Source organism: Mesoplodon mirus, assembly GCF_964341445.2.
Source record: "Mesoplodon mirus genome assembly, chromosome: 8".
Classification (NCBI taxonomy): Eukaryota; Metazoa; Chordata; class Mammalia; order Artiodactyla; family Ziphiidae; genus Mesoplodon; species Mesoplodon mirus.
Genome location: NC_138984.1, coordinates 45,901,884 through 46,190,241, shown reverse-complemented (window position 1 = coordinate 46,190,241; position 288,358 = coordinate 45,901,884). Strand labels below are relative to the sequence as shown.

Sequence of the window (288,358 nt, the reverse complement as noted above, 5' to 3'; positions counted from 1 at the left end):
AGTATAGATTAATTACAAATTTAACTGGTATAATAACTGTGGTTGACACCCCAAAATCTAGCTTACCTAGCACCAACAAGTAGTATCAATACAATTTTGTGACCAAGGTTTCACCCTGATTTTTTGAAGATACTCCTGATAATCTCATCCCTTTTTCCAGTGATTGTATTAAAGGATGAGTCCCTTAATCAACTTGATCCGATGAGCATAAGAGAATGTATTCAAAGGGCTTCTAGGAAGTTCCTTCACTCTCAAAAACAAGTTACAGAAAAAAAGGCAATCCTCTTTTCCCTTCCCTTCCTGGATATAAGAGGTAGCCCTTATTTCTACTGAAACAATTATTCAGTGAACTATCTGGGCTACTTGGACCAGATAATTTTTTTGGGGGGGACTGTAGAACATTTAGCAGCATCCCTGGCCTCTACAACTAGATGTTAGTAGAAACCTTCCAACTGTGACAAAATGTTTTAGATATTTTCAAATATCCCCTTGGGGGTAAAATCTCTCCCAGTTGAGAAATACTGACTTAGAAGAAGCTGGAGGAATAGACAGCAGCAGGGAGAGACCAAAATAAACTAGACTTATGATTACATCATTGAGTCTCTAGGTCAACTAATTCTGAAACCCTCTTCACATCTGGGCTATTATGCAAACTAATAAATTCTTTTATCTCTTGACCAGCATAAGTTGATCTATCACCTGCAGTGTGCAGCTGAATGGATACTGGGCAAAACATGTTTGCATAGAACCTTTGCTCTCCCACTCCCCTAAATGACTTCACATATGCAATCTCCTCAAACCAACATCTCCCTAACTTCACTGTTAGCCAGTGACATTGCTCCCTTCTTCACTGAGAAAATTTTAAAAAGTAGATGAAAATTTCAGACTCCCCATCCAATATATTTACCAACCAGCACTTGTATCCATATACTGTTCTTTGTCACCTGTTACTATAAATAAACCATTCCAATCTCTTCATTTTTGCAGTAAATCTCATTCCTTTTTTTCCTACTAAAACTTATAATCCCACAAATTTTCCTCTTCTCTCTTTCTTGTATTATTCCAATTAGTTCCCACTTTGTATTAGTCTGGGCTCTCCAGAGAAACAGAATCAATAGAATATCTATAGCTGTATCTGTATCTTTATACCTATATCTATGTCTATATCTATATCTGTGTCTGTATCTATCTATCTATCTATCTAGAAAGTTATTATAAGGAATTGTCTCACACAGCTATAAAGATCAAGAAGTCCCAAGATTGGCAGTTGACAAGCTAGAGACCCAGGAGAACCAATGGTGTACGTTCCAGTCTGAGTCCAAAGGCAGGAGAAAATCAAAGTCCCAGCTCAAGCACAGTCAGGCAGAGAAAGCACATTCTCCCTGGCTTAGCACGTTTGATCTATTCAGACCTACAGTGGATTGGATGAGGCCTGCTCACAATGGGTGGGGCAATCTGCTTTACTCAGTCTATTGATTCAAAGGTTAATTTCATCCAGAAATAACTGTACAGACACAGCCAGAATAATGTTTAATCAAATAACTGGGCACTCTGGATATATACCCAGGACAAAAACATACATACACACCTATTTCATAGCAGCACTATTTATAACAGCCAAGACATGGAAACAACTTAAATGTCCATCGACAGGTGAATGGATAAAGAAAATGTGGTATATTTCTCAGCCATAAAAAAGAATGAAATAATGCCATTTGCAGCAACATGGATGGATCTAGAGATTATCATACTAAGAGAGGTAAGTCAGAAAGAGAAAGACAAATACCATATGATATCACTTATATGTGGAATCTAAACTACGATACAAATGAACTTATCTATGAGACAGAAACAGATCCATAGATATAGAGAATAGACTTATGGTTGCCAAGGGAGAGGAGAGTGGGGGAGGGAAGGATTGGGAGTTTGGGATTAGCAGATGCAAACCATTTTATATAGGATGGATAAACAACAAGGTCCTACTGTATAGCATAGAGAACTATATTCAATATCCTGTGATAAACCATAATGAAAAAGAACATGACCATAAACAAGATGAGAAGACAGCCCTCAGAATGGAGAAAATATTTGCAAACAAAGCAACTGACAAAGGATTAATCTCCAAAATATACAAGCAGCTCATACACATCAATATAAAAAAATAAATAAAAACCCAAACAACCCAATCAAAAAATGGGCAGAAGACCTAAATAGACATTTCTCCAAAGAATATGTACAGATGGCCAACAAACACATGAAAAGATGCTCAACATCACCAATTATTAGAGAAATGCAAATCAAAACTACAATGAAGTATCACCTCATACCAGTCAGAATGGTCATCATCAAAAAAATCTACAAGCAGTAAATGCTGAAGAGGGTGTGGAGAAAAGGGAACCCCCTTGCACTGTTGGTGGGAATGTAAATAAATACAGACACTATGGAGAACAGTATGGAGGCTCCTTAAAAAACTAAAATTAGAACTACCATATGAGCCAGCAATCCCACTACTGGGCATATACCCAGAGAAAAGCATAATTCAAAAAGAGTCATGTACCACAATGTTCATTGCAGCTCTATTTACAATAGCCAGGACATGGAAGCAACCTAAGTGTCCATCAACAGATGAATGGATAAAGAAGATGTGGTACATGTATACAATGGAATATTACTCAGCCATAAAAAAAGAACAAAATAATGGCATTTGCAGCAACATGGATGGATCTAGAGACTGTCATACAGAGTGAAGTGAGTCATAAAGAGAAAAAGAAATATTGTATTATTAATGCATATATATGGAATCTATAAAAACGGTATAGATGATCTTATTTGCAAAGCAGAAATAGAGACACAGACATAGAGGACAAATGTATGGATACCAAGGGGGAAAAGGGTGGGTGAGATGAACTGGGAGATTGGGATTGACATATTTACTCTATTATGTATAAAATAGATAACTAATCAGAACCTACTGTATAGCACAGGGAACTCTACTTGGTTCTCTGTGGTGACCTAAATGGGAAGGAAACCCCCAGAAAAGAGGATATATTTATATATATGGCTGATTCACTTTGCTGTACGGGAGAAACTGACACAGCAGTGTAAAGCAACTACACTCCAATAATAAAAACAACATGAAAAAGAGCATAAACATATGTATAACTGAATCACCTTGCTGTACAGCAGTAATTAACACAACATTATAAATCAACTATACTTCAATAAAAATTTTTAAAATATCTGGGCACTCCATGGTGCAGTCAAGTTGACACATGAAATTAATCATCACACACTTTAAATTTAAAAAATAACCTTTTCACCACCTCACTTTCCCTGCCAACAACAGCCCTATTCAGCTACTTTCTTTTCCAGCAACTTCTCAAGACTTATCCTCAATAGAGCCATCTCTACTCATCTCCAACTTTCCTCCCACTATACTTTTTTAACGTCTCTCCAAACTTTTACTCCCAATTCTCCACCAAAGATGCCTTTATCAAGATTAGTAATGAACTCAATGTTGTTACATTCAATTAATTCACAACGCTTATTTAAAATTAATGATCAGAAGCATTGTACAAAGCTGATCACCCTCTCTCCTCCTTGATATATTTTCTTCATTGACTTCCTGCCTCACTGCCATACTCGGGTTATTTTACTGGGTCCTCCTCATCTCATTTACCTCAATCCTGATCCCAGTGTCTCAGTTCTTGATTCTATTATTTTCTGTACTTAAACTCACTACTTTGGTGATTTTATCCAATCATAGTTACAGATTGATATGCTTATATCTTCCAGTTTTATATTTCCAACCCAGATCTCTTTCTTGAATCTGAAACCTGTATATGCAACTATCTACTTGATATATTGTCTTGATGGTCTAATAGATATCTCAAACATACTAAGTCCAAAATTATACTCTTGACTTCTTCCTACCCAAACCTGATCCACCCAAAGTCTACCCTTTGTAAGTTGAAGACAACGCTATCCTTTTAGCTTTCAGACCCAAAGCTTTGCAAATATTTAAGACTTCTCTTTCTCTCACTCTCCAGATTCAATGGGTCAGTAAATCCAGTTGGACCTATCCTCAGAATATATCAAGAATCTGACACTTTCTTATCAGCTCTGATGGCACACTCTACCATATATCTTGCCTGAGTTATTAAATAACTTCTAACCGATTTTCCTGTTAATGCTCTCTCGCAACCATAATATATTCTCAATATAGATGCCAGAGTAATACCTTTACAAGAGCAACATTACTCCTCTGATAAAACCCTCCAAGGGTTCTCCACCTAAACTTTACCACCCAAACTTCTCTTAAAAATATTGGATACTCCTATATGATGTGACCTCTCTAACTTCTTCTCCTGCATTCCCTTTTACTCACTGCTCCAGTTGTCCAGGCTTCCTTCGTATTCTGCAAACATGCTAGATATGCTCCTACCTTAGGGCATTGGATACTGACTCTCCCTTCTGCCTGGAATGCTTTATCTCCAGATATCAACATGGCTGACTTCTTTAATATTTCATGGAGATAGAGATGTGGATATTGAAGAAAATGGCCCCAAAATTCCCAAATATGGTTTAAAAAGAGATATAATTTTACAGATCCAAGAAACTCTATAAACCACATGTCATATAAATACGAAGGAAACCCCACCTAGATGCATCATAACCAAACTGATGATGTTTTTTTTAATCTTGAAAATAGCTAGAAGAAAATGACATTACATTCAGGGAAAAATAATGATATGGATAAATGTTGAACTTTATCCCACTAGAATTGTCTCCTTAAATTCTGAAACAACAAAAATATCAATGACCACAAATACAATATCCAATAAAAATATATTTTAGATATGAAAGCAAAAATTATGAAGTTTTCAGGTACAAATGGAGAAAATGTATTTCCAGTAGTTCTGCAATGAAAGAAAAACTAAAAAAAAAAAAAATTCTTCTGGCTGAAAAGAACAGAAACCAGGTGAATACTGAATCTATAGGAAAGAGTAGGGAGAACTAGAAATAGTAAATATGTCAATAAAAATTAAAGAATGCAACAGAATTAAAGAATATGCAAAGAATATTTTATCATTACTTTTTTAAAAAATGTGTGACAATGAAAATAACAGCACTGTCATGGGACTCATAAGTAGCTGTAATAAACATGACAAGAACAACAGTAACCAGATAAAAGGAATTGAACTATTGCAAAGTTATTTCCTTTTACATAAAGTGGTACAATATTCATTCTAAAATAAAGAATATGTATTGCAATCCTTAGAACAATCACTTAAAATAATGTAAGTAGTTATAGCTGAAAAACTAATAGAGGATTGAATTAGAAATCAGTAAGTATAAGGTATGTATAAAAGCCCCAATTGTTTCAAAATTTGACACACTGCTAGGTAACTCACAGCTCAAAAACAAATTACAAGGGAAATTAGAAGTAATTGCGAGAGAATTATAGTAAAAATATATCACAACAAAATTTGCAGGATCAACTTAAAGCTGTGTTTTGGGGGAAATGTGTAACCTGAGAAGTTCCTATTAAAGAATAATGTTCTTAAAATCTGTTACCAAGTTTTTCCATTAAGAGGCTAGGGAAAAAAAAGAACAGCTTAGACTTAAGTAGAATAAAGAAAATGATAGTGATAGAGCAAAAAATAATGTAGTCTGAGAAAAAAAAAGACAAAATTAATGAAGCTAAAATCTGGTTCCTTGAAAAGGTAAATAAAATTGATAAACACCTACACCTAGCATGACTGATCAGAGAGAGAGACACAGAAAGAGAGATAAATGGAAAGAGAGAGAGAGAAATGGAGAAAGGAAAGACAGAAGATTCGGAGAAAAATAATAAAGCAAATTGGGGAGAAACATAAACAACTGCTGAAGAACATGTGGAAGGTCTTTGTACTTTTCCTGCAAATTTTCTCTAAATTTGAAAATAAATCAAAAATGTTTTTTAAATAGATCTTTATTGGAGCATAATTGCTTCACAATACTGTGTTAGTTTCTGTTGTACAACAAAGTAACTCAGCCATATGCATACATATATCCCCATATCCCCTCCCTCTTGAGCCTCCCTCCCACCCTCCCTATCCCACCCCTCTAGGTCATCGGCAAAGCACTGAGCTGATCTCCCTGTGCTATACTGCTGCTTTCCACTAGCTATTTTACATTCGGTAGTGTATATATGTCGATGCCACTCTCACTTTGCCCCAGCTTCCCCCTCGCACTCCGTGTCCTCAAGTCCATTCTCTATGTCTATGTCTTTAGTCCTGCGCTGCCACTAGGTTCACCAGTACCATTTTTTTTTTTTAGATTCTATATATATGCGTTAGCATATGGCATTTGCTTTTCTCTTTCTGACTTACTTCACTCTGTATGACAGACTCTAGGTCCATCCACCTAGCTACAGATAACTCAATTTGCTTTCTTTTTAAGGCTGAGTAATATTCCATTGTATACATGGACCACATCTTCATTATCCATTCATCTGTTGATGGACACTTAGGTTGCTTCCATGTCCTGGCTATTGTAAATAGTGCTGCAATGAACATTGTGGTACATGACGCTTTTTGAATTATGGTTTTCTCAGGGTAAGAATGGCCATTATCAAAAAATCTAGGAACAATAAATGCTGGAAAGGGTATGGTGAAATTTTTTTTAATTATTTTTTTAAAATCCCTAAGTATTACTTGAAATCAGAGTAATATCTGAATAGGCTAAGATTAAATTTTCTCCCTTTTAAAGTATTTTTCTACCTCCCTTTTGCAAATCTGGCACTGGGTCCTGAAGCTGGCTCATACCAGCTTTCACTGGCCATTGATGGGGGTATTTACACTATGGAAATCAGCACATGCTACAAATCAGGGTTTGCTTTATTGTCTTTCTGATTGACTATACTTAAGAAAATGATTGAGAAAACGTTAATAATGTAGATTAAACTTAAAATTATGTCAGATATGTAACATTTATATTTTGAATAGCACAAAAACAGTTAAAGAAATAATCTGCCAGCATTCAAAAGCTATTCTGGGATTCAGTAAAGAAGTTGCTCGAAGTATTGATTAATGAATAAAGTTCCAATATGTGGCTTTGCTATTTCACTTCATCTTACTCATTAATATAAATGAAAATGTCAAACCATTTTCACATCCAAATTACATTTTTCCATCATTTACAATCACAGATGTATGGATGCTGAGTTCAGCAAAAATCAGAGAGCATCCTGTGAGACTCAACTGGTTACATGGATTTACAATAGAGTATTTTATATTTTATTATATTTGTAAATTGTGTGCTACACATCTTTTACGTAAGTAAAAATTATAGTAAGGTTATGTGTGTACATAAATTTATCTTTGCATATAGTTAACATATGTGTGAGTATATAGGCATACATTTATTTTTCCTCAAAGCTGGTAGTTAAACATTTAGCATCACATCACTGAACTCTGGGCATATCCCTTAACTCTGGAAATTTCTTAGACACAGTTTCACCTCTGAAAATTAATGTGACCAAGCATTACCTCATAGGTTCAATGTGAGAATTAATGATATAAACTAAAAACTGCCCATACTAGTGCCTAACAAGAAGTGGCAGCTACTATGGCAAGGATTATGATCTCTGTTATTAGTACTCTTACTACTCCTAGATGATCATGGCTGGTCCCTGCTACTCTAGTTCCTTCATACTGTTCCCTACCTTCCTTGTGTGGAGAGAAGCTTATCTGAAACACACTTGTCCCATGTATGAATCCCTCAGGGTTTTTTGTGGGTTTTGTTTCTGTTCTAGTTTGCTAACCTCAAAACAAGAGGCAAAGTCTATATTTCTTTCTAGGCTTCAATGTTCTCATCAGTGAATGAGGGCTTACGTAATGTCACACAGTGTAAATCATGTCTTTTTGTGAGTGACTGAATGTATCCACTGAACACCAATTCCAGTTCTGACATTTTATGATATTTGGAATTTGAAAATTCTCCTAACATTAAAAAAAATTTCTTCTTTATTTTTCCTTGAAAAGTACTGGAAAACACTGTAAGGTAAAAATGTCCTCTAAGTCTACAGACACTTAAAAAAAACCTACCTGAGATTGAAAGTAAAAGCCTCATTTACATTGTCCTGCCCATACAGACCCAGTCTGTGAAATCCTGTCTCCTGAAGACAGCAACTTACAGTTTGGAGTTTATTTTTCCCAGCTTCTTCATGAGAAAATTTTTTAAGGAAAAATTTTAAAAAGACATTAAAATAACAATAAACATGTATTACTGATATGTACTATTCTAAGTTCTCTGTAGTTTTTGACTTGTCCAGCTTTCTGCTCACATACACACACACATGCAGACATACATAAATACCCACATAGAGATATAATGTCAAGGGTTTCATATAAAATATATACCTATAGAAATATATATTATACATATAAATATATAATATGAAAGCTATCTTTTCCATAAAAATGAGTAATGTACTCATTAGTCTTATCATGTCATGAACATCATTTAAAACTAAGTACATTTATATTTATTATTTTTATAATTACATATTATTATATTAAGAAAATTTACTATAATGAGTTAATCGCTCTCCTATTGTTGACATTTTGTGTCCTGTTATCCTAGAAACTCCATTCTGCAAGGAATATCTTTTTTTTTTTCCATTTTTATATGTTGGTATTTTTGACTCTGCTTTTGTGAATGAGATCTTTTTTATTTTAATTTATAACTCACTTTTAGTATTAAGGAAAACTATTATTTAGCTTGTCATATCTAGTCGGCTTATAACAATTTTTATTAGATTTAGTAGCTTCTTCCTTAAATACCTCAAGTTTTTATGATATTATCCTTTCCTTTGTGATATTTTGTGTGATTAATTCTGCTTGATATATTACACTTCATAGAAATTCCAAAAATTATTTGAATAATAGTGATAATAAAGATTTTCCCAATCTCTTACCAAAATATTTGTAGAATACAACTATTTAAAAATATGTAAAAAAATTGACTGCTAATAATTTTTAATTATGTTTAAGAAAGTTTCATCTATTATTGTTTTGTTGTTGTTTTTTACCAAGAATAGATCCTGCTGATGTTTATCAAATGCTTTTTGGAGGGTAGCATTTCCTGATGTAATAGTTTGATTTTTCTCCTTTAATTTGTTAATGACAAAAATTATTATGGCAAACTTCCCTATATTGAATCACCTCTTCATTCCTGAAATAAGCCTGTTTAGGCATTGGATAATATGCACTGATTTATTCACTTAGTTTTACACTTGGGTTTTCTTTAAAGTCTGGAACATGTATTACTAGTGCCTATTTGGCCAATGTTCATAATGGGATAATTGTAAAATTTCAACTCTCAGGGAACTGGAATCAAATTCTGACCTTATGACTTAGTAGCTGTGACTTAGGCAAATTAGAATCTCTGAGTCTTAATTTTTTCATCTTTATGCAGAACTACTATGAGTTGCTGCATAGAAATTCTTAAAGGATAAAATGTAAGAAGGTACATAAAACCCTAGCCAAGACCTCTGCTCTTAGTAAATATTAATTTATCTGTTCGGTGAGCTAACAAGTAAGGATAACAACATAATACATATATACCTTCAAGTGAATCAGTGTGGCCTTTCTCCTGAATTACAGTGGAAAAGTCCAACCGTGTATCCATAAATAGCAAGGGCAATATAAATATCACACTAAATAAAATATTTTGGCTATAACTGCTTTAATAATAACAGCCACTAGTGAGTGAATCTCCTGGCTGGCGTACCTTTCCAGCAATCTGCCTTTTGCATAACAAGACTGTTTGATCCAAACATGTGTTCATGTTGAACCTTTCCCAGGACTTCTTATTTATAACTACACTGTGGCCAGTGTAGTTCTCCTTACATATAATCTCTAAAACATATTTGCCATTGAATAGTTACTGTCATTTCCTTCTCTGAATTTCTTTCTAGGACACATGGAAAGGAGGAAGGCCACTGTTTGCACAGTCAAACATCCTCCGTGTCCAGAAATTTCCTTTGGCAGTCAGTGCAGTAGGTTTGTAAGTATGATAAGAATACACACTACATTATGAATTGTGAAAGCAGCTACAAGCACTATGCTTGGCATAAACCAGGTTTTAAATAACTGTTACATGAATTAAAAATGAAAGGAAAAGTATCCAATTTTTTAAAAAAAGAAATCGTTTGGGAAATATCTTAGCACCTTAGAGAACTGGGGAAATGTTTCAGTAGAAAATATAACTTATCAAACATTTAGAGAAGAGCTAACACCTATCCTTCTCAAACTCATCCAAAAAATTGCAGAGGAAGGAACACTCCCAAACTCATTCTAAGAGGCCACCATCACCCTGATACCAAAACCAGACAAAGATACTATAAAAAAAGAAAATTACAAACCAATATCACTGATGAATATAGATATAAAAATCCTCAACTAAATACTAGCAAACAGAATCCAACAACACATTAAAAGGATCATGCAGCATGATCAACTGAGATTTATCCCAGGGATGCAAGGATTCTTCAATATATGCAAATCAATCAATGTGATAACTCATATTAACAAATTGAAGAATAAAAACCATATGATCATCTCAATAGTTGCAGAAAAAGCTTTTGACAAAATTCAACACCCATTTATTATAAAAACTCTCCAGAAAGTGGGCATAGAGGGAACCTACCTCAACATAATAAATGCTGTATACAACAAACCCACAGCAAAAATCATCCACAATGCTGAAAAACTGAAACCATTTCCTCTAAGGTGAGGAACAAGACAAGGATGTCCACTCGTGCCACTATTATTCAACATAGTTTTGGAAGTCCTAGCCATGGCAATCAGAGAAGAAAAAGAAATAAAAGGAATACAAATTGGAAAAGAAGAAGTAAAACTGTCAGTGTTTGCACATGACATGATACTATACATAGAGAATCCTAAAGATGCCACCAGAAAACTACTAGAGCTAATCAATGAATTTGGTAAAGTTGCAGGATACAAAATTAATGCACAGAAGCCTCTTGCATTCCTATACACTAACAACAAAAGATCAGAAAGAGAAATTAAGGAAACAGCTCCATTCACCATTGCAACAAAAAAATAAAATACCTAGGAATAAACCTACCTAAGGAGGTAAAACACCTGTACTCAGAAAACTATAAGACACTGATGAAAGAAATCAAAGATGACACAAACAGATGGAGAGATATACCATGTTCTTGGATTGGAAGAATCAATATTGTGAAAATGACTATACTACCCAAAGCAATCTACAGATTCAATGCAATCCCTACCAAGTTACCAGTGGCATTTTTTACAGAACTAGAACTAAAAATCTTAAAATTTGTATGGAAACACAAAAGACCCTGAATAGCCAAAGCAGTCTTGAGGGAAAAAAATGGAGCTGGAGGAATCAGACTCCCTGACTTCAGACTATACTACAAAGCTACAGTAATCAAGACAATATGGTACTGGCACAAAACAGATATATAGATCAATGGAACAGGATAGAAAGCCCAGAGATAAACCCACGTACCTATGGTCAACTAATCTATGACAAAGGAGGCAAGGATACACAATGGAGAAAAGACTGTCTCTTCAATAAGTGGTGCTGGGAAAACTGGACAGCTACATGTAAAAGAATGAAATTAGAACACTCTCTAACATGATACACAAAAATAAACTCAAAATGCATTAGAGACCTAAATGTAACACCAGACACTATAAAACTCTTAGAGGAAAACTTAAGAAGACCACTGTTTGACATAAATCACAGCAAGATCTTTTTTGATCCACCTCCCAGAGTAATGGAAATAAAAACAAAAATAAACAAATGGGACCTAATGAAACTTCAAAACTTTTGCAAAGCAAAGGAAACTACAAACAAGACAAAAAGACAACCCTCAGAATGGGAGAAAATATTTGCAAATGAATCAACGGACAAAGGATTAATCTCCAAAATATATAAATAGCTCATGCAGCTCAATATTAAAAAAACAAACAACCCAATCCAAAAATGGGCAGAAGACCTAAATAGACATTTCTCCAAAGAAGACATACAGATGGCCAAGAAGCACATGAGAAGCTGCTCAACATCACTAACTATTAGAGAAATGCAAATCAAAACTACAATGAGGGCTTCCCTGGTGGCACAGTGGTTGAGAGTCCGCCTGCCGATGCAGGAGACACGGGTTCGTGCCCCGGTCCGGGAAGATCCCACATGCCGTGGAGCGGCTGGGCCCGTGAACCATGGCCGGTGAGCCTGCGCGTCCGGAGCCTGTGCTCCGCAACGGGAGGGGCCGCAGCAGTGGGAGGCCCGCGTACCGCAAAAAAAAACAAACAAAAAAAAACTACAATGAGGTATCACCTCACGCCAGTTAGAATGGGTATTATCAGAAAATCTACAAACAACAAATTCTGGAGAGGGTGTGGAGAAAAGGGAACCCTCTTGCACTGTTGGTGGGAATGTAAATTGATACAGCCACTATGGAGAACAGTATGGAGGTTCCTTAAAAAACTAAAAATAGAATTACCATATGATTCAGCAATCCCACTACTGGGCATATACCCAGAGAAAACCATAATTCAAAAAGACACATGCACCCCAATGTTCATTGCAGCACTATTTACAATAGCCAGGTCATGGAAGCAACCTAAATGCCCATCGACAGATGAATGAATAAAGAAGATGTGGGGGCTTCCCTGGTGGCACAGTGGTTGAGAGTCCGCCTGCCGATGCAGGGGACATGGGTTCGTGCCCCAGTCTGGGAAGATCCCACATGCCGCGGAGCGGCTGGGCCCGTGAGCCATGGCTGCTGAACCTGTGCGTCCGGAGCCTGTGCTCCGCAATGGGAGAGGCCACAACAGTGAGAGGCCCGCATACCAAAAAAAAAAAAAAAAAAAAAAGAAGATGTGGTACATATATGCAATGGAATATTACTCAGCCATAAAAAGGAACAAAATTGGGTCATTTGTTGAGATGTGGATGGAACTAGAGACTGTCATGCAGAGTGAAGTAAGTCAGAAAGAGAAAAACAAATGTTGTATACTAACACATATATGTGGAACCTAGAAAAACAGTACAGATGAACCTGTTTGCAGGGCAGAAATAGAGACACAGATGTAGAGAACAAATGTATGGACACCAAGGGGGGAAAGTGGCGGGTGGTGGTGGTGGTGGTGGTGGTGGGATGAATTGGGAGATTGTGATTGACATGTATACACTAATATGTATAAAATAGATAACCAATAAGAACCTGCTGTATAAAAAAAAAATAAAAGAAAATTTAAAAATAAAATACCTTATCCATCCACCCACTCATTCATTCAATAAATATTGACTGAGGGCTTGCTATTTTCCAGGCAAGTTACTGTGAATACTGTGTTCAGCATGACATGCTGGTCCACATTGAGAGATTGCAGTCTGCTGAGGAGATGAATATTGAATATAATTCCAAAATTACTGAGTGATGGAAAAGTCCAATTACACAAGCATACAATAGAGAATAAAAATACAGATATTTTGTGTTTTATCTATAAAATTATAGGACTCAGTGCACTGAACCTTCTTTAATCTACAATTGTACTGTTACTGTTCAAGAGTAACAATTGAATATATCAGGCTCAGGTTCTGAATACTGGATGATCCAAATTGTAGTTCAAGATCTAATGTTAAATAAGCTTATTATAAACTCATCAACTACAGGATCAAGGGATGATGCATGCTATCATAGGACCACATTGAAATTCAGCTGTTTGGAGGTGGGCTAGTTTCTTTCATGAGCTAAACATCTCTTTCCTGCCTGTTAGCAACACAGCACCAAAAAATACTACTTCCTGAAAACAAATAACTAAATCTTTGAATGCTAATCTAGTATAACGCATAAAATCCTGACTAGACAGAAGTAACACAAAAGAGAAAGCAGAATAGGCTTAAAAAATTGAAATATAATCAAACTAAAAATTTACTTTGAAAAAAATAGGTAAAGAAAAATAACAGATGAACTTCACAGAAGACTGAAGGTCCTAGATAGATAATTTAAAAAAGAATGCTTTCAGACCAGTCTGAATCTACAAGCTGAACATGGGTAACTTTTGCTTCTGGTGAGATAAAGCAACAAGGAAACAATTAGCATGAAGTATGCTTATCCCTGGCAATAATTGTCAAATCCTTTACTGCCTTGTTCCCATAATTTTCTGGCAACAGTCAAGGACGCTGAAGATCTGTCAGCTCCTACCCACAGAAATTTCACTATGAATGCTTGAGGAGCTCTTGATAAGATCCTTAAAAGCCATGAGAGCCTTTCTCACCCTCCTCCCACTTGATAGAATAGGTAGGGCCCCTCCCATCCTTTTCTACTCCTATAAAATAATCCTCTCAAGGAGCTTCAGGGAAAACAATATTCTGAAAGGCAGAATAAACTTTTCCTCGGGAAAAGGGATTGCCAAGGCCTGGCTCTCTCCTTAGAAAGGGAGAAGGGAAAGTACAGTGAACACAGAATACATGCATATAAATATGCCAATATGCTTAACATACTTTCTCACTTGGATTCCTCTCATCAGAATTTTAAAATTCTCAAGTGTCCCCTACCAACCTAAAAAACAAAAATAAAAACATCGTCACACCCAATGACATCTACATCATCAAATTCGTCAGTCAGACTTTTTTTCCAGGCTTCTGAGTTATTGGCCAGATTTTGTATTGAAATAACCTTCAATTAAAAAATTCACTGTCACTGTAACCTCTCAACAGTTTCAGCACCTTTTGGTCAGTTCCTCCTGCAAACATTCTCTTCCTTTGCCTGTAACAACAACCTCTTGGTTATACTCCCAACTCTGATCAATTCTCAGCCTCCTCAGCCCAATTGTTAGAGTTCTTCAAGGCTAGGCTGTGAGACTTCCTATTCTACACTTGCATCTAAATCTACAGCTTCAATTGCTGATCTAGTCAACTGGTGACTAGATACCCAGGTCTTTCAGATTTACATTTTTAGCCCTAGATGATTTCCAAACCTGTACTGGTACCCCTGTTTTGTGAAAGTTCACTTTACACACTTCATTTTTATGAAAGACCTACATTAGTACCTGTTTTTGCTAACCGAAAGAAATAAAAAAGGATTTTCACTTTTACAAAAAAAGATGAAGAGTGAAAATGGTGGTCAGCATTGGTTTTGTAGCAAGCCCGTTACAAAAGCAGCCTACACCCCGAGCAGTAAGAATGGAGCTGCCAAGCTCCTTCCCTGGGATCTATATTCAGCATCTCAGCATCAAGACATCACAACTTTGAACTCTGTCTGTGAGCATCTGTGCTTTATCTCAGTTTATTTCATGCAACCGTTAGCAAGTTGTGTCCTAAGGTAATTGCTTCTTTGCTTTATGCCATTTCAGCTTATGAAAGACTTCATAGGAATTCTCACTTTCGGACAGCAGGAGAAAGGTGTATAGTATAGAACTACAATGAAGAACTATATAGCTCCACATATCTCAGATGCACCTCAGACTCAACATGGCCAAAACCAAATCCCTGATTTCTCCCCACCCGAAACAAAACTATACAAATGAATGAAAAAGCAAATCCCCCTCTACAAAAACAACTACCCGGTTCTCTTCCAGTGTTCCCTGTCTCAATACAACGATCATCAGTGTCCTAGTCGTAAAAATTAGAAACTTAACCTAATTCTTTTCCCTATTTCCATGTTAAATCAATTATTTAGATTCAGTTTCTAGATATCTCTTCAGTGCATTCACTCTTCTTTAAGCTGCCTTTCACCACCTTAGTATAGTCATCCATTTGCCCAAGACTTGATTTCTGAATTGCCTAATGATTGATCTCTTCATAGTCACTCTTATCCCAATTCTTTCTTCATATTACCATCAAACTAATGTTTTGAAAGCTAAAATTTCATCATTTCTTCTTCTTTGGTTAGAAACACTTCAATGGTTTTTCACTGCCACTGAGAATGAAGACATAGCCTTTGTATAGCACAAAATAATACCTTACATGGTTTCAACCTCACCTACATCTCCAGCTTCGTCTTACACCATCCACCCTTGCTCTTTGCACCAGCTTCACTGGCATTGTCTCACTTTCTCAAAATGTCATGTTCTATCTCATTGCAGGGCTTTTGCTAGAACTCTTCTCTCTGCTTAAGATATTCTCTGTTATTTTCTCAAATTTGAAGAATAGTTATCCAGGTCAAACTTCACTTCCTGAGGGAAGAATTCCCAAACACCACAGAGCAGATCAAGATCCTTTTATTATATACTCTGGTAGCACAACATGTCAGTTCTTCATAGCACTTAGCATTATGTATTAAATAAAAATGTGTGCCTTAATATGATTAACGTCTCTCTTTCCCAATACCTCTCTGTGATGGCAGACACCATGGCTGCTTTGGTCACTACTGCATACCTAGAGTCTAGCACAAGTCTTGTCATATAATTAATGCTTAATGAAGTTTCATGGGATGAAAAACCAAATGAACTGATTCTGTAGAGATGGAAATTGGTTAATTTGATACAGTGAAATAATCGAATGTCTGTCTTTTCAGTTTTATACCTCTGATCTACATGGATAGATCTTGATCAAGTAAAACTGACTCAAAAAAATGCCAATTTGGGCTTCTCTGGTGGCGCAGTGGTTGAGAGTCCGCCTGCCGATGCAGGGGACACAGGTTCGTGCCCCGGTCCGGGAAGATCTCACATGCCACGAAGCAGCTGGGCCCATGAGCCATGGCCGCTGGGCCTGCGCGTCCGGAGCCTGTGCTCCGCAACGGGAGAGGCCACAACAGTGGGAGGCCCGTGTACTGCAAAAAATATATATATGCCAATTTTGTCACTGATGTACGTATTAATGTTTCTGAATGACTCGTTGGCAGAGAGCAAGAAACAGTGATGTAGAACTTTGTACTTGTACCACTTCTCCAGTTTCATGATGCAAAATTCCAGCTCCTATTACTTATATATGAATTGAAACATATTGTTGATATATTTATATTTATAAACATATTTTTATCATAAAACATAGTAATACAATATTTAAGAGAGCTGGATCCTCCCCATCTCTAACAGTGAAGTTTAGATATGGAGTGGTCTTTTTTAAATTTAGGAAGAGATATTTTTGACATCTTCTTGATACCAGTAAGCCCCACAGTGACAGGACATTATACTTAAATGTGACTGGAGAGAAGTAATGGGAATTCTCTGGGCAATGCTTTACTATGCTTTTCAGAAAGCATCTGATTTCAATTTTGAGTGGTAAAACTTGAACATAGTTGGCTAATTTACCAGCCACACAAGGAAAGAAGAGGCTTCATTTCAAGTGGTTTATACCATTTAGGATGGTTACTGCCAACTTTGAGCTGAAAAAATTGGAGGCCACTGACCGAGAATGTATATCCACAAAACTATATAGCTAATATCCAACCATAATCAATGCTTTGGAAATTGATATATAAATGCAATGCATACGTAATATCTATTAAAATACAAATATGATTTTTAATCATCAAACGAGCTATGAAAATTTACTTTATACTTTTATTTTATTAGGTATTCATTGACTGTAAGATTATTTATTTGTCATAAAATGTTCAGTTCAATGAGTCCTATAATATAATAAGGAAATTATTATGTACCACTTTACTGCTAATATCACTGAATCAAAATTTGTGTAAGACAGTCTCTAACTTCTTTTTAAAAAGCTATAAATATGATTACACAGGAAGAAACACTAAAACCAGATTCTGAGCACTTTCAAATGAGAAAAATGGCAAATGCACCTTTAGCTTACAAACTGAAGACATTTCCTCATTCATTCAGCAAATAAATCTGCCAGATACTACACTAGCAGTTAAGAATGTTCCTAACTTCACAGAGCTTAATCTAGTTTCTTTTCAAAGAATTTTAATCTTAATTTTGGTAAATCCTATCATATAGAGATTTATTTTTTCACCTCAGTCGTTGAGCTTGTATATGATTCTTATTATATCCAAATAGTATGTGAAGTTGATAGTTAATAGTTCATATTATATAAACCAAATAGAGACAATAAATGTTTTGATTTCTCGCTAGTTGATTGTGTTTTTTTCAAGTATTAAAAATTTTTTTTCATATGTACATACAATATAATAAAATAAAAAATAGCTACAGTGCCTAGAAGTTAAATTGTTTTTTTTGATTCCTTTCAGTAGCAGAGGCTTCATATTTTAAATTACTCTAAGTCATTTATGAAAACATATTTCTCATCTCTTCCTCATCACTATTTATACACCTTCTAGATCCACCCAACAGGTTGGCAAGAATCTGCCTGGTTATGTCGTTGGAGAGAAGTATTCATGCGGCTGGAGGGAAGCATGAATGAACAGGGTGTGCTCAGGGAGAAGCAGAAGTGTTTTTCTTGAACTCTACTGACTGTTCTTTAATGTCAATGGACTCATTGACTCATACAAAATCACACACGCTTCCAGCACAATGAGGGAGGAAAGTGTCTATTCTCCATCCATGTTATTTGAGTGAATTTGGAAAATCAGCCATCCTATCCAAGAACTCTTTTAACTGTTCATCTCAAAATGATATACTACATCCAGGTGAACTATATCTGGATAGATAGAAAGGCTCCATGCACAACTATTACTATAGATGAATAACGTCAGTGGGCAAAATCAGCCATGTGTGCCTCGTCTGGACACTCTTCCCATTGTCTTATAAGCTTCATTGACAAGAATGCCTCCTAATCTGACCCCACCATGACAGGAAGTTCCTTAAGGACAGGGTATACATGTTATTTGTATTTATATTACCAGTGTTTAGCAAATATTTAGACTTTTAGTAGACAAAAAACATTTGTAAAAGTAGGAGCAAAATGTGCCAATTCTCCATTTAACATTCTGATCAATTAAAGGAACTCACAAGGTACAGAAGAAAGATACCAGAATTGTATTACCCGATAGCTTAGATTCTTGCTACCAACCCTGCCGACTTTGTTGATCTTGCAGTGGTTCTCAATTTTAGCCTTACAATGGAATCATCTAGGGAGTTTTTTTTAAAAGATCCCACCCAGGTCACATCTCAGATTAAATAAATCAAAATCTCTGAAAGTGAGATGCAAGGACCTGTATTTCTTTTTTTTTTTTTTTTTTTTTGCTGTACGCGGGCCTCTCACTGCTGTGGCCTCTCCCGTTGCGGAGCACAGGCTCCGGACACACAGGCTCCGCGGCCATGGCTCGCGGGCCCAGCCGCTCCGCGGCATGTGGGATCTTCCGGGATCGGGGCACGAACCCGTGTCCCCTGCATCGGCAGGCGGACTCTCAACCACTGCGCCACCAGGGAAGCCCAAGGACCTGTATTTCTTAAAGCTCCCATACTGAATTCAATATATAATTAAGTTTAAAAAACACTTTTGTAAAGAAGCCTGAAGAATACAGTTATTTCATTGATATACCTTAAAAAGTAAAAGCTAAGCTAATTTCAAGATCGATAATAATGACAATAACTACTTTAAACAGACTTAGAATGCCTTAGAGGAGAATGATTAATATTTCAGTTCCTCAATCCTAAACTGCAGGATATTTTCAGGTCAAAAAATGAAAGTTATGTGTACTTGAAAAGTTGCATGATATGATACAAAATATGTTAAACCTGGAGGATGTGTCCTGGGTTTTCAAGACCTTCATCCATAAATTAAACTGTGTATCTCAGTTTCCTCACCTGTAAAATAACCAGGTTGGGATGAATGATCTCTATGATTCTCTCCAGCCCCACAATTCTATAACTGGTTTGAGGAGCATCCTGAATGATTATTTTAATGTTTCTAAAATGTACAACTTTTTATTTGAGAGAGTATCCTTTATAATTATGATGAAGTAGGCCTTCTGTGGCAATGAAAGTTCTTTGTTTTATACTTAAGAGCTCTATTAAATAAAAAAAAGAAATAATAAATCTGGAGTCCTTTGATTTTGATGAAGTGTTTTCCTTGGCTCAAATTCATTAAAGTTGAGTCCAGATACCAAAATCCCTGCCCATAGTACACATCAATAATTCCAACACTGCTGGCTATCATCTTCTGCAAACCAGAGTTAATGGAATAAGGTTGATTCTGACCAAGAAAGGGCTTTGCCAACTAAAGAGAACTGTAAGAATTAATTCTAGCTATCACCAATGTGCAGAGAAATGATGTGAATTATATTATGATAAATATATCAGAGTTAAGCATAAAATTAAGTCCATTGTTGAAAGTTTCATTCTGAAGCTTAATATCATATTTAATCTTTCATCTTTCCTTCATACTTTCATAATTGCTCATGGGGTTAAGTGCCAATATCTGTGTCCAAAGTCAGTCAGTGGCAGAGCCAAGGCTTGTATACCATGTTCTTGACTCAAATCTTGTGTTTCTTGCTATGTCTAGCTGTCATAACCAGGCACATTGTTAGTCATGCCGTCCTTTTCATTTTTATTTTAAATGGACTCAATTTTTAATTTGGTTTACAGTGACTACTTCTTCAGTTCTTTTCAAAGCAGAGGAATGGGACTAAACAGATTCTCACACTCGTGCTTCGAATCCAGTTGAGACGATGGCATAAGAAACAATGAGGATGTCAGTCATGTAAAGGAGTAGCAAAAGAAATAAAGTTCTGGGATCAGAGATAGGAACTGTAGTCTCAATTCTGCCATCAAATGACTATATCTTCTTGGGCAAATCACAATCTCTCTGGATCAGTTTCCTCAACAGTTAAATAAAGAGGTGTAAATTGAGAATTTCTTGTACTTTCTTCTTCAATCCTTAATTATAATATAAATGTAATGTTCTCAGTTGCAAACAATAGATGGTACTCAAAGTGATGAGGTTGTCACTTTTAATTAACTTTGTTTCCTTCTGTGTAGTACAGACTTCAGCTAAATTCTTTGTCTATACTGAATACAGGATAGATCATCAAACAATTTTTCCTTGAGTAGATGTGTAATTAAATAATTAAAATGTCTCATTATGGCTTTCAAAACCATAAGTAGGTTAATTGAAATCTTTTTCCTGTAGTTTTGATTAAATTGCCAGAAATGAGTACCAGGTACCTGATTTCCCTATTTACATTGCATTTATTTCTTTACTTATAATATATAAGTTATATTTCATTTCCCTTGATCTTATAATATTAAATATTGAACTAATTTACAAATTTGTAGAAATCACATTCTAATACTCTAATTATATAGGTATTAACAGGCCTGTCTGTATCTAGAGATCCATGTAAAAATATCGCTGTAGTAGACAGAATTCCAAGATGTCTCCCAAAATATTCTATCCTAATCCCTAGGATTGTGAATAAAACAGATATTACTCCTATGATTAGGTTACGTTATAATGTCATAATTGACTCAAATAAAGAGAGATTATTGAGGTGAGCTTGACCTAATCCTAAGAATCTTTTAAAAGCCAAGAGTTTTCTGGGCATTCCCTCATGGTCCAGTGGTTAGGACTCTGCACTTTCACTGCGGAGAGCACTGGTTCAATCCCTGTTTGGGGAACTAAGATCCCACAAGCCATGTGGTGCAGCCAAATTAAAAAAAAAAAAAGAAAAAAAAGCTAAGAGTTTTCTGAGGTTAGTTACAGAAGAGGAAGTCAGAAATTCAAAATCCAACCATTGCATGTTCGAAGATGGAAGAGGCCACTTGACAAAGAATGTGGGTGACCCCTAGAAGCTGAGAGTAGGTCTCTGTTGACAGCAAGGGAATGAAGACCTCAGCCCTTCAATGCCAAGAAACAAGAATGAGCTTAGAAGTAATATTTCCACTGATCCTCCAGATAAGAACTTAACTGACCAATGTTATGATTTCAGCTTGTGACACCCTGAGCAGAGAACCCAGGCACACCAGACCAGACTTGTGTCTGACAAAACTGAACTAATAAATGGACATTGTTTTAATCCCTTAAGTTTGTGGTTATTTGTTAAACAGAAATACAAAACTAATACATTCCACCTTGGCCCCAATTTTCTTCAGGTAAAGCTAACAATTATAGATGAATGTTATACATAAAACTAGCATTCAAAAATAAATAAAACATATTTTTTATGAGAGAGCTGTGCTATGGCATTTATTCATACTTTCCTTAACAAATATAAATCTATTCTCCCACATGATAAACCATTTTATTGCTAAGGCATTCCAAAAAGGCCTTTCGTAATACATTCTGTGCTAAACAATTCATCATTATGACATTTGTTCTTAGTCTTCATTTCCTCCAGATAGTGAAAATTAGTGAAATTCATGCACACTCTCTGTTGCCCCTACTGAGGCATATTATCCCTTATACAATAATTTATACATGCTGTAGTTAAAAAAATAAAAACACATAAATAAACTTCTTGAAGTTGTTAGAGATGACAAGGGAAGGACTATAATGGGAATCAGAATGGTGGTAAGTATCCAGGGTATCTTAGTGGCCATGTTGTTTCTCTCATGAGCTACAGGATTTTTCTCTTAATGCATTTTTCACAACTGATTTCCTCTGATTTCTCATAATTTTAGTTTTATCAATATATGTGCTATGCTCACATGTATAGCATTTTTTCAAGTTTTGTCCTTTTACTTAATTGGTAAATTATTTCCATAGTCTGATCCAGAGTTGTAAGAGGGAACCTGACTGGATTAGTACACTATTTCAGCAGTCCATTGTTAAGACCAGTAGCCAGCCTAAGGATGGCTGCCACTGGATCCCTGAGGCAAGAGAGGGGTGAGGTCACAAACTGTAACATAGTTGCTTACAGAGGCAGCAGAGATAGCAATCCACAAGAATAGACTTTGTCCAGTGATCACTAGCTCTAATAGAAACCTCAATTTTCTTCCTCTCTCTGACTTACAAGATAAAATGAAGGGGACTTCCATGGTTGTCCAGTGGCTAAGCCTCCACACTCCCAGTGCAGAGGGCCCAGGTTCCATCCCTGGTCATGGAACTAGATCCCACATGCTGCAACTAAGAGTTCTCATGCCACAACAACAACAAAAAAAAGATCCCGCACGCCGCAACGAAGATCCTGCATGCTGCAACTAAGACCTGGAGCAGCCAAATAAATAAATAAATATTTTTTAAAAATAAAATAAAATAAAAATAGAGGATGAAAATTTACCTTATCTCCTCCTACCGAGATAAAAGGAAACCATACTTATCTAATAGGTGGGAGGTGCAGGTACAAAAGAACAATCTTTTGAGAAATTACACTGCAACTAGTTTTCCCATAGAATATGTTACTCAAAAAAATTTCTGGAATGTTACTGTAGCTATACTATGATTATATATCTATGGAAGTAAATGGGAAAGGATACTAAGGCAAAGTCAATTTTGAAACCATCAGATAATCAGAACTGAGCAAGGAATAAAGTTATTAAATTGTGCCCCTCAATCCTTCAAAAAATATTTACCAACAGATAATAATTTTGATTGTTACACAGTTTATATTAAGACAACCAATTTGGTCTTGATTAGAGACCTTTCTAAATTTCAAGAATATAGTAAATACCATATGAGCTCAAAGGAAGATTAATGATATCACTTCTTTCTAAGGCAACTTATAACAACCTGTGAAACTGATCTTACCTTTGGGTGATGTATAATTCCTGGATGCATGCAAATAGGTGAGAAATGAAGGGATCATAGTTTGAATAAAACGATGACAATGAAGAGAATGACAACATCAACTGCAATAATATCAAGACCTGGAGAAAAGCATTCCTAAAGTGTTTTAGAACTTGATTTGTTCTAGACTGGGCCATCAATACAAAGGAAGTCTAGATAGAAGGATGGAAAGGAAATGGTCTTAACAATTTCCTGAATATCAGACAATGCATTTAATAATAATTACTAACAGTTATCCAGCCTTTACTTTTACTTTAACTATATACCAGGATCTATTCTCTCTCTTTCTCTCTCTCTCTCTCTGTATATATATATATATATATATGAATGATATATTTTATATATTGATATATTCATGTAATTCTCAGAAAAACCCTTTGAGATAGATGCTGTTTTTTTCAATTTTAAGAAAATTGGCTATATAAAAAAAGAATTGGCTACAGTATATAAAGAAACCCATTATATTCACATGTATTTGTGGAAATGTGTATGAAGATATTTCTCTGTTATAACTTTGAGTTAATAGAAGAGAAAATGGCAACACGCAAACATGTATTGGACCAAGCACAAACTTAGTGAACTAAAAACAATATTCATTTCTTGGAAATTCATTTGAAAAACTAATAAGCAACGACTGTTTTGTGGGTAAATTTGCTTGTGAGCCTTTTTAAACCCTGAAATACTCTGAATATCCAAGGCAACATTCAATATGCCATTTATTTCAAAGAGCATACAGTTTATAACTCTGAGATGTCATTTATCCCTTGTTCCCACAATTTATCACTCAGAAGCCACAGACTTAAATATTCTTTTCAGATTTAGCTGGGGTTTCTTTAATCTGTTTTTTTGTTTTGTTGTTGTTGTTGTTGTTGTTTTAATTGAGATCTATAGAAATGTCTTGTCAGTTTGTTCTTTTCAGGCCAATAATTTGTGATAGAACTAACCATAAAAACAAGATTAAAAAGCTGATTATTGTAAGGGGGAAAAAAGCAGCATTTTATGTAGTGGTTGCCTGTGATTCTTGATTGTACTAAAATGGAAAAAGAAACATCAAATTGATTAGCAATTAGTGATTTTCTTTTTCTAAATTTGTGCTTAGCTACTAATATACATTGAACTTGCTTTCTTTCATCGGTCAAGTTCACAAAGCTGAAGAAGCATACTTCCTGACCACTCCATTTGGCCCATCAGATACTAGACATTTATGTATTAATGATGTATTTTATTCCAATGATAGGTTTACACTCTTCGCTGAAAGAGAAAAATTTTCATTATCTACTTCTGTACTGAATTTAACTGAAAGCTGGAAACATCTCAAAGAAGTAAGACCACCAAAACTTGCATAAATATTTAGAGGTACTGACCTATTTAAATGACAGTGGTTTGTGATAGTAAATTAATTTTTTATTTAAAAAATCTATGGAAATGAGTAAAATTTGAATAATTTGTATTTCTCAAATGAAAGTTCTTTGAACATAAAAATTTCTATAACTTGGTTGAATGTGATGGTTTTACTTTGACTCAGGAAACCCCTCATGTGGTCTTCTCATGTTTTCATTGTCTTTAAGTTCACTTGAGATGTCTAACTGAACCAAAGAATTCGGCAACTTTAGAGGAAACAACCATGGTTTACATGGTTTTATTAGACATTCCTCTAAAATTGTTTTGTTTATGACGACCTTCACTGCATAAGTCACTTTCAAAAGGCGTATTTGTTTTCCTTCATCTTTCCGCCTTCTTAAAGGTCTTATGATTTTCTAAGATGAGTATCTAATGATTACATTACAATCCAACACCTAAAAGGAAAGCTGAAAGCTTTAATGTTTTAGACTCAATTTCCTGCAAAGATGGGAAGTAGCTAGTTTCCTATACCTTGAAATATCTACTTTTACTTATGCAGTGTTCAATAAATTTCATCTAAATGGCCTCTCAGTTGTCTGTGCATATGTAAGTAACCTGATATGGAATATTTACTAGTTTACTGGAAAAAAATTTCCAGTGTTTTCTTCTGGAAGTTTTCTTCTGAGGGCACACCTCAGGTAATATTATCTTCTTTAGCCCATGAAAGATGATCAGAAGTGGCATGCCAATTACTATTGAGAACACTTAAATGTTGTCCGATTCTCCATATTCTCTTCAGTTGATGGGGGAACCCTGTCTCCTGTGAACAGCAAAGGCTCCATTTGTCTGATTCCTTGAGTGACCATGATGAGCAAAACCCCTACCAATCTGTATTGAAATGTAGCATAAGTATAAAATAAATCTGTTGTTTCATGAGTTCCTTGCCTATTCCAGATTTGAGTCTTTTATCAAATATGTGATTTGCAAATATTTTCTCTCAACTTCTAGCTTGTCTCTTTACACTCTTAACAGTATCTTCCATGGAGCAAATGTTCTTAGTTTTAATAAAGTACTTTTTTTTCTTTCATGAATGGTACTTTTGATGTTGTATCTAAAAATTCATAACCAAATACAAGGTCATGCAGATTTTCTCTTATTTTGCTTCTAGAAGTTTTATACCTTTTCATTTTACATTATATCTTTGGTCCGTTTTGAGTTGATTTTGTGTAGGGTGTGAGATCTGCATGTAGGTTCATATTTTTGCATAAGGGCATACAACTATTTCAGTGCTATTTGTTGAAAAGACTAGCCTATCTTCATTGAAATGCCTTTGAATTTTTGTCAAAAATCTGTTAACTCTATCTGTGTGGGTCTACTTTTGGGCTTTCTATTCTGTACCATTAGTCAATATGTCTATTTTTTGTCAATAACAGACTGTTTTGATTCTGGTTGCTTTATAATACTTCTGGTATTGAGAACACTCCAACTTTATTTTTCTTTTTCAGAATTGTGTTGACTATTCTAGTCCCTTTACCTTTCAACATAAATTTTAGAATTTTTTTTTATGTCTACAAAACAGCTTGTGGGGATTTTGATTGGGATTATGTTTAATCTTTAGATCAGGCTGGGAAGAACTAACATCTTAACACTGTTGAATTTTCCAATTCATGGACATGGAAATATCTTTTCTTTCCATTTACTTAAATATTATTTGATTTCTTTCATCAATAATCTGCAGTATTCCACATGCAGATTCTGTACATATTTTGTAGATTTATAATTGCTTCATTTTTCTTTTTGGTGCTATTGTAAATGTTATCTTTCTTTAATTTCAAATTCCAATTATTAATTGCTGGTATATAGGAAGGCAACTGCCTTGTGCCTCTGTTGCTTTAAACCATTGAAGCTTTTGGGTTACTTGTTACCCATTAATTATCTTGATGAATATGAAAGTTGTACCTGAAGCATGCTGATTCCCTAATAAAAACTTAAAATATGTCTTACTGTCTTAGGGATCTAATAGCTGCTGGTGGGGAAAAGTACTGGAAACTGAGAAGATGAAGATTTGTGCTCTACAGCATGGTGAAATATTTGCTAAGACCTATAATAACATGAAAGGTAGATCATGTTCCCGATGCACTTGTAGCTCTAGGGGAGTATATTGGAAAGCAAAACGTTGGTTGTGTGTTTTGGTTACCACTGGATAGTTCAGCAATAAATTGCAAGATACAAATGAACTCAGAAAAGAACTAGACAGTTTCCAAAACAGAGAAAAAGGGGAATAGAATGAGTCCAGAAACTACTTTTCCATCTCAAACTGTGAAAGATAAGATTGAGAAATGCTTTGTGAGATCAAAATCCATTAAAACCTTTCCATTGATTAAATTACCTCTGGGCCAGGAGCAAATTAGGAGTATCAAGTTCTTAAGTCCTTTAAGTTAGGAAAAAAAATTATTAGACCCCAGGCCTCAAAGTACCTGACACTAAAGAGAGAGAGAGTGAGAGAGAGAGAGAACATGGAAGAGAAAACTAAGTAATGTAGCAGTTCTGGGAACTATGTCTTAAAAAATACCATTGGTCTGGTTATTGGCCCAAGGAGCTGACTAAAAGCAGAGAGATACTAATCTTACTGAGTTTCTGAGGAGTCTGTTCCTCTTCCAGACTTTAAATGCTCTTTGGGCACCCAACCATATATAGGCAGGAAATGAGTTGAGAAAGCAGAAATGCATATTCCCCAGTGTCCACTTAAGATGTGGCCAAGAAATATATTGGAAAAGGAATACTCTCCCAGAGGGTCTAGCTAGTGACTTAAAAAACAATGAACAAAGTTCCTCCCAAGGAATAGAATCAGGGCATAAAAAAGGAACATTCCATACCCCCAGGGAAGGGAGTCTCATAATATCTTCCCATTGGAATTTTAGAATTGCTGTGAGCCAGAGTCTGTAGAAAGTCCCCATTCTTCCTCTTTCTGAATGGGGGTAATTTTTTTGTTTGTTTTTCTTTTCCACCATTGCATATTATGGGTGTATCTGGTTGGAAAGGTGGTGCATTTTAGCTCCTTTTAGCTCACTATTCTCCAGATGAAGGGAAGCCACATTATGACCTGATGAATAAACCAATGCACATTACTCAGAGATCTGGATTTTAAATTCCGTACCATGACTGGAATAGACTTTTGGATTTTCTTTTTTGAGGTGATGATGTCTAAATTCTCATGTGGGAAGGAGAGTGAACATAATACTTGCTGATCAAAAGAAAGCAAGTTGTGATAAATACTACTATTATTCCCAGAAATTTCTGGTTCTCCTCTCCTTCCACGAAGATTCACTCTAAGTTATGCATTGCTGTGAGACTTGTTTTGGCCAATGGAATGTGAATGAAAGTGATGTGTCACTCCTGAGTGGAAGCACTTAAGAAATTCAATTTTCCGTGTTCTTTGATCCTACCATGCCTAAGCCTGAAACCTCAGGTTCAGATGACAACAACACCTTGATCCAGGTGGTCTTCTGAGCAACTCTAATGAGCAGCTTGCCCTTTGCCAACCTGGATAACACATGTAACATGAAAAAGAAATATATTTCTTCTCTTTTAAACCACTAAAGTGTGGTGACTCTTTGTTTTGCAGCCTAAGGTAATCTACCCTGGTTATTGCACCAGGTAAATTGCTTAACAACATTTGATACTTTGATGAATTAAAACTCAACAACTTTGTAGATAAGTTAAAAATGTCCAGATTCTGCATGAAATTCTCAGAAAAAAAATCATGATTTTAGTCAAGTTTCTATATCCCTCCAAAATGCAGTAGCCATAAGTATACAAGAAGAACAAGATATACAGATCTGGAACAAGGCAACCTTGTGAAATTTTGTTTTTTGAAACCTTCTGCTTCCCCCCCTATGGTTATTCAGTCTCCAGAGTCCTAATCTCCACCCGCCTACCCTAACCTCTAAATACATAATTGTACACAACTTAGAGCACAGTAATGTAAAAGTGGTGCCATTTGGAGTTAGTGCAAATTATCTCTATTGTTTTGTTTGGAAAGCTTGGAGAAAATGATATGGGATGTGAAAAATAATGAACAGGTTTATACACATCTCCAGTAGAAGCAGTATTCAATCATATCCCCCCCTTCTTTTCTTACCCTCCTTTTTCCTTTTCTCTTTTTCTCTATTTTTCTCCTTTTATTTTCCTTTTACTATGCCTCAAAAAAAAATGGAGTTTTAAAATAAAAAGCAACAATTTGATGTCATATCAGGAAAATATATGTGTTGATGTGTTCATTTAAGGTTTATGTTCTCAGAAATTTATGTTTTAGGGCTTCCCTGGTGGCGCATTGGTTGAGAGTCCGCCTGCCGATGCAGGGGACACGGGTTCGTGCCCCGGTCCGGGAGGATCCCACATGCTGCGGAGCGGCTGGGCCCGTGGGCCATGGCCACTGAGCCTGCGCGTCCAGAGCCTGTGCTCTGCAATGGGCGAGGCCACAACAGTGAGAGGCCCGCGTACCGCAAAAAAAAAAAAAAGAAAAGAAAAGAAATTTATGTTTTAAGACATCTTATTTACATATTACGTAAGAATCAGAATAAATTCTATTTTAGAATTTGAAAATTGAAACAGAGAAGCTCATTTGTCTGGAGTTTCGTGATAACAGGGAACTTAAGGTACTCTAACTGGTGGAAACACAACTAAATAGGAATGCAGGATCTCAGATTTTATAGGCATGAGGTTTGCTACTCGTTATACTGAACATTTTCACTAAATGTTAAAGGAAATAAGTATTAACATTTTATTCTGAAATGAGAGCAGATATTTTAAGAAATACATCCCAGTTATCCTATTTCCCAAGATATAATTAAGTATTACCCACTAAAACATTTTCTTGCAAGTTGTTTAACACCTAGATATGGTGTAAATTTCCCAAAGTCTTTTGGGTATAAGAAATTCAATGCATACTATATTAATTTCCAGTGACAAGAAATTAACAAACACACAACTGTGAACAGTATTTTTTCAATATGATGTCAACATTAAATGGAGTACATACTGATTTCAAGAAAATGATTTTAGAAGTATGAATTTAAAGATCTATAAAGTGCCAACACAAAATATAAACAAAAAAGTAAGATTTTTAGTGTAGAAGGCATTTGAGTCTCTTAGGACTTTGTTCCCAGGATCAGACTATCGACTGAGGGCTTTTTTCCATGGCTGTGATGAGACTCAGCTGGACTGCTAACAATCCCCTCCAGGGAGCTGGCAAGTCCGAAGGAGAAAGCTGCAATTGGCTCCCCTGCACCCACCCTCACTGTGCTGCCCTCGGTGAAACTGACTGTCTGGGAAGACAAAAGTGTACAGACAGGGAATTTGACATCAAGTTTAAAGCAGTGCCAAAACCCACTTTATTTAATGTAAGCAGTGGCTTTCCACCCACAGCTTCCATCTCGTCTAAATGTTCCAGTCATGTGGGCTCATGAACAATCTTTTCCTGTGGACCAGTGCCAGCTTCTTGATTATTATATTTTCCTTTCTAACTTTGAACTGAATCATCTTTCACTGGTTGAAAATCTTTCAGAAATGTTCCCCAATAACAGTAAACTCTTTCTTTTAATCTTTCCTTTTATGTATGGAAAACGTAAGCATATGAGGCCAGCCAGAGCTAAAGTGAAATTAGAGTTAGAAAAGTAAAATTGAATCTACATATTTTATTGGCAGAGGGAGGAGACTGGTTAGTTAAAGAAAAGTGATTCATATTTTATGCTATATATTACTTCTTTCAATGTAGACCTCAAACTCTGGTACTATACTTTCTTTTTGACTTTTTGGAAAGTTTCATTTAATTTATTCTCATATTCACTAGTATAGCCCCATAGAGGCTGGTTTTCTCTAATCCATTTTTTTTTCTTAGCATTCTTCATTATAGCTCATCTTACTTCACTAGAAGGTACTATATACGACTTTATATATAATTCAATATGGCTGAATAGAGTGAATTATATAGAATTCAATAGTCAGAATAGAATGAGAAAGTGTAACCAAGCTCATTAAAATCTTATTACTACCTAGTAAACTTGATAATAGGGGATATGGGAATGGTAATGAGAGACTTCAAACACTGGATATATTATCAAATCAAGAGAATACACATGAATGTTCTGGAATTCTCATCCTTCATGAAACAGTACAATAAAAACTAATCACCAGGGACTTCCCTGGTGGTGCAGTGGTTAAGAATCTGCCTGCCAATGCAGGGGACACGTGTTCGAGCCCTGGTCCGGGATGACTCCACATGCAGCAGAGCTACTAAGCCAGTGCACCACAACTACTGAAGCCCGCGCGCCTAGAGCCCGTGCTCCGCAACAAGAGAAGCCACTGCAATGAGAAGCCCGCGCACCGCAATGAAGAGTAGCTCCCGCTCACCGCAACTAGAGAAAGACAGCGTGCAGCAAAGACCCAGTGCTGCCATAAATTAATTAATTTTAAAAGAAAGCTAATCACCAGTTCTAGTTTACCTAGACCAACTGGTTTTCTACACAAAGAAAATTCCAAATTTTTAAACTATATTTCATTAAGAAAGTATTGTTTGAGGCATAAATCTCAGGAGGGGTTGGTAAATTGCTGGTTTCTTTGGATATGAGTTTAAAAATTGACCTATATACAAATATATCCAACCCATATGAAAGATATTCTCAATATGTCCTACTTTTTATGTGAAAAACTTTAAGAGCTATTTCTACAATAGCAAAGGGTATGTTTCTTGGAATAAACAACATTTCCATCCACCCCCCGAAAAAAAAACACTCCTTGGCCGTCACATCCTAATGACACACACCATTTCTAGTTCCCTTGTAAATGCTTCCATTTCATTTGAGGACAGGTGCCATATGAGGTCAAGAATACAGTGGTCAGAGCACGTATTGCACATTGGCGGTGATAATCATGACTTCTGGATAAAAGAGTGAAAAGTTAATATATGTCCATTCAGAGTGTCAGTTAAAAACTCAGTCTTTGGTGGTGATGACTAGCGGGTGGGGAGGGCCTCCTATGGTTTTCTTTGTCTTGCTAAGGTTTTAGAATATTTCAAAAATATATACACTGAAAAAAATAATATATATATATATATATATACACTGTTATAAACCACTTAGTTTTAAATAAGCTAATTGGAGAATTTTACAAACTTTAATGGTGCTCTTGACTTTCATATAAAAAAACTCAAAGGAAAAACATTTTGGCTTTCTATGGGTAATTGAGGCATTAAAGTAGCAGTAGTGGTAATAATAATAATAATAATAATAATGTTGTATTTGGCAAAGAGCAGCATCATGGAAGTTCTAAACAAATTGCAAGTGTCACAGTAGCAGATCTCTGTCCAGTTGGGAGGTGACAGCAAGATTTATTTTTCATTAAAAGTCAAGACTTCTTCCCATGTTTACTAAAGACCCTTTGCCAAGATCCACCAAAACTATTAAGCAACAGCACTAGGTATAAGGCTCCGTTAGGTAATAAATTAACAGATTTCTGAAGTGATATCAATTAATTGCCATTTTTGTCTCTTTTTCTTGGCTCACACATTTTAATTTGAGGTAACTAGTTTAATCTTGACAGGTACAGAGAATATCTAGTTCATTCTGTGACTTAAGGAAAATTGTCTTTCCATTCATTCATTCATGTAACATCAAAGCCCAGGATGATAATGATAATGTCCTGGTGGGCAAAGCCACAGTCTTTTATATTGATTGAAAGTATGGAGATTGTATTAGTTTTCTACTGCTGCTGTAACAAATTACCACAAACTTTGTGGCTTAAAACAACACACATTTATTAGCTTACAAATCTGGAGGTTAGGAGTTCAAAATGGGTCTCACAGGCTAAAATCCAGACAGTTTGCATTCATCTCAGGAGGCTCTAGAGGAAAATATTTCCTTGCTCTTTCCAGCTTCTAGAGGCTGCCTGCATTTCTTGATTTGTGGCTTCCTTTCATCTTCAAAGCCAGCAGTGGCTGGTGGAATCTTTTTCACCTGATATCACTGTGATACTAACTCTTTTGCCTCCCTCTTCCATGTTTAAGAACCCATGTGATTACCTTGGGCCCATGCAGATAATCCAGGATAATCTCCCTATTTTAGACAATCTCCCTGATCAGCAACCTGAATTCCATCTGCTTCTTTAATTCTTTTGCCATGGAAACCACCATATTCATAGGTTCTGGGGAACTAGGATATGACATCTTTGGTACTCTATTTTGCTGCCTGCCACAGAGCTATTCTGTACAGATTTGTGTAAAGGAACATCTTAAGGTGGTAATTTTCAATGTGAAACATGTGGTTATTAATATAGTTTTATGAACTTGCCCAGCAATGAAAACCAACTGCTTCTTCTCCTAAGGCCACATTTCATTATATCTAGTATATTCTTTCTTTGCAGAAAAAAATAATTACAAAAAAATTCATTTTCATTAAATGAGTTACTTGTTAGAAATACATTCAGGCCTACAAATTAATTGAAAGTTTGTAGAAAAAGTTATGAAATGTCCATATCTTAAAAATGGCATGTAGCTCAGAAACAGTTTCAATAGCATGAGCTCCACATTGTGGGATCTTAGTTCTCCAACCAGGGCTCAAACCTGGGGCCCCTGCAGTGAAAGCTCGGCGCCCTAACCACTGGACCATCAGGGAATTCCGGAGTGAGTTTTTAATAATGACTGATTCCTAAGGAACCCTCCAAATCTACAGTACTCTCCTTTAAAACTTTGCCTAATTTACTAAAATGTTTTATTTTGTACATGAAAAGAGAACTTTACCTAGTTAAATGCATACAATCTTGTTTTTTAAATATTGGCAATAGCAAATTTAATTTATAAACACACGCGTGTTTATTGTTTTGAATTCTCTAAAGGTGCTGTACCTACTTGTTTCAACAAATCGCCAGATATAACTGGGCAAACAAGTGTGTCGCCATCCTCCCTTTGAAGATGAGGAAACGAGGGTATTAGAGCCATCAGTGATTTATCTAACATTACTTATCTGGAAAATGGCACAGACAGCCTTCAAACCCAGGGATTCCAAAGACTTACAGTGAAGGGTGCTTTGAACCCTGGCATTTGTTATCCGGGAAAATCTAATAGGAAACACTCATATCAAAATACGAACAGGTTAGAATCCATGATCATAAGACTGAATTTTTGAATGTTCAGTAGAAATGAATTTATATAGGTAGGTTTCAGCTTTCCAATATAATAAGCTCAGTCACTTGGTATTATTTCTCTAACTTTGCTTAGTATCATTGCATGACTTGAATCTGTTGTGACCACTGTATTTACATGTGTATATATATCCTTATATTCACAATCGGTATGAGCTGAGGTATGAACATAGTCAAAAATAACACTGATTTAAAATTTAATTTCATGTTAAAAAAGCACAATAATGTTAACATGTTTATGCAAGATAGCCTCAGGAAAATTGAGTATTAAGGAGTTTTTCTGAATCCCTTGCATTTATAATGCTGAAAACATTGGTACAAATTGGTGAACTGAACTGCAAAGACACAGATAGAATTTTTCCCTCAATGTAGATATTTATTTGGAATTTCAAAAATTTTGCCTAAACTCAGAATTAAATATTAAGTCACTTATGTTTATTTTAATTGGTCTTTTCTCTGTAACTGTACAGTCTTCCTTTATATACCTAAGAAAAAATCCCTGCCAAAGTTGCTGATCACATCTTATCCATGTCCAGATACAGCTCCTGTTTTTTCTACATTATTTCTAGAATTTATGAAAAATAATTATGACCTCTTCTCAATTTCTCTAATCCTCACCCCTTCTGGTTTTGTTCTAATTTCTCTCAGGAATTGAAAAGTTCAGTTTTCTCATATAAAGGTTTTCCCTATGTACACATAATGCTTTTGTAGCACTCTTTCCATGTATCATATACAATTAACATCATTCAAAGAGATATGGCTTGATGGATCTATTACTTCTCCTGAGCTCTTATGTTACCAACCTATTGTCACCCACAAAAGCAAATCTACCTCTTCACGTGTACTCATTTACCTGTAATACATATTATATATTAGCATATGCATAACCTCATGCTTTTGATAACATGAAGACATAATTATAAAACCAAAACAAAACAAAACAAAAAGTAAGAAATAAATAGTCTAACTACTAATTAAAGTAAAACTAAAACTGCATTGGCATTTATCACAGGCACCGTGAGGATCTATTCTGAAGATTAAGGAAGAAACCTGAAAGAGGGAGAAATTGTGATTTTGTCCAGAATATTTTATTATCCACCACTGCAGTTCTACTTTTTCACTCTTCATTGATTTTTCCTCCCTTTAAGAGTAATGTGTATATCACAAAAATGAGATATTTTACTAAGATTAGTCAACAGGCTCCCTCACCTCTATTTGCTAGATAGTGTACAAAATTAAAAACTAGAACATTAGGGTGAGAAATAGAGGCCAAAAGAAACTAGGAAAAATCTAGGATGAGATTCAAAAGAACTGTTTTCAAAGTGTAAGAGGCTCATTTAAATTGCTGACTTAGGGCTTCCCTGGTGGCGCTGCGGTTGGGGGTCCGCCTGACGATGCAGGGGGCGCGGGTTTGTGCCGCCGTCCGGGAGGATCCCACATGCCGCGGAGCGGCTGGGCCCGTGAGCCATTGCTGCTGAGTCTGCGCGTCCGGAGCCTGTGCTCCGCAACGGGAAAGGCCACAGCATTGAGAGGCCCGCGTACCGCAAAAAAAAAAAAAAAACGGAGGAAACGGGACTTACCTGGTGGCCCAGTGGTTAAGAATCCGCCTGCCGATGCAGGGGACATGGGTTCGTGCCCCGGTCCAGGAAGATCCCACATGCCGCGGAGTGGCTGGGCCCGTGAGCCATGGCCGCTGAGCCTGCGCGTCCGGAGCCTGCACGTCAGGAACCTGTGCGTCCGGAGCCTGCGCGTTAGGAGCCTGTGCTCCGCAACGGGAGAGGCCGCAACAGTGAGAGGCCCGCGTACCACAAAAAAAAAAAAAAAAAAAATTGCTCACTTAAACTGTCGTGTGCATTTAGATATTGATGTGGTAAAAGTAATTCTCTCTTCTTACTCCATTAGTTGCTCAAAATCATACTATTTTTTTATTTGATCCATGACTTTCTGGTGAGCACTGTATATTTCTCGGAGTAAATTGCCTTCATATTTCTGTTTATATGTTGCCTTCATATTTTTGACACAAAATAATGTGCCCTTTCAACTGACCAGTTTTTCAACAAAATTGTCTTGTTTTCTCGAACACATACCTCCTGGAGGCCTCGAAGTTGTTTTGCACACGGACACACACACGCTAATCTTGATTATTCTGCATGAGAGCCCCACAAATCACTTTGTTCTTTGTATCTTCAGGAACCAAGTCTCCCCATGGCATTTCTCGGACAACTAGACTCTCATCTCTACCAACATGCTCAACTCTGTCATTTATGAGGTCCTGAGCAAGAGAATGAACAGAGGTCCATGTAGCATATGGCTAAATTTTTAAAGATTATAAACCAAGTTAACAAACTGCTACTAAATTATGATTTATCCCTGTGCCTTACAAGTATGCATTCATAAAAATATATTTAAAGAAATATGTGTAAAGTTATGGTTTGTATATTACTGAAAGTCAAAATAATATAAAGGATGAGTGAAATCAATTATTATTGTGCATGTAGGCATTCTTCTGATGACCTGACATTTTTCTTGGAGGAAAAATAAAATCGAAATATAATAAATTATTATGCACTTAGTCCATAACATTTTCTTTTATTTATTTTCATTTTAGCATAATGTTATTATATGATAATCTTAATCTTAAAAATATGAAATAAAATATAACTGTATTAAAAAGTAAATGTAAAAAATCAAAATGACTAAATTATACTTATGTATTTTTCCAAAAAGTTATTTTTCTGAATTACTTAAAATTATCTATTACAATTTAGAGCAAAATACAATTATAATCAATAAATATCTAAAATTTAAATCAAAATTATTTGAAGTTAAATTTGTCATAAACCTTTGTAAATTAAGTTAAATACTGTTATATCACTTAATGTCTATCTACTTACTGGTTCAAAGGACAAATAACACACTTCCAGTATGGTATGGCTAGACCCCAGAAAGAAAAAGTAAAAATAATATGTTTACGGTTGCAAAAAGTAATATGTTAATTATTTAAAATTGCAAAATATCCCTCATTGCCATGAGCAATATCCATGAATATCACGCTAATTTGTGTCACCAAAACCTCAAAATGGAGCAAAAAGAAAAGCAAAATAAAGTAGATCTCAGCGCTACTGGGAAAGGACACTTCATTATGCGAGAAACTATGGTAATCATGCTATTTTAATGGAAGGATATGATACATGAATTTATTTTTTCTCTTTAAGCAATTCTGCCACTCAATTCCTCTGGACATGTGTAAGCACTGTCAGTCTCCAACTTTGGCATCACACAAATTAAAATTTTCACAGCATTCAGACTACATTGACTTTAGCTTCTGAACATTGGGCAAGAGAAACAGAGGTTTCCTAGGGGTCAGAATGGTGTTAGTTCACAGACTGTGGATGCTTACAGTAAACACTCATTGGGTTGCTTTGCTTTGGTGCCAAGGGCTGGATCCTGAGTGACAGAAACTCATGCATTCCTTAATGTATAGTGAAGAATTAACTTTACCCAGAGAGAGGTCTGGTCTTTGTCCTTAGCTACTGGGAAGTGATTCCAAGCTCCTGGAATGTGTTGCTGATAAGCACATCTTTGTTTATCAGAGGTTTTGGCAACCAGACAACCTAACAATGTAATTTGTAACGGGAGCTTTAGACCACACCATATTAGTTTGGACTTCCAAGAGAAACTGGACACTGAAGGTATTAGCCAAACCTCTGGAGGGAGGGGTGTACTGGAGACTAAAGGTCAGCCATGTGGGTAGTATGTGAGCCCCAGTTAAAATTCTGGACACCAAAAGACTAGCGTGAACTTCTCTGCTTGAAATACTCTGAGTATCGTCACACTGCAGTGCCAGGAGGAAAACTTGTCCCTGAGAACAACAGGAGCTTCATGTTCAAAACCCTCCCAGATTTGCCCTGTGTGTCTCTTCTTTTGGTTAATTTTAATTTATATACTTTCACTTTAAAAAGAAAAGTGTAATTGTAAATATAGTGCCAAGTTCTGTGAGCTATCTAGCAAATTCTCAAACCTAGTGGGGTTCTGGGAATACCTGAACTTGTCAGTTGGTCCAAAGTGAAGGTGGTCCTGCAGCCCCCAGACTTGTGGCTGGTGTCTAAAGTGAGGACAATGTTTTGGGTACTATTCGCTCAGACCGTGCGATTTGCCCAAACCCCACTGCACTTAGGGTATTTGTTTTTTTTTTAATTTTTATTTTAATTGGAGTTTTAAGATGAATTCTTCTAATAAACTTTTAGGGAGGGATATAACTTGTTCTTAGGCTTTCATATTATAAACACAAACATGTACATTTGTTTTGTGTGTGTTTGCTTATGTGAGCCCTCTAAAGCAGAGTGCCCATGGAAAGGGTCCCTCTCCTTAGTCAATGTGTGATCCTGTCCCCAGATCACCTGTGTACTTAACTTTGTTTAATCCATAAATAATGTTTATCCACATTCTCTCTTGCAAGAAATCCATTGTCTGCTGATCACTGCCCCCCTCCCCACACCCCTGCTATTTTCTTCATTTGTGGTACTCTTTTTCTTTTTTAACAGCTTTAATTAAGAATAATAAACATCAGTAAAATGCTTATGATTAAAGTTTAAAATTGATAAGATTTGATATATGTATATACCCATGAAACTATCACCAAAATCAAGATAATAAGCAATCACACCCAAAATTTCTTTAGGTCTCTTTGTAATTCCTCTCTCTGCTCTTCCCCATGCCCTCCATCCCAAAAAATCATTTATTCGCTCTATTTCATTATAGATGGATTTGCATTTTATAGAATTTAATACAGTGAAATCATACATTATATACTTTTTTTTAGTCTGGCTTCTTTCACCCAGCATGATTATTTTGATATGCATCAAGACTGCTAACTGACTCAATAGTTCACTGCTTTTTATTACTGAGTAGTAGTCCATTCTATACCAAACTCTATAATTTGTTATCCATTGATCTGCTGTTGGAAATATGGATTGTTTCCAGTTTTCAGTTATTACAAATAACATGCATGAACAAGTATAAACATATGCTTTATTTATATTGAGTAAATAGCTAAGAAGGAAATGACTAGGTCATATGATAATTTTAACTTAAGAAACTGAAAAATTGTTTCTCAAAGCCGTTGTACCATTTTACATTTGTACCAACCATGTATGAGAATTTCCGTTGTTATACATCCTCATCAACACTTTAACATCTCATCTACACTTTACCTTTTGACTTTCTAATAGATGTGCAGACTTACCTTATTGTTGTTCTAATTTCCTTTTCTCCAGAGACTAATGATGTTGAGCATATTTTCATGTACTTGTTGCAATCCATATATATTCTTTGATAAAGTGTTCAAATCTTTTGCTTTTTTAATTTGGTTTTGGTTGTCTTATTCAATTTTGAGAGTTCTATATATGTTCTGGATACAATTTCCTTACCAGTTGTGCAATTTGCAGATATTTTCTCCCCATGTGTGGTTTCTCTTTTCAGTTTCTCATCATTGTTGTTCAAAGAGCCAAAGTTCTTAATTTTAATGATGTTCCATGTATCAATTATTTCTTCGATACATTTTAACTTTGGTGTTATATCTAAGAAACATTTACCCAACACAGGTTCAAAAAATTTTCTCTCACATTTTCTTTGGTGAGAGAAATCACTTTTATGGTCTTTGGTGTTACATTTAGGTCAATATACCACTTTGAGTTTATTTTCATATATAGAGAAAGATATACATTTTACATATAGAGAAAGAGAAAGAAATTGGTGAGGGAGATTAAGAGGTACAAACTTCCAGTTGCAAAATAAATGAATCACAGGTGTGACATGTACAGTGTGAGGAATATAGTCAATAATTATGTAATATCTTTGTATGGTGACATGGTAACTAGACTTATTGTGGTGATCATTTTGAAATGTATAACAATATCGAATCACTATGTTTTGCAACAAGAGCTAACAGTGTAGGTCAATTATACATCAAAAGCAAACAAACTCATAGAAAAAGTGATCAGAGTTGTGGCTACCAGAGATGGTTTGGATGAAAGCAGTCAAAATGTACAAGCTTCCAGTTATAAGATAAATAAGTACCAAGGATGTAATGTACAAGATGATAAATATAATTAACACTGCTATAAGTTATATATGAAAGTCATTGAGAGTATATCCTAAGAGCTCTTATCACAAGGAAAAAATTTTTTTTCTATTTCTTTAGTTTTGTATCTATATCTCATATGGTCTATATGAGATGATGGATGTTCACTAAACTTACTGTGGTAATCATTTCCTGATGTATGTGGTCAAATCAGTATGTTGTACACCTTAAACTCATACAGTACTGTAGGTGAGTTATATCTCAATAAGCCTTGAAGGAAAGAAAAAGAAAAGACCCTGAGTCTAGTAAGGGAACTTCCAGATAAACTTTAATTAATTAATTAAAATAATCAATTAATTGTGGTTTCTGTGAAAGGATGTGAGTGGAAAATTCCCTTTAGCATTTGTGTGCGTCGGCAAGTTCTTATTTAACCCCAACTCCTGAATACAAGTACGGCTGGACATAAAAGGAGAGAAAGATATGGATCAAAGTTCACCATTTTTTAATAAATGGATATTCAATTATTCCCATACAGTACAAGAATTGTATTCTTTCTTTGTGAAATTGACTTTGCACCCTTGATGAACTGACCGTGTACATGTATGTCTATTTCTATAATCGCGATTCTGTTTCATCAATCTGTTCATCCTCACACCATCATCACACTGTATTGACTACTGTAACTTATAATAAATCCTAAAATCATATTCCTGGTCATCTAAGTTTAATCTTTTTTTCCAAGTTGTTTTGTCTATTCTAGGTAATTTGTATTTCTGTACAAAACTTAGAATGACCTTGCTGGTTTCTACAGTAGAAAACCTGCTGTAATTTTGACTGAGATTGCATTAAACCTATAGCTCAATTTTAGGAGAAATGACATCTTAACATTATTGTGTGCTCCAATTTGTAAACAAGGCATATATCTCAATTTATTTAGATTTTCTTTGAAATCTTTTATCAGTTTTGTAATATTGAGTGTACAGGCCTTGTACCATATTTTTCAGATTTGCTCTTAAGTATTTTATATTTTAGTGCTATTGTAAATTGTATCTACTTAAGTTTCAATTTCCAATTTTGTCTGGCTAGCATATAGAATAAAATTAATTTTAGTATATTTATCTGGTCTCCTGCACTGTGCTAAACTCAGAGTGAGTTCCAGTTTTCATTGTCCAATCTGTGTGCCTTTCATTTAGTTTTCTTGCCTTACTGCACCTACTGGAACCTCCTACACAATGCTGAATAGAAGTGGTGAGAGTAAACTGTCTTGACCTCTTGCTTCTCTTAGAGGGAAGGTAATCAGTCTTTCTTCATTACGTATAAATTTAGCTGTAGATTTGTCACAGAAGCACTTTATCAGATCGAGAAAGTACCTTTCTATTCCAAGTAAGCTGAAAGTTTTTCATCAGGACTAGATTTAGATGTTGCCATATGCTTTTTCTGCATCTGTTGGGACAATCATGTGTTTTTTTCTTTTTTTTCTACTCTGTTAATATTGTGAGCTATATTGATTGATTTTCAAACTCTAAAACATTTCATTCCTTGGGTAAAACTCAGGTGGTCAGTATATTATCCTGTAAAAAGTATTGTTGGATTCAATTTGCTATCATTTTGTTTAAAATTTTTGCATCTATATTCACAAAGGATGTAGTTTGCTATTTTCTATTTGTGTATTATCTTGATCTGGTTTTAGGATCATTGTAACAATAGCCTCATAGAATGAGTAGGGAAATATCTTGTTTATTTTTCTTGATGAGATAGCGTAGCATAGATATTGCTACCTCTTTACTGTTAGAATTCACCTCTTATCTAGAACTAGATTTTCTTTCTACAAAGATTTTAACTGCAATTACATTTTTAAAATAAATTTATTTATTTATTTTTGGCTGTGTTGGGTCTTTGTTGCTGCGCGCAGGTTTTCTCTAGCTGCGGCAAGTGGGGGTTACTCTTGGTTTTGTTGCACGGGCTTCTCATTGTGGTGGCTTCTCTTGTTGAGGAGCATGGGCTCTAGGCGTGCGGACTTCAGTAGTTGTGGCACGCGGGCTCAATAGTTGTGGCTCGGGAGCTCTAGAACACAGGCTTAGTTGCTCTGTGGCATGTGGGATCTTCCTGGACCAAGGCTCAAACCCGTGTCCCTTGCATTGGCAGGTGGATTCTTAACCACTGCGCCACCAGGGAAACCCTGTAATTACATATTTTTAAATAAACCTATGGCATTCGGGTTATCTGTTTCTTCTTGAGTAAACATTGTAGTTTGTGCTTTTCATGTTATTTGCTTAATATAAATTTTCAAAGTTATGACACAAATTGTTCATAATACCCCCCTTTATCTTTTTAATAACTGTAACATCTGTAGTAATATCACCTCTCTCATTCCTGATATGAGTAGTTGGCTTCTTTTCTGTATCTTTTTTTTCCTTTTCTTAATTATCCTGACTAGAGTTTTATTAATTTTATTGATCATGTCAAAACCACCTTTGGTTTTCTAATTTTTCTATTTTGTATGGTGTTCTTATTTCCTAATACACTGATTTTTGCTTATTTATTATTTCCTATATTTTGAGTTTCATATAGGCAGCATCTAGTTGAGTTTGTTTATTTGTCCCTGTAGTGTGGTTACGGTATTCAGTTGAAACACAATTAGGTCCTTTAGTTTCAGTGTTCTTTCAGTTTTTGAGTTACTGTTTTCCTTTCCCATTTATATTAATTTATATTTAAAATATGTAGAAATGTAAAACTATGCTTAATAATAACTTTAAATATAAATGGCCTAACTTTCCAACTAAAAATAGAGCTTTCAAATGTCAAAATTATACAAAAGCATATACTCAAGGAAGTATCATTCTCTCTCCCTTATATTCTACTTCATTTTCTGCTCAAGTTTTCCCATCATTTTTGTCTTTTCAAGCTACAGTGAAACTCTGATTCATCAATCAAACCATGACAGCATTTGAACTTGGGGAAAATACAACATTTCTATACTAATTATTAATTTGACTCCTGCTGTTTTCACTGTTCTCTTAGCTCAACTCAATTAGTATAGTTTTATTTGGCACCCAAAAGCTGTAAACACAAATGTAAAGACAAGGACTATTGTTTGGCACCACTTGATTACAGTATTATCCAGAGTATACATATGTGTGCATGTGTGTTTGTGTGTATCATCAAAATGAGAACACAATAATATAATATCTCATAGGGAACTCACTGACCTCTGAGAAAGCATCTGTGGGTCCAAGTACAAGTAACATGTATACTTGTCCAATTCTCTCTTTTTCAGGAATTTTACCATAATTCAGGGAAAAAAAGAAAGAAAAAAGATAAATCCTACCACTTTTATTAGTTTATGTACACCCCATTGTTTTTTGCTCTTCAGTGGTATGTATTTTTCATGGGGTACATAAATAGAGAGTGTTTTTTTTTAAATAAGTAGTTTATATAGGCTTTATTAAATACAACATGCCCATGTTCTTCCTAATGGTATGAATGGTAAATGTAAGGAAAACTCTGAACTGAACTGACAACATTTTTTCACATTCTTTATTTGAGTTTTGGTAGGAAATGTACTCTTATACAGGATTACTTATTAACTGAAGAATGAGTAGAAATTTAATGATAATAATCAAATTATAGGTATAAAAATAAAATAATGTTTGCCTAACTACCTTTTCTTACATCTCATTCTCTTTTCTTCTATTCCACTCCTAAGTTAGCCAGCATGCTTGCACCTACATCACAAACTTGCTCAGTACTTTTTCCATCTCAAAATTTCAGTCTAATCAATTCCTTTTCCAAATTATGCCATATGCTAATTTCACATTCTTTTCTCTCACTTCTCAGATCTCACTTTAACATACCAAGACTTGTTCGTTTCATATTTCTAGAAATCACGTTGCAGTAAATTGACAATTTTGTGGTGAATTAATATCCAACATATTATTGAATCACTTTGCCAGTTGAAGTTAAAGCAGAAAATCAGGAAGTAACCAGAATTAATATCCAATATTTGGCTTTAAATAATGACATTTGACAAGATCTCATTTTCTTAGGTTAATATTTTTTAATTTTAAAGTCCTCTCTCCCACATTTTACTCCTTTATTCAGGTAGGAAATGGATGTTATAGTCATAGGTGTCTTATGTAAGCAGAACCAGAAGAAAAGCATTACATTAAAATGTGAGTTGAGTATATTTTGACAAAAAAAAAAATTCAAGGCACAATGAAACAAACAAGGAATAAAATGTTCACAATGTTCACCTGTAAAATTACTCCCTGTAATTTTTTAATTTTGTTGTTACTGTTGTTAGGTTTTTTAGTGTGTGTTTAATTTTGCCAACATGGTATGAAAGAGAAAGTTCTACTTAAGATCTACTTAATAGGAGAGCCTCATCAGCATTCTTGTCTTAAGCATGAAGATAGAGTTTAGTCCTCTGAGACCAGGTGGTGGACTACCCTACAGCATTAGCTCATGGTCTGAGGAGAATTATAAGACATGACAGACTCAGCAAAGAGATGGATTCCAAACCCTTAGCAGAGCTCTGAAAGATGACAATGATATTTTGACAAGGAAAAATCAATACACATGATGACAGCAGTTTCAAGCTCAGACTGATTCCACCCTTTTTCTTCACCTATATTTCTAGCTTTGTTTCAGAATGGTTATTGCTGCAGATTTGAGAGGAGTGGACAGACAAGAAGCCTCTTATCAGGCTATGGATGTGTGAGGATCCACCTGGCCTTCTCTACAGTGAGGCTTCTAGGTCCAGGTGGATTGGATTTGATACTTGTCTCAGTATCCTTGAAAGGCAAGAGCAGATAAGAAATTTGATCAAAGTTAGGGGAAATAAGAGGGAAGTTAATCATTTGGTGGTTTGGAGTGGTTCGAGAAGTCTGGCAAGATTAGAAGTACTGGGCACCCTGGAAAGCTTTGAACAGGCAGTGTTAGAACAACTGAAAACATTTATTTAATACAGTGACTGATAATTTGTGGAACTTGACTGCCCAAGGGTTAATGCTGTTTGAAGATGGAACAATTTAATAGCAATTTTGAGGAATATATAGATAATAAATTACAGTTAGTTTAGAAGAACTTGCTTAAAAATCCATTGCACAGAAATGACCTCTGAGAGGTCTCCCATCCAATTCTTTTAATGGCGTCACTGTTAGTCTCATGGTGACCTGGGGTGGGTGCACCAGCTCCTGGCCTGGAGGGCATTTTAAATTCTCTCACTAAAATACAGTAAATTTATTGAACAAACATTCTGTGTATATTCACACAGATTATGTCTTATCTGGCTGAAAAAAAGAACAGTCTTGTGTGTTATTTACCAGATATTTATTTAGTACCTGTTATGGCCTGGGGAGCATATTGGATTAAATAAGAGAGTGATTTAAAGATAACACTGAAATATTTTCTGCTGGATTTTAAATGTGTTTTTATTATCTAATTAAAATGTTTAAGATAAGAATATTTATCTCCATGGGCAATCTAAGCTTGTCTTCTTTTAAATACAGAATAAAGTCTAATCCCCCCACCTCCTCCCTTTCCATTTTTCCTTATTCATTCTTTCTCTCTTTACACGCAACAAATACTAAATGCATACCATAAGCTAGGCACCATGATAAGCTCTAGGGATCTGGATGTGAGCAAAACAAATGAGATGACCATCTGCATGGCACTTAGACCCCAGTAGAGGACAAAGAAGAATAATCAATTTAAATAACATGTGGGGCTTCCCTGATGGTGCAGTGTTTGAGAGTCCACCTGCCAATGCAAGGGACACGGGTTCATGTCCCGGTCCGGGAAGATCCCACATGCAGCGGAGCAGCTGGGCCCATGAGCCATGGCCAGTGAGCCTGCGCGTCCGGAGCCTGTGCTCTGCAACAAGAGAGGCCACAGCAGTGAGGGGCCCGCGTACTGCAATAAATAAATAAATAAATAAATAAATAAATAAATAAATAACATGTGATGACTGCTTTGAGAAAATGCCAGTACTATGTGGTACTTATCAGGAACAACTGGCTTTTCTATCCTTTAGGGAAAGCGTCCCAGGGCAAGAACATCTGACACTGAAGAATGCATAAGAGCTACGCTAATAAAATGGGTTGTGAAAATAGTGTGTCAAGAAGAATGTAGGTGAAGATCTTGAGGTAAGAAAGAAGGTGGTGAGTTAGAGGAACTCTAACACCAGTAGTTTAGGATGATCAGAATGAAGACTGGAGTGTTAGGACCCGAGACAGCAAAGTGAGATGAGGAAAGCTAACGTGATTCTTCTTAAAATGTAGGTTTTTCTTCTAAGGGTGGTGAAATCCATTGGAAATTATAAATTAGTGAGTGACAGGATAAGATTTGGACTTCAGAATAATTTCTCAAGAGATGGTATAGAGAATAAATGTAAAAAGAAGAAAGACTGGAAGCAAGACGAGAATCTAGAAGAGTATTACCCGAATCCAGGCAAGAGATGGACTATAGTGCTGATCTCTAGACTAAGGCTGTGTGGCACTCAGGAAAGAGGTCAGAGGTGAAGTAAATGTTTAGGGTTTATTTATTCATTCATTTATTTTACAAATATTTATTGAAGGTCTACCATGTCCAATACTTGGTACTTGAGCATTAAGTGCTGGCGTTGAAGGAAAGAATAGAAGAGACAAAAGCCCTGTCTTCATGGAATTGATAATCCATTTAGAAAGACACTAGCAGAAAAGTAAGTAAAATATATAGTATGTCAGGGGATCATAAGTGGTGAGAAGAAAAATAGAGCAGGAAAGAGAAGGTAGAGGGATGGTAAGGATGTGAGATTTTAAATGAGACGTCAAAGAAATACTCACTGGGTGATATTTGAGCAAAGATCTGCAAAAGATGAGGGAGCAAACCATGCAGATGTTGGGAAGGAATGATCCAGGATGAGGAGGGGAAGGAGAAGAAGAAGAAGAAAAAGTAAAAAGATCTTAGGATAAACAATACCTAGATTACTCTAAAAGTAGATGTTTAGATCTCTTTCTCAAATGCATTACAAAATTACCTAACTCCTTTAATAGAATATAGAATATAACATCTCTCTCTTACTGGTAAACATTATTGACACTACTACAGAATAGGGCTTGTTCAGGGGCTAATGGCTTTTGTAGATGTGTTTGCTCCAACTCTGAATGTTTTGAGGTTTAATTTTTAATTTTTTGGCTGCATTGGGTCTTTGTTGCTGCATGTGGCTTTCTCTAGTTGTGGAGAGGTGGGGCTACTCTTCTTTGTGGTGCGCAGGCTTCTCATTATGGTGGCTCCTGTTGTTTCTGAGCACGAGATCTAAGCACATGGGCTTCAGTAGTCGTGGTGCATGGGCTTAGTTGCTCTGCAGCATGTGGGATCTTCCTGGACTAGGGCTTGAACCTGTGTCGTCTGCATTGGCAGACAGATTCTTAACCACTGCACCACCAGGGAAGTCCCTAGATTTCTTTTATCTATCCTCTTTCCTACTTTCTTTCCTAAAAAAGCTACTGGGATGCACAACCTGAATGCAACTCTATTTCTTATCAAGGAGAGGGAAGAAGTATTACGAAAGCCCTTTGGTTGTCAGAATCTTTCATTGCCCAATTTCACATTTATAAGAATTTTCTGGATGGTTGAGGAAGTTAGAAATGGTACCATGTTCAGTCTTTCCCAGGTAGTGTAGAGGAGGGGGAAGGGTAGCAAGATCGTTATAGAACAGGCCAAGGTTGGGATTTAGATGTAACTGGATGAGCCTCTTTGTGTAAGATTTGTAGAAGATAGAAGCAGAAGCAGTATCATTCTTGAAATCATTTGCTGTGGAAAACTCATCTTGAGCACTATAAACTGGATCATATGGCCTTCACAAGTTTCATTACCACCTTTTTCATAGCATTTTTCACTCTGAGTTGAAACTGTTTCTTGTCAACCTTTCAGACAAGACTGTTTGTAGATTTATTAAAGATGTGGATCAGGTCTATTTCATCACTAGCCCCATGCCAGGCATAATGCTTAGCATACCATAGGTACTAAATAAGTATACATTTAATTCATAAACAAGGGCATAGACCAATTTAACAGCCATATTTCCCTACTAAGATTGACTAAAACTTACCAACTTTTTTTGGTAGGTTTTTGTCACATCAGCTACTATTATGCAGCCATGTCTCTTCACCATATTCTTCTGTAATCAGTTTTTAATAGATGCTTTTACATTTATCTCTTACACAACTTTATGATGTTGATATCAGCCCACCATCACTAAATTCTGAGATTTTAATTTTAATCCTAATATTGCCATGCAACATGTGGTTTTTATCACCTACAAATTTGATTAAAATTTCTGCTATGTCCATTAATCATAGGACCATTGGTTAAACTGATTTCACACCTTTTATTTCAATATCAGCCCACCAAGATGTCTTCACTTATCTGGCAAAGGATAATATGAGAGACATTGCCAAAATTCACTAACATGAACTATGCAGAATCAGGAAGAAAGCTCTAATTAGCCCCAATCATGTAAAATTGTCCAATTGGAAGATAGTAATGTTGAGATTTTTGTCATATTATTTTTAAGTATGTTCACTGTTCTCTACACTAAACAGCTTACATTATTGTCAGAGTGAAACATTTGATTAGAAATGTTAGAAGAATGCATGCTTGTAAGGCCTTGAGCTTTCTACAGGACAGTATGAATCAGACTCAATTGCTGTGACTAACAAATAAAACAACGTGACAGCCAGATGAAGAATATGCTTACCATGACTCAACAAAGCAGTCACAAAAAGGCTAACCACCCCATCTCTGGATCATGGATATTAACAGTCCCTATGTTTATTAAACAGTTAATATGCTTTTTTAAAATGCTACATATTTTGATATGAATTTCTTTGATCTCTTGGTGTAAGAAACATTTTGGTTGGATTGATAAAGTAAGTTTCTTTTTTCTTTTTTCTAGGCTTATTTCACTAAAGTGTATACAATAGAAAAAAAATAGATGCTACCTACTAATAGTTAGAGTTTGTACGCTTATTGCCTTATTCTGAAGCATCCCATTCAAAATTAATACATCAATTAATCAGGCTACTCCAACTAAAAACAAAATGAACTCAAGTGTAATAAAATAAATAACAAAAAAGAATTAATCTAGAATAGGTATAGTCTCTTATTTTAAAGTACAAAAAATTCTAGCATGAACTTCAAGTGAAAAGCATCCATATAACAGCCCCAGAGAGAGTTTAAGTAGCTCACAGCTCAGAAAACACTTCATGTGCAATTTTTTTAAAACTTATGTTTGGTTCTGTTTACCTGTGTTTTACAATAATGTGTTTTAAGAAAAAGAATGATATACTGTTAAGTCCAGAGAACAGATGCATCTATTTCTGTGGGAGCTATTTGGAAAACAGAAACTACTGTAGAAATAAAAAACATATTACAAGAGGGAGAAGCAAGTATGAGTAAATATTTGAAATATTTTTAATTGGGGAAAAAATAAGCACTCTATGATTTTTTTAGAAAATTGTCGAATTCTTAAACTAGAATAAATCTCAGTCAAATTATGTTTAAACTTATCACTTCATAGATGAATTTATTATAAGAGTGCCCAATGGATTTGTTCAATTTTAAGTAAATTATGTAATCTCTTTAAGGCTAAGAATCATATTACTTTTCTGTTTATACCCTAATAAACTGAATGCAGTGCTTTGCACACAATAGGTATTTGAATAGCATAATTAATTAATTGATCAGAAACTGTTAGAATCATCAAGGAGATATACTCTACACCTAGAGGCACTTACCTGAATTGTTGGAAAGTAATTTGGAGACAAAAATGTAGAAAGCGGACAATGTCCCTGAAAATCCAAATCTATAAAGTGAGGGAAAACAGCACATCTATCAAATGATTAAAGTGAAAATAAAATAAAATAAAAATTGGAATTTAGTTATCTGCTTTAATTTAACTGTTAATAATCCACAATGTCCCCCAGCTTAACTGTTTTTCATGTTCTTCAATTGCTTCTTAGCACTGAAACAACATGTACATCAAAATAAAATTGTTGTTTGAATAAAAAATTTTCTTTGAAGAAACTGAAAATTAATAAAGCTTTTTTAAAAAAATGATAAAGAGAGAAAGTGGTAAAGAGAAGGCCAAGCTGAGAAATGTTGTAAAGCCTATGAAATACTGTTGTAAAGGAAAACCTATGATCTTTTTGGAAATATTTGTCTAAGTATGTCATTTCGGGACAGCTCCCTGCCACATATGTAAATTTTGTTGGAAACTGTGTTCATTTCTGCACTGTCAGGATGGGATCATTTTGTACAGTCTACAACATGGACAGGCCCTCAGGGGAGGGAAAGCCTAATTTTTCACTTTCTGGTTTTTCTTGGCTAATCCTAGATTAATACTGCCTACAATAAAACTTGGGTTGTCCTAACAGATTCTGAGAAAAACAAAAATCAGATTAAAAAATATAATTTAGTAGAAGAATGAGATTCTACACAAAGACCTCTGTATTCCAATGTACATTCACGACCCCAATTCAAGACAATAGACTTCAAGGACTCTTCCATTGACTTTTAAATTCCATGAAGCACTGAGATTTTTCTTTTCTATTCTTCTCTTTTTACTAATATAATAGAAAGAATACACCTTTGACTACATCTTCACATTATATATTTTTTCAAAAACACTTTTGGATCTAATCTGTGGGATTGTCTTTACAATCATTGTATGAGACATGAAGGAAAATTGAAATCATTACTTTGTATTCACATTTTGTTTTTTGATGCAATGTCATACAATATTACTTGTTTAACCCTACTTATTCACCAGAAATTGCAACAAATCATTTTTGGTAGTTAAAAAAATTAAACCTACTCTCAATAGGTTCACCAGTGGAAAAAGTGAAAATAATGTTTCAAACAAATATATAATTGAGAGGGAAAAAAATGAACTAAACCTAGCTACTCCGATGTTTTCATTGATGAGGAAAACACTCATTTAGATATAAAGTTTCTGATCTGTTTGAAAGCATTTAGGGCTACTAACTTCAACTTAATACGTGGGGATTGAAAGAATGGATCCTGGAATCAGATTTCCTGGGTTTGAATCTTGGCTCTGTGATCACTAAGCGTGTGGTCTTTGGGAAGTCGTTTTACTCATTTGCAAAACAGGTATAGCATTAGTCATGCTCACAGGGTTGTAGTGAAGACTAAATCAATTATATGTACATGTTATATATTCTACTTATATATTCTATTTTTATATACTATATTAAATACATATAAAAATAAATACATACCAATAAAACTTAGAATAAGGCTGGCACATAGTAAATATTAAATAAAAGCTGCTATTCTTCTTATTATTATTATTAAGGGCTTTCTTTATTGTTTTAATTATGGACAATCATCCACAATTATTTTTTCATGAAAATAACCTTCTTCCTACTAATAAAATCAAAACATGAAAACCCAACTCACAATTGAGCACTTTATGTGCCAGGAACTGCATCAGGCATTAGATATTTAATATTTTTCATATTTTATTTTGAGATGATTGAATCTCTCTGCATTAACACTCTTTAGGGCTAAGTGCTTAAATGACACAGTCAAAAACAATTTCTGAGAATATTTTAATTGTGGGAGACACTATTCCTCTTCCTCACTCAACCCCATTCCTTGCCTTTATCTATGCAAACTAACATTTATAAGCCAAGCATTTTCTTATAAGGTTTAAAAAAAATTATCTTTTGGATGGTGATCCAAGATAAACACTTAAAATAAGATATGCTTTGGGAAAATGTTAATAAACTTGCCCTGGCAAATTATTTGAGTTTCCTTGTATTCCTTTCATTTGGCAGGGATTTTATTTGGGGATTTAAAAAAAAAAAGAAATGAAGAAAAATATCATAAAACTTTACAGATGGATATTTTTATTCTAAAGTGATGATTTTCTTATAAAACCACTATTCCAGGTTGAGAATTAAGAAGCCTTTAATTTAAATTTAGATTATATAAATTAGACTAGAAAAATAATGAAATCACCAGAAAGCTTAGAATAGGTCAGCACTTCCTGAGCACTTACTTACTGAGTGAGTACCTTCTCTTTGAGACTACACGCAAGGTACCAGAGAAACACTGACCACCAGAACAGACACAGCCTTTTCCCCATGGAGCTTTCATTCTTGCAGAAAATATAAAATAATAATTATGAGTAATCAAGTAAATTATCATAATAAGTAAATAACTACCAGAAAATAATGAGAGAATATAACTGAACTAATGGCCACTTCAGGAGTGTGCCCATTCAATATGGCCCATCTTTTGGCCTTCTTTTTCAATATTTTAAAATTCTGTGTCTTAAGATTTCTTTATCCCAAACTCTTGATGCCCACTTCCCCTAAGTTCTAAGCTGTTGAGAAGAGGATATGAGAAGTGTTCTCTTCACCTTTTTTAGCCAAAGAGAACAAAATTTAATTACACCAATGTAGTGCTGGGAAATAACAACTAGGAAGAGAGCTCACACCTTGGTTAGCTCTTTTTGCTAACTAGTATGGCTGCAATCATTAACAATTTGGTGAGATTCCAAAATCCACAACCCCTAGAAATTTTCCTGGATTCCCTACTTGGAGAAACACTACAAGCAACTTACAGCACACTAAATCAGAAAGGTTGGCCTGGAAAACCATTTATGTAATTTCTCTGCTCTTGTTTTGGGGAATCTTCCAAATGAAGTGTCTAGAGAATCAGATATAATTTTGAGCAGGGTATGCTAACGTGGCTTCAACAATGATTTTACTTTTCTTGTAATTTTGCACTTGACATCATTTTTTCCAGTGGTGTGTCATGCTGTCCCAATTGACTGTCTGGCCATTTTTTGTTCTGGTGTCTGCTATAGCAAAAAGTGCAGATATAAAGTTACCTTCTTCAACTTGATGTTAATTTCAGTGAAATCTCTCAAGATGCATCCTCTCCCCTTTTCCTCTGCTAAATCTATATGATTTCAAAGAGTCCATCAGTTCTTGATTATATTTTGAATAGGAAAGAGTAACTCTCTGATATTTTAAAATATTTCAAGAGACATTTTACCTTGGGATTTCTTCTTAATTAGTTATTCATCACAATTAATAACTAGCAAACATATTTCTTTCTTATTTCTTCCCTTCCCCACCATAAAAGTATATTTTTTTGAAACGTACTTTTATTTGAAGTACACCACTTCAAACTGGGAGATGGAGAGTGCCAAGGAATTTTCATACAATCCTATGCAGTTTGATCACATAGTGCCTCCAACTATAACCTTTAGCTGTTGGCCTCTCACTGCCTGTCATACCCTAACTGATATTTTAGGAGTGACCATTTCAGCTCACACCAAGCAGCAATCAAGAATGATACAACCCTGATGCTGAATCTAGGTCAATGAGGCTGCTCACTTTGGAGCTGACCTTGACCCAAACAACCGAAAACTGGATTCCAACTCCTACACACTGGGGTCCTGTCAAGAATACTATTACCTGCTTCGATATATTCTTTGGCATACTCAACTAACCCAACTGGCATTTCCATACTTCTCCAGGGAATTTAAACCAATAAAGCAAGCAATACGAAAAAAGGCATTCAACATTTGTCTTACATTATGTGTGGGGTGCCTGTATTGTGGAAGAGAAGGAAAATGTCAGTATTTTGATGATTTGATTATTTTACATTATTTTTTTTCCTTTTTAGAATTTTTACTGCAAGGAAATTGAGTCAAGGGAAGTGAAACAGTTCAAAAGTGTGAGAACTTCTCGTTGAAGTATTTTCTTCTTATGATACTCATTTATATGTCATTTAAAAATTTTTATCTCCAAAATAAAACAGATGAAAATCGTGATACATTTCTAGCTCAATTATTTAAATTGTTTTTGAAATTAACTTTTGACTTTCTTTTGACTTTCTTGTCATTCTTTCTTATCATCCTTGGCAAATTACCTGTGTTTCTTTCCATTTAAAAAAAATTGTTTGTTTTTTTTAGTGGTCTCTTACTTGTGATACTTGTGGTAAACACAGAGTTTGACTGTTTTCAATTTGTTTGCTAACTAGTTCTATTGTTTACTTTTTTTTTCTATTTTAGAAATAAATTCATATCATCTGGAAGTCTTAAAAACCAATTATAAATCCAAAGACTTCCTACACTGGAAAGAATGACCTTCCTTTTTTCAGAGTGTTGGAAATACTGGGAATAATTAATTTATTAAAAATTACATGAGTTCTAAAGGATACAAAGGAAATAGATTACTTCACATGCATTCTGTTGGATTAAGTGTTTTATATTGTAAATCATGACACTTGACATTTATTAATTGCATACTCTATGTAAGGCACTGTAGTAGTTACTGTTAAAATAATGATTAAACCTGAATCTTGCTTTCAGTAGCTTTCAGTCTAGCAAGAAAGATAAAATACTATAAATTAAAAGAAACTAAGAGCCATGGGAAAGCTAAGGAAGATTAGAGGAGGAGGAGAATTATCTCAACAGGGAGGATCAGAGAGGTTTCCTAAATTAGGTGATGTTTGGGTTGGGTGTTAAAAATTGAGTAGGACTCGACCATATGGAGTAGAGGAAGGCTCGTTTCAGACAGGAAGGCAGCATAAGGAAAGGCATGGATACAAATAAATATGTTAGGTATTGGAGAAAGAGAGCCATTCGATTCTCATTAGTCAGATGTTTTGACCTAATCACTACATGAAATGTATCTAAGATCTGTGAAATGATGAAGGGTAGAGGCAGATTCTTGGTATGGGTCCTGTAAATTTTAAGAAATTCTTATATTATTAAACACTTAACTTTTCCCCCACACTTTTATTTATTTACTTTTCAATAAGTCTAAAATCTCAAGGGGCACAGCATCATGTGGATTCTGTGTCCAGTGGCCTTCGCAGGAAGATTGCTTCAGAATTTGGCACAAACCATGCCACTGTTTCCATGAGCACAAGTGGACTGACTTTTCCCCACATTTTTTTGGTTTTGTCTGGTTTGCCACCAGGAGTCACTGTGTTCTTTGCTTTGTATACAAAAGAACATTTCTTGCTAAAATAGAATTCAATTTTATTTCAGGCATTAGCATCTTCAGTTTTAAGAAAAGCTGGGTGGTAGCCCCTCTTGTTCTGGAGATCCCACTTAAGCCAGCAAAAATGGCCTTGGACCACAACCTTCCAGACATATCTGCATTTTAGAAATTCTATTCCCAGCAGGCATCCATACGTACCAAGATGGCAGAAAGAGAATGCCTAATATTTCAACTACTTCATTCCAATCCAGTCATTCTTTTTTTACATTTATGACCTATTACCTATGATCTACACAGGACTGTGTTTGCTGCTGTGCATGATTTTTAAAAGGAGATGGGAATAAAAAATAAGAATAGCCTATAGGCAGGAATAAAATAAATATATAAATAAACATAAATATAAAGCAAAATTACAAAAATGGACACTGTCACATGAAAGCTAAGACTCCTGAGGACAACACTCACATCCTTTGGAACAAAAGGAGCCTATTTACCATAGCTTCATTCCACCAAGAATCTAATATTGGAATTATTCCATATACCAATAACATGCCTAAATATAAAGCTTCTTTAAACATGATTTAATGTATAGACAAAAATGCAGGCTTCAGACAATCAAGCAGAATATTTGTTACATGAGCAGTAATGCTGACCTGAAGAGGGGTTAGTTGTACAGTGTAACAGTCATAATAATTTATACCTGGAAAGGCCATGTTTCCCTCCATTTATTTGGTGAGAGAGAAGCAGGTGGCTCTAAATTTCTTTGTCCTAAAGAATTATTTGGATTAAGAGACCCTAAATATGGCCCCCATGGAATATCTGAATATAAAAATATTGAGAGGAATTAAAATCACTCTCCATTTGAAGCATGTAAATCCAATAAATTTGGCTTTGGCCTATCTCATGCTTCTATCAGAAGATCGTAATTTGGGCTTTCTTTTTATCTTCAGACAGAATTGGCTTCATTTGAAAAGCTATTGCAGCTGTGTTGGATACTGCTGAAAATTCCTAAGTATGACTCAGATGACAAATTATATTTGATAGAGAGTCTGGTGGGATTTGCAGAGTGGAGCTTCAATCCTGAGAATGATTAAGTTAACTGAAGACCCAACAGGGAACTTCTGAACTCTTACAAGATGTTACTCCCGGACTCTGTGTCACCTTTGTGACAAAATTTATAAAGTAATCACACTGCTCTGGAATGAGTCCGTATGTTAGGTACTGAGATAGATTCCAATTTTCTGTGAATTTTCAAATATAATTACAATAATTATGATGGCAAATAAATATCATTGAAACATAAGTATATAAAGACTTCATTCCAGGAGGACATAATCATAATACTTCATAAACTTTCACAATTCAAACACGTACATTAAAGCAGTTTCCAGGGGACTTTCCTGGTGGCGTAGTGGTTAAGAATCCACCTGCCAGTGAGGGGGACACGGGTTCCATCCCTGGTCCGGTCCCTGGTTCTGTCCCTGGTGCCACATGCCGTGGAGCAACTAAGCCCGTTCACCACCACTACTGAGCCCGCGCTCTAGAGACCGTGAGCCACAACTATTGAAGACCGCATGCCTAGGGCCCGTGCTCCACAACAAGAGAAGCCACTGCAACCAGGAGCCCCTGTTCACCGCAACTAGAGAAAGCCCGCGCACAGCAACGAAGATCCAACGCAGCCAAAAATAAATAAATTAATTAATTGATTTTTTTAAAAGCAGTTTCCAGGAAATTTTACTTGCTCAAATTTTAGTCAAGCTTTAAAAGTATATGTGAATATATTAAAAATATATTTGCATATTTATATAAGCATATACACAGACACACATATAGACACACAAACACAGATGTGAATTCTCTTGCATGCCCTAAGATTGAACTCCGTCATTCAGTATAAACTAATGAGGATTTACTCAAAACTTCTTAAATTACAGCAACACTGGAAATTAAATGATGAGCCGAAATCAGAATATTTCTTTTTAAAGATTAATGATGAGCCGAAATCAGAATTAATGATTAATGATGAGCCGAAATCAGAATATTTCTTTTTAAATTGGTCATTAACTCTACAACTGTATTCTTTCTCCATCTTTTTACAATCCCTCATCAGAAAGAAAAATGTATTCACCCAATTCCTAAATTGCATAAAAATATTGTTACCACATCAGTGACTAACCCAAGTGAAAAACATGGTGAAAAAATTTTGGAAAGCAAGCTATTTAATTCCAATTCCAATGAGTAATTTTGAGGTCATGTAACCTCATTGAACTTTCTGTTCAATCTTGGGGTAATTTTCAGTTGAAAAATACCAGGAGAGAAATGCAGAACCTCAGGCTTAACAGCAAACGATATAAAAAATAGATAAGAATAGAGATACTTAGTGTTTCCAAAATGAGTACGTGTAGCACACTTCATTTTACTAACCATCAAGGAAACGTGAGTCCTGTCCAAAAGTAAAATTTCTAGGTTAAAGAGAAGCGGTTATCAATATAGTTCTATAGGAACAAAAATAAGGGGACAATTAACCCTACTTTAGGGAATAAAAGGAAATTACAGGGTCTTGAAGAACTGATCATAGTAATCATTCAGAAATTTGCCTGTCATGTCCCACTACCAATCTCACTGCCTCAATCTTAGCTATACCTGTGGTTAGAAGTGTCCCAGTCATTCAATACAACATGACATTTGCAACCACATTTTGGCTCTACTACACACATATTGGTATTTGTTTACATTATTTTAAAGGGAACACATCTCTCCAAACATGTTTTCACCACATAAAGTCAGTGAACTGACCCACCTCTCTAAGAATAGCAAAGAAAATTTGCATTGTATTTTACAATTGTAACTTATCCTATTTTAGGCTGCAATTCTGCTGTGGATTCAGTATGTTTTTAAGTGAATCTTACCACAGATACATTTTAAATGGTTTTACAGCGATTTGAAAGCATATAGAAAATGTCCATTAAAAAATGCACCTCCTTTGCTTAAAGAAGAAAGTTATATATGAAGCAGTACGAGAGAGAGAGAGAGCGGGAGAGAGAGCGGGAGAGGGAAAGAGAGGGAGAGACTTCTCTTCCATGTGTTTTTCATGATGGAGGTAATTGATTTTCTTATCGCTATTGTAGAGAGCACTGCTGACATTCACTGGCTTACTGAGTTCATCACAGCTGTGCTTATGCATCTCTCCCAAGCTCCATTTTCCACTGAACTGGAAAAGATTTGAATTTTTGTTTGATAATCTGCCACACCCTTGCTTTCCTCATCTTTTTAGTCACCCTCTTTGTTAAAGGAGAACCAGATTAATCAGTGCTTTAGTTGGTGCAGGTGTTTAGATTTGTGTTAAAACTCTAAACGTGATCCAGAGAGCAAAATGACATGTCTGTGTGAACTGGTTAATATCAGGGAAGTCAGGGAGGTATAGAAATCAATGTGTGTCTAGATTACTATGAGGACATCAGCCCTTGGACTGCATAATAGAATTCAACACTGAGTGTATTTTGTCCAGTCGTGACACCAGCTGAGATCCACATCCATCTAGACACCTTATTAGAAAACATTTTGACATGAAGATGAAAATAAGATCTGAGACATAGAATACAAAGGATCCTGGTGCAGGACCTCCAGATATGCTTGAGGTAGTGAAGAATGCCAAATCAGAAAATCTGTAGTACGAGATTTATCTCTGGATCTCTCATGGATACCTTAAAACACAACAATTATTTTTTGTGCAAAATATCAGCTAAGTTTTTAAAAATGAGTACATCAATCATGAGTTTTTCTCATGAGTATAAAACTTTTATTTGAATAGATAACCAAATTAAGAATTTTAGGACAAACCAAAAATACAGTAGAAATTGTATATGTAATTCCTGAAATAAAGCATAAAAAGCATTATTTACAAAATAATGTATCTAATTTTCCACATTGGAAAACAATTCTAATGAATAAATTTAATAAATTTCAACTTTTATTGATCATGTACATAAGATAATGAATACAGATATATAAATTTTTTTATGCAAGTGTCAGAGACACCAGGAGAAAAATGAATCATGTTTCTGAATTGGTTTGAGCACAAGGGTTTTTTTTTTTAATATAAAGTGAAGATGATTGAAAGACAGAAAAATGTATATAACAGTCTTTTCCCCCAACATCTCCACTATGATCCAATAGCAAAGCTTATTTTCATGATTGTTCAACTGTTACTTTTTTTCCCTCAAGTAGTGTATCTCTGGTCTAAAATCAGAAGATGTACAAGAGGTTGGTCCAACTAGTTTTCTTTTCCTGTCACCAGATGATGTCATCTACATTTGGACGTCTTTGTGCTTTTAGTAACTGGGCCTGTAGGGAGGCAAGTGTACAACTGTCCTCTCTTATAGAATAGATGTATAACTACAATTATACAAATAACATGTAAATTGAGTAAAAAATTGTGTAACATGAATTGGGAGAAAGAGAAAGAAGAAGATGAAAACAGTTTTAACGGAGGAAAGTCTTGACTGGGTATTAGAGAAGTGACTTCCATGAATTGGTGTGAGATGGGGAGAATTTTACATGCGCATACATGCGTGGAGATGGGCATGGCTAAGTTGACATGGAAAAAATAAAATAAATGCAGGTGACCTTGATTAGAATTGAATAGCTCATGTAGAATAGAGAGATGAATGAAGGAACTATGGACTGATGATTAGGGTATAAAGAAATATCTTGATTAATAGAAATAACTTGGTACTGTGGACAAGCACATATTTCTTGCAAAGATTTATCAAAGACCTATAAATAGTATTTGCCCCTCTTTAAAATATGACCCAGAAATTACTCCCCATATCCAGAAATACATTGAAAAGCTATGTTAAGGTGGCCTGGAAATTATACATACAAAAGTCTAAATTGAGAAATATTTATACTAATATTTATACCAATCTAGATAAAATGAGAACTTTTGGTACTCTTTTGATATTTCATGTGATAAGCTCTTTCTCTTTCTGTTTCTTACAAAGTCAAGACATGAAGGGTAAATGTTTCTCTAGAAAAATCCGTTTCAGCTTTTACAAGCAGTATAAAATTTGCACTCTCACAAGGAATTACTCTTTGGCTGGCTAAAGAAATTTGTGAAAAATAGAAACAGCTATAGATTAGTATCTAACTTTTAAGATGCCATTCAAACATATCTTAGATACTTAGTCTTTTGACATTTGCCTGAAACTGAATTTCCAGGAGGACCCAGAGTGGGTGGATGAATGAAAGGGACAAACAGAGGCTTTTCTTCCAGTTAATCTTTTACAGTTCCCTATTTAAATTGACTTAGGGTGGATTCTGGCAAAATCCCAATATAAAAGTCTTCTAGGAAGATCAGGTTGGCAAATTAGTCATGCCCAAGAAAAGGGCATCAAGAAATTTCTCAAAATGATGCAGTTGTTAATAAGGGGAAATAAAAAAGTAACCACATCTAAGTCTTTTATTAAAACTCAAGGCAGAACTTTTGGATATATATTCCTAAGTTGTGCAAAGACACGTATGACTAAAATATGAAACAAACTTATACATACATAGATAGACACAAGCTCCAGATGTGCAATTTCTCCTAAGTTGTGTGTTGTATCTTCCATAAGGGAAAAAGACATATTAATCATTTCTTTTACTGCTCAGGGGATGGGTGCTGCTCTCATATTTCAGAAAGGGGCTGGAGAGCGAGGGAAGCCAAACTTTTTCCTATTTAAGGCCAAAGCACAGGAATCTCAGTGGCTGAGTTTTATGACGGGCCCGGTGCTGAAGGGCAGGGAACAACTGATGGTGCTACTCTGAGCTGCTTTGCTTTTCTCCTTTTTGCACAAAGAGTCTCATGTCCGATATTTAGACATGATGAGCTTTGTGCAAAAGGGGACCTGGTTACTTTTCGCTCTGCTTCATCCCACTGTTATTCTGGCACAACAGGAAGGTGAGTAGGTACCGATTTCAAGAAACTTTATGGGGTTTTTGCCTTTACTTCTCTTTACAAATCAGTATAAAGGGGAAACCAGTCTCCTAAAAGCTAATTTCCCCTGTCAGCTCCCAGCTGTGAAACGTAGAACTGACCAGGGTGGTGCTTTTTACATTTGCTTAAAGAGAATACTGTCCGTTTTGTATTTAAAAGTTCTCTGGTTGTTGAAGATAAAGATGTTCTTGTACTAACTTGTTTTCACGTTAATGGTACTGGAACCTTTTAAAAATGGCTTTAAAAAGTTCCCCTCCTGGATTGTTAACATCGTGGAATGCTTCCCTAAGCAGTCTGGAAGTTATTGGTCTCTTGTAATACCTTTATGCTCTCCTTTGTATGCTGGATTCTTTGTAAGGATAGAGCATTAAGCATTGTTTACCCAGTATGATAATGCATCTTAAAAATAGCATGCATTAAGGATAGTCTAAAGGAAAACACTATACATTATTAGAACCATTGAAATATATTTTTGTAAAATGGCAACAAGGTAATATCTGCAATGTTCTTTAAACGGGTTCAAACTGTAAAAGGGTTTCATTGTTCCTGTTTGTATTCAGTTTCAAGCACTTACATGGTTGATTAATACGTATCTTCTAATAATTTATTGTTAAGGGCCTAGTGTTTTCTACATGTTCTACACTTTAACTGCATTTACACTGACAAAGAGAATATTTATGAAAATATTTTCAACAGGAATGTTTGACTTTTCTGCAAAAAAGGTAAAGATATTAGTACTCTTTGACTTCAAAAAGTTGATTTGTTCTATTTTCTAATAAGTGCAAATGATGGTTCTCATGTTCTAATTTCCTCAAAACCATGTTTGGTTCATTATCTTACTGTGTGAAAATATTTCTTTTAATTCATATGTTTCTCAGAGTCATTAAAATACCAGACATATTGGAATTAAAACTTTCATAGAAATAAGATCTTTAAATGCTAAATTTGAATATACTAGAAGAAATCATTACACATTCATTTCTATGTGCACATAATTTTAAAAATGCTTACATTTAAACCTATAGTTTTTGCAAACATGGTGTCTGAAAACAGTTTTTCATTTTTAATGTCAAATATCTTTAATGTCTTATAGGTTGTATATGTAAGTAGGGAGGAAACACCCAGTGATCTTTCTTCAGTTATATTCAGCCCATGGCCACAAACAGAAAGAAACATCCATGTTCCTTGTTCCCTTCATTTCCTCTCCTCCTTTTTCCTCTCCTCCCTTCTTTTCTCCACCTTCTTATCTCTCCACCCCTTTTGACTCCTTTAGACCTCTTCCCCCTTGTCATTCCTTCACTCGTCAACCCACCCCCTTCCTAGGCAAGACCATCTCTCCTCATCTCTCTTCCTCCTTCCCCCCTCCCTCTATCACCCCCTCCCTCATCCCCTAGTGCCCTCCGTGTGGCTCCATCTCTTTTCTTTCTTCCCTCCTCTTGTCTCCTCCCCCTTTCCTTCCCTTGAATTCTCAATCCTCTTTCCTCTGTTCCTCTCCTTTTCTCCTCCCCATTCTATTCTCCCAGAAGATGCCACAACCCCTAGTCCTTCCTTGGCTAAAATACCAAATGACTTCTACCATACCTCCACCTCAATCAAGACTTTTACCTTTTTAAAAATCCTAAAATTCTGCTAATTTCTGGGGAAAAAAATCACAAAGTTCTCATTTATTGGAAAGACTACAAACCTTTAATGTTTAGTTCAAAAGAGTGACAAAATATTTGTGGTTGCCTGGTGGTTACAATCTTTTATAATCATTATGGCTATTTTTCTTCTCAATCCCACTTCAGAGGGGAAAAAAGTGTTTGATACCTACAGGATCTTTATATCACATAAGTTCTTTTTATTTTCCCTTTTCCCTTTAGCTGCAGAATATAATAAAAAACTATGAAATTTTGCTGATCCATTTGTATGCTTTTATGCTCAAAAGAAGTTATAAAGGATTTTGTTCAGTTTACTGCTTTTGTTTCTCATGAAAAAAAGATGTTTAAGTTTTTTTTGAGATAGTAACATCTTATGTTCCCTGGAGGTTTTATAAAACAAGACCAAAAATTGCTGGTAGATTAGTTTTGGAGAGGTTACAGGAGGTGGTTGAATATACAGCACATTGAGAATAGTCATATATAGTTCTGGGATATGGGTTTCTTATAAATGCCCTGAGAATCCCAGAAACGGAACAGCTCCAATAAGCACTAACTTCTAGTCTACTCACACGAATATTCTAGAGCATAAAACATGTCCTCACAAAGAATTTTGGTCTTTTTACAAATCTGTGAAAGTTCTATCTAATTCATGTATTTTCTTCTACCAATGGAGAAACATGTTCTATTTTATATTTCCTGTAGTTTATAAACATGCCAGATTTTAAGCACAAAGACTTGCCACCTAGTGGCTGACAGACAGTTACCATTTGCATAACCAATGCCAACATAAATGTTACAGAGCTGGATTCCGCACTTTATAATGAGATTTTAAAATATAATATGTGTGAATTTTAAATATTAAATACTACTTTCCTAAGAAAAAGGGTATATTACTGATAAAATATTGTCAAACACACATACTCAAACACAAACACATGGTAACAATATTCAAAGACTTTTAGGAAATGGGCTTGAATGTTATGGCCATTTTGAAAATTCCATATATAACTATTCCACATATAATATATAACTATTTTTGTGAATATTTGTCAAGTTTGTGAGTTTAGGACTATTTGACATATTTTAGTTACTGCTTATTAAATAGATAAAAGGATAAAAAGTTATTACTAAGTAATATTGCTTCATTAGGGCAAAGAGATAAACTTTATTTTAATTAAGAGTGTTCTAATGTTTGAGCTTATATTTAGTTACTCGGCTAATTACACTGTGATAATGAACTGTGGGCATTTAATTGTTTTAGAATTAAAGTCCACTGTAAATGGACTCAGAGAAATCAGTTCCTTATCACAGGTTATGAGAGTCAATTTTCTTTTACACTAATTTCCATTATGCTTTAAGAGGGGATTTGTAACTGATCAAGCACACTTTGAATTGCTAAATCTACTTTTTAAATAGGAGGCTCATCTAAAATTTAAACAGAAATTATCTTCAGCTCTGTAAAAACATAAATTCCAAGAAAATAAAGTATTGGTACAAAATTTTGTGTTTTTCATTAATGATACCTTGCATTTCCTCCCCACCTCTAGAGTATTCAACATCAGATGACCTAAAGGCCTCTAAGTAAATAGATATTCTGATTAAATTCTGAAATTAAACATCTCTGTATTGTAAGAGAAAAGAACAAAGCCACTGGAACAATTCTGGAAAAGAAAGACTGTGGTTATGTGCTTCTAACTAATTCAGATTCTTGGGTTGATGTCTTATCTACAGGCTCATTATAAAAAATCAAGAACCGTTTGTTATGAGTTTTCTAGGAGTAGAGTTGAGACTAAAAGCCCTCACAAAAGTCTCTGTTCCACACCTACAGAGTTGCATGCCAGAACTTGAGTAGTCACTCAGGGAGAAGAGTGCCATCTACTGAAACACCATGGTTTCCTTTGTGGATGACTGGTGCAGAGTTCCAAAGATTATGTAGCTCAGTTCTTTCATTTTGTAACATCAGATGATCTCACCACCTTGAAGTAATTAAAGTGGATTGCTTAAGAGTTAACGTTTTAAAGATGAAAGATGTTATTGCCTTTGTTGGACATGAAGAACATTTGTAAAGTTTCCAGGTCTACAATAACTTTCTGGAAACGTCTCAGTGGGCTGTTTCTCGTAAAACAGTTTTTTCCTGGAAAAAAGTGTAGTGCTGTTGTTTTCTACATTCAAAAGAAAAAAATAAAATAGAAAAGAAAAGAGAGGGGTGATATGATGTAAAAAAAATCTAGAGTTTTCAAAAGGGAAACTTGGCCTGTTTCACGTCAAGATGACAACGGAAAAAAATAAGATAGCAATTCTTACACAAATCATTTGTTAACTGCAGTTTGGGGAGTTATATTAAACACTAGAATTTCTGTCCGTGCCTAATGAAAACACAGCAGAAACGGATTCCTTTCAGATTAACTAATAAAACCCTTGTATTTTCCATGACTGAGGTCAAGAACTGCCGTTTAAAATGTAATCTTAGCGAACAAAATGAAAAGTTCAAAGAAGAGGGCAAAAATTAAAGTGCCCCAAAGATGTAAACATTGAACATAAAGGATTCAGAACCTATTAAAAATTAAATTTGCTTTGAAAAGTCACATTAAGAAATTATTGCTTCAGTAAATTGGCATTTATTTTTCCAAAACTTTGTTTTCTATAGTATTTGGTGTGGAGGATAGCAAACAGGGACTGTGTTTCTCAAGTTAATTAAAATCAGAGAAACACTCTGGAGCTGCCTGGTATGTTCATAAATGTCCAGATTCAGAAGGGAAGCTTTTAATGAAGTTAGAAGTTCATTAATATGACTCATTTAGTAACTATATTTTCTGAAAATCAATCTTAGACATCCTAAATATGTTTTTTTTGCACTGGATACATAAGTCTTATCTGTTTATTGTTGTTGCTGCTGATAGGATCCTGCTTCTCTGTATCTAGTAAAATGTATGCTGAGTTCCCAGTCCCAGTTAATCCTGTTGGTGGTCTGGATGTCATTAGGGTGGTCTTGGAGATTAAACTCTTTTTCGTAAGGTCAGGAGAAAATAAACAACAGAATTCAACTCCAGATATTATCTTCTCGTTTTGAGGCCAGATTGAGAAGATATTCTGCAGAAAAATGTTATTCCTTAAAAAAAACAAAAAACAAAAAATAAACCCGTCTTTTTAGATTCTGATTTTAAGCTTGCAGGATTTAGAAACCATAATGGGACAGAGCTTTGAAGTTAACTTCTTTAATCCTACCCTGCCCTTGAAACTGCAGAAAGGGAATAGAGTGTAGTAGTTAAGAGTATGGAATTTAGAGACAGCTTTCCTAGGGTCAAATATTAGCTTTACCTCTTACCATATAAAACCTTGGGAAAATCACTTCATGTCTCTGTATCTCAGATTTCCCACCTGTAAAATGAGGATTATGACAACACCCACCTCACAGGGCCTGTGGGAAGCTTAAGTAAAATAGATATACGAAGCATGTTGCAGAACAGGGCCTGCAGCATAAGAGATACAGATACAAACTCTGCCTAGTATTAGTTTTACTAACACTGGAAAATAAAATTACTGTAAGGAAGAAATTAAAATACTTAATGATTTAGTGATAAGGAAGGTAAGAATAACATTTTGGTTATCAGACATAAAATTTAAAGATGTTTGCCAACTGTAATTATACAAGTAGAATATATTTTCTTCAGTATTCCTATAATTGATCACTAATCAGATTATATTATAATGTAATTGCTGATTGTTAGGTATATGATACTTCTAATTCTAATTCTCTAATATTTTTATTTTTCACAGGGCAAAATATTAACCACCTTAAAGGAAATTTCTAATTGGAGACATAAAAATCATTAACTCTAAAGAATAAAACAAGGAAACATCTAGAAATGATGATTCATAAAATTTCTTGGTTTTGGGGGTTTTTTTTTTGTAGGGGACAAGAATAAGAAGAATCTACCTTGTCCATGCAAAACATTTTAAAATTGAAATTATCTATCTACTTAGGTCTACAGATATTTCCTTCAGTCCTTTTTGTTAATTCATCTAACATACTTTAACATACTCTGATTAATAATAAGCAGCCAAAACATATTTATTAAAAATGTATGTTCTTCAAACATAAGTATCATTTAAAAGCCAAACATATTTCAGTTGGAAGCTATATGAACTCCTTTTGCTCACACTTACAAAATATTCAACTTTCTACAGTAACAGGAAAATAATGTTATGATAATTTGCATATCACATCTGTTATTTTTAGATTTTCAGATTAAAGAAAACCTTCTCTCTGAAGAGGATTCAATAAGAAGAGAAGAGAAAAAAATTAAACTTATCACTCAAGCTAAATTAACAATTTGATTGGATGCTTTAAGGCATATTATTTTTACTCCAAAAATGTAATTAAGACAAACATAAGTTGCATTATTTTTTAGTCACTACAGTAAAATTCTATCAAATCAGCATAAATTAACATTTGAAGAATGGAAGCCAAAACAACAAAAAGGAAAGCTTTTAAGAACATCTGAAAATATTAAATTATGTTACTTGGTTTTATTTTTCTCTAAAGTTCCAAAACAGAGAGCTAGAAAATAAAAGAGTCAAAGAGCAGATTATGTCATACACTAACTGCATTTTGTTTTATAACTTAGATGATGATTTAGTCTAATGCATTGTTTGAGTGACCACAGAGAAATTTATTTCAGGACGGTTCCTTGTACTAAGGAACAGAAACACTAAGTGACGTGAGAGGTGGGGGTTAAAATTAATTACACATTGGAACAGGGAGACTTAGTTTAAGCAATAACAATAAAGGAAGTAATTGGGAAATCTATTACTTGTCCAGCAGCAAAAATGAGATTATTTACCTTTTCTTTAACATATTTACCAAAGTATGTATCTTATCTTTTTCATCAAAGCTTCTTTGAATTTAGATATCTAAGAAAAGAAGGGAATAATATGAGATGACTACTGTTTCTGAATTCCCTTTTCTATTTTATTTCTAAATGCTGCAAGTGGCTAACTAGAGCACTTTATTCCTCTTGAAAACAAAACGTGTTTTTCCTTGACTCTGCCATGATTTTCTCATATATAACTAGGCTATGGTCCTAAAACTGAGGACCGTGAGACATCTGTGTAATAGGTTTAGCTTCTGAGAGAACATATTGCCAACCATATTTTGTCACGCACAAAACACAAAGTTAGAGGCAACTACATAGAATTCTCCATTCTTTCAACAAGGGTGACTGAGGCAGAACTGTAGAGAAAAGTCTGACTTTCAGCTACAAGTTTCTACAGGAACTGACTTTTCAGGAGAGCCAGATTTCTTTCAAATGAATGTGAGATAAGTTACGGCAATAAACAAAAGTGCATTAATTCTTACTTTTCAAGCATTCCACCTTTCTTCTTTTATTTAGAACAACATCACCTTTAAAAAAAAAGAGAAGTACACCAAAATAACTCAACCTTTATACTGAGACCTCTATGTTTTAAAAAGCATAACACACATGGCTTCTAATAAAATTTGGAAACAAAAGGCTAAATAATTTTCATTTATGTAACATTGAGTTTAACCCCAATTCTAAAAAATTCGTTTACAACTTTAATGTCAGTATTATGCTCACTTGTTTAAAAGTTTGCAGAGCGAATGTAAAATACCATATCTCTAGGTTGTGATAGTACCTTCAATGAGACACAAATATAGGAGGATGAATACACAAGGGAAAATGTTTTATGTTAATTTTAAAACAGAATAAGGACATAGGAAGAGAAGATATTTAAAATACAACATGCTTGACCCTAGTTTTAACTGTTATCTTCATTTCTCTTTAATATGCCATCAGTATCCAACAGCTAATTTTTATAAAACAGGTCCTACGTTAAATATTGAAAGATATTCTTGACCCAAAAACAAAGAGCTAAAAGAAGTATTAGTATAAACTGGTCGTATCTTTTTCTTTTTTTTTTTCTCAGCTTTATTGAAGTATAAATGACAACTGAAATTGTATATATTTAAGGTGTACAACATGATGAGTTGATATCTATACACATTGTGAGATGATTACCACAATCAAATTAATTAATACATCCACATATTTACATGTGTGTGTGCGTGTGTGTGTGTGTGTGTGTGTGTGTGTGTGTGGTGAAAACACTTAAAATCTACCCTCAGCAAATTTCAAACATATATTGGCCTATGGTCAATATTCTGTATACTAGTGATATCTTCAAGGAAGCCGAGAAGGCTGATATCCACATTATTAATGAGAAAAAACCTTGAGCTAAAACTAATCTGTTGGGATACTTCATATAATGTTAATTTAGAGAAATTTTTAAAAAATAATTCATCTTGAGAAAAGGGAGCCAGTGTAAAGTTTGAAGAGTGTATGTCATACAATTTTATTAAACAACCTTCCATCTCATCAAAATTTTCAGGCCTTTTCTGAAAACCAGTGAACTTAGCTCCTAAATATGTCGTTTCTGCTTAGAGAACAAATTTAATGCCTAGATCCTTTAAATTACTACTGTTCATAATAATATGAAAAAGATTGCACTTCTCTTAAGCATATCTTTCAAAACACCCTTTAAATAGGCCTACTTCGTTCACATGAGGTAAGCATTTTGGCATTCAGCTTTTATGCTCACAAAGTATAAAGGAACGCTCCTTTCAAAGCTTAGACAATATTTCTTTCCAATGTTCTCATCTGTTTCAAACATGGAGGAGGAACTAAAATAACTTTTTAAAATAAGCAGATTCTTTCTTGCCTACTTAAAATTGCAGTGAAACAATCATACTTTCTTTTATTAGCTGTAAACACATTGGGTAATTGTAACAAGAAAAGACTTTTAAACTTCTTGAATCCATCAGGGGTGTGGCACAAGATCATTAAAGTTGCATCTGCACACAGAGATGGAAATGAGGAGGGGAGGTATGCTGTAGAGTCCCTAGATTCTAAAATTCTTCTCTTTTTTTGCGGTACGCGGGCCTCTCACCGTTGTGGCCTCTCCCGTTGCGGAGCACAGGCTCCGGACGCTCAGGCTCAGCGGCCATGGCTCACGGGCCTAGCCGCTCCGCGGCGTGTGGGATCCTCCGGGACCGGGGCACGAACCCGTGTCCCCTGCATCGGCAGGCGGACTCTCAACCACTGCGCCACCAGGGAAGCCCTAAAATTCTCCTTTTTCTGTGAATTTTTTTTTTACTGAATCAGCCAAACCTCTATACCCAAAATATTTAGCATTACTTCAGGTATGGAGAGGATATAAAAACGGGAACTTGAAGAGGTGATCTTCATGGCTGTATGTAGTATCCATGGCTGTATGTAGTATCCATGGCTGTATGTAGTATCCAGGTGGAAAAATCTCAGGACTCTCTCAAAGGCCTCTTGGCCACAAGGCACCAAAAAGTGTTCTTAAACGACTTGCCTTCTCCCAAGCAAGCCTCTTTCAACAGACAAAAGTTCAGGCTCTGAGAAAGTAAAATTTCACTGTTTCACAAAAATACAAATACTGAACAAGTATATGATTTGTTGTTGGCAAAAATTTTTTCAGATGTTTAGAAACTTGTAATTTATTTTCTCAATTACTGGCAAGCTATCATAGTAATGCTCGGGAGCTAAAGTTGTATTCAAGCACAGTCCACAGCTAATGCTTTAAGAATTGAGACCTGGTTTTATTTTGGCAACCCCTAAGCTGATTCATTGTTAATAGCTGCTGAAATTTCAGTATCTTACATATAATTAGGAAACAAGTCTAAAATTTTGGCTGAAGCAAATTTTTGACCATTTTAAGCCACACATACACATGGTCATGATTCATATTTTTCCCTATTATTCCTTGCCAATTTTTGTTTTAAAAACTTTTTTTTTTTTAGTGATTTGGAAACTTCTTTACATCCATATGAGGTATACAATATATTATATTACATCATATTATGTTGACCTACTAATGCCCAACAGAGCTAGCAGTGATATTCAATACATACAATAAGACTTGTTAAGATTTTCCCAGGAATCTGGAAGAATTTTATGTTGCCAAGAGGAATTCAGTTTTCCCCTGAATTTCTCAACTAAGTTAATAAAATCCAGAAAGTCTTCAGAGTTAGTGACAAAATCATCTTTATAGTTTAATGCTTGCATCTATAGTTAAAGCAAAGAATAGAAATTAGATAGAAAAACTTATTTTCAATTGCACAATTAATAAATAAATATTTAAGTGATTGTCAGATTTCCACTGGTGTTAAGTTCTCCCTACAAGCAAAAGTAAACTACCTACTGGCCCTAAGGAAAATTTACCTTGGTATGCCAATTTGATGTTAATAAACAGATTTGGTATTTAACACAGTCTCTTACTACTTAGCAAATTATGGAGGAAGACCATGATATTCTTCATAATTTAATTTTTGGATTTTTTTGAATGTGCAAAATATTACACCATCTCTCTTATTTTTCAGTTGTGGAAGGAGGATGCTCCCATCTTGGTCAGTCCTATGCGGATAGAGATGTCTGGAAACCAGAACCATGCCAAATATGTGTCTGTGACTCAGGATCTGTTCTCTGTGATGATATAATATGTGATGACCAAGAATTAGACTGTCCCAACCCCGAGATCCCATTTGGAGAATGTTGTGCAGTTTGCCCACAGCCTCCAACAGCTGTGAGTTTAAAGAAAATCTGTACATACTCAAGATTCATATTTAAACACATGAATAGTTCCTATGTCATAGGAGCCTGAAAGGAAGTGAAAGTAATGTCCAGCAAATAATCACATGGGTATTACCAGTAAAAGGTGAACCTTCCTGTTAAAAACCAGGGATTGGATGCAATTTAGGATAAGAAACTGGGACACATTTCATGGGAAAATTGTTCCTATCTATGTCTTGTTTAATCTATATCTTTTCCATTTATTAGCCCACTCGTCCTCTTAACGGTCAAGGACCTCAAGGCCCCAAAGGAGATCCAGTAAGTAAACATTCTACAGTGAAAGGAAATTAGTTCCTTGATGAGTTTGCTTTCTTTTTTTTCCCCTTCTAATAACCTTTCCATATTTGAACTTTCATCATGTATCCATTTCCTTTAGTACCACATATTTAAATAATGATACATGATAACTCAAACTGAGAATCCATAATTGTGCATGTAAAGATTCAGATTTCCCCAACTTTGTTTAATGTCTTCATCCCTATTATTGGTTTGAAAAATAACATATAGGTCAATATACAAAGGAATAAATTACACTGAAATTATTCACATGATTTGGGTAAAAATGTATAGATTCCCAAGAAAACGTATCCCTTATGTTGATTTCTTATAAAGCATAGAAGCTACAATTTAATAATGATTCTAAATCACTAGGACTTTTCAGTGTTTTGTTTATTTTTATCTCTGATTTTTTTAGGGTCCTCCTGGTATTCCTGGGAGAAATGGTGATCCTGGCCTTCCAGGACTGCCAGGTTCCCCTGGTTCTCCCGGCCCTCCTGGAATCTGTGAATCGTGCCCTACTGGTAGCCAGGTAATAAATTCCAGAACTAAAAGAGTGTCCCATTTAAAACTACCTGGTTCATTTTCTTTTCTTTAGTCTATATGACATCTCACTTCTGTGGGTTTCTTATATCTATTCTCTGATTTTATGTATTTAACAAATTCCCATCTAGTGCTTATATATGCTAGGCACTCTTCTAAGTGCTTTATAAATATTCACTTTTCCTCATAATTCTAATGCTATTGCTACTATATCTTTGCAAAATTTCCCAGCTTCTAATTTCCCAGCATTAGGTTTGAAAAATGAACCATCAACTCCCCAAAGAATTAACCTAGAGAATTTAGGAATTGCTGTAACTATTCTCCTTATAATCCTGATGGTAAAGCCTCTGAAAGTCTGGACAAAAGCAGCTGAAGAGCTACGAACACTCCTTAATGACTTCAAGTCCAGAGGATTATTCAAGCCTATGCAACTACTCTTGCCAAGCCTTCAGAGCTTATCCTGCTCCTCTTGAAAAGCATGGCAACCCACTAACTCTGCATGTAAAGCAGATAACTAAACAAATAAATAAGACAACATTTCTACTGCATGAAATTAGGAGAAATTAGAAAACATACATAAATATCACTCTGGGTTGAAAAAAAAGATTTTCAAAAATCAATTTGACAGGAAGCAAAGGATATAGTCTAAGTTATTCTTATCTTGGTACCAAACAGAATCCATTCCTAGGCCTAGAATTCAAAATAAAATAATCTCTAAAACAATCCAATAAACACATGAACCTTTCTATTAAATCTCGTGCTTGTTTTCTACAGGGATGTTTACTTTTTGGCGTATCTGTTAGGTACATTAACCAAAAACTGGAGATATCAATTTTACTTGTATCATTAACTTTTGAGAAAGTAATTTGACATCATTTTTTCTGCTCAAAGTAAGAAAGTCAGATTATATGATCTCAAGGCTCTTTCAGCCTTCGTCTATGATCTTATGCTTCTAAGGCTGTAGATATCACTTAGAAATATTTTTAGTAAGAGCATATAGAAACAAATTGCATACAATCAGTTGAAAGATTTGTACATTGCATAGGCAAGTATTTCTATAAGACATCTAATATCTAAAGTTTCAGAGAGATAGAATTAGCAAGATAAATAATACATACCACACTCTCTGACATGCAGAAAACTTTCTATCAGTGAACAGATGTTGCATGCATTTCTTCTAAATGCTTCTGAAAAGAATTATGATCTATATATCAACATGATCTTATCTACCTGGTCTCTTTGCTACAGAACTATTCTCCCCAGTATGAGGCATATGACGTCAAGGCTGGAGGAGGAGTCACAGGCTATCTCGGGCCACCAGTATGTACATGTGTTTGTCAGCATTTAGAGAATAATTTAGCCTTCCACTCTGTTAAATCTTGAATTGTTGTTCTTCTAGTAATACAGTGTTATGACAGAATTGTACAAAATAGCTTATTCTTTGTTAAGGTGGGAAAGAAAATGGTAGGTTTATCATGATCCTTCTTTCCTAACTCATTTTTTTTCTTCACTGCCTCTTATTTCATGCCTGTTTTGCCACTCCTTCCTTCTTTACAAAACCACCTATTCTAGGGGCACACCTGCCTTCATACTTAGGTCTCACACTCATATATTTCCTAATTTTAATCGAATTTTGTTATTTTTCACTTCCACTTTTCCTTTTTCTCACCTGAGTTGTTCAAAACCTTCTTTCAACGTCTGCTCACTATTCAACTGCTACTTTCTAGATGACAATCCACTTGATGAGAATCCAATACCACAATTCATCTCACCTCAAATCCTGAAATCAAATACAAATATTTCCAGAATTTATCGAGTATTGAAGTTCATCTATTGTAAATGATATCAATTCACATTGTATGCAAAGGGTTCCCTTCAAGGTAAATGACTTGAAGATTTGATAGAAGAAAATAGCAAAAAAGCATTGAAACCTAGGCACGTGTGCTTGACGCATGGCGCCCCATGTAAATGACCCTTGTTGAAGAATAGCCATTAGGAGGAGCAGTACTATGGAAGGTTACATTTTACTGCCAGAAACAGGTATGTATGTGTAAATGAGACATGAAGCTGGATTCCCAGGGATTATGGAAGATTGCTGCCCAGATCATTGGACCCCGTAGTTGTGACTTCTAAAATTAGAGAGGACAAAATTTCAGCTATTAGATCTAAATGATCAGTTAAAGAAAGACCCTTAATTGGTAAAAAGTAAATTGTAAGAAGAGAATTTTACTCATCTTTAAAGTTTTAGAGGCTGTGACTTTTTTGTGTATATTTTAAAACCAGAAGGACAATTGTATTAACTATGTAAATGTAAACATCTGTTGTTACTCAGCTACATTCACATTATGAATCCTATTTTTCAATCAGATATAATGTTTTTACTAAAAAAAAACAAACCCAAAAAACTAAAAAATCCACTACTTAAGATTCCAGAAAAAAAGTTACAAGATAAAATTTAAGAAGAAACTCTAGTTTTATAAATTTATTAACAGTATTTATAAATAGCGTGCTACAAAACTGAAGATTTTCTAGTTTAACCTTTATTTCTGAACAATGATAAATCATTTACAATCTATTGTTGTCTCACGTACAATGAATGTCTCATGTACAATAAATCTTCATATCAACATAACTCAGTGATATGGTTAAGAACTTTTGAGTTGATTTACATCATTATTTTTAGAAACTGGGGTTTATAGTATGCAGATCAATATTTTTCCACATTGAGTTGAGCTGCCAGGCAAAAATATGCTTCTTCATCAGTTCAAGTATCACCTTAATGTTGCAGAGATTCTCAAAGCATTTTGTATAGATTTTTCCAGATTTTGAATGCACTTTTTGGGGAACTCAGGCCAACATTTTATAACACCAATAATTTTTATTGACTCTGAGAGAATTTCATTTAGAGTGAAGTTTTTGTGATGAGATTTTCATTTAAAATTAATAAAATTAATTAATCTATGAATAGTTATCACATAATGAGGTATGCTGTTCTCATTTTTAAAGATGTCAGTATCATTCCAAACAGAGACATCTCTGATGCCTGGATAAAGTGTATTTCAGATGCATTTATTTTGTACTTATCTTTCAAATTTTTGTTCCAGGGTCCGCCCGGCCCACCTGGTGCCCCTGGTGCATCTGGTCATCCTGGTTCCCCTGTAAGTATAGCCATTAATGGTGATTTCTTCTTCATGCATATTATATGAATCAAGTTAATACAGATCTTGCTGTAATTTTGCCATTCCAGCAAGCATAATCCCAATTAAGTAGAGAAGTAGAAACCAAGAAACTATCATTCCTTCAAAGATGTTGGAATTTCACATTTAGTTCCTTTTAACTATTAGCAATTAAAACCTTGGTAAAATTAAAACACATATTTAATTTGCATGTCATATGGCTTCAAGTCTGAAATAATTCAGTGTCAGTGGAATTAAGTGTGTAGAATGGAATAAATTAACTTTATTTTGACCTGAAAAATTGTGGTTTCAATATTTATAAACTAGAATAAAATTCACTGACTACATTCACAAATTCTGATTTCATACTGTCTTCAAGATGTAAATGAATCATATGAAGATTAAGTTAGTTTAAAAATATTTACGTATTATTCTATCCACTAGGGTTCTCCAGGATACCAAGGTCCCCCTGGTGAACCTGGGCAAGCTGGTCCTTCAGTAAGTAACAATTATATCTATATTTAATAAATTAACAGTTCTAGATAGAAACCACCTTCATTTTCTAAAACATAACCGGCGAATGTTACAAAATATAGATCAAATTTATTTAAAATAATAAATTGTACTTTTATGATCGTTGAACTGGTTTCAAAGATCTTTTGGACTCAATGGCTTAGATATCTTAGAGACACTTACTATTTTAATCTAGGAATTTCCTGGCTAATTAGCCACCACCACAGTCCACTTCCTAGTGCGAATACAGATCCTCTTTCTCTTAAATATAGATTAATTATCCTGTAGCCACTCAGTTCACCTGCATGTCTACTCTTCTGAAATATAATTTTAAAATTAATTTCATAGAAATAAGCATAGTCTAACAAAGTCCACCAAGAAAACATGCTGTGTAAATAAGGTGAAGTTAGTTTAATATTTCAAAATATTTGAAAATACCTATACATTTAAAATTTCAATATCTCAAAAAATGTAGGAGTGCATTTGAGTTTATAAATACACACATGTGATATAAAATACTGATACATGGTACTTTTGATTTTCATAAAAAATAAGTTTAATAAACAGTAACAACTGGATTTAATATAGGTATACTATTAACTTGGTGTGTCATTTTCATGATGAGAAACATTGATAGTATTTTTTTAAAGGAGTTTGTTTCTAGAAATACACATAATTAGAATAATAAATTGATTGTAACAGAAAAATTTACAGATATATTTGTTTTTTTATTTCCTTTTTTCAGGGTCCTCCAGGACCTCCTGGTGCTATAGGTCCATTAGGTCCTGCCGGAAAGGATGTAAGTTTTTAAGAATTGAATGGGGATACAGCAAAATTCAAGTTGGAATATTCTAAATAATATATCCCATGTTCTAGAATCTCAAAGAGAAAAACCTTACTCAAAACACTGTTGATATCTTAATAACTTTTTAGCTCATATTAATCTCTGAATATCTACATAGTATTTGCATGGCTACATATACCAGTTTTTGAATTCCAAACCAACAAAACCCCCAAATGTGCTTCTTGACTCTGTCAGGAAGAGTCATCCAGTGAATACATCACTTAACTAGAGAAGATGCTTCTTCTCTCTGTCTCTTGTAATAAAGAAATTTGTATCAGTTCTTTATGAACTTGAAAACTTAAAAACACAATTAATATCATGTCAGTCTTTCTTTCCCATTTAATTTCCAATGGCGAATTCTTCCCACTGGATTGAGAGGTGGTCATAATACTTGTTTGGAGTGATGTCTGCATTTTTTATAAGTTTATATCAAGGTGGGAGAAGCTCTCCCCATTCCTTTTAATAGGAAAGCTGTTCTCACAACCATATGTTTAGTCCAACCATTTTCATGAGTCCTTGGTGAGAAAAATGCAAAATAATCAGTTCACTAATTGGTTACAATGAGTTTTCTCTTACACAAGCTCCCATATATTCTTTATTTCTCCACCTAGGGGGAATCAGGAAGACCCGGACGACCTGGAGAGCGAGGACTGCCAGGCCCTCCAGTAAGTCTTCAGCATGCAGTGAATTAGTTGGAGTAATCACAATGATCTTAGATTGAAAATTATTATATAATTAAATTAAACTTAAAAAGGGAAGGCATTTTTACTACTGGATTGTGAGTCTATTTGAAAGTTCATTAATATCTTTTTTATTCCTTATTTTTAGGGTATCAAAGGTCCAGCTGGCATGCCTGGATTCCCTGGTATGAAAGGACATAGAGTAAGTACAGTTTCTAAATTGACTCTAAGTTGTTTCATTTGGCTATGTTTACTTAACTAATCAATTTTATTGGACAGTTGAGTGTGTGCCAAAAATGATTGGTTCTGACTAGTCGTTTTGATTTTCTAAGTCTATCAACTTTATTTGTTGACCAAATCAACTAGTTATTTTGCAAAAAGTAATAAAGCTGATTTTAAGTGTATGGAAAATATTTACAAAACAGTAAGTTTCTTACTGCCACTGTCAGAAAAGATGAAAATATACTATTGAGAACTATTCTTGACTTAGTCAATATGATTTACAGATCGAATCAAATGACTTATTCTATGCAAAACATTAGATAGAGTAAACCAGCTGAGCCAAAAATTGATCAACTTCATAGACATAAAAATCTATGAAACTGATACTTGCCTAATGCTACATTTAAAGCAAATTCCTAATTGGACTAAATTGTACTTTCTAACTATTTCATGTTTTTAACTGTAAAATCAATGTCCAAGGTCTTCAATGCACTTAAAAGAGTTTTAAATTATTCATGTCAATGTTGAAAATAGTGCTATGTGGTAAAACTAGCTATAAAAAAATTTAATATAAAGTTTTTAACTGTTCTGAATTGTTAACAGATCTTAATATTTTTACTACTTTTATCTATTTCAAAGGGCTTTGATGGACGAAATGGAGAAAAAGGCGAACAAGGTGCTCCTGGATTAAAGGTAAATCACAACAAAATCATATTTTTATAAATAAATTTATTCAAATATTATAGCTATATTTAAGATTGATATTTTAGGGTTTGCCTTTTTCTAAAACATACCTGAGTTTTGCATTTTAAGAGCTAAATAACAGCGACTGAGATGTTCTCTTAAAACTTCCACGAAAGCTGATAACTTGAACTGTCTAGATTAGAAATGATTGAGCACCCCTGAGTAACACATTGATTACGTCTGTTTAGTCCTCAAGTTTTTAAAATGCAAAAACTGAGATTTATAGCATATAAGTTTGCTAACAAAAATTTGGTATTGTTAAAGTGTAATCTTTTTCTTGGTTCCATATGTTTTTTATAATATGCTGTGTTGAAAAAGTTATAAATTTCTCCTCCTGTTATACAAAATCGTGACACATTTTACATGTTTCTAGGGTGAAAATGGCCTTCCAGGTGAAAATGGATCTCCTGGAGCAATGGTAATTTTGTTTCTTATCATACAATTTTCAGTTTTACTATTAACTTCCACCTAACGCAAAACTTGCCTCGCTCACTCTCCAACCATTCTCACATGTATCTAGTTTAAAATAAGATCACACTGGGGCTTCCCTGGTGGCGCAGTGGTTGAGAGTCCGCCTGCCAATGCAGGGGACACTGGTTCGTGCCCCGGTCCGGGAAGATCCCACATGCCGCGGAGCGGCTGGGCCCGTGAGCCATGGCCGCTGAGCCTGCGCGTCCGGAGCCTATGCTCCGCAATGGGAGAGGCCACAACAGTGGGAGGCCCACGTACCACAAAAAAAAATAAAATAATAAAATAAAATAAGACAACACTTTTCATTTTATTCTGTAGGGTCCAAGAGGACCTGCTGGTGAGAGAGGGCGACCAGGACTTCCTGGATCTGCAGTGAGTATTCTTACTGACATTACATAATTACAAGCCGAGTCACCGAGAAGTGTCTCAGTCAGTTTTCAGGCTGTGACAATCTGCAAGAAGTTTTCTATAAAATTGCATTTAAAGTCACCTCCATAAAGATTTTAGTCATAACTCTATGCAAACAAATAAGTGTTTTATAGTTATTATCTGTTGAGGATTTTTTTAACGTGTTAACTTGGCATATTTATGCATTAATTTGCCTTCAGTTCTGTAAAACACAGAATCCAATCTTTCTACATTAGATCATTGCTGTACCTATCAGAATTTCAACAATTTCCCTCTAAAGGTATATAATTATTAAGCAGATTTTAATATACTTGAGGAAAAGTCAACTCAATTGAGTCAGACTTTTAGTTAAAACATTACTTGTGACCAGCCTTTCAGAAAGAAGATATTTGAGACCAACTTCTCTTTTTAGGGGGCTCGAGGTAATGATGGAGCTCGAGGAAGTGATGGACAACCAGTAAGTAACTTTTCGTCTAACCCTGATGGGCTTAGTGTAATGAGAGATTATGGAATTTTGGAGTAGTGGAATAACATGGGTTGTAGACCTAAAACTCAACGTTGTTCATAAATATCTGATTCAAACTGACACTAATCCCATAAACAAAATCTAGAAACAATTAATCTAGAAACGGTAAGCCCATAAACAAAATTCTGATACTTCTTATTATACTTGGCCAGTTACTAACATCTGTATGGTGCTTATAATGTTAGTTAAGGGCCAATATTGGATATGACAATTAAAAGAGTCCTGAAACATAGATAATAATGCTATCTCTAGTTTATAAATGAGAGCTCAAGGCTAAGTGACCTGCACAAAGTCACCAGAATTCATGGCATAAGTTGTCATGCATGGGGGAATCCAAATTTTCTTTTTATTTTACCACACTATTTCTCCACATAATGTTCATCTCTGATGATAAATACTGTTTTTGTCTAATTTTCCTCTGTATTGTGTATGTACCCACTTATTATTTACCAGTAATGTTAGTTTTCTTTTACTTGATTAAGAGCTCTTGAAATGCTATTTATTTTTTTAGGGTCCCCCTGGTCCCCCTGGAACTGCAGGATTCCCTGGTTCCCCTGGTGCTAAGGTAAACATGTATTTCTGTAGAAGAATGTAAAATATATCTTTGAGACAACAGAAAATCATTGGGCTGCTTCTTGAAAGTGATTTTTTTAACAGACAAGTGGATTTCTTTGAGCTATATAGATCTTTAAAGCCCTATTCTTGATTCCAAAAGGGGTTTTATTCCTGGCCTTTTGCTATTCTGATCTCTTCTGTTGTCTTTTCTTTTTTCCCAGTCTCTTTCTGCAAACAGAGATAACACAGTCACACACATAGTTACCATTTTTCTCTGCCTATATGATTAATGAAACTTTGCTTTAATTATCATACTACTTCAGCTTTTGGGAGATGGGTTTAAACAGGACTGACTAGCAAACTGGCCAAGAGATTAGAAGTGGCAAGGGAGACTGACTACTTAGGGTTTTATCCCTTAGGGTGAAGTTGGACCTGCGGGATCTCCTGGTTCAAGTGGCGCCCCTGGACAAAGAGGAGAACCTGGACCTCAGGGACATGCTGGTGCTCCAGGTCCTCCTGTAAGTACCAAATATGGCTGATTAAGGGAAAGCATTGTTACACTTTATTTCGTGAAAGCATATATTCTAATGTTGCTATCAATTAAAATTACTTTTTTGCAAAGAAATGTTGCTTAGTGCTCTGCAATAACTCTACTATGATAAATATTGCTTTGACTAGTACTGAAATTAGTTTTGCAGTCTGAATTTTTCTAGAATTTATGAATTTTATGGTTATATGACACAGAATAAGTAGAGGATGGAGAGTTATCTGATACTTTGAAGACTGTGCCCCAAACTAATCATCAATCAGAAAAATTCGGAAAAGAAACAAGACCAAAAACCTCTTCTCTATGTACTTATTTAATAATTTAGACCAAGTGCATATTACCTTTAATTTATTCAGATAATGATCATTTTTGTGACATTTTATGTGTTGTGCTGTAGTTGGAAGAATCACCTAATCTCTATAAAGCACAACACCCATCAATAAATTTATTTTACTTATATAAGCAACTTCAAAAATATATGCACTATTTGCATTCTTATTAATATGCTCTTTTCCCCCCTCTAGGGCCCTCCTGGGAGTCATGGTAGTCCTGGTGGTAAAGGTGAAATGGTAAGATGCCCCCACCACTTACCCGCATTCAGCCACACACATATTATTGGCTTCCTCTGCATTTTGCAGGACAATACATTTAAGTTAGCTATTTAGAAAAGAAAGTTCAAGTTTGCCTAATGTTAATGTTCTTGGATTGTTTCTAGGGTCCTGCTGGCATTCCTGGGGCTCCTGGACTGATAGGAGCCCGCGGTCCTCCAGGGCCCTCTGGTACCAATGGTGCTCCCGGGCAGCGAGGTGCTGCAGTAAGTTGTCTATTTTTCCTGTATTGTCTGAAAGGTGTGGCTTATTTCTCACAGTAAAAAAAAGAAATAGCAGGCTCTTTGTTCTTGTTCCATTGAATTTATATTGATTTCACTCTGGTTTTATAATGGAATCAGGTGTGACTGGTGATTATTTTGTTAGTCTATTTTCCACATTTTTAAACCAAGATTATGTCCCATTTAGGGTGAACCCGGTAAGAATGGAGCCAAAGGAGAGCCAGGACCACGTGGGGAACGTGTAAGTATTGCCCTAACAGATTTGATTCTTTCTTAGAAATGTATACCATAATCAGGAAATAAACAGGTAAAAAATTAACAATGAAATTCAGTCATTATTTCTTTATTGACCTCCTTTCACAGGGGGAAGCTGGTTCTCCAGGTATTCCAGGACTTAAGGGTGAGGATGGCAAAGACGGTTCTCCTGGAGAACCTGGTGCGAATGGACTTCCCGGAGCTGCAGGAGAAAGGGTACGTTTCCCACGAGCATCGAAAAGGAAAACAATCATAGAACTTCACCTTCACTGTGAGGCAACCATGTGTGTTCTTAATTTGAGTAGTACTCAATCCCAAATATTGTTTTGAAGCATTTCACAATATGAGAATTATGAAAAAGTTTTGACACTTTGGACTTAAATATTTGCCTTTCACTATTTCAGGGTATGCCTGGATTCCGAGGACCTGCTGGAGCAAATGGCCTTCCAGGAGAAAAGGTAGATAGCTTTAGTTTTCAATGTTTAGAAATGCTGGGGCTACACATAGGTATATTCTTCTATACAGTTTCCCATTAATTAACACCTAACTGTCTGAATGAAATATATTGGAGTTAAAAAAATAATAATTCCCAATGTAAAACAATGATTGCATCCCCTGCTCAGCCATTCTCTTAGCTTTGTAACTAACGTTATTTAACCTCTATGAGAATTCTTTAATTTATCTGTCAATTGGGAACTATTTTTCTCAGTATCATTGCAAGAATAAGTTAGACTAAAATGCCTGAAAGTTCTTTGGAAACTCTGAAGTGCAGTGCAAATCTGATTTTATAATATCAAAGATATTTGATTTTATATGCACCAAACTATACTGCTAAGCCCACTAAATATTGCTTTCTTCAGCATGTGATGTTCATCGAAGCCTTAAAATATTTCTGGTAGGACAACCCAAGCTAATAGGTAACGGTGATTTATGCTGAGCATGCCAGCAACACCCCAACTCTCTTTAAGGGACCAAAAGAACTTCTCTAGTTGCAACCTAAGTACTGTCAACGTCTAGGTCAATGAAGGCCCTTTTACATACATGTTGATTTATTTCATCATGTAGGGTCCCCCCGGGGAACGTGGTGGTCCAGGCCCTGCAGGGCCCAGAGGAGCTTCTGGAGAACCTGGCCGAGACGGCCTCCCTGGAGGTCCAGGATTGAGGGTAAAGAGGAACACTTCTTTGATTGACACTGTCATTTACTAAGAGGAAAAGCAAATGAAGAATGTTCAAAAATAACTTAAATCAGACTATACATTTTGTAGGCTCAAAAGAAAACAAAACAAAATTCTCTGAAGAAAACTTAAGCTAGTATAGATTGAAGAACAGAAAATAGAATGCTTGACGAAGATATTTACAAACAGAAAAACGTGTGCAAATACGAAGCTACATATGTCAGTGGAAAGCTCAAAATTTTACAGATAGGTGCTTTTAGTTTTTTTTTTAATTATCATTTTAAAATCAGCTGACTGACTGAATTCTTCAATTTAGGGTATGCCCGGTAGTCCTGGAGGACCAGGCAGCGATGGGAAACCAGGGCCTCCCGTAAGTACATTTTTAACATCTCATTTTACAAGTCCAGAGAATAATGAAATGCACAGTTTAGACTAGGCTTGATGTATATTGTATAGCCTTGGTATGTACATTGTATATTTAGATCAGATTTTTATGAAACCTCTATTAATATAATTTTTTCTCCTTAGGGAAGTCAAGGAGAAAGTGGTCGACCAGGTTCTCCAGGCTCACCTGGTTCCCGAGGTCAGCCTGGTGTCATGGGTTTCCCTGGCCCTAAGGGAAATGATGTGAGTTCCTTCCTTCATTTCTTCAATAAATATTTGACAAAAGGTCTTTTACTTTCTATATGGGAGTGCAGATGGCCAAAACTTGATCTCCACTTCAAAGCACAGAAGAGTACATGAAAATCAAAATACCATGTGAGAAGGGAGCTAAAGTATTTTTTCTGGAGTTCTGGGCAAAGAGTGGACCATTTATGGAAACCTAGTTCTCGAAAGTAGTTTTCGGTTGTGGATGTATGCATGTGTGTGTAGGGGACAGATCAAAAACATGAGAGAACACTATAATGAATAGTTTCCTTTTGGGAATAAGTAAATACTGGCTACTTCTTTAGGGTGCTCCTGGAAAGAATGGAGAACGTGGTAGTCCTGGAGGTCCTGGCCTTCAGGTATGTAGATTTCATCCACTCATTTCCAGTCTTCTAGTAGAAGCATTTCTCTCCAACTCTATGACTTCTATTATATTTATCTCTACTTCCATAACTGCTTTTTCTTTCAGGGTCCTCCTGGAAAGAATGGTGAGACTGGACCTCAGGGTCCCCCAGGACCTACCGTAAGTTTACTCACATAAATTGGAAATGGAAGTGGATGGGACTGGGGCCAAGGGAAGACTTTGGGAATTATACAATCTCTGACACTATATCATTATAGTTCACCAAAGCAATTACAAAGCTTGTTTAGTTAGTTAGCTAGCTAAATACTAATACTGAGTAAAGTTTATATTGTACATGTCTCCCTTGCATCACTTCCACAAGCCAGACTCTGCCCTCCTTTACACCATTAATTTTTTAATTAAGCAACTGGCCTGATGAAATTAAAACTGTGTGCACTAAATATGAAAGGATATCTTATAATGAAGCATCTCAATATTTTTTTGTACATAGGGACCAGGTGGTGAAAAAGGAGACACAGGAAGTCCTGGTCCACAAGGATTACAAGTAAGAATTTGTTACTTAAATGTCATTGGGCACCTACTTTTATCAGTACTTTCCTTTGATAGTTGTATTTGTTGAGTTAATCAGCTGTTCAGTTTTTTTTGTGACACTAAAAGATTATAACGCATCTTAAGCTTAAAATGTGTGGATCTGTCTTCTACCTTGAAATAAAACAATAGGCAATGTTAATAGGCATAACTTCCATGCCTATTCTAGAATGAGTGCATTAATAATTTAAAAAAATAAAGTTCACATAATTCTATATGCTTATACTTATTTTTATTGTAATTTAAATGTATATAGCTAAATTCATCTCACCACACTCATCAATTCATTTTTATATACAGCAACAGAAAGAATTGAGGGAGATGAACATAGGTTTGTAAGATACGACTATCACCTCTCTATCGTTGGATTTTGAGAGCTACATATTTTTTTACACCTAAAAAGACTGCTAAAACCATTTTTTGAATACTTTGCAGAAACATACTTACATGAGAGAAGCTTTTCTATAAGCAATGTTTGAAGTGATTACACAATACAAATATGATTCTTTGTAGGGCTTGCCTGGAACGAGTGGCCCTCCAGGAGAAAATGGAAAACCTGGTGAACCTGTAAGTTGCTTGCCATTTTTTCAAAACTCAGAAACCAAAATAATAAATACGAATCCTTTATAAATTACTAACTTCTGCGTTTTCATGCCATGGTATCTGAGCTTTAATAATTAGTTGTGAAACATTCATTAATAAAACAAAAAAATTATTCAGTCATAACTATTCCATGGAAAGTTTGAATTTTACCATAAAATAAAAGGAACTCAAGGAAGAGTATACAGCTCAAGATTGTACAAATTATACAGTATGCAAGTCAAGTGTGTATTTTGCTTATACTTATATAACGTATATTCTGATAGAGGCCTAATCATGCAATGCCAATCTCCTAGGGCCCAAAGGGTGAGGCTGGTTCACCTGGAACTCCAGGAGGCAAGGTAAATATTTCCATTTATTTTCTCATTTCTTCAGCATGTTATAGAGCAGTTGATTAGTGGCACAGTTTTAGTACAGCAAACCAAAATATTCCTATTTTTAGAAGCACGACATTGCAAATGTTTGGTGAATACACTTAGGGTAACCCGAGACATTTCCAATACATTAAATTTGCATCATCTGGAAAATGAAATTTTCTGACATGAATAAACACTGTAGAGTCAACTATGGATGTGAAACTTCAAAAGAAAACTTTTCTAGTGCATTGGCTCTCTATAGAAAACCTGTTTTGGTAGAGGAACTTAAAAAATTTGCCTTTGTGATCAAATAATAATAATAGTGTCAAAGCTAGCTCATCAGACCAGCTATCCAAGTTTCCTTGTTTAGATTAACTAATTTTGTGTTTCCGTTTCTCACTCAGTTGATCAAATGTCTTTTATAATTATAAAAATGTCTAAATTGTTCAAAAATGTAAGTTAAGAGCCTTGTGGTCTATATCAAAACAATACAATTTAGGGTGTTTTTGCTTTGTTTTTAGCCTTGGTTTTCCTAACAGGGATATTCCATTTTCCTACTACAGGGTGATTCTGGTGCCCCCGGTGAACGTGGACCTACTGGACCTGCAGGGGCCCCTGGGCCTAGAGGGGGAACTGGCCCCCCTGGTTCCGAAGGAGGAAAGGTAACTCCACATAATTCAATTCACCTAGATTTTACAAAATGCATTTCATTTCTTTCTTGTGATTTACTATTTCTCCTTTAATTTCAGGGCCCTGCTGGTCTCCCTGGGCCACCTGGTAATGCTGGTTCACCTGGTCTGCAAGGAATGCCTGGAGAAAGAGGGGGTCCTGGAGGCCCTGGTCCAAAAGGTGATAAGGTACCAACTTATTCTCTGTTAATTATGTAATAAAACAGACTTTGTTGGTTAAAGGAAGGCAACATTTCTGGAAAGTAATCTATTTTCAAAATTAATATTACCATTTTATTTATTTATTTATTTTTAGATTTTTTTTTTTTTAAATTGGAGTAAAATTGCTTTACAATGTTGGGTTAGTTTCTGCTGTACAATGAAGTGAATCAGCTTTATGTATACCTATAACCCCTCCCTCCTGGACCTCCCTCCCACCGCACCCCCATCTAGTAAGTGTAATTTGAGATGGATTTCTAAAGCAACTTTTTAAGCAGAACATCTACTATACATTGCAGCTAATCTTGAGGGTTTGTCCTCTTCTTGGCATGTTTTCAGTGAAGATACCTCTAATCTGATGACTCTGGTTTTTATTTGACAGGGTGAGCCCGGCAGTTCAGGTGTCGATGGTGCTCCAGGGAAAGATGGTCCAAGGGTGCGTACTCAAATTGGGGAGAAACAGAATTTATCTGTATGTGATATGGAGTAGTCCCTCACCTCAACTTGTATTTTTTTCCAAAAACTCCTCATGATAAGTTAGACCATACTTTACCACCTTCTGGGCATTAATAAGAAGACGCAAATGACATGATTGTTAAAATTCCTGATTTCTATCACTAATAGTTCAACAGTGACCTAAGAATGGAAAAAATCTCAAAAGTATGATAAATGTTATAAGCTGAAGTCATAATAAGTCACTAAAATTCAATGCTGATTAAGGAACTTTTTGATTTTAAAAAACATTGAGATTCCATGGTACATTCCTACCATGGAATATTACTTAGCAATAAAAAGCTGATACATGCAACAACTTATACAAACACCAAGGACATCATGATGAGTGACAGAAGTCAATCTCAAAAGGACGTACTGCATGATTCCATTCATGTAACATTTGTGAAATAACGTAATTATATAGAACAGCTTTATGGTTGCCAGAATTGAGGAATAAGGGAGAGGGAGATGGGTATAACTATAAAGAAGTGACATGAGGGAGTCTTTTATGATGATTGTACCTTTGAATATCTTGATTGTGGTGGTGGTCATGTGAGGCTAAGCATATTAAAATGTCATAGAACTACATGCACACACACACACACACACACACAAATGAGTGCATGTATAACTGGTGCAAACTGAATAAGCTCTATGGGTTGTACCAATGTCAATTGCTTTGTTTTGATACTATACCATAGTTGTGTAAGATGTAATCCTGAAGGAGGCTGGGAGAAAAATTCACAGGATTCTCCTGTATATTTCTTTGCAAACTTCCGTGAATCTATATAACTATTTCAAAATAAAAATTGAAAAAAAACATATTACAAGCAATTCTATTCACATTAGTAAACACCTAGATATGACTGTAGCAAATAAACATGATAACTAAGCCATTAGATAGACATTATCTTTACTGTAGTTGCCTTAAAAAAATTCATAAATGTTTCACTTTTAACAGACTAGATGAGTAAGCCATCATACAATTTTTTTAATCTAATATTTTATTTATGTAATATAAGTAAAACTTTAATATTTGAAAACTTCAATGTGAAAACTTTAATATGTGTAACAATACTTTAAGTGGTTAAATGAAATATTTTGAATTATCATACAATTGAATAAGGCAATGCACTTTAATTTTAAAAGATATGACTGAAATCTTATATCACATCTTATTTATCTTCTGCAATAGAAAGAAAAAATGAATCTATAAATTGCCACTGAATTATATAATCCATAAAATCTTATATTTACTAAACTCTGCATTATTTACACACTGAGTGAAGAGCATATCATTCAAGCTATCAAAGCAATCATATTATCTAGTTTATTAGATGAACAGTATGTCCTTGTATATGCTCTTTGATTAATAAGGAAAATGATGCTTTTGTCTTCGAAATTAAAGTATATTTCTATTTTCTTTAGGGTCCTACTGGTCCCATTGGTCCCCCTGGTCCAGCTGGTCAGCCTGGAGATAAGGTAACACTTGGCACTATTTAGAAGCAGAAAATGTCTTTTGTCGTCATTGTTGTTTGGATGCAGGGCAATATAAATTATTTTTCTCTTTTTTAAGGGTGAAAGTGGTGCCCCTGGAATTCCGGGTATAGCTGGTCCTCGTGGTGGCCCTGTAAGTGTTTAAGACATTTCAACATAATTTTAACCCCACACAGGCAGCAGCTACCTGTGCTTCCCTCTTCAGCAATTCTGCTTGTGGTCCTGAGTCTCAATGATGGGATGCTGTCTTTAGGCATCATATGACATGCAAGGCAAGGTTAAAGTTCTTAAATCTAAAATTCAGAAGAGACCATTTCAAATCTTGCCATCCTTCCTAAATAATTCTGGAAAAAAATATAACAATTGCACAAGTAATATGCATTTGTAAATGAGTATTTCTTAAAGCTGTAGGATCTTTGCCTGAGCCTCCTTCTAGATGTAAAATTCTCTGCCTTCAGGGTTTGCAGACTCAGGAGAGCTATTTAGTAAATGTTTTTAATTAATCAATTTAATGATTGATTTCTCAAAACTTTTACCATATTTTTATTTTTTTAAATCCTTACATTTTTAGAAGTTATACAAATAAGTCTTTTAAACACTTCAAAATTCTCAAATTATTTTTCTTCCAAATAATATAACAGTCAGAAGCAGAAGGAATCAATGGTTCTGGTGTTGCCTACTTTGAATTTTATTGAGAAACGGAAAAGTCTTCAGAGGTTAAGCTATGTTAGTTAGCTTTGCACACTAACACTATCTTTTCTTAGCTTAAAGGAAAGATGATACAGAGGATGACGTGTGTTCCCAATGGGAAGATGTCTTCACTGTGACTAATGAGTATATTTTTCACTTAAGGGTGAGAGAGGTGAACATGGGCCACCAGGACCTGCCGGCTTCCCTGGTGCTCCTGTAAGTATGAACATTAAAACATACATATCACACAGCCCAGAATCACTATCTCACTGAAAATAGCAGAAGTATAAGTCAAGTCTGAATTCTAATCTATCTCCACCACTCATTCCTTATGGGGGTTCATTTATGCACCTCCTTTATTTTTTTACACATTATCTCTATTCTTACTGTTTAAAAGATGGAGATAAAAACACCTGGCCTGTCTTTATGCCAGGTTAATGAGGCTAACATGATCCCCTAGACTTAAAGCACTCTGAAAATTTGAAAGTTTCTTCCATTATTAGATGATACTAATTAAAATTTGCTCTAAGCCCCGTCTTTCTCGAATGCATTTACTGGTGATTGCTTTGAAATGCACAATCCTTGGAGAGAGGTTCTCCTTTATGACAAAGAATGTATATCTTACCACTTTCTTGATAATTTTCTTTTATCATAGAAACTCTTTTTGGGTGGTGGGGGGGGCACATAATGGGGCATGCGGGATCTTAGTTCCCCAACCAGGGATCAAACCCATGCCCCCTGCAGTGGAAGCTCAGAGTCTTAACCACTGGACCACCAGGGAAGTCCCTGTCATGGAAACATTTTCATTGTCTTTGTTTCTTCCATGTCTTCAAAGACTCTTCTTTTCCAATTTTATTTCAATAGCTCTCCACCTGATGAATTCTATTTTCTGAAGGAAAACAAGGACAAGCCCAGTGTATTGTGAAGGATGTAAGCTCACAGGCTGTTTTTGTTTCTGAATGCAGGGCCAGAACGGTGAGCCTGGTGGTAAAGGTGAAAGAGGCGCTCCTGGTGAGAAAGGTGAAGGAGGCCCTCCTGGAATCGCAGGGCCCCCCGGAAGTGCTGGGCCTTCTGTAAGTATTTCTCTTTCTCTAAGCCTTCTAATGGAAAGCACTTAGATTTGTCGATACTTCAATATTTCATACTGAGAGAGCTTGACATAGTGACAAGGGTACAGTTTTCCTAGGAATACAGTTCTGAGTTTGACGCTTGACTCCAACAATCTAGATATGACCTCAGTCAAATTATTTTAATGTCCTCATAGAGTTACTGGTTTTGTTTTTGTTTTTGTTTTTGTTTTTTTTGATGTAGCTTCTCATTTCTGTAGTAATGTTTTTCCCCCAGTTCTACTGAGATATAATTGACATATAATATTGTATTGTGTAAGTTTAAGATGTACAACATAATGATTGTATGTATTACAAGATGATTATCATGATAAGTAGAGTTACTGACCTACAAAGGCTTAATACTTCTCCCAGATTTTGACTTTGGTGCTATTCTTATAAACCATTTCCATCTCCCTTCCATATAGGGTTCCCCTGGTCCCCCAGGTGTCAAAGGTGAACGTGGAAGTCCTGGTGGTCCTGTAAGTAATGATCCTCTTAACTATTATTGAAAAGCATTAATTAATATCAATCTGTATAAAAACTGCTTTGAAAGCACTAGATCCCTGAAGAGAGTATAAAATTATAATCACTCATTCATATGTGAGTTATATGTAAATTCCAAGAGGCAAAAACAAACCATAAGTGATCCCAGAGTAGAATGCAGGTCCTACTACATTTCTTACAATTTATATTTGTTTTTAGTGGTTAATTATTTATTTTCCTTGATTTTTGACATCAAAAATATATTTATAATTTCACAGGGTGCTGCTGGCTTCCCTGGTGCTCGTGGTCCTTCTGGTCCTCCTGGCAGTAACGTAAGAACTTTTAAAAGTATTTTTTAACCATATATTCCATAAAGAGCATTCATATGTACATAAGGTGAGAAACTTATCCATTGCTACTTCTCTTTGTATTAAATCCCATGTAAAATTATTTGAATGCAGGTAAAAGAGGGGAAAAAATTACTTGTTCATTATAAAATATTCAAATTTCAAACATTTCTTTGTAGGGTAACCCAGGCCCCCCAGGCCCCAGCGGTCCTCCAGGCAAAGATGGTCCCCCAGGTCAAGCTGGTAGTAATGGTGCTCCTGGCAGCCCTGGGGTGTCTGGACCAAAGGGTGATGCTGGCCAACCAGGTGAGAAGGGACCACCTGGCTCCCAGGGCCCTCCGGTGAGTGGTCTCTATTAATTGACAGTAGTTTTATTTTCAATCACAAGTCCAGCAGAGGAAAACATAGTCACATAAAGAATAACTAAGATTTCATTATCTGTTACAACAGGGAGCTCCAGGCCCACTTGGAATTGCAGGGATTACTGGACCACGAGGTCTTGCAGGCCCACCAGGCATGCAAGGTGCTAGGGGCAACCTCGGCCCACCGGGCCCCAAGGTGAGTATAGTTATCTTTCACTAGACTCTTGTTTCCTTTGATAGTCTTCAGACATCGCATAAACATAGCAAGTATGTAATGATCAAGTTTTCCTGTAATTAGATGCAAATTCTTGATATTTTCAAATTTTCAGGAAGCATGCATATTATTAAAAGTCTCTGGAACACAAAAACAATGCACATAATAGACCGGCCTTGAACATCAAAACAAATAGACTGATATCACAGAAAAATATCTTGTCATCTCAAATACCTGTTAGGAAACTTGTCAGCATTCTTCAGTTTGCTGACTGTCAGTCTTGAAGCGGGAAATGATGTCAGGTTATAGACCTATGAAAGCCTTTAATTGATACCAATTATCTGTCAACTCAATTCATTTTATACTCCTGACTTTCTTTCACTGATATTACTATAACATCCTAGTGCTCAACATCTTAAATATTTATTTAGAAAATAGGGTAATAAAATCGTACTTTATTAGGGCGTGACTTTTTTCACTTTGAGCACCTCTTTAAACTAAATGTCATATACGATTGTAGTGAAATTACAATATAACATTTAAGTCTAGTCAATTTATATGAACATTCCCAATAAATGTATATATTCTTTAAATAGAGCCAAATGTTCAATATAACCTAATTCTAATGGGTACCATAAACCTATAGTTTCATGATGGCTCATCATTATATTTTTCTTACAATAGCCATGTCTATTTATGTACCTCATATTAGGATGTATTCTAATATGATAATCAATGTAATTACTCAGGCTTTTGGTATCCAGGTTCATTGGTCAAGTTAGAAAAGACAAGAAGCTTGCTTCCCCAAAGCTTTTCCCCTATGGCAGGGATAGTTTTAGGAACAAATTCGATAGAAATTGGGAAATAAAGACAGCTGATAATATCATATTAATTGATTTCTTAGGCTAAAACACAAATTTATTTTATTCTTTTGTACACAGGGTGAAAGTGGGAAACCAGGACCTGGTGGTCTCAATGGAGAACGTGGTCCTCCTGGAGCCCAGGGTCTTCCTGGTCTGGCTGGTGCAGCTGGTGAACCTGGAAGAGATGTAAGTACTAGTTCTTAGAAAATACACAATAAGCCGGGTAGTATTTGATAATTTATTTAAGCAAGGGTCAAATTGGGCCATTGAGTTTCTATGATAAAAGAAAATTATCAAGAAAGTGGTAAGATGTACTTTCTTTGTCATAAAGGAGAACCTCTCTCCGAGGATTGTGCATTTCAAAGTTCTCCTTTCTCTAGTAATAGATATTCTTTCTATTACAACTTAGAATAGCCTTAAATGTTCATGTTCTTTAGTATTTACCCAATGAATGATCATTAATGGAAAAGAATATGATCTTTAGCTAAATAATAAAAAAAGTTGTGGATGGGGAGAGCCCCAATTTACAACATTCCTTCTGGGTAAAAATATACTGCATGTTATCTGTGATTAATCTTTCCTTAAATTGTAGATTTCCGTTATCAGCTTAAATTACGGTGTGTCAAGATTTTATTTATTATTTCCCCCCCTAAGGCTCCTTTTTAGACTTTTTTTCCTAGTCACTGCTCGCTCCCTCACCCTGTGAAACTTTAGTACCATAGATATACTGCATGTCTGTTTAGGTATTGTCACTCCTTGAAGGGCCACACCCATTGTCATATCTAAGATTTTTCACTCCCAAGAACCAATTTTTATCCTCTTTAGGATGATATTTTTCCCATTGAGAATGCAGGGCTTAGATGGTATTTAAATGGTTCCAAAGAATTTGATTTCATTTCTTCCTCTTTTTTTTTTTTCTTTAATCAGGGAAACCCTGGATCAGATGGTCTGCCAGGCCGAGATGGAGCTCCTGGTGGCAAGGTATAACAGGCACACGTACAATAGGTTTGTGTAATTAAAACAATAGCTGCTGATCAGATTGATTTTGGAACTGTGACCTTGTCCACAGGGTGACCGTGGTGAAAATGGCTCTCCTGGCCCCCCTGGTGCTCCTGGTCATCCAGGCCCGCCTGGCCCTGTCGGTGCAGCTGGAAAGAGTGGTGACAGAGGAGAAACTGTGAGTTCTCACGAACTCCATCTTTCCCTACTTATCTATTTTCCTCAATAAGGAGTTCAGTAGGTAGAAAATAGAATGTCATCTCTGCCAACCAAAAGATCTACTCTCAATTGTTTCACAGTTTTCTATGCTAGTCAGTCCTTAGGCAACTGTGGTAATAAAGATATATGAGAATTTCTGGCAGTAGTCAATGAAGAATTCATTATTAAAATTCAAAATGGCATTAATCACACTAAGTGTATATCCACTTGGTCAATATAAGGTTGAATTAACAGGGTTTTCTCAGCTTTCCTATTCAGACCCCCTGGTAAAGCTATAAACAGGTAAACGATTTTTAAGGAGAAAATAATACTAACTTTCAATAATAGCAGACATATCATTATTCCCTCACAATGAAATTATTAACGTTTAAGTAAAACAAAACTGTATCAATAAATAAACACTTCCCTGTGTGTGTTCATTTGTTTATTTTTATTTTAGGGCCCTGCTGGTCCTTCTGGTGCTCCAGGTCCTGTTGGTTCAAGAGGTCCTCCTGTAAGTCTTTTTTTTTTTTTTTTTTTAACTAATTCTACAGTGTGGGAAATATTCTATTTTCTGGCATGCTCAGCAAAAAGGGATGACTAAATACATAATTATGGAACCAAATTTAAACTTTCCTTTGATGATATAGAAAGCAATTTAGGATCTAAAAGTTCCTTGGGGCTATGAGATTACACATCAATTATTGGGGCTCCATACAATTCTCAGTCCAAGATCAAAACAACCACAAGAACAATCTTTATCGTTCCAAGTATGCAGTGTTTGTTGATGGGATTTCTAGCTTGTAGAATGTTATAAAATGGACTTAATTCTTATAAATCCTATTTTGTTTTTCCAATGTGTATGTGTGTATGACCTTAACTCGAAATTTGTTTGTGAAGGGTCCCCAAGGCCCACGTGGTGACAAAGGTGAAACGGGTGAACGTGGTGCTAATGGCATCAAAGGACATCGTGGATTCCCTGGTAACCCAGGTGCCCCAGGTTCCCCAGTAAGTGGATCCATTTTGTTAGAAAATCCCCTCAATGCATTTTAACTAATGAGATAGGCAAATCTCAGAGAACAATGGTAGAAAAATATTCATCTGTGAAAGTCTATGCTAAAAGACATTAGAAACGGATTTGAGGGCTTATTTGAAATAGTAGTTGGCATGAGACAATGGGGATATTAAAGGAAAAGGAAATCATATTTTATCATGATCCCCATGTTTCTTGATCTGATCTTGAACATACAGTTTCCTAAGCCTTTTTAAAGTCTTCACTCATATTCACCTTCCTTTCCTTTCAGGGTCCCTCTGGTCACCAAGGTGCAGTCGGTAGTCCAGGACCTGCAGGCCCCAGAGTACGTACCACAGAAAGATATTGGAAGGTCATATTTTAAAATGTTAGCACTGCAAGAAAATATTCTAGCATTGTGATATCATGATAATTTCTTAGGGACCTGCTGGACCCAGTGGGTCCCCTGGCAAAGATGGGACAAGTGGACTACCTGGTCCCATTGGACCACCAGGGCCTCGAGGTAACAGAGGCGAAAGAGGATCTGAGGTAAGACATCACTTATATGTGTATTTAATTTGCTTTAATTTTCACATTTTCAGAAACACTTTGCAATATTTTAAAACTAAGATAGTGAGTTAAACACCACGCAATTACCAAACCTAATTTAGGACCTGAGCAATGACTTTAAGGCATTCTCCCCAACGTGAAGACTTTCTCATCACACTATAATGACTGGGAGAAAAAACCTTTCTTACAGTTCATGAGGTAACAGTTATATCAGAATAAAGACATAGCCCAATTAATAAGATGAACTCTGTCAGCACTGATCTCATATTAGAGATCTCACAATTATGATAATCTTAATGATTTACAAGTGTAAAGTACATTCCACTTCTCAAATGGCTTCCATGACTCCTGTTTTGCTACTGATACCATCATCCCTAATACATTCTTATCCTACACTTTTGGAGTAAACAGAAGAAAAGCTATTATCCCCACAAGTTACACAATTAAAACACAAATAAGTTAAGTGGTTAGACCCAAAACACAAAGTTAGATTCCAAAGTTGGGATCAGAATCTAAGTTTCCTGATCATAACCCCTCTGTCATGTCAGCATTAGAATTGTTTACATCATTTATACAGAAGGAAACATGAGAGAGTAAAATGTGTGTTCCAACACCAATTCTTCTTACACACTGCAACACACTAAGTATCATAACAATGAATTATAGTTATTATAAATTGGTTAATATTTGATCACAAAACAACCCAAATAAACTTTTACTGAAACAATTACTATGACACAATATATTAATTGTTTGTAATGCATTTTGGGGGGTTAGCAACATATTTTTTTCAGTGGATACCAACCAGTGCCCCTCAGTGATGTATGTTCTTACCCTTCCTAGGGCTCCCCAGGCCACCCAGGACAACCAGGCCCTCCTGGGCCCCCTGGTGCCCCTGGTCCATGCTGTGGTGGTGGGATTGTCACCACTGGTGAAAAATCTGGGGGTTTTGCCCCATATTATGGAGATGAACCAATGGATTTCAAAATCAACACCGACGAGATTATGACTTCACTCAAATCAGTCAATGGACAAATAGAAAGCCTCCTTAGTCCTGATGGTTCTCGTAAAAACCCTGCTCGGAACTGCAGAGACCTGAAATTCTGCCATCCTGAACTCAAGAGTGGTACGCTGGGGAATCTTTCACACTCATGGCAGCAGGATAACAGAGGAAACTGCTTATATTAGAATTTAAGGGAAAGGAAAATTTTACTGGGAATAGAAAATATTATATAGCAGAGATAGTACTTAAAGAATGTTAGTTGAATTGAAACTTCTTGTATTCTGAGTAAGAAAACATGAATTTTGTAGGTGTACTTGAACTGTAATGTAAATTCAAGATATGCCAAATGTAGGAAAATCTAAAGACAGTTTTATAGAAATTTTAATACAAATTATAGTTTGGCATGTCTTTCCATATCATCACAAAGTTGTTTGAGTGATAAACAACGTATATCACTGTGTTTGTAATTTGATGCAGACATAATTTGTAATTTAATTATTGCAACATTTATTTATTGAAACAATTTTTATAATAAATCTACTTATCAATTTTTTCAAATTAAGAAACAATCTAAAAGTTCCTCTATTCTGCTACACTATAAAAGTACAAATACATAAAATACAAATACATTAGCAGTCAACATTATGAATGCCTTACAAAATCATTTTGGCCCAAATCCCATTACTGGATATTATAACCAATTCCATTGTCCTTTTTGTGACTATTCAGGAGAATATTGGGTTGATCCTAACCAAGGTTGCAGGATGGACGCTATTAAAGTATACTGTAACATGGAAACTGGGGAAACGTGCATAAATGCCAGTCCTTTGACTGTTCCACGTAAGAACTGGTGGACAAATTCTGCTGCTGAGAAGAAACATGTTTGGTTTGGAGAATCCATGGATGGTGGTTTTCAGGTAAGAAAATATATACCATTTTTCTTTAACTAATCCATCTCTACTTAGCTGACTTTTTTGTTCCTCCCATTTGTTCATCACAAAACAAATTTAGTTAATAAATAGAAAAGTGAAAAATTTTATATACTCAGGTAACTACTTTTATAACTTGTCTCTCAAAAGCTAAACTAGATTAAATTATTCTTCGTAAGTTACCAACTTTCCTTCAGTTCTTAAGACCTTCTTTACTCTAGTATTGTATGTTATACATGCAGTAAAGACATAGTCATACATAAAATATATGAACAACTTACATTACAATGACCATACTACACTGCATGAATCCCTTATGTATAACTGCAGCTAAAATGTTTGACCAGCCTTACTTGTTCCCTATCACAGTTTAGCTATGGCAATCCTGAACTTCCTGAAGATGTCCTCGATGTCCAGCTGGCATTCCTCCGACTTCTCTCCAGCCAGGCCTCCCAGAACATCACATATCACTGCAAGAATAGCATTGCATACATGGATCATGCCAGTGGGAATGTGAAGAAAGCCTTGAGGCTGATGGGCTCAAATGAAGGCGAATTCAAGGCTGAAGGAAATGGCAAATTCACCTACTCAGTTCTGGAGGATGGTTGCACTGTAAGTAACAGCATTTTTATAAGCATGCATCATAATGAGCTTAGCATATCTCATTTAATCATGCTACTTTGAAAAGAAGGAATAAAAATAATGAGGGTGAACAAAAGATGGCATTTGGTGTGAGTTATATTGAATCTACTGATCCATTCCAGGGAAGGTTAAATCACACAAAAAATGAGTATATCTTCTCAACCTCCAGGTGAAAACCAGCTGATGTGAAAGCAATTGAAATTTAAATCCATGATATAAACTTTGCCAGATAATTTAGACAGTTACTATCCACTCTACGTAATTGCCATCATATGGACTCAATCTAAAATCTCTTTTTAATTTTAAAGGTTAACTTTAAATCAATCATTTGTTATTATCATTTATGAACAGAAGGAGAATTCACTTCTAATATTAACAGATTCCAATGTGAGAGACCTATCCACTTCTTAGTAAACCAGATCTATACCTGGTAACAATGACCAGAACCAAGGTTTCTGAGAATGGACTGCCTGTGGCAATCTCCTTGTTGGCTTTACCCTGAAGCCCTATAAGGCTTTTGGTTAACAATATGGTTTATCAACTGGGAGAATTATCACTTTGAACTGGAGCAGGTCTCAGATGTATGGAAGATAATATACATGGCAAGTTGGCAACTCCCTTCAACAAAATTTTTTTTTTAACTTCGTCAAACAGAGAAACTGTCTAAGTAATTGTAATGTCATGATCACTTACTTTTTTTTTTTTTTTTTTTTTGCTCTTTTTTACAGAAACACACTGGGGAATGGGGCAAAACAGTCTTCGAATATCGAACACGCAAGGCCGTCAGACTACCTATTGTAGATATTGCACCCTACGATATTGGTGGTCCTGATCAAGAATTTGGTGTGGACGTTGGCCCTGTTTGCTTTTTATAAACCAAACTCTATCTGAAATCCCAGCAGAAAGTTTCACACTCCATATGTGTTCCTCTTGTTCTAATCTTGTCAACCAGTACAAGTGACCAACTAAGTTCCAGCTATTTATTTCCAAAATTTTTGGAAAAAGTGTAATTTGACCAAAAAAGAATACATTTTTTATTTTTTATATTTTTTTTGCTGTTACACCAAATACAGTTCAAATGCTTTTTGTTCTATTTTTTTACCAATTCCAATTTCAAAATGTCTCAGTGGTGCTATAATAAATAAACTTCAACACTCTTCCAATAACACTGTGTTACATTCTTTGAATCCTAGCCCATTTGCAGAGCAATGACAGTGCTTACCATCAAAAGATAACCTTTCTTCTGAAATAGTCAAACATGAAATTAGAAAAGACCTTCCTGTTTCAACTACCTCAACCTGGTCAGAAACACAGATGAATTCTATAAGCCCCAGAAGATGAAAAAAATTGTATAAAATACCAAAACTTATAAATTTCACTGATTAAGTTCCTAAAATATTGGTTAAAAGAAAGAGTAGAGTGTAGTACAAGAATTTAAAGAAATATTTTTGGAGCCGTAGTTATTTTAATCTTGAATATCAACTGCTTTTAAAGGTGCTTTTCCTTTTTCTTGTCATTGCTGGTCAAGATTACCAATATTTGGCAAGACTTTAAAGACACATGTTCTGGTGCTAATGTACTTTCACTTTTAAAACTCTAGGTCAGAATTGTTGCCTTACGTTCAAAACACAGATGCACACCATCTGTACGTGTCTCCGGTCAAAAAGATTTCCCGGTGTGTCACTGCCGGGGACTCTTTCTCTGCAACCTGTAAAAGTCAACAACAACAACAAAAAATAAATTTTGGGGCTGCTTTTGTCAAAATAACAGAGAATGTGTTGAAATTAAACTTTGTAAGCTTGTATGTGGTTGTTGATCTTTTTTTTCTTACATACACTCATAATAAAATATCATAATAAACATTCCTGGTTTTTGTCAACTTTTCATAGATTTAAAAAATGCAAGTTTACAATCTAGTGATTTTTCTTGAAAAAAAGCATATTGAATCCTAGATCTCTGGCTTAATAATGCAAAGACTTTCAGGAATATGAGATGACATAACTCATGCTGGGAACAGAGATAATGTGCCATGGGGAATCTTGCAGATTTTTAGATCATATTTAGTGGAACTCCTTGGGGCATATTGAAAACTGAGGGCTTCTATATGACACAATCCCTGGAAACAGTAACATAGTAAATTAGGGAGTCTCCAAAGTGGTAGTAATCAGGGAGGAAATTGCTGGTAATTTAGAAGGAAGTAAGCAGGGTCTGGCAAAACAGACATTAATATTAACAACAATTGCAAGCTTAGGCTTTCTCTACCACCTCTAAACACTGCCTCATTTCCCTCTTGGGTCAGCCCCTTCTCCACCAACAAGTTTTTAATCTTTTATTTACTGCAAATGAAAATAGCATCGTCTTGCATACCTGACTTTATAGTTTGAAATGTATTCACTCTATATAATTAATAATAATAATACTTTCAAAAATAAAAATTCCATCAGTCAAATGTCAAGACTCTTAGTCTACTTATCCTCCAAGCTAGCGGCAACCAATGTTAGCAGTTTCTTGTGCATATTTTCAGAAATATTATCTATCTATCATCTATCTATCTATCTGAGTCTATTTGTGTTATGCATTAGAAATTAAATTCCTTGCAGTTTCATTTTAGACATATTCAAAGCCAGCAATATTTGGTCAAGTTTTTCTCACATTGCATCACTCTGACATTGGCTCTCCTGCCTCATCTTTCATTTATAAGGACTCTTTTAACTACATCAGCCCAGCCCCCAACTAGATAATTCAGGATAATTTCCCCATTTTTAGGTTAGTTGATTAGCAACCTTAATTCCATCTGCAACCTTAATTCCTCTTTGCCTTGCCATGTAATATAACATATTCCCAGGATCCAGGGCTTAGGATGTGGACACATTTGGGAGCTATTATTCTGCCTACTTCAACAATGATGCACAGAAGTAAGGAGAATGGTGGTGGTCAGAGCTGTAGTGAGGGCAGTAATAGCCAGGTTTCCAAAGAAACTTGGCCAGTAGTGCCAGAAATGTCATCTAGTGCCCAGTTTGTTGGTTTCACCAGGCTGCTTCTGGGGTGTGATTTTGAAGATGGCTCTGAACGTCAGCATTCCCTTCATAGCTGTTCATTTTATGAACCTGGGTTCTATAACTTGCTCTGAATTTCCCTGAACTTCAAATAAAATCTATAAATTGAATTTCTTAAATCAGCCCAAGTTGGTTTAGGTTGTTTGCATGAATCCAAATGTTTTGGCCTGAGTAACTGGGAGAAAATTTGCCAATAGCTGAGATGGAGGAGACTGTCAAGGTAAAAGATTTGAGGAGCTAAAAGATTTAACAAGATGTGGCAAGTCAAATGTAGAATGCCTATCAATCATCTAAGTAAACGTGCTGAGTTGGAAGTTAGGTATAAATCTGGAGGTCAGAAGAGAGGTCCAGGTTAGAAAAATAAATTTAGGAGTTTCAGCATATATACGGCTTTTATATCCATGGAAGTAGATACAATCATTAAATAATTGAGTATAGAAAGAAAGGAGAAACTGTATAAGAAGTGAATTCTGGGATATTTGAAGACTTACAGGTTGGAGAAGTGAGGAGGAAGCAGCTAAGGAGATGGAGTAGTAATATAGGGAAACCAGGAAAGTGTAGTGACCTAGGTGTGAGAAAAAAAATGTTTGCTGTTTAGGGCTTCCCTGGTGGCACAGTGGTTGAGAGTCTGCCTGCCCATTCAGGGGACACGGGTTCGTGCCCTGGTCCAGGAGTATCCCACATGCCGCAGAGCGGCTGGGCCCGTGAGCCATGGCCGCTGAGTCTGCGCGTCCGGAGCCTGTGCTCCGCAACGGGAGAGACCACAACAGTGAGAGGCCCGCGTACCACAAAAAAAAAAAAAAAAAAAAAAAAAACAAGGCCACAAATTGTGTATTTTAAAAAGTAAGGTCATGTGAGGTTATAGCAATATTCCTATGTCCTATAGATGGCAAATAATGATGTAATTAAATCTTCTAATTCACAGTTATAGTATCACTTTTTTACCTCTTTGTTGATGGAAAATTGAATACAACTCTCTTTATCTTCAAGCTGGCATTTAAGCAAAAAGTATTTCATTTATAAAATTTATCTTATAGGTCTTGAGGGTGAAATTTATGCAGTCATAACAGCATTTTTGGAAAATGGAGAAAAGTAGGAAGAAAAATTAATTTTCCATGTCTCACATCTGTGGATACTTCCTTAAAGTCTTCGTTGTATATACTGACATAATTATGACAAAATACACTTGTAATTTTGTATGCTGCTTATTTCATTTAACACAACACCATTTTATCCATAAGAATTTTTTTTATTTTGTTAATAATTAGGAAAAACATAGAGAAAAATAACAGTAATGGTTCCAAAGTTAGAAATAACATCAAAGTGATTGTACTTTTATCTAGTTTATATTAAAATTTTACTTGTCTGGGTTCTATCTTAGAGGAATGTACTTATTTTTAAAAGTGAATCATAAACTGTGAAAAATATTTTCTTTTCAGGCAAAACTCTCCATTGAATCATAACTCACTAAGTGAGCTTGATACAACATTGGTGAAAATATTTTATATGATGGAGCATACATGAAAGTTCTCCTTAAATCTTTATGTTTCCCAATTTACCACACCTAAGGTTTTCAGAAATTTTTGAAGAATCACTTGTTGAGTTAATGTCATAAAGAAAAAAAGGCAATCATCTATAGCCAATATTTTTTTAAACAAATTCTTATCTGACCATATTTTTCCTCCTTTTTCTTCTCACCTCTTTAAATCTTGTTCAAAAACGATTTCCCTTTAAAATTTCACTAAAATACACAAAATGACTTTGGCATCTTTTAACCATATCTAACATGATATTCATTCATAGAAGAAAGGCTACCCTATGTAGTCCATAAAGTTTATAAATGGGGATTACTATATTTCACACCAGTTTAGTGATGATGGAAAAGCAATGATACACTTGCTTCAATTTTGAAAAGGAGCTACTTCATAATTAAATAGGTGGGAGAAATAATAAAAAGATTTAAGCTCTGTCTTAGATTGGGTTCCCTGGAAACAGACTCTATGGCAACTTATGTGAAGATTTACTGGGGAGTCATCTCGGGAGATACAGAAAGTCAGGTTTGGACAGAAGGAGAAGCTGACCCACATGCAACTGACATCGAGGCTTTGGGAAATCCTACAAGAAGCTCTGGAACTGAGATGGCCCTTTAGAGTTGTTATAATTCACAGTAAGAGTGAAGAGTCTGTGTAACCTTGACTCAGATGGTCATTGACTCTGAGCCAGAACCTGGAAGGGGTGGGGAGTGGGAGAACCTTCTGAAAGGCAGTCTTGGTGATTGAAGGAAATTTTTAATGATGGGCGTGGCTGTGAGTCCTCAGTAACATATTCCAGGAGCTGATGCTTTGGCTTTGAAGAGAGAATATGGGTGGAGCAACACATTATCTACTAGAAGCTCCTACTCTGTGCTCAGCACTCTGCCAAACACTATAGGGAAATATAACACATGATCACTCCTTGTTAGGGATGTGTTGTCTAGAATAGATAAGTTGAACCCATATGAAATGGTACAAAAGCCTTCAGATGGTGAACAATTAAGTGCTAAATTATGCTGAGCCAACCATCTGAGATATAGGTAGTAGATGAGAAAAGGAATTAGCCAGTGGTGATTATATTGTCATAAAAGTCTTTAAGAAGATAAAACTTGAGTTGTGTAATAAAGAAGGGGAATAATTTTGGTAAATTGTGGCAAAAAGGAAAGCCACTTTAGAGTAAGAAACAAAAAAAGAGGAGAAGTCGAAGCAGGGATAATTATTCCATGCTCACAGGACAGTGAAGAATCCAGGCTACCTAAATCTATTTATTTCAACAACATTCCTGAGCAATTATTAAATGCAAGGCTCAGAACCAAGTGCTCAAAAAGGTTCAAGGAGAATGAGATTCCATGAAATTTAGAAAATAACAATGTCACGAGACTCAACATAGTAAGTTGTATTAGAGAGATCCAAGGCACTTAGAAAGGCCCAAGGAAGGAACTGTCATGTCTGCTTGGAGGTCCTCAGGAAAGGCTATGTGAAGTATATTTGGCAACTTATATTAGCCCAGTTTCAGATGAAGCATGGATTTCATGTGGTGGTGTAAGAGATAAGGCTGGAAGTATAGTCTGGACCAGAGAGCTTAGAAGAGCCAGGTGACAGGTTTTTGTCTTTTTTTTTTTTTTTTCTAATCTACATCTCAATGTAGACCCATATAAAGGTTTTAACTATTGGAAGGCTGTTACTTGAGGAGAGCCTTGAGGTCAAGGGAACTGTAGTGAAACAGCATCAGATTTACAGGAGATGAAGAGACACCTACTGTGGAAGAAAGAAAGGTGAATCAACCTTTTAGGGAAGAAGAGGATGAGACTGAAGAACCTTGGCAAGGGATCAGAACGCCTTTATTTTCAAAGACTAGACTGAGGAAAGAGTCACAGAGTGTACACATAGCTGCTGGGAAAATTAGGTTAAGAGGGGACAATGGGGACAGCAAGAGGAGGTCATCAGAAGTCAGGCAAGAGATGTTTCTATTTAACACAGAAGAACTCAGTGGAAAGTTACACAACTCCAGCCTTACTCACAGCTCTCTACGTGGCAGTTCACCATGACAGTGATTCCTTTGGAAGGGTAGCTGAACATGATAAAATGTGTGACTGATTGGAGAATACTAGGTCAGGGGCAGTTAAGTAGATTTGGAAAGTACCCTTATACAGATGGTCGATGAAATCATCTGGCTCCAGAATGAAATCATTAGGGAGCAAAACTTCCAAAGGAAAGGGGGAAAGGACAGCATGCTGTGCCTGTGGTGTGGAGAAAGCATCATCAAACGTTGGATTTGGCATCCTTGGTTTTTAATGGATTAAGAAAAGGAGGGTTTAATTTTGAGGGCTGAGGTTGTGATTAATTTCAAGGGTTATGAGAAGAGAGAGGAGACTAAATAGAAGGAGGGTTATCACTTGTGCTACTGATAAAAATGATTGGGGTCTGATTTTCAAATCTTGTCTTGAATTTAAACCACCTGGAAACTGTCCTCAGTGGCATCAACAAGAGCACAGATTTGAAGGAGTGAAGGCTGTAACTGCCTGTAAGAACCCACAGGGCACAGCATTATGCAGAGAAACTTGTCAGATGTCTCAAGGAGGGGCTTGGACTGCATCTGCCTATCTGAATCTTTAGGGCTTACATTTGGACTACAGATGTCTTCAGTTTTGTTGCATTTTTCTCATTAAAGTGACTAACAATTGTGGTCATTCTGTATCTCCAGCTGCCTTTCGTTATAAGATCTATCTCATAACAGTTTCAACTCTTGGGAAAATTGTTCACATTGCATTTCTACCTTCCTCTATTTATTACCATCTGAATCCACATTTTTTACTTCACATATGTGCAGACCAATCTCTTATAGTATTGATGGCATTTAACCGTAATTGCTTATATATGTAGGCTTTTGTTACACACTCTTTAAATTGTGGTGAATCGTATTCTTAGATAAAAATAAATGCACTCATCATGTTTTTGTTTTTGTTGTTAACTTGTAAGATAGTCCCATGGTAAGGCATCTCTGTGAATTAAATATCATTTGAGGTGTTTGTTGATGGCATCAAAATCAAGTCCAGCAGAGAATTAAAAGTGTACGTTGTATAGGATTATGCTTAATTAGTACAATTTCATCTTTAGGGATCCTTATTATAACAGTCTCACTGGTATCTTTGCTTAGATTGATTTTCAACCAGAATTTTCACCTTTCTTCATATTTCTTTCTATTGGTCTTCTTGAGTTTAGTCATGAAAGTTTAGTCTCAAAATGAGAATAAAAACTGCATTATTGCATCAAAGGAGGCTTCAGGTAATCTTTTCCAAAGTTCATGGTTACCTTTAACAACCAAGTTTTGGGATCCTACAACTAAAAAATAATATTCCTAACTTTTCTCTTTCTCTCTTTTCCCCTTAAACTCCAGAGGTTCCCAGTGATCTGTTCTGGTTCACGACTCTCCTTTGACGTCCTTCTTGAGTGATCCCCTTCCCACCCAAAGCTCTAACAATTCCTTGATGTGATGGCTCACATATCTTTAGGTATAACACCCACTTTATCTCCAGAGAGTTACTCCATACACACATCAGTTACATCCTCAGCCTGTTTCCTTCTCTATTCCCCATGTTAGTAAATGTCATCATCTTCCATCCAGGTACCTAAGAAGCCAGAAACCTGAGAATAATCCTAAATCTCTTGCTGTCTCACCCTCTCATTCTTTCATCAGATTTTGTTGATTCTATGTCTTCAGTCTCTTCAAGTCCCTCTCTCTTCCTCCACCCTCAGTGGCACCGACTTCTCATTCCCTGTTACTTTTTCTCCAAACTTGTTCGAACTCATCTCTCTGTTGTCAGTCTCTCTCACAGTAAAAATCCTCCCTGAGTATTGCTGCCGAGGTGATCTTTCCAATATACAAACCACAATATGTAACTTCTTTGCTTAAAACTTCAGTATTTTGCAGTAAAGTTTCTATTGATATTTTGGATGGTTCAGATTTTGTTCAAAGGGATTGGCTTGCATGCAAGATATTCAACATCTTTGGCCCATCCATAAAATGCCTAGAATATTTACCAACTGTTATAACCACAAATACCCTCCTCACACATTTCCAAGTGTTCTCTAGAGAGTATGTTTACACTCTCAGCTTATAACCAAAAATAGCTGCCTAAAAAAAAAAAAAAACTTCTTCAGAATAATTTTCAATCTCTTTAGCTTGACATACCTTCATGGTACCTCTTTCTACTTTAACTCCAAACAATCCCTTGTAGACAGTCTACTGCCATGTCAGCCTAACTGGGATTCCCTGAACAAGCCACAGCTCTTAAGAACTGCATACCCTAATTTATGTTGCTCCTTATATCTGGTATGCCTTCATTGCTCACGACACTGTCTTAATCCCTCACAACTCATTAAGAGAAAACCTTTTCCAGGTAGTCTTCCTTGCTCTCCTTCCTCTCCAAATCCCAGCCTACTTTAGAGGGCTCAGTTCTGTGGTTCCACTGTGCATACTCCATTTAGATCAGTTATAACCATGTATTTATTCAATTCAGTTGGTATAGTGGTCTGTTTTACCCACAAAATGGTAAAATGGTAAAAACAGCATATAAAGCATGGAATGACTTCCTGTAGCATCAACTGGATACTACATTCCAAACAAAAAAATATACCAATATCCTTACATGAAATACACAAACAAAACATGCACTCACAACAGATTCTTAGGCTATAGTGTAAATTAATCGGCCACCATTGTGAAATTGGTTTTGTTATGTGAATTTTAAGTTCCATTCTATTTTATATTTGTATCTGCAGTTTTTACAAAAGATATTTTAAGTTACTCATCATCTGTTAAAATTCACAGTTCTGGAAGATCCCCAGTGTATCCTGTTCTTTCTCCTACCCGCAGATCACTTCTGGTGGCGCTATCTACTCACATTTACAGGAACTCTAAGTAAACCAATTTGATAAAATGACTGTCACTATGTTTTCCACATCCAGTGGGAAAAACAGACAGAAAGTGTATGTGAGTGTTTTCCTGCAGCTTCTTTTACACCTATTTCCTTCAGCTTCTTTTACACCTATTACACTCACTCATTTTAATATTTGTCAAATTCTGATAGATGAAATTTCATATCTTACTGTTTTGGTTGCAGTTTCATTTCTAATGACATTATATTTCTTCCACATGTTTATTGGCCTTTATATTATGACTTTCTGAATTATCTATATAGGATTTTGCATAATTTTGCTTTTTTGTACTGATTTTTAAGGGTTTTTTTTTTTTGCAAGCAAAGTATACGAAGTCTTTTCTGTCATAGTTGTTACAAAAATTTTCCCTGTTTAAACAAGCTCTTATGCATACTCATTGAGTTTTATAATATAGATTTTAAATTTTAGAATCTGATATTTCCACATTTTACTTTATTTATATATTTGCTTTCATTACCATTCCAAGATTATTAAACTACCCAAAATAATTTATGCAAATACTACATTTAGAGGTTTTTTAAAAAGTGAAATATTCAGTCCGTTTGGGAAATGTCTTGGTTTAAGGACTAAGGAAGGAAACATTCCTTAAAATGATAAATGTCTATCAAGTAACTGTAACACCATTTATTGAATTAATGAGAATTAATTTAATTATACATTAAAAATATAATATAGACATGTATTTATATATATAAATCTAATATAGATATATAGATTCTTGTCTAAATACTCTTCTTTTACCATGGTCAGTAGATTTTTTTTTTTTTTGCGGTACGTGGGCCTCTCACTGTTGTGGCCTCTCCCGTTGCGGAGCACAGGCTCCAGACGCGCAGGCTCAGCAGCCATGGCTCACGGGCCCAGCCGCTCTGCGGCATGTGGGATCCTCCCAGACCGGGGCACGAACCCGTGTCCCCTGCATCGGCAGGCGGACTCTCAACCACTGCGCCACCAGGGAAACCCCGGTCAGTAGATTTTTATTATTTTTTTCATATCTAATAGGAAGAGTGACCCATCTTTACTCAGCATTTCTGTTTTGGGGGGGATTCCTTATCACTTTTCTTGCATATTTTTGATTCCAACGAGCTTTAAAATGGTTTTGTCATGTCCCATGCTTTTAAGATCCTACAGGGATTTTAAGTAAGATTGTACTAAACCTATATTTTAATTTAGGAAAAAGAATTACATTTTTCAAATACTGAGTTTCCCTAGGTGCGAAAAAGGCACAATTATGCCCATTTTATCTTATTTTACATACCTTGGTCAAAAGTTATAATTTGTTTTCAATCAGGTTCTATAAATGTCTTAACATGTTAGGTTCTTAGTGTTGTATGTTGTTATTGCCTTTGTGGATAGAATCATTTCTTCTGTTATGTTTTCTATCTAGTAATACGAATAGAAACAGTAATCATAATACAATAGTAATAATGACATGTGCTTCATGTTAGTACATAATTCAACTATGAATATTCTCTAAATATACTTTTCCAGTTACACAGTAGATATTTTCTCATCATTCATTCAATGAATGTATTTTGAACAAACACAAATATCAAGCAGTATGTTGGATCCTTGTAAAGAGCCCCTGCCCTTATAAAAAATACAATTAATAGAGAAGACTAAGACTAATCAAATAATCATACAATTATAGAAAGCATCATAATTTGTGCTATAAGGAAAAAATACAAGGTGCCAAGAAAATTTATAACAGGGGATGTTATCTGACCTGGGAGGTAGTGAAGGGTGAGGACTCTAGGAGGATTTCACGAGGATGCAGCATTGAACAGAGCTCTAAAAGATGAGCACTAGTAAACTGGGCAAAAGAAATGCAAATGCAGATGGCCTTTGACAGGATGGGGAATCTGGTTTAGGAAATGGACAGAAATCCATTGTGTGTGAAGCAGAGAATAAGGCAGATGGTGGCAAAATGAAGCTTGAGAATTAGGCAGGAAGTCAGGTCATGCCAGAGCCTCATAAGATTTAAGTATTTTTGTCTTTATCCTAGAAGCTACCAGTGAAGCTTTTTAAGGATCTGTGTGTGTGTGTGTGTGTGTGCGTGTGCGTGCATGTCTGTGTGTTGTGTTGGATGGTGGCGGAGAGTGAGGTGACATATTCAGGTTTATATTTCAGATTGATCGCTCTGGTTCTCCTGGGAGTAATGGATCAGAAGAGGGTAAGAATGGATGCCTAAAAACCTTTTAGAAGGCTATTGAAGGAGCCCAGGTGAGAAATAATGATCATGTGAACTAGGATAGTGGCAGTGGAGGTAGAGCGAAGGGTATGGCCATAAGGAACATTTACGAAGCAAAATTGAAAATACTTAGCAATGCCAGGGTTCTGGCATTGTAAGTGAGAGAGAGAGACACGAATGACTACCAGGTTTCTGGCCTAAATGGATGAATGATGAGGTCCTTGCCTGACATAGGGAACACAGAACATAAATCAGCTTTGAGATATAAGTATCATAATTTTTTGAAACATAATGAGCTACTAGTACTTCTGAAATCCAAATGAAGATGGTGAGTTTAACACTTACGCATGCATTTCTTGAGCTCCCAGGAAAGATTTAGGTTGTGTATATACATTGGAGCTATTGACATTAGATAGAAATGACATGGATAAAGCCGGTGATGAAAGAGTGTTGAGTGTGAGGGTAAAGAGAAAAAGACTGGTCCCTGGGGAATACTGACCTTTACATACTGAGTAAAATGATCATTGATAAACGAGACTGAGAAGAAAAGCTGCTCTTGGGTAAGCCAGCCAGTCTGATAAAAAAAAAAAAAAAATCATCCTACTGGCATGCCCCACGCTCCATAGGCTTTTGGTTGTCTTAGCAGCATCATTGCCTTGGTTTGCCACTGTTGGACCTCAGCCCCCAAATCAGCTTTTAAGAGATTATTCTTAGTCTCTCCTAAAATTTTCATAATTTCAAAGAGAAGTGTTATCTTGAGATGTTCTTTTTTCATGGTGGGATAGGAACTCTAAGTGAGGTGGTTCCAATGATTTTTTTTTTCCAGATTTTTCTTGCACTTGCTTTCTGCCATATAACAACACTGATGTGAGAAGAAATGTTCTCTACAATTTCTTTGAATCTTTTTTTAAGTTAAAATAAGTTACATTGAAACTGGCTCATTTGCCAAATTTTGTGTTAGGAGTCTGGGACTTTTTCGGCCTTGTCTGTGTTTTCTTTGCTATTTTTCTTCCTTTCTGTTCATTTGGGGAACTTTCATTTGTATTTTTAATAAAGTAATAATAAATTAATGTCACCATCCTCCCCAGCTGCAGATTATTTCACTTTTGATGATGCAGAGTTTGGGGTGTGTGTTGGACATGACGGAAAGAAGTACACTCGTCTAATGAAACCTACAGATCTGGAACAAAGGCGAGAAATTTCAGGGATTCTGGAATGGTCTGGGACAGCCTTTTATTTGTAACATTCCTGAGGTTCAAATAAGAAGTGGTATTTCTATAGTCGAAAATTATTAGTGCTTTTGACTTAAGAGAATCACCACGTATTTCTGGCTCATCTAGCTGAACTTGTACAACTTGTATAGGTTGGACTTGGAGGAAGTGTTACTACAAACAAAACTCACAAATCTTTAGGTATATACATATTCAAATATTCAAAATCAAGACGTGGAGCTCAAATAATAAGCAATTTGGGAGAAAACAATATTGTGAAATAAATATTGAAGGTAAAACTCTGAAAACATTTAGGCTAAATTCATATGTGATACACTGAGACATACGTTTTATTATCACAGTTTATTCAACCATGAAAAATAAGTTGCTTTTCTCTTGTTATCAATAGTCAGTACCCTGAGATTTTTAAGGGCATAGTGAGTGATAATTAGTGTCGTGTTGCCTTTGTGAGTGATGCTGCAAATTGATTTTCTTTATAAGCCAGTATCTACATGATGAAAGGTATTTGTTGTTTTATCTTTTAAACAAATGGCAAACAAAGAATACCACAATACCTAACTTTTCACTACTGAAAATGAAATAGATCTAATATGTTCAAAGGAATTCCACGAAACGAAAACCATTGACATGACAAAAGCGTGCATTTAATTCAATGCTTTGCAGAGATACATCACTAAAGTTGTGTGCATGGCTTGTCCTTTGGGATGGTCCCAGCTGTTTATTTTCAAAGAAAAAATAAAAATGGAGCCAACAAATGCAATTAAGGAAAAAAAAATCCTTGAGACATAAGGGGACCTACATGTTCTAGTCTAAGAAACATGCAAGTATTACAAAACATTCCAGATACAGTATGACAGATGAACAGTGAACAGGCACTGGAACAATGCTCCTTCTTTCAGAAACGGGAAGTGTAACAGTTATGTTTTCACAAATGGTATTGATGAAACCATCTTTATTTTTAAAGAATTTTATAGAAGGAATTTTAGCACCATCATTAAAGGAAAAATAATAATACATTTTAGCCCTGCCTATCTCCAGTCTTGGAATAATCACAGAAGCATAGCACCTTTTAGTATCTAAAATATAAACAAGACTAGTAAGTCCATCCCAGCTTGTAGAGATGAGGTAGCTCATGCTAAGAAATGTTGGGTCATTTTTCCTATGAGAGTTCAAAGGCCAAATGTTCTAATTCCAATCATCAGATTTGATTAGAATCAGCTCCACAACTCTGAGTTTCTAAATCTTTTTCTTCATTATAGGTCTCAGGAAGATGAGATTGTACATGTGGAGGACTCTCAACTTTGGGTCCTGAACATTTGTTTTTAAAGTTATGTGGAAATTATTTAGCATTCTATGTTTTCTTAAACAAGAAAGTTCAAATGTATTCAATGGTATACTCATTTAACTTCTACCTATATTGATAGATCGAGTCAAGAGGGAAAGGTAGCTTTAAATTTGAATGAGAAAGAAGTCTAGATTCACCACACTTTACAAAAATTTAGGATTGCTTTTTTTTCAGAAATTCCATTGAATATATACTATTTTAACATTCCATTTAAGACAGTGAGAAACTGATATTTTTTTCATGGTTCCCTTTAAAGAGTCTCCATGTTAGTTATACAATATCAAGACATGCATGTGGGTTTCAATCACAAGGATAAACATTTTGCTTTCATTTTTAATTGATAATCTGGAAATGAGAGGTCACAAAAGGGCACTACTTTCTATTTTTCCAACTGCAGCCACGTGAAATAAACATGCATTGTGGTTTTACATACCCCACTCTTTAAGCTATCAGCCAGGAAGAAAGATTTTCTTATAAATACTAAGCAACTTTGTCATTACATTGAAATAAATTGAAGAAAATGGAGATTTATTTATTCAAACAGTTTACTTTTTTTAAAGGTTGTCATTGTCATTGATCATCTTAAACCTAAACTGCTTATTGAAAAATAGTTTAAATCAATTAAAACTTGAGGATTGTAAGTAAAATAAATATTCTGAAGGATAAGGAGGCCAGGCACTTAAGACCATATATACAATGCTGATGCAGGATCAGCCATTACTTCAAGAGTCTCAGGATCAGCTTCAAACAGTCAAAGTCCTGTGAATGGTGGTGGTCATTGAGGGTCGGGGTGGTGCTCATTGTCGATGTACCTCGGCCTGCTTCACACAAAACAAACTGGCCCAACTTCGATGCCAAATTCTTGGTCTGTACTGCCGACATCCACAGGGGCAAGATCTATAATGGGCAAGCGTGCCACATTCTGTGTTCTATATTCAAAAATGGTCTTGCCCACATTTCCATTTCGTTTCTGGAATTAAATGGTACAATGGGTTAACAGCATATACAAATTACTCCAAAGATTTGGACAGCAACTTCCAAACCAGTTTTTATAAGGTAAAAGCAATGATTTTTAGAGCACTATTTAAAAGTAAGAGCGCTGCTAACATAAAGTGAGATACTGGCATAACTGGCAGGCATTTCTCTCATTCTTTAAACTGAGAAAATGACTTTTTTTTTTTTTTTTTTTTTTTTTTTTTTTTGCGGTACACAGGCCTCTCACTGTTGTGGCCTCTCCCGTTGCGGAGCACAGGCTCCGGATGCTCAGGCTCAGCGGCCATGGCTCACGGGCCCAGCCACTCCGCGGCATGTGGGATCTTCCCGGACCGGGGCACGAACCCGTGTCCCCTGCATCGGCATGCGTACTCTCAACCACTGCGCCACCAGGGAAGCCCGACCTTTATTCTTTTGCAGCTTCCCAAATGGTCACTAACAATATAAATTATGAAAGCCTTTTTGATTTTCACAAGTGAAACCATAATTCATCATTAAATATTTTCCTTTTTTATATCTAGATATGCAAGGGGGAAGACATACAAATCAGTGAAAAATATACGGTAAATCAGATTGATTACATATTTTAGAATCAGGAAACCATAAGCATGGAATTGAGATTAAATAAACTAAGTAACTTGCAGGAGAACCAAAGTGAGTTTGCAAAAGAGCTGCAAGGATCCAGTCCTTTATTGTTTTGTATTAAAACCTCTACTGGTATTTCACGTACTAACACACATTCAAACTTACGCTAAGGAACAACTATAAACAAACTGCTGTTGTGCTTATATACAGGGTAAAAATGCCCCCACCTCTAGTGCCAGGACAGCATTTTTAACAAAATGATTTTTTTTTCAACCAGGTCAATATGGATCAAAAGTACTTACAGAGCAGGTATCATGAAGAACTACGTATCTGAATCTAGCGTTTCCCTCTGCTTTGATTTCTAAGTCATTTGACCCTTTGAGAACCACAGCTTTCTTGAAGTTCTTAGCTTGATCATCCATGTATCCTACACTGTTTTTACAGATGTAAGTAATGTTCTGGGAGGCTTCTTTCGATAAAAGGCGCAAGAAGGTCATTTGTGTAATGGCTGCATTAGGTGACTGGTGGTCTCCATAAACAAACTAGAAAAACAAAAAGAGTCTTTGTAATACGTGTCTACCCCTCTTGAGTTCCTATGGTTGGACTAATAAAATTGGCACAAGACAGATTAACAGGAGAAAAAGAAACAACTTTAAATCAGGACACAGAGGTCTCACAGCAATGGGACCTAAGAAGTGGCCAAAGCAGGCAGCTTTTATACATTTTAGACAAAAAAAAAAACCCCAATAAATTTGAGAGGAATTGACAGGACGAAGAAACCTAGGTTTGGGTATGTAATTGGTAAGGAATTTAAAGTTTGGGCTTGGGTAGTAAATTAATAAGGAAGTAACAAGGTTTGTTTATACAGGCTTCTTGGCTCTAAATTCCCTGTCTCTGATGATAAAAATGTCTTTCCGTCCCCCAGTACAGGGACGGCACCTTTCACAAGGGAGATTTATTTTATGCTTTCGGGGAGACAGAGAGCAGGGGCAAAGTGTCCCTCCTCCATCAACTGTTACTTAAATAACTTTAATTCAAAATAATCAACATGCCACTGAATCATATTTTGGAGCGGCCTGCCCTGGGCCCCAATATATGTAATACTGATTAGTTTTATAGTGGTGTGTGTGTGTGTGTGTGTGTACTGATTTCAGACAAATTAATTTTGAAGAGTATTACTTCTTTTGAAGAGTATTATTCTTTCATATAACAAGATATTATACCTATATACATAAAAATATCTTAAAATTTCTATGAATATTCACAAATAAGAAGCTTTGTCCTTACTACCCCAAACAAGTGGTGATGAAACCAAAGATAATTATAACTCACCAGAGAAAGCTTAAGTATTTTTAAGTCTGCTTCTCTATTTGTTTAAAAAAAAATCTTGAATATTACTTTTTAGAAGAAGTTATATACTTGGGCATAGGTTTGGGTATTGAATCATGTAGCAAAAATAACTCACTGTTTTTATTGTTAATTATAATAAGAATTAGGACTTAACTATTGGTATAAAATCTTTTTTAACCCGACTGTTAATATACTTGTAGGAAATATGAAGTACGAGTTTTCCATTAGCTAAAACAAATAATCAAAAATAACTTCCTACAGGATATTTCCTACACATCTTCTACTTTGAGCTTTATTTTCAATGCTCCTATATGAGCTTTTTACATAATATGTTAACTAAATTACATTTCACTTAGGTATATTTAAATTTAAAATTTTTCCTTTTCGTTAAATAATGTTAGATTCTAGTATATCCTGCATATACCCATAATGTCCTCCTACTATATTTATTATGAACAGGAGCTCTGAGAAAAGGTCAGGAGCAGAGTTGAGAAGAAAATTTCAGAGTTAGGCTGCCATAAAGAGATCTGGAATAGAATTAGAATCTAAACACTGGACCATGAAAGAAACATAGAGGGGACTAGACTTAGAAAAATATCAATACAATTTACATAATCATAAAAATGCCTTAAGTTTAAATAATACTACAAGGTTTGCAAAGTGATTCAATCATTAAAAATAACATTATAGTAATTATCTGATATTTATCCATAACTTACCAAATACTAGACACTATATTAAGCACTTTATATAGACACCAAAACTATGAGATAAATATTATTGCCCTCACTTTAAAATGGCAAAACTGAAGCTCCGAAAGGTTAAGTGACTTCCTAAGGTCCCAAAGTTAGTAAGACATCCAGGTATGAGTCACCTAGGTCTCCTGACGCTAAGTATACTTCCTGTCTTCCAACTATGGCAAGATCCCTTCAACTCTACTCCACAGTCAGTGTCATATGCATTAAAGGAGCTAATATGAAAAAATAATTACTTTTGTACATTCCATCAATGGGAAAATTATCATTCAAAATTTATGTTAATTTAATTCATAGTAATGTTTATGCAATGATACTACAGTTGTAACTAATGAGAATATATCACTTCAAAATAAACCCAGTCAAAAAATAATAGCACAGTCCTAAATAAATACAATAAATAACGACAAGCAATGAATACAATTTTAAGTAAACATATTAAATTACCTGAGATCCTCTATTCATATCAAGACCATACCAAACAGGCTTATTATCAGGAGATTTGCTGGCCCACCAGGTTTTACGTGGTACACTGGATGGGTGTGCTGAAATACATGTTTCTCCTGTTTCCATGTTGCAGTAAACTTTGATTGCATCTTCAACAGATCCCTGATTAGGATCAATCCAGTACTCACCTATTTTCCAAAATATAAATATTTGCTAAATAAAAAGAATTTCAAACATGATTATGAGTCTCTAAAAGAATTAACAGAGGGTTTGAAAATATGAACTCATTGATTAAGGACTCTTTGAAGAGAGAATCGCAGTTAAAGAAACACTCTGCAGCTAAGGAAAAAGTAACTGTTATGCATTTGGGCCCTTTCTACATGCCAGGCACCTTGCCAAAAGGTGCCTAAGGCTCAAAACACAAACGTGAAGAAAATATCATTATACCCATTTTATAAATGAGAAACTATACCCATTTTACAAATGAGAAATTATACCAAAAAGAGAGAATCCACAGTAAGTAAGCAGCTTTGCCAAAATGAACGTGTTCCCACTTAATTTGTAAAGCCAATATTTTAAAACAAATAATAACGGAATGTAATAAAATAATGTATTCAAAACTATGAATAAAGTAAGTAAATGAGTCAAACTACAATTAGAATGCTATGAATTATCTCATTGGCCTTATTTAGAATTGATCTTCTCATGTAGAAGAGATCCTTGAAGCAGGCTATACCAAGATAGTGCTTGGTGCTAGAGATACAGTCAGTAAACACACAAACTAATAAATTTTTGTGCATATATGTCTATGTACACATCTTTGTGTATATTTCGTACACATATAAAATATATGTATATATATTACATGTATATTTATATATGTATATATAAATATATATCATTTATATACTAGTATATGTAATATATGTGTAAAATATATAAATATATGTATGTATATATAATACATGTATAAAATATATAAATATATGTATGTATATATAAAAAATATATAAACTATGTATGAAAAACTGCATTTTAAATGAAATGAAGGGGCATTTATTTGGTGGTAGGATGTAAGGTATAGAGTTAGTAATTGAATTGCCTATTCTGCAAAGGTAACAATTTTAGCTATCCCTGTCAATATCATTTCAAAGTTAACTGAAACTCTTAAGCATTTCATAGCTCATTCCTATGGCCTAGGATCTTTCTTTTCCAGGTCTTATTAGATTAATCAAAATGATAGAATTTTGCAAACTTCAGGCATGGTATATACAACTAGAGAAAAAGACTATGTAATTCCAAAATATTTTATAATATAACTATAACATAATCCTGCAGCAGAGATTACTGAAGTGTGGTTTGTAGAACAGTAAATGACATGAAAGGAATTCCATATTTGAATAAATCTGGGAAACAAAATGTATACTTTATTCTACTCTTGATGATCCAACTATATGGTAGCATATTAAATCCCTGAGAATTACTGAGGTAACCAAATATATTTAACCTTGCTTAAGCAAGTATTTTGGACATTTATATCACCACAAAATTATCAATATTTTAAGACTTCTGGATGTAAATGGAACTACCACCGTGAAATTGGATCGTGAATAGGTTACGTCCTCTATTAAAGCGCTTAGCTTCTCAAGCCCTAATTTTTCATATCATTGGCCATCCCCACCACTAAACCACAAACTCTGTGGCTGTCCACCATTTTATCTCTTGTGTCTATCACTAAATAGAGAGTAAATAAAATATTTTGGAATGCATTGGAGAATTACACATCAGAAGCAATGAGCTTTGCTCCAATGGGCAGCTGTCTACTCACCGCTCTGCTTTGCAGAATGGCAAAGCTTTAAGTCATCACAAGTTCGGGCTGGGTGCTTTCTAGAGCCATCAGGGCTGCGCATGGTTTCGATCTGACTACTGAGTGACTTCAGGGTAGCATGCACCCCTGGGTCCGTTTTGTTTTTGTCATCAGGAGCTGCCTGATCTTCAGTAAACTCTGGAAGTGGATCTGGCATGCTCTCATCATAGTGTCCCATGATATCCCCAAGAGCAGCTGTAAGGTGGCCAGGGGGACCCGGAGGGCCAGGGGGACCAGGCTCGCCAGGAGGACCCTAATTTAAAAAAAATTGGAAATACATTTAACACATTTTTTTGGTTTTTGTTTTTCTATTGGACGCAAAGGCATGGATGGGGCTTGGTGCAGAGAGAGTTAAAATGCAACACCCCAATGTGATGGTACCAGGGAGATCTGTGACTCATGCCCTTTTTAAACTAGATGGTTCTGGCCTGCGAACCTGTAACATTCCAAGGGTGAGAAATGATGCATAATTGCTTTTCAGGCAACATATCTGCAAGTTGGCATCTGAGGTAAATAAAGAGCAAAGCACAAAATATTTGCTTTGATGTTTACCCTTGAAGATGCGATACATTTTATGTTAAGAATATATAGATATGCACACTCATTTCCGAACTATTCTGGGCAAGGCACAACTAAGATGTTTTAAAAGGATTTATGGACAGAAGCTGAATGAGGATACGCAGAGGAGTTGTGGGTGCTAGTTCTATAAGACTACACATCAACGCCAAGGAAATACACACAAGAAACACCCGCAAGAGAATTTCCCTGTATTCCCAAATAAGGGGGAAGGCACAGGAAGTCTTTTTATGTGCATTAGTTAGTGTGTGGATCAAAATCCTCTCTATGCTAAACAAAACTGGAGGAAGTTCTCTTTGCCCTTTTCATTAGCAAAAAATAGAGTTGTCTTACTTTTTTTTTTGCCAAACAAGAACTACTAGAGCAAAAGGGAGATAAGCACAAAAATTGGCAGAGGCTAGAAAAGTGGATCCTCTCTATTAATTTCCTTCTGCATTTTCTCAAGGAAGAACTCAACAACTTCAGAGAATTAACCAACAACCTGAAGGTATGTGTGGTCCACATCTCTCGTGGGGAGTACAGTCCTGGCAGGCAGAAGGCTGGAGTTCTGTTACTGGCTCCGCCACTTGTTACATGGCTCTGGAAAGTTGCATCAACCTCTAGTGCAAACATTTCCTCACCGTCAAGAGACTGTTAAATCTGTGTGTGTGTGTGTGTGTGTTTCTTTAAGATCATATCATGATGATTCCATACATTCCTTTATGCTAATCTCAGGGGAGGAGATTTTTTTCTATCAAGGACCACTAAAACACAAGATGAAGTCAATCGAGAGCCACATAAGTCAGAGGTATTCCAATTCTGTGGCTGTTTTCCATTTAAAGATAGAGAAATAAACAAATAGAAAATATTCCTCTTGACCACAGGAAATGTAAAGCTATTCTTTCCATGTAATAAATAATAAATATTTGGCTTAATGGTATTGACAATAAAGGGCAGAGACAGAATAAGAAAAGGAAAATAAAACCAAAGAGGAAGAAACACGAGGGCAGGATGCATAAACTCATATACACACATGCACATATATACATGCAAGCATGGCAGATAGAGGAGACTGTTTCTCCAAGTTTGTCTTCTGAGAAGCCAAAATCTAACTAAAGCAATTTTTATAGCTTTACATAATCCTCAAGTCAATGCTACTGAAATATTTTATTAAAAGTTTTAATTGAAATCCTTTCTGAATTTCATTTTCAGTAAATAACTCTTTGATTTCATAGGCTTCACTTTCCAGCATTTTCATGAATGAATGCATTCATCAAATCTCACATTTAGTCTATATTGCCTTTTAAAGCAAAGCAACACTTCCATAACTCTAATTATAATACAGTCATAACTTACTATTTGCTTTCATTGATATCACATGAAGTCAAGGCCTAGGTAGCTTGGGCTCTGATTTTATATACTCTGAATAATCTGTATTAAAATGTTTGAAATAGCTACTTATACAGACAAGCTCTTATGTGACTTTCAGACTTGTTGTCAGGGTTCCCTGAAGTCTTTTGTCCATCATGCTGCACAGACATTCCTTAGACAGAATCCAAGCTATGAGAATCAATAGAATCAATCAATCACTTGCATACAAATCTGTGATTTTACCTCAGGGCCTGCTTCTCCGACACTGCCTCGTACACCAGGAGGCCCGATGGGCCCAAGTGGCCCAGTGTTTCCTTCTTTACCTGAAGGACCAACTGGGCCTGGAGGACCCTGTAAGCAACAAAGACTGCATTTTAGATTCTAGGAAGAAAATCTTTACAATACCTTTCTCTGATCAAAGAACTATTTCTTTATGGAATTATCACAGTGATTTCTCATATTCGTTTTCCTAATGACTAATAAATGGAGTTCCAGCACTTTCTAATGTTTACTACTTCATCACACATGAATTTTCCACCATCCATGCAAGGTAAAAGACCAGTGTCAATTAAAAACGTTAATGGACTAGTCATCTACCTTTACTGGTAGGCAATGTTTCATCAAATTTCATGTATTGTACACCTAACTAGAAATTCAATTAAGTAGGAGTAAGAAAATGACAGGAGTGTCTGATATAAATTAAATTTGTGCACCTATACCCCAGAATCTCATCACATCCTAGTAATTTTGATACTGTTCTCAATTTTATGTGTGATTTGTTTGCACTGTATTTAGATACAGAAATACACTAAATACACTGTATTTAGATGCAGAAATTTTTTCTAATGATTTTCCTAAGTAATTATGTGTGTCAATTGTCTTATGGCATTAATGACCTATTAGAGGCAGCATTAATACTAATGTAGAATTTCTATAAGCTTCAAATATTGGTTTCATTTTTTGATTTGCTTCCTAGTTAGCCTTATGCCAACCATTTCTGAGTAACTATTACAATTACTTAAAGGAAAAAAATAAATCCAGCTTCAAAATCTATCTCCACTTCATGGTAAATCCTATTATATCATTTCAAAGGGCACAATTAAATGGAAATTTCAATAAACACAGAGAAAGAAAATGAACTAACAGATGAGTATATCCACCCTAGGTAAGAGATTTTAATGTGGGCCCATGAAGTAATATGTCATATTTCAGGATATTTCTACTTAAAGGTAAATGCTGAATGGTTTGTCTCATATGTTTGCTGCCAGCTTCAGAGAACCTAGGCCAACTCCAACTTCAGTACCATGAAAATGATACTGAAGCACTAACAGTATGCCACCAGGAGCATTATTATTTACATCTGCAACTTATTAAGTTTTGTTACTTACTCTTGGGCCAAATGGTCCTGGGATTCCAGCACTGCCTTGTTCACCGTTGGGACCCTTAGTAGGAAAAAATAATGATGCCAAAATATTTATATCCTACGTTTTACCATTCTTAGCTTTTTCAAATGTCCTGTCATTGACTTTAGCAACATAAACTACTTTCATAAAGTCATCAACCTCTATAATGTTTCATGAGTTGACCAATACTAAAGACAACTGTAGGAGTAATGGTGCATATATCCTTTTGCTTTATTTCTTTCCTACAAAATTACAGCAAATATGTGAACAATTATATTGGATAGCTAGGTAATTAGTTATTCATCGAGATATTCTTTGAAATGAAAATAAGATACAGAAAAACCCCCATCCATTTTATAGACAAATAAATGTTCATGTCAAGATACCTGTGTATTCTCACATGCAGGGCAAATAATACTTAAAGGGATAACTTACAGGAGGTCCAGGAAGACCTTGAAGACCAGTAAAGCCTCTGTGACCCTTCTGACCTCGGTCACCTCGGTCTCCATGATCACCTTTGTCACCTCGAGGTCCTTGGGGTCCCTAGAAGTAGGGTCATAGCATGGATATTGCCTGTTGAGACTACAATTTTACTTTGTGCAATTGTATTTGCTACAATTTTGGGTACTGTATTTTATATGAACTATTATATTTACTTATCTAAATAGTATTAGACCTAGGAATTTCTGTCTATTTTTCTCAAGGAATGAAGGCAATCGTTAAAATCATAAGATATATGATAATGCTTTCCTAAAGATTCAGTTTTTTTATGTTTATCCTATATTCAGACTAAAATTAGGTATTTTAAAGTTTGATCTAGCCTATCTGAGATATTTTCCAAAGATTATATTTCACATATTTAGCTGATATCATTATGTAAAAATACTGCCACCATATATAGATTCTTTTAAATTAAAACGTGAGTTCTTATTTACTTATGTTACTTCTAAGAACAAAATGTTTATTAAATTTGCATATGCAGATAAACTAACTAGATATGAGCTGGGACTATGTTAAGAAATTGGCCATATTTGAAAGTTGCAGAGGGAGTAGATCTTAAAAGTTCTACCACAAGAAAATAAAATTTGCAACTATGTGGGATTATAGATGTTAATTAAACTTACTGTGGTAATCATTTCACAATACACACCTATATCAAATCATTATTACCTTAAACAAGTACAGTGTTATATGTCAATTACAGCTCAATAAAACTGGTGGAAAAATAAGAAATTGGCAAAAAACTTGTTTGAACAAATGAAAGAGGAATATAATCATCAAGCCACTCTCTTCTAAAGAAAACACAATCATATCTGCAATATCTGTACCCAAATCAATCAACCCTGATCCTGAGAAACTAAAGAAAAAGCAATAGTTGAGAATCTAATTGTGGGACAGAAGCTACACCAAGAAGTGAAAATTATCTGATTAATCTTATCAGTCGCAGACTTTTTCTTTGTTTATAAAAGTCTCGGGTAGTAAAAGGCAGCTCCAAGGGTCTATTGGCTCACAGTAAACTGACAAGTAACACAGGGTCACCTACTACAGGGAAAGCTTCTGTTGTCTTTAAAGTTTTTCTAAAAGAGAATTGAAATTCTATCAATCTGACTTTTGAGAATGGAAGATACTATCAAATAGACTGGCTATCAGTCTATTTTCCCTTATTAGTTTTTTGTTCTTTGTTTGGTTCTTATTTTTTAAATTGGATATCCTAATTGTCAAACAGTACGAGAATCTTTTTTATAATAAAAACAAGACTAGACCTCAGTAACTTTTACATATTGTATTAAACAATATAAATTTAAATACTAAAATCAGTTTGAATGTTTTTATAATGTCAGAAAGGTTATTTTATTTTAGGGATGTCCCTAAATTTCACAATTAAAATAAACTAAACCAGAAAGCATCTATTTAAATTATTAACTAGAGTTCATTTAATCATGGAAAACAAATTGTAACTGGTTAGAAAACCATTCACTTAACATGCCATGTAACTATAAAATCTTCTCTAGCCTAGCTCAAATCAAAGCTGAGAATGATGATTTAATAATAGGTCATAATTTTAAGGCTATAATTGTTCTTCATGAATATAGATATTGATATTGAATACAGATATTGATTTATATAATGGATGTGAAAGAACCATGACCCATTAGACTGCCCATAAGAGATGATTCACTCATGATAAGACATCGATATAATAATCATTAACCTCGAAGCAATTGCAAAGAGCAAAAAAATCAGAACATGGGCAGGGCAGTCTAGTTGAAAATAAAATATATTTGAATAGTACTTTTCAAGTTTACAAAGAGCTTTCAAACCCATTTTTCTATGTAATTTTTAGAAAATCTCAGAGAATGGCACTATTTCTCCTGTTATTTTGGGAGAAAATTGTGACTTTAAAAGTCTTAATTGATGATTGAAATAATTTGTAGTTAAATTCAGAGGAGCTATATTAACATTATAAAAACAAATATAAACTCCTGGGTATCATTTTAAATCAACATTTTGTTCAAAGCTTGCAGAATTTGGTAATTTTCACTTATGAGTCTTAAATTGTACTTCTTCTTTGGGAGTATATTTTACGTAAGAAGACATATATTTAAAAAAAAAACAACAACAGAGAACTTACAAGTAAGCCACGTTTCCCAGCTCGACCAGGTGGTCCAATAGGACCCCGAGAACCCTAGAAGAAATTTTCACAGATATTAATACAAAAATATGGATGTATTACATAGACATAGAATTCAAGAATATATGTTTGTAGTTGAATACTTATATATGTGTACTTGTGTATCTAAGTGTATAGTTCTATGGCTAATTAATTAACACCAGGCTGAAGTCCCTAGGTATAAGAATGTGCTCACTATAACCCCAATGACATTTCTATAGTCAATTTTATCAATGGTCTTCACTGAATGACGATCACCTTAGTTGTTTACATAAGACATTACTTGCTTAAATTTAACATGATACATCCTTATTAAATTTCCTGTAAACAACATTTTTAGATGATGAAAGTCAAAGCATCAGGATTTTTGAATACCTATTAGAAATCAAATTTTTAAGACTAAAAAAATTAATTCCTAATTGACTGTTTATCATTCTTTGTTTAGAGTCCTTAACCAAACACACGTCATTGAAGGCAGGCATATATGTAGCTCATAATAGAGTATGTTGATGTTTATAACTGTCAGTGTGAAACTGACTCTCCTTACCGGATCTCCTCTTTGTCCTGCATCTCCTGGGGAACCAACCGGACCGGGAGTTCCAGGGGCACCCTGAGAGCCTGGCAGACCTGCAGGCCCAGGGTCTCCACGATCACCCTGACAAGAAAACCATGATATTATCTTTTTAATATTAATTCTAAAACAGCCGTATTCTATATGCTCATGCTATTCATGAGAAGGAAAAATATAACTTTTTAAAACATATTTATTATTTTATTAATATTTTACTTAAATATTTTAACTATATTTGCTTATTAATAAATCAAACTGAAAAGAATGAGATATTTTCCCCCAATTTCATCCCTCCCCTTACTCTCACCCTAATATTCCCATAGTCAAGATTGCTGGACTATAGGAGTGGTCACCTCCAGAATTCAGCATGTTTCTTAGACCAATAAGCCTTCCAACTGGGGTATCCATGCACTTGGTATAAACAAAAACTTTCCAAAGAGTGTAAAAACAGGGAAAATTCTAAGGAAACCACTTTCCAGATTTTCAACTTCATATGTGTTCTTTCAGAAAACTGACTTGGAGCATCCTTCCCTACTTCCTCTTTAAGAATCACCCTTCTCCCATTTTATGAAATAAAAGCAGATATCATACAATCCACAATCTTATGCTGCAGTGCTTCGAAGAATAAACACCACTGGGCATCAAACTAAGGGACTTTTCCAGAATGCACAGTTCACTTGAGAATAAAGCAAAGAGGTATTCGGAAGGAAAGAGGCGGCTCCTTATTTTACCCAGATGACCCCATTATGACAAGGCTCCAAATCTTACTTGTCTCTAAGTCAGAGATGAGATTATTGTTACATGAACGTGTATTAATATAATTATTTGACTTGAGAAACGGAGTCAGACCTTTTTTCTGACAGAAGTTAAGTCTTATTTGACTGATTAGTTTGGCAACCAGGATAAACTCTGGCAATTAGGTTAGAGAATTGATACATAATACATTGAATCAGCTGAATTGGCAACTCCAAGATTTTGAAAAAAATATATGGAAAGCACATGTACATTTAGAATTTACCAAGAATTACCTCCTTTGCAACAATTAAAACTTGTGATTAAAATAAAATGTGATGGCAACTTAAATTATGTATAGGGGTTCATAGATTTTCAAAATTATATCAGGGGTACATCAGCAAAATCTTTGAAGACTACCACACTGGACAATATATTACCGAGGGAAAAACCCAGATGCCAAGAGAGTTTGCATTCCTTGGCTTTACGGTAGATGGAGGGGAGTGGTCTTACCCCAAGATTCCTCAAAACTCTTTCTTCCCCTATCTTTGAGTGCCTACTAGATACTTTAAACAAGTTATCTGAAACACAAATGCCCAGTGGTATAGGTATTAGTCATATTTAAAGTATTTGAAAATTGAAGTTCAGAAAATATGTTCAAGATCACATAGCTAGTTACTTAAAGAATCAAGATTCCAATCCAGGTCTCTCTGGTTTCAAAGCCCATTCTGCTACATGATGAGCTCCCGGAGTGGAAAGAGCCTCTGCATCATAATAGACATTAGGGAGGGTTTTGGGTTTTGCCTTCCATTTACTACTATGTAGTCTGAGACAACTGTGTGACTGCCCAAAGGGACTGGAGTTTCAGATAAAGTTGGGGATATTTTCAGTTCAGCATATGTCTAATTTAAAAACACATCATGAAATATACAATATTTAGAAAGACATGGTTTATTTCCTCATGGGGCATTCACTTTAGGAGGTGAGTAGAGAAATTTAGATGTCACACAGCTCTATTTGTGCTGCCATACTTTTGTGAATGAGTTTAAAATTTAGACTACTTCATATGTATCCTCGTCCAAAGCCTTCATGGTGCACCTTTTCCTACTGTTAATTAAAAAAATGCCATCTCACTTGGCTGTGTATTCAAACTTTCATTTATAAGATCTACTCAAATTATGACATTACAAAAGGGATTGTTACAATCAGAAATTTCAAGGCTGCATTGGAGCTATGAGAAGAAGGAGTAGCTTTTTCTGTTTAGGATTACAAAGATTTCAAATTTACATTACTCCAGATTGTTTAATCAGTGAAATTGCCCTTACACGTTCTCCAACAGCACCATCCCGTCCTGGAGTACCATCATTACCAGCTGGACCCTATAAAGAATCATATATGAAAAATGAATTAGCTGAGTAATCAAAAATCACATTCCAATTGCCAGAAAAATTACAGCATGTTTTCCACCTCTCTTCCATATTATAAATTAGCATTTATGGACATTTCAGTAGAAGAAAGTCTTCTGCCATCTTTCTATTACTTTGATTTGCCTGTAAAATTATTAACACATTCTTACATTTTTGGTGCCAACTTTAAATGCAGTTTTGTTCAAGACACTATTTTCCACTTACAATTCAGTGCTTATAAAGTGCAATGTTATTTCCTTTCCCCACATACATATTTCATATTCACGTATTAAGAATGCCCAGTTATTCACTATAGCAGCTCAGCTTTAAAAATGTCCTGGCATTTGCTACAAATTTGGGCTCTTCAATGTTTGGTGTGAAACAGTACTAAATCTATGCTCAGGTTGGCTTAATCAACCTCTTCAATGGTGGGCCCAGAAGAGGTGCCACCAGATGGAGAAGCTCCACCACCAGAGAAGCCCCCAGACATTCCTCCTGGTGTGCCTCCTGCACTAAGTCTAAATTCTTCATTTCTATTTTTTATTTTTAAAAAAGAAAAAGTATTCAAATTCTTCTAAATAAATAGACAACAATTACATTCCCGGTATTTTATGTTTTGTTTATATTATCAGTGAATGGTTTTCCTCACATTTACTTACCCAAATAATATCCTTAAAGTTTAAAGTAAAATAACTGTGTTTAGATATTAAATTACTTTAAAAAATATATAGTCTTCTTTTCCTATTTTATTTTGATTTTTTTCAGAACTATATTTTTACCATTTGAGCAAAAATTGCTTTGAAAGGCATTGATTGTTTCTTTCAAGAAAATGTGACACTAAATGTTTGGCGATTTACTCATTAAAGCACTGAACAGAGGAAATTCCAACCTATAACTTCTCAAATCACCCTTCAAAAGCTGATTTCCTCTCAAAAGAGACTAAGGGAACATGATCTCCATAATGTAACTTTATAGGGATATGTAAGTCAAAGCATCTCTACTTACTTTGCCCTCTTCACAAGCTGTAACAATCATATTAATCCTATCACCATAAAACTTGGCAATTTTGACAAATATGCCATTACAGAATGAAATACTAATAAGAGAAAAGGTAAATGGTTGTGTCCTTTCACCTTCAAAATCATTTGGCAACAAAATAAATCAACTAAAATACTTGGCTCCAGACTAGATGAAAGTCAGTGCAAGACACAAATCTTACTACTTTTTCTTATGTCATCATTTAGTCAACTCTCTAGGCAAGAAGACATCAAGAAACATCACTAGGAAACTTCCTTCAGGTCAAACGTACAATTTCTAAATTTCTAAATTGACTTCTAAATTTAAAAAATGTCCCCGGAACACCCAGATGAGGAGGGGAGAGGGATTTTCACTGTAGTACTCACTTCAGGTCCTGGTTCTCCCACAGGGCCATTTGAGCCTGGGGGCCCCACTGGTCCAGGCGGGCCTTTATCTCCCGGTGCACCAGTTGGTCCTACTTTTCCTGGTGTGCCCTGAAATAAAAGTACAAATATGTCCACCACTTCTGAAGAAGTTTAAGGAGGCCAGTTCACATAAAGGCTACATTTATTCAAATGGCACCCCAGTCCCTCCTTCTATAGTAATAATTGTCCATTATCCCACAACACTCATGTCACTGTAGTGCCTTCCCAGAGGCATGCGCACTTCTTATCACACTCATCCTGACATATTAAAGGGAATAAAAAGTATCCTTTGCACCAAGTCAGGTTCATTTTGGTTTCTAATCTGATGTATCATTGTCATTTCTGGATGCCCTTCTTGAATCTGTGTCACTAGTAAGATTTGCTCATCCTTATTCATTTCTGCTTTGTCTGCTCACTTTACTTCTATATCCTGGCACTTTGGTCTCAGTATTGGGAGATTTTACTTCCAGGTTCCTTGGCTCACTCCTGAACAATAAGACAGTCCTTAACTCCCGGTTTTCTGGTTTCACATCTCCACCCACATGTCCCCAGTTCCAAGGTCCCAGCAGTAAATCTCTCTGTCTACATTCCATATAAAAACACCATTTTTTTCTCAAGCATGTAAACTTTCAGCAGTAAAATTTAGTCTCTTCAAAGCTAATAGTGAGTTAAACTTTTATCCATACTCCAGGGAATATGAAATTCTTAGCACCCTCCAGGAAACAGGAGATTACGTTCAGAATCCTTCTTTATTGTTCACCCACTTTCACCTCCAATATTACTTTAGCTCAACTACTTCTTCCCTTTGATGGTTTATGAAAACTTACCCTCTCAACTGTGAAATATGAGTGTTTCTGTTAGGCATGTTTATTTAAAAAGAGGCTACCTACTCACCAGGAGATTATCCCCCTTCTTTAGCTCCATGGATATTTTTAATCTTTGAAGAAAGATTTAGAGTCACCAAAAATCTATATCCTTATTTGTCTACTTCTCTAGTCCCAGGGTTAAATAACTATATTTTCCAAAGACTTTCTAAGGTCCTTAAGAATTTGACATTTAAAGTCAAAAGGTTTTTAAGATACTCAGAATCTGTGTCTAAAAAAGACTTCAAATCTATTAAGAAAAAAAAAAAAGATAAAATTTCCCTTCACAAATTTTATTGCGTATAATCAGATGAAATATAGACCAGCGCAGCTACTCACTGCTGGGCCTGGAAGGCCGGGCATCCCTCGCTCTCCACGCTGCCCCGGCATGCCGACGATTCCTCTTTGCCCAGTAGTTCCAGCTGGACCAGGGGGACCATCTGGACCCTGATTTTGAGGACAAACTATAATGAGAAATTCTCCAGGGAAAACTATATGCAAGCACTTTACAATAGATCACAGCTTTACAGGTTTTTGGTATGAGAAAAAGTTCTCTGTTCCATTAAACCATACTATGAGTGAGTAGTCAAAATGTGTAATCCACACGGAGCCTCTAACATTATTTAAAGGTGAGAATGGCTCATTTAGTTGGAAAGGAACTTGAAGATTAATGTGAATATTAGTAGAATAAAAGAGGTAATTATTCAGGCAAATATTTTTCCTCTTTTTAAAATGACAAGAAAAATTTTAAAACAAAGAAATGGGGCTATATCTAAACATATTAATGTTGAGGCATTTGGATATTAAATAAAATAGTTTGGTTTAAAAAAAAGGTTCTTCATTCAATACAGATATTTAACAAAAAAATGTTTCCTTGTTTAGTTTCTGAACACCATATCCATGACTATTATATTTTTATATCTGTACATATACTTTTTCTAGAGCAGAGACTTATAAATTAAAAACCTATAGGCCATAATGCATTTAAAAGATTATGAAAGTGCTCAGGATAATATATAAACCGTTTCTCTGTGGCAGTAATTCTTATGAATTTTTACTAGTAAATATCTCAGTTAGAGGTGGTCTAGAACAAAGATTCCAAACTTACAGGTTGCCCATCTTCTCCTGGGTCCCCTTTGTCTCCTGGGCCACCAGGGGAGCCAGCTGGTCCTCGATCTCCTACTCGTCCGTGAGAGCCGGGGTCCCCAGGAAGACCGGGAGGTCCCTCCTTCCCAGGCTCCCCTAAGGGCCCTGCAGGTCCTGGAGCTCCCTAGTACAACATAGAAAGAGACCCAGGAGGGCAAAGTGGAAGCCACATTAGAAGACCTAATGTGATGGTCTCTGCCTCAGAGGCAGATTCCCAAGCCTCACAGGTCCATTTTTCCTGTTAGATGATCACTCAGTGGATTTAAATAAAAATAAAAAACACAGCTGCCACACAGCTGATTCATTTCCCAGAGGAAAATCTAAATTATTTGCAGACAATTACCTTTTAGTCATTATTAAAAGTGTGCTGACAATATTGAAAAAGCAACTATACTTCAATTAAAAAATAAATAAAAGTAAAGTGATTTGGAATTGCAAAAAAAAAAGTGTGTTGAAGTTAACTTGAATTTTCAAACTCCATAAGGCTCTGCCCCAACAATGAATACATAATATTGATATTTTATTGTCTGACCTGATCTTATAATGAAAGAATAACTTTTATTAAAGATAATTTCAGAGATTCTTCCTAACTGAAAGAAATGATTATTAGCACACAATACTGTTACTATTTAGCACCCAAATGAAGTAACAGTCAAACACTGGGGCTTAAAAGGATTTGCAAATAAGCTCCTCGAGGAAACACTGGATGATTCAAGAAGGATTTGCTTGACAGCATACCACTATGAATTACTGGGACAAGAGTTGTCAACATGGGATAACAACTAATTAAGGGATTAAACAAAAGAACAAATAATAACTCAATTAAATATATATGTATATCCTTATAATATGTAAATATGTATGTGTTTGTGTGTATTTTTATGTGTATGTAAAATTACTCCACTATCAATGATTTCAATTACTGAATCGACTTACAGTAGGACCTGGAGGTCCAACTCTGCCGGCAGAACCAGGAAATCCTGTAGCACCCTAGAAATATAATATCATATAAGCAATTTTAAAATAAAAATTAATTCTATATACTTTCTAGGGATTATTGATTTTACAGCGATACTTAGGCCTTTATATTCCTCTCGTTATGACCAATATATATATTTTCTTGTATCCTACGTTTTTGGGAATGGATCTGGATTAACTGGTAGGAAGGATACTATTTTTCTCTTTCCACTTTCCATTTCTCTTGAATACATACAAGCATACTGAAGGCAAGGGCTAGAATCACATTAATATTTTATATAACAGAATTATACAAAGTGCTTTGACATTATTCATTCCCTCTTCCATAGGTAATATATTATTTATGTTACATATGAGGCAGCTGGGTCTCCAAGATCAAAACACTAATTTTAACCCAGATCTGCATCAAAGTTAAGCGCTCTTTCCACTACTGTATAGTTATACAACTAAACATTTGTTGTTACAGGTTCAAATGAACTTTAAAATGGCTATAAAGGAATAGGTATCTGTGACTAGCTGTGTGTAATTCCCAGAGCTTCAAACCAACTTACAGGTGGACCCTGAGTTCCTCGACCACCTTTTAGTCCAGGAACGCCATTAGGACCCTACATAGAACGAAACAAACAAAAGATCGCTATAGGATAGAAAGATGGTCTAAACACAAGATCAAACAGTGGGCAATGGACTCAAGTTGTGTCCTTTTTATTTGAAACTTACATGAGGGCCTGGGGATCCTGCTAGACCTTGTGGTCCAGGAGAGCCAGCGTCGCCCTTCTGTCCTGGCTCTCCAGGTTCACCTTTTACTCCAGGCTGCCCATCAGGACCCTACATTAATTGAACAAATAAGCAATTGATTAAAACACTTATAAACATATTATTTCATGATAATTATTCCTAACATATCATTTATTCATATATGGTATAACACTGCTTTGAAATCAGTATAAAAGCATAGAAGGAAAAAAAACGCCCTGATAAGATCTTTGAAGACAGTCTGAAAAAATGTTACACCACCACATTTTTATTATAACAAATAAGTATATAATTCAATATAATGCAAATTCAACCATTTTGGGGCCAGTTCGTGAAAAAATGTATTGAAAATGAGAATATTGCCTAGAAAACTATAAGTTTTCCAGAATCTTGAATATACCTTCAAAACACATGACAACGATAAGTAATTAAGTTCATTGCTGTAACAAGAGGAATGTTCGTTTGTAAATTAGGGATATTTGAAAATCATACCTGGGGTCCAGCAAAACCAACGGCTCCAGTTGGGCCATTTTCACCACGAGAACCCTAGAAGACAAACATTACTGTAGCTTTCACACATTATTCTAAATAGGAACAGTATTTTAAAATGCAATTATATAAATTTGTAGTGTCTTGAAATGTACATATAGAGAAAGTAGACATATTGCTTAAGGAGGACTCTTAAGCGTGATATAAAGATAAGGGTCATAGAAGAAATTTTCCAAGGCCCAAAGTCTCAAAGAAGCTTCTAATTACTTAGTAAACGAGCTGCCTACCTAGATTTAATAGATTGTATAGAAATAATGCAATAATTTTTTTAAGTTTAATGAGAATAGTAAAAGGTGAAAACCAGGAAGTTAAAAGTAACCTAATCCAACAGGCATGGTTTTATACATAGCAAGAAAAAAGGATGAATCGTTTTACTGCTCAAGCTCATACTAAGGAACATCAAAATACTGTCACTTACAGGATTCCCACGGGAGCCAGGTGGACCAACTAAACCTCGAGGGCCAGGTTCTCCCTAGAAAGCAGATTTTAGATTATTATTGTCCAAAGCAGTGGCAAAACAGTACAACTGTAGGATTTGGGCCCTATGTGTAGGGAGGATGGGAGGAGAACTCTGAGATGAGCTTGTCCAACTGTCAAATTTTATGAAAGAGAAAACATTATGAAAAAGATCCAGCATTCAAATCTCAGGATTTTAAGTCCACAAAATAACAACTTGTGACATTACCTTTTCTCCAGTAGGACCTGCAGGACCGGAAGGACCCAAGGGACCCGGAAGACCCTGTCAATTAACATAACATAGGCATACTGAGGAAAAGAATGCACAGAAATCTCCATGTTTAAACAAACTAACAAAGAAGGGACTATTTTGTTACAGCTGACTGCTTTTGTAAAACATTACTTATAATAAACGATATAACTATATTCTCAATATTTTATATAGTCTAAAACAATTTCCAATGGATTTTCTCCACAAAACGTTTTCATCTCTTTCATCCAACTCAACTCCTCCATATATAACACCGTCTTCAAACATTAGTATGAAATTAGTGCTACCCTTCAACAGTGTTTCTGTGTCTCTTAGCTTATTTAATTTTGCTAATACCTATTTGAAATGTGACAATAGATTGAAGAGGCTTTTCTTCTTTTGTATAGAATACTATCTTCTTAAATTATACTAGTGAAATATCACTCCTTTGTTTTTTTAAAAAAGTGAAATTCTACTAAAGCACTCAGTTTTCCACATTCCCTTGAGATGAAAAGGAGTTGCACTACCCTGCTACACTGAAGATGATGGTGCTCTCTGGCTCAGAATGTAGGGCGCTACCACATGGGGTTTTCTTGACATGCGGTTACAATCTTTAAACTGCTGCACTGTATTGGAATCCTTCCTAAGACAGGTTTTCTCTCTGATATTTGTGTATTGCCTCTTCACAAGCTGCCCAGATATCCTTTTGTCATTTAATTTTTGTATGCATTACTGCAGAAGCTTAAGGAACAAAATGACTTTTTAATTTTATATCTGTGACAAGAACATGAGAACACTGTGATCTTAAATTCTCTAGATCTATAATGAAACAATGTTCTGCCATCCATTTACCTAATATACTTCCTTAAAGGATTTGATTAAATATAAAGGTGACTTCATTACATTCACATTTTTTTCATACAGAATAAAAGTGATTCCTTTTTTTTCCTTTACCATGAGATTACAGCAAATGTTCTGCTCTGCTTCTTCCCTAAAATAACATATTTCCCTCACTAAAAATGAAGCAGTCATTGCTTAAATCTTGATCCTACTGCATTGCATTTTCATAGTTCAAAAGAACAATAGATATGTATTTCAGCTTTCTCCTTAAAATAAACTGTCAATGCATCTCTCCTTCAAACAGCACTTCACTACTTACCGTGCACTCCAGACCAACCATGATGTGAAATACAAAAAATAAACCGGATTTACTTAGACCACTTTTTGAAATATTAAATGAAATATTAGATTTAATTAAAAGGCAAGAGATATTTTGAGTTCATAATTTGCTAAACTGTTTCACCCTTAATTAGCTTTCCAGAAAAAGAAAAAAGGGATAATTATCACTAAGGCTAAAACTTTTCTATAATTTACTTTATTTTTTTAATGAAAAGTTAATATAATCAATGTATTAACAGTTGCTCAATGGACAGAATCAAAATATTAACAGTGGTTCAGTGTCATCTCTCTTTTTTTTTTTTTTTGTGGAATGCGGGCCTCTCACTGTTGTGGCCTCTCCCGTTGCGGAGCACAGGCTCTGGACGCTCAGGCTCAGCGGCCATGGCTCATGGGCCCAGCCGCTCCACGGCATGTGGGATCTTCCCGGACCGGGACACGAACCCGTGTCCCCTGCATCGGCAGGCGGACCCTCAACCACCGCGCCACCAGGGAAGCCCAAATACATTCTATTTTTAAGGACATAAAGTTTGTTAAATGTCAATTTCTGGAAGGATATTAAACAATCCTTCTTTACATTTCACTTATTCAGCCTCTTTATCAATGAAAGCATTAATGATGATTCATCATGCAGTAATTTTCTCACCCCTAACATCTAGTATATTGAGAAACATTTGTCACACCTTTGGCTACTCTGTAAAACTCTACTTGCCTGCACTGGAATGAGGTCTAAGGCAACTCATTAGAGCAGCATTTTAATAAAAATAAACATTGCCTATGAAATAAAAAGATAATAAAGATAAAGAGGGCCCCACCGCTTAAAGCACCAATCTGATATGCACAATAAAAATGTGTCTTACTTCATTCTCTCAATAATGACTATTTTTTGGCTTGTTCTAATTCAAGGTAAGCAAAATGAATATCTGTGGTCCATCAGTGTCAAATCTCAGATCTCATCATTCTCCTAATCCTGACAACCATGGAAACATGAACGTTATTTTAAAAAGTTCAGGCAAATTCATATGATAGGGATGATGCTGATTCCTAGCCCAGCTGCTGAAAGGAATGATTTCACTTACTCTTGCTCCATCATTTCCAGCTGTGCCTTCAGAACCTTTCTCTCCTATGCCACCCTGGGAAAACATACAAAACACCATTTAATCATTTAATTGTCTTTTTCCTACACTTGCATGGAAGCTTCATGAGAGCAGGGACTTCTCTCTAATGTTCACGGCTGTATCCCCTTCAGCCTAGACCAATGCCTGGGACTGAACATTTTCTAAGGACACATATACTGAAAGAATGAATGAATGAATGGCTTGTGACTTAGGGTGGTAGAAGTAAAAGTCTGCCCAGGAAATCGTTATCAGTAGAAAGTGTAAATGGATGAACTAAACAAACCAAACTTACTCTGTCACCCTTGGGGCCAGGAGTTCCTGCAATTCCTCTTTCTCCCGGCATACCTTGAAGACCTGGTGGGCCTGTATCTCCAGGGGTCCCAGTTGGTCCTGGACTGCCCTGAAACGAACCAACAATAAGTAAGCTCACCTATATATTAAGGTTGAAACTATATGAAATTCCTGTTTGGGTAAATCAAAAGTAGTAGAATCTTGGCAATTTCATGTGGTTCAACCTAGTGCTTATATGTTTCATCTGGGAAAATTGACTCTGAGTTCATTTTTTAAAGAATCAGATCTTGCTGTTTTGATTGTTGGTTTGTTTTCAACATTCCCTTTGGAGAAATTGGGTACCAATTCAAATAAAAATGATAGAATTGCCTTTTTATTTTCTTTTATTGGCAACATCATAGGAATTCTAATAAAAAAAGAAGACATCACAATCACATTTAGAGAGTATTCCATTCTCTCTCTAAAGAACCCATGATATGAAGCTGGTTTTCAGGCTCATTCAGTAATTAAATTGAAGCAGATCTTCTTCAATCACTCTGGCCTTTGAAAGTGATAAGGGATCTAATATTATATGATCATGAAAAATTCTACTTCAGTTGTTTGCACTGAAGTTGGCCACACAGTCTTCTACCAATTTTAAAACAGCACCCAAAAGGAAATGGTACTGATTTTTGCCTTATAATGTATTGTACTTTCGGATTTCAAAAATGACATACTTTCACATATTAAGTAAGCAGAACTGTAGAAACTGAGATAAGGAAAATGGAGCATATGATTAGGAAGACATCCTAATAAATTATGCAATTTTTGACTTATTGCCTCTGCTTATTAATAGAAGTCATTAATAAAAGTTATATAAATATTAGAAACAGGTTTGTATATGAGAATGTATCACTACTTTATGTAGTGATCAAAAATCCCATCAAAGAAGAGATTCTTTTTTAGCTGACACTTTAGTGCCAAAGAAAAGCCAAGTAGGTGCTCATTAAATATTTGTTGAAGAAATTATATAATCAAATATTTTGTAAAAACAAGACAAATAAATAATAATAAATCCTAGCACCATTATGTGTTTATTGAGCAGTAATTTTAGATCATTTTAAACTACTGAGCTCACTACCATACTTACTTTTGGACCATCAGGACCGTGTCCTCCAGCCATTCCCTTCTCACCAGGAAGTCCGGTTATTCCTGGTTCTCCTCTTTCCCCTGGATTTCCTCGTTCTCCCTACACAACATAGGAATGTCAAACAGTCTCAGTGCTTGATCTGAAAATGGGTTAAAAGTGTTCCTGGAAATGTGAAAAATGACTTCTACTGGGGAAAAATTTAGAAATGAGCAACTATGAAGACTCAGTTTTCTAATTTAATAAGAAATGAACTTGAAGTAAGCATATACTAGTTTCACAGCACAAAATATTTCTCATAAGATTGATTTTCATTAAGTAAAAAACTGTAACAATTAAAGCCCAGTTTCAGATAAAAGATGCTTTTTCAAACTGAAGCCAATGGACACAAAGTTAATCATGAAGAAGAAGAAAATACTTACTCTAGGTCCTAATGGGCCAACTGCTCCAGGATCTCCAGGAACTCCCTATAAAATAGATTTTTTTTTAATGAAAAACTTTCAGTTGAACTTTAGGTATTTATTAGAAATCTTTCCAGATCATATACCTAATTTCTTCTAACATACTATTAGAAGTCTGACTAAGCCCATAATATCAAAGAAAGAAAAATGTGTACAATTTTATAAACAATGGGATATCATATACATTGGATGGAAATATTTTTCCAGAAAAATGTGTATTATACCTTAATGATTGATTTTTGGCAATGAGTTCATTCAAAATATTATCTCACAAAGATATTACTTTTAGCAACAATAAAATACAAGCAAAAGGCCTTTTATTTCCTAATGGAATGTGAAAAACTTAACAGAGGAAAGTGAAATTAAAAGCAATGAAGTACTAATCTTTTAAATAGAACCAATTCAATTCAATTTAATAAATATTTCTTGAACATATAATACAGACAACACACTCTACCAGGAATTGTGGGTTCAAACTAATGCAGTCATGACTACATTAAAAGTTTGCTCTTAACTAAAGGAAAATGTGTCATTTAAAACTTCTCTGTTTGATAAAGACAGTAACTATACCAAGTAGGCCTCCAGTCTTGTCTCTTGAAATGTATTGTCTTCATTGTGGCATGATCTTCCTAAAACCCAAATCTAATAGTATTTCTCTCTACTTAAAAGTCCTTCATTAGCTTCCCATTACTCTAATAATAAGAACAAACTAGACTCAAATTAAGACTTTCCACAATCAGGCCCCTGTCATTCTCCAGCCTCTTCTTCACCCTCCTCAAACTGTATTTCACATTTCTGACCTACCAAACTTTTTTCAGTGCCTAAATTTGATCAGCAAGCCTTTGCACTTGCTGTTTCCATTTCCTGGAGTATTTTCTTACCTTCCCTCCTCCCCGCTTACCATCATTCTTCCTTCAGATCTTATAAAAGATACTATTTTGTCCAGGAAACTTTTTCTAAACCCCAATGTCTGAATTAGGTGCATCTTCTAGGTTTACATACACACAGTGCCTCTCTTACCATAGCATTTAGAATATGCTACTGTTGTAACTGACTTTCTATACTCTCTGTCTCCTAGTAAAATAAAATATAAGGCAAGGTCCATGTCCATATTGTTCAATTGGTTCAGGCCAAGGCTTAGTAGAGCTTAACACAGAGCACTCAGCAAATATTTTTGAACAGTTAAATGAATGAATAAATCACTCAAAGAAAAATAAATTATATAAACCTATGTGCTGGTAAAATGACAGAAATAAAATGGTAAGTTTCTGTTCATAACCGTTTATGAAGCCTCCAGTAAGATGTACAGTAAGACATATTTAGTGATTAAGAACACAGTATAAGCACGTGACCTGGGTTCAAATCATATCAGCTGTGTGACTTTGGGAAAATTACTTAACATCCATGTGCCTTATTTTCCTCATCTGTAAAATGGGCATAATAATAATAATAGTACCTAGTACATAAGAGTTGTTTTGAGGATTAAAGGAGATAATTAATTTAAAGCAAAGCAGAACAGAGCCTGACACACAGTAAGTGATATTATGTTAGCAATTTTTAGTATTGCTATCCTTATTATTTAAACACTTACCTGATCACCTGGCTTTCCACCTTCCCCAGGAGGCCCTGGAGGACCAGGAAGCCCCTAAAGCAAAAGTAAGAATATAAAATTGTGACTCTGTGGAAACTTAATAGGCCACCAGTGTTAACAGTTCACAATTCATGGAGCTCCCTGACTATATTTTCAAGCAAAAGACATTATTTAAACACAAGTTAAGTAAAGCAAAATGAGAAACCTACATCCTCTAACATAACACAGCAGCTAGTCAGTTCGTAGGTTTAGATTTTCATTTGCACACCACTTAGCAAAAAAGAGGTAAGAATATAACAGTAGGTTCTTTATATTTGTGGAGCTTTTAATGGCTTTGAGAACAATACTTTAGGCTGCTAGAATAAATATTGAAAGTTAGTCCTGACAGTTTTTTCCCCAAATTATGATTATCTATGCTATTAATCTACCATCATATTTAATTAAATAAATCATGAAAATTTGTTCAACAAAAAATTTTAGACACTGTCAATAAAATTAGATAAGCCTTCATATAGTTAAATAAATCTTATTGAGATATTAAGAACATTTTATGATTTATAATTTGTTAATAGGTTTGGGGTTTGATCAGTTGTTCAGGGGAAATCTGTTCCTTCTCTTTGAGTAAAAATGTTTGATTTTGTCCAAATGTCTACCTTATTTACTAAAAGAGGAATGACTTCTTTGAAAATTGTAGAATTTCACATCATTCAACCATATCTTTTTATAAAAAAGCATTTTGGTTAGGGGAAGAAGAAATGGAAGACTGAGTCAGTGCATACCTGAAAGCCAGTGGGGCCTGGAGGGCCCTGTTCTCCTCTCTCTCCAGCCAGACCCTAAGTCACGAAGGAAAGAAAACCGTGAATATCAAGAGCCGATTCTTATGTTTGCTTCCTACTTGTGTGAACCACCAGAAGTATTTATATTTCTTTGTATTTCTTCCAATCACAAGTTTTTCACTTTAGCAAGATAATAAATTAGCCCTAAATGTCACCTAATGGTACTGTTTGAAGTCCCTGGTGGTGAGAAAATATCTTCTAAAGCCAGTGAAGAAACTGATAACATGTGTTCATTTCTTATCCAAACATAAATGTCTGGAGGCAACTGTAAAATTTGGGGGGAAATTGACTATTGACATGGAAAAATCCATTACTTTTATATGTCTAATCTAAAAGGTAATTAATGTTTCCATTGTAGTTTGTTTCTCAGTGTTATAAAAATTATTAATCAAACCTTCAAAACTAGAATAACTAAAGAAAGCAAAGCTAACATTTTAAAAAAGATATTTAAATTGCCCCATTCCAAAACAAATAAACATGCCATAATATTTCTGATAAACACAATTTTAAAATCCTAGGATGAAAATATACCTCAAAGGATAAATATTATCCCATTTTAGTCCATCCAAAAAAAAAACGCTTAAATAAATTTCTGTAAGACACGATATTAGAAAAAAAAACCTGGTATAATCGATTATTTATATATTTTAAATAAAATACAGTATAAAATATTTGTCAGACACTACTTTCCTCACATAATTTTCAACTGTGATAACATAGAGATGATGAGGTAGCTTTTACGATCAGCATTTCATAGAAGTTTAAAATGAAAAGACCAATAATTCTACTTAAAAAGGAAGAAGATGCCAGCACAGGAATCAAAAGAAAAGATATAACTGAAATTCTTCCATCTTGCACTTTTTTATTTACTTCCCCCTGAAACCTATCCATGAGTAAAGTCTCAGACAAACACCACTGAAGAATGCGATGTGAATATATTCTCACTAAAACTTACATACCGGGGGGCCCACAGGACCGGAAGGACCAACTTCACCATCTTTTCCAGGAGCTCCCTAGCATCGCAGAGAGATAATTTATGAGGTGAGACCATGAGAATTTGGGTAATTTCATATATATATTTTTCTTTAGCAGAAAATGTATAGTTACCCTCTGCCCAGGAACACCAGCATTTCCTGCTTCTCCAGGTTTTCCAGGGTCACCCTAAAGAATCAATGCAAACTAATTTAAATTTCAATCGGTTTGCTATAAACATGTCAGCTCCAAGTGAGGATTATGATGAGATGGCAACATTATACACTGTACTCACACTGCTACCTTTGGGGCCTGGAAGACCCATACTCCCAGGCTGCCCTCTGATTCCTATGGAGCCTGGAGGACCTGGCCGGCCATCCTCTCCTGGAGCACCCTACAAAATTGACAGGAGCAATGTAAGTTTCACATAAGTTCTCTCTGAATGTTACATCACCCAAATTGTCACTTGCCTTTCCTTACTATAAAAGTTATGTAAGTTTTAAATTAAGCCAAGTTTTTATTTTAGTGAGTCAGGACAGTTGAGTGTTTAAAAACAACTGCTGAGGTATTTGAATGTTTAGAACGGAGACTTTATTCTTATTCTATACACAAGCCTCATCTTTATGCCTCTTTACATTCTCATATTAATAGGGGAAATCTTCCTTCTTTCATTTACTCTTGTTTGTGGTAATGAAAACTCAGGACTTCCATTTCACATTTACTGTATAAGGGAAGGGCCCAGAATATATGAACTGTCAAATTTATACCTACTTATCTCTTAAATGTATAAAATTGGAAGGATATCAAGAAATGAGAATGTTGCTAACAAATTCCACTAATATTAATAAATACATCATGGCAACTTTTTCACTTATGTCAGAGAAGCAGTTACAATCTCAAGCATTTATTTCAATACAATGTTATCAAGTTTTGGTCATTTTGAAAATACGCAGATCCTTAATATTTGCTTCCAGGAGAGGAAGGTACATTTTAAACATGTAAACATGATCAGCATCCACCCGATCAAAAACGTTAACCTTAAATAAACATCTTACCATTTAAGTTGCATGTCTATTGAGAAATATTAATGGTGGTGGACTTTTGTTTAAGTTACTTACCAAAGGTCCAAGTTTTCCTTCAGGACCTTGAACACCAGGATTTCCTGTCAGACCCTAAAAATTAAAAGCAATTGTCAGTTTGTTGCTGACCTGCAACTGGAGTAAAGGTTCTAAAGAGTAAAAACAGCACTGCATTAAAAAGATCCCGTTCTGCTTTGCCATGCCCACTCTCAGTAGCCTTAGGCTCCTCCAGACAAACTCACAGGACCATCATGGACCTCACCCAACCTGGCTTCAGGATACAGGGCAGGATACGGGGCAGACAACACAACATGCAACAAGGCATCACATGTGGGACTCTCCACAGGGAGGAGTCCTCACAGCACAGCCTTCAGGGCCAGACTCTAAGCCTCCCACAATGGGAGGCCCGATGTGAGAGAATCAGTCTATGTGGTGGGTGCAGGAGCCACCCTGGTTTGAAATCTCACATAACCAATATTTGTAACAGCACCTTGGACATACTATACTGGTCCCAGCAAGGTGAATGCCCAGGTACAAGTCCCTGCAAACTCAGGAAATCCAAAGCTATGCCTCCTACCAGTTTTTTTAATTCATTCATAGTCCTCCAAGTCCAAATGCAGTCTACAATCAGGGATCTTTTTTTTTTTCTTTTTTTTGCGGTACGCGGGCCTCTCACCGTTGTGGCCTCTCCCATTGCAGAGCACAGGCTCTGGACGCGTAGGCTCAACGGCCATGGCTCACGGGCCCAGCCGCTCCGCGGCACGTGGGATCTTCCCGGACCAGGGCACGAACCCGTGTCCCCTGCATCGGCAGGTGGACTCTCAACCACTGCGCCACCAGGGAAGCCCTCAGGGATCATTTTTACTAAAAGTAATTGAATGGTCATTCAGCTGGCATTCCACCTTTATCATGTGTCTAGGGAAGAATATCGAAGATATTCATCGAAGATGAACCCAATGCCTGTTTCTAATATAGAAGGAGAAAGGGCTGTAGGAGACTTTTACTCATATATCTAACACTGGGTTCAGGATAAAGAACTTATGTTGAGCCAAATGTATCTTTCCATGAAGGTTTTGTATAATCCTTTTCTCTTTAAGGGGCACTGTTGACAACTGAATATAAGGGTAATTCCATAGTTCAAATGAATTTTCAAGTGACATTTTGTTAAAATGAAATTTGTCAGGAATTCTCTGTGCTAAAAGTCACATAAGTTGTTCATCAGCAAGTAAAGAAAAATTATAAAAATTGATAAACAGAATTTTTTTTTCATATCAAGTGGTAAAATTATTAATACATACCTCTTTGAATAAAGGAGACTAGAAGTTTTTTTTTTCTATACATGATAAAAATAGCAAACCATTCATTATTTCAAAAATAATGAATCAGGTCAAACCCAAATTAAAAAACAAAGAAATGTTCCAAGTCGTGAAAGCAAGCTATTAAAAAAAAAAAAAAACCTTTAAAAAACCTTTAATGAATTCTCAGGAGCATATCTCCTGGGTTGATATAGCAAAAAACTGCTGTGTTCTTACCCGAGCACCTGGAAGCCCAGGTTCCCCCGGACGTCCTGGATCCCCCTGACCTCCTTTAGGTCCTGAAGAACCTACAGGACCCCTCTCTCCTTGAGCCCCCTGTTCCAAAGCAAAGCAGAATATGTTAGAAGAAAGGGAGTGCAGGGAAACAAAAGCAAGCATATATAAAATCCTTGTTTTACAAATCAAACCACTAGTATAACATAAAAGAGTTTGTCAAAGTAGTTACAAAGACTTCTTTGTAAACCATGTCACTTCACATTTTGTTCTCATTTGGATTCCTTGTAGAATAGAGGTCTTTCATCATTAACTAATGAAAGTTGTGTTTAGAGCCTCACTCCAATAACTTAGATTTAGAAAACCCCAAATTTTGAAACTGTCTAAATTTCTAGATAAAGGAAAAAATATATATCAGCTAAAGGAAAGATTTATGGCCTATTCTTCTCAAGAATGTCCCTGGAAAGTTTGAAAACAAACTCCAATACACCTCCAACCATCGTCCTTCTCCCCTAGGCCTCTATAATGAAGAAATTGCACAAGAGGGGTTTGGCGTTAGGAGTAACATCTGTGTCCAACTCTTTTCTAGATCTGGACCCATGTGGGCCAAGGCTAGATCACCATGCTGGACAACGGCATCTTTTGCAACACTACCCATAGGAGTGTCAACCTTGATAGGATAACCTTACCTTTGGTCCAGGTAAACCATCAGAGCCTGGAAAACCACGATTGCCAGGAGCACCCTACAAATGACCAAAATGTGATTCTTAATTGTGGATATTTTTGTAATATATAGTTGAGTGGGTGATTTTTATTCTTAGTACTATAAGGTTTTAGGAGCTATGATCAACCCAACACAGCAATAGATATGTATAAGAAAAAATAACCTGACTATACAGAAAGACATTTTAAATTTTGAAAAATATATGTAAGTACTGAGCCAAAATTATTCAAATCAAAAATTATTTTACCACTTCATTGTAAAACTAAACATAGAGAAAAACTGATACATAGATATAGATACAAGAGGCAAAGAAACGGTATCATCTACCACAATCAAAATGTCAGTGACTGCAGGCATTAGTATTGTCTTTGATGTGAAGCACTTTGCATTTTCTGAGGTTCCATACAAAAGTAAGGTGATATTGTTATTCTCCCTTTCAGACCTGTTTCATTATAGTCCAGTCACAGCAACCTTTTCTGGTCTTTAAAATCACTAAGCCCTTTCTGGCCTCCTGGATTTGCATTTTTTGTTTCCTCTGCTGAAAAATGCTTTTTTTTTTTCTCTCAAGTTTTCTTGCTGGCTCATCCTAATCTTCAGATCTTAGCTAGATGCCATCTTCTCAAAGAAGCTTATTTCCTAACCACCTAACCTAATGACACACTACTGTCATAAGTTACTCTCTACCACATCACCATGCTATTCCCTGAGTGTATATGGCACTTATTAAAATGTGTAATTATATTTTTATTTACCTGTTAACTTGTTTATTGCTTACCTCCCCACTAAACTATTGTTTACTAGCCCCCACATGAAGGATGGAACCATAGCATTCTTGTTCACTGATGTATCCCAAGCACCATATACCAAATTGGCATAGAGCAGTTGTTCAGTCAATATTAGATGAATGAATGAATGAACAATGATTAGACAGCTGACTCCCTGAATTCAAAGATAGCCATACTGAACTGTGCAATGCACCTGCTAGCATTTCTCTTAATTGCTCTAGTTTTCCTCACTATCCCAAAAGTTATTCATGTAATTCCCCCACAACCATAAGAATTTATTCAATCATTCAAATTTTACCCTTTCTCCCATGGGGCCTGGAGGACCAACTGTTCCTGGATCACCTCGGGGACCTCGTTTGCCTTCTTCACCAGGTGGGCCTATTGGACCCTGAATACCATGTGGCCCCTATTGAAAACAGAATGACAGATACCAGAAAGAGCCATTTGACAAGGGAGTTATAGTCAAAAGATTCATTTAAATAAGTCAGTCACAAATTTTAAACTATATTAAGCAAACTATTTCCATCCAAAAGTATTATAATTCTCACTGTCATTATTTGAAGTACTTGAGTATTTGGGGCTTACACTTCTGGATAATATTCATGTTCTTCTTATCATTTAAAAGAAAGAAAACCTTACCGGTTCCCCTTTTGGGCCAGCTTCTCCTTTGAAACCTGGAACTCCTGGATCACCCTAAAATAAAAATATCGATAATTGTAAGAACCAAGATATTTATCCAGCCCAACCTGCTTTAATTATTACAGTGAATGGGCCTTGAAAATTTTCTGCAGCTGAGTCTGTACTGAATCAGCAGTATAATAATTTTTTTAAATTATGCAAATCTTGTAGAATGTGTGTGAAATTTTATAAAATCCAGTATAGTTAGGTAGTGATTTGTGTATTTTACAGGGGTCTTCAAAAGATTTACTTTTAAAATCTTGTTTTTAATCATGCATAGTAGGATAATTAGAATTATTACAATTTGATAATAAAAATTAGAACTAACAATGACAACTTCAATAGATAAATCTATTTAGAGTCTATTTTAGGAAATAGATTTGTTCACCCAAAATCAAAATAATTTTATATTCATGTTCTATTTATTGAGATTTGACAACTTCAAATAGGGTATTTTACCTTTAGAGTTTTCATGAGTTTTGGGTATGTGTGTCTTTATAATACCGATTGTACTATAATTTGTGGGATTGCTAAATTGAGAACATGATAAAATCAAATGTAAAATACCAACAACACGCATGTTTTTATAAATTTGTCACTAGCATTTAAAAAGGATTTATCAGCATAATCAAATTACTTATATCAGGATCTAAAATATTTGTTTTAAGTAGTACGAGGAAACAAAGTTTTGTTACATATCAAGCTAAAAGATACATAAGCACAACTTCTCAATGTGTTTATTTCTTAAGAACTAACCATAATATTTTTACCAATAGATAAATATATGAATATAAAACATACAAATTTATACAAAATGTGGAAACTCATTCAATATAAACAACATGTTGGAAGCACTCTTCAAGAATAAATCTCAAGAAATAGCTGTTGAACCCATTTTAGCCAAGTTGTCATTATAAACCCCCATGAAAACTCCATATTTCCCCATACTGGCTTGCAAAGTGTCTTCATATTTGTTATGCAACTATTTATAAAATTCGATTAGGTGGATCATGAAGTTATGACCTTACTATTTTAAACAAAAGAACACTAAAATTTAACATAGTGCAATAATTTTCCCCTTTGAATTTAAACATGTACATTGTACATTAACATTTGGCTTCCACTTTACAAAAATTCCTACCTTCTTTTGCCTCATTCAAATAAGTCACATTATCTATGTTTCACTGTATCTCATTACATATTATTTCTCTGGTGATCTTAGTTGTATTATACTAATGGATGATAATTCTTTGATGGACATTACCGGTTGGCCTCGAATTCCTGGAGGTCCAGTGCTACCCTGAGGTCCTGGAGATCCAGGGGGCCCAGCTAAGCCAGGAGGACCAGAGGTACCTGGAGAACCCTATTGGAATGCAAGAGTAACATGGTGAGCAGAGACCTAGGCACAAGTCTATGGTCACTGTCCAAAGGATTGTGCCCATTTGAACCTCATGTGGCATAAATGAAGTTAGTTACTCACTGTTGGGCCTTTGGCACCAGGCGTACCATCAGTTCCCACTGCACCCTAAAAGATACAGGAAAAGTTCATGAAATATTAAGCCATATCTAGGGTGATATTCAGATGTCCACCCATCTCGCAAAAGGAGGTAGAAAAATTACCACAAAGAAAGGAAGGAAAAATAAATCAATCACCATTATATTATAAAAATCACTTTTATGACTAATTAATTCCCTTTTCCATAAAATAGACAAAATTTGCAGAGTTGACAAGGGACATTTTTTTTTCATGAGTTCTAAACACTCATTCAGAATTGAAAGAGAATATATTAAAATATGTTGCCTTTGTTCAAAAGTTATAAAACATGTCCAGCTTTCAGTGATAATTTTTAAATATACTAGGAACTTACAGGAAGACCTTGAGAGCCAACAGGACCTGGTAGCCCAGTTTCACCTCTTTGCCCCTGAGGACCTTCAGGGCCTCGTGCCCCAGTGGGACCTGCTTCTCCCTAAAGGAGTATGAGGAAAATGTTAATTTAAGAAAATACCAGTGTGGTGTGTTTCAAAGCTGACTGCTTATTTGGAGTTTTACATTTTACACCCAATCATTTAAACGAGTCAAGAGCACAAAGTAGTTTCCAGGGGTGTGTGCCTAACTTAGCTTAAGGGATGGACTCACTTCCCGCCACTCTGGATGTGATGATGCCCACAGCATGCAGAGCAGAGCAACCTGGTGAAGGTCACCTGATAGCCACCCTTGTTTCAACCCAAGATAGGGAACCAGATAGTAAATAAAAATACAGGATGCCTGGTTAAGTTTTAATTCAGACAAACAACAAATGATTTCAGAATAAGTTTGTCCCATGCAATATCTGGAACACATTTATCCTAAAAGTTTATTCTTTATTTATCTGAAATTCAAACTTAGCTGAGTTTCTGCATTTTATCTAACATATTAGGTACCTAATGTAAATCAAATCCTAGAGGGAATCCCTATTATCCTTCACTGAAATACAAAGAACTAGACGTGAACGTTTATTCTTCATCTAGAGAGTCAGAGACCCTGGAAGAATATTACAGGTATAGCAGAATTTTGGCCAAAAACTAACACCGGGGGTGGTGGTCTTTATGTTGGGGGTGGTGGTAGGACAGGGAAACAATTTCTGAAACAGTTTTGTGAGGTGTTTGACTTTATTAAGGAGTTTTCAGTAGCCAACAGCCCGTACTAGAAAAACCCAGGAGGAGAGGGAAGTATCCAGAGTGAACTACTGTATAAACTATGATGGCTAGTGAAGTCTTAACTGGAGGCCACAGTAGGAGCAGAAACCACTTCCTGCAAAGTGAGAGTCCGGGGCATTGTGAGTATTCTTCCTTGAGTTCTCTAGCCAGAGCTCGGTGTGAGGGTGGAGAGTCTTACAGAGAGAGAGAGGGAAGGGCTTTTGCCTATTTTGATTGAGGGACACAGGGAGGTTGGGTCCTCCAAGGTCAGAGTCAGTGGCAGCAGACTTAGGACTTCAGGGAGCAGATCAGACACAGAGGGGAACTGAAGAAGGTCCTACTCGGCTGAGTTCACAGTGAGTTCTCAGTTAACGGAGGGCAGCCACATCCCTGTGGCACAGAATTCAAAGTAAGCGTTAGAGAGAGCCGAAGAATAATTTGACTTGATGACTCTCACATTTCAAAGAATACTTGAAATGTCAACTAGAGATTTTTTTGTTTATTTGTTTGTTTCGAAGCTCAAATCCAATCTGAGTGGCCTCACTAACAAGAAGCGTGGGCCTGTACTGAGGGCATCCTCTGCCTCGGGCATCCTCTGCCTCAGGCACTATGCTAAGGGTTTGCATATTTTCTCACTTAATCTTCAATAAAATTCCTTGAGAAAACAAGATTTAGAGAGGTGAGGTGACTGGCCACGGTTATTTTTGTACAGCAGAATCTTGTGAGCAAATCCCTTCTTCAAGATGAAGAAAATTATTGCCAAAGACAAACCGGGTGTGAGAAAAATCAAACGTATTGTGTTGTTGTTCAAAGTTTGAAGGTAGCGTTCTGAGTTTATTCACTAATTTAGCTCATATAATCTTAATAACCTCCCACTGTAATCCATGGATTTATCATCCAAAGTGTTGAGAGAAAGAACAAGTTGTGACGCACTACAAATGTAAATCATCCCAACAGAATACTTCAATCCATTCCCACATGGACAGCCAAATAGCCTCCCCACACATTCCATTAATGATTGTGTAAGTTGGGGGGGTGGAGGTGGGGAGAAGGGGTGCAGAAGTGGAGGCCAATATTGTGTGGCCTTTTGACCACCTCGGATTTATTTTACTCTCCTATTGTTTAGAACATTCTGCTATTTATTACTGCCAGGCACTGTATCCAAGAATAGAGTTCCAATTCAGATTAAACACTTACCCCTCACAGCCGTTACAATTGTCTGGTGTTAGAGTCCTATTGCAACAGATTCTTTGATACTACAAGTGTATGATTATAAGTAATTCTCTTTTAATTACTTATTATATAATAATATATTTTTCATTTTCTTTTTTTTTTCCCCTACCATAATGGACATTGAGAATACGCTAGGCTCTTTTCCTTAGTTAAGAGCGACTTCCACACTCTTCAATGAAAGAAATGACATTCTTTACTTTGGGATTCAGGTACTTAAGTAATTCATGTCATCAAGAGCTAAATATAGGAACATCTTACCTTCAACCCAGGATTTCCTGGAAAACCAGCGGAACCAGGTATCCCAAGAGGACCCTATTAAAAGAAACCAGAAAAGTGATTAGACATGTATTTTAATTAACATGAAATCTTTTATTATGTACTTTGACATATAAGAATAATCCACTTAGTACTTTAAAATCACAAAGATAATAATATAATTTTATCATAAGAACCTTACAACACTGATATGAAATTGTGCTAAAAGACATGTCCAGTGGTATTAAACATAACAGAATTTCCTAGTTGTAGCATACGAGAGTCAGTCACAAACATAAATTGTTTGAAACAACTGCTTCTAGAGAAATTACTTTCTTTGTGTTAACCAAGTAATAAGGATAGTTTTTAGAAAGTTACACATTGTACCAAAATCTAGGCCTTCACTTTATAAAAATGATGATTAAGAATCATCTGGATATTTTGGAGTGATTTTTTTCAGGCTAATAAGAAGTGAATATGTGTCACTATACTACATTTGGGAAGGCATGAATAGAGTCTAAACCACTGATTTAAAGCTGGATTTAAAGGAAAAGTGTAAGAGGAATTTCATTCTAGGTTATCCTGATTCTTCTTTGAGGACTGTATTTTAGATCCATCAGTTTTGCATTAATAAAAGCCCTTTTAAATTACACTTATTTTTCCTCCCATAGCTTGTTTCCTTTTTATGAGTAACAAGGGAGAAAAGATCTTAAGGGCAAGTAATTTCAAATCCGATTTACCCACCTAGTACTGAATATTTCCCTGAGCTCATCGTGTTTTTCACCTATCCACTGTACGGACCATGCTGTATTCTTGTTCTTTTTATATACTCATCTTTCAAGATTAAGCTTAAAAGCTGTTCCTCTTTAAGTCTTTCTTGACTTCTTTGTCTCACTACTGGTGTCAGTACAGGTAGGTTCCCATACTTCAGGTTGCTTTCCCTATTACAGCAGTTAGCAATAGCATTATGCTACAATATCAATTGATATATCTCTCTTCTTTGATAGGGCAGGTTTCAAAGACAAGTACTATGTTTTTATTGTCTTTCTGTTCCAAGCACCTGGGACACAGTAGGTGCTTTGTAAATGGTAATGAATGTACAAATGGAAGAATGAATGAATAAGTGAATGAGTGAATATGAAAGTAATACACTCACCATTGGCCCAGGTTTTCCAGGCATACCATGTGCACCTCGTTGTCCCTAATTAGGAGAAGAGGCAAGATAACGGTGCATTTTGTACAGTATTTGTTAACAATTCATTTATGTTATAAAAATTTCTATGTTAAAAATTGGAGAATGAATATTAAGGTTAACTGACAAACTTAACTAGGTTAATAGCAATAAAAATACACATTTATACAACATGCGTAAAGTAGCAATAAGCACATCTAGCCTTACAGCAATAAGAAAAAAAAATCAAGACTGGAAATACAAACTGATTAAAATGATTCTTTTTACTTGAACGTGTCACCTTCTATCAAATGAGCTCAAAGACAATGAAACTTTGAACACTGGGCTCTTCTTAATAGTCAGAATAACCCAGAGGAAGGAATCCGCTCCATGTAAAACAAAAACCTAAAGCACATGTGCACACACATGTACACACACACACAAAGAAAATTAAGTAGTAGTGAATGCTGCGGGTGTCACCCAGATCCCCCTGCAGCACAGAAATAATCATTCTACCACTGCTGCAAGTGTTGTAAGGTGTGATGGCTCACAGTTGAGACCCTCCCCACAAATTGCTGAAAGGAGTTAGCTATCCCAGGTTATGCCCTTCCATGGTCAATGCAGTGGTACAAAGGATTCAAAACAGTCTGAAGAGCCATCAAGTAGGTGTAGTTTCTTAATTTTTTTAATACATTTATTCATTTATTTATTTTTGGCTGTGTTGGGCCTTCGTTGCTGCGAGTGGGGGCTATTCTTTGCTGTGGTGCACGGGCTTCTCATGGTGGTGGCTTCCCTTGTTGCAGAGCACAGGCTCTAGGTGTATGGGCTTCAGTAGTTGTGGCACATGGGCTCAGTAGTTGTGGCTCGTGGGCTCTAGAGAGCAGGCTCAGTAGCTGTGGTGCACGGGCTTAGATGCTCTGCGGCATGTGGGATCTTCCCAGACGAGGGCTTGAACCCATGTCCCCTGACTGGCACGTGGATTCTTTTTATTTTTTTGAATTTTATTTTATTTATTTTTTTATACAGCAGATTCTTATTAGTCATCAGTTTTATACACATCAGTGTATACATGTGAATTCCAACCGCCAAATTCATCCCACCCACACCCCCACCCCAGCTTCCCCCTCTTGGTGTCCATACATTTGTTCTCTACATCTGTGTCTCAATTTCTGCCCTGTAAACCAGTTCATTTGTACCAATTTTTAGGTTCCACATGTATGCGTTAATATACAATATTTGTTTTTCTCTTTCTGAATTACTTCACTCTGTATGACAGTCTCTAGATCCATCCATGTCTCAACAAATGACCCAATTTCGTTCCTTTTTATGGCTGAGTAATATTCCATTGTATATATGTACCACATCTTCTTTATCCATTCATCTGTCGATGGGCATTTAGGTTGCATCCATGACCTGGCTATTGTAAATAGTGCTGCAATGAACGTTGGGGTGCATGTGTCTTTTGAATTACGGTTTTCTCTGGGTATACGCCCAGCAGTGGGATTGATGAATCATATGGTAATTCTATTTCTGGTTTTTTAAGGAACCTCCATACTGTTCTCCATAGTGGCTATTTCAATTTACATTCTCACCAACAGTGCAAGAGGGTTCCCCTTTCTCCACACCCTCCCCAGCATTTGTTGTTTGTAGATTTCTGATGATACCCATTCTAACTGGTGTGAGGTGATACCTCATTGTAGTTTTGATTTGCATTTCTCTAATAATTAGTGATGTTGAGCAGCTTTTCATGTGCTTCTTGGCCATCTGTATGTCTTCTTTGGAGAAATATCTATTTAGGTCTTCTGCCCATGTTTGGATTGGGTTGTTTGTTTTTTTAATATTGAGCTGCATGAGATGTTTATATATTTTGGAGATAAATCCTTTGTCCGTTGATTGGTTTGCAAATATTTTCTCCCATTCTGAGTGCTGTCTTTTTGTCTTGTTTATGGTTTCCTTTGCTGTGCAAATGCTTTGAAGTTTCATTAGGTCCCATTTGTTTATTTTTGTTTTTATTTCCATTACTCTAGGAGGTGGATCAAAAAGATCTTGCTGTGATTTATGTCAGAGTGTTCTTCCTATGTTTTCCTCTAAGAGTTTTATAGTGTACGGTCTTACATTTAGGTCTCTAATCCATTTGAGTTTATTTTTGTGTATGGTGTTAGAAAGTGTTCTAATTTCATTCTTTTGCATGTAGCTGTCCAGTTTTCCCAGCACCACTTATTGAAGAGACTGTCTTTTCTCCATTGTATATCCTTGCCTCCTTTGTCATAGATTAGCTGACCATAGGGGCATGGGTTTATCTCTGGGCTTTCTATCTTGTTCCATGAATCTTTATTTCTGTTTTTGTGCCAGTGCCATATTGTCTTGATTACTGAAGCTTTGTAGTGTAGACTGAAGTGAGGGAGTCTGATTCCTCCAGCTCCACTTTTTCCCTCAAGACTGCTTTGGCTTTGGGTCTCCATACAAATTTAAAAATTTTTTGTTCTAGTTCTGTAAAAAATGCCATTGGTAATTTGATAGGGATTGCATTGAATCTGTAGATTGCTTTGGATAGTATAGTCATTTTCACAATATTGATTCTTCCAATCCAAGAACATGGAATCTCTCTCCAACTGTTGTTATCATCTTTAATTTCTTTTTTTTTTTTTTTTTCTTTTTTTTTTTTTTGCGGTATGCGGGCCTCTCACTGTTGTGGCCTCCCCCGTTGCGGAGCACAGGCTCCAGATGCGCAGGCCCAGCGGCCATGGCTCACGGGCCCAGCCGCTCCGTGGCATATGGGATCCTCCCAGACCGGGGCACGAACCCGTATCCCCTGCATCGGCAGGCGGACTCTCAACCACTGCGCCACCAGGGAGGCCCTCATCTTTAATTTCTTTCATCAGTGTCTTACAGTTTTCTGCATACAGGTCTTTTGTCTCCCTAGGTAGGTTTATTCCTAGGAATTTTATTCTTTTTGTTGCAATGGTAAATGGGAGTGTTTCCTTAATTTCTCTTTGAGATTTTTCACCATTAGTATATAGGAATGCAAGAGATTTCTGTGCATTAATGTTGTATCTTGCAACTTTACCAAATTCTTTGATTAGCTCTAGTAGTTTTCTGGTGGCATCTTTAGGATTCTCTATGTATAGTATCATGTCATCTGTAAACAGTGACAGTTTTACTTCCTCTTTTCCAATTTGTATTCCTTTTATTTCTTTTTCTTCTCTGATTGCCATGGTGAGGACTTCCATAACTATGTTGAATAATAGTGGTGAAGGTGGACATCGTTGTCTTGTTCCTGATCTTAGAGGAAATGCTTTCAGTTTTTCACCATTGAGAATGACGTTTGCTGTGGGTTTGTCATATATGGCCTTTATTATGTTGAGGTAGGTTCCCTCTATGCCCACTTTCTGGAGGGTTTTTATCATAAATGGGTTTTGAACTTTGTCAAAAGCTTTTTCTGCATCTATTGAGATGATCATATGGTTTTTCTTCTTTAATTTGTTAATATGGTGTATCACATTGATTGATTTGCATATAATGAAGAATCCTTACATCCCTGGGATAAATCCTACTTGATCATGGTGTATGATCCTTTTAATGTGTTGTTGGATTCTGTTTGCTATTATTTTGTTGAGGACTTTTGCGTCTATATTCTTCAGTGATATTGGTCTGTAATGTTCTTTTTTTGTAGTATCTTTGTCTGGTTTTGGTATCAGGGTGATGGTGGCCTCATAGAATGGGTTTGGGAGTGTTCCTTCCTCTGCAATTTTTTGGAAGAGTTTGAGGAGGATGGTGTTAGCTCTTCTCTAAATGTTTGATAGAATTCACCTGTGAAGCCATCTGGTCCTGGACTTTTGTTTTCTTGGAAGATTTTTAATCACAGTTTCAATTTCATTACGTGTGATTGGTCTGTTCACATTTTCTATTTCTTCCTGGTTCAGTCTTGGAAGGTTATACCTTTCTAAGAATTTGTTTGTATCTTCCAGGTTGTCCATTTTATTGGCATAGAGTTGCTTGTAGTAGTCTCTTAGGATGCTTTGTATTTCTGTAGTGTCTGTTGTAACTTCTCCTTTTTCACTTTTAATTTTATTGATTTGAGTCCTCTCCCTCTTTTTCTTGATGAGTCTCGCTAATGGTTTATCAATTTTGTTTATCTTCTCAAGGAAACAGCTTTTGGTTTTATTGATCTTTGCTATTGTTTTGTTTGTTTCTATTTCATTTATTTCTGCTCTCATCTTTATGATTTCTTTCCTTCTGCTAACTTTGGGTTTTGTTTGTTCTTCTTTCTCTAGTTCCTTTAAGTGTAAGGTTAGATTGTTTATTTTAGATTTTTCTTGTTTCTTGAGGTAGGCTTGTATAGCTATAAACTTCCCTCTTAGAACTGCTTTTGCTGCATCCCATAGGTTTTGCATTGTCGTGTTTTCACTGTCATTTGTCTCTAGGTATTTTTTGATTTCCTCTTTGAGTTCTTCAGTGATCTCTTGGTTATTTAGTAACGTATTGTTTTGCCTCCATGTGTTTGTGTTTTTCACGTTTTTATCCCTGTAATTCATTTGTAATCTCATAGCACTGTGGTCAGAAAAGATGCTTGACATGAGTTCAATTTTCTAAAATTTACTGAGGCTTGATTTGTGACCTAAGATGCAATCTATCCTGGAGAATGCTCCATGTGAACTTGAGAAGAAAGTGTAATCTGCTGTTTTTGGACGGAATGTCCTATAAATATCAATTAAATCTATCTGGTCTATTGTGTCATTTAAAGATTGTTTCCTTATTTATTTTCATTTTGGATGATCTGTCTATTGGTGTAAGTGAGGTGTTAAAGTCCCCTACCAGTACTGTGTTACTGTCGATTTCCTCTTTTATAGCTGTTAGCAGCTGCCTTATGTATTGAGGTGCTCCTATGTTGGGTGCATATATATTTATAATTGTTATATCTTCTTCTTGGATTGATCCCTTGATCATTATGTAGTGTCTTTCCTTGTCTCTTGTAACATTCTTTATTTTAAAGTCTATTTTATCTGATATGAGTATTGCTACTCCAGCTTTCTTTTGATCTCCATTTGCATGGAATATCTTTTTCTGTCCCCTCACTTTGAGTCTGTATGTGTCCCTAGGTCTGAAGTGGGTCTCTTGTAGACAGCATATATATGGGTCTTGTTTTTGTATCCATTCAGCAAGCCTGTGTCTTTTGGTTGGAGCATTTAATCCATTCACGTTTAAGGTAATTATTGATATGTATGTTCCTACGACAATTTTCTTAATTGTTTTGGGTTTGTTTCTCTAGGTCCTTTTCTTCTCTTGTGTTTCCCACTTAGAGAAGTTCCTTTAGCATTTGTTGTAGAGCTGGTTTGGTGGTGCTGAATTCTCTTAGCTTTTGCTTGTCTGTAAAGCTTTTCATTTCTCCATCGAATCTGAATGAGATCCTTGACGGGTAGAGTAATCTTGGTTGTAGGTTCTTCCTTTTCATCACTTTAAGTATATCACACCACTCCCTTCTGGCTTGTAGAGTTTCTGCTGAGAAATCAGCTGTTAACCTTATGGGAGTTCCCTTGTATGTTATTTGTCATTTTTCCCTTTCTGCTTTCAATAATTTTTCTTTGTCTTTAATTTTTGCCAATTTGCTTATTATGTGTCTCAGCATGTTTCTCCTTGTGTTTGTCCTCTATGGGACTCTGAGCTTCCTGGATTTGGATGGCTATTTCCCTTCCAATGTTAGGGAAGTTTTCGACTACAATCTCATCAAATATTTTCTCGGGTCCTTTGTCTCTCTCTTCTCCTTCTGGGACCCCTAAAATGCAAATGCTGTTGCGTTTAATGTTGTCCCAGAGGTCTCTTAGGCTGTCTTCATTTCTTTTCATTCTTTCTTCTTTATTCTACTCAGCAGCAGTGAATTCCACCATTCTGTCTTCCAGGTCACTTATCCGTTCTTCTGCCTCAGTTATTCTGCTATTGAGTCCTTCTAGTGTACTTTTCATTTCAGTTATTGTATTGTTCATCTCTGTTTGTTTGTTCTTTAATTCTTCTAGGTCTTTGTTAAACATTTCTTGCATCTTGTCGATCTTTGCCTCCATTCTTTTTCCGAGGTCATGGATCATCTTCACTATCATTATTCTGAATTATTTTTCTGGAAGGTTGCCTATCTCCACCTCATTTAGTTGTTTTTCTGGGGTTTTATCTTGTTCCTTCATCTGGTACATAGCCCTCTGCCTTTTCATCTTGTCTATGTTTCTGTGAATGTGGTTTTTGTTCCACAGGCTGCAGGATTATAGTTATTCTTGCTTTTGCTGTCTGCCCTCTTGGCAGGTGGATTCTTAACCAGTGCACCACCAGGGAAGTCCCATATGGTGTAGTTTCTGAGAGCACTCAGAAAACAAATTTCCTGCACACAACTCTGCTTTAATGCTATTTCCTTGGAAAATTGACCTGTAAATCATTGGTGCTAGAGGTAGTCAAGAAAGCCGATGATAAAATGGAGTTTTTAAGCTGGATTCCTCCCTGGCCAGCTGGCAATAGATGGAGTATGGATTTCTCTTGGCATGCTGTAGTGATGCAGTAGTAAATATTGTCTCCAGTAGATAGAGTACAAGTGTAAGGGAATGGGCTATGGATGCAATAGCTCAGGCATTTGAGAAGGTTTAGGGGATGTAACAATTACAAAGTTAATGGAACTGCATGAGTCTTGTCAAGTGAATCCATTGGAGAAAGATGTTGAAAGCCTGATGGTAATTAATCATCAATATAAATCTCCTAAGCAGCATTTAAAAATATTGTCATCTTCTACAACCAGAGGGAAGAAAAAGTTGAATATTAGGCCCAGGACTTTATGATAAAGGTTTAAGTGCTCTTGATAAGGTTGAATTCTAAAATGTGGAAAGGCTGCTATGCCATGGTCAGGGCCCTTGATTGGAGGGAATGGGACCTTGAAATTTGGCATTGGGATATCTTAAGAACTTTGAAATCTCAAATACCCTGAAGCCTCTGGGCCTACAGAAGTGGTCCTTCCCACCATTAACAGCTTATACTTCTCTCTTGCTTAAAGATGAAACAAAGGCCTCTCCTTTGGCAGACAACATATGCCACCACCACCACCACCTGCTCTCCTCCCCCAGCCACCAGACCAACAACTAGCATCAAGTCACAAAATAACTGCATTGAGGAAATGCTTTTTCTGATAAAAGAGTGAAGAGACTATATACCAATAAATCTATAAGTCCTATACATCATGTAGAGGCAGAATCCAAGAAAGAATGTATGGGACTAGGTCCTGAAGGTACTGAATCACAAGGGACAGGATATAAAGCTGGAGAATTTTAATGATTTGGAAGCACTCTCCCATAATACATATTTAACACCCTGATACAGACCCTGGGAAATGTTAACAGGGACAATAGTTCTTAGAAACTTGGAAAGAGCAATGGCACACACTAAGTGAAGCAGAAATGCTGGAACTTCCTGGGCAGATGGTAGAATAAAGCACAGAGAAGTGAACACAGTAGATTGGATATAGTATGTATGGCTGGATAAGGCAATAGCTGACTATATTCTACAATCTTCTCTATATTTCCAGAGGATACTCTGCCTGTAAGTGATAAAGAATGGCCTAGTGAGAGGGTCTCACTTCTCCTGAATCAAGGCCCTGACTTTGGTACCACTGAGAAGCACTAAGGTGGTTGTCTTCTATGGGGTAATAGTAGGGGATGCTATAAACCTGGGAATTTTAATTATAATGGGGATGATAGGATATCAAAATAACAGAGGCCAGGTGGCAGTCCTTAATTGTCAAAAGAAAAGTGGGTGAAATATAATGAACTGCAAGTTTGAAATATTAGCAAGTATAGCCCGACTTTCAGAGAGCTGTGATGAGAATGAACAAAATAACACCCCCCTCCAGATTCAAGGTGAATGGACAGACAGCAAGAGAATTTCTCAATCTGTACAATTAGGGAAGGTGATCAGTAGACTCTAATCTTTAAAAGGGTTTATTCACAGTACTTACCTTTTAGGATTGTGATGAATAAGAGATAAAGATATTTAGAAGAATGCTTGGCAGATAATAAGTGCTTGATAAATATTACCTGTTATTATAATGTGATTACTATTCCAAAGTCTATGATTCTCCATGCTGCTAAGTGTTTTTATTATTTCTTAAATTCTGTATTAAAATAAGTAGGCAACAAATGTACTTTGGTTATGTAAGATGTTAATGTTAACAGAAGGTAGGTGTAGGGTACAAGGGTACATGGGAACTCTCTTCTATTTTTGCAACTTTTCTGTAAATCTAAATTTGTTTCAAAATAAAAAGTATAAAAATTACAAAGTAGGCAACCAGTATATCATTCTCATTTAAAACGCATATTCAGTAAAGCATTTGAGAGAGTTGAAATACACATACTTACAGGAGCACCCTGTGGCCCAAGTCTCCCTCTCTCTCCTGGCATTCCTCTTGGGCCCTGCAGATGAGAGAGAAACATCTCTTGAAACATCTTACTTGAATTTCTAGGGTAGTTTGATTTCACTACTCAAATCAATCAAGACTCATTATAATTGGCCTAAATAGATTTCACTTAACCTAGCTTTAATGGCCTAAATCTACAATAATCCTGATTTGATCACTGGGTATGCAACAAATAAGAAAAACAATGTAACGCAGGAAGCCTTTTCTATTTGAAGGGGCAATTCTTACAGTGTGCTTGCCTTTCAGCTGATAATAAAGGATTACTTCACCAGCTAACATATGTTCTCTAGGTCTTTTTTTTTTCATTTAAACATTCTCTTAGTATAATCTAAAAAAGCAAAGAATTAAATTGATACATACCAGTGGACCCATGGCACCCATTGGACCAGTAGGGCCAGCTTCACCCTAAAGCAAAAATGAGATCATATTACAATATGAGAAACCTTCAATTGATATTCATATCATTCTGTTCCATGTGTGTGTTATTTTAAAGGTTTATTTTTCAAAGTGAGAATTTGAAAGGTATACTTTCAATGAAGGACCTCAAAATTCTGCTGTAACACCTTTTCTCAAAATACAATGGAAATTTAGTTTCTACAAAAATAAGTCTAAAATAAAATTGGGGATTTAAGCAAGATTGATAGAACTATCACACCTAGCCACGTTAATTAGAATTAAAAAACTATTTGTCTATGTCTGATACTTTAGGTCAAGTAAAATTTAGAAAGCTAAAATTGACTGTAATATTCCTTTAAGATCTCTTATAGGAAGCTTAGAAATAACAAATTTAAAGCCAAATGCTTTTCCACATATGTATTTCATCGTGCTTTCTACTAAAATGTCATCTGCACTTCCTGAATGTTCTCTTTCCCTCTAGAAGCATAAATAAATTTGGGAAAGAAATGATGGCCAAAAGGACCTAGAATTAAAAGGGTATTAAGTAATGGGACTAATGAACCATCTAAAACTCTCAGATATTTTTAAAGAAGAAAAAAGAGTAAATGTGTTTTAGAGGGTGGATTCATTGTGCATCTTTATATAAAGATAACAGCCATCCTACATTGGTAGAAACCCAGTGCCATGGTGGCTGTTCTTGGTGGCAAAATTAAGTCATGTTGTGTACCCTGCTAAATCGATTGCTACTCATCCATGAAAGATTATATTTATCTATTAAATTTACCTACTTAACTACTCATTTTTTATACTCCTCTTTCCTCCAGAACTATTTAAGGTGGTCCTGAAAAAAATTTTAGACTTGAAGCAGAACAGAAATGCTATAGTGAGGTTGTATTGAGATACTATACAATTACCTTGGAACCGATTGCTCCAACTTCACCTTTAGGGCCTTCAAGACCTTTGTGTCCCTGAGAAGAAAAATATAAATTTGTATTTTACTGCTTTTTTGAGCCTCAGAAATGTAAAAGAACCACAAATAAGCTCACAGAAAGCACCTTATGAAAACAGATCTCAGATTTACAGTTGTTACTCAAAATGTTTCCAAATTCTCAACCTTTTTTGAAAGTCTATTCAAAGAAAATTAAAGTAGGGTTTCCCTCTTTAAATAACATTTTCAATGTGCAATGTTCTCACCTTTCAAATTTTTGTGAGTTCATAGAAATTTATTTTATAGCAACGAATAAAAAACCTATGGTGGCCTTAGAGAAAACAAATAATTATAGAATTTATATAGTTATAAAATATGGTTTATATCCAGGAGTGATGTTCCAAACATTTAATAACTAATATAGGAGCAAGCATTCTAATCATAAGCTCAACCACTCAAAACAGAGGCCAGTCAATGTACACTGAGTGAATATCAACCATGCTTTCAGATAGATAGATAGATATGTAATTCCTATATATGTATGTAACATAATAGTTACATATTAATTATCCTGACTTATAAAGAGAGAAGCATTCTATAGACTTCCATGTCTGAGTTGGGCTGAGTTGGCTAGGCACCCCCTGTGATCTAGTGCACTTCTTAGTATTGTGTCATTTATTCTACTATGTAGTAATTGCCTATTTTCTTAACTGAATCTCATTAGCCTGAAGCTGAGAGTCAGCTTTGGGCATTTCTCATTTATCTCTGTTTTTTCTTTTATAGCACAGTATTCATAGTATTCACAGTATTACATAGTAAGAACTCAAAATACATTTGTTTATAGAATCAAATGAAATTCAAAGGAAATGTAAAAAAAAGCATTGTGATTTTGGTAACTGCAGATGACTACTACAACCACAGCCAGTTAAGGGCAATTGACAAATGGAATTGTAAAGATTTTGAAGATAATGCTCCCCAGACCCTACTCTAAAAGCCACAGTGTCTAAAAGGATTACAGAGGATTGAACTTACTCGGTGACCCTTCAGGCCTGGAAGACCAGGAGCCCCAGGAAATCCTCGAGCTCCCTGTTGAGGGTAAAAAAAAAACAAAAAACAGATAAGGCATTTCAGAGTCATTAACTGCATAATACTTTTTTTTCCAAAAAATATCTGGTACATAGTTTTTCACTAACAAACCTAAGAAAAAAAAGGAGAAGTATATGTTTACCTGTCAAAATACATCTAGGTGATCAAAAATTAGCAAGGCAAATGGAAACATGTCTTACACAGAGACACGGATTAATGCCAGGTATTGATTTGATGACATTTTTAAATTTTGAAATTATATCACTGTATTATAATTAATAAAGTATAAACAACAAGAAAATAAACCTGAGTCAAGCTGCTCAGTGTCTGAATCAAGTAGCTCAAGGTACAGGAAAAAAAATCCGAAGAACTTAAGGAAAACTATGCTTTCCCGCCTTTATATAGTGTTTTATTTGTGGTAGAAGAATAAATGTGTGTGTAGCAAACCAATATGATTTATTTTTTCTGAACTTCTAAGTATTAGCAGCAGAATATGATTAGAAAGATTATATTAAAGTGTGATCAGAAATTTTTTAAAATAAAATGTTCAGGAGAAGCTTGTGGATTTGTGATTGTTTAAAAAACTGAGAAAATGGAATATCCAACAGAAAAGAAAGTCAAGAAATATGAAGAGAATGGGTTGGTTCCTTGACTCAGCTTCTTCATTTCTGTTAATTCTATGCATCCTTCACCTAAGCATATCAAATAAAAAGAACAATAGAAATCAAACTAAATAAAATCCAAATGGCATGACTATTTTGAAACGATGCTTGAAACTTTTTCCTCATACCCTCTTAAAATAGATAAGGAACGAGTGACTTAATTATTCACTTATTCTGGTTGACTACATTGATTAGGTTTTGAACTGAATGCTATTAATACTGCCACCAGTAGACTGAGCACCTTGATAGCACAGACTGATGCTATCAAATATTATCAATTATTATTATTAATCTGCATATCCCTGGCACTTAGCCTTATGCCTTTGTAGTGGGCATTCAAGAATAAGCATTGATAAACAACTGAATGAAGAAATGGTTTAACATTCATCATCTTTTTCATCTTCTTGACATTCATAGTGCTTTTCCTAAATCTTTCTTAAGGAATTTCTCTTGTACTAGCACAATCTAACAAGCAAAATCCTTCTGTTCTGTATTATCATAGACTTTACTTAAAGTTAATTGAATGAATAAATAACTAAATAAATGAAATTTGTATGATAAAAGCAAAGCAATAATTCCTCTGCGACCTCTTCCAGGGAAAATGTTTCTGTAGTGTTTTCTAGGGGGTTATCATAGTAAGGGCACATCAAACCATGCTCTCTGAACAAATAAAGTTCTACTAATTCTTCTGTTTACACAGCCTGATTTAGGAATTCGTTCACTTCAAAAACTCCCTTTAAGTTTTTCCACTGGAATGCTCTCCTTTATTGAGATTCGACTCCCCTCCATCCTGAGCAGAAACTCAGTATACATCCATCTAATCCTATAGAGGAATTACTGAGCTATGTTATTTCAAATAATTAGTTAACTTTTGAGTTTTTGTGGTCTGCAAGGGAATTCTCATATGATTACATATCTCTAATATAACAAGAAAATAAACCAGATGTACTAGTGTTCATAAAATTTTTCTCATTCTGCTGACCCAAGACTGTCATCACACCCCAATCACACATCGTTGCATTGCACTCACAGAGTGCATCTGTGACATGTTGGCAGGGCACATTTCCTCCCCTTGGAGGGCCCACGCTGTGAGTAGGTGCAAGAGTGTAGCAGGGCAGGAGGTTCAAGCCTGGATTGGTTCATGTGGACATCTGTGCTAATGACTAAACCACATGTCTTTGTCTGCATGGACTTTTCAGGCTGATGGGGGAGGAAAGGAAAGAGAGAGCGGGGAGCTGGGGAACTGGTTTTGTGTTTGTAACGAAATAATCCTTACAGCCTTGTAAATTCCGTTAAAAGATCAGCATTTATTTGTTTAAAAAAATCCTAGCATTGAACCTCATCAATCTTCAGAAAGTAAAGGGAGAATAATTCAGTATTGTTGGATGTATTGGGTGGTAGAAACATTAGGATATTATCGGAAATATAATAAGTAGGAGGCCAAATCAGTTTAGGAGATTTTGGACAAGGAAAAAGTTTAAGAGCAGGAATGTTAGAACATTTTTACTTGCTTATCATTTTCTAATTTTCCCCATTGCCTGTGTAGTGTGTCCTAGGGGAGGGCCTATCAAAGTAATATGAGTGAAGAAAGAAAGGTGGGGTCAGAGTGTGGCCAAGTAGCCCAGGTCTTGAATTCTGGTGGAGCCAGTTGCCAGGGACTTCTCCCTGTAGTAAGCCAAGCGGGAAGAAAACAGCTGTATTAGGAGAGCTGGTGATCAGTACACCTTGTCATAAGATTTTAGGGGCCAGAACATCAATCAAGAATTTCAGTCAACAATAGGGTTTGGGGAAGCAGCCAAAGAGGAATCTTGTCCACAATTTATTGTTCTAGGATATAAAAAACAAATCAATAAACTCTTTAAAGCAGTTGTTTTCAACATATGAATAATACAAAACTAAAAATACTAAAAATATCTTTAAAAGATAAATGGGATTGATATGTTGTGAACTTTAAGTAAGTCAAGCTGGTGACTTAAATGAAAATCTGATACTCATTTTGGAAAGAATCCATGTTAGGTTATGATATAATTTTCTAGCTCTAGGAGGGTCATTCATATGGTGCCAATGCAAAGCAGGCAATTGGAATTAGCTATCACTCTGGCAAATCGTCCTGTTTCAGAATGACAGAAGAGAACATATCTTGGTGACAGTGCCTAATGCATGCACAGGCAATGAATTGCGAGTTAATTTTAAATGTTCTTTATTTTTTGAAGTTTGTCTTTACGTTGTTGTATTGATCAGTATAAACTTACCGGAGATCCTGCAAATCCTATGTCACCAGCGTTTCCATTTCTACCAGGCTCACCCTTAATGGAAAAAAAGCAAAGTAGAGGGAAGCAAAGAGGAATTAAAATGTTCTCTCCTGAGACTAAATGACAACTCAATTGCAGATAAAAAGTCTTACTTAGAAAGCTCATGCCCAGTGATCTAAGCAATGTAAGAACACAGCTCTATTCCTGATGGCAATCCATTAGAGCAAGTCAGTTTGTGGAGATTTCACTCATTTATCAGAAGAAGAAATAAATAAAAATTATACTGGTCTCACCTAGCTCACCATTTTATGAACATCAAAATTTGCACACACACATACACACACACACATGCTATGAAATTCTACATCAACATATAGCACTGAATTAAATAAATAGTGCTTCTTACAATGATATGTGCCATTTCTTTCTTGTGATGAAAAAAAGTTTAAGAACTACCAGAGGTAGTTTCTTTATGGCCAAATTCATTGTAATCCACTTAAATAAATCTCATGATACACAAAGAGAAAATATTTTCTTGGTTTAAATGTCACATAGACGTTGATGGTTTACCCATAATTTTAACCTCAACTTTGGTACAACTAACAAAAGAATCCAGAAAAGCAAATCTGTTGTTACACCCTGTTCTTTGTTCTTTGATCAAAGAACAGGGTGTTCTTTGTTCTTTGATCACATGTTCTTAATGTTAAAATCTGAAGTTTAGTCATAACCTTAATTAAAAATTCAATTAAAGAAATGAAGCATTTCTTCAGATGCTCAAAATTTCTTCAGTGCTCAGAATGAAGTATTTTGAGCATTGGAGAACAATACTGACACTATTTTACTAACACATTTAAAAAAATCCATTTAATGAGGGCCCCACAATGATGTTTTGGGATCAAAGCAATGTATTTTTCCTTAAGATCACTTCAAAAGCTCTAGTACCAAAGGTTGTTGCTATTGTGACAATTCTAGTATCTCATGGAGAAATCACAATGGAAAACCTGAAGAATGCAGGCAAGGATACAGTACCTAATAATATAATACCATCAAAATTAAGAGCACTTTTAAATTTTGTAAAATTCCATTCTGACTTCTCCAGTTTTTAGTGACTTTAATGACAGTTAGAAATGGAGGAAATGAAATGGGAACCAATGAATAACATTCATGTTAACACTGTAGCTACTTCTTAGCCTCTTTCAAAATTTCAAAGCAAAATGAAGAAAGGTAGCTTACATCTTCACCAGGTTTTCCAGGAGGGCCCTCTGGTCCACGTGTACCAAGTGGACCCTAATAAAAAAATGAAACAACACAAAAGGAAAAAAAAAGAATATTTACCTATATTTACTCATACCCATCAATGATATAATCCAAAATACGGCTGCAACAAATGAAAAATATCATAGGAAATAACTTTTTTAATATTCTGAATTTTATGTTGTATCTGTCAGATTATGTGCTCAACAGGAAAAAAGTTCACAAATGCAAGTATCTTAGCACTTTCTGCTGACCACATTCAAAGCCTCTGAATTTAAATACTCTGCCAAAAGAAACGTATAGCTTAAGCACAGTCCATAACAGAGGGCTCCTGAATTGGACTGGAATTTCTTGCCACATTAGGAAAGAGCTGGTAATATAAATAACTCATGACATCATTATAATGGTGGACCCATATTTAACTGGGTCTACATGCTTACTTGACATTTACCATTGGTCCAGGGTCACCAGGCTCACCAGGAGGTCCTGTAGGGCCAGTACCACCCTAAGATTGAAAATAAATTATACATCTATATATAATTTATGTATAATATGTAAGTTATATAAACAAACCAAAGAAAAACATAATACTAAATCCTACACTCTCTGCAGTATAATGCAATTGCTCAAAATGCTGGCTCTACCACTCTACACCTGTGTGACTTTGAGTGAGTTACTTAATCTCTCTATACCTCATTTCCTAATCTGTGAAATGAGAATAATATGGTGCCTACTTCATTAGGCTGCTATAGCTCTTCAGATAACTAATGCATGTTAAGAACCTAGAATAGTGCTGGCACAGAGTGAGTGTTCAATAATGGTAGTTATCTCCCTCTTCTCCTTCTTCATCAACTACAGTTGTCATTCACAATGGCAGTAATATAAAATAGCTTGAAGTAAAAGTCCACACACATGATAATGAAAATACAGTATCTTTGATTGAGCTAAGAATTCTTTTCTCTCTCTCTCTTGAAAAATCATTTCCTACTGCCTGTCAAATTGCTACAAACATTAAAATAGCGCTACATCACTATTTTATTGGTATTTGATAGGCTATAGAAAGAAAGTATAGTATTATATTCTTTTTAAAGATTTGATGGAGTGATCATCTTCACTGTTATTTTTAATAATACCACATGGTGATGTCCTATTCTGATTTCAGAGCTCCAGAGTTGGCACATAACTAAGTATGAGAATTTTCATAATTAGTTATGAGAACTAATTATGAGAATTTTCACCATGATATGAGATAATGATGGGTTATTTCAGAAGTACAGGCACATAAAAACTCTTTGTATTGGAGATCAGTAACATAAAGAAACAGATAATAAAACTTTAACATCATGAAGAGTCTATGAAAAACATACTGCATATATTTCTAAGTGAGTGAAAATTAACTGAATACATCCCATTCAGTGAGCATTAAAATATGCAATTCAAAGGCCAACCAAAAGCAGTCATGTTACAGAGGCCTTATTTATAAATTTTTCTTTTTTTACTATAGTATGTAATTTAATTATAAGAAGACTTACCTGCTGTCCTTGTAAACCTTGAGGTCCCCTTGGGCCAACAGGACCCTTAGAAACAAATGAGAAGAAAAGTTGCATAGTGTTCATGACAATTAGTTGAAACATTTCAAAAATTTTGAATCAGCTTTAGAATCTGGAAAAGCAAAGCTCTGACAGTGAAAAGGTGATGACGTTGTCCTTCTGTATTTACCTGGAATACAGCTAAATTCAAAAAGATTAAAGCTTGGGGCTTCCCTGGTGGCGCAGTGGTTGAGAGTCCACCTGCCGTTGCAGGGGATGCAGGTTCGTGCCCCGGTCCGCGAAGAGCCCACATGCCGCGGAGCGGCTGGGCCCGTGAGCCATGGCCGCTGAGCCTGCGCGTCCGGAGCCTGTGCTCCGCAACGGGAGAGGCCACAACAGTGAGAGGCCCGCGTACCACAAAAAAAAAAAAAAAAAGATTAAAGCTTGGGCAACATTTGGGGTGATTTTACACACACCTTCAGTGTCATACAAAGAAATAAAGAATGTGCCTATACACACCCAATGTCTTTGGGACAAGAACACTTGCATTGCTTAAGGGGTGGTTCTATTAAAGCAGAGCATCCAACACAGAAAAACCTTGGCAAGGATAAAGTCGTTATCAAACTGTCTATTTCATTCTTCAGCTTCACAGCAGCTAACTCTTATAACTTAAAATGAGCAAGTTGAATTAAAGGCTTATGAAACTATCAATAATAATGACTAGATTATTTTAAATGTAAGTTTAAAACAATCTGGGGCACTAAGTTTTCTGGGTTAATTTCTTTCTTTCACAACATACACTTAAAGTATCCACACAGGCTTTCCCCATTTAACCATGAAATGATTATGCTGAGGCTTAACAAAAGGAAGAAAAGGAAAATGCAATTTTAAAAATTATTAATAAATGTCTATGTAATTTTTTAAATGTCACACTTTAAAAGGTGAAAGCAATTAAATCAAAATCTAGTTTGTTCTTATGGCAAAAACTTAAATTTTCATTTTGGATTGATCAGATATTTAGCTAGTAAGAAAATAAAAGCTTCATTTAAAAAAAATAAACATATGTAATTTCAACTTCAAACGGTTAAAAACTCATATATTTCAGAAAAATATTCCAAGTTAATCATTGAATGAGACCATACTGCTACTGACTTAGAATGTATATAAACAACAATGTTTAAGTGACTTAAAATATATACAAATAATGTTTAAGTTATTTGCTGGCTTTAAGGATGGGTAGAAGGGGTGTTTATGCAGTCTGACTTTACATTGTCTGAAATGTCATTAATCTGGGATGCCTTTGAATTATGTTATGAGCAAAAAAGCATGGAGAAGTTGCTTTGAAAAGTGTTAATTTATTCAATGAAATTGCACTGCTCCAAATACCCAGGTTAAAATACTTAGCCAGAGAAAATGGGAATCTTTCTAGCTGCTGAAGAAATTCAAAAGAGAATGGGGATGGCCCAGTGCATAAATTTTAGAGTTGTTGGCATAAGGCAACCAGAGAGTATTAAGATAAATAGGAAATAATAAAAACTCAGAGCGATAAAACTTCTCATTTCAAAATTTTTTCAAATAACTTTCTAACGGTACCATAAATTTTTTTTTAATTTTTAAAAAGTACAGTTTTTGTTGAGGTGGTGGTGGTTATATGTTTTAAAATTCTTTATTTTCTTCAAATAGTAAGTGAAAAATACAGACAGCCCTTTATTAATGTAGACAAATATTTTGCATAGTTATGAATGGAAAACCATTGGGCTTTTAACTGGTACACACCAGGGTTTGATAAATAAATTGAATGAATGAATGGATGGATGGATATGTTTTAAGAAGACACATATCACTTCTTAACTAGCCAACTCAAACCTTTCTGCACAATGGTTTTTCCAAAGTACTTTGATTATCAGTAAAATCTGAACTTACCACAGAGCCAGGCATCAGTCCTACTTGACTCCCAAGTCCAGACTTTTCATCCAACCCAGCCATCTGAGCTGAAAACGGCTGTAAAAGCAATGTGTTGACATTATTTCCACAGTAAAAGACATATATCAACATACTTTTTAAACTGAGAAGTGTACATTCTCTGGGATCCTTAAAGAATGGCTCTTCTGAGAATCATTTAAAACTTTTGATTTAAAGCAAGGAAAAAGGTTCAAGCTGTTTTTCATTGTATGTGTTTTCGATTAAACAATCTTCCTCGGGGTATTTTATTACTATGTTGCTTCAGAATAACTACTGTAATGGGCCAAATGTCTGATACTTGATAAAAGCATGGATCATTCTTTTTTTTAAAAAAAAAAATTATTTATTTATTTATTTATGGCTGTGTTGGGTCTTCGTTTCTGTGCAAGGGCTTTCTCTAGTTGCGGCAAGTGGGGGCCACCCTTCATCGCGGTGCGCGGGCCTCTCAGTATCGAAGCCTCTCTTGTTGCGGAGCACAGGCTCCAGATGCGCAGGCTCAGTAATTGTGGCTTACGGACTTAGCTGCTCCGCGGCATGTGGGATCTTCCCAGACCAGGGCTCGAGCTCGTGTCCCCTGCATTGGCAGGCAGATTCTCAACCACTGCGCCACCAGGGAAGCCCAGATCATTCTCATAAGTATTTAGCCGGTCTAATCGACTTCAGGTTCAAATCTCTTTATCTGATTTTCTTCCATGGTTAGAGCATGCCAAGCGTCTGAACAAAACCTAAAAGTGCCTTTAAAACATTTGTCCTAAAGATTCCAGATTCCATTTCAGAATATTTTACTTAGATGGTATTCTTCTTTGTTTGTGGCCAACTTTAAACTGTACTTATATAAGCTGATTACAATTTTACAATCCTTTTAATGAGTCCCTGAATGTTCCAAAATTGGCAACAGTTTTACCTACTGTCTTTCATATCTAAAAATCTCTGGTAATCCAGTTGACCAAAACTGCCCATACTCATTCCAGGAGTTCTATTAATTTCCAAATTTTAGTGGGAAAAGAATGTGCGTATTGTTTTAAAAATAAACTGGCAATTCCTTCTACAATGTGTTGAAAATCAAATGTAAAAAATTGTTGTAAAAGAAAAATCATATTTCAGGGTTCCATAAGTTCCCTTGTTGGGCTATGCAATCCACTCATAAATCCCGTCTCTGCCGCTAAGAATTCAAAGAGGCAGGTGTAGAAAGACACTTTGTTTTATGTTACTTCCGGCAGGAAACTGATATTCAGGAAATAACCAGGTAGCATTTTTAGTGTCAACTCAGTGGCTCTTTCATATACATCATCCTGGATGTGTCATCCTCGCTTGGTGTAGAGGACATGACACAGATTTTGTCAACATCCTGAGCCTAGAGAACAAAGGATAAGGACATATTTCTCTCATCAATTCATAGTGGGAACAATATTAGTGGTCCTTCAGAATCAACAGAAAGTGCAAAATTCCAATGACCAGGACTGACATTGAGAAATACAAATAATTTGAAGCAGCACTTTTAAAAAGTGCTACTTTGAATTTTCCAACAATTCCCTGTGGATTTCCTAGTTTTATTGTTATACACAGCAGTATTGTGTTCACTTAAGCTTCTCTTGAAGTCAAGGGTCAACATCTGAACTAACACAATTTAAAATCATAACAATAAATCAAAAACTTAATATTTTATCTAAAGATGATATTGAACAATGCACACATCTCACCCTGCTCATGCCATCGGGTCCTGGGTGAGATGGATGTCCGGGAGGTCCTGGGGCACCTGGTTGACCAGGAACACCTGGTTCTCCATCAATTCCCTGAGGACCACGAGGACCCTGGAAAAATAAGCCAGTAGAAATTCGAACCCATTGCCAAATATGTACTTAGTAGAAAGCAAAAACCAGACTTCTTGATGGAGATAAAGTGTTCATTATTTTTTTAAAAAATAGCAACCCAGCCACCTACAGTAATTTCATCAGCTATTCCAACACTGCGGCTTTCGGCCCTGGTCACAGCCTCTACCACCGGGATATGGTACATTCTGGGTAAGAATTTTACTCTTGATGTGTTAAATCCCCAGTAATGAGCCTTCTTGAAATAATTATAAGAGTGTATTCAGTTCATCAGTATTCTAGTATAAGCTTCCTTATTTGGTTGAGTTTTGCTGTTCAGGGTATCTCATCAACGATTTCTAAATTCATTTGTCTGTCTTAGATTAAATTAACTGTGTATGTTCTTGCTTAACTTTCCCCCACTTAAAAAAAGAATGTGATGGATCCTTGATTGGGGTTTGTGGTTTTTCTCATCTTTCTAATTTTTGAATGCTTCACATAGTTCCTGGCTCATAGTAGACACTCAGTATATGTTTATTACATTTTCACATTTCAATCCTCTTTACTCTAGTACTTGAAGTCTGGCACACTTTATTTTCCCTACTACTCCCAAAGGTAGTCCAGACCAATGAGAAGTAGAGGGAAAGGCATGGGGACTCAGCCAAGTCTACTTCTCAGGGCAGTGAGCAATGAGTTGTAGCTGCTGAATTCCACCCTCCTCCTAGCCCACATTCTGAAGGCAGGTTGGGGAACAGCCACGTCCTCAGTTCTGGAAATGCTCCGTCCCCTAACCTCATCATTCCCACAAGCCTTGTTAACTATTTTATGGCTTTTTAACCATAGAGATTCTTAACAGGACCAAAGAAAGGAAAGGAAGGATGAAAAAACTCAATATACTTTTACTAATTAGAAGCAGGGATCAAGAAAAATATGGTAAGTGAGTTAGAGTTTAATAGTAAAAGAATCTTCTCATGCCTAAGCATGAGGATATCTTCCAGCCCACAATAAGCAAATATGAGCTGGTACAGCAGAGGGAATAAATGCAGGACAAGCAGAGGGGGAAGAGGGGGCAGTTTGCATATGATGGTTTGGGGGAGGGTGGCATAATAGCTATTCAGAAATTTAATTAATATATTTAAACATTCATGTTTGACATGTTTATTTCCTGGAGTAGTGGAATAATTAAGCAAATTTATGTGTTCAAATAGAAGTAGATAGCTTAGCCTGAGAAAACTCACATTTTGAAAACTAATTTCTCAGAAAGTTATTCTCATCCTTTAAAAATCAAACCCCTTCTGACTCCTAAACCACTAACTATTCACTGCACTCTTTTTTCATAAAGAGTATAGTAGTATAGTATATATATATATACTATATATATATAGTATATATATATATAGTATATATAGTAGAGTAGTCTGACCTACTCAGGCTACTACATGTGGAAAACTCTTAATGTATTTTTAAAACGTGAAATTGTTAATTGATAACCAGGTTTGGTTAATACAAAATATGAGCTAAAACATTCTCTCTGCTCCCAAAGAGATTTCCAAAGCAAGACCAAAAACTACATTTAGTTCCAGTGCAAGTAGAGAGAGGTTTGGGCAATATTAATCCTCAGAAACTTGTGTCTTTTCCCCAGCCCTGTGTGATTAAAAATCATGTTGCAAAGTCTGCTCTGAAGACAGTTCACTTTTTCATTGACTTCATGGTGCATTCTGTGCCTCCATGGTATCTCCTCTAAATAGCCTACATGATTTACTTTTATAAAAATTGAGATTAAAATTAATAAAAACTTGTGAAAATTATCCAAAATTAAGTGAACATAATAAGATTATAAGTGAAAATAAGAAAAAATATTATAATACATGATATTTTGCTGATAAATATTTAAAACAAAAATTATAACTTTAGAACACATTAAAATATATACTTTCATATTTCCAAGTGTGCTGAATCACATAAGTTTTATATTAAGGTAAGTATTCTATTTATAATCATTCCTTCCCATCCCCCAGGATACTCCACTATCTCAGGCAGCAATCCACAATAAAAAGTACTTGTACATTGCCACTAGGTGGCAACATTTAAACATTCACAAATAGAAAGGAATAATAATGACCCCAAATTGTAAAGAACTTTATTCACTGATGGTTAGTAATATCTCTCTCTCTCTCTCTCTCTCACACACACACACACACACACACTATGAAATGTTAGAGTTGGTAATAACTGGTGTATTCCCCATTTTACAGATGAGGGAGGAGACCTATAGACGTTGTGTCTCGTGCAATTAGAACTCATCACAGTATTGACCGTCCACCTCCTGACAGGTTGCTAGTTTGTCACTATGAATTTACCAGGACAATACACTTAAAACTAAGGATATGTGATGAGCGACAGTCATTTTGATCATTGGTTAGTAATGAGGGCTTCAAGATAGTATCTCTGTATCAGCAGATCTCAATCTTAAGCAATTTGCTCCCCTCCCCCACTCCCCACTGCCAGGGGACATTTGGCAACACCAAGACACGTTTTTATTTGTTCCAATTGTACGAGGGAGGGGGGCAGGTGTTTCTACTAGCATCTAGTGGGTAGAAATCAGGAATGCTGCCAAACATCCTACAATGTATAAGGAATGATCTGGCCCCAAACATCAGTGGTGTTAAGATTGAGAAACTGTGCTCTACTTCACGAGCTTTTGTAGTGTTTGATGGTAATGAAGTAAGGGGAGAAAAATGGTATTTATGACTGCAGTACCAGCCTATATTGTGTCAGCCACAGCTTTTGTCCAGGTAAGCATCTCCTGCCAGTCTTGGGACCTGAAGCAAAACATTCTACCTGTAGGTATCTTATGACGTCATGCCAGTATCTTGAAAACAGCCCTGGTGGGAGTATTTACACCAGGGAAATCAGCAAAAGCTACAGGCATATTCTTTTTTTAAAAACACCTTTATTGGAGTATAATTGCTCTACAATGGTGTGTTAGTTTCTGCTTTATAACAAAGTGAATCAGTTATACATATACATATGTTCCCATATCTCTTCCCTCTTGCATCTCCCTCCTTCCCACCCTCCCTATCCCACCCCTCTAGGTGGTCACTAAGCACCGAGCTGATCTCCCTGTGTAATGCAGCTGCTTCCCACTAGCTATTTTACATTTGGTAGTGTATATATGTCCATGCCAATCTCTCACTTCTTCCCAGCTTACCCTTCCCCCTCCCTGTTTCCTCAAGTCCATCCTCTACGTCTGCATCTTTATTCCTGTCTTGCCCCTAGGTTCTTCAGAAGCTTTTTCTTTTTTTTTTTTTTTAAATAAGTCAGTCATTAAACATTTACCATCACACCACTGCTTGCTAGGATTAAGAGAGGAACAGATTTCCTACTTGGGTATCTGCCAGGACTGTCTTGCTTGATTCCAGGTAAATACTCCTCACAGTTTTACACACACACACACGCACACAATTCACATTGATTGTCTCAGACTTAACCAAGACAGGAAATGGAGCACATAACATACTAAGTCGAGAAGAGAAGAGTAAGAGGACTGAGGAGTAGATTCACTGAATCCTAACAGAAATTCTGGAATTCCAGCAACTAATTTCCACAGCAACTTCTACCTAGACTTAGGACTCAGTTTTATCAATTATTCTGGGCACAAGTACATTGATACACAGTGTTTTCTGCATGACCACCCACCCTCCACCCAATTGAAGTCATCTTCCACCTGTCTCTGTCATTCTAGACCCTGGACAGACATCTGAAGATCTACCGACAGCATTTAAGCTACCAACACTGGTGAGGCAGCTCAGCAGAACAGCAATGAAGAATGGGCCATAAGGGAAGGGAATTGGGACACAGCTTTGCTGCCCACCTACATGGCTATGAACTCCTTCCTTGGGGCCACTGTCATGTACCTGCATACCTGCAAATACCTTCCATAACTCCAGCTGCGGTTTGGAAACAGTACTGGCATCACCCTATACTTGGTGAAATGTGTAGAAGCAAAGAACAGTATCAAAGATGAAACCACTGGCAAGAGTTCCTAGTGACATGATCTAAAATATGTTTTTTCCTTATTTATATATTTAAGGTTGTTTGTTCCTTCCTTGCTCATCTATTTTTCCCATTTAGATATGGATAAATACATCTTTGGAAGGTTAAAAATCCATAGAGAGTTAAATTTTAGTAGATCTCATTAGACAGAAAATTAAGCAGCAGAAATTTTTCTGATTGTAACACAGATAACGACAGCAATATACAAATTCATCTAGGTATTTAGTACATAAAGCACATAAGTTTTTGAGGGTGAGATATAAAAAAAGCAAAAGAATTGCTATAGTAGGACTTGGTAATAAGAGAAAACATTTGGCACGTATTATATAATAACCTCATGTCTTATCTCAAGAATATAGAATTGATTATTTAAATTTAAAGATGTTCCCTTTGGTAATGAATTTGTTGATGTTTAAAATCACTCCTTTGATAGCTCCGCAGCAGCTGCCCAGTGAAAAAGGCAGTGTTACTTGGGAAATAAATTCATTATACAACCACTTGAAAGAAAATATTGTCCTCTAATAATTTCTTGTTCCTTTATCCTATTTGGTTATTCCTGTAGCAACCACAGATCACAGAACTTGGGTGTTTTATCTCAACAATGCATTCTTGGCATTGTTTAGTCATGATTTACAACTTCTGAAAACAACATGAGGTACTCATTATGTCTCCTTAGATTCTACTTTATTTTAATTTGACCCTCTAAAGGACAAATAAATATCATCTGTGTTATCTAAGATGTTAGGTAATTATTAGCATGTGATGCTTTCCTCTGAATCAGGATCGATACACAATTACCTCATGACCTGAATTCTATGTCACGTTTAATAGAAGTGAGAAAGGAACGGTGCCACTGGCTCTTTGGTGCATCCAGGGAGCTTGGTGTAGACAGGCTTATGCAGTACACAGTACAATTCGCAAAAAGGGAACTCCACTGCCAACTTACAGGTTTTCCTTTTGGGCCTCTCTCTCCTCTTGGTCCTTGTGATCCTGGAGGTCCCTAAAACAGAAAACAATGGTTATGCCTGCAAAACACATATACTTCAGACATTTTTGTTTTAAAGGTTTACTGATATAAGAAAATTGGAAAACAGAAATATCACACTTTTTAAAAATTTCATTCAGTTGAAGACTACAGAAAATAAACCCATGTGCATATAAAAGCTCTGTGTGCATAGAAAGGCTGTTTTTTTTTTAGTACTGAAGCTTAAAGACTTGAAAAGAAGTGTAAAAACGTGGTGCCCAATGAGCTGTATATACTAGTTTGAACAATAACTGTAAATTTGTAAGGGTTGTTTTTTTTTGCTGTCTTGTTTTAGACACAAAAACTTACGATTCAGATTTGAGAACTACAAAATCATACAAACTCCAGATTTCCAATTTTCTGACGGAATGTATGAGTTCATATTGGTACATGATATCCCAAACTGTTCATCACTATGCAAGTTGCTGATGAAAGCAATGGAAAGAAAGGCCTCTTCTTCTACTATTAATCTGTGTGCCTTCAAGTATCTAGTATCTTTTTTTAACTTGATTTAGAATATTGCATCATCTCCATCGTATATTTAAAATCCACTGAGAATTTTCCAAATGGTAATTGCAGTTATTTCTCCATTAAAATAACAAATGATTGGGACTTCCCTGGTGGTCTAGTGGTTAAGAATCCACCTTCCAGTGCAGGGGGCGCGGGTTCGATGCCTGGTCGGAGAACTAAGATCACACATGCAGCGGGGCAACTAAGCCCGCGTGCTCTAGAGCCTGTGAGCCACAACCAGAGAGCCCGCACACCACAACTAGAGAGAAGCCCATGCACCGCAATAAAGAGCCTGCGTGCTACAACAAAGGATCCCACATGCCACAGCTAAGACCCGATGCAGCCAAATAAATAAATATATTTTTTAAAAATAACAAATTATTATATTTCAAAAGTGGCATTTTGTGCTGATATCTTAAATTAACCTTTTTTTTTCCAGAAAATGGCAGTTGCCAGGAGAATTTTATTTCTCTTCAAAAGAGTTTCAATCGAGTTGTAAAAATCAGACTGTTCATTTACTCAAGTCAACAACATACAGTATTGTTTAAAAGCAAAAGCTTCAGAAGGACTATAGCAGGTCTGTTAAAGTGTATCAGTATTTCACTTATGTTAATTTAATGTGTTTTAAAATTTATAGGAATTGTGTGTGTGTGTGTGTGTGTGTGTGTGTCTTATCCATCTGGTTACCTGTGAATGCTACCACTAATCCAAACCTGAAATCAATAGTCGTAATTTTACGCTAAACCAGAAATATGCTATCTGATGCATAATTTCTCAACTCTAATGTAATATATAATTTAATTTTATAGTAACAGATGAAATTAACAGTTTGTTTCATTAAACAGATAAAAGGAGTCTACCCTTAATCACTGTCAAACAACAGACTAATATGCCCTAATTTCAATGAGTACAGTTAACCTAATTAGGGTTCATCAATATCATTCACTGTGGCAAAGGAATTCTTAAACTTGAGGATGTTTCAAAACGAAATGTTTCAAGAAATCAAGCATCATTATTTTATAGTCTATTGTCTTTTCATAGATATAATATCCATAAAGATTCAGTATCTCAAAGAACTTAAGACTACCATGAATATTGGAGGAAACTACTTACTGAGGGTCCTGGACGTCCACGTATGCCTGTTACCTAAACGATAAACAAGATAATATGTAAAGATAAAGTTTCTAAAGAGTTTTTGAAAACTTAATAGTCTAACAAATAAGAATAACAACAAAAGCCCAGTGAATGTTTTTAGAACAAATAGATGTTGACAGTTGATGCCCATTTCCTCCTTGCCTATAAAGCTAAGACTTTAAACTCTAATATAGGGAGGCAGTACTGGTATAGTGATTGAGAGCACCAATCCTGGAGCCAAGAGGCCTGGGTTCAAATCCTAACTCCATCCCTTCCCTTACCAGTTGTATGACCTTGGACTAATTAATTACCATCTCTGTACTCAAGGTTCCTCTTCTGTAAAATGGTGATAATGATTATGAAATTACCTCCCTCTCAGAGTTGTTGTGAAGACAAACAAATAAATATTTGAAAAGCACTTAAAACAGCACCTTAGACATTGTGTTTTTAAATGAAAGAAAACAATATGAATGGTTTACTTTTTAGGGAATCTTTGTTAAAGACAAGCCAATTTAAAAGCAAAGCAAAAATGCAAATATTGTCAAATAAATCAACATGTTATGCTTTTGTCTTGACAAAATGATGATAACTCCTTTAAAATCTAGGAGAGTGGTGAAGAACTTTCATCCTCTTTAATGATATACTTTTTGATCATCTACAAGTCTAAATAACTCTTAAGAAATCTTATACACTATGGAATTTAAATCAGGATAATGGCATAACATATTTCCAGAAGTGTGGCATATTAAATCATGCCTTTCCGTTTGGATTATATGGCTATTTATACTATAAAAAATGTATATCTTAACTATCACTTTATATTCACATACATTATATTTAATTTTGTAAAACCCTGATTTACACCTTTAGTCATGCGACAATAAAAGTCAGGAAATTGTGAAAAATAAACATGAAATATTGTATTAAAGAATTGATCTATTTTGGTTTGCTTCTTTTATACTAAAAACTTGGTTATAAAATAAATTCCTTGTTTTTGAAAGTATGTATATAAGCAATAATATATCAATACAACAAGTCTATAACTAAGTTTATCAATGGTACATGAAAGCTGTATATACATATATACTTACAACAGGCACTAATCCTGGTTCTCCTTTTTGTCCCTATGAAACAAAATAAAAGTTCAATTAGCAAAATATGTGGCTTGTTGAGCATTAACATGTCATATTAGAATATTCCATGTAAACACTGGAAATTTCTGTGTAAGAAAGGTAAAAAAATAAATTGAGAAAAAAGTTAACAATCAATCTTTAAAATATTTAGTCAGACATTATTCATGAAAAAAACACTACTTATCTCAAAGACATGAAAAGAAAATTAATCCAATGTGTGAAATGTGTAAAGTTGTTTCCCTTCAATTTTTACAGTAAACAAAGAGAAAATCCAGAAATGTGGACATATTTGAATTTTCACATTCATATTACATGCCACCTAGCTTTTAGTAACCTATCAGATGCCATTCCTGAAACACCTGCCATCCTCTTTTTTTTTTTAACTCATGGAAGAATATGAGAAATAACAAGAGATGTATGGCTGTCTTTTAAGAAAAAAAAAAAGGAAAGAAAAGAAAGGACATAATAATATTAGTCAGGTAATTATCAATATCTGTGGAAAATCTAGAAAAAACATTAACTGAACAGGAAAGTAAAAAATAACACAAGAAACTATCATAACTTAAAGTCAGGAAGTTTAATTTGCTCTTATAATAGATGTAGCTAACACAATAGATATAGATGGAATTTCTTTTGATTCTTAGAATTTTAGATTATCAAAAACTGCATTCTTATAGCATGATTTCAAGTATATAGTTTAAATAATATTGGATGAATTGTATCCTTATATACCTCTACTGTATCACGTACTTGCTTGTATTATTTATTTCAGAATTTGTCTTCTAACAGATTTTGGTCTCCCCAAGGTCATGATTATGTCTACTTTATATTCTCAGCTGGACACACAGAAGTTCTCAATAAATTAATTAATATATTAATTTTCATTAATACACTATGAAAAATGTTTTTTCCTAGGCAATTACAGAGAATGAATGCATTGAGGCTTATATCCAAACTATAGAAAATGCAACGATAATAAATTCTCTTTTATTAAATTTCTCCTTTTACATATACTGTTCTTATATCTGATTATATAAAGAACATGATTTCATAGTAGGGAATTGTTAAATAGAGAAAACAGAGAGATAAACTAAATATCATACTCATGCCCACGAGATAATCACTGTTAACATTCTGGTAATCTGAGTTTTCCATCATGTACCTGAGCTTGGTTTACCTAATCAATGCCTCAGTATTTTACTCTTAGATTTTGTCTTCATTTAAAACATTATTTTACAATCTTGACAGTCTTAATGGCGGACTCAATGACAGAACAGTACCCTGATCGTACTTGCTGATTCTAATGCTGAGGCAGCTAATACTCATGAAGTCAGGAATAAACTGAGAACTCAGAAGTATTGCAAATGCATTGCAGCTCTATTTACAATAGCCAGGACATGGAAGCAACCTAAGTGTCCATCAACAGATAAATGGATAAAGAAGATGTGGCACATATATACAATGGAATATTACTCAGCCATAAAAAGAAACGAAATTGAGTTATTTGTAATGAGGTGGATGGACCTAGAGTCTGTCATACAGAGTGAAGTCAGAAGGAGAAAAATAAGTACTGTATGCTAATACATATATATGGAATCTAAAAAAAAATGGTTATGAAGAACCTAGGGGCAGGACAGGAATAATGATGCAGATGTAGAGAATGGACTTGAGGACACAGGGAGGGGGAAGGGTAAGCTGGAACGAAGTGAGAGAGTGGCATGGACTAAAATATACACTACCAAATGTAAAATAGATAGCTAGTGGGAGGCAGCCGAATAGCACAGGGAGATCAGCTCAGCGCTTTGTGACCACTTAGAGGGGTGGGAGAGGGAGGGTGGGAGGGAGACACAAGAGGGAGGAAATATGGAGATATATGTATATGTATAGCTGACTCACTTTGTTATAAAGCAGAAACTAACACACCATTGTAAAGCAATTATACTCCAATAATGATGTTAAAAAAAAAAAAAGTATTGGAAATGGCTCTACAGAGGCAGGAGGATGCTTCAAGGTAGACTGAAGCACACCTACAAAAAGACTAGAGGAATAGGGGATCAACACATATGGGAGGCAAAGTAGAACAGGCTTATCTCTCTGCTAACTTCTAGACTAGGTCTTTCCATTTTTAACATGAAAGTAATACAAATTAAGAGCTAAAAGAGCTTTTAAGAGCTAAAAGCTAAAAGCTAACCTTTTAAGAGCTAAAAGAGCTTTCTGTGAAATACTAAGATAATTTTAATTGTTCAGAGAGGGTATGCAAATCTGTGTCCAATAAATAAAGGAGTTTATGAGAATGATACTGAAGAAAATGTTCCTTTTAGGAACAAGTCTAGAAAAACAAGTAAGAAGGGAGGAGAAATTATTTCAGGCAAAATTAGAAAAATGAGCCTCCTATTGTTCCACAATACTTGATATGGGATTAAATGTTCTCTTATCAGGTTCTGATAACAAATTTATCTAATGATTCGATGATATTTCTTATTTTGGAAATAAGCCACATATGTAAATATTTGTTGCTTTTGTTAATATGGGCTTTGAATAAATCAATTTATGTGGAATGATAATTTTACTAAATTTGATTTCCATACCCCTGGGAAACATAAAATTTAAGTACTCAGATTCAGATGAGAATTACAGTTTATTTTACTTCTCATCTGTTATTCATCACTTAATGCTCTGTGGACATGCCTCATCACTTTTATAGCATGCCGTTACCATGGAAGCAGTCACAGCATTTTTCCCAGCATCATGTCATCTGTATTATTTGCCTCCTACAGGATTTTAACAAGGGCTCAGTAATTATTTGGGGGTTAACATGAATGAATGAATGAATGAATTATAAATAAAAATCAATTTTATATAAACCAAGCACAAAATGTATTTATACAATATTACTCTGCTCTCATATTTCTGATGACGCTTGATAATAAATAACAGCATCATGAAGATAGTAGCACATAACTAGAGCATGCTAAATTAACAGCTGTTTTGAGTGTGTCCAGCTGTCCCATTCCACCTTTGGGAAAAGGCAGTAAACTAAGTGACATAGCCTGACAGTTGTCCCTCAGCAAATTGGGTGATTACTAACCAAATCAAATTGATTACATCAGGGCAGTTCTCACCGTCAGTTCTTTATTTATTTCACAGATTGTTTATCTATGTACCTACCTATTCACCTATCTGTCTAGTTTGTTTGAGGCCTATACTCACACCTTTATGTTTCATATTTTTATAGCTTTCAGATGTAAATTAAATGTGACCTGGAATCTGTAGTCCTTCGCCTTTAACATATATTCAAATGTAAATAGCTTCAGTGATATTTATGTCAAATAAGACAAATTTATGGTGTTGCCCTCTGAACCAAAAAATGTAAAGGTGACAAGGACCTCCCCTTGATAGATAGCATCACTTTCATTTACCATGAAGGTATTGCATTGCATTATCTGATTATCACTTTACCAAAGTTCCACTGCATGCAGAGGCAAAGAATTTAAATTTGCTGTCTAAAATCTGCCATGAAAATTGGGATGCCTGCTCATTTCCATTCTTGATTCCTGTGCCCAGACCATCTGGATAAGACCAGAGCAAATTCCATAGTTTTCAACTTAACCAGAAAACGGAGAGCACTTCCAAGGGAATGGAACTCTCTTCACTGACTGGGATTACCCATGTCCAGATGACAAGTGGCTAAACCAGCCAGCTGTACCAGGGTCATGGCTATACCCCAATATTGTCCTCTTGAGTGTAAGGCTTGTCTCTCGGATTAGATTTTAGGCTCCTTGAACATGAAGAAGGGGAGAGAAAGGAAGGTAATATGTGTTTGGCAAAACGTTCAATTAATTCTTTTAAATGAATCTTTACTTCCCAATCAATGGGCGAGAGACCACGATTCCACTGAAGTAGAACTAATACCCTCCCTTCTCTTCCTTCCTTCCTTCCTTCCTTCCTTATTTCCTTCTGTTAGACATTCATTAGACATTTAATATATTAATTAGACCTTAATAATTAATTAATTAGACATTAATTAGACATTTTATATATAAGGTATATACTAAGTACTGTGATAAAGGCAAGTAATACAAAGGTTAATATGACACAGTCTCAATCCCTAAGGGATTCACAAACTTCTGGAAGAAACATTTATTAGCAAAAATTAACAAAGTGAATAAAACAGAGGCATCTATAATCTATAATAAAAGTAGTTAAACTGTGCTCATATATTTATATTTGTGTGGTACTTTATACTTTACAAAAGGCTTTCAAACACTTCAAAGCACAGTCCTATGTGGATAGCATTAGAATTTTAAAAATTTATAAAAATGAAACTATGCAAAATAAAACTTACCTTTCTTCCTCTACCTATAAAAAGAAAAGAATAAATATGTTATTTTATGCAGATATAGTTATTGAGAATCTCCTAAATATTTATTTCAATAATTATTTTTAGAGAGTCAGAATTTAACTTAAACAGCTTTCCCTGTCACCAGTAGATATAATTCAAAAGTTGTTTTGGATCAATATGTTCGTAGGAGGCAAAATAATACATCCCTTTGGAAAATTCTGACGTTATGTGATTATTCTTAACATCCTTTATATAGTATTTAAAATTCATTAAATTATAAAATTGACTATTAAAATTATAACTAATTATCTTCAATCAGTATGCTCTGTTTTTGTTTTTTATACTTACTTGAGTAGGCTATTCATTTACATGGTTAAAAAAAAACAAACCCAAAATATATTAATAAAGATATACAATTATACAGTGAAAAATCTCCTTCTTGTCCCCTTTCCTCTAATTCCCACATTTCACTTCTCACAGGAGGTTATATTATTAATTTTCCTATTATTAGTCTTCCTAACCAAGAACATAATAGAACATTACATTTATTAAAGTAATCATTTGAGTTAGTAGTGTTTTAAAGTTTTCTTCAGATAGGTCTTGCAAATTTTGTATGAAGTTTATCCTTAGCCACTTTATCCTATATATTGCTATTATAAATAAGATAGTTTTATTCCTGTTATTTATTTTATGAGGTAATTGTACATAGTATATCTATTAATTTGTTAATTTTATACTGCACTATCTTACTAAATTGTTTTGTAGTATTTTTTTACTCTATTCCCTCAGGTTTTGTAAGTACACAATTGTAACAAAACACAGTTACTATAAAGATGAATCATTGGACCAATTCTGAGTTGGCCCTTAGCATTAAAGGTAATGCTTCTATTATTAAATATAATAAAGCTTCTAAGCTGAGATGTAGATATTTTATCATGTTAATGAGCTGTCACTTATTACTAAGTTACTAAGTATCTATATCAAGAATATTTGTCTTTGCCAAATGTCTTCAATTATGGAGAAAAGCATGTGTTTTTTTTAATAGATCTGCTAAGATAATTATTTTTAATTATTTTTATTAATAGCTTTCCTAATATTGAATTATTCTTTTACTTAAGGAATAATCTCTACTCTTTCATGGCTAATTATCCTTTTAATGTGCTAATAGATTTAATATTTTATTTATGTTTTTTAATAAATTTAAAAATATTAAGTAAATTTATATGATTATAGTTTTCTTTTTTGTGCAATCTTTGCCACATTTGGCTATCAAGGATGTACTTCCTTCATAACAAGACATTAGAAGTATGCCTTCTCTTTGCATGTTCTAGAAGAGCTTAACACAGCATTAAAATAATCTGTTTTGTAATGGTTTAGCACAACTGTGAAATCATCTGCTACATTTTGTAGGTCTATCTGCTTTACAAATTTTTCTATTTCTTCTAGGGAAATCTGTGTGCTCACTTTTTCTCCTTTTACCAGGGCTAGTTTTAGCGAATTATACTTTCCTAGAAAAGTATCCATTTCATATAGGTTTTCAAATTTATCAGCATAAAGTTGTGCAAAGAAACCTTTTATTATTCTTTTATGTTCTCTGTTTTCATTTGGTCATTTTCCCATTACCATTTCTTATTTTATGGTTAATTTATTTTGTTGATTTCCTATAGTACTATCTTTTGAATTTACATATTTCTACTGTATTTCCGTTTTCTCACTTTTCAACTCATTTTTTCCTTATGAATTTCTTCTGCTTATTTTGTTATTCTTTTTCTAATTTTTTGAGATGGATGCTAAATGCACATATTTTTATTCTTTTTCAATTTTTTAAGAATATAGCTGTAGATTTTTCATTATATTTTTAAAAAATGTTTCATAATGTTTTCAAGAACATTTGTATTGTTTGGTATGTTAGTCTTTCTGATGTTTGAGAAGATTCATATATTGGCTCTACTATTTAACAGTATTCTTTTATATTACTCATATCTTTATTTAGACAGTTTCTGTTAGCTCTATTAAAATGAGCAGTGATAAAAATTACAGTGCTTCCTATTTCTTCTCTGACCCCCACACTTTCTTCCAGCACGCAATTTAAGACAAGAAAATGCCCTAGTATTTATCTCTGTAGTGTTAAATGTGCTACTATACTTCTTCTATATGATTTGTCAGCTTTGAATGATATTCTTTGACCTCTGCCTCTTAAAGATGAGGAATTAGCAAACTCAACTCTACTTTGCCCCTTTTTGTCTTCTCCTCTCATTATGTATTATTAGTTGTATTATTTCTATATTGTCAGATTCAATAACATTTACATTCCCATCCGTCACCCTAAACTGCACTTTTGTTTTAGTCTCTTTCTAGAGTTAAATATATCAATGCTTATGTCAGTTCTTTGACAATTTCACCAATTAACTCTTGGTTGTCTTGGGTTTGTCTCATAGTAGTTTCCCTAAGAAATTTATGGAAAGATTCCCAGAGTTCCTGTGTGTTTTACTGTTTTTTCCATAACTTGAAGGAGAGAATGAATTTATCTTTAAACTTTGGTTCCACATATTTTTTTCCTTGAGAAACATGTAGATATTGTTCCACTCTCTTCTGGTATTGAATATTATTACTATAGAGAAATCTGTGACAAATCTGAATAGTTTTTCATTTTAGAATTTATCCATTCTTTTTCACTGATTTTCCAAAAAACTCTTTTTCTTTAAAGTTTAATAACTTTACTAAGATATGTCTCTATGCTGACTCTTCTGGGTCAATTTTTTTAGCCACTTGGTTTCCTTTTTCAATATCAAAATGAAAGTTTAATTTTACTCCAGAAAAGTTTCCTTGGATTATATCATTATTTGTTCTGCTCTATTGCATTTATTTTTTCTTTGGGATTCTTCTTTAGGACTATCTTTTACATATCTTCTATATTATTTTCTTTCAAATCCTTTTCACTATTTTTATTTTTACTTTTCTCATTTCTATTTTCTACATCCTTTATTGTATTTTCTGCAGTATCAATTCTCCTTGTGCACCTTCCTATTTCATCTTCATTGCCCTATGATGATTTGGTTATCCTTCTACTTATTACTCATTATTCCTTCTTTTTGTATTTCTAATTTATGATGTTCTTTCTTTCAATTACTTCATTAAGTTTTGTTTAGTTTATGGTTAAATGCTTGGTCAGAATTTTTATCTGTTCTGTGATAGTATATTTACTGGTGTGTTCTTTATCTCATAAATTTCGTTAAACTGTCCTACCTTTTTCCTTATAGTATCTTTGTATCAATGCTGTTGTCATCTCTTTTTTTTTTTCATTATTCATCTTGGAATAAATTGGGCTTCCCTAAACCACCTATTTGTAGGAAGTTGTGTATTTTGCTCTGTTTTTTGATATTTGCCACCATTGTCCCAACATACTACTTGCTTATTCCCACAGGTTTAATTTTGCTTTACTCCTGGGGATTCTGTGCAGATTGTATCTACTTCAGGTAGTCCTTCAGTGTCTTGTTTTTAATTCTTCCTATTATATCTTCCATATTACCTGGCTAAAAATTAAGTTTGGGTATTTATTCCAAGCAAATTGTCACTGTTGAAAGATACTTAAGAGGATAATTGGTAAGTTACTGTGTAATGTTTCCATGAAAATACTTTTGAATACTTCATCATATTTGTTGTTATTTGCAGTGAAATTCCGGGGAAAAGATAAAGCCTTAATACTGTCTTGACAAGGATGCATGCAAGTCCCCATTCATGACTGCTAAAACAAATAACCTAAAAGTTTAATATTAATCTTACCTGGTTCACTAAAACACATAAATATGAACTTGTTTCTCTTATATGGAAGTTTTTCTAACATGTTACTCAAATACACAGGCTATGTTAAACACAGACACTTTTCTCCAAAAAATAAGTTTTAGAAACCAATAATTTATATCATTGTTTTCTCAAGGAAATCCATTTCATTCTCTTGTCTTTCTTAGCCAACATTAAAAGCATTCTGCATTTCTGAGCCAATGTAATAGAGGGTGCTGTGGCAATAAATTACATTAGAAATTATTATTCCATTACCAAGGTCAAAGCTGGCACCAGGGAAGAGAAATGCGTTTCTAGATCTTCTCTTAGATATTAATGGACTTCATAGAAAAGCAACAAATATCTTGGAGGCACCCAGCATGGACAGGGTAACAAATGACCATCTTAAGTACTACAAGGAATTCTCAAATTAGACATAACCACTTAAAATGCAGCCAAAAAAATTCCCTGGTTTTTAAGAAGACAAGAAATAACTTTATTTTCATTACTGTTAGATAAAGTGGGTGAGAGAAATTATTAACCCCAAAGACCACTGAATAGTGGCTTAATTATTTTCTTGGGTTGCTGAATTCTGAAAGTAAAAAACACTGTTACTATAAAGATGAATCACTGGACCAGTTCTGAGTTGGCCCTAAGTATTCTTACCAAAATTGGTATTGCTACTTCCAGTTGTATGTGGACAGACAGGACAGCACTCCCCAGGGGGAGTTACGGGGTAGGCACATTCAAGCACATCCTGGCACTGTATCTTGTCACAAAGAATGGCGCCATTGTCACAGACACAGATCTGGCAAGGGGCAGGTTTCCAAATGTCCCTGTTTAAGTACATCTGACCATTCTGAGTGCAGGCTATTTCTTCACCATATCCTTCTAAAATAAGAAGAAAAAAAGGAGGTTAGTAATCTTCTGAAATTTTGGAATCTGGGAAATATTTAAGAAGGTGAGTCATCTTGTGGGTTCTAAAAAACTCTGGGCTAAGCGGTAACCTCCTAAGGAGGCAAAACACAGAAGAACTTACTTCATTAGTATTTAAAGACAAAGCATGTAATTCACAATTAAATTATTATGATACTTATATTCTAGCATGATAGGGGGGGAAAAGTGATCCAAAGTTAAGTATACTAAGTCAGAGAGGCTTCCCAAGATCATTTTTGAAGATACAAATAATCAAACGTGGTAAGATCATGTCAGAAGGATAAAAATAAACCATTTGAAAAGCAGGAAAAAAATTGTTCCAAAGAGAATACATAATTTCAGCGTCTGGTGAACCCTATGTGACTTTAAACTGACCAGAAATTTTCCATTAGTAAATCCCACAACAACAGAAGACAATATATATTCTCATACCATGAAGCAAAACTTAAATTCATTTTAAACATTAAGGTAAAAAAGAATAATGGTGACCCATTTCATGGAATAGATTTCCACTAAACATCCGAAACTAAAGGTGTTTCCTAAACTGTAGTGGAATTGCAAAGCTTATACAGGTAATGCATTCATTATCTTTGCATCAAAATTAATTAAGGAAAGTCACGACCAAAACAGTATGGTAAGCTATAACCTAATATCTGCCAAATACTTTTCTTACATTTAGATAAAAATTTAATGCAGGTTTGGAAAATATATACACACAGTTATACACATAGTAGTTCTCTTATACATTTACTATAAAATAAACACATTACATCTTTAACTTTGTGATTCTTAAGAAACAAAACTATAGTATTTTAAAACATAATGTGGATCACATAATCCTTGCTTAATTCCTTCAGGAGCTTTCCAACTACTTAAATTCAAAGCTCCTTTTTCAAGCCCAAAGGCCCTCCCTCCCAGTCCTTGTACAACTTGACCCCTTTGCCTAGTACTACCTTTCCATCCCTCAACTCAGACTCTGATAGCTCACTATCATGGTTTGCTTAATTGTCACCTGCCCCCCACAATGCTTCTCTGACTGCCCTATAAAAGTAGACTTCCTTCACCGAATTGAAATTCTTCACAGAACTCTTTAAAGAACCCACTCATCCATCCATCCAGTGATTCATTCATTTTGTATTACATGTAAGGTAATTAAATATTTACTAAAATGGAATGGCTAGGCAAAAATCACTGCCTTCATAAAATTTATCACAATTAGTATTCATTTTTTTCCTTGTTTATGTTCTTATTTCCACCACTAGACAGTAAGTTTTATGAAGGTAAGAACTAGTGTGTCTTTTCATCATGGTATTTCTAAACCATGATGTCATACCTTGCATAGAGACAACATTCAACAAATACTTGTTCAATGGATGGATATGAATGAATGAATGAATCTAAATTATGGTTCACTAATTTAACTGCACCAGCACTAACTTTGCACTTTACAAAAATAAAACTAAAAATTTTTAAATGCATTTACAATTAGTTTTTGAAATATATTTAGTTATATTTATATATTTATCACAATAAATATAGTCAAATGCTAATATAGAACTACAGATGAAAATGATTTCAGTTTAAAGACATTAGTCCAAATATCCATCTTCCTAACTTCAGAAAGTTTTTCTTGGATAACATTCTTCTCACTGTTCTATGGAATACCTTGCCTCACATGTTTAGTCTTTCATCACATATTTGGTAAATGGAAAATTGTTTTCAGAGCATGACACCACATCCTGGCTTCTGTGTTATTCATAAGAAGAGCACGAAGTTTCTGATCTGTTTCATTTTCATCAAAAGATGTTTATCACATAACATATAGCTACTCAATAAAACAACATTGGCTCTGTCTAACCAGTGTTACTATAGGTATTTTAAACTAAGGAGAAAATAAGTATCCTGCTTTAATATGCTTTCCTGCAGAACTATTTTGAAAAAAAATAAGAAATTTGTACATCAAATAAGCAGTGTTACTTTTAGAAGAAAAATCACTTTGAAACAATGTAGTTCCATGGTGAATGTTTTCACAAAACACAACCTATATAGAAATGGACTTACACCCATAGTCCATCGAACTACTCCATTAAGTAAAAAAAGAATAACTTTGTTCATTAAATTTTTTGATTGAGAAAGAAATATCCAATCACAAGCACTAAATACCATTGACTGAAAATGAGATACACCACAAGTTCAGTTAGCTTGCTTCTCCCTTCCCACACCCTGGGAGGCAAAAGTGTTCACATGTATGTACTGAGGGTTAAGTGGGTATGTGCCTAGGACTGCATGTGCAAAATATTGGAAGTATATTTATTCTGTTCTCAAAAATATATACTATCATTGTGAAGTAGATCTCAATTTCACCGATGAAACAATTATATATGGGGAAGTAGTGAATGTGAAAAACAAAAAACGAGATAACATACAATGATGTTGTTGATTAAGCATCATTAAAATATGTGAGAGACTCTTCAGGGGTGAGTTATCCTGTTCTCTGTGGCTCCTTCAAGGTTGGAATAAAAAGACACATTCTCTCAGTCTGTGTTAACTCACAGAAGGTCAGTTTCTTCCTGAAAGTTTAAGACAGCATGACCTCAATCCAAGGGGCACTATATTACTTGCTTTAAATGACAATGTTAAAAGTTAGTTTTATACTCTGAGTCAGCACTGGTCCTTTTCCCCCTAAGAATTTATAATTAAATTTAATATGATGTGGAAAGTTAGTTGGAGTGTTTTTAAATGGCAAGGAGATGAAAAACCACATTCGCTGCTAAAACCTGCCCTCTCTTCCCCGGCACAGAATCCATGCACATCACAGAGGGCACAAAAACTCAGTGAATTGTGATTCTTCGTGTCTGAATGAAAGACATGTACAAAGAAACACTGGGTAGAAAATACAGGGTGTCTTGCAGTTCTCAAGTTTGTACGTGGTAGTTGTGTACCTTATGATTAGGTTGTCCCTTCTGTTTTCTACATAGATGTTTATTTAAATGAAAAAGAAAAGTAAAATAGGAAGCAAAATTGCAGCCAATTTACAGTAAAGTAGTCATGACATAATTATTTTCTGAATGACAATATTATTAAAAAATAACTAAGTAAGAATTCTCATATGACTTTCTGAGAGGGTCAATACCGCCCTCCTGATTCCTCTATAGAAATCATAAAATAATGCAAGCTGACATTAACCTTAATTGAAGGTCCAGAAGTTTAAAAATTAGTTCTTATAAAATCTGAAAAAGAATTCCAAAATCAAAATACTTTGACACTTGTATTTTTCCTATGTATGTTTCTTTAATTTTCCTAAAACTGAGGAAGACTGATAGATATCTGATTGTATTGCCATTATTTTGTAATCTTCTATGGTGTTGTAACTTCCAAAAATTTTATCTTCCAAGCTACATGATTCTTTCACCCTTATCAAATGTTCCAACAAATTAAACCAATCCATTGCAAAGTCATTACCACAAACATCTTAGCACTGATCTCTTAGAGAGAAGAGATGTATTTTATCTGACCATGTTTTGTTTGAGAGTAACTCAGTTGTCCTGTGTTTCTCGTATATCCTCAGAGATTTGTCTTTTCACAAAGATTAGGTGCTTTTAAATTTATTTGTAAGAATTCAGTTCTTAATCACTAGATGGCAGAACAAATCCACCATCTTATTATAATAGACAATTAGAAACTCAGACATCAGAACTGCTGCTGCTTGACAACTATGGCCCACACCCTAGGGCTACATTCCTTTATATAATTATACTTGTGCAAAAAAGTCTGTATAGAAATGGCCTTATTGAAACCTTTGACTGTCCAGGAGAGATGTGATTCTATTTTTAATATTAAATTATTGGGGTCTACCTAAAAATTTTGAAAAATATATGAAATAAATGCACCTAAGCCCATGCTGGACATTCTGTAGACATTAACTAAAGATCTTCCTTGTAGAAATAATGTGCTCGCATATCACAGAAATTTTAAATCTCTTATTCAAACAAGTGTTTGTTCAGACCATTTTCTCTCACTGGACTGTGAGCTCCTTGGGAGCCAGACATGTGTTCATCTCAGTAACCTTCACATCCAATGTCATATAATTAGTCTTTGATAAACATATTTGCTGTGTGGATGAATGAGTGAGTGAATGAGGAAGGAAGGACTAGTTCATTGACGTGCTTATTAAAAAGATAGCACATGAGGCTTCCCTGGTGGCGCAGTGGTTGAGAGTCCGCCTGCCGATGCAGGGGACACGGATTCATGCCCCGGTCAGGGAAGATCCCACATGCCGCGGAGAGGCTGGGCCCGTGAGCCATGGCCGCTGAGCCTGCGCGTCCGGAGCCTGTGCTCCGCAACGGAAGAGGCCACAACAGTGAGAGGCCCGCGTACCGCAAAAAAAAAGAGAAAAAGATAGCACATGAAGCTCTCTTTCCTCCTTCCCTAAACTTCCCAAAGATGATGTGCACTGAGGACCCCTATTTTGAATGATAGGGAAATGGGTCACTTGACTGTTCTTGTTAAGTATGCCCCTGACATCTAGACTTCTGTGTGGCCAGAAAGGAAGAAAATTGTGTCCGTCACAGCCGCTCATTTTGAAAAAATTTTCAAAAAGCTATAGCAGCCCTTCAGCCTTCCTGGCCCAGTTGGTCTAGGTCCCTTTGCTGGTTATGAAGGTCTGGGTTAACATAATTTAAAGTTTCTCTAATTGTAAAAGTTTTTGAAGGGTTAGAATCATGGCACAGTCAGCTGGTGTCCTCATGAAGTGGGCAGAGAACGCTTTATGGGACAAGAGAAGCAGCAGCAGAGCAGCTCCACTGGTCCCTCTGGACCAGAGCACAGATGCTGCCTTTACCAATGCACAGCACAGCCCCAGCTGCTGGACTCAGTTCCAGAGAATGTTCCAAGGCAATCCCTCCCTTCCTTCTGTGCTCAGGCACTGTTGTTTATCAACACAACGGAGAGACGAAGAAGAGTATTCAGCTCTTCCTTTAGACCCTTCTACTCAATGCCAACAATTCCACATTGATCATTTTTTTCCTTACCTGATCCCCAACATTTAAAAAATGAGATACATATGAAGCCACCAGGGATAGCTGAGGGGGATCTGTTACATACTTTGACAATATTTTTCCACCGCAGCCTCAAGGTCTGTGAGAGAGAGGGTGGGTGAGTACGGAGCAGGCCTGTGAAGTTTTGCATCTTTTGTTTCTTCAATCCACTTATAGACTTTCACTTTCCAATGAGTCCTCTGAATTTAAACCCCTTTTTAGGATGGTTACTCAAACTTACTTTTTTTGTGCCCTTCTCTATTTTTTTCATACCAATTGAACAAAAGTAGCCATTTGATGATTATTTGAGCTGAGTTAAATTTCTGTTCCACTAGGACAATCATATTTAATATTCTAAGGCAATATAATAACAATTAATTTTGAAAACTTATCTTGAAATCTGAGAAAGTAAAAAGAAGGCAATGTATACATAGTATTTCAGTGAAACATACAAATAATGAGATTAGACAAACTGTACAAAGGTAGTTAGTTTCTTCAATACAGTCATGAAAGGTTTCTCAATCTCATATGCAAAGGCTTTCCAGTTAACTAGTAAAACTGCTGTTTTTCCTTTACTTAAAATGGAAAAAAATAAAAAGGAAAATCTTTTATATTAGGTATTACTTAAGTTTCTTTCCATGTATCATTGGGAAATCCAAATGATTGTGGCCAAAATGTGAAACTAAAATTACACACAGTGCACATGCAATGCTCATCTACAGTTTTGTCTGGAAAACCAACTTTCAGTCTGTTAATGCATTTGACATAGATATTTCTTTTCTCCAACTGAAGGCTCAAACTATTGACTAGCTGTAAAAACACCACACAGAGAATTGAGCCTGCCTTATATTGAAAACACTAGAAATTTTAGTAGTAATATCTAAAGCAAACCCTAGTTCTATTCTCAAATATTAATCCTAAATGAATAATTAAGTACAATTTGTGCTATGCCAAATGTATGAAATGCCTGCCTAAATGCATGAAAAATTTCGAACTGCTCTGAATGAAGTCTGTCTGCTTAATCTCTCTCCAGCAATGACATTGCTTGAAATAAAGAAGAGAACCAAAAATCTGCCTAACTACTTCTCTCTTCAGATGGGTAGTATCATGACTTTTATGTAGTCTGGAGATAAATTAAGTAACAAATTCTGAGCAACATATAGTACCCACATTTCAGGATTTCCTTCATCTCCTTCAAGTCTTAGCTCTGACCGCCTTACAAAAAATTGAAAATTACCACACACACACCCATGTCACCCTCCATCTACAAATTCCTGCTTTTTTTTCTTTTAATGTGGTATTTAGCACTTTTGAACCTAACTATATTATTGTATTTTTGTCTATTTTGTGTCTCCTCATGATAGATTTATAACTTTATAAGGACAGATACAATTTATTCTGGCTTGTCCATTGATATATCCTGATATTCTAGAATAATAGTCAGGATCATACTAGATGCTCATTAAATATTTGTTGAATTAATTTGTTAATTGAATTGAATAGTAGTTGTTTTGTTAGCAGCTTTAGATGGTGGAGTTGTTTTGTAATTATAGTTATTATGTAACTAAAAAGAGTTATTGTTATATTATAAGAGAATATTTACAGAACTAAACTAGGGATATTTCATTATCCTATGTTTGGACAAGAAAAGTACAAAAAATGGAATCCAAGATTTTGGCCTGTAAAGCCATTTACAGGTCAAAATCCAAGATTTTGACCTGTAAAGCCAAAAGCCATGATTTTGACCTGTATTTAAAGTAAATAACTGTAAATACAGTTATTTAGAATAACTAAAGTTATTAAGGGTAATAACTTCTCAGTGTTTCTGAGAAGTTATTACCCTTAATAAGTAAATGAATGGAGACCAAATTAAAACACCCTTATGTAGAGGAAAAGAAAATATCTATAAAGGAAAGGAACACACATTATTTTCTTAAAACATTTCTTTCTTAAAACATGTTTTAAGAAAGAAGATTTAGAGTTCAAAAGACTTTTCATTATTTGTTCAATCCCAAACAGCTATGGAACACTCTTTTTGTGCTAACACATTGGGTTATCTGGTGTTGAGATCAGAGCAGAAGAATGTAGAACATTTGTTAAGCTGTAGAGGGTAAGATTTAGGTTGAACAAAAAGACATTAACTAGGTTGTTTACTTTAGTAAAGGATATGTGCCTCAGTTTCTCTACTCATTAATAGGAAAAGATGAAATATGAGCCTTCACTTTTGGGTGGGATGAAATATACTAGGATATGACAAATAAAGTTGCCTTAAATTGCTGCTGAAAGTTAATCCAAATAAATTAGTCAATCTGGAAAAAGGAATGGAGGCATTATTTAATCCATTTAACCAGTATTTATTTATCCAGAAAGTTTTAGTGAATACTTGTCTAGTACAAGAACACAGTTTAGGTGGTGGAATGAGACATTTGGAGTCCAGCTTCCTTGCCAAAAACAATCAAAATATACAGAAGTTGCAAAAGGTAATGCAACTTTCTTACAGGAGAAAAAATAAGTTTGTATAAATGTATATTTCAAGAATTCATTTTGGAAAATTTGCATACATGTTGAAATTTTTATAAACTTAATTCTATATTCTCATTAACCTACATGAGTCCCAGCCCCTTTTGAATTATTGGTTCTTATCCTGGAAATCTTCCTCTGTGTTTTGAGAGGTCTTTGCCTAATGCTATTTATTTTAATTAACTAAAACTAAATTCTCAGGAACATCAACCTGAGGGCTTTCTAGAATCCCAAACAAAAACAATCTTCAATCATTTGGGGAAAAAAAAAAAGTTATGTTTATAAAAGCAGGCTGCAAATAAGCTAGGAGTGAAGGGAATGCAGAATTCCAAAAGGCATTAATTGAAGAGTAAACTGGTCACATACTGACTGTCCTTCAATGTCCTCTTTGGTAAGAAAATGGACTTTGAACCATAGGACAGAGCAGCCCCCACGGTGCAGCTGCTCCGCTGTGCGTTTTTCAGGCTTCCTTGGATGTTTTAGTCTTCCAATAGCTTCGGCTATTGATTAAGAATAGTTTCAAATTATAAGGTAAATGCTCTTACTCTTGAAACAAACATCAAAGTAACATAATGTATGCATTTTGATAATATGGTTTATTTATTTAACAAATATTTATTATCCATCTGTTACTTTGCCAAGCACTGCGAATACAGAGGTCAAGTTACGAATTCCTCCCCATCCTCAAGAAGCTCACAGAACAGTTAGGGAACCATTCTGGCAACAGACTAGAAGGACACAGTTCTTTAAGTATAAAACTAGAGGCAAACCCAAGTTGTTGTGGGAATATTTAAGAGAGGCACTTCACCGAGGCTAGAGGTCAGAGAAGTCAAAAGGGTTCTGTAATGTCTTTCTTTCCTTTCTTTAACAATTTTTTAGTTTTTTTTTAAGTTCTAAAACTAATATCCAAAATGATTTCTTCCAAAAATTCACTTCCAGACTGTATAATATTACCACTCCTGGCTCATTGCTGGTAACAAGCAACGAACACCTTCTTTCTACCAACTGGCTGGGATGGATCTGAAGGAGCACAGGCACTTCCTCTCACTCATTACTTCCTGTTTTCATCTCTTTGGCATCTATTCTCTTGTCTGAGGGTAAAACAACAGCACTCTTGTTTCTAAACCTCCTGATGCTTACATAGGTGGGTGTCTTAGAGGGGAGCAGGAATGTGGCTCTTCGGTGCGTGGAGCTGCCTGACAGTGCAGAACCCGGGACAGCGGCACACAGCAACACGGGAGGAATCAGTTGCCACCGATGACTAAGTCTGGCAACACTGTGATGAACTATAAATGCATTTTTCCAGGTCCAATTCTACAGCCATTTGGAAATTCAGCAAAGCCAAATTAAAATACCATTCCTGGGCTTCCCTGGTGGTGCAGTGGTTGAGAGTCCGCCTGCCGATGCAGGGGACACGGGTTCGTGCCCTGGTCGGGGAAGATCCCACGTGCCACGCAGCGGCTGGGCCCGTGAGCCATGGCCACTGAGCCTGCACATCCGGAGCCTGTGCTCCGCAACGGGAGAGGCCACAACAGTGAGAGGCCTGCGTACCGCAAAAATAATAATAATAAAAAAATAATAAAATACCATTCCTCCAATTTAGATACAGAATTCTGGATTATGCTGCCTTGAAATTTTAGGAAGTCAAAAATTGTTGTATTGTGTAACATTTAGCTTGAAAGACAATGAGTTTCAACCATGGGTGCCAGTTTATAAGTTAGAAAACAGTGAGAAATAAGGTATCAAATACCTGTGCTAGACGTTCACTTATTTTATACTCAGCACATCTATTCATATCCACTTTCATAGATTACATAAGCATTTATCAAGAGTCTGTGACCATATCCCATGCCAGAGAGATACAAAAGTAAAAGACATATAAGCTACTCCAGAAGAGCTTTTAGTTGAAAAAATAAGAAGGAAGTTTATAAAGTCATGCTTTTAACAAATATTTACTAAGGACTATCTAAATATAGATTATCTTCTATCCAGCTATTTCTCCAATGACCACAATTAGTCAAGGAAGCACATTGTTTATGTAAGACACTAGGTTCAAGGAATTATGGATAAGAAATCTAAATAGCTGAGATCACGCTGAGGTGAAGTTATCTGAGGGGTGAACAGAAGTGGGGTCTAAAGTAGGTCTTGAAAAATGCAAGGTATTTGAGATGGTGGAGGTAAGGAAGACTCTGCCTGGGATGGGAGCAGGAACCACCTAAAAGAGGCATGGAGAGGAGGGCAAACATGTCATAACAGGAGGGGACGGTTCCATATACGGAAAATTCTTGCTATGAATTCTTGCTATGAGTGACACTTCTTCCTCTAGGAAGGTCTTCATGACTTAACCCTTTCCCACATGTAATTTGGTCACTCTCTTCTTTGTGCTCTGATCTCATCTTGTCCACACACCTGGCAAAATACCTGCAATGGTCCATCTATTGTTTTTTTACATGTAAACTCTATCAGGCTGTACATTTCTTTCTTTTTTTTTTGCAGTACGCGGGCTTCTCACTGTTGTGGCCTCTCCCATCGCAGAGCACAGGCTCCAGACGCGCAGGCTCAGCGGCCATGGCTCACGGGCCCAGCCACTCCGCGGCATGTGGGATCCTCCCAGACCGGGGCACGAACCCGTGTCCCCTGCATCAGCAGGTGGACTCCCAACCACTGAGCCACCAGGGAAGCCCCCTGGCTGTACATTTCTTGAGGGTGAACACACTTCATTTCTCTCTGTATTGTGAATGTAGAACAGTGCCTGACACATAGAACATGTCCAGTAAATGCTTATTGAATAAATGAATAAGTGAATAAATAGGAGAATGTATAAGTAGCTTTCAGGAATATTAATCTATTCTTTTTTTTTTTTTTTTTTGCGGTACACGGGCCTCTCACTGTTGTGGCCTCTCCCGTTGCGGGGCACAGGCTCCGGACGCGCAGGCTCAGCGGCCATGGCTCACGGGCCCAGCCGCTCCGCGGCATGTGGGATCTTCCCGGACAGGGGTATGAACCCGTGTCCCTTGCATTGACAGGCAGTCTCTCAACCACTGCGCCACCAGGGAAGCCCTGGGAATATTAATCTAACAACAGAATTTAAGGTAAATTGGAAGCAAATGAGACTAAAGGCCACTAGTTTAAAATGTTATACCGTAGTTAGGAGAAGTAGTTGTTCTGGGAATGAAGAGGGGTAAATCCATAAGACACCAGATAGAAAATATGTAGAGTTTGATTAACTATGGATGGGATAAGGCATTGGAAAAATTAAAAAATAACTTTCGAATTTCAGGATAGAATGAAGTAACATTAATTGGATACAGTTGTGGGTGGAATTGTGTTTCCCCCCCCCCAAAAGATATGTTGACCTTTTTTGGAAATAAGTCCTTAGAAGATGTAATTACTTAAGATGAGGTTGGACTAGAATAGGGTTGGTCCTTAATCCAATATGACTGGTATCCTTATAAGGAGAGGAGAAGAGAACACACAGAGAAACACAGACACATGTGATAGAGGCAGAAATTAAAGTGCTGCAGCTGCAAACCAGGGAAAATCAAGGACTGCAGGCAACCACCAGAACCTAGGAAGAGGCAAGGAAAGATTATCCCTCTACAGGTTTCTGAGAGATCATGGCCCTGCCAACACCTTGATTTTGGACTTGTAGCCTCCAGAACTGTGACACAATACATTTCTGTTGTTTTAAGCCACCCAGCGTGTTATACAGCAGCCCTAGAAAACTAACACAGATATTTGCAGGATAGGAGGATGGTCTGGACATTGAATGAAATGCAAGTTTTGGAAAGATAAATAAATTTGATTGGAAAAAATTGTAAACCCTATTTAAGGCATATTGGGATGAATACTTAAAGAAGAACAACCCAGTATAAATATTAACAGCTACTATTTATTGAGTTGTAAGAGCTATGCTAAATTCCTATGTACATTTTATATTTAATCCTTAAACCACCCTGGTAGAGGCTTGGAGGCAATCAGGATCACAAAGTTAGTGGGTAGCAGAGCCAATATCTGAACAAACACACTCCTAATAACTATGTTCTAAGTTAGACAATTGGACTGCTACTTCAGAGAGTATTTAAAAGAAAGACAAGTTTGAATACGTAAGATTTACAATTCACACTCTAACTGTAGATTTTGAACGTGTGAGAGTAATAACCTGACAATCCACATGAAGGATGAAGAGCAAGAGGAGTCTGGATTAACTTTAAAGAAAAATTTAAAAGAATAAAGCATTCTCAGAGATACGAAAAGGGAGAGATAGTGTTTTGTTTTGTTTCTTTTTAATAAATTTGTTTTCAAAGGGAAGCAAGTGAAACATACTAAGAATATGGACTCTATTCTTTCTTTTTATTCAGCTCCCAACTCTAAATGGTCAATATTTCATTTCCTGATGCTATGCCTGTGTAGCCACCAAATGTTACCAGCCTAATATCCTGTGAAATTTCCCCTAGCTTTCCTGAGGCTTCACAGGATATTGATGGGGAAAACTAGCTCCATGACACAAATAAGCTTTCAGGCATTTTGATGAGTATGGATAGTAAATGACTGCATACCAACTGTCATTCAGTTCTTTTTTAGATTGGTTTATGGGGCACAGGAAATGAAATTTTCCCCCAGAAAACTAAGCTTACATTGTATAAATGTGATTCTCCTCATAGCAAACAATATACTTTATTCTATCTACTTTATTTAAACTAAAGAGGTGATGCTGAAAAAGCCATTGGGGAAAAGTCAATGAAATTCAACATTAAAAAATATAATTTAAAAGGAAACCATCAAACACCTGCTTCTTAAATTACATCATATTCAGTTCTTCATTTCCTTTCATTTTTCTGAAGTCTGAACTAGTCTTTACAAAAGTTAACTGTTTTCCTTTTTTTAACATTTAATCTTCTATTAAGGGCTCTGAAAATAGAAACTTCCTCCAAGAACCAATCTACAACTTCAATTTTTTCCTGTTTAATAATTATCAGTTCATCACAATCTATGTGACTGGCAATAATGATTAGAAATAAAAGTAAATAATGGAATAGATGTGATTGTACATTTTATGTTAATAAAAGAGGGAATGTGATCTAATAAAAATGTAAACCTGACCCGTTTGCATCCTAATTTAATGGAAACTAATTGGATGAATTGATATTCTTATGATGTTAATGGAACAGCAGTGATTAAGATTTATTTAATGGAACTTTTTGGTTAAGTATCAAATACAAAGGCTGATGGGATTTATCATGAGCTCAGCCAGACTTTTCATGACTGGATCATATTATCAAATAAGATAATGAGATGACAAGCTGGGCTAGATACAAAAACAAACAAATAAACAAACAAAAAACCCTTACAGTATGTCTCCACCAATAGAAAACTCTCCGGACTAGCAGAGGTTCAACTATAGGGGAATAAGGTCATTCTCAGCATCTTAATTGCCAAACAGAATACATTTAGAGGCATTATTTCATGCCTATCTACATTTACCAATGACTTCTCTTAGAGTTAGGAATTCTAAGGCATAGACAAAATCATTCTCCATATCCACACAAAACTGTAAGTCCTGTATAGCAGAATTTATATATTCAACATTATTCTATGTCATCTCATAAAATAAGAGGCTTTTCATCTCTTATAGGCTCCCAGGTTTTGGAGTCCTTAAACTGTCCATGGAGTAAATGAAGAGTTTACCCAGAACAGGAATATGAAATATGCAGTGATAACCCTCTCTCAGCCATGACTTTGTGCTACTTTATGCCAGTCCATGTATGATAGATTACAAAATCCACCATTTAGGGTGTTCTAAAGATGTCATAATTTTAAAAAATAATTCTTATATGGGAACTAGATTATACTTTAAATTATTGGGGATTAATTTAGTTCAACAATCATTCAGTTTGTCAACCTTAAGAGTGAAATAATTTAAAAATTAGTAAAGGAAAAAAGCCAATGTGACAATAAGGTAGCAAAATGTATATTATTTAATAGTCAGTATATGTGGATTGTTTACGTGGCGGTATCTTGTGTGATGGAAAGAGACTATGGCAAATTTCCCTCAGTTATGATTATTAACACCAAATTAATCATTTCTATTTCAAAAATGTTGTTCATACTTAGGAACTATTTTATAATCAAAGAAGTATTTCTCTTCCTTGTAAAATTTTATTTCTTTCCATGTTGCTAAACAAGGATGGATTTCAAGAAAAGTGATATATCACATGCTGCAGAATATCTTAAGAGGAAAGAGGAAATCAGCTCTTCAGCAGTTATACTAAAATGTCAAAAAGTCCTAAAACTCAGGAAGAATAAGTTATATTTCTTAGTGAAGCATGTAAATACAATAATGTAAATCAAATCTAATTTCCCCTATAGAGGTAGCATTGTAATCAAAATGCATTCCAAACCAAGGGCCTAACAACGGCAATGACAAAGATGACCATGCTTAGTAAAATGAAACATATACAACCCAGTGTGCTACGTACGGGCCTTGAAAGGTCTTGATAGAGTAAAGGTACGAACTGGAGTCTCCAAAGAAGTATCCACAGAAGCACTCCAAGGAATGCTAAGGCCATGAGGAGAGGCAATGTGGTCTTTATCCAGCCAACAAATATTGAGCACCTACTATGTGCCCTTTCTCTACCATGTTCTAGAGCTGAACAAAGCAAAAAATGCCATCCTAATTCCAAATAGCTATAGCCCAATGAGGAAGACAGTCAGATAATCAAGCAATTGAAGTATGTAATGATAAGTATTTTGATAGAAATAAATACAGGATGCTAAGGGAGCACACACAAGCATTGTCTCAGGCATTTTGTAGGCGGGGTGGGTTAGTCTTTCTGGTGGAAGCTGCGTGTCAGGTGCGAGCGAACTGAGAAGTAGAATTTATCCAGTAGCTATATGTAACTCACTATGGTTGGAAGGAAGAGAGGGAACGAGAAGAGAAAGAAGAGGAAATAGAAATTGAACGGCGGCTTAAAGGGACAGGGATGGACGAAATGGCACCTCTTTCTTGGCTCCACCTTCGGGGTAAGTAGTACTCTGCCAACTCAGTTCAAGGCAACAAGGAATGAGGAATGAGAGGGCAAACTTGCAGCTCCAACTGACGAAACTTTCAGATGTGTTTTGACTCTTAATCCAGTCATTGGGAACCTCTAAAAGGCAAAGTGGTACATGGGGCATGAAAACTGAGGAGCTGAGGAAAGTTAAGCTTTTTGTTTTATTTTGCTTTTTTGACCTTGGCACTAAATATTACTTATGTATTAATAACTTTGGGCAAATGACAACTTTTTTGATCCCCAAATTTTTTCCTCTAAAAAATAGGGTAATGGGCTTCCCTGGTGGTGCAGTGGTTGAGAGTCCGCCTGCCGATGCAGGGGACACGGGTTCGTGCCCTGGTCCGGGAAGATCCCACATGCCGCGGAGCGGCTAGGCCCGTGAGCCATGGCCGCTGAGCCTGCGCGTCCGGAGCCTGTGCTCTGCAACGGGAGAGGCCACAACAGTGAGAGGCCCGTGTACCGCAAATAGATAGATAGATAGATAAATAAATAAATAAATAAATAAATAAATAAATAAAAATAAAAAATAGGGTAATATACTACCCATCACACAAAGATGATTTGAGACTAAATAGATGTGAAAGTGCTTTAAAAAATCAATGTTATTCAAACACAACCATTATTATTATTTAGCACAGAGGTTCCCAGACCCCATTTACATGTATATCAAAAGCAAATTCATGTTCACCCCTCTCCCCCTCATGAGTACCTGTCAGAATCTGGCATAGGGAGGAGAGAGAAGTCCTGCATTACATTATATTGGCAGAAATCCATTCACACAGGGCTATGATCACAGTGGAGGAATCCTGTTTCTCCCACAAAGCACCCCGAGGTCAAGTATTTAACAACCAGTCTTCTGGTCTGTCCACATAAACAACATCACAAAACAGAAGCACGCTCAGATTTCAAGAAGAGCAGTGATAAGACATAGGGAGGGGGAAGGTGATTTCTGTAGGGCAAGAGGAATTTTTCTAGTTAGCATACGATACCAGACAAAGCTGTTGTAGCAGTTAGTTGGGCCTGTTAATGCCTCAGTATCTGAGCTACCTGCCCACGGCAGTATACCTGTGTTTAATGTAATCACAGCTAATTACGTGGCACTTTGACAAGAGGTTTTTTAAGTCGTCGCAGAATATTTTGTGATTTCAGCCAATATGACCCATACCTTGCCAGTTATGTTTTTTGTTTTGTTTTGGGTTTTTTGGTTTTTTTAAAATAAATTTATTTATTTATTTTTGGCTGCGTTGGGTCTTCGTTTCTGTGCGAGGGCTTTCTCCAGCTGCAGCGAGCGGGGGCCACTCTTCATCGCGGTGCGCAGGCCTCTCACTGTCGTGGCCTCTCGTTGCAGAGCACAGGCTCCAGACGCTCAGGCTCAGTAGTTGTGGCTCACGGGCCCAGTTGCTCCGCGGCATGTGGGATCCTCCCAGACCAGGGCTCGAACCCATGTCCCCTGTATTAGCAGGCGGATTCTCAACCACTGCGCCACCAGGGAAGCCCGCCAGTTATGTTTTTAAAAAGTAAGTGGTATTGAGCCTGCAGGGTTGAGAGGCAAACCCCAGTATCATCTTTCAGAGCCATTTAAAGCTTAAGGTTACTTTTATGTCCATAGTTTATAATATTTCAGTTCTTCCTTCAGTCAAAGATTTCACCCAAAATCAGTCCCATAAAAATTACATGGGTTTTGTGACTTTAAATGCTATGTATCCCTCAAATTGAAGGGTTTCTTTTAAATTTATTTTTAATTTCAGCCTTTATTTTAAGTTGGTACACCAGAATCTACTCAAAGAATTTTTTTGAAATGCCAATTCCTAGACCCTACCTCTTGTGATTTTGATTCTGTTTTGCACCTGGAAATCTCTATTTTTTAAATGCTTCTCTGTATTTTGACACCAGATTTGGGAATATTACTGCAGTCATCACAATAAGCACTTCCAATGATGTACTACTTTCTTTAAATGGAAGAAACAACAGGAAAACTATTGTTCCTTAGTGTAATCATGCCCATTTAGGGCCTTTCCTTCCTTATGTACAAGCTGTTAAAGAATATATTTTCTGCTCCTCCATTTTAACAACACAGATAAAAGCTAAATGCCATTCCCCTCCATAAATGATTTACCACGAAGAACTACCACAAATCTGAAATCTCACTCTATCATCATCTTTTTAAGGTACAAATGCCCTTAAATATAAATTGATTTAATCATTATGACTCTTTGGTATTTTAGTAATAAATCTTCCTCCATTCCCCTCCATAAATGATTTACCGCGAAGAACTACCACAAATCTGAAATCTCACTCTATCATCATCTTTTTAAGGTACAAATGCCCTTAAATATAAATTGATTTAATCATTATGACTCTTTGGTATTTTAGTAATAAATCTCCCTAGAAAAGTGTACAATTTAGATCAGTACAGTGAGACTCTGTTGTGAATGTAAGAAGTTGCAAACCTCCCTGAGAATCCATCTGTGCCTTTGTGGTCCACTAGTGAGTTGTATCACTAGGTAGAATTCAGACCAAAAAAAGAAATCTCAAGGAAAACATTTCACAGGGAGAATTTAACCAGAGAAAACAATAACTACCTTATAGAAAACAGATGGCTGGCGTTAGTAAAGCTGGAAGGCTGTCAGCTGTGCCTTCGCCTATTTTCTGTGCTTTTATAAATTGGCAGGAAAAATCCCTCACATTTTACCAAAAAAGGCCCAACCCATAAACAGTTTGCTAAAGAAATCTGAAAATCCATATTTTCAATATGAAAAATGTAAAATGATTGAAGAATAACTTTTAGTTCCTTTTATTTTGAGAGATAATTCTGAGACATTCCATAAATATTCAAGAGTACATAGAGAAAAATGGTGAAGACAAAATAATAGTTTATATGACAAATATCATTTTTGTTTTCGTTTTTTAAAACCCTCTTCTGTCTTTTGCATTCAAAAACTACTAGGTGATGTTTATTTTCATAAATCACCTATTTAATCTCAAAATGGACAAATTTTGTGGTCTAGGAAATTATTTTCAAGTTAGGAATCAAAGAGTGACTTAACTGTATTGTGTGCATTCATTCAAACTTAATTTATGCTAAGACGTAGGAAAAGACGTTAGATTATAATTTAGCCATTTATTAAATACACATTTCATACAGTTAAATTATAGTATATAGTATACTGGGAGGTTTATAGTGATGTAAAATAAAGTTCATGCCCCCAAGGGGCATGAATATTTGAGTTGTTTTAAATTATGCCCTTGTAATGGTTCTGTCTATAGCAGTTGTGAATTTTATGACCATAACTGACATTGAAGCAAAGAAATATGAAAGAAATGAGCAGTTAACTGAAGTAAGATTTATGTATTGTGATATTCTAGAGATCTTTTTTGGCCACAGAATTAAAATACTTTTCCTTCCTTATATTCCTTCAGTTCAATTCGACAAAATGCATTTTCTATCTTCTCTGTGCCAGACACTTCCCTGGACACTGATGACACAGTGATGGGCAACACATGCCTGAATACTTTTACTTCTGATCAGGCTCACCTGGCTTTGCATGATAATTTTCCTTCCTCTAGTAATTCATGGAAAGATGGAAGTATTTTGTAGGAAGAATCCATGTGTGTACTTTTGGATAATTTACTCCAAATCTTGTTAATCACAGAGATATTGTGACAGGAGAGTCTATGAAAAAAATGTTTGCTTTTCACTAATAAGTGAAAAGAGATTAAATTTTGATTAAGAATTTAAAAAAATTCATTTACTCACTTATTGAACAATTATTTATTGAGCACCTAATATGTGCTCAATTTCAAAAGGGTGCTTCTATAAAAAGCTGATCATATTCAACCCTAAGTTTTGCTTTACTACCTCCTAGACTACACTCCCCACTGAGGCAGGGTATCTCTGTTTTGTTCACATCTGTATTCTTGACATCTCTAGTAGGCGATGTCAGGCACAGTAGGTGTTCATTACAGCTGCATGGTTAACTAAAAGGGAAAGGAAGAAATCAAATCAGAGGAATGCTACCATATTTAAATAGCCACTTTGGCTCTGAAAAGATTTCATATGTATCTTTCATTTCTTCTAAAGGGATATGTCCACTTCATTTTATAGATGAAGAAGTATTTAGAGGATCAACCAGTCTACAATCTTACCTTTTGCACAGTAACTGTTAACTGTGAGTCCAGATTTAAAATCCCAAGTCACATCAAAAATCTCAGTAGATTTCTTTTTCATTCATTCAATGCATATATATTGAGTACCTGCTCTGTACTGGCACCATACCAGTGTTAGGAAGGTAAGTGTGGACAGAACATAAAAAGTCTCATCCTCAAAGAGCTTACGAACTAGTGGAGGGAAACAGAAAATAAGCAAATTAAATACATTATCATATGATCTCTCTAATAGTGACAAGTAAAGAAAACCACCAAGGCAAAGACAAGGAGTGCTGGGAGAGAAGGGAATTGAATAGGAAGGGGAAACCAGAGTTAATTTTGAATAATCAAGGATGGTCTCACAGATAAAGTAGAATGTAAGTAGAGATCTGAAGGAAATAATATAGTATTTTAAAATGACGATTCTTATTAGGAGAAATGTCATCTTCAAAAATTATAATCATGAACAGTGATTTCAAGTTCATTCTTGGGTTATAGGAAATGACTTTGACAGTTAAGTATATTGTAAAGTTCATATAATGGGACACTTTGCAAATGTGACTTAACAGCAAATGAAATACAAAGCATTTTAAGAATTCTGTTTTGCCCTTAAATTGATCATGCCATGTCAAAAATTTCATGAAAATATGACAATCATTCAGTGAGAAAATTAACTTTTGCTTAAAGAGTTCTCAGCTGGAAAAAAAAAAAGTTCAATGAACTAGATTGTCTTAAGACACCAAAATAGATGGTTTTAGGACACTTCATTGGACAAAAGATTTAAGAGTCAAAGGTTGGGTTTGAGCTGCTGTTGGATACTGAAGGCAGCTTTAAGTACTATGCTTAGTTCACAGAGAAAGGTGTGTGTGTCACAAGCAGGGGGTTTTCTGTTGAGCAGAAACAATAAACAATTAGGCTTGGAGCTCACTAATAAGATGCTCAGCCTGTCTGGACCTGGGGGATGGAAAAATATATGATGATTCTTGATGCAATTTGGCTTCAGAAGAACACACTAATGATACCCTCTTTAGCCCCAAAAGGTGAAAATCTAGCAACTCTAGTGAAGTGTGAATTTAAAAACCAAATTGTTGACAAGAATAAAAACTATGATTCAATTAGTTTTACAGTCTCTCCAAGAGAATTTCTTCATATATACGTAAAACTTTTAGCTAAGTTTACCTCTTGTACTTGGCAAAACAAATTAGAGGGGAAAGGGAGAGACTGTATGTGTTAATCATATTTCTCATAATAATATTTGAATTTTGAACATAACATTTGAATTTTGAACAAAATACTTCTATGTAATATAATTGATAAAATAAAATAGAATACTAAATTTTGGGTTAATTCAGAGGATACTAGATTTTGATTATAAGGTATCTATAATTCACTGACTGAGGTTCATATTTTGATTGTCTTGTATTAAAATGTCTGTTATTGGAAAGGTTAAGTCATTGAGATGTACGGACATGTGATTAAACATGCACATGGCAAGGTTCTTTGACCTCAAGAAGCCAGAATAGCCACGTTTTACATCTATTTTTATGATATGTAGTCATGGCCTACTTTTTAGAGACATAAGTAGAAGTTTCCTACCACATCAACATTCCAGAGTAACAGTATCATTTTGGTACAGACAACTTCAAAAAATCAGAGAGAATAAAATACCGTGTTTTAGGAAGAGTTACAATCTTGATTATATATTTTTTAATTAAAAAACCTTTTTGTTAATCAGATAAAATGAATTCTGCATGTTTAAGGGTGTTGTGTAACTAACTTTTTAAGCCCTGGCTTCAAATATTAAGTATAAACTATCCTAACTTTCTAATAATTTGACTGTCCTTTTATTTAAACCAAATACCGTGAACCATTTTTAAAGCATAATAGAATTAAAAAACAATGAATGAAATTCAACTAACCAAGACGTAATATATAGCAATAAAACATGTATAATTTTTAACTACCTATCTAATTTATTGTCAGAACTCAATCAATACAGCAATTAAGTAATCACTGCCTGTGAGTGCCTGACTATGAGCTTCAGAAGTAACAACCGGGGAGATACTTAAGCAATTACATAGAGATAAGGAGTTAAAGATGGGATGTGCTTGGGGAGCATTCCAGAATTTGGTTTGCCTGATATTGAGTATTCTATATAGGGAATAAGGGGAAGAAATGCCAGAAAGTGTGAGTTGCGTCCAATCACAGAAATCCTGAACACCAACTAACAGTGTTGTATTTAACTTGGTTGATGATGATGTGACAGCACTGAAGTCTTTTCCTTCACTGAGCAGAAAAATGAAAGGAAGATTGAATCTCCTGAGATTGTAGAGTAAACTGGGAGAATCACAGAGGAGAGAAAGTTGCCAGGCAGCAAACAGGTAGGTGGTCATTACTCTGGTCCTAGTATGTATTGAGGAGGGTTCAGCCTAAGGACAGAGGGAAAATAACAGAAAGAAGCTAGAGAGGCCATGTGAAGCCAGATGTCGGTGACAGAGCCACAGGAGTTCAGAAGTTATATTTCTTACATGGTAATGATTTTTTGGAGCAGTTTGTACTGCCTTGAAAAGTGGAGCAACTAGTTCTTCTTTTAGGTGTCTATTTCTGAACAAGAGACTGGGGGGATACATAGGAAATCACTGCCCTGCCCTCACAGACCTTACAGTCTAGTGAGGACACAGCCATGTAGAATTAATTGGTTCACCATCCCTGAAAGCTCTTCTTTCACTAATATAAACAGCAACAAGCACTGAAAACGATATGCTCATCAATGTTCTTCAGTATCAAGAAAGATTCCTAGATCTAACATTCTCTCCATGCTGCTCTGAGAGTTTTTAGTACCTCTAGCCCTCCATTCTGTTCCAAATGTCACTCACTTAGAGCTTATTCACTCACCAGCCAGGAAGCCCTTACAGAGTTGATAGGAATTACAGCTTGAGCCTGAAAATCATTCTATTAAAGTAGTTGACAATATAAACATAATAATCTCTCAGCAACTTGCTAGACTGTACTGGAGTGCATCACTTTCAATAGTTTTGTATAAAGCAAATTCAAATTTGATGAATTACAGAGTAAACAAAACTACATAAAAACATCCTTTTGGAATTTGGGAGTTGCCAAACACCAAGAAATAAAGGGCAAATTCCAGGAAAGTGAAGCAAATTATATAATAAATGGCAATGCAAAAGTTTCATTTATTTCTCTTAAGCCTGTCTGAAAAGGAGATGGGGTAGATAATCAGTTTTAAGATTTACAAAATGAAATCCCCCTGGTCCCAATTATTCCATCATTAGTGAAAACACTAACTCCTACATGCCTTAATAACCACATGAAATTAATACAATCTGAGAAGTTATAAGAAGCATTAGTTTCAAAGCTTTGGAAAGTCATCTTGCCCTTAAGAACAGTAACCATATCTTCAGCTCCACAACCTAAGGTTATCGGGAATATACATATAATGTATATAACAAATTTTTAAGTCATACTTTTTATTTTTGTTCTCCTATTTCTATTTTCCATTTCCACTTACATTTACAGCTGAAGTCAAATAATAAAGTACTAGCTTAATTAAAAAACCCATAACTTCTAATTCAAAGCAACCAAACAGCAAAAACAGAACCTATCACAGATGGTCATAGATTTCTAGAGTATTATCTCAACCCCTTTAGCAACTTTTTTATTTCCCAAACCTGGATAATAATGTGTAATACATAATTTATGATGAAGATGTTTTCTGACAAAATATTGCCACACAGGCAATTGGGTGTTCTGAACAGCAACCCAAGTGTTTTCAATGCTCCAAGAAGCTGCTGGGTACCTGATAAGAGAAACACTACCTAAGCTTGCAAATGAGGTACTAAAATGATTTCTAACAAGCCCTACTCTTCTGTGTCATAAATATTGGTTACAAACAGTGAACTGAAAAACAGAAGGTAGTATTCCACTTGGCAGTTTCTTGTTCATGATAATCCGTAGGCTAAAGTGTTTCAATTGTTTCGGCTTCAAACAATTGCAAACACTATGGCCATACCTACACACTTATGAAATTTCCAGATTAGTGACAATGAACTGGTGATTCAGCATTTTGATGTTGATCTTTTTTGATTTTCTAAGAGTTATTACAATAAAAGACAATTCAGTTTCAAAGAACTTTATGTAAATTGATAGCAGTCACAGTAGTAGCACTAGAAATAGCAATAGAAGCTTATGTTTATTGAATGCTCGATATGTGCTAAGTACTATCCAAACTGTTTTATATTCTTGATCTCATTTAATCCTAAACATACTTTCATCCCCAGGAGGTAACTGACAGTAGCTCACAGTGATTAAACAATTTGCCCCAGGACCAAGATTCCCACACCTCAGAAGTGATAGGCCCTGGATTTGAAACCAGAGAGTATTATTGCAGGTGTAAGCTTTTTCATGAAGAATGAAGATCAGCAGAGAAACAAGATTTTATTAATCATACATTCTTTATCAATCACATTCATTCTCTGGATGGGCTGTAGTCAGGTGGGTGTTAGTATAAAATGATTGGTAGCATGAGAGCTGCTGAGATAGGGTCCTGACTCAAGCTCTGGTTTCTCAGCACTGAAAGTCCAGAATCTTGATGGTTAACTTAAGCTATATTCATCAAATTTATTTCTCTAAATGTTAATTTATGTGGCATAAATTCATAAGAAATTAATTTGTATATGAAAAACCAACATACTGTTCTGCAGACCAGAAGTTTCCATTGAATTCACCAGCATCTTCTAATAGAGATATTACTATTATATATGTAAAAACATCTGGTAAAAACCCTACATCACATATATCCTTGTACGTGTGTGTGTATTTACAAATACACACACACATATATATATAAAACATAGTTTTATATTGTGTATTGTGGTTGTAGATATTTCCCTTTATACAAATGGTTATATACACTCATATTAGGCCACTGTAATTTTTTTATAAATACATATATACCTAATATACATGCACAAACATGGTAAAATCTTGTGGTTTTATATTTATATATACAGACAGACATGCATAAACACGGTAAAATCTTGTGTTTTTATATTTATATGTACAGACAGACATGCACAAACATGTTAAAATCTTGTGGTTTTATATTTATATATACAGACAGACATGCATAAACACGGTAAAATCTTGTGTTTTTATATTTATATGTACAGACAGACATGCATAAACATGGTAAAATTTATGATGCTGACAATTATGCAATGACATGGGGAGAGGGAGGTGGTCAAATTGCTAAACCTGATTTATTTTATATACTTTTAAATTTTGTTTTATACTATACTTATTTTTATACTTAAACTTGATTTAAACCCACCTTTATTCAGGTGATTACAACCTTTTTTTTTGTTGTTTTTCCTGCCATAAGTCCATTGTCTTGCAAATATATCCAATTTAGTTCAATCAGTAAAACATGGCAAGCTATAAGCTTGCTTCATTTGCAGCTACTTATAACCTGGGCTTTATTTTTATTTTAATTGTTGATGGCTCAAACTTTTTATTTTCTTGTAATGTTCATCATTTTGAAAACAGAAGATAAATGTAAAATATGATGCTGAATTCATATTCTATATATTTAGCATACCAGAAATCTATATTCTACAATTAATAAATGTTTTCTTTATTCATTTCCCTTCTGAATAAAACCAACTGGACTGATCTCTGCACGCAAAAATACAAATATAGTGCTTTAAATATAGCAATAAGATGTAGTTTATAGATCTTGAGTAAATCATCTATCATTGGCCATTTACACAAAATAACATGGTTCAAGATTTATAAAAATTGTCACAAAAAATAAAAGACATTAGAGATATCTTTTAAAGATTTAAAACTAGGCCATATAATAATGGTATCTACATCAAGGTCACACCAAAATCCAAACTCTGTTGGATTGTATTACTTTATGAAGTCATTTCATAGAAGTAGCAGGAACACATTTCGTTCTGATCCTCCCTGGAGAACCAAGGATTAGGGCAGACATCCAAATTTAGTGGGCAGGGTTCATTTTGCATATTAAGCAAATAGGGATACTTCTCACTCACACAGAGGAATATGCTTTCTTTCATTTTACTTAAAAAACATATATGTCATAGACAACCCTTTGTTTTCCCAATGTGTTAGTCATGGGTTCAAGAAGTATTTTCCTCTTTTCCTTACTATGTGAAAAACAACAGTGCATGTAAGGTGGAACCTGAACTGTTTCCTCAGTGTCCAAGAGAAAGTGAGGTGGAGGTGGGGATGGGTAGAGGGCTTATGGTAGACTGGAGCTTGTGCAGTCCCCACCAAGATTTCAACCACTATTCAATGCCAGGTGATTGGTACATGAATAATGTGGGTCCACAGTTTCTCGGATAGGATAAATTTTAAAAAGAAACTAGAAATCAGTATTTGTATTTGACACCTCTCAATTTTTCAACGTCAGTTTTGTAATTCAAATAGTTTTAAAAAACACTGTGTGTACCAAACAAAACATATATGCAGACCTATTCAGCCTGTGAACTCCAGGTAGGGATCTCTGGTTTAGAGTATATATTTAAGATATTGTATCCAGCCTTTACTTAGCTCTACCATTAAGGTATTCATTAATATGTCCTAATTTGCCTCTATTTTATATGATATCCCACACAAGGAAAGTTTCAGAAGAAATGCTATAAAAGCTAAGGTTATCCTACTTCCAAGCTGTCCTTGCTTCCAAAATATTAAAAAAGTTCATTTATATATATACATACACACATACACACATGTTTGTGCACACACAGATATTTCCTTGCTCTGTCAACTGAGAGGGTGTAAAAAGAATGACTTGTTAGTAGCAATGAACACACACCTAGGTCCCAAATTGTGGTTTCTAATGCCATACTGCAATTTAAAAAGCTTCTTTTGAGAAATGACTGATTCTATGACTGGGGTAGGAAATACACAGGATAAGCCTGGAATGCCTTATAATGCTATAAAGTAAGAAAATACTCAAAAAAACCCCATAATGATAGGGATATATCAAAGGGACACCAGAGCCAAGTGAAAGAACTCCCAGAAGCCAAAGCTAAAACAATTTGACCAACAAAATAAGCAAAGTAGCATTGAATTATTACCCAAAATTTAACAGAAATACCCATGAGTCCATACTGAAATAATGCATGAAAATAAATAAGTAAATAAATGGAATAGACAAATCTCTGTGCAGAATTCCAAATAATTTTTGTAGATACTACACTCTCAAGAAGATAGAACATAACTCCAACTCCTTAATTGTGGGCTGCACATAGTGAGTTTCTTCCAAAGAGTACAGTATAGAAAGGGAGAAAAATAATAAATTTACAGTGGAGACATCTGACAAATACTACCTTAGCCAGGGGATGAAGTTTAACATCAATAGTGATAAGGTATGTGGGTAGTTGAGGATGACACCCACCTCTCAGGTTGTCTTCCTCAAAATCCACAACCCCAGTTTAATAATGTAAAAAAAAAATCAGACACATCCCAACTGAGGGATGCTCTATAAAATACATGGCCAGTACTCCTCAAGATTGTCAAGGTCATGAAAAGCAAGGTAAGTCTGGGAAACTGTTCCAGCCAAGAAGAGTGTAAGAAGCTTTGATGACTACATGTAATATGGTATCCTGGATGGGATCCTGGAAGAGAAAGAGGTCATTGGGTAAAACCCAGGGAAACCTGAATAAAATATTGACAATAAAGTGCCACTATTGGTTCATCAGTTGGTAATGTAAGATGTTAAGAAGAGGGGAAATTGGGTCTGGATATAGGGGAACCCTATGTACTAACTGCATAGTTCTTCTGTAAATCTGAAACTTCTAAAATAAAAAAATATATTTTAAAAAATGGCCAGAAGTTAAAGCATGCCAAAGTACAATTGTTTAGCATTTTTATAATTATCTCGCTCTAGAAAGTGAGAATAAAAATAAGCATCAAAATTTTAAAAATAACTCATTTATACTAACAAAGAGGACTCACTTTAACATATGTACATACTCCATAGAGTACAATACAGAACAAAGAACGAAACAAAAATTTCCCAGAACATTAAAACACAAAGAACGTGCCCAAGGCCTCAAAGATGTACACACCCTTCTGAGTCCCACTCTAGGGCTCTTTCCTGGGGACGAAGTGGCTTTCACCTTCTTTCCTTTATTCTGTCTTTAACAGATTAGAGTACCATTCTGAATATCAATACATTTTAAGCCTGGAGGCACATTTGGCACATTATTATGAAACAGTGATATGTTTATAGAACAGATAGATAAACACAGAGATACCACTGTGCTTCAACAAAGCTAATGATAAGGATACAGAAATTTTATGTATTTAAGTGTATGTGCACATATATACAAAAAGGAAGAGAGAGAATGGAGAAGTTTGTCTTTGCTCAAAATGCATAATGCTCTATTGTCAGAGCTTTAAATATCCATACTCCTTTCCTTTTAGGATATTATCTTTACCCCTTCCCCTTGTTTTTATCGTCTTATTTCTCACTGTAGAAGTTTAATGTATACTAGAAAAAACCGTTTCTGGCATCAAAAGACTCAGCTCTAGAAATTACTAGCAGGAACACCTTGAGTAAGTTATTTATTTTTCTAAGCCTCAATTCTTCCAATTTAAAAAATGGGTTTAGGGCTTCCCTGGTGGTGCGGTGGTTGAGGGTCTGCCTGCCGATGCAGGGGACACGGGTTCGTGTCCCGGTCCGGGAGGATCCCACATGCCACGGAGCGGCTGGGCCCGTGAGCCATGGCCACTGAGCCTGTGCGTCTGGAGCCTGTGCTCCACAACGGGAGAGGCCACAACAGTGAGAGGCCCGCGTACCGCAATAAAATAAAATAAAACAAAGATGTAAAAAAAAAAAAAATGGGTTTAATAATTCTCACCTCAAATCAAATGAGATAATTTACATGAAAAAAAGCATTGTGATCTGTTAAGTGCTACACAAATATTCCTTGTTAATTTATAAAGATTCAAATATTCTATTCTAAAATGTACTAAAAAATCATACTTTGCCCACTTGAAATTTAAAAATATTTTTAATAATAAATCATCATTCTTTTATTGAAAGGACCTAGAAAACAACCAGATGTATTCCTTATAATAAAGATGTGCTAAAAGTGAAGCATTCTGGGAATTAAAGCAGGATTGACAGGCAGAGATGGGAGATGAATGACATGAACTAAGGATTCCAGATGGTTTGGTGTGGAACTACAGTGTGCAACAGACCAATGAAGACGGTGGTTAATTAGGATGCTTAAGGTCACCAGTAATAATAAGAATTACTTATTAAGTGTTTACTTTATTCAAGGCATTTTCAGATGTTATCTGATAAATGCTCACAATTATTTGAGGTAGAAATTATTTTTCTATTTCCCCATTTTACAGATAAAGGGACTGGGGCTCACAGAGGCAAATGATTTCCCCAAAGTACGGAAGAGTCAGGTTTCAAAGCCTTACTTATGTGACTGCAGAAGGTATGTTCTTCCTGTTACATCAGCCAACAACTATGTCATTGATATACAGTAGAATGCCCATCTGTCTAGGATGATTTATTTGTGGCTCTAGTAAAAGATCTCCTCTCACCCAATAAATAAAATAAGTTTACACAGTCGCATGGGTCACATAGTTAAGGCAACCTTATAGATAACATACTCTCATCTTCCAACTTTCCCCTGAATTCTTGATATTTACCAGTGCTGCAGAGAAAGAGTGAAATGCAATGCTAAATTTCCCCTGGATTCTTAAGGTATATTCTGACCTGTAAACAAAGTTAACTGGCCAGTTAATTAGATCAAAGAGATTATAGAGCTTAGTAGTGAAGCCATCTCTTCTAAACTTGAAGTAACCCAGTTGTCCAATATATTTCCCTTGCTTAGCTTCATAATGAAGTTTATGTCAAAGACCAAAAGTTAAGCTTCATGATACTAAGGAAAAAAAATTGAGATGTTTTACGGATAGTCATTTTATAGATACTATCAAACTCTTCTGGAATCTCTTAGGTCTTATGCTAACAGATTATATAAATTTGATGTATTTAACAGCTAAATTTTCCCCTAATCTATGTAAATATTGAAAATATTGTAAAGACTTGACAATCTACAATTGGAATAGATACAGACTATTCTAAAAGATTTAAATTAAAACTATTTAAAATGTTTTGATGTTATGATTAAAAATAATTTTAAACCAAAAATTTCATTAAAATAGTAAAATTCCTTCTACTGCAAAACAGGTTTTCTTTCCAATTAAATATGTCTAACATTTATAATCCCCCCAAATTCCCTTTTTTCTTATTTTTGAGATAAATTCTTAAAATTTATAAGTAAACTGTAGATTAGTATTTCCCCTAAGGCAGTCAACTAGTTCACCATAATTATAAATTTTCTATACTTGTTTATATTATGTACCATTGTTTTTGTGAATTTTCCATTAAAATTCATTTTAAGTTGACTCTTCCATTTTTGAAGCTTTAAATTTTTAACCTCAGATTTGATAAGCTATATAGTTGGGTGTTTTTTTCTAACATACAAATAAGCACATAACTTGCAAAACATAAAATGTGGGCTACCTGAAATTATCCTGTGTATCACTACAGACTAATGTCCTATGCTTTGGGAAACATTCCCATAAGATCACAGAATTTTAGAGTGTAATTTTTAAAGTTAGTTTATGCCATAAAAATCATAAGCAGATTATCAATTAAGGAAAACAAATGATCCTCTATTAAAAAAGAATACTTTAAACCTATACTGAGGAGATCATATTTTTGAATGCCAATTCAGTACTATGTTCTTGCTTTATTTAAGAATGCTTAGTAACTGAGTGCACATATTAGGAACTCAATAAATGTTGCTCTCAAAATAATAATTATTACATTCATTAATACCCATTAAAGAATAATAATTTAAATCATTATTATCCGTTCCATCTCCTCAACTTTCAAAGCACACATCCTTAGATTTTATACCCACATAGAGTTAAACAGAAATTTTTCTCCATACTTTGTCTTAATCATTCTCCCTTTCTTTCTGCTTTCAATACCACAGACATCTTGCAAATTTCTTTGTACTCATGCTATCCTGCAATCTGTTTTAAATGTAGCCACTAAAACTGTCTTCTTAAATGGCACCTCAACCATGTCACCTTTCACGGACCTCAGCAATAGTCCTTAGTTGCACTCTGCCCCAGTAACAAATTCATCCACACCTTCAGAATTGTGTCATTTTCTTCACTCTGACTGTTGCTCACTCCCTACAAACCTCATCTACTGCTTCCTTACCTACGTATCCATTCTCTGGCCTTTTCAATCTCTTAAACAATTTTGAACACCAATTTAAAACCTAGATTCTTAAATACATCTTTTTCACATGAGCCATGACTACTCACAACTCTCTCCCAACATGTAACCCATAAAATTTCCTAGGTTCTTAGCCTCTAGCTTCCTGCCACACAGAGTATACCACACAGAGTAGGCACTTCCTAAGTTACCAAACTTCCTTTACTTGCATGCATTATCTGTGCCACTATTTGGGGGGCTCCTATGTATCATTTGCATTTTGTACACTTCACAAAGCTCCAACTGAGGGGGCCAGTGGGAGGTGAAATTCATTCCAAGCTCCCTTTGTCTTGCTATGAGCCCTAGCTTGAAGGCTGCACCTACTGGATGAAGGGAGGCATTTTTGTTTGCACAAGGGTACTGTCCACTTGCCTAAGATCACACAGAGGTGACACCTTCTCTAATTCACACAAACCTATGTAAAGGCTAGACCTCGCCTTGTAATTGAGGTTAATATTTCACATTGTACAATTTTTCCCTAACTTAATCCCTTCCTAATACAGTCTCTCCCACATTCTGTATTAGAATGAGGCTCCTTCAAAGGCATTACTTAGTATTCATTCAACAACTAGGTCTTGAATATCTGTTGTGTCCCTATACTGTCCCTTACACTTTACCAAATAAACAAAAAGAATCTTGTTATCAAACAATTTACACTCTGATTGAGGAACCAAAGCACACGTGAAACATTTAAACTAATGTACACCATGATATGATGTGAAGACAAGTACTCCAGGCAATGAAAGAGCAATGCATAAAGGTTGGATTAACTAGGAAAGACTTCACATGAAAAACAAAATCTTAAACCAGCCTTTGAAAAAGGAGTAAGATGTGGCTAGGCTACAGAAAAGAAATGAAGACATTACAGCACCATGGAAAATGTCCTACACATGGAATGTCATAGGTAGTGTGTGTTTCATCTTTAAAAAAACATATAGCTGGGGAATTGAATTCCTGAAGAATTTGACATGGTAATGAAGATTAATATATTAGGGATCACCAGGGTAGAATTTTAGGTCCAATCTGTTTCCCAGATCGTTAACGGGGAAAAGAAAACACCCTAGTGCTTGTATTTATCATCTGCAAACCAGATGGTTATGGAAAGGGGTGCGGGCTCTCAAAGACATTCTTCCCCTGCAAGAAACATGCTGCTGTGATGCAAGACTCTGGAGTCTCTAAAAACAGTGAACTCAAAAGTACTTGAGAGTTTTCTCAAGAATTCAAGAAATCAAAAGATAGATAAATAAAAGAATGGAAAGAAACATGCAGTTCGACACACATGAAGAATAAGAATCTCAGTTTCAATAAGCAAGTACATAGTTGGGAATTTGCTTAGCTTTATCTAGTTAGGGGAACAAAAGTTTTATTTTTGAGCAAGGTTTTTCTTAAAGGAGAGGGAGGAAAAACAAATAATCAGCGCTTGTTTATTGTAAATGTTGGATTAGAAAATTGGATTCTGATTTTATAAATATATCTTTAGCTTCATAAAGACTCAGAAGGCTGCAATGTCCTTGTTGTAACTGCACAATACTAAAAGATTGGGACCAAAGAAAAACAGATGTACATAATATGATATGCAATACTCTTTCAAAAAATCTGACTAGGGCCTCCCTGGTGGCGCAAGTGGTTGAGAGTCCGCCTGCCGATGCAGGGGATACGGGTTCGTGCCCCGGTCTGGGAGGATCCCATATGCCGCGGAGCGGCTGGGCCCGTGAGCCATGGCCGCTGGGCCTGCGCGTCCGGAGCCTGTGCTCCGCAACGGGGGAGGCCACAACAGTGAGAGGCCCGCATACCGCAAAAAGAAGAAAAAAAAAAAAAAATCTGACTAAATGAATTCCATGAGCCATCTTGTTAAAATTTTTAAATATATACATTTTTATAAGAGTCTTTAAAAGTCATAATGAACTTGAGAAATGGCAAATGCTTATTATTCCAACAAATAATGTGAGACACTAGTGGGACTAACTAGTCTGTATGAATAGAATATCCTGAGCAGGAAGTACGGCTTGAGCACTGAGCAGTCCTGACTTGCTGATGTGGATGATGAATTCTCCATTTGGTTTTGAGTAGGAACAGATGCCTCATTTTCCTTTAGAAAGGAAATTACTTTCTACATAAGAGGAACTCAGCACTGCCAAATTAATAAGACAAGAGATTTCATCATCTCCTGGAATACATTAGCACGCAATTTTCCTCCTATTACAATGATTCTTACCGAATTAGCCCTTCTTTGAGTTTGGAATCTCATGGAAAGCTGAACTATAGACCACAACCAGCACTGCCTTCAGAGCACTGCAGAATTCTTTCTAAATTCCTACATTATGGAACAATGGAAGCCATGAGTATTTCTTTATTCTCATAAAGACTTCCTAACCCCAGACTCTCAAAAAATGGGATATGAGAGAATATAAGGATTCTTGATTCTATAAAGTGCTAAAAATACTATATGGGAACTATGAATCCAATATAAACCTTGCTCAAATGAGTAAAATAATGTGAAAAATCATTTATATTGGAAATTAATAATAACTTATTCCTTGAGCATCTTTTCCTTGTTTAATGTTCTTACATATCAAGGCAGTATTCATTGAATCTCCTATTTAATAGTAAAAATACAGTAATGAAAATATACTATAGTTCACTAAAATAATGAAACTAAGCTGAAAATATAAACGATTCATTCATGCACCCCTAATATTTATTAAATACTTACTACAGTAGAGCACAATATATATAGGTGCTACACTTAACTCCAAGAATGCAAAGTGAATAAGACATCATCCTTCCTTTGAGTTTACAGACTAGTAGAGTAGATCAACCCACAAATAATCAATTATAATAATGCATGGTTACATGTAGGAATAGAAGTGTGTATTGGGTGCTATGGTAGCCATAGGAATGGCACAAAATCCAGCTGGGGATCCAAATCAAGTAATTTGTAACAATGCATTGCTGTTTGGATCACATGCTAAATTAGAAACTCCAAGAAGGTAAAAATCTTATCTGCACTTTCACCACTATATAATTGGTGTCTACTACATTGCCTACATCGTTGTGGGCACTTTAAAAATTATTGTTAGGTAATAAGCTGAAGAAGATTTTATTCAGTACAATTTCTATTGGGCAAGCACAATATTTTAAAAGAAAGAATATATTTGCTAAGTTGCTTAGAGTATAGAGAAAGCCTGTATGAAAGGTGAGGTCAGGCTACAAAGATGTATGAAATAAGGAAAGATGTTTTTTTTTCTGAGAAGGAAGGTAAGGGAGAAAACAGAGATAGCGATAAATACAGATAGAGTGAGAGAGATGGAGACAGAGACAAAGAGGACTGAGGAAGGATGAAGAAGGAAATTGAGATCTTAGTCCTTAATACCGTGACCCTTCCTTAGAACCCTAAATCTTCAATTAAATTATTAGATTATCACAGACTTGACATGAATGGTCTTTATCGTGTTTATGAGTAATGTGCTCTCACATCTGGACTCACACAGGGAAAGACAGTAGAATTACACAGAAAGCAAAGAATCACGGATTTAGGGAAAGTTACATGGAGAAGTGGCCTATAGGTAACATTTTGATTACAGTGGACACCTTGATTACATTTGAATATATGAACAATGAAGAAGATAAGGAAAGATATTCCAGGAAGATCTGGGAGAAGGTACAGGGTTGTGAAATGATACCGTTTAGTAAGAACTTTACTGGGAGAGAAAAGGAAGAGTTCATGTGGGAAGTAAATGAAGATAGGGTAATCAGGCACCAAATTATCAAAGGCCTTGCTTGTCAAACTAAAGAATATGAACCTTATTCTGAATGTTATAGAGAACCATTTTAAGTAAAATAATCAGACTAGTATATGACAGTTAAGAAAGTGAAAACTTGATAAATTAATGATCATGTGAATTTATATTGCCATTCTCCCATAGGCAGATATGCAAGAATACAAGAGATTACAGACATCTGCTTGGTAAAACTGAATTTTCAGAGTCTAGACAGATTTGAGCAGGAATTGATGCAGGCTGTATCGTGAGTGCCCATTTCTGTCTACTCATTATTTACAACAATTAGGCTCAGCATTTGGGCAAAAGAAGGAATGCCATAAAAAATAATTTAATTTTAGGAAAGAAAGCTTAGGAAAATGTGGCCATGATATTTAAAAAAAGTAAAAAGAATAGTTTAAAGTAACATAAACCACAGAAAGTCTGGAGACTATTTTAAAATACAGCATTAGAAGCCCAAGATGAATTTTCTGTCACGAATCATAAAAACAAGCCAGATGCAAAAAAAAAGATTTTTTTACAGCAAATTGTTACAGAACAAGCTGACTTCACAGAGAGTAAAGCAATAAGCATAAAATGTAAAGATTTTCAAATCAAAGGAGAAAAGGAAAAATTCCAAAATGTGACAGATAAGATACAAATAGAAATTAGGCAGATCAGAAAAATATCTGGGGAACTATCTTACAAGGAACATCATAGCCACTAATGAAAAGTATCCTTAAATTTGTCAAAGAAGAGGAGAAATCCAACCACAGAATCCAGAAGAATCTTAAATATAAAATGGTATATCAGGGGAATACTCTAAGAATAGTTAGTTATTTCTGTTTTGATGTGTTCACTTCATGATTTCAACATTTAAACTGTATACTGAGGTAGGCACATCAGAGGTACTAGATTCAAACTGCTAAAAGTACATTAAGTGTTTTATTCATTAGAAAATTGGGCACAGATAAATATCTGTGATGCTGTAGCATCTACACAAAAATTATGAAAGAATTTAAGAGTGAACGTCGAACAGTGAGGTAAGACATGTGACCTGTCAATAACAAATTACACCAAGCCAGAAAAGGTAAACTGTCAATAATAATCCTCACTCATAAACACAGAATCCAGTGAAGACCTTGGAAATCTAAGACTCATTTCCACCCAGGCAATCTTATGGGATCTGTTATAAAGTGGGTCATAACTATGTACTTAATACAACAGAACTCACAGAGGAATCATGGTCCTGGAAGGGGAAATGGTGCTTGACTAACCTATTAGAGCTGTCAGGTTAAGTAAGCAATTTGGACAGGACAGGCCTGGTGGATGTAATTTATTTATATTTTCAAAGGGCCTCTGACAAGGTTCATACCAAAACTACTTGAATTTTGGGTCACCGTGAGACTTAGGAAGATGTCTTGACATGCATAAGGAGCTAGCTCAGAGTCAGGAAACAAGAAGTAGGAGCCTAGGCCAAATAAGTATTTCTTCCGGTATAGAAGTTCAAATACTGATGCCTTCCAAGGAGTGGAGTGCTGTAATTTCTTTAAACAAAGGAGTGCCCAGAGACTTCTCTAGAATCATGAGAGTGATTTTTACCTTCAAATCCATCTACAAGTCTTCCCCAATATTCCAGCACCCCAGCAAAATCTCTTGGGTAAGGAGATGGGGGGTGGGTGGGTAGAAGAGATAGAGGAGGAGGAGAAGGAGAAGGAAGAAAAGCCTCATCTCCTCTCTCAAGCTTTCTGGACCTCTACCAAATGAGCTGGTAGAAAAAAAATTGAGCATGTTATCACAAATCCTTAGAATTGCTACTAGACAATCCTAAGCCCTTCTGGGGATTGAAAAACAAAATTGTGAGTAATTGTCAATGAAAAGTTCTGTGATGCTCTTAGTAGACAGATAAAAGGACTAATGAACTTATCTGTGGAAAATATAGTTATATATACAGAAAAACAAATTTCCATTCATTGGGGGAAGAGGGATCCTTAGATGACAAGCTACACTATGACGGGAAAGACTCAGAAAAATAATCTGAGCTTTTGCACAGTTATCTCTGAAGATATTCCAGCAAGATGCTAGTTTAAAAAGGCAACATATTTGTGAAGAGAGAAAAGTATATAAACGAAGTAGTATCTGACACTTAAACAAAGTCACAGCGTAGCTGGGCCTGGAACATGTCATGTAGCTTAGGTTGCTGCATCTAGGGAAAGATACATAGAGGTGGAAAGAATCCAGCAAAAGCCAAACACAGACCCAAGGGAGGTTGGCATCTGTATAAATAGATACAGAAGAAATGAGGCTTCCAGGCTGAGAAGAGTGTGACAGGCCAGTGACCTCTACTTAGTCATGGAGGGTGTAAATTGAGACTTGAAAGATGTAAATATAGGTTTGAAAAGAAAAGAACATTATAAAGTTTATAATAAACATAACATCCATATTTCCTTCCTGTATGGGATTAGAAAATTATGAAGTACTGCAACAATCAAGATTTAGCGAAATTTAGGAATGCTAGACAAAGTACAAAGATATTTGGGAGTACCTTTAAAAGTCCTTCACCCTCACCTATTCTAAAATCATAGATCTAGCTGAATCTTCATTTTGCCACAGAGAGTCACTGCACAAACTTGATCCCACATATAGATTAATAATTCACATAGACCACGGTCTTAACCAAAGATGGAATTCCTAAAATATTTGAGAGGTAATTAAGTTCATTTTAATTATAATATGATATTCTAAAAGAAATACGAATTGCTCTCCAATGAAAGTTTGAAAAATGGAAAATACTACTCCTCCATCAAAGCCATTTCACTCTCTTCTCATCAGAAATAAAATTTTATTTGTGAATTTTAAGATAAAGATTTTCTCACCATTGTATCTTATATGTTGTTTCAGAAACTACTGGTGAAGACAACTAGAACTAAATTCCTTCAAAATTCATATAAGATTGTTTCAGAAAGTGAAATAAATACAGTAACACTTGCTGAACATTAATATTTAATTGGTTACTTAAATTTTTGGCTGGCTTTCCACAATCTAAAATAAATTACTTGTAAATATTTTTAATATTGGACCTAAATTTCATTTAATTCTGAAAGTCTATGATTCTTTTAATAGTCAGATGAAATGCAATTTCATTTGCAGACATCTAATAGAATAAAAACTAATGTGATACCTTACATTAAAAAAAAAAAAATGGGCTTCCCTGGTGGCGCAGTGGTAGAGAGTCTGCCTGCCAATGCAGGAGACACGGGTTCGTGCCCTGGTCCGGGAAGATCCCACGTGCCACGGAGCAGCTGGGCCCATGAGCCATGGCCGTTGAGCCTGCGTGTCTGGAGCCTGTGCTCCGCAACAGGAGAGGTCACAACAGTGAGAGGCCCACATACCGCTAACAAACAAACAAACAAACAGAAAAAAAATCCTTTTAAGTTTCACTAGGTCCCATTTGTTTATTTTTATTTTCCTTTCTCTAGGAGGTGGGTCAAAAAGGATCTTGCTGTGATTTATGTCATAGAGTGTTCTGCCTATATTTTCCTTTTATAGTGTCTGGCCTTACATTTAGGTCTTTAATCCATTTTGAGTTTATTTTTTTGTATGGTGTAAGGGAGTGTTCTAGTTTCATTCTTTTACATGTAGCTGTCCAGTTTTCCCAGAACCACTTAATGAAGAGGCTGTCTTTTCTTCATTGCATATTCTTGCCTCCTTTATCAAAGATAAGGTGACCGTATCTCTGGGCTTTCTGTCCTATTCCATTGATATATATTTCTGTTTTTGTGCCAGTACCATACTGTCTTGATTACTATAGCCTTGTAGTATAGTCTGAAGTCAGGGAACCTGATTCCTCCAGTTCCATTTTTCTTTCTCAAGACTGCTTTGGCTACCCGGGGTCTTTTGTGTTTCCATAAACATTGTGAAATTTTTTGTTCTAGTTCTGTGAAAAATGCCATTGGTAGTTTGATAGGGATTGCCTTGAATTGGTAGATTGCTTTGGGTAGTATAGTCAGACACTATAAAACTCTTAAGAGGAAAACATAGGCAGAATACTCTATGGCATAAATCACAGCAAGATCCTTTTTGACCCACTTCCTAGAGAAATGGAAATAAAAACAAAAATAAACAAATGGGACCTCACGAAACTTAAAAGCTTTTGCACAGCAAAGGAAACCATAAACAAGACAAAATGGAGAGAGAATGGGAGAGAATATTAGCAAATGAAGGAACTGACAAAGAATTAATCTCCAAAATATATAAGCAGCTCATGAAGCTTGATATCAAAAAAACAAAAAACCCAATCCAAAAATGGGCAGAAGACCTAAACAGACATTTCTCCAAAGAAGATATATAGATTGCCAACAAACACATGAAAGGATGCTCAACATCACTAATCATTACAGAAATGCAAATCAAAACTACAATGAGGTATCACATCACACCAGTTATAATGGCCATCACCAAAAAATCTACAAACAATAAATGCTGGAGAGGGTGTGGAGAAAAGGGAACCCTCTTGCACTGTTGGTGGGAATGTAAATTGATACAGCCACTATGGAGAACAGTATGGAGCTTCCTTAAAAAACTAAAAATAGAACTACCATACGACCCAGCAATCCCACTACTGGGCATATACCCTGAGGAAACCATAATTCAAGAAGAGGCATGTACCACAATGTTCACTGCAGCACTATTTACAATAGCCAGGACATGGAAGCAACCTAAGTGTCAATCGACAGATGAATGGATAAAGAAGATGTGGCACATATATACAATGGAATATTACTCAGCCATAAAATAAATGAAATTGAGTTATTTGTAGTGATGTGGATGGACCTAGAGTCTGTCATGCAGAGTGAAGTAAGTCAGAAAGAGAAAAACAAATACCGTGTGTTAACACATATATATGGAATCTAAAAAAAAAAAAAAAAAAAAAAAAAGGTTCTGAAGGACCTAGGGGCAGGACAGGAATAAAGACGCAGACGTAGAGAATGGACTTGAGGATACGGGGAGGGGGAAGGGTAAGCTGGGACAAAGTGAGAGAGTGGCATGGACATATGTACACTACCAAATGTAATATAGATAGCTAGTGGGAAGCAGCTGCATAGCACAGGGAGATCAGCTCATGCTTTGTGACCACTTAGAGGGGTGGAATAGGGAGAGTGGGAGGGAGACGCAAGAGGGGGGCATATGGGGATATATGTATACACATAGCTGATTCAGTTTGTTATACAGCAGCAACTAACGGAGCAATGTAAAACAATTATACTCCAATAAAGATGTTAAAAAAAAAAGCAACAATGATTTCCCATACTACCAACCAAAAAAAAAAAAAACCCACATATGATAAAGGTTAATTATAAAATTAAATTGGACTTGGCTAAATATCAAAATATTCTGATAATATAGAAAATAAAGTGCATTAAAAATGGCTCTTTTCAATGGGTTAGGATCTAAAATTCTACATTTCCCTTTTCCTTTTTAAGTATTTAGTGGTTTCAACACAGCTTGGAAGGCTAGCATTAGAAATTTCAATCAAGTCATTAACATCCAGAATAAAAACGTGGGCTTCTATAAAGACATACCTCTTTCAGAGGCAAATTTTTCTAGAGAAAAACTTTATGATAACACTTATTAAAATAGAACCTTTTATTTAGTGTTCTTTGTGAAGTCTTAGAAACTTAAACATACACTTTGCAAAAATGATATATGTCCTATATGGCTATGTAATTACAAGCTTAGTGCAAGGGCTTTAAAATCCCTCTGTGAGGTGTATTTTATGTGTACCCTCAGTTGTTATGGTTTGCTTTAATTTATGTAATTATGTATGAGGTCAATATGGAAAACTGGCCCTCACTCATTACTGGCAAACATTCCTGAACAATGTGTGTGCCTTCAGGAATCAAACAGGCTCACAGTCCATAACAAGGTCAAATGAAAGCAACCAACTGTTTAGCCACTAAACGGTTGTGATTGTTTCCTAAATTACAATCGTACTTTGCAGATGGCTTAACAGGCAATAAATTATGTCCAGAATGCTCTCAGATGACAAGCAACAGCACAGGAAGTGAATAGAGTTCATGCTAATTGTCACATATCAAGGCACAAACACAAATCTTCTTATGTTATGTCAATATAAAAATCCTTGAGATACGGTGCATGGAAGAGATTTCTATTTGAAATTCAGTCAACTAGAATTCTTTGAGACACAAATATTTTCAAAGATGTAAATTTTAAAGCCCTTTAAAAGTTCTCAAAGATTGAAATGTTAGTTTGAAATGTCAATGTCTTTGTGGGCTATGAATATTTTCTATCTTTTAAGAAATAATCTAAACCAGGCTTGGGCTTTATTCCTCCATTTAAAAAAATCCTTGAAAGATAAAGAGTTTTGTATACACAATAAATGTTCCCTGATATTCACTGATCTGCTTCATTACTTCAAGAGATGGAGAATTCACCACCTAAATGGGAGCCCATTCTATTTTTACTTAGGTCAAATCATTAAAAAGATCTTCCATAGGGAATCCCATGTGGCATTTTAGAATGTTCCTATGTATAAATACAGAGCAGAGCAGTCTTTAACGTAATTCAATGAGCATATCATGGGTTATGTGGCAGCCAAAATCGACCTACCTATACTTTCTACCATATGGAGCTACCTTGGCCTGCCGGAGTTGCAAGAAATAAATCTAACTCATTTCCACACAGATGATCCCATCAAATATTTTAAGATGCACTAACAAGGTCCCCACCTTGTTATCTTCCTTTCTTATCCTCTCTGATACTCACTCAATCACTTTACCCTTTGTATTACAATAGAATTACCATATTCTTCTCTGAACATACTTCCAAAATGTACCTTCTTTCAACTAAAATGGTCTCTATGGCAAATGGGCTTAGAGTTGATCGATCCCAAAATGGTTTTATGGTTTATATTTCATAAAGGCATAATGACAAATGAAGCAATCTTCAGAGTGAAGACACTCATAATCAAGATAACAGATCCTCTCAAGGAAAGCAACAGTGAAAATAACTGGGCTCTGACTGTCTTTTTTCTGTCTTATTCATGACTGAAGACATGAATGTATGGCAAATGCTTAAAGAGAAATGATGGCCTAGACAATCTAAAAATCAAACATCTGACATCTGGCTATAGCTTTTATAAGATTCCTTTTCAGTTGGCTTATTCTCCTTCCACAATGAGTTTCAAAGGTGTGTTTAAATTAAACACACTTTACATAACCCAGTAAGAAATGATATAAAAGCTATTTTTATTTTAAAAACCACTTCGCTTTTTTAAAAAAATCACATGACTATGGAATTCACCTGAAAGTTATATTGTTGGGTCTATGATCCTAGCTTTTATATTAGAAAGAGAACTGTTCTGTTCCTTTGTTTACTTAAGAGCCTTAAAAAGATAACTCATAATTCAAGGCATAACATTGTTTTCAAATTTCTAGGAGAATAAAAAGCATAATCATCTAATCTAACGTAGAAGAAAATTTGTACTTCAGTAAAGAAAATCTCATTGGAAACATTTTTTTAAATTGTTGATTACCTACAGTAAAAATTAAAACTAAGGAATTTTGTAAGTTTAATCCGTACCACACATTGTGTTAAATGCTGTAGGTGTGTTCTCTTGTTTGATACATGAATTAGATAAGCAATGACTTTCATCCCATTTTACAAATGAGGTAACTGAGGCTTCATGTGGTTAATTTCTTACTCAGAGTCACAGGATCAAGGCAGCCTGAGATTTGGATTTGCAGCTTGACTTCAGAGGCCCCACTCAAAAATGCTCTATTGTCCAACCCCTGGACCAACCAAGTGCTAGATACTGTGGCTGCAACAAATACACAGAAATAAAAATGATCTCTATCACTTAGTCACTAAGGAGAGAGAGTCAAATAAATCACAATGTAAACAGAAATATTCAAAATCTCAGAGAACTGAGAAGGAGTCATCCACTGTTTCAAGTACTTCAACACACATGATCTCATTCCATCTGCACACAATGCAAGATAGTCTGAGCAAGTATTCTTATCTCTACACTCTATACGTACAGAACCTGAGGCTTATATGTATGATTTAAAATAGAAGATCATGCAGCTAGTCAATGGAAGAGCTAAGATTTATACTGACAGTTTCTAACTCCACGTATAATAATAGGTAAGGTCAGCACCCTATGACTTTCAGGCTACATAAATCATGATACCAAGAAATTTTGAACTCTATCTCTGTGATGTTTCTTCAGAGAAATCAGGATGGCAACGGGCATTGGCAACTAATGTGCTAAGTTGAAGCGGCAGGAAGATCAACACAGGTGTAGCTCAACTCAAAATTTAGACTTCAAAACTCCCGCAGCAAATTCACAGAGGAACACAGCCAAATGTCCAGGTGTGGAAAGAGCTAGTTCCCCAGAGGGATCTCTTCCTGTTAGCCTGGCTCCCGTTACTCCGCCCCTTGGGAAAATAGTTGTGGTATGAATTAGGTTTTTAGGTTCCAACTCCTGCAGAGGCTGGCCTTTTGGAAGAGCCTGGCTTTTTCTGGCCCAGGACCAGGCTTAGCACAGAGGTTGGAAAAAAGTCTCTATTTCAGAAAAGATCTGGGGCAGAGAGGATTGTAGAGGGAAGTGGGAAAATGAAACTGATTTAGAAAGGGAAGTTCAAGGTCTCACCAAGATGTGAAGCTAGGTGGGAAATTTTATCTGTCTTGAACTGCTTAGAACTGGTTGACTAGTTTGGGATGGCAATTACTAGCCTGCATTTTTTTTTAAAACCTATTTTAATTAATTTATTTATTTTTGCTGTGTTGGGTCTTCATTTCTATGCGAGGGCTTTCTCTAGTTGTGGCAAGCGGGGGCCACTTTTCATTGCGGTGCGCGGGCCTCTCACTATCGCGGCCTCTCTTGTTGCAGAGCACAGGCTCCAGACGCGCAGGCTCAGTAGTTGTGGCTCACGGGCCTAGCTGCTCCGCGGCATGTGGGATCCTCCCAGACCAGGGCTCGAATCCGTGTCCCCTGCATTAGCAGGCAGATTCTCAACCACTGCACCACCAGGGAAGCCCTAGCCTGCATTTTAAAATCAACACACAGGTTAAAAGAATGTTGGAGTAAAAAAAGCATCGTGGATATTCAGTGTGTAAAAAGAAATTCATCAAGGATGGATTTTTTATTTTCGTATTTTCTTCATCTTTTATGAAACAATTCCAAGAGGGTGCCTGATATGTAGAGAAAACACCTGGTTGCCTGTGTGATTCTATTACAAGAGCTCACAGAAAGTCAACCTGGCTAAAATATCCAATGTGTGAGTCTGCCAACATTACATTCAATTCTCAGATGTCTTCCGAAAGTAGAATTTTTTCTAACTGGACAAAAACATAATGCTAATCCTGGAGGTTGGTTGATGCGGAAAAAAGGGAGAAGAAATTCATTCATGCATGCACTTCACATACATTATTTCATTTGATTTTCACAACAGACCGTGGGCAGTGATATTATAACCTCCATTCTACAGATGAAGAAACTGGATGGATTAGAGGTTAAACAACTCAGTCAAAGCCACCCTAGTAGTAAATAAGGAACCCAGAATTTGAAGACAAATCTGTTTGACTCCAGTCATGCAGGTTTTAATAACCCATGATATCTAACAAACATATTAGCCAGGAAGAGTTCCCTGATTAACATATTGACAAAAATAGTTATAGGAAAGATAATGAAGGTACAGGAAGGGGTAAGTGGGGTACACAGCAGTGATAAGCTTGTGTGTGCATCCCAGGACAGAGGCAGACATACTGCTACTCTTTGCAGTTAGTGGGGCACCAAATTTTGATCTCTTGGCTCAACTATCTTCCCTGCACCTATACTCTCTGGGCTCTTCTTGCCTTGCTTTCCATGTGCCTAATCCCTCTTACATCAGTGCTTCACACCCTTTCTGGTTGTTCTGGCAGGACATGCTTCAGTTTTTTGGAGCAGTTGCCAAAACAAGCATTTCAGCATCTGGAAGTCATCCTCCATCACTTTCCCTGGTAAGGTGCATTTGCCTTAAAAGGTAGTACCCATATAGACCCCCTGAGATTCCACATTACCTTTGAGTAACAATTTTCCAATATTCCCCAGCTATGGAAAATTGTAACCCACTGACTGCAAACTCTGGCACTTTCTATCAACTTAATAATGACATATTTTATAAGTCAATATTATAGCATCCTAAAGTAAAATCATTTTAAAAGAAAAAATTAAAACAAATGATCAAGCCGACAAAAAAGCATACACCACACACACACACACACACCCTTCTGGATTCCTTAAAGGAGACAACCATACCAGAAACTCTCTTTTTTATCCTATAAGACATGACAGTTGAAAGTCAATATCACTAATATAATCTGCAAAAGGACAATGAAATGAATACAGAGCAGCAACAACAAAAATACACTATCAAGATAAAGTTCTAGTTCAAGACTTACTAATAGAAGGACTTAAATTTTACTGAAGATGATGCTCATGTGCTAGGGGAGCCATAATTCATGATTCCTACTTCTGCTTCTTCCACTGATTTGTGTTTTGGGCAGGGATGAATCATTTCCACAAGATGACCAGGAAGATGCCTTTGACACTGGACAAGTGGGCAGTCCCCAGCAGAGCAGGGCAATCCTGACTGTCCCCCTCTTCCTTCACCCTCCCTAGAACAATGCAAAACTGCAGTTTAACTCTCTGCCTCTAGAATCAATGGCCTTCTGAAGCCATCAAAATGAACCATAATTTTTAAAAGGAGAATTCTACGAAACTGTGAATTCCATGAGTTTAGCATCTCTGTCATATCATTTTTGCATATATGTTACTTGGCATAAAATCTGACACAAAATTAGGCTTTCAGTAAATGCTTGCTGAATGAATGAATGGCCTAATGCGTACTTAAAATGGTAGGCATGTCTCTAAAGCACACTGAGAGGTTTTTAAGTGCTCTACATCCCGTCCGTATGTTTTATTTATTTTATAGCACGTATTGCTCTGCATTTTGCTCTTTCTGCCAGGAATGCTCTTCCCTTGGCCTTTCACATGCCCAATTCCTTCTTCTCATTCAGATTTTTACACAAACTAAATCCACCCTATGTAAAGGAGCACTACTCTCCAGCTCTCCTGACAGCACTGTCGAAGAGGACTTTCTGTTATGATGAAAATGTTCTATTATTTGCACCGTCCAATACAGTAGTCACTAGCCACACTAGCAGCACTTAGATTTTAATTAATTTAAATTAAATTTAAATAGTTACAAGTGGATAGTGGATATTAGACTGGCCAGCACAGCTTCAGAACTCTACTGTGTTTTACTTCCTTTGCCACTTAGTAACTGAAATTATCTTTTTTAAAAGACATATTTTGCTCATATATTGTCTTATCCCATTGTATTAATTTTCAATTGCTGCTATAACAAACTATCACTGACTTAGTGGCTTAAAAACATCACCAATATTATTTTACAGTTCTGGAGATCACAAATCCCAAATGGGTCTCACTGACTAAAATAAAGGTGTTGGCATTCCTTCTGGTGGCTCTAGTAGAGAATTTATTCCATGGCCTTTTCCAGCTTCTGGAGGCTCCCTGTATTCCTTGACTCATGGATCCATTCCATCTTCAAAGCCAGAAACCACAGGCCAGTCGATCCAACATTGCCATCTTTCTGTTTCTTTCGTGCAATTCCCTCTTCTACTTCTATATTGTTGAATTTGTATCTTATTGTTGCTGTAACAAATTACTACAAATTTACTGTCTTAACAACACAAATTTATTATCTTGCAGTGTTGGAGATCAGAAGCCTGAAATAGGACCCACTGGGCTAAACTCAAGGTGTCGGCAGGGCTGCACTCACTCTGGAGGCCCAAGAAGAGAATCCATTGCTTTGCCTTTTCCAGCATCTAAAGACCACCTGCATTCTGTGACATATGGCCCCTTCCTCAATTTTCATAACTAGAAATGTAGCATCTTCATGTGTCTCTGACTCTGACCCCTGCTTTAGTCATCACATCTTCCCTGACTGCATCTGTTCGTCTCCTTTTTTTCTCTTATAAATATCCTGTGATTACACTGGGCCCACTCAGTTAATCCAAGTTAATCTCTCTCTCTTAAAGTCAGCTAATAACCAACAATAATGCCATCAATAAACCTAATTCCCCTTTACTGTGTGAAGTAATATATCCACAGGTCACAGGGATTAGAGCATGGACTTCTTTGGAGAGCCATTATTTGCCAGCCACACCCTGGAGTAGAATTCCAGTTCCACGTGGTCAGAGACCCACTCATCGCTGTATTCCCAGAGCCACAGAATTGTGTCTGTCACATTGCACTCAATAAATATTTGTTAGAACTACCATATGACCCAGCAATCCCACTACTGGGCATATACCATGAGAAAATCATAATTCAAAAAGAGTCATGTACCAAAATGTTCATTGCAGCTTCATTTACAATAGCCAGGACATGGAAGCAACCGAAGTGTCCATCAACAGATGAATGGATAAAGAAGATGTGGCACATATATACAATGGAATATTACTCAGCCATGAAAAGAAACGAAACTGAGTTATTTGTAGTGAGGTGTATGGACCTAGAGACTGTCATACAGAGTGAAGTAAGTCAGAAGAGAAAAACAAATACCGTATGCTAACACATGTATATGGAATCAAAAAAAAAAAAAAAGGTCATGAAGAACTTTTAGGGGCAAGGCGGGAATAAAGATGCAGATGTAGAGAATGAACTTGAGGATAAGGGGAGGGAGAAGGGTAAGCTGGGACAAAGTGAGACAGTGGCATGGACATATATACACTACCAAACGTAAAACAGATAGCTAGTGGGAAGCAGCTGCATAGCACAGGGAGATCAGCTCAGGGCTTTGTCACCACCTAGAGGGGTGGGATATGGAGGGTGGGAGGGAGGGAGATGCAAGAGGGAAGAGATATGGGGACATATGTATATGTATAACTGATTCACTTTGTTATAAAGCAGAAACTAACACACCATTGAAAAGCAATTATACTCCAATAAAGATGTTAAAAAATAAATGAATAAAAATAAATAAATAAATATTTGTTAAATAACTGAATTCTAAATTTCCCTTTTAGAGAATGATTTTTGACTGTGTATACTGAAGATTGTAGAATTTAAAAACACAAGAATAAAACATACCATAAAATTATAATTTACATTACATTTGAAAACAAACCAATACATTATTTCTTCATTTCAACATATTTTCCTTTTATAAGGACTTGTCAATACTTGAAAGTTTCAAATATACTCAGTTTTCTGATACATATTGATGGTCTTGTCCTCATGTATTAATTTAAAAAGAGTCTGGCTATCCTGCTTTGTTTGTTAGAGAGATTGCCCCAAAGAGTCATAGGCATTATATAAGTAGAAAATTATCACACATGGATGCACTAATAGAATAAAATTAATGTTACTTTTGTATACCCCAAAATATATATTGATGTGTCTCAATTATGCTTTTGTGCTAAATATTTGAGTCTGTTATCTAAGAATAAATTCCATTAAGTTGCCAGTGTTACATTATCTTCTGAAACTTTCCAAATAGCTAGTGCAAAATCCAGTGTTAATTCGCACTAGGGAATATAATAAGCATATGGTCTATTAAGTTACTCTAATAATTTGCAATAAAATAGTGGAAATATGATGGTGGATTAGTTGCCATGGTAGATGAAAACTAACATCTGGTAACAAAATGGAAAAATTCAGCCAAAGCAACTGTTAATATGACTAAGTAATAGCTTTGACTATGTATATATTTTTCACCCATCTTTCCAGTGGATAGCCCTCAGCACTCAGGCTATAATGAAACAAGAAGCTAAATGTTCTGTAGAATTTAATGAAAATTAGAGAGATAGATAGATAGATAGATCACAAAGCACAGCACCATGTTCTAAATGAGCTTTTGAGATATATAAAGATCTGAATACAAATAATGCTAAAACTATTAGATCACATTAAAAGTGAAAGTTGTGTAAATTTGCTTTCTTTTTTAAAATTTGTTTCTTCCATGTTTATTAAGCATATACAAATGATAACACATCTGAAAGCTTGACCCAAAACAAAAGTTAAAAACAATACAGTGGTATAGAAGAATGTAAAATATTCATTGAGATAACAGGGCATGCTAAGGACATTTAAGTAAAAAGGTCCAAAAAGAACAGGAATTCAATTTCATCAATTATCTTGAACAGTAATCACAAACAGGGGATTCTGTTATTTCCTTATGCTAAAGGAAGTGCTAGTTGCACCACTTTGCCCACCTGACAGGACACAGTAAACAACATGGAATCCCAACCTAGGCTATTGTCTAAAGTGTATTTCACACATACCAGTAATAGGAAGTCTGGAATATAATGAGCTTTGGATGACAGAAATAAAATGTGGGCTAATTCTTCAGTGGAACTAAATATTTTGTAGTATTCTTGCTTGAAATAAACTTTGCCAAGAGTTGGGTCAAAATGCCCTACTCCCTCTGGTATGTCCTGGTTTGAAGAAACAATATTTTTACTGTCAGTGAAAGCACTGAAATAATAAACAATTTTTATCTTATGTCAGTTATATATACATGACTTTTTCTTGACCTAAATCGAAAAAATATTTTATTTGTGACAATTAAATTTTAAAACATTCCCATGCTATGTTCTTGTTTTTCTCTCTCTCTAGATAGACCACGAGTTCAATGAGAGCAGGGACTGTGTCTTATACACTGTGGTATCCCTACCTGGAACACAGTAGTGTCCAATAACTGTTTGCTAAATTGTAATTAGAAAGTCAAAATTTTTAGGTAATCATACCAGTAACTAATAGATGAGTCTCTGAGAATCAGCACAGCAATGGCTGAAGATATGTGCAATGACTGACTCCATAGTAATGACTTTATTGAGTAATTTATGGAAATTTCTGTTATTTTTATGGTGACAAGTATTCTTATCACATTAAGATTAAATATCATCAAGCCAAAGAGAATTTTATGCAGCTCTCTATCTAATTCATTGACCACCATTCTCTACTTTTGTATAATACCTCTCCAGCACCATAAACATTTCCTAGCACTAAAAATATTAACATAATGGAAATGCTAACAGATCACATCTATCATTTCATTAATAATAGTCAATAGCTCCTTAGAATTAGAAAACAACATAGAACTAAAATTGGCTAGTTAAATATATGACCTAAATGACTACTATGTAGTCATTTTTTCGTTCAAAAATCAGTATATTAGAATATAAAAAAAGTCTGACATCTGCAAATTTTGCTTTGGTTGTTTACTGCCTGGACAACCACTCTCAAATGTGAACAGGAAACTCCACACTGCCAGATCCAGTAGCTTTTCTCCATCACCCCTCCCTGGATCTCTGTGATATAATTACCACTGACTTCTTTTTAGAACACTTCTGATAGCTTCCACAACGCTATATCCTCCAGTCTGCTTCTTCTCTGAAACCTTCACTCATTTCCTGACAACTCCAGCTGATTTTCCCCTCTCCTGAACTGACTCTAGGCATATTCTGAAAAGTTTAATGTATTTTTGGTTCATATTACATATCCTATTTCTTAGCTTAATTATTTCAACTATTTACTTTCCAACTAAATTAGAAACTTCCCATGGTTAGGAATCAAGGACTCTACTTTCTAATTTATTAATAAATATACAGGTTAAGTGCACCATAGCACTTGACTTGGTACACAGAAGTCAAATAAATATTTCTTATTGGCAGATTTAGTGATTATCAATGGCAGCATTTACACAAACTGGTAGAACATTTCTGCAGGTGACTAAATTTTTAACTCATTTGTAACTACCTTCATGGAAACTCTTACAAATGTTTTGACCAAAAATGTCACTATAGCAGGAAGAAAAATATTTTCTTAGCAAATAAACATTTTCATTGCAGATCTTCCCATTAAAAATGTTTGGTTCAGATGTCTGATATTTATAAATATTTAAAATATTTTTATATTTTGACTAATTTATAAACCAGCTTAGGATGGTCTACATGAATGTTGGTGCCTATACATCCATCATTTCTCTTCACAAAAGTACATAACTAGTTGTATCTCTCATATTGGGGTTCTTAAATATGAAGATAATTTCTTATTCTTCTTTCTACTTCCAATTTTTAACATGGCACTTAGGATTCAGGGATCATGGAAGCACTCAATAAATATTTGGCCAATGATGGTTTCATTAATTTTATAATCAGTGCAGTATACAAAGCCAGGACAGAAAGCCTAATAATTAGAGGGATCTCACTGAATGCTAAACCAGCATTAGTTTTTCTTTCCAAAAGTCCCTTTTGGCTCTTGCCCTGTAACACTGCCTGTGATTGCATTTGTTTTCACCACTATGCAGATTCCAGGTTACAAGGTTTCCTATTTCACCTCAAGTAAAAATTTTACTTGTATAAACTAAAAGTCATATGGTTATTTCCTCCTCACTATAGTTCTACGTGATAATCTCCAACTTCCATGTCTAAAAAAAAAAATCTAAGCTTCTACAAGATTGAATTATACTTTCCCTAATCATTGTCTGTCACAGGTTTGGTCTCACTGAAGTCTCTAAGAATGTGTCACTGAATAAAAATGATTTTCATACAGTATTGTGGCGTGCTCTTCTCGATAACTAAAACTGTCTTCCTTTTTCCTTTTCTTCTCTCTGTGAGATACAATTGAAAGAGTCCTGGCCTGGGAGCCAGAAAACCTAGGTTCTCTATCTCTATCCAACATCTGCTGCATCATTTATCCCTTGTGCATCTCAGTTTCCTCATCTGTAATCTAAGGTGCTTAGGTTTTACGTGTACATCAAATGAGTGAATGTATTTTGTGAACTGTACAATCCTACTTAGATCTAGTGTGATATTATTACTAATAGAGGCAGAAAACTCTACAAATAAATGTCAACTGAATATAGACCACTGGCCAGCGCAGAAAACCTTAACCTTGCCTATGAGAAAGTGAATCTTTTTTTATCGTTGTGATTTAGGAACACCTGACCTTTAGTGGGGGTGAGGTGGGGGTTGGGGGAGTTAGAGACTGATGGAAGGTGGAATCTGACTTCCAAAAGCACAACACATTGCCCAGTTGGAAAAAGAAATGTCCCGTATCATGATGCAAGCATTTTGAGCAACTATTTGATATTTAACCAACATCCACAATGAAAACAAATGAGTTACTGATAACTTAATCTTCACATGATGCTAGCACAAACAGAGCAATAGGTGAGACAACTGGTCTCAAAGGACATCCTAGTATATATAATTTAATTGTTTAAATTAAATTGATTCCATTTTAATTTAATATTGATGCATTAAAATGATTGAGGCATTAAAATAATTGAGGCAGTAAAAAGACTTGATGTATTCAAGCATGAACAATCACACTCCTACCTCTTGTACCCCAAACGTATTTCTTTCACCTGAAGCTACAACTGCATCTTTGCCTTCCCGCATCTAATGTCGAAGATACAACAGCCAATCTCCTTTTAGAGGCTAATTCCTCTCCCCTTACACCCAGTGTTGCCCTCTCCTATATCCTGGCCAATCTTTTCTCCCTTTCATTCTGCATCTTCGACATTTCTCCCTCCATGGGACTCTTTCTCTCAGTCTGTGAACATCCCATCCTGTCATCTGAAAACAAAACAAAAATCACTTGACTCTACCTAACTATGGTCCTATATCTCTTCTTCCCTTCACAACTAAGTTGCTTAATAAATAGAGAAAGAAAAAAAATAGTCTATATCCACTGTCTCTACTGTTATTAAATACTTAATTTTTAAATAATTAATCAATAAATTATCTAAAAGTCATCTCTAATAATAAATGAGATCATCCCACGTTCCATTCTCCAAGCCATCAAAGTACTTGTAGTTTCCTGCAAAACAATGTTAAATAACACTTCTGAGTATGGCAAATATTTTTTCCTATCTACATGCTATTTACTTGCTCCTCTTGTCTCATTTCTTCTGGTTACTGCACACTCATCACTTACATTTTGGATCTGTCTCCTCCAGGAAACTAACCTTTGCTCTCACAGGTGAACTGAATACTCCTATGCCATTCTTTTTCATCATATTTATTATATTGTTTTATAATTATTTGTCTATTCCCCTCATTATGGATGCCCCTTAAATACAGGAGAGTGTGTCAGTCATCTTTGCATCCTTATAGCCTGACTAAAGTCACTATAAATAAAATGGGTAGGGCTTCCCTGGTGGCGCAGTGGTTGAGAGTCCGCCTGCCGATGCAGGGGACACGGGTTCGTGCCCCGGTCCGGGAAGATCCCACATGCCACGGAGCGGCTGGGCCCGTGAGCCATGGCCACTGAGCCTGCACATCCAGAGCCTGTGCTCTGCAACGGAGAGGCCACAACAGTGAGAGGCCCACGTACCACAAAAAAAAAAAAAAAAAAAAAAAAAAAGGTAAGTTATAAAATTAACTTTTGTTTATATATAGTAGCCAATTAGTGTGCTTTGAAGTATGTATTTTTATGAGGCTTTATCCAAAAAGGCGCTAAATACAGCTAACCTATACGTAAAAGCCGGCTCCATTTTTTTAAGTTTGATGCTATGTATGCAAAAACAAGCAAGATTGAGTAATGTAATTAGGCAACAATCTGACAATCAATGGAGAGAAGGCATTTGACTTTAAACCATCAAGGGAAATATATTTTGTTAAAATTGTTGATCACAAGCATTTATTGAAAACCTCTTATATGCATAGCACTGAAATCTGTATCTGACATTTTGGGTTTGAGAAATGGTCTTTACACTCAAGGAGCATATGACATAAGCAAGAGATCAATGACATTTATTAAAACTAAAACAATGGGCGATGCAGAAAAGGTTTTATTAAGTGCTAAATATGTCATAGAAAGGAGAAGGGCTGTAGTTTAGAGAAAAAGAGCAAAGATTTCTGGGATAATCAAAAGTTTTCAAAGAGGACACACACCAGACTTGATTATGATTTGAAGGGTGTGGATGTGTGAAGAAGAGGCTGGAATACAGATAGAGGAAATAATGGGGTGAATGCAGGGGAATGACTGCTCAGGTGCTCCCTCCTCTGAGACCTTCCCTGGCCTCCCATTCGGCCTCCACCTCTCAGGCTGTGTGTCAGGGACGCCCTCTAGACTCCCCTAGTACCCTCTGTCTGCCTCCATCACTGCACGGACCACATGGTATTGTTCTTGCTTTTACTCTCCCCGCTCCCTGGGGGGCAAGGACTAAATATTTGTTTCTGTATCATCCAGTAAAGGGCCTGGTTAACAACAGGTACTCAGTAAATACTTACTGAGTTAATGAATAATGAAGGAATGAAAGTAGGTTGCAGGGTGGGGATATACTGCCCTGCATAGAAAAGCAAGTCAAAATCATCATCACTTGAGATCAGAGCACTATTTCTTTTAAAAAAATACAAATTTTTCAGAATCATCTGAAGCAAATTCTAATGTCACTAAAACAGTTTTATAATGGTTTTTGAGGATAGAATGGGATTTATATTCCCGAAAGAAGGAAATTATTGTCACCTGCTTTAAGATGACTGAGTATATCTCATTTATCAAAGAGTCCATTAATCTAGAACCTGACAGTTTTCTCCCACTGGCATTTCTGATTTTACATGGATGTGAGCATTTGTGAGTGCCTTTTTAAAATCTTGTCAGATTTTTTTTTTTTTGCGGCACACGGGTCTCTCACTGTTGGGGCCTCTCCCGCTGCGGAGCACAGGCTCCGGACGCGCAGGCTCAGCAGCCATGGCTCACGGGCCCAGCCGCTCCACGGCATGTGGGATCTTCCCGGACCGGGGCATGAACCCGTGTCCCCTGCATCGGCAGGCGGACTCTCAACCACTGCGCCACCAGGGAAGCCCATCTTGTCAGATTTTTAATCTAAATTTTTCCTATGCCCGAATTAGACACACGTACTTCTTGTAAAGACATTTTTTAAAAAAGGTTATTTTCTATCCATAATGCCTGGGAGTGAAATTCTAGCAGGACTTGGGGACATAAATGTTTAGAAGACTAAATTAGGATCAGTGAAGTAGGAAAAGTGGAAAATAAAACACAAAAATGAGTCCCCCATTTTCCCTGAAAAAAATGCGAGACAAGCAGCATGTTCCAAAAAGTTCTGTACTCAAGTATCAATGGAATAAATCAAACCTTCTAAATATTCAGACTAAACATGTACATATCTCCCAACAAACATTATTGCAAAGAAAAATAAGGGCTCAGGAATAAGTATAAAATAAGGAATCAAGAACAATCATGACAATCTCATGACAATCTCAGGTAAAGCTCATAAGTTTTTAATTCCCCTTCCTGCCTCCCTCCCTCCCTTTCTTTCTTCCTTCCTTCCTTCCTTTTTTTTAAAGGCTAGATAGAATAGCAATTTTCAGCAGATTGTCAGGAAAAGTAAGCAGTGTCTTCATTGCAAAGACAAATCCATCAGCTTTAAGGGCAAGAGTCTAGGATGCCACTAACCTCTGACCACCAGCCCACCAAGAAATATTTAGAGAGCACCAAGTCTTATGGTTGTAATAGTGTAACACAACACTGAATGCATTTACATATTTTCTCTCTAACTGGGAAATTCAAAATTAATCTGAAATCTACAAAATTTAATGCCAGATTATTCGGAATTTTTTTCACAATCACCTTTTACAACAGTGTCTAGAAACTTTGTTGTAAAGCCATTCACTGAAAAGCAGATCATTTTGGAAGCTGTGTTTCTTAAATGAACCATAGTCAGGTAAATAACTAGAAACCTGGATCAAAACTTCAAATCCTAATTTAAAAGTACAGAAAGATATTACCTACAGAAATTATGCATAATGCTTCGATCCACCAAAATGCATACATGAGATTCTTCACAGTGGTATAGCACAAATCTGGCCTATGTGAAGTAAGTTTATGTAAATCTTCTATAGTTATAGAATTTCAGAGCAGAAAGTGGCCCTAGATAATACACCACAGGTCTTACAAAGGAGGAAACTGAGGCCTGAGACTTTAAGTCACTTCCACAAAATCACCAAGTTAGTTCATGATAAGAGCTACAATTAGAATGCAGATTTCCTGTGTCCTGGTCTAGTTTTAATTTAGAATTATTTCAACAATTCATTCATGAAAGAAAGGAACAGTCTATTTAGTTGAGGCCCTCATCTCTTTAACTGCATGTTTGTCTCTGTACAAGTAGAGAGTCTTAAAATATACCAGAAAGTAGACAGGCTTGAGGGATGATGGAACCTTTGTCTAAACACTTGGCTCAGACTGCTGTGGATATTTATCACTAGTGTAAACTTCTGGCTCAAAGTCACCTTCTGACCCAGGGAAAAGGGATACCATGCTACAAACAGGCCCTTAGAGCTTAACTTTGATTTTGAGACAGGCTTCCTGATGAGAGATGAATAGGGAAAAAGTAATAATAATAGTGGATTCAGCCTTCTGTCAGGAAGCTACATTTTTGCTTGTACAGAGACTGCAGTCCAGTTATATTAGAAAAATCACGTTTTGTCTTTCCGTCTGTTCTGTTTATCCTCAAGTCAAAGTCTCTATCCTCATTTTTTTCCTATTTAATTCCTATTTTGGGGCTTTGGGAGTTTTCTAGATAGATATGTAAACAAGGTATTTTACTCTCTGCAATTCAAGGTTTAAAAAACCCCACTAATTTTGCTTTCTTTCAGTTCTGTGCAGAGTCTTATATTCCTTTGGATTATAAATATTCTCATTTACCTAAAATAAAACATTTATTTTGTATTCATCTAACTTTTCATTACCGTAAATCACACTAAAATAATAACATTACCCTTATCGAGGCTTTTAAACCTGACACAGAATTTCCACAGATATTATGAATTCTTCATTTTGAATCTGTGAGGTAGCAAAATAAAAAGTATTATCCCTGTTTTATAAATGAGGAAATTAAGGTTCCAACACATTATAAGGAATTTATAAGGAAAGAGTCAGGACTTTACTGGAGTTGTCTGACTCAGGGTCAGTGCTCTTTGGACCCTGTTGCTATGCTGAGTCAGTAGAAGTTGAATGAGCTCACAGAGCTCCTTCCTCTGCATTGACCACCCAGGTAGAGGTGCATGCCATCCCTCATAAAAACATTGCCAGGGTCCAAATAAGTCTGTCTTGAACCAGTAAAATATCAGGAAAGTAAACAAATGTTTTATGTATTGAGCGTAGTTTCACTTTTCTTGAACAACTCTACCTGAACCAAATGGGCAAACAATTGCCAAAATCATTATATTAGAAAAAAAAAGAATAAAATTAAATGAGTATATGTACCACTAAGTTTGCGAAATGCATCCTAATACCAAAGTATAACTCCCAGGGGTTGTGCCAGTTTGCTTTTCCTGACTTGCTTTGTGAATAATCTGGAGCTGAGAGTAGGCCTGGCCCAAGGGAAAAACATGAAATTTAAAAAAATTCCTTATTGCCATTTCAAACCTCTCAATTATACCTCTCTCCACTCCTCTCCCCCATTCCTGGCCCTGTTCTGCCCCAGGGATTCTGCTCCCCCCATCAAAATTTTAATTCAATTCTTCAATATGCAGATGAGAATCTCAAAGATCAGTAACTTGCTCAAGTTCACAAGGTTGCAAATGGCAAACTCAGGATTCGAATTTGAGACTCCAAAGACCCAGGCTCTGTTAATTGCTTTTTGAAAGTAAATGGAAAAGAAGAAGTTCTAAATGTAGAAACTGCTCACTGTTTAAGGTTCTAAGTGTAGAAAAATGGTAATAATTGGGAACCGAAGGAATTTCCCAGAATTAAAAAATCTCATTGTGAGATAGTGCCCTATTCCTACTATTCCTACGGCCTATAGGCCTAGTTAAGAGTATCTATGCCATTATCTCAAAAGAACAGAGATATAGTATTGTGGTTGTGTTTATTTATTTATTCATTCTAAAACGACTATGTTTTAGGAATATAGGGTAAACAAAAAAATTAGAGAAATCAAAGAACAAAAATTAAGAGATATCACAAACTTCCCCAACATCTCTGAAATTCTCAAAATAAATCCCACAAGACATGATATAGGAATGGTCAGGGAGCCCCACATTAGCTTGGAGCCTTACATTTTAATGTATGATTTCAATGAGGCTATCTGAGCCAACTGCTAATTGGTATCCTTGTGTACCCACAGAGAACCCATTTTCCCATGCATGTATGCTTTCCATATGATGCACAATCATATGGTTCTATCCTGAAGAAACTCAGAAGTCCTCTTCAGAAACAGTTGGAATCCTGTGGGCAAATTTCCATTTTGATTCTACTAAGGCAACTTTCAGTTTCTATTAGAATAGGTTTGACGTGATTCTAATGTCTTGACTGTAGAACCCTCCACAGACAAATACAGGATGCCCATGACAGCTGTGTTTTATCCACCTATAGTGCCATAGAGTCCATCCAATACTGGGACTTTCACCCAGAGCCATGATGTCAGCTGATCCTGATGGCCAGAGAATATTGGGGAAAAAAATCATAAAAGGCAAATTACAATATATAATATACTCAATTACAAAGGAGTAATATTTTTTAAAGGGTGCACTGGAATAATGACTAGAGAGGGCACGTGTTGTAGACTAGTTTCCCAAGGAGGAGAAAAGAAGAGGACACCAAACAGGTAAGTTCTGATAGGAGGTCAGGCTAGAAGAAAAATTCTGTAATTTGAACCCAATTTGGGAAGGAGACATGCAGATAAAGCTTCAGTGTGAGACCTTGATTCTCAGGCGGATTCCTGAATGCCTTTCCTTCAAACTGAAAGGAGGTTGAAAGCATATTTCCCTAAAAGTATAATTAAATTAAATTAAATTTAAAAGTCATCTACTTCAAAACTGTTTTCTTTTTTTTTTTTTTTTTTTTTTTTTTTTTTTTTTTTTTTTTGCTGTACGCGGGCCTCTCACTGCTGTGGCCTCTCCCGTTGCGGAGCACAGGCTCCGGACACACAGGCTCCGCGGCCATGGCTCGCGGGCCCAGCCGCTCCGCGGCATGTGGGATCTTCCGGGATCGGGGCACGAACCCGTGTCCCCTGCATCGGCAGGCGGACTCTCAACCACTGCGCCACCAGGGAAGCCCCCAAAACTGTTTTCTTAAAACTGGACCTGCTTACCCTCCTGGGACTTTAGCAACATGGAACAGATGTGGAAGGGGTACAAGGTAGCTCAGGTGAATATAGCTCTGGCAAGTTTATGAAATATTTATATTCTGAATATACCAAAATACCATAAAATACTAATTATCATAAAATACTGATTTAATTTTATTTCATCATCCTTCACATACCCAAACACAAACACTGCCAATGGAACTTTGAATGTATCTACGGATTAATCTCTTTAGAACTAATTGTTTCAATTTTGATTCATTCTCTACATAAAGGAATTAACCTACTTTTTAAAAAAATAAACAAACAGATTCAAAGTATCCTGAAATCTTCCCAGGCTAATAAGCACTCCATTGGTTCAGGAATTTATCAGTTGTTTCTCAGCAAAATTCAGTTCAGTTTTACTGTGCTTAAGGTAGAAAAATAAAAATACAGACAAACACATGCCTAATCTAATGTGTAGAGATCAAGATTTAAGAGGAAATGGGGAAGGGCTGGAGAAAGAAGTGTTCTTTTGTGAGCACTCAGAAAAACATAACACTTGCAGCACCTGAAAGCTTAAACACAAGCTCTTGATGGAATGTTCAGTTGTTCCTCCTTCATTGCCCCCAAGTCTCTTTTTCTTTTTTTCTGTACAAACTCATATAAAAGAAGATTCTCATATCAGAATCACTCATTTGCCTTAGAATGGCCAGTGCCCTTCTGCCCTCTCAAATGAAAGTATAAGCCTTCTTTATAAAACTTCAGAGGGTTTGTGTTTTTAGCCAAAGACCAGAAAACTAGGAACTTTTTCTTTGTAGTTCATCTTCCCATGGTAACCAGTTAACCTCACTGTTCACCCACCAGTCCATCCTACTGGAAACTCTAGCTAAAAATTTAGCACTAACATGAGAAGCATAATGTTTTGATTTAAACTGTAACAATTATTTCTTCAATAGAAAGCTCTGGAAAGAATGAAAAAAAAATTTAAAAATAATTTCAAACTAGCATAAATAAATCTGATAGGTTCTTCTCCCTCGGGAGAAAATAATAAGTATATAACTGCTATTTAAGAAATACTAAATGAAAAATAAATGAAATGAAAATATTAAATCTCTATAAATAAATTGTATTTGCTAAGGGAAGCACCCATATTTTAAAATTCCATAATGAAAAACTCTAGAGCTGACAGCCACAGAACAGCTATATTGAATAACAAAGATTTAATTAAAGGAATTCATAGCTACTAATTATCTGGTGAAACTCCATGTGCACACCTCCTGCCAAGTCAAACCCATCATTCTGTTTAAGTTTGAAAAACTGAGAAGAAAGAAAAGTACAGCAAAGTAAGGAAAGCGTGAGTATAAAGAATGTGCCTACATCTCACACCAGTTTCTGCTTTCTGGAGTCAATTTCACAAAAATCTCCTGGGAGTGAAGGGAGTGAAGAAACCAGCAGCCTTTGAAAAATGAAGAGACTTGCTGCAAAGTCTGAGAAAAGACAGTCACTCCCTCTACTGTATCCAAATAGTCCTGGGAGCTGCGTTGTAAATCCCTGTGCAGTGAAGCAATTCCTCTCATTCCAGATACAACACAGGGCAATGCAGTGTGGAAAGTAAGCTTCCAACTTTTACTACAGACTTTTATGACTACCATATTTTCAGAAAATAAACTCTGAAACAGACAGAGCTGGTAGACAGACATGAGGTAGCACTGGGGCATGGAACGGATCGTGCTTGGCTTGCTTACAACCTGGGAACGACTACAGAGAATGAAATGCTGTGGCGGTGAGAAACAGGACAGCGGCAGTGATGCTTCAAATCACAGGGTCATTAGAAAGTATTCAGTGGAAAGAGCTTTTTGTTTCCTTTGTTTTTTCCCATATAAACCTACACAAGAAGACGCTACAATAAAGCTCTGCTATTTGAAGGGTCAAATTTATAAATGGGCTTACAATATAGCCTATTTAGATTTAGATGAAAAGACTGAGGTATTGTCTAAATGACCATAGTAGAACAGTAAATAAAATTTGCATTTTAAGTGTTACACTAATTTTAATCTCTTTGAGAGCAAAAGTTGTTTATTTTTTCCATAACATCTAACATGTTGGTTCTTATAATTACCCAATAAGCATTTATTATTATTGCTATACTACTAAATAGTAATGGAATAATAATATCAACTGGATAATAATGTTGGATAATGATATCAATAATCATTTGTTGACCTCCTAGTATTTGTTGGGAGCCATACTACTATGTAGGTAGTTTATATACATGATAGTCTTCAAAATAATTATTTAAGGTAAATATTACTATTCTAATTTTATAGACAAAAAAACTGGGACATAGAGCCATCAAGAAAATTGCTCAAGAATATGCAAATATAATTTGGAAATCCTGAATTTGAAATCCATTCACTCATATTTGAATGAATATTGGGAGAGATTTTTTTTAGATTTTCAAAAATAATATTCATTGGCATATATGCATGGAATAACTATCATATACCTAATACATAAAATAAATTTATGACATGAAGTGGAACCTGGGAAATAGACTTAAAAAAAGGAACCGTGTGTGTGCATGCATGTAGTGAGAGGTGAGAACTACAGGCAATTTCTATTTTGAGGCAAAGAATGATAGTGACTGTGACTAAAATTCTAGAAATGGGCCAGATCATGGAAGGTCTTGTATGTCTTGCTTAGGAGCTTGAACATTATTCTTTCCTCAAGTTATGGGAGTCAATGGAAGATTTTAAGGAAGGTAATGAGGTAATCAGATTTTAGTTTTATATCACAGTGGCAACAGAGGGGGTCTCTACAGGTGGGTGGGAAGTAGTCACATGGGAGGCAAGAGACAAAGTTAGATGTTACTGCAGTAAATTGTAGTAATACTGTAATATGATGATGAGAGCCTAAACTTAGGCATTTGTAGTAGAGAGGGAGAGGAGGTATATATGAGGAATATTTAGCAGGTAAAATGGTAGAATTTAGTGACTGATTAGACTTTTGCTTGAATAACCAGGTAGGATGATCTTGCCTTTAACTGACATAAAGAATACATGAGAAAGATGATCCTGTCTTGGAGGGAAGATAATGAATTGAGTTTGGGATACACTGAACTTGAAGTGGTTATGGACCATCCAGTGGGAAGCTGGGTATTCTGAAGTAGATGTGGAAGGTCAGGGTTGGAGAGAGAGATTTGAGAATGATCAGCAATTAGCTATTAAGCAAAACCCTGGAAGTGAGTAAGATCCCTAGATACTCTGGGGAGAGAATATACAGAAAGGACCAGTGGACAAAATCCTATGAGAAAACAAAGTGCTAAGGGATAAATAAGGAGAAGGAGCCCATGAAGCTGAGAGGGAAAGGTCAGGAAGGTAGAGGGAGAATCTTCAGAGCACCTTTCAAGAAAGCTGGAGTGGTCAACGGTAGGTGAAAGGAGCCCACTGTAACATCACACATTACCAGAAGAGCTTAAGTGGAATGAAGGGGGCAAAAGTCAGAATGCATGGGATGAGTGAGGGCATGGAGGCAGACAGAAAACTGTTCTGCTCCTTTAAAGCAGCTGGGCTAAGAATAAAGAGAGGGTGGGAGCCAGACACAGACCCTGGGAGAAAGCTGAGCTTGTTTACAGGCTAAGGGGAAAGAGCTCATAGAAAGGAAGTGGTTGGAGTTATGGAAAAGGGAGCATGATTAATGGAGCAACTTCCTCCAGGAGATGAAGCACAAACAAAGTACAGAAGGAGAACACATCTGGAAGTTTCTTCAAAACATATTCAAAGATTTGGCAAAAGTAAAAAATATACCACCAAGGTTTGTATCTGTGATGACTGAAATCAGATTGTAATATCACTTTCTGTGACTCATTTAAGGGCTCTAAAAGTGCCTTCAGGTAAAGTTTCCAAATGACCCTCCTAAGAGTCCCATCAGATTAACAGGGGTGTGTATAAATTCTCCAATTTCAGATGAGGACCCAAAGGTTTGGTAAAGTTAAAGGACTCTAAAGGTAGCAAGACTGCTAAATAGCAGAGATGGACCAGAACTAAGGTGTTCTCCCAATGATGGTTGGACTGTGGCTTACTTTACTTACTAAAGTATATAGACTACAACAAGGCTATGATGCTTATGTTGCAAGCCATGGTTCCACCGAGAATACAGTTTCATCTTGAAACTGAATTTATAATTCTGATTGAGCAGACACCCAGAAAGGAAAACAAAAGAAAGGAAAAAGGAAACCAACTGTGAGACAGTCCTTCCTCCTTCTCAGATCTAAACTAAAATTTTTTTTAAAAAAGCATACAAACATTTTTGAGTTTGAACATTATACCAGAAAGCTGATAGGGACAAAGTTCATTATTTATTAACATTAATTTATTAATATTGTTAATATTACTTCCTTCTCTGTAAAAGGCAACACGTGAGTAAGGAAAATCTTGTGCTATTGTGATGTCCCTGATACACTGTTCCTTAGAGAATATACTCAGTATAAGATGGAACCATCCTGATTTCTGTTGAGGAGTTTAGTTGTAAACATATCAATAAAATAAAATAAAAACACTAAGGCCACCAATGTAGTCACAACTTTAAGGCAAAATTTTCCACTGGATAGACTACCCCTCACGCAAATGCCAAGGATAGATACTCTGTATATAACAGTTCTTCAGCCTTAAATGAAATTTAGAAAAAGCCACATGAAATTTACATGGAAAGAAATTTAGAGGAAAACTGAACGGTCCATATGTTCCAACCATTCCATTGTCTTATATAAACTTGTTCAACTTGCCAAAATGTACACAACAGGTCAATTAATAATTAACAATTTTAGTCTTTCTTTCCTACTATCATTATATCTCTCATGCGTAAATCTAAACTTTTCAATGTTGTAATCTCAGAGAAAAAAACATTAGTCAAAAAGTGACTGATCCATTTGTAAATATTTAATGAATTTCCATATAAGGCTAAGTGATGATGCATGAATTATCCTTCAAGTAGGAGCAAGCTGTTTGATCAAAAAAAGAAAAAAATAGATTAACATGACTTCAATCTTCTAAGTCTCCTCCTCTCAAAACAAAGCTTTCTCTTTATGTTTTTACTTTACATACTGCATTATGTGCATTTCTAGAATGATCAACACAATGAGTTTTAGGCCTGTGTTGATAATGATAGAAGTGTGAAGAGCAGGAATTAAAAGAGAGAAAAAAAACCTATATATTCACCTGGAAATACATTTTAATAGTCTGTGTCCTTTGCATAGTAGAATGATTCACCTAACCTGCCATGAGGAGAATTTGGGCCTTGAGTTGTTTCTCCAGAAATGATGGTGAATTTGCAGTGGTTTATATACAAACTTCAATTAAGCAGCCTTATAAGTGAAAGGAATAACTAGAATAGCAAGCTATTGCCAATGTCACAGTGTGTAGCCTTAGAACAGGAAGCCAAATGGTGTCGTATCAAGACAAGAGTGTTAGGTAGAGATTTAATACAGTGGTTCACCAGCATGAATCAGAATCACCTGAAAGCTTCCCAGATCCCATCCAAATCTACCAAATCAGGATATCTGGAAACAAAGGGAGCCTAGAATCTAGATTGGCAACAAGCTCTTCACATGATTCTTTATGCAGCCAGCTCAACACTGATCTGTGGTGTGGATCGCTTACCAACAAACTTAAAGAGTCATGGTCAAAGTATACACTGCATCTGTCAATATAAAAAAATCACTGTAACTATCAATCTACCAATCTACATATAGAGAGAGATACTCTTCAAAATAAAGCCTCGCTCTAATTTGAATAAAAGTTATAGGTACTTCTAAATTTATCTGAAGAGAATAAGGAAAGAATTGCAAAGAATTACAACCTAGTATTTAAGTGCCATCCAGTGTTCTTGGCTTTGTAGTCTGCTCAGAAGTGAACAATAACCAGGGTAAATCAGGTTACTCAACTATATTCTGTCCATTGAAACCAGATCTATTCCACTAGTTGACAATTATGCTCATTGTGGCTGGGATTATAGTTGCCTCCTAATAGCTATTCTCCCTTTTATATCCTTCATAGCATAACTCTATTCAGTAGAGGACACTGCCAGTGCTATCCAGCTAAGACTGCATTTCCCAGCAGTCCTTGTAACTTTGTATGACCATATGACTAAATTCTAGCCAACTTCCAAGTAAGTTGAAATGATATGATGACTTAATATTCTCGATTTAAAAAGAGGGAATCACAGCCTTTGTCTCCCATTCTCTATCCAGATGCCAGGAAAGTAAATATAATGGCTGGAATTCCAGCAGCTGTCTAGGAACATAACATCAAGGACTGTACCCTAGGGATATGAGAGATCTAGAAAAAAATTGAATCCCTGATGACTTTGTAGAGCTGGTATACCAGCCTTTCACTACCTAACTAGAAGCTTATTTTATATAAGGAAAAAAAAACACTTTTTTTTGGTTTAAACTACTGCATTCTGCTATATGCAGGTAGACCTAGATTAAAGCATCCACTATAAAAGAAAAGTTTGCATATCCTACATGATTCAAAGTATCTATTTCAGTAGTAAAGAGTTTAAAACAATTTATGAGTGAACAAGTATCTTAAGCTATGTATTTGTATTCTGTACCTCCTTTAAAATCATCCCATCCAAGTACTGCTGAGTGTTAAGCATTAGTTTCTTCATATTTGTATTTTAACAGTGAGATAAATGGTAGACGTAATATAATAAAAATGCAGGAGACCATGGTATAGAAAGGACTGTGAGCCCCTCATCTCTTAGTAATCAGAAGTTGGCTTGGGTCCAGGATATTAGTGTAGGGTTGCCACAAGAGGGTTGCAAATTTATGGTCCAGGAGCCAAAGCTGGCACTCAAATATATTGGACTTGGCTTAGGCAATGCTTTCTGAAAACATCAGATGTGACTGTCTTCAAGTGGGCATGCATCTTCAGTTCTCCACAGGCCCACCATCCCCTGTTGACGTACAAACACTCGCTTGCTTCACTTATTGATGTTACCTACCTTCTCAGTGCCTCTGAGAAGCACTGACATTTATAGTCTCTGGAAATAAAATGGTATATTTCTGTACCCTCCCTTCTCTCCATTTCTTCTCTGTTGTTGAAATCAATGATTCATATCAGAGATTATTTTCCAAGATTAAGTATGTCCACTTCTAATAACAAGAATGTATATAAGCTCACTAGGTGTTAGAACTTTATTTAGGAATATAAAAATTACTGTAAATGCACTAGTATTTTCTCCTACAAAAAACAAATGGGGAACCTCTCAAAGCACCCCCCTAACAAACATACACACAGAAAAACTCATGAAAAGCTGATTTTGTCACCTTAACTCATTTTTGTTACTTAATTTTACTTAGTACTCTCAACTAAAGTTAGCCCAACTCTCAAACTTTCTCATTTTTATGAATTTAAAAAATCAATTCAGTTCTTAAAATTTAGTGAGAAGTAGTAATGATTTTGGCCTAAACAGCCTAAAGCTTATTTACTTTCTTTTATCATTCATAAGTATTTTTATCAGACAGGTACTGTGTAACTAAGTAAAATATGTTTTAAATTTCCAATAAAAATAATCACAGTCAAACAGAAGAAAAATATACCTTGAAGTCCTGAAAACAAAAAAATAAAAGCTCATAAATATGTACTTCCATATGATAATAGGCCTCCACATTCAAAGGGAACATATTTGTACACAAAATCAATACCACATTATACGACTTAGAGCTAAAATTTGAAAAACATACTTGTTTTGCATGTATGCCTTAGATATTTCTTTAGTTTAAAACATTTACCTGAACTTACTCTCCCCCAAACTTAAAATCACATGGAGTTTCAAAATTCTGACACTTCTATTAAGCTTGTGACAAGCCTGAACAGGGAAAATAAAGTATTGCCAAGTACCACACAATATCACTTAAACCAAAATATGCATGGTAAGTAAATACAAGTTATGTAGCTCTGAATATTCTGGATTCTGGAATTCTTTTCTACATCAACTTTAATTAGGACCATAACTATTTTCTTTTGCTTTTGAATTTTTATTACATATATTCTCTTAGCTTGAGTAATAAAACTGAGGAATTTATTTTTTATAATACGTATGAAAGCAATTACCCTTTTTCTGTAAAATATAATGTTTGGAATTCCTGTTTCTATGCTGTTTGGTTATACTGGGGGGAGCAGAGTTGGTATGGAATCAGGGACTTTTTGCATCAAGCCTCACATTCCTAACATTTATGTAAATTAGTATTAAGGAAAATTGAACTCTGCTCATTTTTCAGAAACACCTACAACGTAATTACAACTATTTGAGAAAGTCTTTTAACATATGGCCTACTCCATATGCTTTAGGAAACATTTATTTACATATTCAATTATTTTCATACTTTATAAATGTAAGTTATTTATTTTAAAATATATTAACAAGGAAAGTTGTGTTAATTAAGTTTTAAAAGAAAGTTGTTGGTTGTTTTGGTGGGGGAGGGGAGTCAACTACTTCTTTTATATTCAGATTTTTCTATTTCTATTGTAATTTTTCTGTATTTTATTTCTCCCCTTTCCTGACTTCTACTTCCTATTAAATTATCTCCCCAACCCTTCCAAACTGTACATGCTTTTCACAACATTACAAGGAAGCTCAAGAAGTTTCATCTTTTATAAATTGTCTCATTTTCAAAAACATAAAAAGTAACATAAAAAGATCCAAGATTTTAGAAAGTGCCCCCTCTATGGCACTCCAGACAGATTGTTGGGTATTCATCCCAGATTCTTATTTTCACTTTTTAAATGTTTTTTAGACCTCGTGGCCTCTATATTAATTTTATGAACATTTACAGAGCAAAAATACACAGAAGCAGGTATTAAAATATATATATACACCCATACATATGTGAATATATACACAAAAATATATATGAAAGACAATAACAAAAGTTTAATAAATATGGTAAGTTTTAAAAGCTTGAGTTTGATGTTAAATTGTTATGAAAATCTATAATGGCCTATTATGAAACAGTACATGTCCGTATTTGAAACTCCAGGCCTGGAGGGGAAGGATTTAATAATCAGTGGAACCCATTTAAATATTTTCTTATATTTTATAGCAGCCATGCATTTTTGCTTAACATACCACAGAACCCAACCCTAACATATGCAAATTTCAAAGGAAAAAGAATCGGTAACCAGTCAAGATTTGTCTCACATTTTAAAAGAAGAAAAGAAAGGAAACTTGTGTCTAATGAATAATGCCAATAAAATACTCCTTGATAAATAAATTATATAAGGCATGTGGATTTCCTGCCTTCCGCCATCCAACAGGGAACCACCACTGTCCTGATAATCAAGTCAGTAGGGTGGGAAAATAAGAAATCTGGCTTCTATCAACTTCTGCCATGGGGAAAGAAATGAGACTGTCTCTCAGAAAGCAAAAGTGACTGTAAGATCACAAATGAAAATGGGAAAGACGTAGAAGTCTGTAAAGAGAGAAAAATAAGGAGCCAAAGACAAAGAAAAAATCAGTTATCAGACTGGCTGCAGAGGTTTTTCTAAACAAAGAATTTTATGAAGCAGCTGAAGTTCAGTACAAAAAAGACTCCACCCTACCCTGCTTCTGCTGCGACTTCTTGCTCTGAAAACTCCAGCCCACAGAACAGAACTCCTCTAACTAAAAGTGCCTTTAATGCTGTTTTAAGCACTCTCCTTTTCTTTTAAACTTCCCACTCTCCACATTCAGGCAAAAGGACTTATCCTAGGCTTTCCCAGAAATATTCAGTAGTGTACTCTTCGAACCGCAGATGTGGAAGCTCCGGATTTACAAACATCCCGATTGTCTTCCGAGCTGTTTCCCAGGTGCAAATCTGTCAGCCCCCTTCTCAACTTCAAATCAGAGCCTCGTCTTCATGCTCTTCCTGAGGCTTAACATTCCACTTATTTCCCAAACTATGCAATAACCACCACAAGGAAAGCAAACGGCAAACTCACCATCCTCATCTTCTTCCTGGGCTTTTATTGAGACAAATTGCCCTAATAAAATAGTAAGAATAAGGATAGGTCTTGCTTCCACCCAATTTGCCATCATGTCTAAATATTAGACATGTGGGTCCTCCTGGGAGTGAAAAGTAGATTCTAAGGTTATTGTAGCACCATGAAGTCAGCTGTGGGCTCTTCTTTCAGCACCAGCCCCAGGGCAGCCTCTGAAAACCCCCTTTTTCAGCACCAGCTCCGGCACAGTCTGCGAAAACTTTTTTCAAGCGATGCAGCTTTAAATAGGAAGAATGCTGCCTCCACTTCTTTTCCTGCCCCTTTTCAGCTTGTTCAGGCTCATAACCATCCAGTGTCTGCCAAGCAACGGTCTGATTGATAGTAAACAACCAAATCAGAACACGCGCCTCAGTGCCTTAAACAGTCCCTATTTCATTTATGTTTTAAACATAAATGGGGCTTAATCACAGAAACAAACGTTTGTTTCTCTTTCCCTTTTTTTTTTTTTTAAAGAAAGCCTGTTAGAAAGAAAGAGACTTATTCTCCCCTCCCTACCCTTTTCCCCAGACACACACCCCTTCACTTTTTCCCTATAGGGAGGAAATACAGACTTTCAGCCTAGTTTTTGGTGTCTAGATAATTCAGGATCCTTGTCCACCTTAAACTTTCAAAGGAACAAATTTTAACCCTTTGTTTTTACTAAGGAGGACTCATTCTTGTCCCCTTGCTACATTCTGTTTCTTTACCCAGATTCTGGAAGGGGACCGTTAAATGTCCAGGTGAAGAAACTATTTGACAAATGCATCATACTTTGAATTAAGGTCGTCTCCTTATCTCTCCATCTCTCTTATTTAGAGAAACACATCTGCAGGTCCTTCTTGTCCCAGAGAGTTTTATTATGTAAAAAAGCAGTCCACTATGCTAGTGTGGAGTAATGGGAAGGACACTGTATTTGGATGCAAAAAGCCTGGCTCCAGACATCAGCTCTGCCACTCACCCATTTTGTAAACACAAAGTCCTTTATCTCTGTGCACTCCAATTTTCTCATTTGAGAACAGAGTTTTGCCCTGACCACTGGACAGGGTTTAGTGACATTAAAACAAGTAATATATTATTAACTAAGTTCTGAGTTGCAAAGAACTACGTAAAAGTAGATGGCGGTATTATTACCCCTAAACCAGCTTTTCAGGGAATTTGGTAGTTCCAGTTGCAACTGCCATTCAAGAGCGTTATTCATGAACTTTCATGCCACACTCACGCTTGCCAAGATCTTAATGACCTCCGAGTGTTCCACATAACCCAATACGTTTGCTACCTTGAGTCTACCCAGAATCAGAATGGCTGTTCTACACAACATAGGTGAGTCAATGGTTTACAATTACTCATCAGTGATCAGGAACCCTGCACTGCACTAAGCACTGGAGGGAGAGGATGACACAAAGTAAGTGAAAGGCATACCCACTGCCTCCAAGGAACACGTGTAGACACGAAGAAAAGAAATTTACATGAAACAAGAAATATAAGCCAGAGCATATACATATGTGTGGGATACATTAAGCCTAGGAGAAATTCAGAGAAAGGAGAGATTATAGGGTAAGATTAGGCAAGTAATGTATTATCCTCACTTTTCTTCATAGAAGAAATTCAAGAAACTGTGAATTTTCGCTTTGGAGCTAGAATCTCCAGAGAAGTATTCCAGAGGAGGTCAACTCTCCACGCAGCTGTACCCCTCAGTCTAGCTTTTCCCTTCAACATGTCCCATTTCAATTAAATACTTCTGGCACCACCACACTTAAATGCCCTGCTCCCACTTAAACGAATGGGCCGAGTAAGAACCAAAAATCACCCTTCTGCTAATTCTAACTAGAATATCTGAGAGAGGCCAGGACTTGAAAAACACCTGCTAAATATTCAAAAAGAATAACAGGAAAATGCAGAGAAAAAAAACTTTACTCCATGTGCTTGCCAATTCTATTCTACTTTGAAACTATTTTAGACATCAACACCCCAATACCAAAGGGTTGGCACAATTTTCAGGCATCTTGTGTGGAATCTTTAATGAACCACAGAGACTAAGGACATTTATGGAGAATCTGCAATTCTCAGAAAGTATTCTAAATGCTGAGAGCACACAGATGATAACTAAACAGGAACAGGACTTTGTAGCAGAATCAGTGTACATAAACACTCAGTGCTTGCTCAGACCAGCATCTTAGTATCTGTTATTAAAACAGTTATTATCAGCAAATCAATAGTTATTTTAAACTTAAATGTAAACACAGCTTTTATAAGAAAGATTTAAAATCCAAGGCAACCTCTCACAGTTTCCTCCTGTCCCAGCCTCCTCTTCCCATCATACCAAAAGCACATGTTATGATAGAGGCAGAACAAATTTTTCAAGAGAGCTGAGATAAATTATTAGCATTCTCTCTTATCCTTGCTAGATTTGTGACTTGGGCTTTTCTTCTATGTTTGGCTTTAGGATTCTGCACTATAATTTGGAAAAAAGTAAAACATACACAGGTATTGACCAGGTGTGTCTGTTTAATAGATGTGGCTGAATTCAGGAAGACTTGACCATTTCTCAGTCCTTGAAGAACTGGTTCTAGGCCCCAGTGCTTGGGTGGAGAGCTCAGAAATCTGTCACAATTCCAATGAATTGTGCATATTATAATAATATGGGCCTAGTGGGTCAATTTTTACTAATCCAATTTTTCTTTTTTTTTTTTTTTTGTGGCACGCGGACTCATCCAATTTTTCACAGCAACTCTGGAAGGGTATTTATTAATTTTCTCAAGTCATATATAAAGGGATTACGCTTCAAAGAAGTTTCAAGTTTGCTAAGCTAATAAGCGGTAGATTTAGGTTTCTGTTACTCCAAAGTGCGTGTTCTCACTGCTTCCTAGCTTTTAGATCTACTTGACACCAATACTTCCAATCTCAGAAGGTGTCTCAGCACCCTTCAGGGTTAGTCCCTCACTCTGCACTCTTTATCCCTTCCCTTTACATTTCCTTCGAGACATTACTCTGTCAGTGTCTTCCTCAATTTCTTCAAAAAAGAAGCAAAAAACCAAAGGTTTCCCTTGACTCCACATCTTCTACCATCTCTTTTTTTCCTCTCCTTCCTCTCCTTCCCCTCCCGGTCATACTTCACCCTGTGCATCAGGAGGTCAACATCACAAGAGACACCAATACCCCTTTGTTGATAAACCCAAAGATCTTTCCTTTTTCCTCCTGTTGTGTTTGATACTCAGACTACTCCCTTCTTCTTACTGAAACTTTTTCCCCCCATGGCTTCCTGGTCCCACATACTCCTCCTCCTCCTCTGTTTTCGGGGTCAATTTCCTTTGCTAATTCCTTTCAGAAAGTTATTGTGCTCTCCAGTATTGTACTATCAGCTTTTTTCTCTCCTTGCCCATTATCTTGATCTACTTTAACTACTAGACCCCTTGACTTTATTTCCATTTACATGCTAATAACTTCCAGTCAAGGCTTCCCTCCTGAGTTGTGAACCTGTATTTCTAAGTGCTTGAACATCTCCCTCTGGACAAGTCCATGTAGCTCAATACCAATGAACACTACCACAATTACCCTAGTCCCAAAGATAAGACACAGAGGACACTCCTCCTTCTCCTTCAACCCACATCCAATTGTTCACTGAGTCTTGCTGGTTTTATTATGTGCTTGCACTTTTTAAAATTGTAGCTGATTGACAATATTATATTAGTTTTAGGTGTACAACATAGTGATTCAATATTTTTATAGCTACTACTCCATTTAAAGTTATTATAAAATATTGGCTATATTCCCCATGCTGTACAATATATCCTTGTAGCTTATTTTGTGCATAGTAGTTTGTACCTCTTAATCCCCTACCCGTATGTTGTCCCCCCTTCCCTCTCCCCACGGGTAAACACTAATTTATTCTCTATACCTGTAAGTCTATTTTGTTTTTTTATATTCGTTAATTCCTAACTACTTACATGATATAGCAACATGATATTTTAAAATAATAATAACAGGAATAATAATGAAGGAGGAGAAGGAAAATGCCTATTTCTTGGTCCCATCTCCCTCTAGTTTCCTCTTTTGGCTTCAGCCATTGGAAACACAGATTTTCCCAGGAACATAAGCAGTTTCACACCTCAAAATTTATTCAGGCTCTGATCTTTGCCTGAAATAACCACCTCCCCAGTTTAATTCATTTTCTCATTCAACAAATATTTGTTGATTGTCTATTATTTGTCAGGTTCTAATCAAAGCACTAAGGATGCAGTATGCACAACACAAACAAGGTCTGCAGTACAGCTGTGAACAACACAGATGCTATGGAGCTTAAAACAGAATAAGTGAGCAAACAAGGTAATTCCAGACAGGGATACGCCATGAAGGAAATAAACAGTGTGTTGTTTTAGAGTTGCTCAGGAGTCAGTGGTGGGAAGGATCCTGCAGATAAGGCTGTAAGAGTAGACTCTGTAAGGAGGTAATAGTGAATCTGAGACCTAAAATTTGAAATGGATCTGTCCCTGGAGAACTGGGGGGAAACGGCATTCCAAGCAGAGGGGACAGCGAGCATGAGTGGCCTGGAATGGTGTATTAATTTTCTAGGGCTGCCATAAAAATTACCACAAACTTAGTGCCTCAAAACAACATAAATGTATCCTCTTACAGTTCTACAGGTCGGAAGCCTGGGTCCCATTAAGCTAAAATCAAGGTGTCAGCAGGACTGCACTCCTTTTTAGAGGATCTAGGGATGAATTCATTTCTTCGCCTTTTCACGCTTCTAGAGATCACCCACATTCTCATGGCCTGTTCCTCATCTTCAAAGCCAGCAACATAGCATCACTCTGACACTACTTTTGGGGTCACATCTCTTTCTCTGACCCTAGCCAGGAAAGGTTCTCTGCTTATAATAGCATATGTGGCTGCATTGGTTCCACCTGAATAATCCAGAATAATTTCCCCATCTCAACATCATTAATCACATATCACAAAATCCTTTTTGACATGTAAGGTAACATATTCGCAGGTTCTAGACACTAGGCCATGGACATCTTTGGGAGGTCATTATTCCTCTTACCAAAGATAGGAATAAGCTCTGAGTGTGAAAGAGTAGAAAGAAAGACATTATGGCTAGCCTGATATGATGTAAGGCTGGAGATGAGGTCTGTCAGTAAAGTCTTGCAGGTCATGTATAGGAGTTTAGATTTTTTTCTAAATGCAGTGAGAATCCAGTGAGGGTTTTTTAACCAAGGAGTGACGTGCTCTAATTTACTGATTTAAAAAAAAAAATCTGAATGGCTTGTGAGAAATGTATTATAGCAAAGCAAGAATGGAAGAGAGGACACAGGTTAGGAAGCGCTTTTAGTCCAAATAAGAGATGATGGAAATAGAAAGAAGCAAAGAGGGCTTCCCTGGTGGCGCAGTGGTTGAGTCTGCCTGCCAATGCAGGGGACACGGGTTCGTGCCCCGGTCCGGGAAGATCCCACATGCCGCGGAGCGGCTGGGCCCGTGAGCCATGGCCACTGAGCCTGCGCATCCGGAGCCTGTGCTCCACAACGGGAGGGGCCACAACAGTGAGAAACCCGCGTACCGCAAAAAAAAAAAAAGAAAGAAGCAAAGAAATTCAGACTATATTGTGGAAATAAATTCACTGATGACTTACGAGAAGCTGAAGTGCAAATTTGAGGAGGACACCTCTGCCAACTAAGTAGATGATAGAGCCAGCAAATCTCAAGTGTTGCCCCCCTGACAAACCAGTCTGCTCCTTCACAGAACTGACCAACGTGTTCTGTATGGACCTCCCTAACCTCACACAATATTTACGTCTGATTTCCCTGCCAGACTGAAAGCTCCTGAAGATTATGGACATTGTCTGGTTATTTATGTTTGCCTAATAGTTATTGTTGAACCCATATTGTTTAGTAAAGAATCAGTAGAACTTGATGATTGAATGGCCATGACAGAAGAAACAGTGAGCATAAATAAAAATGATTACAAGATGTCAGCCCCAGAGGACTAGGAATATGATGGTTCTAGTCAAAGAAATACCTAAGCAAGGAACAGAAACATAAATGAGTAGAAGGAGAACACATAACTGATTAGGTGCCTCTCTACACATATTTGCTATAAAATAGCAAAACCATAGTTTCTGAACAGAAAAAGACTGCATATTGTGAATATACTTTCTTTCTGGCTGAAAGCCATTGTAAAAATAACTATAACAATAATAATAACGATGGCTAGAATGTATTAAGTACTTACTATGTGTCAAATACTATATAAGTACTTTGCATGTACTCATTAACTTAATCCTCAAATCAATACTGGAATAAGTCCTATTATTTTCTCTGTTTTACAGATGAAGAAAGGAAATTGAGGCTCATAGAAGCTAAATAACTTGTGTCAAGTCATACTAGACAAGTCAAGAAATGTCATACTAGTCAAGAAATGGCTAGGTCCAGGTTTGGAGCTCTGGTTTCACAGTCTTTTCTCTTAAGGAGCTGAAGTTCAAGGAAATTATATGATGTTTATTTCTTTAACTTAAATGCCATCACTGATTTTTTTTAAACAAATGACAATACTTAGAGAATCTCTCAAAATGCCTTCAGTATAATAGCTTTTCAAGTAAACAAATATGTGAACCAATTAATTTAATGGTATCTATATCCAAACTTTATAAATATAGGTTAGCTCTATCTGAATATTTGTATTGAAAATATATCTTTTTACATTTAGGCATAACTAGAAATATTTTCTTTTTTAAATTCTTAAAATATGAACTTTCATTTTAATCTGGATGTTTATATTTTAGCATGCGTCATATTTTGAGAAAAGTTTGCAATTTTACCTTTCAAAATATTATCTTGGGGCTTCCCTGGTGGCGCAGTGGTTGAGAGTCTGCCTGCCAATGCAGGGGACAGGGGTTCGAGCCCTGGTCTGGGAAGATCCCACGTGCTGCGGAGCGGCTAGGCCCGTGAGCCACAAATACTGAGCCTGCGCGTCTGGAGCCTGTGCTCCGCAACGAGAGGCCGCGATAGTGAGAGGCCCGTGCACCGCGATGAAGAGTGGCCCCCACTTGCCCCAACTAGAGAAAGCCCTCACACAGAAACGAAGAGCCAACACAGCCATAAATAAATAAATAAATAAATAAAAATAAAAAAAAAAAAATATTATCTTATCTCTTAAGGTAATCAACAGTCACATTTAGAAGTTATGGAGAATGTGAAAACTTTTATCTATTACTTTGTAGTCTGTGCTTTTTGTGTCTTCTTTAGGAAATCTTCCCTACTCCTGTATTTTCTTCTGGAAGTATTTCACATTTAGGTCTTTAATCCACCTGGATGTTTTGTTTAGGTTTGTTTTTGTTGCTCTTGGTTTATAAGTTAGAGATACTTTTTTTTTTCATTTGAATAGCCATTATTTAGTGACTAGTCCATCCTTCCCCCACTGATTGTGATGTCACTGCTGTTATATGTTGTCATACGTGAGGGTCTGCTCCTGGGTTCTCCAGCCTCCTTCCTTTGTCTGTTGATGTAACCTTGTGTCAGTGGCACTGTAGCTTACTTACTGTTGTTGTTAGTAAACCTTGATAACTTAATAGGTCAGCTCTTCCCACTCCTCTTAATCATGAAAATCACTTCCACCCTTCCTGTTCCTTTACTCTTTCATATAAATTGTTTATTCAGTTTGTCAGATTCCAGGAAAAGGCCAGTTAATATTTTTATTGGGCTTACATTGAGCTGAGAGATTAATGTGGAAAGGATAGATGTTTTAATGATATTGAATCTTTCTCCTAATAAAGATGGCATGTCTCCACTTATTCATGTCTTTAAATATATTTCAATAAAACTTTATAAATCTTAAAAAAAAAAACAACAAAAAAGAAGTTATGGAGAGTCTTGTCAGCCAAAATTATAAATGATCTGATAAATCATGCTGGCTCATATAGCACCCAACTCTTCACATACTGTTTGAGCACACACATACTCTTTGAGACTCACAATAACCCAGTGAAATAATATGGGCAGAATGATCATTCCCATTTTATACTGGGATTCAGTGAGATTAAGTGACCTTTCAGAAAATGCAAACAATAGTTTCAAAAATGGTTCCCAAGTCCTAGCACTCTCTGCACTGTATTTCATGATAATTAAACTATAATATAATTCAACTTTACTAACTAGGAAGACAGCATCAAAAGAGTCCACAGGCTGGATAAGAGAGTAGGTCTTAAAGGTTCTCACCACCCACACACAAGAAAGGTAACTATGCCATGTTTATTAAGGCACATTTTAGATACAGTAAATTCACCTTTTGAGATGTACAGTCCTTTGAGTATGACAAAGGTATATAATCGTGTAGCCACCATCGCAATCTAGAGGATATTTTCTTTACCCCAAAAAGTGCCTCCATTTGGAGTCAAACTTCTCCTCCCAACCCCACTCCTGGCAACAGTGATCTGACTTCAATGCCCATAGCTTTGTCTTTCCAGAAGATTATATAAATGGAATCAGACAGTATGTACCCTTTTGTGTCTAGTTCTAAGATTCATCCACGTTGTTGCATGTATTGGTAGTTCATTCCTTTTTTAAAAAATACTATGTTTACATTTAAAACATTTATTTCCTCATTCTTAACCATGAATCCCTTATTTATTAAGCCTAATAAATCCTGAAATGTGGATGACTGTTTGTATTAGAATAGACAATTCTCTGTAGCTAAAATGAGAGTCCATGAGTCAGGGCTTCCCCTGAGGGAAACTTTTTAGATGGCAGGAGTACATACAAGCTACAAAGGGGAAATTGTCCAGAAACTCAGTGACACCAAAGGCCATTTATACCAAATGAGCTTGCCATGCTCCGTATACTGCTTTGAAAATATTAAAGTCCTGAGAGTCTCAAGTTGTTTCTCAACAAAATAAGGAGTCATTCAGCCCATCAGACTTTTCAGTTCTTACATTGTTCAATTGACAACTATGTGGTGACCAGAGGTCTGGGAAATTGGTCCTTGGTTTGGAGAGGGCAGTAGAGGGCAAGGAAATCAATATGAGACATCTTATCACATTTCATACCTCAATCAGTATTTTGTTTAATGTTTTACATTTTCCTGTGTCTTGGGGCAAACTACTCCTTCAGACCCTTTAGTAACTTCATTTTGGTTTATAGAGCTGTGGAATTCTCTGCTTTTGCGAGGTAATAAAAGAAATTTTTGTAAATTGGCTGTTGAGAAAGTATAGCATTTTCTATAACCTGCCATTCCAAGTGTCATTTATGTTGTAGTTTTGTTTTACATTTTACATTTGTGTCCAGTGTTTGAATATGAAAAATAATTACACTAATAATTACATCAGTTATCAATATGTCAGCAGTATTCAATGCCAATTTTTTAAAACACTTTTTTAGACAATCTATGAGTAGTAAAAAGATTCATCCCCATCTCCCTCTGATATACATATATCCCTCCCATATGATATGCATATATCAAATGAGAAATGGCCAGCAGTGGTCAATTCTTAATGCTGAAAAGCAGAAACTTCTGCTCACAATCTCTACTATCACAATTATTTGTCATATGTAAGTACTTTAATAATCATGAAAAAGCTAAAATATATTATTGATTAAAAAACATATAATGCAATTGGATTATAATTTTTGTTTAAATATCTCCAAGTAATCAATGAGCTCACTTTGGTATAAATATACAAATATAAATTAAGATAGGCTCTTACCACAGTAATTAAAGTTAATTAAATATTAAAATTAGTCACTCTGTAGCTAAGATTTTCAATGCTTTAAATACCACAAGGACCCAGTGGCTCATTTGATTATATGGCTTAGAAATCAGGAGCATTCTGTATATTTATCACACATTGCCCTAATTACTATTTAATTAAAATGTGTAGATGTCTATACACAAAAACATACACATACACAAAAAGAGTGGGCAAAAAAGCAATTTATAAACTTGATTTTGAATATGTTCTTAAGTTATTGCAACAACATAAGTCTGAGTCCTCCTTGACACCCGAGGATAAGAAAAGCAAAGACTCCTACAACCACTTATTACCAAAAAAAATGGGTTATTATTCCTAATACATAGAAATACTAAGGCAGGATTTCACTCACCAGTCGAAGCGTGTATTATTTTAATTTTTCTAAGTATGTGAGTGATATCATCTCATGAGATTAGGAGGAACACATGGATCTCATTTTCTTGTTTTACAAAGACTTACTTTTGTTTTCTCTGGAATAACTGCAATCATAAGATATTATTGGATGAGTGAAATTTTATAAATGTGCCTTGTCTTCTCTTTCAGCATCATCTCCACTTCCATGATTTTGGAATGAGAGGAATCCAGAAAACTGTTCCTGGGACATCTGAAATCTCTTCTCCATAAATACGTAGTTAAAGCAATCAAGGGACACTTAAAACATTTGGCAATTTCTCTCCCTGTTAAACTAACTAAAATTAATTTTACACACATTTATTTGTAAGAAGAGATCCTTTATTAATTCACATCTTGTAGTCAATCTCTAAGGCCCATCAGTTGGCTCCAAAAGCCACAATGTACTTAATTTACTAAACTTATCCTGGATTCTGTTTGATTTTTATGAATCTCTCCCAATTCAATTATTCGTGACATGGAAATCATCAGTAAGAGGAAGAATTAATAAATAACTGCCTAAAGACATGAGCGCAAAACCCTCATTTCAAATATACCTTGCTCATCCTAATATGTCCATCCTACTTACTTAAGGAAGAGGAGGTTGTGGCTTCAGAAGTTATATGCAATTCAATACAATGCACATTTGTCGGGAGATTACTTTGAGGATGCAAATATATATTGGACCTAGTCTTGGTTCTCCATGGGCTTACCTGGTTTGGTGGTAATAGACATGAGCACTGATATCTATAATCCACATAATACTGGCCCGAGTTCTATTATAAAAGTACACAAAACAATGGAAGAACAGGGTAGGGTAAAAGCACTTAGAGGGCTTCCCTGGTGGCGCAGTGGTTGAGAATCTGCCTGCTAATGCAGGGGACACGGGTTCAAGCCCTGGTCTGGGAGGATCCCACATGCCGCGGAGCAACTAGGCCCATGAGCCACAACTACTGAACCTGCGTGTCTGGAGCCTGTGCTCCGCAACAAGAGAGGCCACGATAGTGAGAGGTCCGCTCACTGCGATGAAGAGTGGCCCCCGCTTGCCACAACTAGAGAAAGCCCTCGCACAGAAACGAAGACCCAACACAGCAAAAATTAATTAATTAATTAATAAACTCCTACACCCAACATCTTCTTTAAAAACAAAAAAAAAGCACTTAGAATCATGAGGAATCTGGAAAGAAGTTATGGATATGGTGGAATTTAAGCAGAGCATCAAAGAATGAATAGCGCTCCAACAAAGACTGGCTGAAAGGAGGTTAGGGAAGACACACAGGAGAATACTCAAGTGACTTAGAGAAACTGAAGGTAATCTAGCAGAGTTAAATCATAGGCCACTTCACACTACAAAGTGGGGAAGTAAAAACTCAAATGTTTTAAAAAGCATGAAGTATTTAAGTAAAACTTATATTTACTTATACTTAAAAACTTATTAGGTAAAACTTAATTTTTTTTTTTTTTTTTTTTTTTTTTTTGCGGTATGTGGGCCTCTCACTGTTGTGGCCTCTCCCGTTGTGGAGCACAGGCTCCGGACGCACAGGCCCTGCGGCCATGGCTCACGGGCCCAGCCTCTCCGCGGCACGTGGGATCCTCCCAGACAGGGGCATGAACCCGTTTCCCCTGCATCGGCAGGCGGACTCTCAACCACTGCGCCACCAGGGAAGCCCAAAACTTAATATTTTTAAAGTATAAAGTATTTATAGTAAAAGAGATGGGAAGAGGGGGCAAAAAATATTTAAGAGCTAACTGCAATAAATCCCAACCTTAACAATACCTTTATCTTTTAATGGTCTAGTCAGTATTTCAAGATAATATCTATGGTAATTATTATATTTCAGGGTACAATGATTTTTTAATGATTTCACTAAACTAATAAACTACTGTACTGGATTCTTCAGAACTCTCTGTCATTAGAGAAGCACAGAAAGATAATGATAATATTCCCACATCTTTAGTCTTGTAGCAAAAAATAAAAGCATTTCTAATACTCTGCATGGTTTTGTTTCTTGTACAACCACACCCATATCTTAGCTTCCAAAAGAAGACATAGCTCAAGAAAAAATGTGCATGAATCAGTAACCATACATAGATTTGAATTCTGTTTTTCACATAGCAACCTCATCTCATCTTCTAAGCTCACTCCAAAGTGGTTTTTCAGAAGCCTGAGTCAACACAGCAAAGAGAAGTAAAAAACACTCATCTGTAGGTCCCTATCTTATCTAAGCCTGTGAGTGTTACTAGCCCTTTAAAATATCTGGAAAGATAAATACAGTTCCAAATTCCAAATCTTGAAAAGAGGAAATGAATAGCTAGTATAATCAAAATGATTTTAGGAAAAAAAAATGATTTTAGGTTAAACAAAAAAACAACTACAAAAACTCATCTTGTTCTACAGAATATTATCACTGGCAGTACTGGGCCTTGAGAAACATGAGCTCTGGTCCTGGGACAGTCTCTGATTAACCTCTTGACCTGAGAAGGACCTCATATATCATCAGAGCCCAGTTCCTTGTTTGCAAACGGGGTTGGTAAACATCCCTTCATATTTCCAAGTATTGTTACAGGGACTATTCATGAATGAGCTTCATAAATTCTAAAAATTAATAAAATATAAGCTATCATTCTCATTATTACTACCCTTAAAAGGTGATTAAATAGACTGTTTAAGAAAACCCTTATTCATTTCTTTGCTTAAGAATGGACAGTGGATACTGAAGTTATTTTTAGCCATTAAAAGCATATTTTCAATGGGTAAAAGGACAAGTGAGCAATGTAATATACCTTGGTTTGGAAGGGTTCAATTTAGATTGCCTCAACTCAGAAAGAACTTCCAACTTGAACACTGATCTAACAGAATGAGCTAAGAGGAGAGCAAGAGTTTGGAGACACAGGATGGGTAAGAATAATGACAAGGACAGTTTGATAGCCTTCTGAAAAAAAAAAAAAGACAGATTTTCCATTTGCTTAGAAGTCATGCACAGAATTAAAATATTATTCCTTTACCATTTATGACTATGAAAGCTGAAAACATAACTACTACTATAAAAGACAGTATCTGATTAAACATAGAAAATAGAAAAATGACATGTATTGTATCTCAAGTCTTTGCTTTGATACTGCAAAGGAGTTCCACAATGACGATGACTTTTCTCAGTGGGATACAAATCTCATTTTACAGATAACTAACATTTAGTTCAGTGGGGTTTCATGAAATGTCAAAATTACACCACTAGTAAGTAAATCACGCTGGACTCAAACCTAGATCTGACTTCCAGTTCTTCCTCTACCTCAGAGAAGGGTCTAAGTACTCATGGGTGCTCCTAAGACATTCTTTTTTTAGGGGGTTGGGGGTAAGGGTGAGTCTGTGAAGTTTTCCCTTTTCCAATCACATATCTGTATAAGGCCAGGTTTTTTCATATACTTTAACCACAACAAAATATGACAACAGATTGAAATCAGATGTAAATATGAGAATCTGCTGTATTCTATTAAGCCAGACATTTAAAGGATTTGCAAAAATTTTAAATAATGTCACTCTTCTCATTACGTTTTTGTTTTGGTACATACAGTTATTTTATAACAAAACATAAAATGGGTATATTGTCGTTTTAAATGAATTAATAACTTTTAAAATATTTCTGAGATTTAATCTCTAAAATGATAAATATCAATAGGTATAATCTGCTAAATGCTATTTGGGGTCCTTGATAATTATAAAAGTGAAAAGTGCTCCTGAGAACAAACCACAAGTTTGAGAAACACTGCTCTACACCATGATCTAAGCATGTCTTCTACCTTTTTAATCTAGTATGTAATTTTCATGTTTACAAGAGTAGCATATGCTTCCCTCATCCCTAGGAAAGGGAAAATGCAGAAAGTATAAAGAAAATGATTTCGCTTAATAAACCCTGATATAATCATTGTTAATACAAAATTTATTTCTCTTCAAAATTTTTTCATTTGAGAATACATTTTACATGTAATCTCTTGATGTACTACTTTTTTCCCAATTAACACTATGAGGTAGCATTTAATGATATACTAAAAATTCTATGAACAGCCCTTTTAGTGACTATACCATATTCTATCATAGTCCAATCTATAACTTATTTAGCCATTCCCCTGTTGTCAGATACTTAAGCTGTTCCCCAATTTACAATATTATAAATAAAGGAAGGTACAAAGAGTTCCTGGAAAGATTCTCTGTTTCTGGGTGGTGGATAAGGCACCTGGAGACGTGCATGTGCTTTGTTGTGGTTAGGAAAAGATATGTTAAAGCTGTTGAATTGGTTTAAAAGAATGTTTATTTAGGTTTAGTTAGTTTACTAATGATGTTTAAAATGAGAGCTAAATGACAAAAAGTTGCTAGCCATGAAAATTACCAGAGGAAGAAAACTCCAGCAAAAATTCATACAAATGCATTAAGATAGGATCTGCTTGATATCCGTAAGAAACAGAGATGACCAGTTTGGCCAGAGGCTTCAGATTACTGTTCTTTTATGTGGCAGAAATTTCTCATAGGCCCTTGCTATTTTTCATTCTGAAAACTTGACCTTTAATAAGATATATATTTAGATCTAGGAGTACAGCCCTCTTACCTGAAAGAAGTGTATATTACTCTTTATCATCAGTTTTCCACACAGACACTGAATATATAAATATTATTAGCTTTATATAATAAAGATATATAGATATAAAGATAATGAATACACTTGCAAGTATAGAATCTAGTTTGGCAATCACTCATCTTTGGCAGTGCTGCTGGAGTAAAGTGAGATCTTTTACCACCAATCTGTGATTACTTGATTATGAGCAAAAACCTTATGAAAATGAAACAGTATGAAGCTCATCTTAAATGGATGAAATGTGGATAGCAAAAGGGGAAACATGGTAGCAGGTACCACTTTTTGGAAAAATCCAGTGAGAAAGGATAGGCAGGGTAGAAGATTTGCTAGAAAAATGAGAGGAGCTAGAAGAAGGTTTAATTGTTGGTTTGTTGACAGATGGGAGGCACATACTGACCAGAGCCATTTATTAATGATATGTCTGAGAAGTCAATTAATCATCCAGAAATTGCTTTGATAATAGTAGATGGGAAAAAATTAAAGGTTTGGAAATCAACCCCTTACCTACTGTTATAGAACATATATAAGTTGACCTCTTGAGGGATACACATAAGTGAAAAAAATAAACAATCATTAGAAATGATGGTAAACATCAGGCCACCCATTTCTCAACTTGAGATATAAACTAATTTTTCTTTTCAGCAATAGTCAGTTTTTAGATTCCAAGTTGGAAACTAAGAGAGAGTTGTTGACTTTTATTTTCAGAGTAACTCTACTCTAATTTATAATTTATTCATCAACTACTTTATGTATTCATTCATTCAGCCATGTTAATATTTTTTCTTTTCTAAAATTATGTTTTCACATGATGTTCTGCCTTTTCAATAGATTATAGTTCAAGAGAAAGAAGCAAGACCAATTCTTTTTGTAACTTTCTGTGAGCTGGAGTCCCATAAACATGAATTGTTGAGCAGGCCCATGATGAAAAAAGCAAGATTGGGCACTTTGCTAATTCTATTCTTATTTAGCAAAAGTTTATATAATCCACATATAAGTGGTCATTAAAAACTTAAATGTAAAACTATCTCATAAATGTTAGCAAGAGGGATGAACCATGGGATCATTCCATAAGCATCCACAGAGTAAGGTTTATTAAGGTAGCATTTAGTCAAGTTTTTTCTCTTCTCTTTAAAATATAGAACAACCCACAAAGTTATGTTTGCTTGTTTTTATTTCAAAACACAAAGTAGAGTGGCTAATTAAAAAAAAAAAAGCCAGAACTCTAAAAATTCAGGTCAAAAAGGATGTTCAATTTAAAGTCTAAATTATGTACAGATATGGCTCTACAGAATTTTCTACAGTTAGAATATTTATCCTGATTTAATAGATTCCCAAAGAAAGCAACAAATGTACTTTGTTTTCTCCGTTTTCCCCATCAGATTCATTCTCCATCTTTCTTTGTACATCTCTTTGCCCCAAGGGGCTGACATTTACAGGTTATATGTACAGACAGCCTCATCCTCTGGTTTGGCCTGTTATGGTCTGGCCATTGGGAAGCACAGTAGGGGATTGGAAAGCAGGAAGAGAATGAGGTCAGAGTATTTATTCCTCTGGACCCCGCCTGCCAGGCTGTGGTTAGAAAATAGCTGTATTCCTGTGGGGTAGCTTTTTCCTATAGCAACATCTCCCCAGGTTCCAAAAACTGCTCTCCTCTTTTCCTTTTCCAGGCCTAAGAATGATAAATACAGGTCTTGGGTGCTTTACCATTTGTTGTTGACTATACTTTCCTTCCCACATGTTTGTAAATGTTTTCATTCATCATCCTCTATTATGCCCCTGGAGGATCTCATCTCTTTCTTGCCAGGATCCTGGTATATACCATCTATCAAAAACAGAATGCTTCCAAGTGTTAGATATGGAAGAATACTGGTGAGAAAAAGAAAAAAGATGACTAAGAAAAGGTGAACCAGATGAGATTAAGGAAGATGTTTGCTCTAGCAACTTGTAGGTAAGGATTTTGCAAATTTATAAGTAAGAAGGAATTAGTAGTTAAAAGCAAAATGATATAATAAAAACAAAAAATTAATCATAGTAATAATAATAATAAAATGTATTGAATACTTTTTGTGCCAGGCATTCTACTATGTGTTGTTTGGGCGTTATATCATTTAATACAAACATGATGCATGAAATAGGTTCAAAGTTAAGAAAACCAAAGCCTAGAATGGTTAAGTATAATCAGGCGAAGACAGTGGTTAGATCAGAGTTTACCTTTGACTCCAGAGTCCATTCCCTCAGCTACAATACAGTATCACCACATGGTAGTTATTTAGCCATATAATTTCTACCTTTTTCAATTACTGAATTTATATACAACATTTATATAAGGAGGTAGCATAGCACTTAATCAAAAGATCTGTAATTTTACCAGATCAGCACTCAGAAAGTCTGTGGGGAAAGGACAGGTGAGTAGGAAGGAGAACTTCCCTGTAAACATCACTGTCAGCCATGCCAATCTTATGGATGCTGAAAACTGAGTGAAGATTCACTCTGAAAGAGTGCTCAAAATAAGAAATCCAAATCAAAGTGACAGGCCCTTACAGTTTGTTTCTTTGCTACTACTTTCCTTTCTCCACTTTATCTTTCAGCTAATTTCCAGCCCCATTAATGCCAGCATGGAAACTAAAAAGAGAAACTGAAAAATAAAAGGAGAAAAGGAATGCAAGCAAAGAGTAAAAGAGGAACAGCAGAACACATGAAAAAAAAAAAAACAGGCATAGTTTAAACAAAGAATTCTTCAGACTGTCAATAAAATTAGTGTGTGATATTTTTATTAACAAATTATACTAATAATGAATTATGAGTCAAAAAGTTTACCTGTCTATAGGAAATGAAAAATGAGTTTATGCTCAAAAAGGAAATGGAGATAAATATGAAAATATTTACAAATGAAAGCCATAGTTGAAAGTAAAAGCAATGGAATAATTATTACTGAAAGCAGAAAGATAGTGAACAGGTTAAAGGTACTCACACAAAAATGAAATGGTAGATAATACAGTTATTAAAATATATGAAGACAATAATAGATATTGGAAGACGAAGGAAATCAGAGATTCAATATATACATAATTGATACTCCTGATTTTAAAAATAGAACTAATGGGGACTTCCCTGGTGGTGCAGTGGTTAAGAATCTGCCTGCCAATGCAGGGGACATGGGTTCAATCCCTGGTCTGGGAAGATCCCACATGCTGAGGAGCAACTAAGCCCATGCACCACAACTATTGAGCCTGCACTCTAGAGCCTGCGAGCCACAACTACTGAGGCCCGTGCACCTAGAGCCCATGCTCCGCAACAAGAGAAGGCACCGCAATGAGAAGCCCGCGCACCACAATGAAGAGTAGTCCCCACTCGCCACAAATAGAGAAAGCCCACATGCAGCAATGAAGACCCAACACAGCCAAAAATAAATAAATAAATAAATTTTCTAAAAAAAGAAAGAAAAAATTAATCAATTAAAAAATAAAGAACTAATGGAACAGAAAACATATACAGAGTATATGAGAGAAAAAACATTTTTAATAAAGAGAACATCTTTAATACACATATAAAAAGAAGATATATATCATAACAAAAGTTGTTACTGGACAATCAACACAAGGTCATATCTTAGTGGACTTACTGAATTTCCATGGTAAATAAAAAATGATCTGAATATTGAGGTAGTTTAAAGAAAAAGTCCTATACAAAGGAGGAAAATCAAGTTTGCTTGAAAATTTTCCACAGTAATATTCAGCACCACAACAAAATGAAGTGAAGTCTACAAAATACTGAGGGGAAGGAAAAGTGGCAAAATAATACTTTTAAAACAAAAATCTGCAATAATGAAAACAGCCATTCAAGAGGTGGCTGATGAAATGGAGGCACAATGATGGTATAAACAACAAACAAACAAAAAATTAGTAACAAACTAATCCAAATTAAGGAGTTGGAAAAGAAAGAAGGTAGAAAGAAGATGAAATGTATTAATTATCACATCTTTCATTGCTCAAAGCCATTAAATATATCTCAAAATGACATATATAACTAGAGGGCCTCTTGCTTCTAACTAGTAAGTAGAAAGTAAGTGCATCACTCCCATCCTAATAATAAGTAAAACCCAAAGAATCTTCAAAATCATAATTTTTCCTTAACCCAAAAAAGGTGAGGTTACAAGGGAGCCAAGCAGCTTGGATTCCAATAATATGAAAAGAAGATAGGGTTGCAAAACAAACTCAAGAAGAGAGAGAGAATGGGACAGAAGAAATATTTGGGGAGATAATGGTTGAGAGTTTCATCTAAGTAATAAAATATATACAAGGCTCTGATTCAAGAAGCTCAGAGAACACCAACCAAGACAAATACCAAAAAGGAAAAACAAACAAGCACATCATCTTTAAACTTCTGAAAATCAAAGAGAGAAAATAAAATCTTCAAGGCAGCCAGGCTTAAATGACATAATATATAAGGGGGAACAAAGAATTACACCAGATTTCCCATCAGAAACATTGCAAGACAGAAGAAAGTGGAATATCACTTTTAAAGTAGGGAAAGAAAAAACAATGCCAACCAAAAATTATTTACCCAGCAAAAATATCTTTTAAAACAAAAAAGAAATATAGACTTTTTAAAGACAAACAATAACAGAGGTAATTCATTACTGGAAGTCCTGCACTATAAAATTATTTAGGCAAAAGGAATATGACAGAAACTTGGGTCTACACAAAGAAATGAAGATATCTGGGAATGGTTAAAATTATGGTAAATATAAAAGATGTTATTTTATCATTTTTACCCTAAAATATAACTGAATGCCTAAATCAACAATAATAGCAATTATAGCACATGGAAAAGTAAGCTATAAGATAAAAATAGCATAAAAGATGAGAAAGAAGAATTGAAAATGTACTGTTGTAAAGTTTAATACTACATGTGAAGGTTGACCTTGATTTTAAAATGTATATTATAAACCCTAGAGCAACCACTAACAAAATATTAAAACCAGGTATAAAAAGTCCATAATGGAGATAAAATGAAATCATACAAAATACTCAGTTAATCCAAAAGCAGACATACTAGACACAGCTAAAGAGAAAATTAATAAATTGGAAATTAGAATTTAAGAAAATATCCAGGGGCTTCCCTGGTGGCACAGTGGTTGGGAGTCTGCCTGCCGATGCAGGGGACACGGGTTCGTGCCCCGGTCTGGGAGGATTCCACATGCCGCAGAGTGGCTGGGCCCGTGAGCCATGGCCGCTGAGCCTGTGCGTCCGGAGCCTGTGCTCCGCAACGGGAGAGACCGCAGCGGTGAGAGGCCCGTGTACCACAGGAAAAATAAAAAAAATAAAAAAAAAAAAAAAAAAAAAAAAAAAAAAGATTAAGAAAATATCCAGTATGGAATATTAACAAAAACAATACAATAAGAAATATGAAAGGGACATTAAGAGATATAGAGGTTAGAATAAGCCAGTTCTAACATACAACTAATTAGAATCCCAGAAGGACAAACTCAAGAGAATGGAAGAGAGTCAATATTCAAAAAGATAATGGCCAATAATTTTTTCAAAATTGAAAATTACTCTGATCCTCAAGGTTAGAAATTTTAAAAACCTAAACAGGATAAATAAAAAGAAACTCACAAATAAGTGCATTGTGTTGAAACTGCAGCACACCAAAGACATAATATTATAAGAGCAGCACAAGAAAAAGGCAAATTATTGTGGAAAAAAACAGCAAATAAGCTAAGAGCTAATTTCTCAACAGCAAAAATAGAAACCAGTTTAAGTCACTTTAGGGATATACTGTAGGAAGAAAACAAAAGTTATCTCAGAAAAGATATCTGAGATGCAAGCAAAGAAAAACGGTATACACATGGGTAAATCTAAATAATAACTGACCATATAAAACAATTTCTAAAAATTCCAATGGATTAATAAATATAAAACTAAAATTATATAATCATTTCATATTGTCATATATAATATAGTTATATTGTATGCAATGTATAATATAACATGATAAATATATACACTCTATGTATTATACAATATATATAATACATAGTCTATGTATTAGATAACATAATACATATACATTATATACATTGTATTTTATGTATTATATAAATATATTATATATATATAAACATTATAAATATAATGTATATGCACATACACATAGGGTTTGGGGAGTATAGCATTTTAAACTGCTGTTTTAGTTGGTAAGAGATTAAAGATATTAACTTCTTTAGACTGTTAATTTTAATATATGTGTAAAAAACTAGGAAGATAATTTTAAAAATAGAAATTAAATGCATAGAATACAATCTAGTTGGGTGAGGGGGAGTAGAATGTAAACAAAAACCAAAACCACTAACCCACTCTCTGAAAAAATAAAAAAGGAAAAAACAGAAAAATAGGATAAAATCAAAAGAATGAGATGCAATGTTAAAACTTAAGACACAGGAAATGTAAATCAACTGAATTATGCAGTTAAAAAGCCATAGGTTGTGAGACAGGGTCTTGAGAAAAAGCTGGATTTAGAACAAGTGGAAGAGAGAGGTGAGGAGAACAAGTGCAGGGAAAGGTGGAGGATGGAATAACATTTATTCAAGTTGCAATAAGTGAACAAGCAGAGGTTTCATATTCAGAAGCAGTAGAAATTAATTTCTACAGGTTTAAAATTAATGTAGAAAAGTGAGAGCTACTGAGCAAAAGAAAGAAATGACAAGAGTAGTATATAAATAAGCATGTAAGGTAAATTTAAGGAGATAGATTAAAATATGAGATTCCATAACTCACTTTGAGGAAAATGATACATTCACGGTGGGCATGATGAATTTGAGAATCCTCATAAAAATCATTATCTTTGGTGGAAGATTCAGCCAGAAAGTAGAAATGAGGATGAGAGGAAGGGAAAGAGGGATCAGAGACATAAAGCTCATTTATTAAACTTTTCTCAAGATCAATTTCAATCATTCATGTTTCATTACTTGTTACATTTAAATTTACCAATATTTAAATGAAATTCTTTATTCCTCAAAAGAGATTTGCTTAACAGCTCAATTATTTCTAGAACAATATTATTACTGATAGATTTCAAGCCTCTTCCCTGATAAATATTTTTTCCTCTAGTAGCATGGAAATGTTAAGAATAAAATTCAAGTTCAGTAACTTCCCACTAGTACAGATAAAGTATAAATCTGAAATGGAGTTTTTAAAGGTATATTTTGGAAACAAGAGAAAATATGAGTTCTTCAAACATGTGTACAAGTCAAGGATATATAATGAGGATATATCATGACCATAATATAATTGCCCTGCCTTATTTCTTTGCACTCTTCCAAATCTAAAAGTGTCATTGCTTTCAAGTTCCAACCAAAGAAACATAGAACGAACTTAAGTACAATGTAGTCAAGAACCAAACACCAGAGCTTTAACTTACAATCAACACACCCATCCCATAAATACAGGAGAAACTCTGGTGGCGTGGTAGAATTACAGGGAGCAGACCAGTATTTGCTTTGGCAGATTTGAAGTCTGTGCAAATAGGAACACATCTGTATGCCGAGTTTTTACTGTTTCTAAAACTGCTGAATCAGACATAAAACCAGATCCAAAGTTGTAATGTATCAGCAAGTTTAGAGAACAGTATTTTTTTAATTTTTATAGAATAAGTGACCTGTATTAAGCATTTTTATCACCATGTCAGTTGTAACATAGTACTTCCATCTTCAATATTGAGTGTCATATCTTACATGGCTACAGTTCTTGTTCCAATTTAGATATTTTACTATTTTCCTCAAATGTAACACAGGCAAACTCCAGAGGAGCTAGTGACCCATTCACCTAAAAGAGACTTAATTGAATATATAATTAGTTACATATGTATGAAAATTTCAATACAACTGAAATACTTCACTTTGAAATTCTGAAAAGCAATACTGAAATACTGAGAATAATATTGGAGAACTTGGTCCATGACTATCCCTGTCTAAAAAATGAGGCATTTTCACATAACACACTTTTAAGTCTCCAATTTAGTAAATTATGCTATTTTATGGAGAAGTCTAGGTCTCTTTAGCATTTCAAAAGTAAAAATGAAAAAGAAGCACCTTTTTATTTACCAAGTAGGGCTTTGTCCAAAGATGTTTGCTGAATGAATAATGACTGAATGTCCCCTTAGTGCCTTACTTTTCCCACTGTTGAAAATATTTAGGACTTCTTTCTGGACTAATTAATCACCACCTACTACAACCTATCTTGTTTCTAAATTACGTGTTCATGTGTGTCTTACTCCCTACTCATTTAGAGTTTTAGACCAGTTTGTGTTTCGGTAATTGTTATTGAACTAACTTAGACTTACTTTCAAATTATCAAATTCATTTTATCTTTAAACTTTAATCTCACCACACTAGGATGGTTCCCTACTTTAAATCATTTTCCCTCTAGATTCCTTGTCCCAATACTATTTTAAAAGTGAACATTCCACAAAGACTACAAATAGGTTTCATCCTGTGGGCTGACTCCTGCTGGATTTATGAGGACTACCTGCATCATTTTACTGGGAAGAGCTTGAGAACAAATCTATGCATTTAACAGGAAAGAATGTTGTGTTAGATTAATTATGTCTGCTATGGGTTTAAAATAGTGGGATGAAAAGTGGTAAAATAGTTACCATTTATTTAGAACCCCAAGTCTTGGTATTTTTCTACTGGTAGATCTTAGTCTTACTTCATAGAGTTCTAAACTAGTTAAAGCCACTACACATCTTACTGCAGAATTCTCCATTCTCTGTAGTTTTTCATATCCTGAAAGAGGAAAGAGAATCCTAACACTGTTGTCCTAACCACCATGACACGTCACCTTTGCTTCATTTAAGGATTTTACTGATGGTCACCTCTACCTTCCACCTTCAGGTTGTGGCATCCATAAAGAAGCCAAGAAACACAATTCCTTCTCAAAGGAATATGGAAAGTCTTGCCTCAAACACATAGTTTTTTTTTGCTTCCTATTTTATTAGCCAAATGGGAAGAAAGCTATTTTTTTTAAAGCCAAAATGTCCAAATTAAGAAAAGAACTATTACTTTATGTTTACTCTATACCAGTCACCATGCTAACTGCTTTACATGGATTATCTCATTTAGCACAGACAATCCTGGAAGAAAGGAACTATTATCATTTTTACCATTACCATCCCTAACCTAGAGATAACAAAATTGAGTCTTGGGTATGTTAAGTGATGTACTCAGAGCCTCAGTGCTGGTGAGTAGAAGAAAAGGGATAGAACCCGGGGAATCTAATTCCAAATGCCGTGTTCTTAATTACAATAGGAAACTATGTCTCTAAATGAGACAATGGGCCACATTTAGATCCTACTAAAATAACTGAACTGAATGTTAATGTTCAGAAACAGCACAGTTCGCATTTGACCTTGGCTTAGATTCCTGTGTTCATGCCGTATTTGCTACCTGTGTCTCACAGAGACACTCTTCCCTTGTGTATAATATGGAGATAATGCTCCCTAAATAGTGAAATAATTATGAAGATTAGTAAAATAACTGCATGTAAGATATCTGGCCAATAGTAGATGTCAATAATTGTTGGTTGTCTATACTCATATTTTAATTTCTTACTATTCCTAGAAGATTTCTAGGTTTAAAAAGGGATCTATAATTCATTAGCTAGCAAAAGTAATAAACATTTTTTGGTGAATTACAAGTTTGTGTAATACGCTATAATCAGGATACCACATTTATTAGAAAATTGGTGGAGATTTTAAGTAATAATATAGCACGAATTTCATATTATCCCACCAAAATTCTAGTTGCCCAAAATGAATTGTTTAAAGAGCAATTACTCCCTTTCTTCCCCAAACTACTCTTAGCAGCTCTTCAGTCTACAATAAACTTTTCCAATGATTACTAGGTGTGTATGTCACATCACAGCCTGGGAGTAGAGGAACTGAGTAGGGCACGGAGGAGGGATAACAGGAGGTGTGTAGAGATAATAAGCCCCTGACATGACATCAATAATAGGAAATTAATAGAGAAAGAACTGGTTCGAGTGAGTTCAGGCTCATTGGTGGACTCCATAAGAAGGGCAAGTGGTAGAAATATGTCAAGGCCAGGGACGTGATTATAAAAAGACAAGCATATGGCCAATCTTGAACCAAATGCTGAAACGAGCTTCAGGGGAGTTAGTTCAACAAAGGAGTACAAAATTTTGTGGAAGTTGTTTAAGATTGGGAAGCAGAAAAGGGAAGAAGAGCCACAGGGGATGACAAGGCTATGAAAGGTGACGCTGAAAGTTTTTAATAACAATATCACATACTTGACAATTTTGTGTAGAATTGGGCCCAAAGTCCTCTGATAATTTGTTTTCAATTGTATTGTGAGCAACAATTCAATAAAAACATCTAGGAGATATTAAACTTGGAAGCCTATCTTAAAATCCCTTGACTTGTAATATTGCAGATACTTTTTACACATAATTCAAATTTATACTTTTAAAAATAGCAAAAGTGATTTTGTAAACATAATCTTGGATTTTATGCAAATTAAAGACAAAAATTGAGATACTTGCTCCTATAACGTTGGAGCTCTTATAACATATGTTGAAAGAAACTAGTAATACCACTGCAGATCAAACAAAGCTTAGTTTTCTTCTAGCATATGTTAAGTTGGAATTAAACTAGAGAATATATGTTGAAAGAAACTAGTAATACTACTGCAGATCAAACAAAGGCTTAGTTTTCTTCTTGCATATGTTAAGTTGGAATTAAACTAGGGTACACCTATGACTTTTCAAACTTAACAGGAATGTGGATTAGAGTTGTGAAGTTTATTGCACTGTGCTATTTTCAAAAAATTGGCTTTATTTTCTAATCAATTCCTCTAACTTCTATTTTTACCTTTTAATATGCAAGATGTTTTTGAATCATTGAAACATATCTTCAAAATTAGGCCAAAAATAACTCAGGGAAAAAAATTAACAAACATTTTAGCTTCTATTCTATTAAACCTAAGCCACAAAAAGCTTGCTCTGTGCTATGATCTGAATGTGCATAACCACCCCAAATTCATACGTTGAAATCCTGACCCCTAAATGTGATGGTATTTGTAGGTGGGGCTTTCAGGAGGTGCTTAAGTAATGAGGGTGGAGCCCTCATGAATCAAATTAGTCCCTTATAAGAGGCCCCAGCGAGATCCCTAGCCCCTTTCTACCTTGTGAGGATACAACAAGAAGTCTGTGACCCAGCATGGGGCCTTCACCAGACCCTGACCATGCAGGCAAACTGATCTCAGATTTCCAGCCTCTAAAACTGTGAGAAATAAATTTCTGTTGTTTATAAGCTCCTAGTCTGTGGTATTTTGTAGTAACAGCCCAAACAGACTAAGACACTCTGTTATTCTACAGTTTAATTAATCCCCTTTAATAATCTTCATCAGTCATACAACTCCTTAACAAGCATCTAGTAGGTGCCAGTTTCTGGCCTAAGTGCTAAGTTTATAAAAGTTGCCTGCAGGAACTGCACACTCTATCTGGTTAGAAAAGCTGGAAAATAACTCTAATACAACAAAATAAGTGCCCTGGGTCTTTCTTCTTCAAGTCAAATTCCTCTTAATAAGTTTTTTTACATTAGCTGTCTCCATATTCATTCCCTCATTCTTCACTCTATTCTATGTGCTGGTGCCATTGCTCCGCTGAAAAAGATTTCCTGTGATCACTATGAGGTCATTAAGTCCAGTGCAAAAGTCTGCATGCTCATCTTACTAAACCTCAGCAGCATTCAACACTGTAGCTAATCCATCTTTTTGAAATGTTTTTCTCACTGTTTCTGTTTTTAATCCTGCCTCTCTGATTACTCATTCCGCTTGACTTAGCCTTTAAGTGTTGAAGTTATTAAAAACTTAGCCATTGTCTTTTTCTCTTTCCTCTCCTCTCTTCCTAGGACTGTGATTAGAATGTGTATGCTATAGAGTGTCAATGTACTTTTCCAGTTAGCCCTTACTTCTACCCTCCACACTCAGTTATACAACAGCCCTCTCAATTCTCTTAGATGTCTCAATCCCAGTTCCCTCCAATCCCAGTTCAAAAATCATTTCCTCAGGAAACTCCATGTGGCAAAGACCAAGGGCATTTGGTTCATCATTGTATGTACGATGCTTTGCACAATGTCTATAACATAATATGGAGTCAATACACACTTGATTTGAATGAATGAACAGATAATCTATGGAAGTACCGAGGAATGGGTCAATAATTTTGTCTGGAACCCAGTTTAATGGAAGAGTTAACTCTTAAAGGATGGACACAATTTTGTCAAAATATAAGAAAAGTCAGATGAGGCAACAGACTAAGACAATGGAAGTATTAAATGTTTCAGGAGAATGAATCAAGGACTGCACAGTAAAGGGCATGGTGAAGATGCGGCTGGAAGTTAGGAGGTGGGGTGGGGATAGTAATAAGGGAAGAAAGGGAAGATTGAGAAAAGAGCTGAAAAAGTAGATTTTGACCAGAGAGTGAGGAGTCTAAAACTCGAGGCAACGAGGAGCCACTGAATGTTTTCAAATTGAGGAGGAGAGGTTGTCTGTATTTCAGAAAGCATACAGTATTGGTTATTAAGTTACTGACTCTCGTCTCCAATGCATCCTTCTATACTCTCTCCTGGGATGCTAGTGCTGGAACTATGCAAATAACTCTCTTTTGCCAGCTGGTTCTGTTAGATTCTGTCAACAGGGGACTGTAGAGGGAAACTAGAAGACTGGGAAAAGGGACATGGTTTTGTCAGTCACTCTACCATGGCACTCAGGCTTCTTTTGGCTCTCCCAAACCTTCCTCATGAGGCCCCTTGGCGGTACCAGTACCTTCCAGGTAGTGCCCTTTCCCCCAAGTCTGAGTCCCTTTCACAGGGCCTTTCCTTTATTCATCCAGTTTCTGAAAACCCCAGCCTCATGCCTCTCTTCCCTCAGCCTTAGGAGTGGTAGCAGCTTCTGCAGTTATTCTGCTGGTTACTTCTTTTTTTTTTTTTTTTTTTAGTCCTCTAATAAATATTTTTCAATACCTTTTCAATTCTCTATGTTGACACACTTAGTATAACTTTTGTTGTTCTCACCGGACCCTCACCTACATAAACACTTTACTCAGATTAGGAAATTGAGTGGTAAGAACTGGAGTTAGAAGGCTACTTAAAAGACCATTTCAGGGCTTCCCTGGAGGCGCAGTGGTTAAGAATCCGCCTGCCAATGCAGGGGACGTGGGCACAACTACTGAGCCTGTGCACCACAATTAGTGAAGCCCATGCACCTAGAGCCCGTGCTCTGCAACAAGAGAAGCCACCGCAGTGAGAAGCCCACGCACCGCAACGAAGAGTAGCCCCCGCTCACTGCAACCAGAGAAAAGCCCACACGCAGCAACGAAGACCCAATGCAGCCATAAATAAATAAATAAATAAATAAATTTTTTAAAAAGACCATTTCAATACTCTAGACAAGAGATAAAAGTGAGTGAAGCGGGGGACTTCCGGGTAAGATGGCGGAAGAGTAAGACGCGGAGATCACCTTCCTCCCCACGGATACACCAGAAATACAGCTACACGTGGAACAACTCCTACAGAACACCTACTGAACGCTGGCAGAAGACCCCAGACCTCCCAAAAGGCAAGAAACCCCCCACATACCTGGGTAGGGCAAAGCGGAGAGATCCCCACACAGAGGATCAGTGCCGAGCAGCACTCACCAGCCCGAGAGGCTTGTCTGCTCGCCCGCCGGGGCACGCAGCGCTGGAAGCTGAGGCTCGGGCTTCCGTCAGAGCGCAGGGAGAGGACTGGGGCTGGCGGCGAGAACTCAGCCTGAAGGGGGCTAATGTGCCACAGCTAGCCGGGAGGGAGTCCGGGAAGACTCTGGAGCTGCCGAAGAGGCAAGAGACTTTTTCTTCCTTCTTGGTTTCCTGGTGCGCGAGGAGAGGGGATTAAGAGCACTGCTTAAAGGGGCTCCACAGACGGGCGCGAGTCGCGACTGAAAGCGCGGAGCCCAGTGACGGGCGTGGGACGCTGGGGCTGCTGCTGCCGCCGCCAAGAAGCCTGTGTGCGAGCGCAGGTCACTGCCCACACCGCCCTTCCGGGAGCCTGTGCAGCCCGCCACTGCCGGGGTCCCGGGATCCAGGGGCGGCTTCCCTGGGAGAACGCACGGCGCGCCTCGGACTGGTGCAACGTCACGCCGACCTTTGCCACTGCAGGCTCGCCCCGCACTCCGTGCCCCTCCCTCCCGCCCGGTCTGAGTGATCCAGAGTCCCCGAAGAGGCTGCTCCTTTAACCCTGTCCTGCCTGAGCGAAGAACAGACGCCCTCCGGCGACCTACACGCAGAGGCGGGGCCAAATCCAAAGCTGAGACCCAGGAGCTGTGAGAACAAAGAAGAGAAAGGGAAACCTCTCCCAGCAGCCTCAGAAGCAGCGGATTAAAGCTCCACAATCAACTTGATGTACTCTGCATCTGTGGAATACATGAATAGACAACACATCATCCCAAATTGAGGAGCCCGGAGTCAGTGCTGTGCCTCTGAGGTGGGAGAGCCAACTTCAGGACACTGGTCCACAAGAGACCTCCCAGCTCCACATAATATCAAACGGCAAAAATCTTCCAGAGATCTCCATCTCAACACCAGCACCCAGCTTCACTCAACGACCAGCAAGCTACAGTGCTGGACACCCTATGCCAAACAACTAGCAAGACAGGAACACAACGCCACCCATTAGCAGAGAGGTGGCCTAAACTCATAAAAAGTCTGCAGACACCCCAAAACACACCACCAGACGTGGACCTGCCCACCAGAAAGACAAGATCCAGCCTCATCCACCAGAACACAGGCACTAGTCCCCTCCACCAGGAAGCCTACACAACCCACTAAACCAACCTTAGCCACTGGGGACAGACACCAAAAACAACGGGAACTACGAACCTGCAGCCTGCAAAAAGGAGACCCCAAACACAGTAACATAAGCAAAATGAGAAGACAGAAAAACACACAGCAGGAGAAGGAGCAAGATAAAAACCCACCAGATCTAACAAATGAAGAGGTAATAGGCAGTCTACCTGAAAAAGAATTCAGAATAATGATGGTAAAGATGATCCAAGATTCTATTTCCCAGATCCAAAATCTTGGAAATAGAATAGACAAAATGCAAGAAACAGTTAACAAGGACCTAGAAGAACTAAAGATGAATCAAGCATCGATTAAAAACACAATACATGAAATAAAAAATACTCTAGATGGGATCAATAGCAGAATAACTGAGGCAGAAGAACGGATAAGTGAGGTGGAAGATAAAATAGTGGAAATAACTGCTGCAGAGCAAAATAAAGAAAAAAGAATGAAAAGAACAGAGGACAGTCTCAGAGACCTCTGGGACAACATTAAACGCACCAACATTCGAATTATAGGGGTTCCAGAAGAAGAAGAGAAAAAGAAAGGGACTGAGAAAATATTTGAAGAGATAATAGTTGAAAACTTCCCTAATATGGGAAAGGAAATAGTTAATCAAGTCCAGGAGGCACAGAGAGTCCCATACAGAATAAATCCAAGGAGAAATACGCCAAGACACATATTAATCAAACTGTCAAAAATTAAACACAAAGAAATCATATTAAAAGCAGCAAGGCAAAAACAACAAATAACACACAAGGGAATCCCCATCAGGATAACAGCTGATCTCTCAGCAGAAACTCTACAAGCCAGAAGGGAGTGGCAGGACATAATTAAAGTGATGAAGGAGAAAAACCTGCAACCAAGATTACTCTACCCAGCAAGGATCTCATTCAGATTTGATGGAGAAATTAAAACCTTTACAGACAAGCAAAAGCTGAGAGAGTTCAGCACCACCAAACCAGCTTTACAACAAATGCTAAAGGAACTTCTTTAGGCAAGAAACACAACAGAAGGAAAAGACCTACAATAACGAACCCAAAACAATTAAGAAAATGGGAACAGGAACATACATATCAATAATTACCTTAAATGTAAATGGACTAAATGCTCCCACCAAAAGACACAGAGTGGCTGAATGGATACAAAAACAAGACCCATATATATGCTGTCTACAAGAGACCCACTTCAGACCTAGAGACACATACAGACTGAAAGTAAGGGGATGGAAAAAGATATTCCATGCAAATGGAAACCAAAAGAAAGCTGGAGTAGCAATTCTCATATCAGACAAAATAGACTTTAAAATAAAGACTACTAGAAGAGACAAAGAAGGACACTACATAATGATCAAGGGATCGATCCAAGAAGAAGATATAACAATTGTAAATATTTATGCACCAAACATAGGAGCACCTCAATACATAAGGCAAATACTAACAGCCATAAAAGGAGAAATCGACAGTAACACACTCATAGTAGGGGACTTTAACACCCCACTTTCACCAATGGACAGATCATCCAAAATGAAAATAAATAAGGAAACACAAGCTTTAAATGATACATTAAACAAGATGGACTTAATTGATATTTATAGGACATTCCATCCAAAAACAACAGAATACACATTTTTCTCAAGTGCTCATGGAACATTCTCCAGGATAGATCATATCTTGGGTCACAAATCGAGCCTTGGTAAATTTAAGAAAATTGAAATTGTATCAAGTATCTTTTCTGACCACAATGCTATGAGACTAGATATCAATTACAGGAAAAGATCTGTAAAAAATACAAACACATGGAGGCTAAACAATACACTACTTAATAACGAAGTGATCACTGAAGAAATCAAAGAGGAAATTAAAAAATACCTAGAAACAAATGACAATGGAGACACGACGACCCAAAACCTATGGGATGCAGCAAAAGCAGTTCTAAGAGGGAAGTTTATAGCAATACAATCCCATCTTAAGAAACAGGAAACATCTCGATTAAACAACCTAACCTTGCACCTAAAGCAATTAGAGAAAGAAGAACAAAAACATCCCAAAGTTAGCAGAAGGAAAGAAATCATAAAAATCAGA

General features: G+C 35.8%; 2 protein-coding genes across 2 annotated transcripts; one reads left to right on the top strand and one right to left on the bottom strand.

The window, feature by feature from the left end:
- The first annotated feature begins 60,987 nt into the window (after window positions 1-60,987).
- On the top strand, window positions 60,988-100,061 carry COL3A1 (collagen type III alpha 1 chain). Its single transcript, XM_082631484.1, has 51 exons — window positions 60,988-61,228; window positions 71,330-71,532; window positions 71,787-71,837; window positions 72,274-72,387; window positions 73,647-73,718; window positions 75,503-75,556; window positions 76,019-76,072; window positions 76,833-76,886; window positions 77,543-77,596; window positions 77,760-77,813; window positions 78,473-78,526; window positions 78,951-78,995; window positions 79,367-79,420; window positions 79,869-79,913; window positions 80,494-80,547; window positions 80,957-81,055; window positions 81,609-81,653; window positions 81,800-81,898; window positions 82,101-82,154; window positions 82,277-82,384; window positions 82,573-82,626; window positions 83,234-83,332; window positions 83,660-83,713; window positions 83,872-83,970; window positions 84,297-84,350; window positions 84,461-84,514; window positions 84,846-84,899; window positions 85,457-85,510; window positions 85,840-85,884; window positions 86,463-86,561; window positions 86,649-86,756; window positions 87,169-87,222; window positions 88,710-88,763; window positions 88,858-88,911; window positions 89,631-89,684; window positions 90,434-90,541; window positions 91,003-91,056; window positions 91,339-91,392; window positions 91,587-91,748; window positions 91,858-91,965; window positions 92,925-93,032; window positions 93,774-93,827; window positions 93,916-94,023; window positions 94,504-94,557; window positions 94,944-95,051; window positions 95,348-95,401; window positions 95,497-95,604; window positions 96,469-96,751; window positions 97,358-97,545; window positions 97,927-98,169; window positions 98,928-100,061. The coding sequence occupies exons 1-51, from the start codon at window positions 61,150-61,152 to the stop codon at window positions 99,072-99,074; spliced, it is 4,377 nt and encodes a 1,458-aa protein (XP_082487610.1). The 5' UTR covers window positions 60,988-61,149; the 3' UTR covers window positions 99,075-100,061.
- Window positions 100,062-111,788: 11,727 nt separating this feature from the next.
- Window positions 111,789-256,881, bottom strand: COL5A2 (collagen type V alpha 2 chain). The gene is made up of 54 exons (XM_082630244.1): window positions 256,582-256,881; window positions 188,318-188,542; window positions 183,875-183,888; window positions 179,488-179,520; window positions 178,376-178,408; window positions 176,675-176,728; window positions 171,565-171,675; window positions 169,826-169,903; window positions 167,906-167,950; window positions 166,825-166,878; window positions 166,353-166,406; window positions 165,120-165,173; window positions 162,152-162,205; window positions 161,106-161,159; window positions 160,156-160,200; window positions 159,737-159,790; window positions 151,341-151,385; window positions 150,188-150,241; window positions 147,889-147,987; window positions 147,501-147,545; window positions 147,285-147,383; window positions 145,982-146,035; window positions 145,641-145,748; window positions 144,523-144,576; window positions 143,837-143,935; window positions 142,344-142,397; window positions 141,521-141,619; window positions 141,361-141,414; window positions 141,213-141,266; window positions 140,197-140,250; window positions 139,418-139,471; window positions 137,788-137,832; window positions 137,369-137,467; window positions 136,241-136,348; window positions 135,910-135,963; window positions 133,634-133,687; window positions 133,367-133,420; window positions 132,892-132,945; window positions 132,364-132,471; window positions 132,198-132,251; window positions 131,605-131,658; window positions 130,631-130,792; window positions 129,862-129,969; window positions 128,621-128,728; window positions 127,137-127,190; window positions 125,056-125,163; window positions 124,470-124,523; window positions 122,273-122,380; window positions 121,823-121,876; window positions 120,678-120,785; window positions 118,470-118,761; window positions 116,642-116,829; window positions 114,392-114,631; window positions 111,789-113,481 (listed from the first exon to the last, which is right to left on the bottom strand). Exons 1-54 carry the CDS (start codon window positions 256,676-256,678, stop codon window positions 113,335-113,337), a joined length of 4,500 nt encoding a protein of 1,499 aa, XP_082486370.1. The 5' UTR covers window positions 256,679-256,881; the 3' UTR covers window positions 111,789-113,334.
- Between the last annotated feature and the right edge of the window lie 31,477 nt (window positions 256,882-288,358).

Coding starts and splice junctions, on each gene's coding strand:
- COL3A1 (XM_082631484.1), top strand. CDS start 61,150: ATGATGAGCTTTGTGCAAAAGGGGACCTGGTTACTTTTCGCTCTGCTT. Junction 81,899..82,100: donor CCGGGCAGCGAGGTGCTGCA/GTAAGTTGTCTA, acceptor TGTCCCATTTAG/GGTGAACCCGGTAAGAATGG. Junction 93,033..93,773: donor CTGGTGAACCTGGAAGAGAT/GTAAGTACTAGT, acceptor TTCTTTAATCAG/GGAAACCCTGGATCAGATGG.
- COL5A2 (XM_082630244.1), bottom strand. CDS start 256,678: ATGATGGCAAATTGGGTGGAAGCAAGACCTATCCTTATTCTTACTATT. Junction 169,904..171,564: donor GACCCGATGGCATGAGCAGG/GTGAGATGTGTG, acceptor TTGCTTTTACAG/CCGTTTTCAGCTCAGATGGC. Junction 142,398..143,836: donor CTGGGCTTCCAGGTGCTCGG/GTAAGAACACAG, acceptor TTTAATTTTTAG/GGTCTGACAGGAAATCCTGG.